Below are 288,358 nucleotides of genomic sequence, written 5' to 3'. Positions count from 1 at the left end.
ATAGTTCCTGGACAGAGCAATAGAGGCTCTCTCAAGGCAAACAAAGATGGATAATTCATGAGCGAAAGCACTTGTCACATTGGTGCCTCGAGGTTGCTCACCAAGGCTGGAGCATATGCTAATGAGAACAGCCAGGGAGGAGAAGATCCCGAAAAAGTAGGCCTGGCCAGGCCACAAAGGGCCCATGTGTCATGCCGAGAAGTTTGGGCTGAGACCTAAGTCCTGCTTTTTTGTTTGGGTTTTGTGGCCATTTGATCTCTAAATTAGCACATCTGTACAGTAATTCCGTGGAATATTAAAATATGTTAGTATTATTGCAGGTGAAAAGCTGATTGACTGAACAATAAGAAAAACCATGACCTAAAATGTGGTACTTCATATTCTAAAAGGGTGCTCCAAAGGATGGCAAAAGAGACAGATATGCAAATAAGATGTTTTCAGTGCCTTGTACCCCTAAGCTGAGGGTAACTTGCCACAACGCGTGGGCCTATCAGACTGTGACTTTACCTAAAGGATCTCAAAATAGCTCTGCTCTCTGCGGCAGGCAAGCTTCTGCTCTCTGCGGCAGTAGCTCATTCTTTACTATTGTTGCTATGTGACAAACTATTGGCTCTCAGTATTAATCCAAGCCTGCTAGAGAAGGAGGGCGGGCAGAGGACTCTGGGAGAAGCATCTTTCCTCGAATCTAATGGAACAAACATGTCCTGAGCATTTCCCAGGTACCCGTATGGTACCTGGGCCTGAAGATATAGACACCCAGTTCAGTTTAGTGGCCATTTATTCAATAGCTCCTACCCTGGAGGTCTGGGCTGGGCTCCAGGGATACAAAGATAAATAAAATTCATATGGTTTCTGCCCCCAGTTTCTCACTATCTAATGGGAGAGATAGTTTTGTTAACAGAAAACTACAACCTACATGCAAAATGCAATGAGGACTTCCCTGGTGGTACAGTGGATAAGAATCTGTCCGCCAATGCAGGGGACACGGGTTCGATCCTTGGTCTGGGGAGATTCCACATGCCATGGAGGAACTAAGCCCATGCACCACAACTATTAAGCCTGAGCTGTAGAGCTAGGGAGCCACAACTACCGAAGCCCGTGCACCATAAAGCCAGCAAGTTGCAACTACTGAGCCTTTGTGCTGCAACTATTGAAGCCCGAGCACCTAGAGCCTATACTCTGCAACAAGAGACATCACTGCATGAGAAACCTGGGCACCACCATGAAGAGTAGCCTCCACTTGCTGCAACTAGAGAAAACCCTTGAGCAGCAACGAAGACCCAGCACATCCAAAAATGAATAAATAAAAATTTTGAAAAAAGATGCAACGAAAGAGGCTTGGGTGCTATCTAGACACTTAGTGGGCAGGGTGCATCAAGTGAATTCAGCTTTGGACAGGGTGATCTGCTTGCGGGATACCTGTATGGAGATCTCCAGTGGACAGCTGGACATACAGATGAAAAGCAAATTCCATCCTTGCCTTGAAGGGTCTTGCTATGGAGTGAAAGAATTAGACATGTGAATATATTAATAATAGATCTATTACAATTCTCTGCAGTGAAGGCTAACTGGTTGATGGTATGACCACCTTGGCCTGGAAGTTGTGAGGTCCCTCTAGGAGACAGCCTAGGAGCTGAATCTGGAATGATTCAGAGTGTTATCCTTGCTTTTGTGGTTTAAAAAGGAAGAGGCCTATGTGAAAGAGTTGAACAACTCCTTTTTGGCTCTGTAGTCCAGGCACAGGTAAGGGAAGAGTGCCCAGAACTGGCACAGCACACACTGTCTTTGCACTATTTCTTTTTCTTTTTTAAAATGTATTTATTTATGGCTGTGCTGGGTCTTAGTTGTGACATAAGGGATCTTTAGCTGCAGCATGGGGGATCTTATTCCCTGACCAGGGATTGAACCCAGGCCCCCTGCTTTTGGAGCACAGAGTCTTAGCCACTGGACCACCAGGGAGGTTCCTCTTGGCACGATTTCTTTGGTTCATCTTGACATAAATCAAAGTCAGAGAAACTTCAAGTCAGGCCCAAATCAATCTTCTCACCTGTCCTTGAATTTTAATCAAATTCTGTGCCTTGACCCAGTTCAGCTTTCCAGGTAAGGGAAACAGACTCTACAAAGGCCCAGTGAAGTCGCTCTTGCCGTAGCTAACAGTGTGTGAAAGTGAAAGTTGCTCAGTCCTCTCCGTTTCTTTGGGACCACATGGAATTCTGCAGGCCAGAATACTGGAGTGGATAGCCTTTCCCTTTTCCAGGGGATCGTTCCAACCCAGGAATGGAATCCAGGTCTCCCATGTTGCAGGCATATTCTTTACCAGCTAAATAGAAGATTCATGAAGTCATTTATTAATTTATCAGAAATGACTTGAATTGGCACTTCATGTGGCAAACAAAGGGTTAACTTATCCACAGGTCTCTTGCAAATAGATAAAGGAAAAAAATAAAATAGAAAAATATTGGGGGAAAAAATCTTCCCAAATAATAAACAGTTGTGGCTGACAAGCGCTAAGGTGACTCCCAGTAATTCCTACCTCCTGGTTGGTGTCCATGCCTTGGTGTAACTCCCTCCCCTTAAGTGTGGGCAGAATGTATGACTCACTTGTAACCAGTAGAATACAGCAAAGATAATGGGAGGACACTCCCAAAACATGCTGTGTTACCTATGACTGCATTTAGAGCAGCCCTGCTGGGAAGCCCACCTGGCAAAGTGGTCTCAAGGAATTGGGACAAAAACCTGGGGCCCTCAGTCATATAGCTACTGAGAAATGAATTCTGCCAACCATCTGAATGAGCTTGGAAATAGATTCTTCCCCATGTGAGCCTCCCAGTGAAAATACTGCCCAGTCCTTGTGCAGCCCTGGGAGACCCTGAGTCAAGGACTCAGCTAAGCTATGCCTGCACTCCTGACCCACCTAAATTCAGTTCAGTTCAGTCGCTCAGTCATGTCCGACTCTTTGTGACCCCACAGACTGCAGCACGCCAGGCCTCCCTGTCCATCACCAACGCCCAGAGTCTACTCAAACTCATGTCCATTGAGTCAGTGATGCCATCCAACTATCTCATCCTCTGTTGTCCCCTTCTCCTCCTGTCTTCAATCTTTCCCAGCATCAGGGTCTTTTCAAATGAGTCAGCTCTTCACATCAGGTGGCCAAAGTATTGGAGTTTCAGCTTCAACATCAGTCCTTCCAATGAACACTCAGGACTGATCTCCTTTAGGATGGACCCACCTAAACTGTGAGATAATAAAGGTATGTATTGTTTAAAGCCACTAAATTTGCTACTTGTTATGTAGTAATAGATCAAGAAAGAAAATACCAACAGAACTTGTTTTCTTTAATGCAAGTGTATTTTTAAGTGAGTAGTATGTTAACATGATTTAACACTGTGAAAGGTATCTTTTCTTCTTTTTTTTCAAAAAATATTTATTTATTTGGCTGTACTGAGTCTTAGTTCAGGCATGTGGGTTCTAGTTCCCTGATCAGGGATCAAACCTGGGCCCCCTGCATTGGGACCATGGGGTCTTAGCCACTGGACCACCAGGGAAGTCCCCAGAAGTATCTTTTTCTTCCTGCTTCTGCCTCTCAGTGACCCATTGCCTCATTCCAGTGATGATCTTTGTTACCAGTTTCTTCCATAAGCTCCCAGAGCTGATCAGTGCATAGATGAGGAAATAAATGTCTATTTCTTTATATTTTAAAAACTTTTTTCTTTTTAATTAAGTGGTATTATACACATGTCATTCTGAACTTCTTTTATTTTTTTATCATACCCACAGAGGAGTGTATGAAACATATACGTACATTTTAAAGACGTAGCCAACACTTGCAGAACTATCACCCACACAGTAAAGTAAAATAAAGCCAGCATCTCGGCAGGGCTTTTCTCGATTTGCGGTGAGTGGGGGCTACTCTCTAGTTACGGTGCTTGGGCTTCTCACTGCAGTGGCATCTCTTATTGCAAAGCACAGTCTCTGGAGCCTGAGGACTCAGTAGTTGTGGCACTTGGTCTCTGGAGCACAGGCTCAGTAGATGTGGCGCACGGGCTTCGTTGCTTTGTGTCGTATGGGATCTTCCCAGATCAGGGATTGAACCCATGTCTCCTGTATTGGCAGGTGGATTCTTTACCACCGAGCAACCATGGAAGCCCTTCTTTATCTTTTTAATGTAGTTTTTCCTTCTGTGTTTGCATCCTCAGACGCTGTACAGAAGTGTAGCTCCACCTGTTTTTGACCTTTATATAAGGTGAGTCATGTTCTTCTTTTGTGACTTATTTAGCTTGCATTTTTATGCAACCCAGCTATGTGGATGCATGAAGCCGTGATTCCTTCATTCTGTTACTGTATGGTTTTCCATTGTTGTGGAGATTTATTTTTTCCAAAATATTATATATTTTTATTTTTAATTATTAAACATTAAAATATTTTTATAAAAAATCATAAAAATGAGTAAACAATTTATTTTCCACTTTACTAGAATGGATAGTTAAGGTTTTACATTTTTTTTTCCTAGTAGAAACAGTTTTGCCCCGAAATTCCTTTATATAACTTCTCTGGTACACATGGGCGAGAATTTCTCAAGGAACATAGATGCCAAGAGTAGAATTTCTGGGATATAAAGCATTCATATCTTCAGCTTTTCTGAGCAGTTTATCAATTTACACTCCTGCCAGAAGTCTGTGAGAGTTCCTATTCTCCACATCATCGGGGACATTTGGTATTGTCAGACTTCTTAATTTGAGCTACTCGGGTGAATATACAGTGCAGTCTTGCTGTGATTTTAATTCATATTTCCCTTAATGCCCATTTGGATATCTTCTTTTATGAAGTGCCAGTTCAAGTTTTGTTTATTTTTACACTGTTTTTTTTCTTTTTGCTGTTCTGCACAGAATATGGGATCTAGTTCCCCAAGCAGGGAACGAACCCATGCCCTAGAGTGGAAGTGTGGGCGTCCTGACCACTGGAGCATCAGAGAAGTCCCCAGTTCAAGTTTTCGTTCAGTTTTCTGTCGGTTCGTTTGTCTTTGTCTGATTGATGGTTTGTAATTTCCCACTATGTCATTTGTCTTTTAACTTTGCACATGGGATGCTCACCCTCAGTTATAAAAAGAGATGACAAAACTATGACGGCATTGTTTTTGCTATTACCAGCTTAGCCAGAGATCAAGGAGTCTGGTAATATTGTGCTGACAAGCATGTGAAGGATATATAGCAGTCCGTTACACACAGGTGTGTAAACTAGTGAACTTGAAGACTAGTGTGGCACATCTAGCACACTGTGAAATGCAGGTGTGGTTTGACTCCAGCCGTTTCACTTCTAGGAATTTACCCCATGACACACAGACAGTCCCCAGCTTCTGGTGGTTCAACCTTGGGACGGTGTGAAAGCAAAGTTCATTTAGCAGAAAGCATACTTCAGACTTTGAATTTGGGTCTTTCCCAGGCTAGCGGTGTTTGGGAGAAAACTCTCTCAGGATATTGGTCAGGGCAGCAGCCACAGCTCCCAGGGTAAACGTGGTCACCAGGGTTAACTACCGATATGGCTACAATCATTCTGAACCCAGACGGTCATTCTGTTTTTCACTTTCAGTACAGTATTCCAAAAATGACATGAGGTAGTCAACACTTTATTATTAAATAGGCTTTGTGTTGCATAGTTTTGCCCAGCTGAAGGCTAATGTAAGTGTTCTGAGCATGTTTAAGGTTGGCTTGGCTAAGCTTGATGTGCTTTTAAGGAGTATTAAGTGCATTTTTTATAAAGATGTATTCATTGTATTTATCTTATTTATGGCTGTGCTGGGTCTTTGTTGCTGCATTTGGGCCTTCTGCAGTTGCAGCCCTGGGGGGGTCACACTGTAGTTGCAGTGTGCAGGCTTCTCGTTGCAGTGGCTTCTCTTGCTGCAGAGCACGGGCTCTAGGCACACAGGCTTCCATCGTTGCTGCACGTGGGTTCAGCAGTTGTGGCCCATGGGCTTAGTTACTTCTCCGCATGTGGGGTCTTCCAAGATCAGGGATCAAACCCATGTCTCCTGCATTGGCAGGCAGATTCTTTACCACTGAGCCACCAGGGAAGCCCTAAAGGCACTTTTGACTTACAATATTTTCAACTTATGATGGGTTTCTAGTGACGTCACCACATTTTAAGGTTGAGAAAGGTATGGATTCAGTTATCTGTGAAATGATACATTCAAAGATCTTCAGGGTAACTTTGTTTGTAATAGCACAGATGGAAAACAAATACCTATCGGCTGGGGACTGCTTCAGTAATTTAAGATACATCTTTACAAAGGAACATGCAGATTATTTTTTAAGTTATACAGGCTGAAAATGAATATCTTTTAAGATACATTGTTAAGAAAAAAATACAGGGAATTCCCTGATGGTCCAGTGGTTAGGAACTAAGATCTGGTCTGGGAACTAAGATCTTGAAAGTGGCGCAGTGTAGCCGAAAGACAAGAAAGAACAAAAGAAAAGGAAAAATAGCCAGGTGTAGAATACTGTATATAATATGCTACTGCACCTGCAGTATGTACATATATGCTTGGATTTGCACAGAATATCTTGGAAGGACCCTTAAGAAAATAGATATAGTGATGATTGGGTAATCAGGGCGAAAAGAGATTTATTTTTTTACTGTACCTCCCTTTGCACATTTTGGGTTTTCTACTAGGTGTACATTTCACCTATTAAATGTAAGTTAAACAGTTTTATTTTATTTATTATTTTTTGGCTGTGCTGGGTCTCTGTTGCTGTGCATGGGCTTTCTCTAGTTGTGGCAAGCAGGGCTACTCTCTAGTCACGGTGCCTGGGCTTCTAATTGCAGTGGCCTCTCTTGGCAGAGCACAGGCTCTAGGCGCACGGGCTTCAGTAGTTTCAGCACGTGGACTCAGTAGTTGCAGCTCATAGGCCCTAGGGCGCAGGCTCAGTAGCTGTGGCCCATGGGATTTGTAGTTCTTCCGTGCCATGTGGAATCTTCCCGGTCCAGGGATCAGACTCGTGTCCCGTGTATTGGCAGGCAAATTCTTATCCACTGTACCACCAGGAAAGTCCAAATAATTTTAAAATGTACTGAGATCCAATTATGGGCCAGGCCTGTGCTAAATCCTAGCAATACCGTGGTGAACAAAACAGAGATTTTACCTTTGGAGCTCCTGGTCTAGTGAGGGGTGACAGTCACTAAAGCCATCCTTATGGTGACGTGATGAGTGCTATAATATAGGACATTGAGGCACTTTGGAGGAAACTGACACAGAGCAGGGTCATCTAAGAGAGCCTTGTAGGTGGGCAGCCTGATGTTTACATGAGGAGCAGAAGGACAAGGGAGCCAGCCTGTGGAGCTGGAGACCACAGGCCCGGAAGAGGAAACAGCATTTGTGGAGGGAGAACAGAGAGCTCTGGCCATTTGAGGAACTGAAAGAAGTTTGGCCCAGCCGGAAGTTGACATGAACTGAGTTGGTTTTCAGAAAAAGCCACAGTCGAAGTGTGAGGAAAGGATTGAAAGGGGACAAAAGTGGGGTCCAGAAGACTGGTTAGGAAGCTTCTGCCATCATCAGATGACAGAAGACAGGTGGTTAGACCGAGAGGGTGGCAGTGAGGCTAGTGAGGATGGGTCAAATTCCAGAGATTGAGAAAATAGAATCACCAGACTTAGTGGCTGGATGACAGGGAGAAGGAGAGAGAAGATCAGTATAATAATAAAAGCTACTATTTGGTAAGGACTTTCCACGTGGTATTACCTGCCCAGCATGACTCTGTCGTTCAGTGGTCTTAGTGATTGGGAAGGTATGTCTACCACGATGAGAATGTACAGATTTAAAGAAGGTTAAGGAACTTGCTTGAAGCCACCTAGGTACTAAGCAGCAGAACCAGCATCTGAAGTCATTTATCTGGCTGCCAAGTTCATGCCCTTAACCCATTTCTTAAGGGCGACTCCCAGATGTCAGGTTTGGGCAATTCAGTGGTCGATGATGCTACTTATTGAGAGAAAACACAAGAGAGGAAGAAGTTTCGAGAAAGAAAATGTTCATCTGATTCTTCCAATTTGAGGTTCCTGTGAGACCCTACCTGAGTAGGTTAAGTACAATAGGCAGTTTTATATATATAACTGGAGAAAGTTCTGGGCTGGAAATTTGGGCATCATGAGGATACAGCCTGAGGTCAAAATAGTGGATGAAATTAGACTGGGACAAGTTAAGTAAGAGCAAAGACAAGCCCGAATAGTTTTTTTAGCAAGGAAGTCACATGAACAAATCTTGTTTATTGGAAGACAGCTCTGGCAGCAATGTAGAAGATTGACTGATTTGGAGAAATAGGTCGTAGAAAATCCGACACGTATATTCATGTGTTTTTATTGAGTCATCTTCCAAGTATCACCACACACTTTGTGCCAGGGATCACCAAGCCCAGGGAACACAGAGGTAAACCAGACGCTGTCCTTGACCTTGTGGGACTTTGGGGCCAGGAAGGAGTGAGATTAGGGAACCTCGCGCTGTAAGAGGAGTAGTTGGGCACACTGTGCTATGGGAGCACAGAGGAAGGAGAAGAGACCTAATTCCACTGTGGGCTGGGGCTTCCATAATAGAAAGTATGGCTGGGGGTTTCCTGGTGGTCTGGCGGTTAGGCTTTGGTGCTTTCACTGCCGTGGCCCAGGTTTAATCCCTGGTCGGGGAACTGAGATCCAGCAAGCCATGAGTCATGGCCCCTCCCCCCAAAAAAAGGCAAAGAAGATATGGGTAGAGGTAGACCTTGATGAACAACTAAGCAACACCTAGGTGAACGAGGAGCAGAACGTGGTAGGCAGAGCCAGCAGAGTGGCTGCATGCAGTAACCTCACTGGGATTCAGTGAGACTGGGGGAATGGGTGCCTGTATGGGGAAGGCGTAAGCTTGAAGATCTGGATAAGCTCTTGAAAAACTGGGGTGTGCTTAAAGGAGATTGAATTTTAAAATTAAATTAAAATTTTTTACCGCGCTGCTCAGCCAGCGGGATTTTAGGTCCCTGACCAGGGACTGAATCTGTGCCCCAGGCAGTGGAATCTTGGAATCCTCACCACTGGACTGCCAAGGAATTCCCAGGAGATTGAATTTTATCTGAAAAATGAGGCTTTGGAGGTAAGCAGGGAGGTCGTGTGATCAGATATGCCCTTTAGAAAGATCTCTGTGTCTGCAATGTGGAGAATGGGCAGGAGGAGGCCAGATGACCAGCAAGGAGGATGGTGGGGAGGATGCTGCGGTGGGAGTGGGGAATGCTGGCGTGATCCTGGTAGAAATGATAAGGACTCAAACTCAGGTGTATGTAATACTCAGCTTTCTCTAAGTTACGCTACGTAACAAATACTTTAAAATCTCATGGCATGTGGCCACATACACTTTATTTTTTGCTCAAGAAACACGAAGGTTGTAGTTTAGCTATCTTTCCTCTAGATGTGTGCATACTAAGTGGCTTCAGTCTTGTCTGACTCTTTGCAACCCTATGGACTGCAGCCTTCCAGGTTCCTCTGTCCATGGGATTCTCCAGGCAAGAATACTGGAGTGGGCTGCCATTGTCTCCTCCAGGGGATCTTCCTGACCCAGGGATCGAACCCACATCTCTTACGCCTCTTGCATTGGCAGACTAGTTCTTTACCACTAGCGCCACCTAGGAAGCCCCTTCTAAATGCAGCCGCACAAATCTTTTCTTCCTGGAACCCAGGATGAAGGAACAGCCACCTTCTGAGACGTGTTCTCATAGTGGAGTGTTGGCGCAAAAGCCCCCCAGACAAGCCACACGATTGGGTTTAAAGCTCTACTCAGTTGTGATAAAGGTTGCCTACACTCACATCCCAGTGGCCAAAGCAGATCAAGTGGCAAGATCCAAAGCAGTAGGCCAGGGAGATATGTGAAGGGTGGAAAAAAAAAAAAGTATTAGTCTCTCAGTTGCGTCCAACTCTTTGCGACCCCATGGGCTGTAGCCCACCAGGTTCCTTTGTCCATGGAATTCTCCATGCAGGAATGCTAGTGTGAGTAGCCATTCCCTTTTCCAGGGGATCTTTCTAGACCTAGGGATTGAACCTGGGTCTCCCGCATTGCAGGCAGGTTCTTTACCGTCTGAGCCACCTGGGAAGCTCCATGTTATGGGTTGGAAGGAATGAGTGACTATGAACATATAAGACAGTTTATTGCAACCTGTCATTGGGGAAAGAAAGGAAAAGTTGATTAGAATCTTGGCATTTGGTGGGATTTGACTGGATGTGGGGAATGTGCCAAGGATTCCCTCAGATGGTTAAGGATGGTACTGCTCACTAAGAAAAGGGATATAGGAAGAGGTAACTTGCAGTAGATGATGATCTGCATCCAGTCTGCCTTCTTGAGATAATGGTACCCTGGTTTTGCCTTAAGGGAACCATTCTTCCCCTACTTTCAACCATGATGCTCTCGATGAAACTTCTTCCAGCCCCTTACCAAGGATGAAGCATGTGAGCTAGTCTTAAGTCAATAAAAACATTCTATACTCTTGAACACAATCATTGGTTCAAGACGGGGTTCATGATGCAAATCTGGCCAATCAGAGCCAGTGAGGCTCAATTTTAGGTCTTACTTCCTGACTTGAATGAGAAAGACCAGAGTATCTGTGGCACAGGGGGAATGGAACCTAGGAAGAGTCATCGTGGAGGAAGCAGAGCATGGAGGAGATATGAGACTGGTTCCTGATGACGTCACCTGAACTTTGACCAAGCCACATGAGGAGCAATCCCAGGGAAATGCTAATTTTAAGCAACAGAAACCCAGAGGGAAAAGCTAGAGAAAGTGGTTCATGGAGGTAAGATAGTTCAAGCAAGAGATAATGCGGAATGGAAATAAACCTGTGACTTTGGAAATGGCTAGAAACACTGAATGACAAATGTATTTAAGGACCATGGAATTTGTTGGCTCACAGCATATATGGATTAAGGAGAGAAAGACGATGATGATGTTCTAGTAGATAATGAGGAATATTTGGAGAGATGGTGAAAGCATTGAGATCAAGAGCACAGAAAATGGGGCATGATTGAGGGTCAAAGAATAGGTTCTGTTTTGGGCATGTTCAATGAGGCACCTACAGAAAGACTGATTGCAACATGATAAACAAGAATGGAGAGGCAGACTTGGAAAATGTCACCTATAGTTAAGAGTTGAAGCTAAGGGGTAACTGAGCTTTCCCAGAGAGAGCTAATAAAATTGGAGTGGAAGAGGGTCATGGGCCTTAAAGAATCATATCCTTTAAGGAGCTGGCAGTGACTGTGGAGCAATGGCAAGACTGAGAGTCACGTCTTGGGGTGAAGAGTGAAGTGCTGCAGAAGACAAGGACTTGCTGCTGCTGCTAAGTCGCTTCAGTCGTGTCCAACTCTGTGCGACCCCATAGACGGCAGCGCACCAGGCTCCCCTGTCCCTGGGATTCTCCAGACAAGAACACTGGAGTGGGTTGCCATTTCCTTCTCCAATGCATGAAAGTGAAAAGTGAAAGTGAAGTCATTCATTCATGTCCGACTCTTCATGACCCCATGGACTGTAGCCTACCAGGCTCCTCTGTCCATGGGATTTTCTAGGCAAGAGTACTGGAGTGGGTTGCCATTTCCTTCTCCAGACAAGGACTTTGGAATCTCCAAAAGTAAAGGGTCTTTCTTAACAGCCCCCTCTCCCAGAGAATCTGTACCCAATTTATTGGCATGCTTGGACCAAAGTGCGTGCTTAGTTGCTCAGTCGTGTCTGACTCTCTGGGACCCTGTGGACCATAGCCCACCGGCTCCACTATCCATAGAATTCTCCAGTCAAGAATACTGGAGTGGGTTGTCATTTCCTTCTCTAGGGGTTCTTCCTGACCCAGGGATTGAACCAGAGTCTCCTGCATTGGCAGGCAGATTCTTTACCACTGAGCCACCATGTTTATTTTATAGTTTATTTTATTCATTTATTTTTTGGTGGCATTGTGAAGCTTATGGGATCCTAGTTCCCCAACCAGGGACTGAACCTGGGCTCATGGCAGTGAAAGCGTGGAGTCCTAACCACTGGACCACCGGGCTGAAATCTCTCCCTGTATCTCTATCCCCACCACCAGCAATGTGGCCTCAGCCAGCACTTCACCTGCATCAGAAGATGTCCTCACTGGCCTTTCCTGCAGCTGCTCTTCCCGCCACCGCCCCCCCACCCCCGCCCCATCAAAGCCATTCTCCACGTAAAAGCCAGAGTGACGTTTCCAACATGTGAATTGAATCATGTCACGCTCAAAGCCCTCCGGTGGTTTGCACTGCTCTGAGAACGAAGCCCACGGATGATAGGGTTGTGACAGGGAACCCATGGTGGGCTTTAAATAAAAGAATGACATCACCAAATTTCTGAGAATTTGGAAGGCATCTGAAAAGTTACTGTAATAGCTGGCTGGAGTAATGGAAAGGAGAGAAGTAGGAGTCCAATGAAGAATTTGAAGTCCAATGAAAGAACATTGCAGAGGGGATGGGTGTGAGGAATATGTAAGCAATTGAATCTATAAGCTTGGTGGTTGAGTGGCTGACTCCTTGTGGGGCTGAAGTTTCCAGGTAGGGGACAGTAGCATTATTAACCAGGAAGAGGAGACAGGGAGAGGAGGCAGCGATGTACCCAGGCAGCCGTACGCGGTATGGGCAGGCTGGTCTGGCTTAAAATTCAGGGTCACCCGTCTCCCTGGGCCTTCTAACATTGCTGAGAACATTACCCAGCATCTCTGGTCAGCTCTCTCTCCTGGTCTTCACAAGACTCTTGCTAATCTTTTTTTTTTTTTTTTTTTCCGCTGAACTATGTACTTCTTTGCCTTCCTCTTTCACTCTCAGTAAATGGCCTTGCGTTGTACCTTGCAGGGCAAAGAGAAAGCATCAGAACACAACTCCTACCCTTTCTCTGGTTTCAACAGTGTGGCAGAAGGAACCAAACCTTTCCTAGATTAGAGGAGGAATTTGGGAATCAGAGAAGACTTATGCCAGAAAGTGCTATCCTTCCCTGGTACCTCAGGTGGAGGCATTACCATATAACATTTTTATGGAAAAAATCCCCAGGAGGAAAGCAAATGCATTTGGGAGACAAAAAGCCCAAGGAATTTTTATCATTTCTTAGGGAACAGAGCAAAATCTTATCTATCAGAAGAAATTGTGCTTGTTTGTTTGTTTAAAATATTTATTTATTTGGCTGCTCCGGGTCTTAGTTGTGGCATGCAGGAATCTTTAGTTGTGGCACATGGGATCTAGTTCCCTGATCAGGGTTCGAACCTGGGCCCGCTGCATTGGGCGCTCAAAGTCTTAGCCACTGGACCACAAGGGAAGTCCCGGAAATTGTGTTTTTCATTGGACTGGACAGTGTGGAGTTAGAAGAAATGAATTCTGTGGTGGGAAGATCAGTTTGCCTTTTGGGAACTGAGGGGCGAAACAGCTACAGCTTCTGCTGATGCGAGTTTAAACTGAACACCTAAGATGTTATATCCCTGTTAAGAGTACAGGGCAACCCCCATTTCTACCCCCATCTGGGCATCATCCTCTTGGAAAGTGGTAAACACCCAAGCGCAAGAGGGCTGCACTGACATCCAACTGAAATATGACACCAGAAGGGCTTCTCTCATGCCTGGAGGGATGGGGAGTTCCAAGGGGAAGAGGTGCGTGTGCATTCAATGGTGTCTGACTCTTTGTGACCCCATGGACTGCAGCCCACCAGACTCGTTTGTCCATGGGATTCTCCAGGCAAGAATACTGGAGTGGGTTGCCATGCCCTTCTCCAGGGGATCTTCCTGATCCAGGGATCCAACCTGTGTCTCTTTATGTCTCCTTCATTAACAGGCGGTTTCTTTACCATTAGCGCCACTTGGGAAGCCCCCCAAGAGGCAGGAGCAGGGCTCAAAGTGAGGAAGGGCCAAAGAGCCAGAGGAGAGAATGAGAAGATCCACATGCCAGAAAGGGCAGCCTTCACTCCTCCTTAGTTTCCTTTTCTGGGCCCTCCTCTGTCTTTAAAATGCTGAGTGGAATTCCATGGTGGTTCAGTGGTTAGGACTCCATCCTTTCACTGCCAGGGGCACAGGATCCCTAGTCAGGGAACTAAGATCTTGCAAGCTACGTGGTGCAGCCAAAAATTAAAAAAAAAAAAAAAATGCTGCACTCCCCAAGGCTTAGTTCTTGGCCCTCTAATACCATTCTCTACCCCTGGGCAGGCTTTTAGTGCCATCTCTATATATGTCCAGTATAAGTTTGTTGAATGAATCGTGTGTGAATGAAAGGGAAGATTTCTGGAGCAAGATGATGTTAAAGGTCAGTTATGTCCCACCCACAAATTCATGAAGTCCCAATGCCCAGTACCTCAGAATGTAGCTTATTTAAAGATAAGATGTTTAAAGAGGCGTTTAAGCTACAATGAGGCCCTTAATCCACTATGTGTATGTAAATGAAAGTGAGCTCAGTCATATCTGACTCTTTACAACCCCATGGACTGTGTAGCCCACCAGGATTCTTGTTCCATGGAATTTTCCAGGCAAGACTGGTGTTTAATAAGAAGAGGAACAGATAGCAGTGATTGGACCACACAGAAAACAGACCATGTGAGGACATAGGGAGAAGGTGGTTGTGATGTTATGATATAAGAATATACATTTGGTCTTTCGTCCCCATTTTATGGGCTTCCTATGTGGCATTACTGGTAAAGTACCCGCCTGCCAATGCAGGAGACATAGGAGATGTGTGTTCGATCCCTGGGTCGGGAAGATCCCCGGGAAGAGGAAATGGCAACCCACTCTAGTATTCTTGCCTGGAGAATCCCACGGACAGAGGAGCCTGGAGGGCTACAGTCTATGGGGTCACAAAGACTGGGACGTGACTGAAGTGACTTAGCACACATGCCCTACTTCATGGCAAAGACTTCCTAAAATCCTAGTAATTTTCTGAGCGATGGGGGTGAGAGGAGCGTCTTGTTATTCATAATAAGCCCCTTTCAATCATACTGGAGTTTATGCTAATGAGGTGACTCTTGGTGGGTCCCCTGGATAGCTTCAAGATGGAAGCTCCTTACCAAAGGAGGAAGCCTTGGGATTAGAGAGATGGAACTTTCAACTCCATCTTTACCCACTCACTTCTGGGAAGAAGGGAGGAGCCTGATTGGATTGATCATTCCTCCATGACGGAATCTTCGTAAACCCTAATGGCAACCCACTCCAGTGTTCTTGCCTGGATAATCTCAGGGACGGGGAAGCCTGGTGGGCTGCCATCTATGGGGTCACACAGAGTCGGACACGACTGAAGCGACTTAGCAGCAGCAGCAGCATGGAGCTTCCAGGTTGGGGAATGCATCGACGTGCTGGGAGGCTTCACCCCCTCCCCCATATCCTGCCTGCCCGGTGTGTCTCTTCATCCCCTGTTCCTCAGGTGTGTCCTTTATAATGGAGAATAGTCAGGAAACGGCCTTCCTGAGTGAGCCATCTTAAGAAATAGTTGCACTGGAAGAGAGGGTCATGGAAACCCCTAATTTAGAGCCTCTGTCAGAAGTGTGGGAAGCCTGGGACTTCCCTGGCTGTCCAGTGTTGAGACTCAGCACTGTCAATGCAGGTTCGATCCCTGGTCAGGGAACTAAGATCCCACATGCTGTGTGGTGCAGTCAAAAGATTAAGGGGGGGAAAAGAAATATATATATATATATACACACACACACACATATGAGAAGTCTGAGAATGGTGATTGGCATCTGAAATAGGGGACAGTCTTGTGAGACTGAGCCCTAACCTGTACGGTCTGGTGCCTATTCTGGGCAGTTTGTGTCAGAATTGATTGAATTGTTGGGCACCCAGCTGGTATCTCAGAGAAGGCAATGGCACCCCACTCCAGTACTCTTGCTTAGAAAATCCCATGGATGGAGGAGCCTGGTGGGCTGCAGTCTATGGGGTCTCTAAGAGTCGGACACGACTGAGCGACTTCACTTTCACTTTTCACTTTCCTGCATTGGAGACGGAAATGGCAACCCACTCCAGTGTTCTTGCCTGGAGAACCCCAGGAATGGGGGAGCCTGGTGGGCTGCCATCTATGGGGTCCCACAGAGTTGGACACTACTGAAGCAACTTAGCAGTAGTAGCAGCAGCAGCTGGTATCTCAAGAGCTGGAGAATTTGTTGTTGGTGTGGGAAAAGAAGGAAATGGCACCCCTCTCCAGTATTCTTGCCTAGAACATCCCATGGACAGAGGAGCCTGGTGAGCTAAAGTCCATGGGGTCTCAAGGAGTCAGACATGACCGAATGACTGAGCACACAGAAGAAGAACCATACATGTGGTCACGTGGTATTGTAAAAAGAGTTCAGGGTAGCCATCTGCCAGTCAAGGAGCGAGGTCTCAGCAGAAACCAAACCTGCTGACATCTTGATCTTGGACTTCTAGACTCCAGAAGTGAGAAAATACATTTTGTTTTTTCTTTCTCTTTTCAGGCCGGATCTTAGTTCCCCGACCTGGGATTGAACCTGAACCCCCTGCAGTGGAAGCATGGAGGAGTCTTAACCATTGGACTGCCAGGGAAGTCCCCCCAAAATGCATTTCCGTTGTTTAAGCCACCCAACCTGTGCTATGTCATCATGGCAGCCCTAGTGAGTTAACACTGATGGTGAAGAGGGACCTTCACCATCAGTGAAGAGGGACCTTGCAATAGAGGGACCTGTGGAGGGACTGTGCCCCGTTGGCAGTGGACGGTTGGATGTGTGCGTCTCAGCCTCATGGGGTGATCTGGGCTGGGCTGGACAAAGTGGTTCTGGAATTGTTGGACGAAATGTGTAGCAGAGTCTTTTGTCTGTGTCTCCACAGGAGACTATGGAAAGTGAGAAGGAAGAAAACCAATCTTCACCCTCTTATACAGTATTCAGTCTGCAAGAACACTGTTGGTCGACTTCCCAGCATTCACATACCCTTCCTTCTTCCTACCAGAGCCTCAGTTTTGTTCAGGTGTTTGCCCCCTCACCACTCAGCCCCTGAGAACCTTGGGAATCTGACCCCATTCCCAGATTGTTTCGTTTGAGCCAATATGGCCAACTCATTCCTCTCTCCAGTGATCCGTTCCACAACTTTCATTGAAGGTAATCACCTCAAGCCATATCTCTGGTCACTGTCATTGTTCTAGGGATGGGCAGTAGTTCTCAATATCCCTTCTTCACTTAGAAGTCTCAATTTTTAGCTGGACATTTGCCACTCTCCTCATAAAGACTATGTTTTCCAGCACCACTTGCAACTGGATGTGGTCGTGGAGCAAGTTTTGACCAATCATCTATAGACATGCTTGGTGAAGGCACTTCTGGGAAGTATTCTCAAAGGGGAATGTTTTATCTATTGCTACATTAAAAATTATCCCAAAGCTACAAACCTGGAAACAAGAAACATTTGTTTCTTAAAGTTTCTGCAGGTTAGGGATCCAGAAGCAACTTAGCTGGGTGGTTCTTTCTCATGTGATCAAGGTATCAGCTGGGGCGACAATCACCTCAAGACCCTGCTGTGGGTGTGTGTAGTGGGGGATTTGCATTTGAGCTCACTCCTGTGGCTATCGGCAGTCCTTGAAAGATGCATTTCCAAATTCCCTCCAATGAGGCTCTGCACAGGACAGCCTTGCAACATGGCAGCTGGATTTTCCCAGAGTGAGCCATCCAAGGGAAAGAGAAAGCTAGCACGTAACACAGAACCACCATCTTTTCATGGACTAATCTTGAAAGGAACATTTTACCACGTCTCCTGTATTGTCTTCTCTGTGTGCATGTGCTCAGCCACTCAGTCATGTCCAACTCTTTCGCAATGCCATGAACAGTAGCCCACCAGGCTCCTCTGTCCGTGAGATTTCCCAGGCAAGAATACTGGAGTGGGTTGCCATTTCCTTCTCCAGCTGATCTTCCTGACCCAGGGATTGAACCCATGTCTCCTATGTCTTTCCCAGAAGTGAATAAATAAGTCCAGGGAGGCAGGGATACCTGGAAGTCATTACAGAAGCCGCTCATACTGGAGTGGGGCTTCCCAGGTGGCGCTAGTGGTAAAGAACTGCTTCCCAGCGTAGGAGATATGAGAGACGCGGGTTCGATACCTGGGTGGGGAAGATCCCTGGAGTAGGGCATGGCAACCCACTCCGGTATTCTTGCCTGGAGAATCCCACGGACAGAGGATCCTGGTGGGCTGTAGTCCATGGGGTCGCAAAGAGTCGGATACAACTGAAGTGACTTAGCACACGTACACACACACACCATGGAGTGTGGGGGGAAGGTGTGCTCAGTGATTGTTTACCTTTCCTTCTGCCTGTTGGCTAGAAGACAGAGATGACTGCTGGAACTCAAGCAGCCACCTTGTATTATGAGGTGATCTTGGAAGTGGAAGATGTAAATGGCACAGTAAAAGGGCTGAGCGGGCCAGAGTCCTGTCATTGTGGAGGAACCGTTCCCTCCATGGGCTGTGTGTCTCTCAGTTTTTATTTAGAGAAAGAGTAACTCTTATCTTGTTTAAGTCATCATTTTTTTTGGATTTTCCAATTTCTGCCAGTCAAAGCTAATCCTCAATGATCTAGGTTCTCTTTGGTGTGGCCCTGGAAACTACTTCAGTTAGTTAAAAGGCTAGTTTCTTATTATTCTAATGCTTTAGATATAATCATTACGAGGACTTGCTCCTGATGTATGTTCATTGAAATCACTTTCAATCTCTTGCTCTCTCCTTCAAATTCAGCCCCAGACTGTTCTGTGTTCCCTCACCCTTGACTCATCCTCTCTCCCCTTTCAGCTATTTTCCCATTGAGAGGCAGATACTTGAACATATTCATAGAATATGGAGAAGAAATTGACACAGGGAAAGAAATTAAAAATCCAGAAGAGAATCAGGGATTCCTGGCAGAACAATGCCCTAGAGAAGGGGCTGGCAAAGAATAGCTGCCAGTTTTGTTTTGTTTTTTCCAGCTGCCAGTTTTTGTAAATAAAATTTAATTGGAGCACAGCCCCACCTATTCATTTTCCTATTGTCTACGGTTGCTTTCTTGCTACAAGGGACAGCAAAAGGACAGCAAAGCCTAAGATATTTGCAGTCTTGCCCTTTACAGAAAGTCTGCTGACTCCTGCCTTCAAGGAGGCAGGGGTGAGGGTTAGGAGCACAGGAGTCAGAAATGCTGGTGAGGCTGGAGAGACAATAAATTGTTCAAGAGAGTGACAAAAACAGCCTGCTTACGGTGAGGCCAAGAGAAAGAAATTCAGGGTGGGGAGAAATGGGGAGGCTGAATGCTTCCAAAAGGCAGGGGAAGTGGGTATGTGGGACAGCTGGAGGGGATGCTAGGGACTAAGATTTCCCCAGAAATCTCATGCCAAGCTCCTCATGACAGCAGTTCAGACCCCGAGGTCAACCATGAGCCCAGCTCTCTGACCCCTTTGCTTTCCACTGCCTGCCCCTGCCTGGGGCCCTGGTGCCGAGTTTTCGATGAGTAAACAGTGGCGGGAGGTGGCTTGAAGAGACAAACAGTGAAGGGCTGGCAGGAGGAGACTGCAGAGTTAGAGCTCCGGGAGTAGAAGGTGAGGGGGCCCGGAGGAGCCTCTTTCCCGTAGCTGCTGGGACACAGCCAGCTTCTCCGGTTGCCAGTGAGAGAAAGCTGCTGGAAGTGAGGGTCCAGGCTGAGGGGCTTTGTTTGCCACAGAAGGGGGAGCACAGGGCTGAGAAGAAAAGGAAGGAGGAGGTGTATTGGGTGAGGGAGCTTGAAATTGTCTAGCGCTGAACAAATCAAAGAAAGTCAGACTTAAGGTTGGGTTTCCACCAACTTAACCCCAAGATCATAACTATCACATTTCAAGCACTAAAACAATCAATAACTAGCTACTGAGAATACCTGGAAGAATTAGAATTAGAAAACCTCAAACCAAACAAAAATTTAATTTTGCCCCTGGTGTAAGTCCAGAGGTAGATGGTCCACAGCTGGCATTAGGGATTCCAGTGGGCATGAGAGACCCAGCCTCCTTCAACCCCATCTCACTGCCTTGTGCATCTTCCTTTCCTAATCATCTCTGTTCTGAGATCTAGCAGCCAGGATATTTCCATCCCAGTCAGGAGAAAGAGATTCCTGTAAGAACCCTCCCTGGAAACTGTAGCGGCTGTTACATATCCCACTGGCCAGAACTTAGTTTCACAGTTATGCCTTGTCACAAGGCAGCCTTGGAAATATAGATTTCATTCTGAGTAGCCACATGCACCCCTAAATTTTATAGGCCAAGCAGAGAACATATACAGGGAAACAATTTTCTCTGCCACATTTCTTCCGTATGTCTATACACACAAAAGACAACCATACATCCCAATTTGCATGGGATTGCCACAGCTTACACGATTATCTGTGTATTAATAGAATTCCTTTTCACTCAAAAGGGCAGAAAAGGGAAAAGTTTGGTGGTTCCTCAAAAAGTTAAAAATAAAATTGCCATTGTGGTTCATTCACTAAGTCATGTCCAACTCTTTGCAACCCCATGAACTGCAGCACACGGGTCTTCCCTGTCCTTCGCTATCTCTTGGAGTTTGCTCAAACTCATATCCATTGAGTAGATGATGATGCTATCCAACCATGTCACCCTCTGTCACCCTCTTCTCCTCCTACCCTCGATCTTTCCCAGCATCAGGGTCTTTTCCAATGAGTTGGCTTCTCACATTAGGTGGCCAAAGTATTGGAGCTTCAGCTTCAGCATCAGTAGTTCCAATGATGTGATCCAGCAATTCTACTTCTAGGTATATACCCCAAAGAATTAAAAAGAAAAACAAACAACTCAATCAAAAAATGGGCAGAGGAGCTAATCAGACACTTCTCCCCAGAAGTCATACAGGTGGCCAACAAACACATGAAAAGATGCTCAACATTGCTCATTATTAGAGAAATGCAAATCAAAACTACAATGAGGTAACACCTCACACTGATCTTCTGGCCCTCATCAAAAAATCTACAAACAATAAATGCTAGAGAGGATGTGGAGAAAAGGGAACCGTCTTGTACTATTGGTGGGAATGCAAATGATACAACCATTATGGAGAACAGTAAGGAGATTCCTTAAAAAACTAAGAATAAAAGTACCATGTGACCGTGCAATCCCACTGTTGGGCATATACCCTGAGAAAACCATAATTCAAAAAGACACGTGTACCCCAATGTTCACTGCAGCACTATTTACAACAGCCAGGACAAGGAAGCAACCTAGACGTCCATCGACAGATGACTGTATAAAGAAGTTGTGATACATATATACGATGGAATATTACTCAGGCATAAAAAGGAATGAATTTGAGTCCATTGAAATGAGGTGGATGAACCTAGAGACTGTCATACAGAGAAAAGTAAGTTAGAAAGAGAAAAACAAATACTGTATATTAGTGCATATATATATATATAGAATCTAGGAAAAAGGTACTGATGAACCTATTTGTAGGGCAGGGACAGAGGTACAGACATAGAAGATGGACTTGAGGACACAGTGGGGGCAGGAGAGGGTGGCACAAATGGAGAGTAGCGTTAACAAATATACACTCCCTTGTGAAAATAGATAGCCAGTGGGAAGTTGCTGCATAACGCAGAGAACTCAGCCTGCTGCTCTGGGATGACCTAGAGGGCTGGGTTGGTGGAGGTGGGGGAGAGGCTCAAGAGAAAGGGAATATACATACACTTAAGACTGAGTCACATTCTTATACAGCAGAAACCAATACGACATTGTAAAGCAATTATCCTCTAATTAAAAATAAGTTAAAAAAATAATAACGGAAAGTAGGAACTCAAACAGATAGCTATATACCAGATACCTATATATACTCATAGAAGCATTATCCACAATAGCCGAAAGGTGGAAACAACCAAGTGTCCATCAACAGACTGAAGAATAAACAAACGTGAAATATACCTACAAAGGAATACTATTCAGCTGTTAAAAAGAATGAAATACTGAGACACGCTACAACATGGAGGAACCTTGAAAACACTATGTTAAGTGCAAGAAACCGGACACAAAAGGACAGATCCTATATTACTCCATTGATACGAGTTACCCAGAATAGGCAAATTCATAAGGACAGAAAGTGGTTACTAGGGCTGAGAGGTGGGAGAAATGAGAGTTATCGTTTCACAGGTACAGGAGTTTCTACTGGGATGATGAAGAGGTTCTAGAAATGTATAGAGTGATGGTAACACAATAACGTGAATGTATTTAATGCCACAGAACACTTAAAAACTGTTAAAATGAAGCATCTTACGTTATGTGTATTTTGCCACAGTTTTTAAAAAGTGGAAAAAAAGCTTAAGGTATCTACCTAAGAGAAAAGAAAGCATATATTTCCATTATAAATAATGGCAGTTCAGAGCAGCTTTATTTGCAATAGCCCCCAAATGGAAACAACCCCAACATACATTAAGAGGTTAACGGATAAACAAACCCTGGTATATCCATACAATGGAATAGTGTTTGGTAGTAAAAAAGGAATATGTTGATGATACCTACAATAAGATAGATGAATCTCAAAATGATTATATTGAGTGAAAGAAGCCAGTAAAGTAGTATGTGCTGGGACTTCGCTGGTGGCACAGCAGTTAAGAATCTACCTGCCAGTGCAGGGGTCACGGGTTCTGTCCTTGATCTGGGAGGATTCCACGTGCCTCAGAGCAACTAAGCCAGGGAGCCACAACTACTGAAGCCCGCCAGCTCTAGAGGCTGTGTGCCACAGCAAGAGAAGCTGTCACACTGAGAAGCCTGTGCATTGCAATCAAGAGCAGCCCCTGTTTGCCACAGCTAAAGAAAGCCCGCCCAAAGCAACAAAGACCCAGCGCAGACAAAAATAAGATAAACAATGAAATAAATAAAATTATAAAAAATAGTATATGCCATATTCATACATAGCAGTTATATACACTCTAAAAAATGCACATTACTGTATAGTGGGAGTATACAGTGGTGGCCTAGAGAGGTATCCAACACTTTGACCACCTGATGGGAAGAGCCGACTCATTGGAAAAGACCCTGATGCTGGGAAGGATTGAAGGCGGAGAAAGGGATGACAGAGGATGGGATGGTTGGATGGCATCACCAACTCAATGGACATGAGTTTGAGCAAACTCTAAGAGACGGTGAAGGACAGAGAAGCCTGGAGTGCTGTAGTCCATGGGGCTGCAAAGAGTCAGACATGACTGAGAGTGACTGAACAAGAAAGTTAAGCGGGAAGGATCACCAAGGAACACTAGGAAGCTTTGGAAGAGGTGATGGCTAAGTTCATTATCCTGATTGTGATGGTGGTTTATATATGTCAAAATTTTTTAATTCATACACTTTAAATGTGTACAGTTTTTATATGTGCTATTAAATTAAACATGCACACACAATTACATTAACATCTGAATAAATAATATTAAAATAAATGGCTTTTTGGAGAGGGACTTTGCTGGCACTCTGATGATTAAGAGTCTGCGCTCCCATGGCAGTGGCACAAGCTCGATCTCTGGCTGGGGAGCTAAGATTTCTCATTCCACACAGCTCAACCTGAATCCCCCCTCAAAAACAAACAGTTTTTAAAAATTGTCCTAGTTTGGATGGTAAATTAAATCATCACCCTATATATTTTTCTCTCCACTTATAAAACATACTTACCTGCTCCCCAATAAAGAAACTTCCAAATCCCACTGTATCCAGCTCAAACTATAACCTAAGTCTGTAACTACCTATCGGGTTCAGATAAAAGTTTTTAAAGTTTAGTCGCTCAGTCGCATCTGACTCTGCGACCCCATGGACTGTAGCCTACCAGGCTCCTCTGTCCATGGGATTTTCCAGGCAAGAGTACTAGAGTGGGTTGCCATTTCCTTCTCCAGAGGATCTTCCCAATCCAGGGATCAAACCCAGGTCTCCCACACTGTGAGCAGATGCTTTACCGTTTGAGCCACCAGGGAAGTCCTGGTTCAGATAAAGGTGCAACCTAAAAACTAAAAGACAAACTATCTTTAAATATATACTAGTGGAGAAGGCAATGGCACCCCACTCCAGTCCTCTTGCCTGGAAAATCCTATGGACGGAGGAGCCTAGTAGGCTGCAGTCCATGGGGTCGCTAGGCGTCGGACACGACTGAGTAACTTCACTTTCACTTTTCACTTTCATGCATTGGAGAAGGAAATGGCAGCCCACTCCAGTGTTCTTGCCTGGAGAATCCCAGGGACGGGGGAGCCTGGTGAGCTGCCGTCTACGGGGTCGCACAGAGTCAGACACGACTGAAGCGACTTAGCAGCAGCAGCAGCAGCAGTGGAGTAAGAGGGGCTTCCCAGGTAGTTCAGTGGTAAAGTATCTGCCTGCCAATGCAGGAGACGCAGGTTCAATCCCTGGATCAGGAAGATCCCTGGAGAAGGAAATGGCAAGCCACTCCAGTATTCTTGCCTGGGAAATCATGGACAGAGGAGTTTGGCTGGCTGCAGTCGATGGGGTCACAAAAGGGTTGGACCTGACTGAGCGACTGAGCATGTGCGTACAGAGAAGATAATACAGGAGAAGTGGCAGAATGTTACTTTCAAGATTAGCTCATGAAAAGATGGTGGTTCTGTCTTGTGGGCTTAACTTTCCCTTTCCCTTGGATGGTTTATTCTGGGAAAATCCAGCTGCCATGCAGCAAGGCTGTCCTGTGCAGAGCCTCATTTGAGGGAGTTTGGAAATAGATCTTTTGAGGCAGAGGAGCCTGGTGGGTTGCAGTCCATGGGGTGGCAAAGAGTTGGATACAACCGAGCACAGACACACGTAAGTGGAGTGAGAACAAGATAATCACAATGACTGTTCTGAAAATGTCCATTACTCTCCAAGGACGCAAGGAAGGTGGGCACTGGGGAGGTGGCTTACTGAGGCCGCATAGTTTCAGTGCTTGCCTCCTGCTGAGGCGGGTTTCCTTCAGGGTTGAGTAGTCACAGATGTTCTCAAGTTCGTGGTTTCTTTGCTAATACAGTAGTCCCCTCTTATCCCCGGTTTCAGTTTCACTTACAATTTGCCCCATTTCAGTTAGCCAGGGTCAAACGCCATCAGAAAATATTAATTGGATAACTCCAGAGCAAACTATTCATAAGTTTTAAATTGCACAGTGTTCCGAGAAGTGTGATGAAATCTTGCCCCGTCCAGCTCTCTCCTGCAGGGACATGAGTCATCCGTTTGTCCAGTGTATCCACACTGCACATATTTCCCATGGAGAAGACATTTAGCACCCTTCTTGGTGATCAGATAGACTATTTCAATGTCCCAGTGCTTGTGTTCAGATTACTCATTTCACATCATAATGACCCCAAAGATCAAGAGTAGTGATGCTAGAAATAACAGTATGTATGGGGTTCCGTACTATCTGTGGTTTTAGGCACCCACTGCTGGTCTTGAAACGTGTCCCCCGAGGACGAGTGGGAACTACTGTTTATTTTTTATTTTTTTTGGAACTACTGTTTAATTCTTTCTCTGAGCAGCTCCAGATTATTTGCTTCCTGTGCAAGGAAGTGACCACAGCCAAAGAGCTCACCTACATATAACTTTTAGGCCTGGATACTTTGGTCTATGGGCTTCCCTGGTAGCTCAGGGGTAAAGAATCTGCCTGCCATTGCAGGAGACGTGGGTTTGATCCCTGGGTTGGGAAGATCCCCTGGAGTCGGAAATAGCAACCCACTCCAGTATTCTTGCCTGGAGAATCCCATGGACAGACGAGCTGGGGGCTACAGTTAATGGGGTCGCAGAGTTGGACACGATTGAGGAACTAAGCACGCGTTTTGGTCTACAAGTGAATCCCAGGGCTGAGCCTGATGGCCGCCACTTTCAAAGCCTCTAAAACAGGGTGGGGAGGCACATTCCTTAATCCCATTTTTGCCTTCAGGCTCCTGGCCTCTGGGGGAAAGTTAGCCTTATCTCTCATTGCTTTAAGCCACTCCTTGTAATTGCTTAGGTTTGAAATACCAAAGCAGATGGCTTCTTTCAGCCCCGAATCTTCTCTGTGTTATGGAACTTTTGGACAATTTGGATTGGGGGCTGCCAGCAGAGTACATTCCTTTGTACCTCTGCTGAAGACTGGAGCGCTTCTGTGTCCTGCTCTCTGAGAACTCTTGAAAGCAAACAGCACCCAACACACCCAAAGACTGAACTTTCTCTACCAGTTCTCCAGTATTCCTGCCCTGTTGGGAACATTAGTGTGTTGTGATGTCAAGTGGGCCACAGCCAACTTTTTTGTTTTTTTGTTTTTTAAATAAGTTAGAATAGAATAGAAAATATCAGATGCTTGCAGCTCAGGGCAGGAATAGAAGCTTCACTCCACAAAGTTCCCTGCTCAGCTGCTTCCAGCGCCTTGGCTCACCCTCCATGGCTAACTGGTGGCTTTCAGACTCTGGCACTGATCTCAGAGGGAGAGCAGTGAGCGGTCTTCAAGGAGATCTTGGTTCCCTGCCCAGGAATTGAACCTGGGCTGTTGATGTTGTTCAGTCACTAAGTCATGTCCAACTCTTTGTGACCCCATGAATCCACACCAGGATTTCCTGTCCTTTACTAGCTCCCGGAGTTTGCTCAAACTCATGCCCATTGAGTCAGTGATGCCATCCCACCATCTCATCTTCTATCACCCCCTTCTCCTCCTGCCCTCAATCTTTCTTAGTACCAGGGTCTTTTCCAGTGTTCCAATGTCAGTTTTTCGCATCAGGTGGCCAAACTATTGGAGCCTCAGCTTCACCATCAGTCCTTCCAATGAATATTCAGGACTGATTTCCTTTAAGATTGACTGGTTTGATCTCCTGGCAGTCCAACAGACTCTCAAGAGTCTTCTCCAGCATCACAATTCGAAAGCACCAATTCTTCTACACTTAGCCTTCTATATGGTCCAACTCTCACATCCATTCATGACTACTGGAAAAACCATAGCTTTGACTATATAGACCTTTGTTGGCAAAGTGATGTCCTTGCTTTTTAATAAGCTGTTTAGGTTTGTCATAGCTTTTCTTTCAAGGAGTAAGGGTCTTTTAATTTTGTGTCTTTGGATTTTGGAACCCAAGAAAATAAAATGTCACTGTTTTCACTTTTTCCCCATCTATTTGCCTTGAAGTGATGGGACCCAATGCCATGATCTCAGTTTTTTGGATGTTGAGTTTTAAGCCAGGTTTTCACTCTCCTCTTTCACCTTCATCAAGAGGCTCTTTAGGTCCTCTTTACTTTCTGCCATTAGAGTGTATCATCCATATATCTGAGGTTGTTATTTTTCCAGGCAATCTTGATTTCAGCCCAGCATTTTGCATGATGTACTCTGCATATAAGTTAAATAATCAGGGTGATAATATACAGCCTTGATGTACACCTTTTCCAATTTTGAACCAGTCCACTGTTCCATGTCCAGTTCTAACTGTTGCTTCTTGACCTGCACACAGGTTTCTCAGGAGGCAGGTAAGGTGGTCTAGTATTCCCATTTCTTTAAGAGTTTTCCACAATTTATTGTGATCCACATAGTCAAAGACTTTCATGTAGTCAATGAAGCAGAGGTAGATGTTTTTCTGGAATTTCCTTGCTTTTTCTATGATCCAACAGATGGCAATTTGAACCTGGGTAGCATGAATGAAAACCAGGAATTCTAGCCACTAGACCACCAGGAGCTAGAGCCCAGAAGCAAAATGGCCCTGGCTCTTTCCCCAGTTTGAAAGCAAGATTGTTTCAAGGAGACAAAAACTGTGAAAACAGGTACAAAGTTTATTATTAGAGACACAGCACAATGTATGGGAAAGCACACCGGAAAACAGTTTATTTATCCAACTCAGAAGCACAGCAGAGATACACACTCAGAAAGAAAGTGTATGGACATCCTTTCTAATGAGGGAGACTGCGGTAAGTCAGAAACTAGGCAGAGACATATGCCCAGAGTGGAGTGGGGGGCATCCTGAGTGAGGAGGAGCACAGTAAGTCAGAAACCAGGCAGAAATGCACACCCGGACGGAAGTGCAGACACCCTGAGTGAGGAGGAGTGCAGTAAAGAGGTGATGTAAATCATTTGTATGGGACACTCCTTCCGGGTCTTTGTTTATTGCTTTGGCCAATTAACTTGTTTCTTTCTTCACACCTAGATGCATGCACAACTTTTTGCTAAGATGGATCCCACTGCAGAGGCCTGTGAGTGCATGTCCACATTTATTATGGGGTGGGGCCCCCTCCCTTTTTGACCCTCAAGAAGCCTTCCTGTGCATGTGCAGACAGGGAGGTCTTCCTTGACCTCAGGAGTGGGCACCTGACCTCTTTAGCAGAGCTCAGCTTTTGCCAGAGCTTTGTCCTTGGGATGTCTGGGTGAGACCAAAGGCTAGGTTTTATTCTACTTGACAAACACCAGGTGTCAGGTCCAGAGGCCTGCTGCCTCCTACCTCAGCACCAATTCAGTATCTTCAGACGAGGCAGAAGTTTGTGGAAAGATGGAGGAGCAGGCAAAGGGAGCCCCAGCAGTGTTTTATTTTCTGTTCTTAGAAGCTGCCATATAACACTTCTACTTATAGCTCACCAGCAAGAGTTTAGATACATGGTCACATCTAGTGCAAGGAGGGTGAGACATGTTATTTATTTATTTTTTGTAATTTTATTTATTTATTATTTTTGGTTGCACTGGATCTTCGTTGTTGCTTTCAGGCTTTCTCCAGTTGCGGCAAGTGCAGACGACTCCCTGCTGCGGGGTATGAACTTCTCATTGCGGTAGCTTCCCTGTTTGTAGAGTTCTAGGTTCTAGGCATGTGGACTTCTGTGGTTGCAGCTCACAGGCTCCAGAGCGTGGGCTCAGTAGTTGTGGTGCACGAGCTTAGTTGCCCTACAGCATGTGGGGTCTTCCTGGACCAGGGATTTAACTGGTGTTCCTTGCATTGGCAGGTAGATTGCCATGCACTGTACTACCAGGGAAGTCCTGAGAGATGTTATTTTCATGCTGCTGACTGTGTGCCCTTTTAGTGATATTACAATGGGAAAAAAGGGAGAGAGCACGTTCATTATAAGGCAACTAATAGGATTCACTTGTAGATTCAAGGCATCCTGCTGCTGCTGCTGCTAAGTCACTTCAGTCATGAGTGGTAACCAAGTATTTCATTTTTTTTTTAACCATTGATTTTTTTTCAAAACTCTCAGAGCTGTTCTCACATAGCTAGAAGACACCTTCACTTTGGTCTGCCTTTGACCCATTCCCAACTCTTCAACCATCAGACATAGTGCTTAAACTTAGAAGTAGAATCAAGATTCCTAGATTCAAATCCAGACTACCCTGCCTATGAGCTGGACCACTTTTTCTGGCAAGTTATTTTAACCTCGTCTCAGTTTCCTTGGCTGTAAAATGATGGAGACCAATAGTATTGTAGCAGAGTATTTTTACAAGGATGAAATATGAATTTGCATGTAAAGAAGCAGAGTGCCAGGTGCATAATAAACTTAATAAGTGATCAACAACAATTTATTATTCAGTAGCTCTTTGCTACCTGAAGGCTTAACTTCTCAGCACATGACAATCTTCCAGAATGTGCTGTGGTGCCCCTAGAGGGTCCCACTCCCCATTGTATGGTACCTCATCTATTCATTTTTTTAAATAACATTGTTTCCAATTAAAAAGTAATACAACCCAATCGTTTTACCTTTGGAATCTATCTTAGAAACTTGCTGAATGCAGAGACGAACCTGTGTGCTGCATTGTTGTAAGAGTAACAAATTGGGAAACAACCACTCAGAAGAGAACATTTTAAAAGTCAGGAAGAGAAAGACAAATACTGTATGATATCACTTCTGTGTGGAATCTAAAATACAACGCAAAGGAGCATATCTATGACACAGAAGCAGACTTACAGATACAGAGAACAGGCTTGTGGCTGCCAAGGGGGTGAGGGGAGGGAAGGACTGGAAGCTTGGGATTAGCAGATGCAAACTGTTATATATAGGATGGATAAACAAGGTCCTAGATACAGGGACCTATATTCAATATCTTGTGGTAAACCATAATGCAAATGAATATGAAAAGAATATATACATATATAAATGAGTCATTTTACTGTACAGCAGAAATTAAGCCTGACATTATAAACCAACTATAACTTCAACAAAAAATTCAAAAATACTACGGAACAGCCAGACTCTGGAATCCCATGAAGTCATTTAAAGTCCCAGATTGACCTCTTCTGAAACCACTCTTCCTCTATCCGCCTCCGGCCTTCCTGAGGGGGTCTCAAACAATCCGTTCTTGTTCCTGTTGTGGGACTTCTACATGAGCCCTTTCCTCAGCTTGGCATATTCTGTCCCTGACAAATTTCATTTGGACCCTAACCCACTTTTCCCAATCTAAAAGAGTTCCTCAGCTTATCTCTAGCACACTAATTAATTAGTTGACTAAAAATTATTATTAACTAATTAATTAATTTACTGTCTGTCTCTCCCAGCTGGAACATAAGCGTCAGGAGAGTGGGACCTTAGTCTCGTTTATCATTCTCATGACAACCAAACCTGCTACATAGAGGTGATTCAATGCATATTTGTTAAATAAATAATATTAGCTATACTTATCAAGTGCTTTCTATTTTCTGGGCATTGTTTTATGTCCTTTAAGTATATTAATATATATAGAATCCTTACAATAATTCTATGAGGCAGTTGCTATCATATTATATCATTCTACAGATGAGGCTATTGCCTAAGGCCAAGCGGTTAATAAGTTGCAGAGCTGAATTTCAACTTAGGGAGTGGGTCCTGATCTTATGACCTTAACCCCTACACAACATGTAGCTGAAGCAGGGCTCAGGGCACAACTTATAACTGTAAATGCCTAGTTTTAATACAAAGAAAGATCTTAAATCAAGTACTTAAACTTCTGCCCTAAGGAACTAGAAAAAAAAAGAGCAAATAAAACCCAAAAGAAGGAGAAGGAAGGAAATAATAAACACTAGAGCAGAAAACAAATGAACTAAAGAGCAGAAAAACAAGAGTGAACATCAATAAAACCCAAAGGTTTCTGAAAAGGTCAACAAAAGTGATACACTTTTAGCTAGACTGATCAGAGAAAAAGAAAATTAAAATTTCTAAAATCACAACTAAAAGAAGGGACATTAAACTAAACTTAAGAAATAGGAAAGATTATAAGAGGATACCATATGGGAAGATGCTGCTCAAAGGGTACTAATCTGCAGTTATAAGATGAATAAGTCCTGGGGATCTAATGCACAGAATGAAACTCTGCCCAATATTATGCTGTGTACTTGAAATTTGCTAAGAGAATAGACTTTGGACTTCCCTCATGGCTCAGATGGTAAAGAATCTGCCTGTAATTCAGGAGACCTGGGTTCGACCCCTGGGTCGGGAAGATCCCCTGAAGAAGGGACTGGCTGTCCATTCCAGTATTCCTGCCTGGAGAATTCCAGGGGCAGAGGAGCGTGAGGTTGCAAAGAGTTATACATGACTGAGTAACCACAAGTTTTAATTTTTTTTTTCATCCTCACCACACACATGCAAAAAAAGTAACTATCTGAGATAATGGATGTGTTAATTAACTTGACTGTGGTAGTCATTTCACAAAGTATACATAGGTTAAATCATCGTGTTGTACGCCTTTAATGTATACAATTTCATTTGTAAATTATACATCCATAAAGCTGGAGAATACTATGAGCAACTGCACTGCAACAAATTAGATAATTTAGATCAAATGGGCAAATTCTAGAAAAGCACAAAGATTGAAACTCCCTGAAGAAGCAGCTAAGGACTTCCCTAGCAGCTCAGTGGTAAAGAAGCTGCCTGCCAGTGCAGAAGACTCGAGTTTGATCCCTCGTCCGGGAGGATCCCATGTGCCTCGGGGCAATTAAGCCCATGTGCCACAACCATGGAGTCTGTGCCCTAGAGCCCGTGCTCTGCAACAGGAGAAGCCGCCACGGTAAGAAGCTCACGTGCTGGAACAAAGAGTAGCCCCTGCTTGCCACAACAAGAGAAAGCCCGTGAAGCAACAAAGCCCAGCACAGCCAACCAAAAATAAATACAGTTATTCCAAAAAAGAAGAACCTGGGCTTCCTTTGTGGCTCAGTTGGTAAAGAATCCTCCTGAAATGCAGGATACCTGGGTTCCATCCCTGGGTTGGGAAGATGCTCTGGAGAAGTGAAAGGCTACCCACTCCAGTATTCTGTCCTAGAGAATTCCATGAACTGTACAGTCCATGGGGTCCCAAAGAGTCAGATGTGACTTAAAAAAAAAAATAAAAAGAAGGAGAAGCTGAAAATGTGAGTACGCCTATTGTAAATAAAGACATCCAATTAATAATTTTAAATGTCCCACAAAGACAAGTTCAGTCTCAGATAGCTTCACTGGCAAATTTGACTAAACATTCAAAGAAGAATTATGGTAGGTGGAATAAAGGCTCCCCAAAGATTCCCTTGTCTGTCGCAATTCAAAGAACCTGTGAATGTTAATTTATATGACAAAAGGAATTTTACAGATGTGATTCAGCCAAGAATCTGGAGATAGGGAGATGATCCCGGATTTTCTGAGTAGGCCTGATGTAATTAGAAAGGTCCTTATAAGAGGGATGATGGAAGAGTCAGGGTTAGGATGCCACGTCAAGAAGGAAGCAGAGGGAAGAAGAGTCTGGAAAAGAAGCTACTACTCAACTGGCTGTGATGATGGAGAAAAGAGCCATGAGCAGCTTCTAGAAGCTGGAAAAGGGAAGAAGCAGAAAGATTCTGTCCTGGAGGGCTTCCCTGGTGATGCAGTGGATAAGAATCCACCTGCAATGCGGGGGACATGGGTTCGATCCCTGATCCAGGAAGCTCCCACGTGCTGCAGAGGAACTAAGCTCGTGTGCCAAACTACTGAAACCCGTGCACGTAGAGCCCGTGCTCTGCAACGAGAGAAGCCACTGCAATGAGAAGTCCGTGCACCTCAGCGAAGAGTAGCCCCCGCTTGCGACAGCTAAAGCAAGCTCCAGTGCAGCAACAAAGCCTCAGCAAAGCCAAAACTAAATAAATAAAAAGAAAGTAATGTGTGAACATTTGTGCAAGAAAAAAAAAAAAGATTCTTTCCTGGAGCCTCCAGAAGGAAGCAGTCCCATTACACCTCAATTTTTGGACCTTTTTTAAAAACTTCATTCTCTTTTGGCCGTGCCTTGCAGCGTGTGGGATCTTAGTTCCCTGACCAGGGGTCAAACCCATGACATTGGAAGTAGGAAGTCTTAACCACTGGACTGCCAGGGAAGTCCCTCACTTTTTGATTTTTGGATGTTCAATCTCCAGAATTGTAGAAGAATACATTTGTCAATTTAAGCCACTAAGCTTGTGATAACATGTTACAGCAGCAAAAGGAAATGAATACATCAATCTTCCAAAGACTAGAAGGGCCAACTCTTCCAAAAACAGGAGAGAAAACTTCCCAATCGTTGCATGAGGCCAGTATTACTCTGATATCAAAACTAGGCAAAGACATCACAAGAAAAGAAACCTACAGATCAATAACCCTCACAAATTTAGACACAAAAATCCTGAACAAAATACTAGCAAAATGAACCCAAAAGTATATGAAAAGGAAAGAATGAATATATGTGTATAACTGAATCACTTTCTGTACAGCAGAAATTAGCATAATATTGTAAATCAACTATATTTCAATAAATAAGTAAATAAAAATAAAAAATATGTAACAGGATTATACACCATGATCAAGTGGGATTTATTCCAGAAATACAAGGTTGGTTTAATATCTTGTGCAGAAAGGAGTAAACACATGGAATTTAAGACTGCTATCCTTAGAAATGCTGGTTTGCAAGGTGGGCCCTTGGCTGGCATCTGGAAACGGGAATTTCAGGACTGGTAAGTGCAGTTCACTGTGCCTATACTGTGTATACAAATAATGTGGTTTATGCTAACTAAATACCTCCTTTCCTTCTAAGAGTCTGGAATTTTGGTCCATGCTAGGCAAAGGATGCCTGAATGACTGGTCTTTATTTAAAACCTTGGATGCTGAATTTCAAATGAGTTTCTGTGGTAAACAACATCTCACGCATTGTCAGGACTTGTTGGAGGTGTTAGGTATGTTTCCACTTGAAGAGCACGCTGAAAGCTTGTGTTGGTTTCCTCTGGACTTTGCCCCACATGCTGTTTCTCTTTGCTGATTTTGTGCTGTATCCTTCCACTATAATAAAACTTAGCTGTGAGTATGACTACATACTGAATCCTGTGAGTCTTCTTGACCTTGAAGATGGTCTTGGGGATTTGAAAATTAATTAATGTAATATAGCACATGGATAAAATAAATGACAAAAACCATATGATCATCTCGATAGATACAGAAAAAAGCATCTGACAAAATCCAACGTTTAATAATAAAAATACTCAACAAACTAAGAATGGACGGTAACTCTCACAACCTAACAAAGATAATCTATGAAAAACCCATCATAATTAACTACAAACATAATTGTGAAAGACTGAATGGTATATGATCACTGCAGATGGTGATTACAGCCATGAAATTAAAAGATGGAAGAAAAGCTTTTCTTTCCTTGGAAGGAAAGCTATGATCAACCTAGACAGCGTATTAAAAAGCAGAGACATTACTTTGCTGACAAAGGTCCGTCTAGTCAAAGCTATGGTTTTTCCAGTATGGATGTGAGAGTTGGACCATAAAGAAAGCTGAGCACCAAAGAATTGATGCTTTTGAACTGGTGTTGGAGAATACTCTTGAGAGTCCCTTGGACTGCCAGGAGATCAAACCAGTCCATCCTAAAGGAAATCAGTCCTGAATATTGATTGGAAGGACTGATGCTGAAGCTGAAGCTCCAATACTTTGGCCACCTGATGCGAAGAGCTGACTCATTGGAAAAGACCCTGATGCTGGGAAAGATTGAAGGTGGGAGAAAGGGACGACAGAGAATGAGATGGTTGAATGGCATCACCAACTTGATGAACATGAGTTTGAGCGAGCTCTGGGAGTTGGTGATGGACAGGGAGGCCTGGTGTGCTGCAGTCCATAGGGTCGCAAAGAGCTGGACACGACTGAGCGACTGAACTGAACTGCATGATATACCCCTAAGATCAAGAACAAGACAAGAATGTCCACTATCATCACTTCTATTTAACATTGTTTTGGAGGTTCTAGATAGGGTAATCAGGCAAGGAAAAAAAGTTCATCCAGGTGCTCACTTTAGCAGCACATATACTAAAATTGGAATGATACAGAGAATATTTGCATGGCCCCAGTGCAAGGATGACACACAAATTCATGAAGCATTCCAGATTATTTATTTATTTATCTTTGGCTCTTCTGGGTCTTTGTTGCTGCTTGGGCTTTTCTCTAGATGCGGGGAGCAAGTACCACTTTCCAACTGCAGTGTGAGGGCTTCTCAATGCAGTGGGTCCTCTAGTTGCGAAGCACGGTCTCTAGGACACTCAGGCTTCAGTATCTGCAGCTAGAGGGCTCAGTAGTTTCAGCTCCTGGACTCGAGAGCACAGGTTCAATACTTGTGGCCCACAGGCTTAGTAGCTCCAAACATGTGGGATCTCCCTGGATTAGGGACGGCACTCGTGTCTCCGGCATTGGTAGGTGGATTGTTTGCCACGGAGCCATCAGGGACACCCACATATTTTTAATTATTAGGGAAATGCAAATCAAAACTACAATAAGGTGCCAGAGTGAGACTGGTCTGAATGGCCATTATTTTAAAAATCTATATATAAGCTGGAGAGGGTGTGGAGAAAAGTGAAGCCTCCTACATCGTTAGTGGGGATATAAATTGGTGCAGCCATTATGGAAAACTATCAAGAAAGTGAAAAGATACTCTCATCCAGAATATGTAAAGAGCATTTACAACTCAATAATAAAAGGACAAATAACTTCTCTAAAGATGTATATATCAACAATAAATACATGAGAACATTTTCAACATCATTAGCCATCAGGGAAATGCAAATCAAAACCACAACAAGATCCCACTTCCCATCCACTAGGTTTGTTCTTGTTGAGTCACTAAGTCGTGTCCCACTCTGTGATGCCATGAACTGCAGCACGCCTGGGTTCCCTGTCCTTCACAGGGAACATCAGTCAGTCCAGTGAATAGTCCTTCCACTAGGTTGGCTGCAGTCAAAGATAGACAATGACATGTGTTGGTGAGGGTGTGGAGGACTTGGAATCCTCATACACTGCTGGTAGAAATGTAAAATAATGCGGTTCTGTGGCAAACAGCTAAGCGGTTCTTCAAAAAGTTAAACATAGTGGAAACAACATGAATGGCCATCACTGGATGAACGGATAGAGAAAATACAATACACCTGTACAGTGAAATATTGCTTGGCTTTTAAAAAGGAGGGACTGATGTATACTACAACATGGATAAAACTTGAAAGCATAAAACATCACCATTATAGTCACAGCATGTCACATATTGCATGATCCCATTTTTTTTTTTTTTTGGCTGCCCCACTGGCTTGCAGGATTTTAGTTCCCCAACCAGGGATTGAACCCAAGTCCTTGGCAATGAAAGCGTGGCGTTCTAGCCACTGGACATCCAAGGAATTGCCTGTATGAATGATCCCATTTTATGAAATGTGCAGAAATAAGCAAATTCATAGAGACAGAAATAAGATTAGTTTCTAGGGCCTGTTGAAGTTGAGGGGAAGTGGGGAGCGACTGTTAATGGGTATGGGGTTTCTTTAGGGGGTGATAAAAATGTTCTAAAATTGACTATATGATGATGGTTGCACGACTCCATGGATATATTGAAATTCATAGAATTGTACTCTCTAAGTGAACAAATGGTATGGTGTGTGAATTATATCTCAATACAGTTCAAAAAATGCAAGGAAGCAATCAGGCATGACTCCTGAGAGGAGAGGCTGGAGCAGGAGAAATAAATTGAAAGTTACTGGGCCACAGATGGGGACGGGAGAGATCTGACTGGAGAGATGAGTAGGCGGGTAAGAAGATTTGGGATCAAGTCCTGGGACCTTTCCTCGCTGGAAAAGAGGAGAGGAGGGGAGTTCAGGAAAGAAGGCCAAATAGGAGCAGATAATGGGGTGGGAGATACCCATGTGATGTGGGCCAAGGGAGAGGAGTGTTTTGTGAAGGGGCAAGGGCCGAGTATGTCCCAGGCAGCCGAGTGGGCAGGAAAGAGCAAGCAGGATGTAGGGCTAACCCCAGACTCTGCCCTCTTTGGCAAAAAGTCCATGGTGGGCCCCTCTGAAGCCCCCCTGAAGCAGTAGAGGATGGAGTTAGGTGAAGGGGTAGGAAGAAGGGCACTAGGGCAGTTTCAGCCTGGCTGCTCATTGCCTACGTGACCTTAGAAAGACAGCAGACCTGACTCCTCAGCTCCCAGATGGGGCTAGCTGCTGTTCAGTTGCTAAATCACATTCAACTCTTTGTGATCCCATGGACTGTAGCACTCCAGGCAACTCTGTCCTCCACTATCTCCTGGAGTTCGCTCAAATTCATGTGCATTGAGTCAGTGATACTATCTAACCATCTCATCCTCAGTCTCCCTCTTCTCCTCCTCTTAATCTTTCCCAGCATCTTTTCAGTGAGTTGGCTCTTTGCATCAGGTGGCCAAAGTATTGGAGCTTCAGCCTCAGCATCAGTCTTTCCAATGTATATTCAAAGTTGATTTCCTTTAGGATTGACTGGTTTGATCTCTTTGCTGTCTGAGGGACTCTCAAGAGTCTTCTCCAGCACCACAGTTCGAAAGCATCAATTCTTTGGCGCTCAGCCTTCTTTACCTACCAACTCACAACCGTACATGACTCCTGGAAAAACCAGAGCTTAGACTAGACAGACGCGTGTCGACAAACTGCCTTTTAATACGCTGTCTAGGTTTGTCATAGCTTTCCTTCCAAGGAGCAAGCATCTTTTAATTTTATGGGGCTAGTACTGCTGGCCTTTTAGAGTTGATGAGGAGATGAAATACTGTACCCTCTGCAGACCACCTGACACACAGCACTTTAGTTGTTAAAAGCTCTGGGTCCAGAGACAGGCAGCTAGCTGTGTGATCTTGGCCCGTTTCCTTCACTTTGAACCTCAGTTTTCAGGAGGTTCAGGGACATCTGAGTCAAAACTACCTCACTGGCTTGTTGCAGGAGATAGATGAGAAAATGCAAGGAAAGCATTTGGCGAGGGGCCCAGACACGGTACGGGCTTCACGAAGAGCTGGTTGTTCCCTTCTGCTCTCAGCCCCTGCCCTGATGCACGCCCAGGCTGGGTGACAGTCAGGGTCAACCGGGAGCAACTCCCACTAACGATGTTCCTGAAGGAGTGGACTCCCTGCTCCTAGACAACCACTCAGCTCTGCTAGCCTGGCATCAGTGGGCCACGGAGAAGATTGAGACCAAGGGTAGAGGCTGGGCCTTAGCTGGAGCTGGGTGAGGGGTGGATGTGTGCCTGCCTGCGGGGTGGGGGGACTGTCGCCTCTCCTTCTCCGGTATTGGCTCCCAGACCCGCAACATGATCACCACCTTGACCCCGGGAGGGAACAACTGCACCGAAGCCATCCTGTGACGCGAGTCCCTCAGTAAGGCCCCCTTAACCTTGAGCAGCTGCCGCGTGCACGGCCAACAGCTGGGCCCCGAGGCCCATAAATCACCAATGGCACAAGCCAGCCAGAGCGATCCGCGGGGCGGCTGCCAGGGGTGGGGGTGGGGATGTGGGTGCAGGCAGAGGCTCAGAAACACTCCCCCTTACCCCCTCCCCCAAGCCATTCCATTCAAGCCCAGGGTGGCGGCTTTATAGGCTTGCTGGGCAAACTTTCCTTGAATCCACTGAGGTCTTCCGACACCACAGACCCTGCACACGGGGAAGCAGAGTGGACGTCCGGGGAGGCTACACGCGTCTTCCAGCCAGAGGCCCTGTGCATCTTGCCTGCGTCCTGGCGGGTGAACCCTGGGGCACACAGGAAGTCAGCTAATCCTGCGGATTCCACAAATGCGCCCAAATATATGCTCCCCGCCACGGCCACCGGGCAGAGGCAGGGAGACCACCACCCAGGGGACTCGGACACACGCCCCAGGCAATGTTAGTGCAGGGCACCAGAAGACAGCCTGGATTTTTCCATTATCTGATGAGAGTGCATTCCAGACCATTCATCCACGTGTTTACTTTGCTTCTGTGTGATTTGTCTAGAAATGTCTGTAATGGCATTTTCCCTTGAACATTGTAATAGGCCGCGGAGAGGAGAAGAGTGTTAACCATTATTTGCCATTAGACTCCTCACAGCAAAAACTGGCAGGTGGTGGAAACACACGTGGGTCGTTGGCAGGACCTTCTGGCAATCTGCCCTGCTTGTTCAGGTCTTGAAACGACTGAAAGGAAAAGTGCAAACATGGAAAGAGTTGTTTGGGCTGGTGGGGTGATTTGCTTTTAATTGTCCCTGGCAAAACGAATCTATGGGGTGGGGAGGACGGTAGCCCTGGCGACTGGTGGTGACTGGGCAGGGTTTCTGGGGGTGTCAGTGGTGTTCTGTGGTCCACACAGAAGTAGGTTATTACCTGGGCTGTTGCTGTTGTTCAGTTGCTCAGTCGTGTCTGACAGCGACCCCATGGACTGCAACATGCCAGGCTCCCCTGTCCATCACCAACTCCCGGAGTTTACCCAGACTCATGTCCATTGAGTTGATGATGCCATCCAACCATTTCATCCTCTGTCGCTCCCTTCTCCTCCGGCCCTCAATCCTTCCCAGCATCGGGGTCTTTTCCAATGAGTCGGCTCTTCGCATCAGGTGGCCAAAGTATTGGAGGTTTGGCTTCTGCATCAGTCCTTCCAATGAGTATTCAGGGTTGATTTCCTTTAGGATTGACTGGTTTGATCTCCTTGGTTTCCAAGGGACTCTCAAGAGTCTTCTCCAACACCATGATTACCTGTGTAAGTTCGCTCTATTCACCTAGCTGGACACTTACCATTTGTGTGCTTTCCTGTAAATTTTACTTTAATAGAATGTTTGCTTTCACAAATGATTTTGAATGATATTTTCTTATTTGTAAACAGTAAGATATTTTCAAAGGTACTCATAGAGTGAAAGGGAATTGATTGATTACTGAAGCCGATTCCCCTGCTGTGCTGATGAGAAAGGAAGAGTCAGGATGAAACTGTTCACCCAGACCCTTTGAGTCAGAGGCTGAACCAGAAAAGGGAGCTCAAAACCCCGTCATTTCTATTCTACCAAACCAGGTGATCTCTGCAAGCCTGGATTAAGAAAACTTCTCGTGGATCACGATTTTTTAAAAAAAGAATACTGACAACGTTTAAAAATTAATATGGTGTTACTTTAGTTTTTGGATTGGTTATATGTACAAAAGCTACAAAATTTAAAAAGTTACCAAAAAAAGTATATGCTGCAAAGTCAGTCCCATTCTAAGGGACTCTGTCCCACCCCAGCCCAGGTACCATTGCAGAGATTTCTGGGCATCTTTATGGAGCCAGTCTGTGTGTGATTAACATGCTTTCCTTATTCACACGAAGGGAACACACTGAACACACCATTCTACACCTTGTTCCATCACTTCATAACTCACAGTGAACCCTGTTCATTTTACCATCTGAGCCACCAGGGAAGCTCTAACCCTGTTCATTTGAATACCCTTAGCTGCTGCCCAACCACACCCCTGCCTTTTAAAGGCTATAGAGTGCTCCTTTGTACGGACTATTTAAGCAAATCCTCTATTAGTGGACATTTAGACTGGTTCTAATCAGTTGATATTAGATCGATGCTGCAATATATAGATTTTTCATGTTATTTGGCAAAAGTGTACATAGATCATAGGATAAATTCCTGGAAGCAGTGGTGGCTCAAGGGTTCATCCACTTAGAATTTTACTAAATATAGCCAAATTGCTAGCCTAAACTGTGTCATCTTACAATCTCATAAACAAGGTACCAGAGCACCTGTTTCCCTCTACTCTTGCGACACAGTGTTTTCAAATTCTTTGGACGGTGCCGATCTGATAAATTCAAAAGGGTATGTCAGGCTGATTATCATGTATGTTTCTCTTATTCTAGGCAGACTGAACACTTTTTCATTTGTTTGAATCATTTGTTTTTTCACTGTGAGAACCATCTGTCCATATCCTCTGTCCATTTCTCTATTCTTTTTTTAAAAATTTTTCAATTCCATTTTAAATTGAGTTGTTGGCTTTTTATTATCAAATTTTTATTTGGGAATGTCATTTGTAGAGTGAAAAAAAATCACACTCCTTCAGCACAAAAATCAGTTATACTTTGTGTGTTCCTTTCATGGTCTCTTCCAGGAGCATACATGCTTTGACACCGTTACAACCTATTAACAGTATCTACCATTATAGTGGATGTTTCCCAGGTGGCTCAGTAGTAAAGAATCCACCTGCCAATGCAGGAGACTCAGGTTTGATCCCTGGTTCGGGAAATATCCCCTGGAGGAGGAAATGGTAACCCATTCCAGTATCCTTGCCTGGAGAATTCCATGGACAGATAGACGCCTGACAAGCTACAGTCCATGGGGTCGCAAAAGAGTCAGACATGGCTTAGTGACTGAACAACAACAACCATTTAGTGAGTACTTCCTGGTTGCCAGGCGTTGTTCTAACAGTCCTAAGGGTACATGAAATTTCTAGTTCTGCTTTTTCACATAATGCAGCCGGAGTGGTTTTCATGTTGCAACATTGTCTTTATGACTCTCACTTGCAATGGCTACTTAGCAAGCTGTCAAGATAGTGGCTATCCTATTATGGAATCAGCTGTTTTCTAATTGTTAACTTTCAGTTGCATCTATTGCTTTATCATTTCTGATAAGTAAACTCTTCAAATATATTTAAATTAAATTAAATTCTTAAATTAAATTCAATTCTTACACTGATGTTGTAAGTTGCATCTTACTTTGCCTGCATCATCACTCGTGTGTCCAGCTCCTCTGTCCATGGGATTTTCCAAGCAAGAACACTGAAGTGGGTTGCCATGCATTTCCTTCTCCAGGGGATCTTCCCAACCCAGGGATTGAACCTGTGTCTCCTGCACTGACAGGCAGATTCTTTACCACTGAGCCACCAGGGAAGGCCTCAAAGTACATAGCAGAGTCTTGATTGATTTCACTCATGCACAGCCAACTCAGAATTTAGCCTAGGCAGGATCTTTTTGCTTTGGAATAAAACAGCAGAACTGATGTCAGATGTGGGTGGAGACAGATCTGAAAGGAGCTTCCCACCCTGGTGATTAAGGTTCATCTGCTCTGTGAACCGACATCTAAATGATAATTATGGGGATAAGGTAAGCCAGCACTACCCAAAACTTGTTGTATTAATTGGTTGTGATTATAGATGATTCCCTATTTCCATGTTACGGAGCATTTTTTTTTTTTAGTTATAAAGTAGGCAGTGAGGAGAGCTGCCGAAGAGATGAAGAGTTTCCAGGGTGGCAGACAGAGGGGAGTGGAATTCTGAGGAAGAAAATGGGAGGAGGGGTGGGGAGGGTGGGGGAAGGGGAAAACCAAAAGAGTGGATTGCCCCGGGTCCTTGTGACACAGCAAGCCCACAAGGGCATCTGACCCACTTTTAGGCAGGAATTCTGCTTTTAGGCAAGTTGGAACTCTTGCCTACACACCTGAATGGGTTCAGCCAAGACAGACAAAATTCTGTCGGTCCCCAGTACTCCAGAGTGAGGTGACCCGCCCCTTGGAGCACAGGCCGGGGCTGGCAAGTGGGGTTATTTCTTTGCTGTACTGGTGACTGGATGCTCAGCACCCCCAGCTCCTCATATCCAGGGAAATCACCCAGCTCCTTCCCAGAGGTTCCCACCCGGAACACCCAGGACACCGCTTGACTGTTCCAACCTGCACACAGGTTGTACGTTGCAGCTTCTCGGTGTTGTGGCTGAGGTTTTATCACTATCAACTTTGGTTGCCAAGGCAACCACACAGCAGTTTAGTCTCCTGATACTCACCCATCTAGGCTGGCTTTTACTGTAGTAGGTAGTCTATCTCTTCTCCAGGGGTTCTCCCTGATCTAGGAATCCAACTGGGGTCTCCTGCATTGTAGGCAAATTATTTACCAGCTGAGCTACCAGAGAAGCCTTCATTAAATCTTCTTTACTTTAAAAAAGCACATAGAAATGGCCACCCAGTGGCTGTTTGGGTTCACACTTCTAGGTCCAGTTCTTTCTCCCTTGTCTTCCTCCTTGCCTACTGGACAAATGCAGAGATCACCAGAGGGAAGGGCCGGCGTGGGAAGGAGGAGGTGTGTCCACAGAGAGGCTCAGTGGTGAGCCAAGCGGTGGTCCTTCATTCTTTTTTTTTTTAAGATTTTTTTCTTGGACTTCCCTGGTGGTACAGTGGATAAGAATCTGCCTGCCAAAGCAGGGGACACAAGTTTGATCCCCAGTCTGGGAAGATTCCACATGCCTCGTGGGGCAGCAAAACTCGTGTGCCACAACTACAGAGACTGCCCACCTAGAGCCTGGGCTCCACAGCAAGAGAAGCCACCGCAGTAAGCAGCCCAGGCACCGCAAGGAAGAGTAGCGCCTGCTTGCTACAACTGGAGAAGGCCCTTGCTCAGCAATGAAGACCCAGCACAACCAAAAATAAAATAAATAACTTTTTTTTTAAGATTTTTTTTTTCTTGATGTGGACCATTTTTAAAGTCTTTATGGAACTTGTTACAATATCGCTTCTGTTTTATGCTCTGGTTTTTTGGCTGGGAAACATGTGAGATCCTAGGTCCCCGATCAGGGATAGAACCCACACTCCCTGCACTGGAAGGCGAAGTCTTAACCACTGGATCCTTCACTCCTGCGTTGTTCTTCACAGCCTGCTGAATAGGTCCCTCCCTTGCTGGTGCCACCAGCCTGAGGTCACACAGCCAGAGTGCAGATCTAGATACAAGCTCCAGTGTTCTCATATCCAATCTGTGGCTCTTTTTCCTGCAACCAAGAGGGAGAATCTAGGGAATCATGGGAGAGGTGAGTCTCCAGGGAGAATGGGGGACAGTAGGGGGGTGGTCACTGCTCAGCTGTGCTACCCCAGGTGCCAGGCTATGCCAGCCAGCCCAGCTTCCTTCAACCCCAGCTTCCTGGACTCAGACTCAGAACCCAGTACCAACCGCCGTGTGTTGAAATGAGTCCGTGATTTGCCTGCCTCCTTGTAGTGATGCCTGCTTTTGTTTTCCAAGCATCTCTCTTTCCACTGGGAGGCTGACTCTACCCCATCCCATGGCAGGATGGTCACTCCTAGGGACTTGTTGTTGCTGTTCAGTCACTAAGTTGTATCCAACTCTTTTTGACCCCCTTGACTGCACACGCCAGGCTTCCCTGTCCTCTACTATCTTCCAGAGTTTGCTAAATTTATGTTCACTGAGTTGGTGATGCTATCTAACCATTCCATCCTCTGCAGCCTTCTCCTTTTGCCTTCAATCTTTCCCAACAACATGGTCTTTTCCAATGAGTCACCTCTTCCCATCAGGTGGCCAAAGTATTGGAGCTTCAGCTTCAGCATCAGTCCTTCCAATGAATAATCACGGTTGATTCCCTTTAGGATTGACTAGTTTGATCTCTCGGCAGCCCAAGAGTCTCTCGTCTTCTCCAGCACCACAGTTCAAAAGCATCAATTCTTCAGCACTCAACTTTCTTTATGGCCCAGGGCCTTAACTGCCACCTAACTATGGGACTGGGTCCAGCAGTCAGGGTTTGGATAATGAAGGTGCCCAATGTCAACCCAGAGTGACTGGTCAGAGGAACATGCAGCCCTGTCTCGCCCAATCAGTTCCTTCCCATCCATTTGCTTAGGGACATCAGGAGGGACAGGGTTCCACTTTCAGGTTATGACCTTCAAAGGTGGGGGCTGGGGTTTGTCAGCAGCTGCCTTTCCCACCAGATGGAGGTCTGGCCATGGCCAGAGGAATGAGACACACATTCGAGGAGAAATAGGGACAAGCAGGGTCAGGAAAAGGAGAGCCTTGCCCATCCTGTGCTTCCAGCCACGCTATGAGAACACCTCCCCTGGGCTTCACCTGGTCACCCAGTTTCTACACCAACTCAAGAGGAGGGCCAGGTATATTTTCTGACTGGGATCCAGAGTTACCAGTGATCAGAACTGCCAGAGTTACTGATTATTCTTAGCATAAATGAAATGCCCAACCTCAGTGAATCAGTAGTGAAAGAAGTAAAGGTGTTAATCGCTCAGTCATGTCGGACTCCTTGCAACCTCATTGACTGTAACCCTCCAGGCTCTGTCCATGGGATTCTCCAGGGAAGAATACTGGAGTGAGTAGCCATTCCTTTCTCCAGGGGATCTTCCCAACTCAGGGATCGAACCCAGGTCTCCTGCATTGCAGGCGGATTCTTTACTGTCTGAGCCACCAGGGAAGCCTGGTGAAGTGAAATGAAATGCCCAAATGAAGTGAATTCCCAGTGAAATGCCCAAATGAAGTGAATTTCCAGTGAAATGCCCAACATCAGTGAATCAGTAGAGCACAGTGCTTAAGAGCACGGTTCTGAAAAGCCAGATTACCTGGCTTTGTGAATTCACTAGTAGAAATTTGGCTATATTAATTGTCTTCCTCTAAACTTCATCCTTTTTATCTGTAAAATGGGGATGATAAAGATACACTCATGATAAGTACTCAGTATAGGTGGGTTGCTATCTTTCCTTTGTTGCTTGTTATACTATTAGTGGACTTCTCAGGTGGCGTTAGTGGTAAAGAACCCATTTGCAATGCAGGTAGATTCTGGAGACAAAGGTTTGATCCCTGGGTAGGGAAGATCCCCTGGTGGAGGGCATGGCAACCCACTCCAGTATTCTTGCCTGGAGAATCTGCATGGACAGAGGAGCTTGGCGGCTACAATCCATTGGACCGCAAAGAGTTGGATACAACTGAAGCGACTTCACACGCATGCATACTGTTAGTATTTTCATTTTAATATTTATTATATGTGTTTGGATTATGAAGATAAGTGTTGGCTAATGTTTTTTTCTACAATTAATATTTTTTTGAAGGCCCACGTGCCAGGCGGTGTGCTAAGTTCTCTATGTGGATGATCTCAGGACAAGAATGAGAAATGGCAACCCACTCCAGTGTTCTTGCTTGGGAAGTCCCAGGACACAGCTTAGCAACCTAACAACAACAACAAATTGTCCTCTTGCAGAGATGCACACAATGCTATTACTGCTCTCACGATACTCACAGAAGAGAGAGGGAGCCAATTGTGGACATGGAAACCAACAAATCCGAGGAAGAACAGAGTTACGGAAGACGCTGCAATGTGGGGGTTCACGAAAGTTGGCAAGAGCAGAGACACCTCCACCCATGCGTTTCCAGCACCAGACACAGCTCCTGGTACCCAGCTGGGGTTTAGTTAGTGTTGAATGAACAGAAGAGCCAGTGATGCTGGGGAAAGGCCCCCTGGGAACGTGTTCTCCAGGCTGGGGCTTACAGAAAAGAGTTGTATTGGGCCGGGGGAGACTGAGTCTGAAAATTCCTGGCTTTGAGAAATCCAGATTTACTTTTAACATGGAAAACTTAAGGAATCTCATATTAAAACCTGGGCTTGGGGGCCTCTCCTGGAAAGTTGGAAGATCTTGCAACCTGGGGCCCACAATTCTTCCTAGTGACTGTCTCTTTGCTGAGCAGCAGTGGCTCCCTCCAGGCATGAGCCTCCTTGGCCTTCAGTCATTTGCTCCTCCTTTCCTTCCTAATCCTCGAAGGCAGCTGTGTAGACTCTTGTATTGAACCCACGCTCCTGGGTTTCCTCACTACTCTTATTTAGAAAGCTTTTAATTCAGGGATTCTCAACTTGAAGGGTGCAGGAGAGATGGCCTCTTACACACTAGAAAGATTCTAGCACAACTCCTTCCCCCCGTCCTTCCTCTCCCCACGCACAACCAAGATCACTTTTTTTTTTTTCCAAGATCACTTTTGGAGGCCCAACCTCACCCCTGGCACGCTGGCAGCGCTGAAGTGTGGAAATTCCACCCACAAAGTTTCCCTGATTCTTCGGGAAGATGTGTAGACTCTCATCTCACGCACCAGCATCACCCCCTCCTCTCTAATCATCGCTAGAGCTTGTCACCTAGCAACATAGCATCCGTGGGGTAGCAACCGCTCACCAGTTCATTCATCCCTTCAACAGACACTGACTGAGTTGCTCCCACGCCCTGGATAGGCAGAGACTCAAAAAAGATGGTTGTGAGGATGAATGAAGATACAGGGATGAATGAGGCCCAAAAGGAGGTCAGACTCTGGAGAAAAAACAGATTAAAAAAAAAAAGATTTGTAATGCAAGCCATGATAGATGTATGTATGCATATGTAAATTCCAAAGAGGAAGCAACAGTCCTATACAGGGAAGTCAGAGACTGAAGATGGAATAGTTCAATTAGGTCTTAAGAGAGGCAGGAGTTTGTTGAGACAGAAAGAAAGAACAGGAGAAACCACATTCCCGGGCACAGGAATATCACAGGCGAAGGCTCCAGGCAGGTGGAACCACATGGCAGGTCTGAGGCCACAGGGAAGTATCAATATCAATAGAGCAGAGAATGTACCAAGATTCTGAAAAATCTACATCCATGAAGGGTCAAGCCAGTCTCAACATTCAGACAATAAGATTGGGGTTTCCTTTGACAAAGAGGGTAGACTCACATCCCTGCACAGCCCCCTCTGAGCACAGGGCCTGGACTGCGCCCGTCAGGAGAATGTTTGCAGAATAAAACTGAAGATGAAACAGAGACAGGAAGGGAAAACAGGAACCATCCACACACCAGGCACAGCCAAGACACTGCCTGAAAGTGAAAGCTTCTCAGTCATGTCCAGGTCTTTGCAACCCCATGGGCTCTTCTGTCCATGGAATTCTCCAGGCCAGAATACTGGAGTGTGCATAGCTGTTCCCTTCTCGAGGGGATCTTCCCAACCCAGGGATCGAACCCAGGTCTCCCACATTTCAGGTGGATTCTTTACCATCTGAGACAGTAGGGAAACCCAGATGCTTCCTGGGTGCTTCCCAAATACTTTCTTACAGAAGTCCCCTACACACGAATGAGTTCCATTCCGAGAGTGAGTTTGTAAGTCCAATTTGTTCATGACTCCAACAAAGTTAGCCTAGATACCCAACTAACACAATTGGCTTTATAGTACTGTACAAGGTTTAGAATACTTTTCACACAAATCATATGTTCATTAAAAAACAAACACAAAAAATAAAGAAAACATTTTTAATCTTACAGTACAGTACCTCAAAAAGTACAGTAGTACAGTAGACAGCTGGCATACAGGGGCTGGCACACACGTTTGCATCTTTGAAAGTCCACAGCCTGAAGATTCATGTATAGGGAACTGACTGTACCTGTTTCCTTCTGGAGAAGGGGACGATGGAGGACGAGATGGTTGGATGGCATCACTGACTCGATGGACATGAATTTGAGTGAGCTCCAAGAGGGATGTGAAGGACAGGGAAGCCTGGCGTGCTGCAGTTTATGGGGTCACAAAGAGTCAGACACGACTGGGCGACTGAACAACAACCCTAAGGCAGCTGGCACACAGGGGCTGGGCGCACACTCGCGTCGTGTGCTGCCCCCTCACTGTTCTTTACCATGCTGCTCTGTGTTCTCCATTCATTAATTCCTTTGTTCATTTCCAGGCAGGAGAACAGAGACAAAACTAGCTGTTTTAGCAGGGAGAAATTAACGAGGGAAATTGGTTAAACAGATTTTTTAAAATATGTTTTATTGACCTATGGTGGCGCTGGGTCTTCTTTGGACTTCCTTTAGTTGAGGCAAGCAAGGGCTATTCTTTGTTGCAGCGTGCAAGCCTCTCACTGCAGTGGCTTCTCTTGTAGCAGAGCACAGGCTCTAGGTACATGAGTTTTGGTACTTTTGGCGCCAGGGCTCAGTATTTGAGGCTCCCAGGCTCTAGGTCTCCAGCTCAGTAGTTGTGGCACACAGTCTAATTTGTTGCGAGGTATGTGGAACCTTCCTGGACCAAGGATTGAACCCCTGTCCCTGGCATTGGCAGGCAAATTTTTATCCACTGTACCACCAGGGAAGTCCTAAACAAATATCGTAGGACTGAAAAGGCAAGGCTGGAGTTAACACAGAGACAGTAACTGCAGGTGGCCACCACCTGCCTTGGGCCCCGGAGGACAAAGGCAAGAGCTAGAGCTGGAGAACCTGCACACCTGGAGGAGGGGCCCATGGAGCTTGGACTCCGATGAGGCCATCATGATAGTACCACACCTCCTCCTCCACCAATTCCTCAAAGCACCCATTATTCCTCTGCATCCCTAGGCTTCCCAGTGCAAGCGCCAAAGACTCTCTACCTGAAGGACTTTCTTGGGCCGCAGGAACTTACTCAGACTGAATGTGGGCAGTACCGAAAGTGCCAGGAAATTAACACTCCAGGAGCAGCCCTGAAGGATGGGAAGTAGAAGTTAGTGGATAAATAGCGTGCTTCCCTAATCCAGAGTAGCACCATCCCAAGGACTGCTCTGCACCACTTCCAAAGGGAGTCTGTGATGATCTCTAGCTGCCCACAGTGGTGCTGTTGTTAGTCGCTCAGTTGTGTCAGACTCTGCAACCCCGTGGACTGTAGCCCAACAGGCTCCTCTGTCCATGGGATTTCTCCAGGCAAGAATATTGGAGTGGATAGCCGTTTCCTTCTCCAGGGGATCATCCCAACCCAGGAATCGAACCAGGTCTCCCATATTGCAAACAGATTCTTTAACATCTGAGTCACCAGGAAAGCCCCCAGGGGTAACCTATCATTAATGTACCCTGTATATCAACCACATCCTGGGCATCAGCTTCCTTACCTTTCCTGTCTTACTTTTCCACTCCATTTACTGGGACTTCCCGGTTTCATTTTCAAAATAAGCTACCTGCTCTCAGATTCTTGCCTAAGGACCTGCATCTGATGAAATCTAAGGTAAGACGTTACCAGAAGTGGTTCTAGGAAGTAAGCTCTCAGAACGGGATTTTGGAATTGGATCACTTGCCAGCCAGATGGCAATGAGGACTCTTATTCATGGTGAGTGGGATGGAGATGACCCCAAATATGCTGGACCAGCACAAGGACTGAGACTCTCATCTTTGGTTGATGGGGATGCAGTATCAGTAGAAGATGCTGCATTGGCATCTGCAACGATGCTACTGCATGAAAAACACCAGGATCAGGGATTATAAGGATCTGGGGGCTTTTTTAAAAATATATTTATTTATTTATTTGGCTGCGCTGGGTCTTAGCTGCAGCATGTGAGATCTAGTTCCCTCACCAGGGATGGAACCTGGGCCCCCTGCATTGGGAACACGGCCTCTTGGCCACTGGATCACTAGGGAGGTCCCTAGTTGGCTGTTTTAACTGCCACAAGAACCCAAAAGGAAGAAAACAATTGGCTCAAGTCAGTCAACAATCAACTCAGAGCATGATGTGGAAGCCAGAAAGTCACCATCTAAAGAGACCCTCATCTCCTGCACCCAGAGGACAGACAGTGCTGGAAATCAGATCCAAGATTTTATTTATGAGTTACAAAGAAGGCTGAACTCGCAGCCCAGCAAGTCTCCTCTGCTAGGGACTAGAAAGAGGAGTGAGGCTCTGAGGCCCGGATGTGACATTGAGTAGATGCCTTAAGAGAAACTTAAACACCTAGATTCACCATAACCACCAGAGACAGCAGGACTGGCTCCTCCCCTTCACTGAGAGAAAATGAAGGAAGATTCCTTGGGATTCCAGACACAGTTTTGTAGCCCCCTTTTTAAGTAACGATGCTTCCCCCATGGCTCAAGCAGTAAAGAATCCGCCTGTAATGCAGGAGACATGGGTTTGATCCCTGGGTCGTGAAGATCCCCTGGAGAAGGAAATGGCAAGCCACTCCAGTGTTCTTGCTGGGAAATCCCAAGCACAGAGGGCCTGGCAGGCTACAGTCCATGGGGTGGCAAACAGTTGGACACAACTGAGCATGTGATGGATTTGTAAGTAACAATTTGCTTTGAGAATTCAGGTGAATCACTCCAGCCAGTAGAGTAACCTCTTTCTTTACCAGATGGGAAGTGCCAAACATCCAGATTCCAACTGAATGAAACCATAGCTGTGTCCCCTAATATTAGGACAAATTCCTTCTTTGGGAACTAAGGCCTCCCATCAAGCTAAAGGTGTGGGAGAAGGAGCTGAGCAGGTGTAACAGTGAGAGGTGCTGCTCCTGTCTAGACCTTCAAACAGCACCACGTATTGACCACACGTGCAAGAAAGCACGTGTAAGACAGACTCCCATCCTTTCAGGGTGTTCTTCTCAACCGGCATCAGAAAAGAACTTCCAGTAGGTCACTCCACCATCTTTCAGGCCAGCTGCCCCTAGGTGGTGGGGTACATAGTAACACTACTGAATTCTATGCACGCGTGCTCACACCTACAGTTCTTTTGCTAGGAAGCCAGTCCCTTGATTGGATGTGCAATGGAATACTATGAAATACATGTTGCATGGAATACTATGCAAGTGCAAAAGGCATTCTAAGAGACTATGGACGGTGATGCAGGGAGAAGCACTGATGACAGGATGTATGTTTTTCTAGAGAGGAAAACTGCTGCCAACACCATGGAAGGGGTCCAGCGTAACCAGCCTACAAGCAAGTGGCTAGTCCCTGGGGGATGATGGCATGCAGGGTTGGGGAGGTGAGTGCTGGTCTCTGCTTGGGAGGTTATACACTCAGGAATGGCAGAAGCCAGGGCAGCTTGTTGAGGGGAGGACCTTGTTAGCTGTGCATATTATCTTCATCCTCGCCACATGGACCCACTTGAACCAGGGTGGCCAGGGAAAGAGGCTGACTGACAGCCGCAGAATGTATCATTTTGTCCACTTGATAATACTGAGAGCCTCCTCTGCAACAGATATCCTGTGAAGAGCATTCAAATATGACACAAATAGGTCCACACTGCCTGTTCTGAGCACCCCCATCTACATAGCTCTTCCCTAGTTTTCCTGTTGGACTCCCCTGCTGGCTCAGTGGTAAAGACTCGGCCTGCAATACAGGAGACCTGGGTTTGATCCCTGGGTTGGGAAGATCTCCCGGAGTTAGGGCATGGCAACCCACTCCAGTATTCCTGCCTAGAGAATCCTGTGGACAGAGGAGCCTGGCAGGCTGCAGTCCATAGTGTTGCACAGAGTTGGACACGACTAAATTGACTTCAGCAGTGGCAGTTTTCTGGTTACTCGTCTTCCAGTCCTGTCCCTTCAAGTCTCTGTTAGTTACGGCCTGTAAGTCTAATTTCAGGTCATCCCCAAGTCTAGACCATGTAGACAATGACATACACTACTCCAGTTTTGCCCCTTGGGAGGATTTCTCTTCACCATTGCTTTTTCAAGAACACTCATGACTAGGGTTGTAGGGTGACAGGCTGATGGGGAACTTAGAAGGATCAGGCTGAAAACACCTGATCAATCACCAAGAGACAACGAGGCTTTATGGGATGCATCAGGAAGTTCCCAGCACAATTAGAAAGATGTTGCTTTTGTTGTTTAGTTGCAAAGTCATGTGCAACCTCCTGGACGCACCACCAGGTTCCTCTGTCCCTAGGATTCTCCAGGCAAGAATACTGGAGTGGGTTGCCATTTCCTTCTCCAGGGGATCTTCCCAACCCAGGATTGAACTCTCATTTCCTATGTCTCTGGCATTGGCAGGCAGATTCTTTACCACAGAGCCAATGTAGAAAAACTCAGTGTGGAAAATTCTAAAATACAAATGATCTGGTTTCTTAAAAAATTTTTAAAGGAGAGGAAATGTTGTAGGTTAAAAGAGGGTTAAGAGACAAATCAATCAAGTGCAATATATGGATTTATTTGTATCCTGACTGTAACACACAAATTATTAGAAAATCACTTATGGGATAATCAGGAAAGTGTGAACACTGGTGACTGGCTATTAGATAATTATTTAGGAATTACTGTTAATTGCTTTTAGATATGAAAATTATTTTGCAGTTATGTTAAAAAACTAAGTTCTTAACTATGAAAGATTGAATCCTTCCCTGTTAGAGATACATACTGAAGTCCATTTATGACTGAAAGAGAATGAATTCTAAGATTTGCTTTAAAGTAACTAGGCAGGTATGGATGAAACAAAATTGTATGTTGATAAAGACAGATGTTAGATGACGGGTATGGGTTCATTATATTATTCTACTCTCTAGTAAGTCTTAAATTCTCTGTACTAAAATGTCATTTCGTTTTAATGTATCTTGACCTTATGCTCCCTTTGGCCTCATTTCTCTAGTTTCTGCTCACATCACAGTTTCTCCAAAGATTAATCACTCCCTCACTCATGTTCTCTCAGGTCTCTCTGGTTTGGCTTTCAACTATGTTGCACTTTTGAAATTACTCCCACCAACTTCACCAAGGGTGTCCCAGTTATGAGATTAAATGGCCACTTTTTCTTTGTCCTCTTTTTCCTTGACCTCTCCATGATATTCCACACTGTCAATCCCTCTCTTTCTTTGGAACGCTTTCTTCCCTTGACTTCTGAGAGACCACTCTCCTGATTTCCCTCCAACTTCACTGGCCACTATCTATTCCAGTCCTGTGATTTTAAATACACTACAGGTTCTCAGGGAGAAGGCAATGGCACCCCACTCCAGAACTTTTGCCTAGAAAATCCCATGGATGGAGGAGCCTGGTAGGCTGCAGTCCATGGGGTCGCTAGAGTCGGACACGACTGAGCGACTCTACTTTCACTTTTCAGTTTCATGCATTGGAGAAGGAAATGGCAACCCACTCCAGTGTTCTTGCCTGGAGAATCCCAGGGACGGGAGGCCTGGTGGGCTGCCGTCTATGGGGTCGCACAGAGTCGGACACGACTGAAGCAACACAGCAGCAGCACAAGTTCTCAACTTCCGGATTTAAATCTCTAGCCCTTGGGACTTCCCTGGTGGTCCAGTAGTTAAAACTCCACTCTTGGAATCTCTAGCCCTGCTCTCATCCCTGGGAATTCTCTTTAAATACCTACCTCCCCATGGTATCTCCACTTGGATATCTCAATGGCAGCTCAGGTGTAACATACCAAACTCCACTTTGGTTTCCCCCAAATCTTCCCCTAGTCTTCTCAAGTCAGTTCAAAGCACTGCCATTCTTCTAGCTTCCCGTCCTCGAAGCCTCTCTCCTTCAAGACTTCTGTCTAATCCATCAGCAAATCCAGTCACTTCTACCTTCGATTGGAATCACACCTCTTCTCCCTGGCTCCTCTCTGCTCAAGCTCTCACTTTGGGAACTTAATACCCCACCCCCACCCCGCCCCCCCACCCCCGGAAAGCATGGCCTGGGCTTTCACCCATCATTTCAGTCTTTTCACTCCTTCCTCTGTTCAGTCTCCTTTATCTTCATGTTTATCTCCACTCCTTAATGTTTTAATCTATTCAGCTTTTTAAATGTTTTCTAAACAAACAAAGGGCTTTTCATCAAAAGCCAGTAAGTGTCTCAGGGGGCACAACTGAAATCTGACCCGATGCCAAGGATCTGTTTCACAATGACAGGTCGGGGCCGTGGGTGGAGAGTGAGGGTCAGGCAGAACCAGATGGTCACCTGCTTATAATTGTATCTGAGTGCTGCGCACCTGGGGGACTCATCTTACCATCGTGACTTTCGCTTATGATAAAAAATCCTCCATAATATGATTAAACAAAAAATCCAAGATTACCAACTTTCCTGTAACTTTAAGGACAGGAACTCTCGCCCGGCTCTTCGGGTCAGCCCTTGAGGCTGTGATCTCACCCATATAGTGAGGGCTGACAGTCACTAACTACTATCAGCGTGGCCCTGATCCTGTCTATAATCTCCAGGGCGCTCCAGTGGGCTCGCCCCCGCAGCTCCCAACCCCCGATTCGGTGCCAGCGGCCGGGACACCTGGGCGGCAGCGGGGCGAGAACGGGGCTCCGTGCCCCCTGAGGCCCGGCACGTGCAGCCGCCGGGACCCCGCGCGCGCGCCCACCCCCGCCCCGCCCGGGACCGAGACGGCGGGACTGCCCGCGGATCAGCGAAGGTTAAGGGTCGAGGTCCGCACTGAGCCCTGCGGCCAGGGTGGAGGGGCCCGGGGATCGCGCGCTGAAGCCAGAACAAAGGTTGGAAAGAGCGGAGCCCTAGGGCGCGGCTCTCTCCGCCCCGGGCCCAGGTGTCGGGGTGTGGCCGGACCGAGCCGGCCGCCGCCGCCCGGGTCTCCCTCCTCCGCGGAAGCCCCCGGGGCCCCGGCGGCCGCGGGGTCTCGGGGCGACCCGCCCGCGCCGAGCTGCCCGCGGGCGCCTTTGTGTCCGGATCTGGGTGAACGAAACCGCCACCGTTTTGCTCTCGCGTCCGAGTTCCCTTTTCAGATTCCCCCCAACCCCACCCCCACCCCGCTCCCCGCCCGGGAGCCGGGAGGCCACAGCCGAGGCTTCATCGCTAAAAAGTAGACGCGGGCCCCGCCACCCCTACCCCGCCTCCGGAAGTGCCGGTCCCCGCCACCCACCCCAGGCAGGTGCGCGGCCCTGGGGGCCACAGCGAGGCGGCGCGGCTGGGCGGGGGGTGGGAGGGCCTGGGCGGGCAGGCAGGCAGGGCCTTAGTGGGAGTGGAGGTGGGGTGGGGGGGGCTGCCCCGGGGTTGCGCCCGGGTCAAAAAAAGCCCGCAGAGCAGGAGGCGGGTACTGCACTGTTGGGGGCCAGGGGTCGCAGGCTTGGGGACGGGATTGACAGGACGCGGCCCGAGCGGCAGGCAGCGCGGGCACACGGGTTGCGTGTGACCTCGGCAAGCGGCCTCTCTGGGCCTCGGCTTCCTGGTCTGTCTAATGGGAATGGCGTTTGTGCGCGCCACCTGCAGGGCTGGGCCGAGCGCCCCTCCGCTTCTGCCGGGCAAACCCAGTTACACAGGTCTGGGCTCCTTCCTCCCCTTAAAACGGAATTCCCTTGTGGCTCAGCTGGGAAAGAATCCGCCTGCAATGCGGGAGACCTGGGTTCCATCCTTGGGTGGAGGAAGATTTCCTGGAGAAGGGAAAGGCTACCCACTCCTTGGCCTGGAGAATTCCATGGACTGTATAGTCCGTGGGGTCGCAAAGAGTCAGACACGATTGAGCGACTTTCACTTTCACTTCCCATTAAAACAGAGGTCGGCAGAGGACCAGAGGGTTGGATGGCATCACCGACTCAATGTGTTTGAGCAAACTTCAGGAGATGGTGAAGGACAGGGAAGCCTGGCTGCTGCGGTCCATGGGGGTTGCAAAGAATCCGACACACAACAGCCCATTAAATATTCTGAGGCTTCTGGCACCGAGCCCGTGCTGGGCGGGAGGGTGCAGTGATAAAGGCAGCGGGCTGGGCCTGGAGAAGCCAATAAAGGAGACTTTCCCTCCGGCCAGAAGGTGGGCCCTTGAAGCTGCAAGAAGTCAGCCAGCCCAGGGCCCTTCTGTGTGCCAGGCCTAGGCTCTCCAGGTAGTGCCAGCCACTTAGAGTACTTGCTTGCCCCTTGGCCTGTTTTTAGAAAGGCCATGTGACCTGAACACTGCTTCTAGATAAGATACTAGGTGTAGACTCTCAGAAGCCAGACCCCGACCCTTCAGTAGGCTGAAAGATCCTTTTCTCTTGCCACCTCTGCATTAGGAAGAGTTCTGAAGGAACCCCCTTTTCTCAGCTTTTCCCCATCCCGCAGTGCTTAGGGCCTCAGGCCATCCCTCAGTTAGTTTCAACACAGCGCCTTAGCTGGTCTTGTCCAGGGCCTGTCCCCAGACTGTTCAGTAGGTGAATACTGAGTGAACGGAAGAAGTCTTTTGTTCTCACCCCCGACCCCCACCCCCATGCTCCCTTTTTTGTTTAGTGGCTAAGACTTGTCCAACTCTTTTGTGGCCCCATGGTCTGTAGCCTGACAGGCTCCTCTGTCCATGAAATTTCCCAGATAAGAATACTGGAGTGGGTTGCCATTTCCTTCTCCAGAGGATCGTCCCAATCCAGGGATTGAACTCATGTGTCTTGCGTTGGCAGGCAGGTTCTTTACCACTGAGCCACCAGGGAAGCCCCGAGTGCTCCCTGCAGAGGCTTAATAAATAATCCCACCTACCATTTACTGAGTGTCTGTGCTGTGCCAGGTTCTATGCTAAGTGCTGAGTTCATGCTTTCCTATGAGGGGGCATGGAAGGATCACTTGGGTAGTTCAGCCACACCAAAGCTGGATGCTGGCATGGGACAGATTCTGGAGGCAATGGGCTGCTCCGCCTGTTCAGCTGAGCTGCACAGACTTGCACAACTCCATTGTCAGAGCGGCCTGGCATTCCCCATGCAGGGACTGAAGTCAGTTCGGGGGCCTGTGCTGCCATTCTGGAAGCTTGCAGGACTGTCAGCTCAGCCAGGGTCCAGGTCCTACTGATTCTACCCCTCAGTGTCCCTCCCATCTGCCTGGGTCTCCATTAGTCCCCAGACCATCATCCAAGGCACCCTTCCCTCTGATTGCCAGTTCTCCCTTTTTAACCTATCCTGACCCTCCATCTTCTGGAAAAAGCAAATTCCATTCTTGCTTCTCTGGTGGCTCGGATGGTAAAGAATCTGCTTGCCAAGCAGGAGACCTGGGTTCAATACCTAGGTCCAGAAGATCCCCTGGAGGAGGAACATGGCAACCCACTCCAATATTCTTGCCTGGGAAATCCCATGGATAGAGGAGCCTAGTGAGCTACAGACCATGGGGTCGAAAAGAGTCAGACACGACTGAGTGAGTAACACACACAACCCCAGGGAGCAGGCCTTTTGCCACATTTTGGAGGGAAGTTTATGAGGCTCTGGGCCATATTTTTAACCTATTCTCCAGCCACCCCACTGCAGGCTTTCCAATACAGCAGAACAAACCAGTTCTCACTTCCCTGCCTGGCTTCAGCTGGGCCTTCCATCTGGGCTCCCACCATCCACACCTGCATCGCCAGGCAGGGCCCAGTGGTCTGGATGCTGCCAGATTGAAGCTGCCTCTTGGCTCTTTTGATTCCTCTGTAAAGACTGTGAGCTGCTAGAGGGAGACAGGACTCCCTAGAGGGAGCTTAGACGTCACAGACTCCCTAATGTCCAGCACAGTGTGTGTGTGTGTGTGTGTGTGTGCAATTGCTCAGCCATGTCTGACCCTTTAAGACCCCATGGACTGTAGCCTGCTAGGCTCCTCTGTCCATGATATTTCCCAGGCAAGAATACTGGAGTGGGTTGCCATTTCCTACTCTAGGGGGTCTTTCCGACCCAGGGATTGAACCTCTGTGTCTTGCTTTTCCTGCATTGACTGTATCACTGGCTCCACCTGGGAAGCACAGCACAGTGTGTGCTGAGGCAAATGAATAATAGAATAAGCGAATGAGGGACTTCCATGGTGATCCAGTGGCTAAGACTCTGCTTTCCCAATGCAGGGGGTCCTGGGTTCAATCCCTGGTCAAGGAAGTAGATCCCCCATGCTGCAGTTAAAGATCTTTCCTGCTATAATTAAGGCCTGGCACAGCCAAAAAAAAAAGAATTAAGTGAACAAAGGGGCTGCAGATGGGACCAGCCTGTCCCCATGGGCTCCAGTGAGTTTCCAAGACACACTTCAAGCAAATAACCCTAACCTGGTTACATTCCACCCAACAGAGAATACCAAGGGCAGGTCTAGGGTGGGAGCTGTGAATCCGGGGAGCCCTAGGCCTTGCCACAGGGCACTGCCGAAGGCCGAGTAGGAGGGCCAGCATGCCCCTCCCCCACCTCAGGCCACCCAGTTCTGCTGTGTGAGGCGGTCTCTGGGCTTCCTGTCGGATTTTTCCATAGAGGATGGGAGGGATGGGAGGGATGGGATTTAATATTAACTAACCTTTACCACCTGCCAGGGATGTCGAAAGGCTTTCCATGTGTATTTCATTTACTCCTCACATAGCCATCGTACAGTTGGGGAAATGAACCAAGTAACTTGTGAGGACGCAGAGTGTCAGCACTGGGATTTGATTGTAGGTTGTCTCGCTCCAGGATGATTTGAATTTAGGATCAACAGGTGGGCCTTTCTCTGCTCACTGGCTTGCAGGGGCCATGGGCTACCTGGTGATAAGCTGGCTTTCTTTCCCTCTCAGTGCGGCTGAGAAGCAGCAACTGAGGGAACCTGCGGACGCATGACCTTGTTAGCATGACAAGAGCCCTGTCGCAGCAACCCAGATGTCGCCGATAGGCTATCAGCCTTACCAGCACACATATCGCCCAGGAAGTTCAGGCAGCACTCCAGTGGCCGCACCTGCTAGGGTTCCGGGGCAGCGAGTGGGGCCAGCCTCAGAGGGTGGGCCCAGGGACGAGGGGCCCTTTGATTGTGTCAGACTGAGGCAACTTACAAGACATAAAACATGCCTGATATAGAACAGTGCCTGTTGTGAAACAATCGCTTTTCTACTCAAAAGCCTTCAGTGGCTCCAGATAATTTGCCATGATTTACCCCTTTGGAATGAGTAGGGTGTGGACTGGCAATAATGTTTTCTCACCATTAAAAACAAACGTCTGTGGGACTTCCCTGGTGGTCCAGTGGTTGAGACTTCGCCTTCCAATGCAGGGAGTGCAGGTTTGAACCCTGGTGGGGGAGATGAGATCCCATGTGCCTCCCAGCCGCCAGCCCCCCCCCCACCAAAAAAACCCCAAAACCGTAAAACAGAAACAATAAAAAAAGAAAAAACCAGAAGCAATATGTAACAAATTCAGTAAAGACGTTAAAAATGATCCACATCAAAAACAACAACAGCAAACAAACAAACAAAAAAAACGAAATATCTAGATTCTAGCTCTGTAAATCCTTTCCCATCTGGGCTTGTTCCTCTCCCTCTCCTGACAACCCCTGCCCCCACCACACGGGCTTCCCACATGGTGCTAGTGGTAAGGAATCCACCTGCCACTGCAGGAGACGCAAGAGATGCAGGTTCGATCCCTGGGTCACAAAGGATCTTCTGGAGTAGAAAATGGCAACCTCTCCAGTATTCCTGCCTGGAAAATTGCAGAAAAGCCTGGCGGGCAACAGTCCCATGGCACCGCAAAGAGTCAGACAGGACTGAGCGACTGAGCACACCCACACACGCAGGTAGCACAGACCTACTTTAATTTTCACCTTGACCACTGCAGTAATTTCTCCCTTATTCTCCCACTACAAGCATCCATTTGCTCAACATGTATGTCTTAGCTGGAGGCTGTGCTGGGAATTGGGGGCTCCACAAAGTAGGCCTGCCCCTCTTCTCCTGGAGCTGGTGGTCCAGCAATGCAGGCAACACCAACAATTAGCCATTATCAAGACCAGTCATGCTGGTTTCAGGGGTCCCCTAAATGCCCAGAAGGAAAAAGGGAAGCTAGGGGAGGAACGGGGTGATGGGCAGAGAGATGGGAGGGGAAGCTTGAGGGCTGGGCAGAGTGGGAGCCCAGAGGGTGTCATACACATTACACTGCAGGCAATGGACGTGGGGCCCACTGAGGGCAACAGGGAGAGGTAACAACTTTGTCCAGGTTCTTTTTTTTTTTTTTTTTGGTCACACCTCAAGGTATTCAGAATCTTAGGGACCAGGGATCGAACCCGTGCCCCCTGCAATGGAAGCAAAGATGCCTAAGCACTGGACGGCCAGGGAAGTCCCAACTTTGTCCTAGTCCTAACCTGGCTACCCCACCATGGCTTACCAGGACAGACCAGATTCCAGATAACACCTTCCAGCCTAGGTCTTCTTTGTAAAAAGGGAGGACTGGGTGAGACCGTCATACATGGGACTCAGCCATACATATACATGTACCCATTCTCCCCCAAACCTCTTCCCATCCAGGCTGGCATATAAGATTGAATAGTTCCATGTGCTACGTAGTAGGTGCCACAGGTTGGTTACCTACCTATTTTGAATAGTGGTTTCCCAAACTCCCTAACTATCCCTTCTCCCTGGCAACCATAAGTTTGTTTTCTAAGTCTATAAGGTCTCACTTTTTTTTTAATCTGTAAAATGAGAATATAAAATAGTGTGACCTCACAAGCCAGTTGTGAGGATGAAATGAGTTTCTGCTCCTATGATGGGAACGATGCCTGTAACAAGGTAATCACTCAATAGATGTTAGGCATTCTTCCTGCTGCTGAGTCACTTCAGATATGTCCAACTCTGTGCGACCCCATAGACGGCAGCCCACCAGGCTCCCCCGTCCCTGGGATTCTCCAGGCAAGAACACTGGAGTGGGTTGCCATTTCCTTCTCCAATGCATGAAAGTGAAAAGTGAAAGTGAAGTCACTCAGTCGTGTCTGACCCTCAGCGACCCCATCGACTGCAGCCTACCAGGCTCCTCCGTCCATGGGATTTTCCAAGCAAGAGTACTGGAGTGGGGTGCCATTGCCTTTCCTAACACCTTAAAATTATGTTGAAAACCATTGGAAGTGTGTACTCCACAGTCAAAACAGTGGTTGGTGGCCCAGAACTTACCAAGGGGTCTTCCTGACCCAGGGATCCGATCCAGGGATCGAACCTGGGTCTCCTGCATTAGTAGGCAGATTCTTTACTGTCTGAGCCACCAGGGAAGCCCATAAACATGTAAACACTCAGCACAAATATGAAGTTATTAATTACAATAAATGCAAAGCAAGAAAATGGACCTGAAGGACAAGTGTGGGAGCCAGTAAAATAAAGAGAGGGTGAAAGCTTTGGGGTCTCCTACCCAGGCCACGAGTATTCAGTACTCAGGAATTAGGGAAAGGGAGGGACTTCTGGTGGTCCGGTGATTAAGACTTTCCCTTCCAGTGCAGGGGGCTCTGGGTTTGATCCCTGGTCGATTCCTGGATCGGGAAGATGCGCTAGAGAAGGGATAGGCACTTCAATACTGCCCACTCCAGTATTCTTGGGCTTCCCTTGTGGCTCAACTGGTAAAGAATCTGCCCACAATGCGGGAGACCTGGGTTGGATCCCTGGGTCAGGAAGATTCCCCTGGAGAAGGGAAAGGCTACCCACTCCAGTATTCCGGCCTGGAGAATTCCATGGACTATACAGTCCATGGGCTCACAAAGAGCAGGACATGACTGAGTGACCTTCACTTTCACTTGAGGAGCTAAGATCCCTTGGCCAGGAAACCAAAACAGAAAACAGAAGCAATATTGTAACAAATTCAATAAAGACTTTAAAAATGGTCCACGTTAAAGAAAAAAATCTTAAAAAAACAACAACAGTAGGAATTAGGGAAAAGGAGATTCATGGTGAAGGAAGAAAGGTTACTAAAAAGAAGCAAAGTAGACATTGTTGAGTGGAGTCGAGGCTTCTTCAGAAAGGAGTAGATGGAATCTTTCCCAAAATACAAGTTGGATGATGTCATTTCTAGGCTTAAAATGCCCCCGTGGCTCTCTCTCCTGGGGATAAAGACCAAATTCCATGTTTTCTAGCAAAACTGGGCCCCACATTCCACCTCAATCTCTCTGATGCCTGGCTTTTGCTGCCTAGCTTTTCTCACCCGAGAATGGTCCAGGAATATTCCTGTGGAGCAGACAGCTTGTCCTCAGGACCACCTCCTCTCCCTTCTCCCAAGTCGTTCCCGTCTCCCTGGCGACAGCAGGAGCGAGTTTGCTTGCCACTGCCCCCACCCCCAGGACCCCGAGGGGCTCCACGACCTGCCACATGGGGGACCCTGTGCCCACACATGCTGAGGTTCCCCGTGCCAGCCGTCTGCAGCACCCACCATACCCCGAGTGACCTGCTCCGTCTCACCTGTTTCCTAAAAGACTCTTCCTGACACGCTTCCATTCACCTCACTAATACCTGAACAACCCTTGGCTCCATGGCTTGGAGGCTTCCTCTTCCGAGAAGCCCTCCCTGACCACTCCTCAGGGCTTCCACACCGTGTTGATTTGTCCCCCCTCCTATTGCCTCACTGAAGTCAGTCCCCCTGCTCTTCCAGGCGCTTAGATCCAAGGGGAGGGAGACAGAAAAGGAAAGAACAAATAGGAAAAAAATATGTAGTGCAATGGGAGGAGGAGGGAGGCAGTGTGGGAAGAGAGGTGGCAGTTTGGGGTGGGTCGGGGGCGGTCAGGGGAGTTCCCGGGAGAAGACCTGCCGGAGGAGAGGGTCAAGTGACACCTGGGGGAGAGCAGGCCAGGTCAGTGCAGAGAGCCTGCCTCAGGGAGCACAGCCAGTGCAAGTGGAACCGGACGAATGAGGGACAGAGAGGAGAAAGGCGGGGAGGGACAAGGGGGCCCCAGAGTATGTAGACTCTGAGACCTTTGCAAGACCTTAGGCTTTTACTCTGAGTGAGATGGCAAACTAAAGGAACCAGCATTCACTACACCTGCCCTGGCCAGGCAGAGTCCTGAGGACAGAGAGAAAAACAGCCCTCCTCCCAGGGGCTCCCAGGGCAGTGCAGTGTCCCCCAGCCAACTCATACCTGCATTGTAGAACAGGCCCTCCGACCAGCACATACGGATGGACTGGAACACTTTACTTGACCTGTATGCTGTGTTCTGATGAAGGTTTATTACATACAGGTGATTAAGACAAGTTCCCTATCAATTTCTTCTTCTTTCTCTTTCCATGCTTGCCTTGCTTTCTTCCAGAAACATTTATTCAAAGCCTATTATACTAGCTACAGAACTGGATTATAACTCATGGAATAAAATATCCACAAATCCATACTGATGTACGTGGGTGAATGAATAAATGAATACATAAATGAGGAAACATGGGAGAGGAAAGAACAGCTCTGTTTTACAGAAGGATTCCAATTAATAAGTGAGAAGGAATGAGGGGAACAGGGGCTCACCATTAGAACACCATAATAGTACTCACGGCAGCCAGCATCCACCGATGGATGGAAAATTAGTGGGAAAAGTTTAAGGAGGAGGAGCGTGTGTGCGTTGTCTAAAAGGTATTTATTAACTACAAAAAGAAAAATAATAACTGAACAGTGGAAAAATATGGCAGACACCATCTTAACCAAGTGATTAAACTGCATATCTCAGGAAGAAGACATATGAACATCAGGTATCCCTAATGTAGTGAAAAGAAGGCCTCTTCTTCCGTTATGCTTCCCCAGAAGGCACAATCTCCCTCAAATGATGAAAAAACATGAGATAAACCCAAAGGGAAGGACGTTCTACAAAACACTTGACCAGTACCCTTCAAAAGTGTCAAGATCACGATTTATGTAAGGAAGGACTGAGGGACCCTTATGGGCGAGGGGAGACTAAGGTTACATGATGGGTAGATTTAACGTACCATCCAATGGGATCCTAGAAATGGAGTGGGGGTGGGAGAACATTGGTGGAAAAATTGCTGAAATCTGAATAAAGTCTGCAGTTAATTTTATTTAATAGTATTGTCCCCATGGTATTTTCTTGGTTTTGATCATGATACTGTGGTTATGTAAGATGTTAACTTGAGAGGAAGCTGGGCAAGAGGATATAGGGGAACTCTCGGTGCTATTTTTGCAACTTTTCTGTATGTCTAAAATTATTTCAAAATAAAAAGTAAAAAGAGAAAAAAATTTAAGAAACCAATTATACCCCTAGGACCCAGCTTATGGTCTCTAAACATGATTGCCTTCAAGAGGAACCAGAGCTCCTTAGAGAGTGGCTGATTCTAGATCTGAACCCCAGAGAATTCTGGAAGATCTGGAAACACCAGCTAGCAAAGAGGCTATCAAGACTTACAGGGTGTGGGACTTCTCTGGTGGTCCAGTGGTTTGATCCCACATGCAGCTTGGCCAAAAAGTCAAAACAAACAAAACCATACATACATGGGCTTCTCTCATGGCTCAGTGGTCAAGAATCCACCTGCCAGTGCAAGAGACACAGGTTTAATCCCTGATCTGAGAAGATCCACATGCCTCGGAGTAGTTAAGCCCGTGTGCCACATATACTGAGCCTGTGTTCTGGAGTTCCAGGAGCTGCAGCTACTAAGCCTGTGTTCTGGAGTCCAGGAACCTCAACTACTGAGCCCACGAGCTGCAACTGCTGAAGCCCGTGCAGCTGAAACCCTAGAGCCTGTGCTCGCAGTAAGAGAAGCCACTGCTTCTCGTTCTCCACAATGAGAAGGCTGTTCACTGCGACTAGAGAGTAGCCCCGGACCGCCGCAACTGGAGAAGAGCTCTCACAGCAACGAAGACTCAGCACAGACAAAAGTAAATATGCAAATAAAAATTTTAAAACATATATTAAAAAAACCCCATACATATGTATATGTTTTTGCTAAAAAAAAAAAAAAAAAAAAAGACAAAGGACTCAGGAGCTGAGTTGAGGTTTCCAAAGGCCTTTGGTGGATGCTGGTGAACAAACTCAGTATTTTGAAGACTGGTAAATAAAGGGTGAGATTGAAGCGTTTTTCAGGCCCTTCCTTTAAAATCTATACCTCAGATGAATCAGACAGGTGGTGAGAGGAATTTCACTTCACAGAGGTATTCTGGAATTGATCATTCCAGAGAATGATCAATTAGATGATTTTCGTCTTGCAACTCCTCATGAATTTAGGGACCTCAACACTGAACGACAAGGCTGCTCATGTCACACCAAAGAAGACAGCCAAACATTTTTTGCCTCCTAGTGAAATCACACAACACCTCTTCTGAATTAGTCTTGTCTAAAAAACTCTAATTTGAATCGAATCAGGCTTTAGGTGAAACTACCCCTTTACGAGAAATACAAAGAACAGAGAAATTTGTTAAATTAGACCGCAGAGATGCAATCAGCAAACTGTCAGCTATTTTAGGATAAATAATGTGTTTTGGAAGAACATAAAAAGAGATGAAGGGGGACACTGTAGATAAAAGATTCCTAAACAGTATATCAGCTAATTACATAAAGCAGTCATGATTTTCATCCTGATTTTCTTTAAAGCAGCTGTAAATTGGAAACACCTATGCGTATGTGACACTGTTGGAAATCTGAACACAGACTGGCCATTTGATAATATTAAGGAATAATTGTATATCTTCTTAGATGTAATGGGATCGTGGTTGCCATATATATGTGCATATATTTGGGGGGATCCCAGGTGGCTCAGCGATAAAGAATCCACCTTCGAAGCTGGAGATGCAGGAGATTCGAGTTCGATTCCTGGGTCAGGAAGATCCCCTGGAGGAGGGCATGGCAACCCACTCCAGTGTTCTTACCTGGAGAATCCAATGGACAGAGGAGCCTGGTAGGCTACAGTCCATAGAGTCGCAAAGACTCAGACACGACTGAGCTACTAACACACACACACATATATTTAAAGGTCTTCTTTTGAGAGATACACACTGAACTATTTGGAGAAGAGATAATATGATCTATAGGATTTACTGCCATGGAGTACATCACAGAGGGGTGGATGGAGCATGGTCAGGCATGGGTGGTTGGTTACTGGGCTGACAACAGTTCACTAAAGCTTTTGACTGTGTGGATCACAACAAACTGTGGAAAATTCTTAGAGATGGGAATACCAGACCATCATACCTGCCTCCTGAGAAACCAGTATTCAGGTCAAGAAGCAACAGTTAAAACCAGACATAGAACAAAAGGACTGGTTCCAAATTGGGAAAGGAATGCATCAAAGGCTGTATATTGTCACCCTGCTTATTTAACTTATATGCAGAGTACATCATGAGAAATGCCGAGCTGGATGAAGCACAAGCTGGAATCAAGATTGCAGGGAGAAATATCAATAACCTTAGATATGCAGATGACACCACCCTTATGGCAGAAAGTGAAGAGGAACTAAAGAGCCTCTTGATGAAAGTGAAAGAGGAGAGTGAAAAAGTTGGTTTAAAACTCAATATTCAGAAAACTAAGATCATGGCATCCAGTCCCATCACTTCATGGCAAATAGATGGGGAGACAGTGGAAACAGTGGCAGACTTTATTTTGGGGGGCTCCAAAATCACTGCAGATGGTGACTGCAGCCATGAAATTAAAAGACGCTACGCCTTGGAAGGAAAGTTATGACAAACCTGGTGGTGGTTTAGTTGCTCAGTCGTGTCTGACTCTTGCGACCCCGTGGACTGTAGCCTGCCAGGCTCCTCTGGCCATGGGATTTTCCAGGCAAGAATACTGGAGTCGGTTGCCATCTCCTTCTCCAGGGGATCTTCCTGACTCAGGGATTGAACCCGGGTCTCCTGCACTGCAAGCAGACTCTTCACCGACTGAGCTACCAGGGAATTTCCATGACAAACCTAGACAGCATATTAAAAAGCAGAGACATCACTTTGCTGACAAAGGTTGATATAGTCAAAGCTATAGTATTTCCAGTAGTCATGTACGGATGTGAGAGTTGGACCATAAATAAGGCTGAACACCAAGAACTGATGCTTTTGAGCTGTGGTGTTGGAGAAGATTCTTGAGAGTCCCTTACACAGTCCATCCTAAAGGAAATCAATCCTGAGTATTCATTGGAAGGACTGATGCTGAAGCTGAAGCCACCTGATGTGAAGAGCCTATTCATCAGGAAAGGCCCTGATGCTGGGAAGGATTGAAGGCAGGAGAAGAAGGGGATGACAGAGGACGACAAGGTTGGATGGCATCACTGACTCAGTGGACATGAGTTTGAGCAGGCTCTGGGAGATGGTGAAGGACAGGGATGCCTGGCGTGCTGCAGTCCATGGGGTCTCAAAGAGTCGAACACGACTGAGCAACTGAACAACAACAATGGTTCATTATCCTATTTTATTTTTCGCATATTTCCATACTATTCCAGCATATTTCAGCATGATAAAAAGTCTTTTAAAAACATCTGCAATCTACAACCTAGAAATAACAACTATTAACATTTTGTAGTCTACCAGTGTCAATTTAAAAAATGTAAGTGTGTATGTACCTGTGTATTTTATAAAATTTGGATCATATGACATAAAATCACACTGCTGTACCAGTAAATACCCTACCCGTGGATAATTTTTACGTCTTTTTTACCCTGGGTGCTGCAGAGTCAAGCCTGATTTCCCACCTCCAAGGCAACCTGTGATCTAGGGGAGTGTGCAAACACAGCCCTGTGACTCAGTTTGCCCCTCTCTATAATGGGAGCACGCTTTCCACCTCCCAGCTGTAGTTTCAAGGACAGAATATTCACTCTGTTGCCCAGGCCTCCCTTGCAAGGGAGACCTGGACTTGATTCCAGACAGGGAACAACTGCCCAGGTCCATCCCAGGGGCCTCCAGACTGAAGGACAGTGTCCCCTGCATTTGGGCACTTAAGTTCTATTCCTGAGCTCCACTTCAGAGCTTGTCCTTCGCCTGTTTCTCTAGGCAGTGTCCCTGCCTTCCAGGCTGCATCAGGAGCTCCTTGGGGGCCCCAGAGCCACCCTGCCCCCGCCTGTGGCTGCAATGTGGTTAGCAGTCACCTTTCTAGCTTCCCCCAGGACCCCTCAGGCCCCCCAGCGCCTGGCAGAGGGTCCCGCCCAAAAGGAAGCTCTCATAAATGTGTGTTGGCTAAACAGGAAAGAAAAGCCACGGGGCATGCAGGACCCAGTGTGTGTCTGTGTGTGTGTGTGTTTAATCAAACCCCAAACCCCAAAACCAGCTCCTCAGTGAGGCTTTACAACATGAAGTGACAGGCAATTGAGGATTAGAGGGACGAACTGTCGCGTCTTCCCCACCCTGCACACCCCTGCCCCCTGCTTTCCTTGGGAGGCTCAGGAGGAAGGAATAAGGGGGTGAACCACAGAGGGGCAGCCCGGAGGAGGCAGGCATGCGGGTTCTGGCGGGAGGAAGCAGTGCGAGCAAGAGGAAGGGCCCCTTCAGGCCACACTGTGCTCAGTGAGTCTCCGGGCTTGAGAAAGCAAGTGGGGAGGAAGCCCTGGGAGGGAGTCTGGGGCTGGCATCTCCCTCTGTGGCAATCATGATTGCTCCAGAGCCAGCACTCCCCCTCGCCCACACTTCCTCCCTGTCTTCCCACCCCTCGGCCCATCGGCCTGGGCCTGCACCCACACCCACGGCCCTCCTCTTGGCTTGTTTACCTGGTGAGGTGCAGTGGAGTGTGCTCCTTCAGGCCTCACTCAGCCTGATTGCCAGGGCTATGGTGTGGGAAGCTGCTTTGTTCCTGCTGTAAAGGGGGGACAATCAGTTCACATGGTCTCCCCTTTAGTAGAGCTCATGAGTGGCTAGGGAGACAGAGCCCCCTTGATCAGTTTACAAAACCCAGGAGACGGGTTGCCCAGAACTTAGGACCTGAGCTCCTCCCCCAGGATCCAGATCCATCTCTGTGAGTGTCCCCAGTCTGCAGTAAAGGGCCTGGCATTTCAGGAGAGGAGGAATGCAAGAGGCTTGGGAAATACTTGCTGAATGAATGAGTAAGTGAACCATGTTAAATACACTGCAGTGACCACAGGACAAAGTAGAAAAGAGTAAGAATTCCAGAGTCAAGCAGTCAGATCTGGGTTCCAATCTGTTCTCTGTCAAGTGCTAAATAGTCGCTTGGGGTAGGTTGCCTAAAAAGTTCTGAGCCCCAGGTTCCTGTAAAATGAAAGCAAAAGAATTCTACTTTGTTTATGAATTTTCTTTTTAAGACAACACCTTCTTCTTTTTTAAAATTCTTGTCTGTGCTGGGTCTTTGTTGCTGTGGAGGTTTTTCTCTAGTTGCCAAGAGTGAGGGCTACTCTCTGGTTGCGGTGCTCCAGAGCAAAGGCTCTAGGGCGTGTGGGCTTCTGAAGTTGCAGGTCCTGCGTCAAGAGCACAGGCTCAATAGTTGTGGCGTACAGACTTCGTTGCTCTGTGGCATGTGGGATATTCCTAGATCAGGGATCGAACCCAAGTCTCCTGCATTGGCAGGAGGACTCTTCACCAATGAGCCACCAGGCAAGCCCCTGTTTATGAAATTTGTGTGGCATCTTTGTAGAGGATGTGGCATTAATAGGCTTAATAAATGTTCACTATTGTTGTTAGTATTGTTTACTAATTCAGCAAATATGCATCAAGCACCCACTATGCTGCAGAGGGCGTAGGTTCAATCCCTGGTCAGGGAAGTTCCCCTCGGTATGGCCAAAAAAAAAAAGAAAAGAAAAGTTTATCATGAAAAATAATAAATGGAAACCCATTAAAAGAAAAAGAAAAAAGAAGGTGACATTTGAGCCAAGACTGGAGGTGAGGGAGACAGACGTGCTAGTATCTTGAGGAAGAATGTTTGCACAGAAGGAACATGCCTGTGCAAAGCTCCCCAGGTGAAACGTGCCTGGCGGGGCTGGGGGTGGGGGCGGTCGGGGAAGCTGAGCTGAGAGATGATGTCACAGGTCAGGCCGCCAGATCCCATGGGGCAGTGCTGGTCATGGTGAACTTGGCCTTTACTCCAGGTGGAGCGGAATCACTGCAAGGTTTTGAGCAAAAGAACGACATGATCTGACTTACATTTTAAAAGGAGGTTCGGAATGAGGCTGGGAGAACCGGTGCAGAGGTCCTGGTAGGGCAGTGGTGGCAATGAGAAATCATCGGATTCTGGGTATATTTTGAAGCTGGGACCAGCTTGGTTTCCTGAGGGCTCTGATCTGGAGTGTGTGTGTGAGACAGAGAGAGGAGATGATGGCGATGCTGAGCCTGAACTAACAGAAGGAATCAGTTGCCACCAACTGAGATGGTTGAGGCTGCAAGTGAACCAGGTTTTGGGGAGGAGATCCACTTCAATGTGGACGTATTAAGATCTAGATGTCAGACATGTGCATGAAGATATCTAATAGGATGTTGATGTAAAACAGAGTTGTTAGCACTGGTGGTGGTGGTTTAGTCACTAAGTTGTGTCCGACTATTTTGATCCCATGGACTGTAGCCTACCAGGCTCCTCTGTCCCTGGGATTCTCCAGGCAAGAATACTGGAGTGGGTTGCCATTTCCTTCTCCAAGGGAATCTTCCTGGCCCAGGAATCGAACCCGGGTCTCCTGCATTGCAGGCAGATTCTTTACTGACTGAGCTACGAGGAAGCACTACAATGAATATTTTCCTTCACTTTTACACCCAATCCTCACACTAGCCAGTGAGGAAGGCAGGCCAGGGATTATTACCCCAGTTTGGCAGAATGGAATCTCTACAGAGTATATACCTGAAATAATTGTAAAGAAGTATTCAAGCAATTGCTGGTACATGAATCATAGCAACACTATTCACAATAGTCCAATGGTGTCCATCAGTGGCTGAACAGATGTGTAAAATGTGGGAGGCCCGTACAATGGGATGTTATTCAGCCATAAAAAGGGATGATGGACCAATGTACGCTACAAGGTGGAAAAACCTCAAAAACATTATATTCAGTGAAAGAAGTCAGTCACAAAAGACTACGTATTATCATTCTATTGATATGAAATATCCAGAATGGTTAAATCTGTAGAGACAGAAGGCAGATTAGCGGTTGCCAGAGGCTGGGGAAAGGGAGAAATAGGGAGGGATTACTTAATGGGCACAGGGTCTCCTTTGGAAGTGATGAAGGTGTTTTGGAACTGGTAGGGGTGGTAGAAAATGGGACTAAATGTCATTGGGTTTTACACTTTAAAATGGTTCAAATCATGTTTTGTGAATTTTAATCTCAATTAGAAAACAATCCTTCTATGAAGAACCTAATGCCAGGCTTGTGGTACTCAGCGCCCTGCGGTGACTCCCGGGCTAGCTTCCTTGAAGCCTGTGAAGGACTCTCACCGGTTCTTCATCCCCCTCCTGAGCAGAGTAGCCCAGCGAGACAAAGGGATGTCTCCCCTGCGAGGTCAGTTCCGGGCTATTGGCTCTCCCAAACTCCAGACCAGGGAATCTGGTCTGACAAGCACGGAACTCGCACCTGAGACCAGCCCTGCCCTGGAAAGCCTGTGGCTGGGGGGTGTTGCTGGCGTCCCAGGGAACCTGTACTTCCGGGTCTGTTCCTGGGAAGGAAGGAGGGGCAGCAGCCAATCAGGCTCCGCTGAGCGGCTGTATTTAACCCTTCAGGGTCCAGGCTCCCGAGACCGAAGGGTCTTTTACGGATCATCTCTGAAGAAATGGAAGCTCCAGAAAGATAAATACCTTCTCCCAAGTCACGCCGCCTGTAAATGGCTGAGTCGGGACGAGGAGGAAGGGAACCAACATGGGTACCGCACCTACTCCGCGTCCAAGAGCCTCACAGAAGTCGTCTTCGCTCCATCTGCAGAGGAGATTCAGGGAGGTTTAGGCACCACGCCGACATCACGCAGCGATGAAGAGGCAGGGCTGGCAGTTGGATGTACGTCTAGCTGATTCTTATAATCTGTAATTCTTTTCTTTTAAAAATATTTACTTATTAGGCTGCAAAGGGTCTTAGTTGCGGTCCACCGAATCAGTGGGGGCATGTGAATTTTTTTTTTTTTTTTTCTGGTTGCGGCATGTGAGAACTAGTTCCTTGACCAGGGATTGAAGTCGGCCCCCCTGCACTGGGAGTGCCCACTCTTAGCCACTGGACCACCAGGGAATTCCCATAATCTGTAATTCTTGCTAGACCTTTATCTGTCTGGTTCACACGTGTCTCCCCAACATCGAGGGAATGAATGAAGGAATCAAGCTCTTTCCAGTCTCCCACACCTCCATCCAGATTCACCCTGATCAAAGTTAACAGACCCTAGGGGCGATTACACGGTTGCCATGGTAACCGAACTTTAGAAGTAAGTGCTTCAGGCAACCCAGGACAAAACCAGTGAACCCTTCTCTCTCTGGAATAATTACAGCTTTTCTGTCCAAGCCGACAAAGGTTAACACAAAGCAGCAAAGAGGAGAGAGTCCCTGATGACAATAAAGTCATACTTTATTGCTCTTGACCATCCTTGTTGACCAAGGACCCTGTTTGTCCCACCACCGCCACCTTCACAACAGACCCATAGTTTAAAAAATGGTATCTACCGAGGACACTTGCCCATAAGTGGTAAATAAATTGTAGCCTCATTCTTTATCCATCAACAATTACAGAACTACCATCAGAGCTTCAGGAGATAACCATCCCCTCACGAGCTTTGATAGTATTTTAGCCCCAAATCAGAAACTCCACAGTTTTGTTAAGTAGTTCATGCCTGTAGGGTTTGGACTTTCTGAAATATAGGAAATAGCTTCCTGAGGCCTTTCTAAACAAAATCAGAAGTGAGACTGAGGCAATAATCACAGCTACAAAGAACCTTAAAAGAATTGTGATGATTATGCAAGTAAATGAGAAAGCCTGAACTAAATGGGTGGTTTTCTAGGAAATCATAAATTACAAAAATCAGTCCTTAAAGACCATTAAATTGTAAACAGACCAAATATTACATAAGAAAATGAAAATGTTTATTAAAGAGCTATTCTCCCACACGTAAACGGGAAAGAAAGTACTGAGTCCAAACAAGACTTCAGGTGAATTCAAGCAGAACTTTATAAAGTGATGAGTAAAAATGCCATTCAAATGGTTCACGGCCCTAGAAGTGATAAGAAAGCAGCTACATTTGTAGAGTCCCAGTGGCACACACAGTTCTGAGTGCTGTGTTCATTTAATTCTCACAATAAAGGATTATTCCTGTTTAAAGATAAATTATTGTTCTCACTCTGGAGATGAAAAAACACAGGCCAAAGGAGTCAATAAGTAGTTCAGGGTGACACAGTTAGTAAGTGGCAGATCCTAATTTGGACCCAGTTGAGTTTAGCTCCAGAATTCACCCTGAACCACTATGTCCGGTCAACTCTTCCAAATCACCTTTCTGAATATTACATATCAATAACCAAGTCTGTCACTGATGGCGCAAGACAGCAACAACACAAATTACCTCACTTATGAATACAACAGCAAAAGGTTAAACCCAGTACTAGCAAAGATAATCCAGCAGCACATACAAAGTTATATGCTACAACCGGGTAGGTCGCACCAGGAATAAAAGACAGCTCAACATTAGAGACACCATCGATATTATTCACCATATTGACAAATCATTGGAGAAAAATTGTCTGAGTATTTCAGAGATGTTGAAAGGGTATTTGAAAAAGTTCAAAAATCCATGTTTGATTTTTAAGACAATTCCCTAACAAGAGGATGGGAAAAATGCATCCTTAAAGTACGATTACACCCCACAGCCACCTCCCTCAACACACACACCCATGCAAATACATATGTATATACCTCAAGCCAAAAAGTCTAAAAGACTTCTCATTAAAGTCAGGACAAAACTAGTATACCCACTACCATCACTTTTATTTATAATTGTTCCAGAGGCACTTACCAATGTAATTAAACAGTTATAAAGATGGAAAAAGTGATATAATTATTATTTACAGGTGAAACGATACAATTATATTCTAGAAAGCCTACAAAATTCAACTAGAAAATTGTAGCACACAATTCAGTGATGCATCTCCGTACACATTTCATATACAAAAATCAATAGCCTTACTAGATATAAAAAGATTGGTTTGAAAATATAATGGAAGACTTTTTTTTTAGCCAGTTCCTAGTTCCCTGACAAGGGATCAGACCCCTCCCCCTTGCAGTGAAAACATGGAGTCTGCACCATTGGACCAGCAGGGACGTCCCAGAGGACTTATATTTTGACCCAGCAATTTCAGCTCTGGGAGTTTATCTTACCAACATACTTGTGCATACATTCACTCATTTATTCTGCAGTTACTACTGAATGCTTACTTATTCCATATCAGATAGCTTTCTGAGTGCCAAGATTGCAAATAAACAAGCAAATTGACAAAAACAAAACAAATAATAACAAAACCCTTTTTAATCTAGTGGTAGGAAACAGATAATAAGCATAATTTTAAAAGTAAATGATACAATGTGTTAGAAGATTACTGTCAGGATAGGGAGATTGGGCGTACTAGGTGGTCAGGATAGGCCTCGTGGAGAAGGAGGTGAGGGGCTGAGCCATGTGAATATGGGCACTGGGGGCAGGGGGCATGCACAAAGTCCCTAGGGTGGGATTATGCCTGATGAGTGCACAAGAGTCATGTGTGTAATAGCAAAAGATTCAAAGAATAAGTATTCATCGATAGGGTACCAGTTTAAACAAAGTACATCTACCAATGGAATACTATGCAGCTATACAAAGAACGAAGGAAACTCTCTGCGATGTGAAATGGGAAGATCTCCAGTTTAGAGGAAAAAAGCAAGGAGCAGAATAGATTCTAAATCATGCTGGCTTTGCGTATCCAAAGGAGGTAAATCAGTGTTAGAAAGATGTCACTTTTTTCTCAACTAATTTATAAATTTAATATGGGCTGTCCCCAAAGAAAAAGAAAACTAGTTTTTAAGAGCTAAGAAAATTCTTAAAAAGAGAGTAAGTAGAGGAACTAGCCCAGCTGGATATTAAAACATATTATAAAGCTATGGTAATTAAATTTTTTTTGTATGGAAACATGAGTAGAGATCAATCGAGTAAAATATCCTGAAACAGACCTAAATACACATAGGAAATCATAGATTATGTAAGAAGTTTTCCTGGGAGTATGAGTAGCCATTTGGAAACAAATACATTTGTATCCTTCCTGTAGTACTTACACTAAAATAAGCTGCAAATGGCTCAAAGATATAAATCTAAACTACGAAACCATAAAAGTAGCAAATTAAAAAAAATTTATAATCTTGCAGTGGGATGGGCTTACTTAAGCATGACGCAAAATTCAGAAGTCATCAACTCTGACCACAATAAAAGTTTCAAAATTTTCCATGGAAAAAAATAAGAAAATCAAAAGACAAACTAAGCAATAGTTTATGCAACATATGTAACAGACAAATTTCTGTAACATAAAGACAACTCATATATCAAAATACAAAAAGCTAAGATCCTATAGAAAAATAGTCCCAGGATATGAACAAAGAGTTCACAGAAATGGAAATTAACATGGCTCTTAAATACATTAAAAAGATACTTGTGTGCTCAGTCGCTTCAGACATGTCTGACTCTTCGCAACTCCATGGACTTTGTCCATATTCTTTGTCCACAGGATTTTTCCTGGCAAGAATACTGAAGTGGGTTGCCATCCCCTCCTCTAGGGGATCTTCCTGATCTGGGGATCGAACCCACATCTCCCTCATCTCCTGCGTATTAGGCAGATTTTTTTTTTTTTTTTTTTACCACTGAGCCACTGGGTAAGCCCAAAATCGCTCAGTTGTGTCCGACTCTTTGCGACCCCATGGACTGTAGCGTACCAGGCTCCTCAGTCCATGGAATTTTCCAGGCAAGAGTACTGGAATGGGTTGCCATTTAGACTCAAGGATTGGCAAAGATAAGTGGTTAAGAATCTGCTTTGCAATGCAGAGGACGCTGGTTTGATCGCTGGTCCGGTAAGATCCCACATGCCGAGGGACAGCTGAGCCCCTGCGCCACGGCTGCTGAACCCTCACTGCGGAGCCCACAAGCCACGACCACTGAAGCCTGTGCACGCTAGTCTGTGCTCAGCAACAAGAGAAGGCACCACAATGAGGAGCCTGTGCGCTGCAACTGGAGAGTAACCCCCGCTTGCCACTAGACAAAGCCTGTGCACAGCAACGAAGACCCAGAGCAGCCTAAAAGAAAAATAAATTCTTCTTTAAAAAAAAATACAGTGGTTTGATAACATATGGCTCATAATCTATTGTCATTGAATAGTGCTGATCTAGATTGAAACCAGTTCCCCCGTCAGCTGTTAAATCACTGAGCTACAGCACCTGGAGGACTCGTCCTTCCAAATCTACCAGGACCATTGCAGGAGCTGCCGGCCTCAACCCTCTGAGGCCCAGGCAGGGATGCTCATCCCGCCATGCCTGTTAATCCTCAGTCACTGCCCCAGATATCAGCTGTTTTGGCCATCTCTTTTCTCCATACCATTCTGTAATTCCCCTCTTGTTTTAATAGCCCTCTGCTCTCCACCTTCTGAAACTTTTTTCCTTTTCTCTTTGGAAAGCTGATTCTTGGTCAAAAAAATCACCTAGGGACTTTCCTGGTGGTCCAATGGTTAAGGCTCCGTGCTTCCAATGCAGGGGGCACAGGTTCAGTCCCCTGTCGGGGAGCCAAGATCCCATATGCCTCAGTTCAGTTCAGTTCAGTCGCTCATCGTGTCCGACTCTTTGCGACCCCATGAATCGCAGCACGCCAGGCCTCCCTGTCCATCACAACTCCCAGAGTTCACTCAAACTCACGTCCATCGAGTCGGTGATGCCATCCAGCCATCTCATCCTCTGTCGTCCCCTTCTCCTGCCCCCAATCCCTCCCAGCATCAGAGTCTTTTCCAATGAGTCAACTCTTCGCATGAGGTGGCCAAAGTACTGGAGTTTCAGCTTTAGCATCAGTCCTTCCAATGAACACCCAGGACTGATCTCCTTTAGAATGGACTGGTTGGATCTCCTTGCAGTCCAAGGGACTCTCAAGAGTCTTCTCCAACACCACAGTTCAAAAGCATCAATTCTTCAGCGCTCAGCTTTCTTTATAGTCCAACTCTCACATCCATACATGACCAATGGAAAAACCATAGCCTTGACTAGATGGACCTTTGTTGGCGAAGTAATGTCTGCTTTTCGTGGCCAAAAAGTTAAAAAAAAAAAAAAAGTCGAAATAACCTGAAAGCCCATCAAGGCATGAATGTATGAAGAACATGTGGTCTATTCATTTAACAGAATATTACTCCACTACAAGAACTAAGTACCAACACATGCTACAACGTAAATCCGGAGGACATGCTAAGTGAAAGAAGCCAGACACAAAAGGCCACTAACTGTATGATTCCATTCATATGAAATGTTCAGATTAGGTAAGTCCATAGAGACTGAAAATAGAGAAGTGGTTACTGGGAGAGAAGGGAAGATGGGGAGTGATTGCTAGTGGGTACGGGCTTTCTTTTGGAGATGATGAAAATATTCCAGAATTAGGTAACAATGATGACTATACACCTTTACAAATGTACTAAAATCCACTGGATTATGCATATTAAAATGTGAATTTTATGGTATGGGAATTATATCTCAGAAACAAACAAAGAGAAAGAGGCCAACAATCTGGATCATTGTGAGAAACCTGATGTTTTTCATATTGACTTAAATTCCTTTTTTTTTTTGGCTGCACCACGTTATCTTGTGGGAACTTAGTTCCCCAACCACGGATTGAATCGTGGCTCTAGCAGTGAAAGCACCGAATCCTAACCGCTGGATCACCAGGGAATTCCCTGGCTTAATTTTTGAGCAAGCAAAGCAAAGTAGTATTTGGCCTGTAGGCCACCAGTTTGGAACCTTGGAACAGAAATCACACTCTTTTCTGAGGTCACCCATTCCCAGGACCCTCCCTCACTCAAGTATTCCCCCTCCCTTTCTTGCACCCGCCCCAGTCTTCTTCCAGACCCTCGTCCTTCCGCCTCCTCTGAAGTCCCCATCTCGGCTGTGCTCATTCACTGACAGCTCAGTTTCTATCTTCGTCTCCCCTCCAGCCCCTCCTTTGCTCTGCTACCTTCGTGCCCACGTATGAGCCCCTCCTTTCCAGCTGTTAGTGGCTTGAACTCTTGTTTTGTGACCTCAGGCCTGTCTTTGACTCCACGCCTGTCCTCACTCCCTTCCCCTCCCTTGCGGATTCCACAATTCCCCACCATGGCTGCTCTCTTGACAACATCCTCTTCTCCCTGTTGCACCTCCCTGTTGAACCTGCCTGGAACCCCCACCTCGGGGTCAGTCTGATTGCCCTTCCTCTCCTGGGGAGCGCCTGGGCCCTGAGCTTTGCTGGAGGAAATCGTGTCACCACAGGGCCTGTTGCCATCGCTTCATGGGTGATGACTGTCACTGGGTCCGCGTCAGCTCACCCTGCCACCCACTGCAGAGGCTACCTCTGACCTCACCTTCTATTCCACACAGAGACCGAAGGCCCTCAGACAGGATCTCCCCCAGTGTCCTGCCACCGAGGAGCCCACCTGATTGCCTCCTGAAGGGAATATGTGTCCTTTTTCCATCTTCTGCATCTGAATGTTTGTCCCCCCAAATTCATGTGCTAAATCCTAATACCTGGGACTTCCCTGGTGGTCCAGTGGCTAAGACTCTGAGCTCCCAGTGCAGGGGTCCCAGGTTCGATCCTTGGCAGGGGAACTAGATCCCACATGCTGCAACTGACATGGCATGGCCAAATTAAAAAAAAAAAAAAAATCCTAACACCTAATGTAATGGTATTAGGAGGTCTTTGGGGGTGATGAGGTCACTCCATGAATGGGATTCATGCCATATAAACAAGGCTCCAGAGGGAGCCACCCTTAGCCAGTCTATCACGGGAGGCAGCGCCAGACACCAGATCCGCTGTTAAACTCCCAGCCTCCAGAACTGTGAGAAATACATGTTTATTGTTCGTAAACAACCAGGTCTGTGGTATTTTACTATAGAAGCCTGGATAGACTAAGACGTCATATAAGGCCAGGCCTCCCCACTGTGCGGACTCTCACACCCCAAACCCCACTTTCCACGCCTGGATGCCCCCTCAGGCTTCTGTGGGCTCTCTGACTCTTTGCCAAGAGCAAACCGAGCTCCTCATGTCTCTTCCTCCCTCCCTGCCTCTCTCCTACCCTCTGTGTCCTTTCCTATCAACTAGCCTCTTCCCTTCCTAAGCCGATTCTTTTTGAGTGAGTTGTCTACACTGGCTGCTTCAGTTTCCCCATACATCCCTTGATCCCCACAACAACCTGGCTTCTGCTCGCAGTTCCACCGAACCCTTTCCTGCAGGCCCCACCTGTCTCCACCTTGCTCAATCAAGGGCACTTCTAAGTTCTTAGCTTCCTGGGCTTCTCAGAGCAGCTAACAGCCCAGGGGTCTGCCCTGCAGCAGGTGATGTGGTGGAGGGGTCTGGGGGAACGCACTCAAGTGACATTTAATCCAGCCTGGAGGGGGCCAGACAGGGCACCCTGGAGGAGGTGACCTCAGAGCACAGCGGGAGAAGATGAGTAACTCAGCCAAGCGGAGAAGGGACACAGTGAAAGTGAAAGTCGCTCAGTCGTGTCCGACTCGTTGCGACTCCATGGATTGTCAAGGGAATTCTCCAGGGCAGAAGAGTGGAGTGGGTAGCCTTTCCCTTTTCCAGGGGATCTTCCCAACCCAGGGATCGAACCCAGGTCTCCCGCATTGCAGGTGGATTCTTTACCAGCTGAGCCACAAGGGAAGCCCGAGGGTGCACAAGGGCTTTTTGAAAAATGAAAGAATTCCCTGGTGTCCCGGTGGTTAAGACTCCTATACTTCCATTGTAGGGGGCGTGAGTTCAATTCCTGATCAGGGGACTAATATTCCATATGCCTTGTGGGTTGAACCAAAAAAATAGAGAAAAATATGGACACAAATTTGAATTTCATATAATTTACATGTGTCATGAAAAACTATTCTTGGGAATTCCCTGGTGGTCCAGTGGTTAGAACTCCAAGATCTCACTGCCAAGGGCCAGAGTTCAACCCCTGGTCAGGGAGCTAAGATCTCAAGGTATGCAAAGTGATCAAAAAATAAGATAAATAAAAAAGAAAACTTCTTTTTTTGAGTTTTTTCCAACCATTCTTAACTCCCAGGCTATGCAAATACAGACAGTGGGCTGCATTTGGCCTTCATGCTGAAATTTGCCAACCCTGCCTGCGTGCTACTTCACTTCAATTGTGTCTCACTCTTTGAGACCCCATGGACTGTAGCCTTCCAGGCTCCTCCGTCCATGGGACTTTCCAGGCAAGAATACTGGAATGGGTTGCCATTTTCTTCTCCAGGGGATCTTCCCGATCCAGGGATCAAATCCATGTCTCTTACATCTCCTGCATTGGCAGGTAGGTTCTTTACCAGTTGAGCTACCTGGGAAGTCCCTGGAACAACATGATGAGAACTGAGTTTTATTTTTTGTTTATCTTTTGGCCATGCTGCATGGCATGTAGAATCCCCAACCAGGGATTGAACCTGTACTCCCTGCATTGGCAACACCTGGTCTTAACCACTGAGTCACCAGGGAAGTCCCAGGAACTGGGCTTTATTTTTATTTAAAAAAAATTTATTTCTTTATATTTTGCTGCAGTGGGTCTCAGTTGCAGCACACGGGATCTTCGATCTTCATTGCAGCATGCAGACTCTATTTGCAGCACGTGAGATCTAGTTCCCTGACCTGGGATTGAACCCGGGCCCCCTGCCCAGGGAGCTCGGAGTTTTAGCCACTGAACCACCAGGGAAGTCCCAGAACTGGATTTTAGAATAATGAGGCAGAGTGGGAGTGAGTAAGCCAAAGAGACTTATCAGAAAGTGATCTCTGAGAGAGGATAAATAACCAGGTACGTGGCAATGAGGATGGAGCTAAGTGAGTGGACTAGGGAGCCTCTGGGCACAGACAGGACTTAGAAAGCTTCCCAGCCACAGCCACTCCAGGAGAGATTCAGTAGACCAGGCGCCTTTCCTCCTCTCCTCGCCACCCCAGAACAAAGCACGATCCCTGAAAGCTAAGGTAATGGGAGTGGGTATCACCACTGATCCACCCAAGCTAGTTCTGGATAGATCCTCCCCAGAACAAATGCCAGGGGCTTTCCACTACCACCAGCCCCCCAACTGTCCAGAGAGTGCTGACCTGTGTTGTGACTGTTGACAAGGTCTTCTTCATTCTCATGGATGCTTTGGATGGACTGAGCGAGGCTTCAAGGCAGAAGGACTTCGCCAGCTAGACCACCAGTGGGGTCAGTGCAGGCAGCTGGTCATGGGAGGCTCTACTTGGAGGGCGAGACACACAGCCCCGCCATCCTGGAAGTAGGTGATAGGTGGGCTGCTGGACCCGCTCAAGCGGTGGGTGTTTCCAACGGTCCCAGGAGTTGTTGGACTTTACAGGAGTAAACTCCTGCTCTTCTCCTGAGTCAGCAAGGCCCCACCAAACTCCTCCTGACTCTCTTTTCCTGCCTCTAACCTCAGATATAATCTCCTCCTCCTACCCCAGGTGATGCCTAACATTTTATCTCTTTGCTTTCCAAACTACTGTTGTTAGATAAATACCATGTCCCTCCCCATCAAAGGGGCTGCCCCTCTAGTCTCAAAACCACTATACCAACATCCCTGATGGTATAGTGGAAATGAATCCGCCTGCCAGTGCGGAGGACATGGGTTCCATCCTGGTCCAGGAAGATTCCACTTGCAGCAGGGCAACTGAGCCCATGAGCCTCAACTACTAAGTCCAAGTGCTGCAACAGCTGAAGCCTGTGTGCCTGGAGCTTGCGCTCCACAAAAAAGAGGAGCCAGCACAATGAGAAGCCCGCACACCACACCTCCAGCAAACCTGTGGGCGGCAAGGAAGACCCAAGATCCAGTTCAGTCAAAAAAAACCTAGCTGGTGCAAATCAAAGCTCTGGCTCTCGGCCACAACACTCGGCATGCTCTCAGCAGGATGGGTGGGCAGACCTCAGATCTCCTTGCCCTCGACATTCTACCCCATCATCCAGACAAAATGCCTACAGTACCGGTGCTGAGAAGGAGGCTCTACTTAGTACTGATAACTTTATCTCTGAGAGAGATGGGAGGAAAAATAAAAGGACCCACATTTTGGGTGAGGGTGGTTGTTGAGCAGCATGGAGGCCCTTCGTTGTTCAGTTGCTCAGTCGTGTCTGACTCTTTGCGACCCCGTGGACTGCAGCACACCAGACTTCCCTGTCCTTCACCATCTCCCGGAGCTTGCTCAAACTCACGTCCATTGAGTCTGTGAAGCCATCCAACCATCTCATCCTCTGTCACTCCCTTCTCCTCCTGCCTTCAATCTTTCCCAGCAAATGTTGTTACTTTGACTTTCATGTAATAAAGTCAAAGTAAGAACATTCAGCACGTGTACCACAGCTACTGAAGCCTTCGCACCTAGAGCCTGTGCTCCACCTCAGATGGGTGTTATTCCCCCAAGGACACTCAGCAGTTCAGCAAGGAATGAATTAAAACAATGATGGAGCCAATCTGGGTGACAATGGACATGAGGATGGGAAAGGCAGGGATGAGCAGTTAAAAGATGGACAGCCAGTAGCTTAGGGGTCCCAAACATGTGTGTGGGCTAATGGCTTAGTCGTGTCTGACTCCTGGCGACCCCATGACTGTAGCCCACCAGGCTCCTCTGTCCATGGGATTCCCCAGACAAGAATACTGGAGTGGGTTGCCATTTCCTTCTCTGGGGGATCTTCCAGACCCAGGGATTGAACCTGGGTCTCCTGTATTGCAGGCAGATTCTTTACCATCTGAGCTATAAGGAAGTCCCAGGAGACTAAAAGGGAGGAAATATAGTTGGAGGTAGAAGTACCAGACTAGGGTGTTTGGAAGGTCTGGTTGCTGTGCTGTTTATTCGCTAAGTCATGTCTGACTCTTTGTGACTCCACAGACTGTAGCCCACCAGGCTCCTCTGTCCATGGGATTCTCCAGGAAAGAATACTGGGGTGGGTTGCCATTTTTCCTCCTCCAGGGGAGCGTTCCAACCCAGGGACTGAACCCACATCTCCTGAATTGGCGGGTGGATTCTTTACCACTAAGCCACCTGGGAAGCGCTAGAAGGTCTGGAAATGGAGCTGCAAGTGACAAGGTTTGGGGCATGACAAGATCAATGGTGGCCAAAGAGCAGATTCTTGGCAGCACAGAGGTCAAGAGCCTGGGGGTTAGATGGGTGGTCTAACCCGTGGATGCAGGATTCACGAAGAAGGCGGGAAGGAATAGAGGTAGAGAGAGGCAGTGAGCCCTGGGGAGGATGAGGAGCACCTGGAAGGAAGGCAGGGGAGTGACTTGAGAGTAGGGACCTCCTCTAAGGGCCTGTGCACCAAAGAGGCGTCCGAGGAAAGGAGAGTGACCGCATCGGGGGAGAGGCGGAGAGGGACAGAGGGGGAGAGGAAACAGGAGCATGGAGGAGACTCACCCCGCCTCTGGCCCTTTGGTCCAGGGAGTCCTGAGGAGAAAACAGTCCCCATTTAAGGACTGAGAGGAAGTGGTGTCCCGGGGAGAGTCAGGCTAGCGGAGAAGACGTGGAGACGGACAGGGTTTTGCAGGCTGTGAGTTCTAGAGTGTGGTGGGAGCATTTGGTTGATCAGGAAGTGCAGGGACTGGACCATATTAGGGGCTACTTGGAGTCACACGAGGTTGAGGGTCCAAGTGGTGAGGGGTGAGCTGGCTTTGGACAGTGTGAAACGTGATGGGCCCATGTCCTCTGCCTGTTCCTTGGACCCCTTCTCTTCTCTCCTGAACTCATTCCCAGTTGCCCTAACCCAGTCCCACACCTGGAACACCATCTGCCAGTGAAGCCCCAGTTACAGCTTCACCCTCAGCCTTTCCGTAGGGTTCCCAGCATGACGGTCTGCTGGACATCTCCACTTATGTAAAAGACCCTCCCAAATGGAAGCTGTGGGACTCTTCCCTGGTGGTCTTCCCAGTGGTTAAGAATCTGCCTTGCAATGCAGGGGGCCTGAGTTGCATCCCTGGTCAGGGAACTAAGATCCCACATGCCTCGGGGCACCTAAGCCTGAGCACCACCCTGGAGAGCCTGCATGACTCAATGAAGATCCCACATGCTACAACTAAGACCTGATGCAGCCAAATATATATATATATATATATATATATATATATATATATATATATATATTTTTTTTTTTTTTGAAATGGAAGAGGTGAACCGACAAGTCCTCTCTTCCCCTAGTAAATGGCACTAGCATTCACCTTGTCACTTAGAACAGAAGCCTACAAGTCACCCTGGAAACCTCTGTTTGCGTTGTCCTGCTCTGTCCAGCATATCACCAACTGCTAAAAGCACCTGCTTCTAAATCCACCTTGTACCCAGCATCACTCGTGGCCTTCATGCTCAGTCCTGGTCCTGTGATGGTTACTCCCTCCTGGTCCCACACAGCGCCCCCATCGCCACATCTGCCCCACTATGGTCTATTCTCATGGAGCACTGAGAGCGAATGTTCTAAAACAAATATCAGAGCAAGTGACTCCCCTCCTTTGGCTTCCCAAGGCCCTGGGATAGAATTCCAAATCCACAACTTCGGAATCTGGCTGCTCTCCGCCTTCACTCCCACCCGCCACACCCCCTCAACTCCCACACCCCAACACACCCCCAACCCCCCCTGGGCTCACCTTGCTGGTTTCACCCTAGCTGTGCCAGCCTCCAGGTTTCACTCAGACACTGTGTCCGGCCCCAGCCTGGGCCTTTGCCTGGAAGACTTGTCCTCACCTTCAGGGCTCTGCTCCAAGGACACCTTCTCCTAGAGGCCCTCCTGATCGTCCTGCCCCAAATTGCCTCTCCCTCCACCCTCCCCCTTATTCTGCCTTGTTTTTCTTCATATGCATTGGAAGATTTCGTGTAAATCAATACTATGCTTATTTGTTCACTTGATGACATTCTCTCTGGGGGAATGATTCAGCTACACCTTTTTCCACCGCTGTATTGCCAGCTTCATTCAAGCTGCTCTCAGCTCATAGTAGAGGCTCAGTAAGTATTTGTTGAATAAATATCTGCTAAAGAAGGCTATTTTATCTGACATGGGATTCAAAAGTTCATTTTGAAAACCAGAGACTGGATATTGCAGTAGCATTGCATGCATTCCTGCCATAGTAATTCACATTCTCCCCCAAGGAGAACTGGGTGGAGGAGAAAGCCCATGTTTCTCAGCATAGTAACGAACGTGTCCTTTTCTTATAAGGCAGGGGCTATGCTCTGCCTTCCATGGCGTTAGCCTCCTTTGTCTCTGAAAAGAAGACACCGACCTCCACTCCTGCCGGTGGATTGCATTTCAGAGTCCAGGGGGGCTGCACATCAGTGTTCAGCTGGCTGAACCCTGGTGAGGGTGAGGGAGACTCTACTTGAACTTGAGGGAGGAAGAAAGGTCATTCCTGTTTGAGAAAATTAATACGGAGTGGGGATGGTAGTTTTCAAGAGAGAAAGAATGTGAATGTGAAAAGGCCTCCAGGAAACAAGGAGCAAGGAAGACTTGTTCTGAAGGTTGATGTCACTGGGGAGCTGGGGAGAGTCTCTCGAGGGAGAAAGTGGCTCCAGGCAGTGATAAGATCAGTCTGGGTCAAAAAAGATCCTGAGAGGATGGATTGGAGGAGGCAGAGCAGATGCAGAGAAACCAGAGAAGCTGTTGGTGAGTGTCTAAGAGGTGATGGTGCTATAGACCGGGTCGGGGAGATGGAGAGAGATGCATGGATTTGACAGGACTGCAAGGAGATCCAACCAGTCCACCCTAAAGGAAATCAGTCCTGAATATTCATTGGAAGGACTGATGTTGAAGCTGAAACTCCAATACTTTGGCCACGTGACGTGAAGAACTGACTCACTGGAAAAGACCCTGATGCTGGGAAAGATTGAAGGCAGGAGGAGAAGGGGGTGGCAGAGGATGAGATGGTTGGATGACATTATCTACTCAATGGACACGAATTTGAGTAAACTCTGGGAGTTGGTGATGGACAGGGAGGCCTGGCATGCTGCAGTCCATGGGGTTACAAAGAGTCGGACACAACTGAGTGACTGAACTGAACTGAACTAAGAGGTTAAGCTGATGGAGCTTGGCGATAAGTCAAATATAGATGAGGGAAAAGGAAGATGGAAGGAGATGCCCACAGGGAGTTCCCTTGTGGTCTAGTCCTTAGGATTCCAGGCTTTCACTGCCGTGACCCAAGTTCAGTCTCTGTTCAGGGAACTGAGATCCTGCAACTGAGCTGGCCAAAAAAAAAAGAAAAAAATTAGAGACAGATATCCATATTTCTTGGTGGTGGTTTAGTCTCTAAGTTGTATTCGACTCTTTTTGCTACCCCATGGACTGTAGCCCATCAGGCTCCTCTGTCCATGTACTTCTCCAGGCAAAAATACTGGAGTGGGTTGCCATTTCCTTCTCCAGGGGATCTTCCCAACCCAGGGATCGAACCCATGTCTGCTGCTTCTCCTGCATTGGCAGGCGGATTCTTGACCGACTGAGCCAACAGGGAAGCCCTCTCTTTGTTACCGGAGCCTAGATAGTCATGGTGCCATTTATGTGATGAGGAAGACTTCACAGGAAGAGGCAGAGGGAGAAGGACAGACGCTGAACCAGAGAGCAGGAGGGAAATCTGGGGAGTTTGGCATTACAGGAGTCAGTGCAGGTACCAGAACTGAAGTTACAGTGTGTGATGGGCCGAGAGCAAACTTTGCCATACATATATATTCGTCATTGAAAATGTAGAAGATCTTGGAAGAAACAGGAATGACCAACAACTCAACAGAAAACCAGGCAGTTGGGACTTCCCTGGTGGTCCAGTGGTTAAGAATCTGCCTTGCAATGCAGGGAACTCAGGTTCGATCCCTGGTCGAGGAACTGAGATCCCACATGCTGGGAGCAACTATTGAAGCCCATGTGCCCCAAGGAAAGGCCCCTCTTGCTGCAACTAAGACCTGACACAGCCGTAAGCAAATAAATTTTTTAAAAAGAGATAAAATGATTGAGACTTCGTGCAAGTGCACACTTGCCTTTGACTGTGTGCCCTTGGGCAAGACTCTTAAACACTCTGAGCCCCAATATCCTCATTTCCAAAGGGGGATCCTGATGAACAATCATGATTGCTCAGCGTCAGAGAGGGATACGGATGAACAATCTGGGAGACCTGGGACTGAAAAAGGAGTCAGAAATGGTTCGTGTGAACCAGTTGTTATGTTTTATTCTTTGGACCTCAGAAATAGGGGCTGGGAGAAGGTCAGGGCCTGTGGTCAGGGCAGCCAGCTTTGGAGGCCCAGGTCTGATGAGCTGGGGTGTGTGGAGAGCCCCGCCCAGTCAAGGCGGTGACACCAGGGACCATCCAAGCTTCTCTGGAGGACTGGTTAAGTGCAAGACTTCCACAGAGACTTGGGCAGCAGAGTGACACAGAAACCCGGAGATGCACAGAGATTAAAGGCAAGAGTAGAAGTCTGCTGCAGAGGAAGCTCTGAGCAGGCAAGACTGACGAAGCAGTAAGGGCTGAGAGGCAGCTAGCTGATGATGGTAGTTGAAGAGGCTGCTGGTACCCTGCCCCATCACCCCTTGGTCCTTTTTATTTTACCTGCAGATACAGGAGATGCTTCTCTGCATGCAGTTTTGTTTTGTTTTATTTATTTATTTGGCCATGCTGTGTGACATGTGGGATCGTGGTTCCCTGAGCAGGGATCAAACCCATACCCCCTGCAGTGAAAGCGGCCAGGGATGTCCCTGCATGCAGTCTTTACCTCCAGCACTCAGTACTCAGCCCTTTGTTCCGGGCAGCCCAGAAGGGCCGGAGACGTGAACCGTCTAGGGCGGTGGGAGTGGGCGGACACACCCCCGCGAGCACGGCGCTGAGAGCTCGGCGAGGCTCCTCCCAGTGAGGCGGAGCCCCGCTGCCCACAGGCGCGTCCTCATTTTCTCCTTTCACTTTCCGTTTCACTTTCCCTTTCCCTTGCTGCGCTTCCGGGAATCGCCTCCGAAATAAGCTCTGGAGTTCTTGTCTCAGGGTCTTCTTTGGGGGCATGTGAATTCAGACAGTAGCGCTGCAGAAACAGATGTGGCTTCCCAGTGTCTCAGTGGTAAAGAATCTGCCTCCCAATGCAGGCGACACAGGTTCGATCCCTGGATCCCCGTGGAGCAACTAAGCCCAGTGCACCACTATTACTGAAGCCCAGGTGCTAGAGCCTGTGGTCTGCAACAAGAGAAGCCCGCGCACTGCACCTCGATAGCATTTCCCACCCTCTCGCCACGGCAGTGACTAGAGAAAAACCTGAACAACATGGAAGACACAGCACAGCCAAAAATGAAGAAATAATTTTTTTAAATGGGTAAAGGATTTGAATGGGCATTTTGCCAAAGGCATACACATAGCCAATAAGCCAAACTGAATGACTGATGATGTTCAGCACATTTTCAGCTCTGGGAGCTGGTGATGGACAGGGAGGCCTGGTGTGCTGCAGTCCATGGGGTCGCACAGTCAGACATAACTGAGCCACTGAACTGAACTAAACTGAAATCAAAACTACAATGAGATATTGTATATACAATTTTTTTTTTTTTTTTAAAAAGGGACTCAAGTGACCTGCCCAAGGTCTCATGGCTCCTTGGTGGTGGGCCAGGAGGGGACCCAGGTTTATCTCTTTCTAAGACCGCCTCCTCTCTACTCGCCCACGTAGCCTCTTCTACAGAAAGGCTAGTGTAAGGGAAACACAAGATAACGGAGTGAAAGCCCTTTGTAAATGCTTAAGGGCTGCACAAACATCAGGCCTTATCAATCAGGGAACATGGGGAACTCCTTGGTCAGGGAACGAGATACCACAGGCTGGCAACTAAGTCCTGGAGGAGCCAAATAAATAAATAAATAATAGATAAATAAAGTACTAAAAGAGAAAAAATAAATTACTTCTTTAAAAAAAAAATCAGAGAATATGGCTGTTTTCCCAAGCACCAATCTAATGAACAGCATTATTATTATTACTGATTTGTACATTCTACTCTGACCTTCAATATATTAAGAACTGAGCTTCTAAAAAAACAAAGCAGGGACTTCCCTGGTGGTTCAGTGGTTAAGACTTTGCCTTCCAAAAAAAAAAGACTTTGCCTTCCTTTAATGCAAGGGATGTGAGTTGAATGCCTGGTCGGGGAGGTAAGATTCTACATTTCACCCAAAAAAACAAAACATAAAACCGAAACAATATAGTAACAAGTTCAATAAAGACTTTAAAAGATAAATTAAGAAACAAAGCGAACACACAAAAAACTAACAGGTCTCATCTTCACTCTGTTTCTAAAGGTTGTATCTGGCCACAGTTTAAAAGAAAAAGACTGACAACTCTGGGTATGGATGGCAGCACACTGAGGGGCCAGGCTTCTGGAAGGGGTAGGGTGAGGTGGAGTCATCATCATCAGAGACCAAGAGAGAGGGTGAGTCGAATCCCCTGGGTGAGGCGGGGCAGGTAGAGCTCAGCGCCAACTGTGGGCCTTGGGATGAGCACACCAGCTTTTGCATCAGACCAACCTGCAGTGCTGGAGATCTGGGTTCAATCCTTGGGTTGGGAAGATCCCCTGGAGATGGCAATGGCCACCCACTCTAGTATTCTTGCCTGAAGAATCCCAAGGAAAAGGATTCTGAAGAGCTACAGTCCACGGGGTCACAAAGATTTGAACACAACTGAGTGATTAACACTTTCACTTTCAACCTCAGTTTAAAATCTGCCTCTGCCATTACCTACGGTGAGAATTTATACAGTCACTTAAGCTCCCTGAGCCTCAGTTTCTTAATCTGTAACATGGACTAGCAACAGCACTAATCTTGTAGATTCTACTTTTGTGAAGACTCAGTGGATGATAAAGTTCTCATTGATGCCTGGCAAGTCATCAACAGTAATGAATAATAATAATGGTAAATGTAGACATCAACAATAATTACCAAACCCTTAGACTTTAAAAAGATAACATTAATTTCAAAGTGAACCATAGCTATTACAAGGATCAGAAAACTACATCTCCACCGTCAGTTTAATACTCTTTCCCAATAGACCACCAAACCTGGATCACAGTTGATTTGGTCAGCTTAAGTTAAATAAATGAGAGAGTCGATTGATCTCGCAGTCCTGTGTTTATTTCCTCATGCAGCAAAGGTACCTTGGTAGGTGCTGGAGATTCAGGGGTGAATAAGACAGGTGAGGTTTCTGTTCTGAAATTTCAGAACCAGGTAAAACAAGTGATCACATAAGGGACCAAGAGGATTTTAATAGCACCAAGTACTGTGTAGACAATAAAATGGGTTGATGTGATAGAATGAATGGGTGGCAGGGAAGTCCTGCTTAGGCAGTGGCAATTAAGGGGAGCTCTGAGACTTGAAGCCAGTCGTGCTGAGAAGTGGGGGAGCCCCAGGCCAAGGTCCTGGCTCCCTTGGGGCAGAGAAGTGGGGGTCAGGAAGGTGGTTGGAGCTCTGTGAATACCAGAGGGAATGACATTCTTAGATGTGGGAAGGCAGGAGGGGTCAGCTCACCTGAGAAGGAGTTGCTGTGGGTGAGAAGTTTCAATTTAAGTTCAATGGGAAAGCCAAGGAAGAACGTCTTAAAGTTAATCAGATGATGCAGATATTTAAAGCAGGACTTCCCTGGTGGTCCAGTGGTGGAGGGTCTGGCTGCCAGTGTGAGGGACATGGGTTTGATCCCTGGTCTGGGAGGATGTCACATGCCACAGGGCAACTGAGCTGGTGTACCACAACTAGAGCTGGTGTTCTGGAATCCTAACTCTAGAGCCTGAGTTCTGAAATGAGAAGCCAGAGCACTGCAGCTTGAGAGTAATCCTTGCTCGCCACAACTAGAGAAAGCATGCCATAAATACATATATAAATAATAAAATCCAACAAAACAAACATATAAAGCACACAAAGATTTCCAAAGGGAGGTTGGCTTTGTCAATGTCTGTTACTAGTCAAAGTCTATTAGCCACGGCTGCTTATTCTGCAGGGAGTAGGGATGGGCCCTGCTTACTTTTGACTCAGTGAGGCTCAGGTTTTAGGCTGCTGAGATTAAGCCCCTTTAGAAGTCAACATATTATTTATTTGGATGTATTAATGCCATTAATCCCTTCCCAGTCCTTTCTTGCTTGCCTGGGATCCACTTTTCCTCTGTCTGCCCATCTGTAATCCCAGCTCTGCTCTCTTCGATGTTAATCTCAGCAGGTGGTCTAATTTTCTTTATTTCTCACTTTTCATGGTATCCCTTATACCTATTTTTAAAGATAAGGCTCCTAAGCTCAGAACCTTGTTCAGAGTCACCTCGTGTTGGTAGCAGAGCCAGGCTTTTAGCTTAAACTCATTTGACCCCTCGCTATGGGAAGGCAGTGGAGATCAAGAAGGCCTTAGGGAGAAATTTGAGTAGTACTGTGAAAATACAGATAATGCTGTATACTCAGGAGGATGGGATATAACAAAGGAAGATATAATGACAGCAGAGAGGAGCTTGGCAACTCAGATAAAGCAAGGAGAGAGACAGGCTCCTGAGCTTTATAGCATCTGCCATCTTTATAGGAACACCCAGCGGGTAAGCAATGAAGAGTAGGGTTGTCAGTTCAGGGAGCTGAACATAGTCTCAGGTGTCTCCAAGATGTGCTGGGTTGGGAGTGGAGACAAGGAACCCAGCCACTGACTTTGTTCAGAAGCAAAGATCTGAGAGAGGCAGTGGTTAGGAAGATCAGATGAGGTTGTATATATGAGAACATGATGGAAATCGTGAATTTTGAGGATCATGCTTCCGCAGTTTGAGTCACTGATCTTGGTAAGTGGAGCCTTCTGGAGTCTGAAGACAACTTAGCATCTTGGTGGGGTTAGGGGGGCGGAATTCTTCTTTTTCTTATTTTATTTTTTAAAAAATTATTTTAAATTTCTTTTACTTTTGGTTGGCTGGGTCTTTGTTGCTGCTCAGGCTTTCTCTCTACTTGTGGTGAGCGGGGGCTACTGTCCAGCTGTGGTGCTCGGGCTTCTCCTTGTGTGGCTTCTCTTGTTTCAGAGTTCTAGGCACGTGGGCTTCATGGCTCTAGGCACCCGGGTTTCAGGGTTCTAGGCACGTGGGCTTCAGGGTTCTAGGCACGTGGGCTTCAGAGTTCTAGGCACGTGGGCTTCAGAGTTCTAGGCACGTGGGCTTCAGAGCTCTAGGCACGTGGGCTTCAGGGCCCTAGGCACGTGGGCTTCAGAGTTCTAGGCACGTGGGCTTCAGTAGTTGTAGCTGCCAGATGCTACAGCATACTTGTGGCTCTTGGACTTAGTTGCTCTGCGGCACGTGGGATATTCCTGGACTGGGGATCAAACCTGAGCCTCTTGAATTGTCAGGCCAATTTTTTTTTTTCAGCACTGAGCCACAAGGGAAGCCCCCCTTTTCCTTATTATTTCCCCTTTAAATGCAAGAGGAAACATAGCAAAAAACAAACAAAACATGGTGATAAATGATCCACAATTTAATATACCTAACAGCAATCTCATTTTGCATATTATCTATGTTTTTTACTGGAGTATATTGTCAAATATGCTACATGGGCAGTCACAATGCCCATAATAATTCTATTTCCTTTTGGCATCACATAATAAATGCTTTTACGCATTTCTTATCAGTTTTCACAATTAAAGAAAATATTCTACCCTATTAAAGTTCCATCTTACAATTAGTATTCCATTTGATTAGTGTTAGAGCATGTCTACATGTTTATTTCTAGGCAGTTGTATTTTTGTGAAGTTTTGAAATTCGGTGAGATTTAAACATTAGTGGTGTAAAGAAAGAAATTGTTGGCAAATGTATGCTCCTTCATCTTTGCCTTGTTCCCCAACAATTTTGAATGAATGAAGATGCCTTCTGCAGACTCTTGAGAATACAGCTCAGAAGAGTCAGAGAACGTGAGTTTGTTGAAGGGGCAAAATCTTTAGATGACATAAAACTGGACCTTCTGGATTATTCTTTTCTTTTTTTTTTAATGTGGGTTATTTTATTTTATTTATTTATTTTTTTAAATTTTATTTTATTTTTAAACTTTATAATATTGTATTGGTTTTGCCAGATATTGAAATGAATCTGCCACAGGTATACATGTGTTCCCCATCCTGAACCCTCCTCCCTCCTCCCTCCCCATACCATCCCTCTGGGTCGTCCCAGTGCACCAGCCCCAAGCATCCAGTATCGTGCATCGAACCTGGACTGGCGACTCGTTTCATACATGATATTATACATGTTTCAATGTCATTCTCCCAAATCTTCCCACCCTCTCCCTCTCCCACAGAGTCCATAAGACTGTTCTATACATCAGTGTCTCTTTTGCTGTCTCGTATACAGGGTTATTGTTACCATCTTTCTAAATTCCATATATATGCGTTAGTATACTGTATTGGTGTTTTTCTTTCTGGCTTACTTCACTCAGTATAATAGGCTCCAGTTTCATCCACCTCATTAGAACTGATTCAAATGTATTCTTTTTAATGGCTGAGTAATACTCCATATGTATGTATATGTACCATAGCTTTCTTATCCATTCATCTGCTGATGGACATCTAGGTTGTTTCCATGTCCTGGCTATTATAAACAGTGCTGCGATGAACATTGGGGTACACGTGTCTCTTCCCCTTCTGGTTTCCTCAGTGTGTATGCCCAGCAGTGGGATTGCTGGATCATAAGACAGTTCTATTTCCAGTTTTTTAAGGAATCTCCACACTGTTCTCCAGAGTGGCTGTACTAGTTTGAATTCCCACCAACAGTGTAAGAAGGTTCCCTTTTCCCCACACCCTCTCCAGCATTTATTGCTTGTAGACTTTTGGATCGCAGCCATTCTGACTGGCAATGTGGGTTATTTTAAAAGTCTAATTGAATTTGTTGCATTACTCTTTTTGTTTTATGTTTTGATTTTTTGACCTCGAGGGGTCAAACCTGTACCTCCCACACTGTAAGGTGAAGACTTAACCACTGGACTAATAAACCAAGGGAAGTCCTTGGGTTATTCTTTCATGATACTTTTTATCATGTGCATGAAGTGAAGTGAAGTGGAAGTCGCTCAGTCGTGTCCAACTCTGCGACCCCATGGACTGCATAGTCAATGGAATTCTCCAGGCCAGAATACTGGAGTGGGTAGCCTTTCCCTTTTCCAGGGGATCTTCTCAACCCAGGATCAAACCCGGGTCTCCTGCATTGCAGGCGGATTCTTTACCAGCTGAGCCACAAGGGAAACCCAAGGAATACTGGAGTGGGTAGCCTATCCCTTCTCCAGGGGATCTTCCTGACCCAGGAATTGAAGCAGGGTCTCCTGCATCGCAGGTGGATTCTTTACCAACTGAGCTATGAGGGAAGCCCCATGCATTCGTGCTAAGTTGCTTCAGTCCTGTCTGACTCTTTGTGACCCCATGGACTGTGGCCCGCCAGGCTCCTCTGTCCACGGGATTCTCCAGGCAAGAATACTGGGATGGGTTGCTATTTCCTTCTGCAGGGGGTCTTCCCGACCCAGGGACCGAACCTGCATCTTTTAAGTCTCCTGCATTGACAGGAGGGTTATTTATCTCTAACATCACCTGGGAAGCCACTTTCTATTATAAGGGCTCCTAAATCTTGTAGGTGAAGGGAATAAGGGACACACTTCAACAATCCAGATGATGATCAAGGCCTGAATAGTGGAGACAGAGTGGACAAAAGTGGATTTGAGAGATGCAAAATTGAAGTATAATAGATAGGACACAGTATACACATGGATATTTGGGATGAGGGTTGAGGTGACATTAAAGATGAGTTTAATGTTTCTAGACTGTTTGTTTGGATATCAGTGTCTCTGAGCAAGATAGAGGCTATCACTTCCAGAAGGAGTTTGTTTGGCAGAACATAGAATAATTATCAAGGCATCTGAAAATAGTTCCATTCTCTGCTAAGTATAGGATGATAGGCTCTACTTTTGTGTAATGGTTAGTTTCATGTCTCAGAACGCAAAATGTAGAAACAATTAGTTTGAAAAATTGCTACTCTGAGGTTGCTCTGAAGAAAGTAGAAGAAAGGGGACACTTTGGTGAAAGACACCACGCTGTTTCAGACTTCATCATAGCCTGGGTTTAGCTAGAAATATGGTCTCACTTTGGGGGAGATTTCAAAAAGTTCGGAGAAAAGAGGACACTATGATGCTGGAGGCCCTAAAGGGAGGCAGGGGCCCTGACCCTGTTTAGAGGAGTCTGGGGGAGGGCTAGCCTCTCAGGTAACCCGGCACTGAGACAAGGGAGTAGGGAGGGGGACTGGATTGGGCAGGAGGTATTCTTGGAAGGACGGAGGTTCAAGCAAATCCAGCTGAAGCTTCCACATGGCACTGGGATGAGGTCAGAGGAGCTCATGCCAGGCTGGAAAGAGAGGAACAGAGATGGGGATGTGCTTTGCGGTTACAGGTCGTGTGAGGCTCTGTATGCCATGGGGTGAAGACCCAAGTAAGAGGGCAGGGCAGTGGGCTCAGTGGGGACAAGAGGCCCTCAAAAGGTGTTTCAACAGTAGGCTGAAAAATTGGTCCAAGCAGGAAGAAAATAAAAGGCATTGAAGGAAAAAATATCACAAGAGGGACTTCCCTGGTGGTCTAATGGTTAATGACTCCTTGCTTCAGGGGAAGGGGTTCAATCCCTGGTCAGGGAACTAAGATCCCACATGCCAAGCAGTGCAGCGAAAAAACAAACTGATCAAATAGGGGACAAAAACCGAGAAGAGAAAAGACAGGCAAAGGACTCTCAGAAGTATTCTGTTGGCTGAAGAAGTGAATAAAAAATGTCAGATGACATTTTCATAAAATGATGGGCTTTTTAGGACTGTTTTGAGAATGAATAAGGAAACAGTGTAGACGTACCTGGCAGGGGCAGGAGGGGATTAATGATGACAGTTGAGAACCAAAGGCCTGGGTGATCGTTGCAGCAGACTGGATACGGTAAGAAATGTTGGAGAGCTCACCGCAGCACAGGGCATGTTGGAGAATCAGGCTCGGAAAATGGGCAGCAACTGGGACCACAGCCAAAATGATGCCACAAAACTGGTCTGGGAAGGTGCTGGCTATTGAGGCTATTAAACACCGGCTGTCACAACCCATTTGGCTGTCTGCACTGGGCCTTGGGTGCTGCCAGTGCTGCTGCCCACAGCCACAAAGGATGGCAGCCCGAGTGTCTCTGATGGAGGTGGGGTACCCTACCTCTCCAGCTGCTTGGAAGCCGGAGGATCCGGGATGAGGCACGCTCGTCTACAATGGGAAGTGAACTCTGTCCATCAAGGTAGAGATTTCCCAGCTAGTGGAAGGGGCATCAGTCAAGTTAAAGATTTGTTTCAGGTTGTAGCAAGGAGACTAACGATAACAGTTGGAGAACTGCAATTGTTTTAGAGGAAAATGAAGACAGCCTGTGCTGTCAGTGGCGATGGGAATGGAGAAGAGGGTGCAGGTTGCAATGAGTGCTGCAGGTGAATGGAGTTTAATGACTACTTAGATGCAGAGGCGAAGGGAGAGCTCAGATGCCTCTGAATGCCTGTGGCTTCAGGAATTGAAGAGTTGCACCTCCATTAATCAGGCGAAGGTTTGATCCCTGGTCAGGGACTCCAGATCCCACAAGCTATAAGCATAGCCAAAAAAAGCAGCTGGTCTTTGTGAAAGAGCGATAGAGAGAATCCCAGCAGGGATGCCCTGGTTCTAGTTATTCATTCTTATGTCCAGCCCCTCTGTGTCCCTTTCTCCTTTCAGAGGACACAGCGCCCTGGCCCTCGCAAACATTCCATGACCTAAGCAGAAGCTGGAGTTGGCTGCTCTGCAACCAAGGGTCCTTATGGATACCCAGGCAGAACTCTGCAAATATGTGACGCCAGCTATGTGAAAACCGTTCTTCTGCATCGCTGAAGTGTTCCTGCAGTGTGAATGACCACCGGAAAGGGGTTTAAAGGAGGTGATTTCTGCCGAGGGTGGAAGGAACATCGACGGCACCAGCCGCCTGGCCCTGAGCACCTGCACAGTTGGCGGCCAAGTGGGGAAGCTGGGTTCTACCCAGGCTGGACCTCAAAGTTCTTACTTACTAAGCTAGAGGTTCTCAAACTTTTGAGTCTCAGGATCCCCTTATGACCTTAAACACTGACGAAACCAAAGAGTTTTTATGGGACTTGCATCTACAGATATTTACCACTGTGGAAATCAAACTGAGACATTTAAAAGACTTTAAAAGAACAAAAATCCATCACGTTAACATAAATATTTTTATTCAAAGTTAGTTTTTCAAAACAGAAGTTAGAAGAGTGGCACCGTTTTACATTTTTGCAAATCTTTTTTATATCTGACTTAGCAGAAGACAGCTGGATTCGCTGCTCTGCGTCTTCATTCAATACGTTGCTTTGGTTGAAGGAAAAAAAGAAAAACTGGCCTTTTACAGACATGCAGCCAGAAAAGGAACTTCGTGAACCTCCTGAAAGTGTTTCTATTACTCCCACAAGTCCTCAGCACACACTTTGAGAATCACTGCAGTAAATTAACCCTCCTCTTAAAGGCTAAGAGACTGAAGTAGTGTTAAAACTGGCAGTTCCGTTCACGGCCAAGGCATTTTAAACAAATTACAAAGGGTGGTGGTGGAGAAGGGAAACCTGAATTCTCCCGTTAACTCTAAATGACACTGATTTCCAATTTGAGTTCACACATTACTCCACTGCCAGCCAAGATAACATATTTTTTTTCAAGTTAACTTTTCTAAACTAGAATGAGAAAGCGACACGTCATACACAAAGTTAACACCTGAACAGCGTTCTCACAGTTTATAAGGCCTCTTTCTGTGCCCAGATGATCCTGTTTAGTCCTTGGCAGCCACTTCACGGAGGAGGAAGAGCTCGGAGCAGAGAGACCACTCGCCCAAGATCACCATCAGCAGCCAGGCTGTGGACCAGGCTTCCTCGAGACCAAGCGACGTGCTCGCAGGACGATCCTGCTTTGGCTCTGATGAACAAATGTCTCACTTTCAAAACCTGGCCTTCCACCCTAGAAAGGGGCGGGAGGGCTCTTTACTTGCATTCACTTTTTGCACATACACAAGAGACAGCGTCTGTTCTAGAATCCAACTGGATTTTATTTGACACAGAATACAGTATGGCTGCCGGAATAGCAAACTGAAAAGACAAAGCAGAAGAGACACGGTTCTATCTAACTTATAATTAAGTAACAGGAGGGCAAGTCATTCAGTGGATAACAAAAAAACAGTTGAGCTTGATCGAAGAATTCTCTTTTTCTAGTGCCCATACCTGGAAGACAAAGTAAATTATTAATTCATTCCTTATTGTGATTCCCTGTTTGAGACTGTAACACCTGCTAAAAATATATCCGCCAATCTGGTTAAAACTTTGAAGACTGGGTTACAACCCTGGTCTCTGCCCGTTTCAGCCTACCAGCCTCCTGTAACATTGTCCCTACCACCCTGTTCATAGTGATGGTCCCCCACTCAACTGTACCCGCCTGACTCTTTCCAGGTGCCAGGCAGATGCAGGGCAGTAACAGGGAGGAGTCACAGCTGATGCTTGTGAAAGGGAGCTGCACCTGATGGCCAGTAAGTGGCTAAGACAGCTTGAATCCTCTGCCCCCCTCCCTGTGGGCCGCCTCTTCCCCTCAACTCCCGTACTCGGGCTAGTTTAGGGTAAGGCTCGTACACAGAACAGTAACCGAACAGCCTTCAGTGTCAAAATCTATCACCAGTTCCAATGACAGCCCTGAGTCCACTGAGCACCACAGAAAGAGAACTGTCAAGAAACTAGGTGTGGATCTCAGGGCCTTTCTGATTTCCCCAGAGGCCAAAATTTGGCTCCAGAAAGATTATAACCAATGACAGGACATTTTTTCCACATATAAGATTTCTTGAACACAGAATCCATTATTATCTTAATCTTTTGTCCTGGTTCTTAGCGGGTAGTTCACCTCTGATGAAAATACTTCGTTACACAGATGGAGACCAGGGCACCAGAACTCTGCATCACTGCTGCCATCATCCTGAAAGGCTGCTAGATTCTTTAAGCACTCCTTATAAGAAATTCGCTTAAATATTCTCTAAAAAAGTCCTCACAGGGTAGAGCTCCAGCTTGTTAGTGAGAATAACCTGGAAGTTATCCATCAGATTAAAGCATGCTGAAATGAAATTTGCTTCTTATGAATTTGTTTTCCCAGGGCACTCATAACCACAGCCAGGCAAAGTCACCAGCTGGATAAAGCGACAGGGCCAAGCCCAGCAGGGGGACTCTTCACACCCCCACTTCTTAGGCTCAGCCCTGGGCACGCGTACGGGCTACGTGAGACAGTTTTGGTCCGAAACGGCACCCTGAGCCTGCTCCACGGCACAGTCAATTACAAAGTCCTCTCGAGAACTTCGAAAATCCCCCTTTCCGTTAAAAATTTGATAAATTAACTGAAAATTCAACAGATAAAAAAGTGTTTCACAGAAAAACACAACAGGCATAAAAACATGAAAAGCGGCCCAACTTTACTCAAAGTTTTAAAATATACAATTGAAAACTGATTTTCACCTGTCAGTAGCTAAGATGAAAACGTCTGATAACAGAGCACTGGCAAGAAATGGAGAATGCAGTCTTCTGCTTCACTGTTTGTAGGGGCTGTGAATTAGTACATATTCTTGGGAAAGGAAAAAATCTGACACTATCAAAAAATAGAAACATACATACTCTTAAACCAGAAATTCCTCTTTTAGGAATTACTAGTCCAGACCGACCATTTGAATTTTTGAAAATTTGCATGCCATGTATTAATTACACGCTACTACAATTAACAGCAGCAACAATAATGATTTAGTTGAGATAGCCATAAACCCTGTATCAGAATTAATCCCTGTGAGATAAACCAATGAAACAGGATATAATTCTAGCCCAAAGCAAAGACAGGTGACATTAGTTAGCCCCTGGAGCCTTATTATTGATGTGATTGTGGAAATATTTAATAGCTTGCAAAATGAGAATTTGCAAGCTTCTACTACTACGTCCAAAGACCCTACCTAGATGGCTGGCAAACTCTAGGCTGCAAGTTTCTAATGTTGGTTCACCTTATGCGTTTTAAACAGACACGAGTCCTTGTCTAACCGAAAGCTAGTTTACGAACCGAGCATGTTTTATGTCTTCATCTTCTAAAACTGTGCACCCTCCAGCTTGACGTGAGTCCAAGAATGGCACTGACCACACAGCCCAACCTTACGTACAAAGTGGAAACAGCCAGGGACACCTACTTTTGGAACTCCCACTCTCTGTTGTCCAACGGACACACCTGCCGTGTTTTGAGCCAGCGAGAGATGCAGTGGAAGTGAAAAGCATGCTGGAAGAAAAGATACATTTTATTAAAAATAATTCTGTGCAGGCTCAGCCGTCTACGGACAATACGTCTCAAGGGGAGCAGGGTGGTGATATACAGCGGCTGGAGAACCAAGGAAGGCAACACACAATGGGAGACAAGAAGTCTACGAGGGGTTACACCCGGTTAGGTACCAGGCCATGGCCCACGAAACGTTTGCGAGGCTTCGTTCCTACCAAATGAAGCACACGTTTAGGACGCATGGTGGGTGTTCACGCAATGAGGTCTCTTCCCCTTTCCTAAGGTAAGATGGAGTGGGGCTCCCTGGGTCTTGTCGGCCTGGAGGGGAGGCTTGCTTTCCTCACACACAGGCAAAAGGAGGCCCTCAATCATCCGCACATTTCAAATTGCCCACTCTTGGTCTCCAGCTCCCTCCCCATCCTGGAGAAGGGAACCCCAGGAGGAGAGGGTTCTCCTTAGCACATGGCAGTGCATCACTCCCGCCAACCACCCAGAACTGCGATGGGCACGTCCCCGACCTTCCACACCCAGCTCAACACTGCCCAAAGGACTGTATTTGTAGATTTGCTCATAGAGGCATTGATATTACAAAAGCTTGGTACTTAACAAGCCTCTAGTAGTGGGTGAGACTTTGTCTTAAAAAAGGAATCAGATAAAAAAAATCAGGGTAAGAGGAAGCAGTGTGATGGGCATTCTGCATGCAAGCAGCTGGAAGAGCATCAAAGGGCTGGTTCCATGATCCAGATGGGAAGTAAAAGGGCGAAAGCACCAAGAACGCTGGGCGCTGACAGGGAATGAGGGGTTGGCCTTTGGGTTTGGGGAAAAGCAAAGTCTGTGCGTGTTAGGGACATGCAGATGCTGATCACAGCACTTCTGCAATGATGCTTATCCTCCAGCCCTGCTCGTGTGAGCAGCATCAGGATGGAGCAACAAGGGTCCCTGCATCTGAGCCACGACGGGTCGGCTGAGGTGGGGACTGGGGAGAAGTGCTGACACCCCAACACACAATGAAAGTTTGGGCAGGCCTGGCTTACAGCCCTGAAACCTGGTCAGTGTGTCTACCCAAACATGCATGGAACTTAAAGAATCATAATGTGGATTATCATCTGTGAAAACTGACTTTCCACACAGACAGAAACAGAATGCAGTGATGAAGACTAGAGTCCATACTAGTGCACTGGGGCTACTCAGAGGGACAAAGACTCCCAAAGTGATGGCCCTTTGCAAGATCCTTTTCGTCCTGATGCTCACCTGACTTACGGTGAAAAAGAGGAAAAACAACATTTCCAAAGGGCAGAAAATGGAGGCATTTTTTCAATCCCCAGGCAATGGGGACAGGCTCACCTAAGGGCATTCAGGACCCCCTTCTCCCTCCCAGCTGCCCCCCTAGGCTCTTTGCCAGTGTTCAGGGTCCTTGTACTTGCGCCCCACCCTGAAGACGGAGGGAAAGAGGGGCTGCAAATGAGGCTGCTGGGCCAGGACAGCACCCCTGAACATCCTCGATCCCAGCTTTCCTCCTGCCAACAATCTAAGACCTATCAATGGACGTACCCAGCAGCCTCAAAACGCACTGCCTCGTGCTTTACACTTAACAGGAGGGCTATGAACACCTATCACCTCACTGGAGCCTGCAGCAACCCTGCCAAGCGTGACGGGTATCACCATCTTCATTTTACAGACGTGAAACTGAAGCCCAGATGAGTTAAGTGACGTGCCTAATTCACAGAGCCAGTCAGTGTCATAGAAGACCCAACCCGGGAACCCAGGACTAGTCCAAGGCTTCAGGCACACCTGCTGCTCTTCCTGGTGGCAGGTTCTCTGAGTGTGACTCTCCTGAGTCAAATTTAAGGAGCAGCGCACTGCTTTTCCTTCCACCACAAAGTGACATGGTTCTCACTCTACACCTGGATGCCACAGAGAGCCAAGAGCCCAATATGCTTTATTCTTTATCCTCGAAGGTGGCACATGCAGTCCCTTGACCAACAGGAGCTACTGTGAGACTGCCAAAGGGACCTGCAGGAGGTATTCTAGGCACTTTTTTTTTGAGCAGAGAAAAAGGTTTATTGCAGGGCCATGCAAGGAGATGGGTGGCTCATGCCCCACCCAAACCCTGAACTCCTCTAAGCATCTTTTTTTAAACATAAAATCATTTCATCCTGATTATGATGCTAAGCAGTATACTAACAGCTCCACTTCATATGAGGCTTAGAGGGGCCAATACCTTGCCCGCAGCTGCCTAGCAAGTCAGTCACAGAGACAGGGAGTGGTGGTCTGACTCGAGTGTGGCTTCTTAGGCCTGTGTCATGCTGGGAGCTCTCTGTCCCGTGGGCACAGGACACCCGGACAGGACATTTTTAGCTCATATGACTGGGACTACATGGCTATAAGGATGAATTTTTAACGTGCTGGAAATAACATATTTCATGTCTATTATCCTTCACAGCTGTCACTCCCTGGAAGGCTGTACATTCAGTCCAACGAGGCTGCACAAAACATTTCTGTCACGAAGCACATTTAAAAAAAAAACCCAAATGCTAACTTGGTACATCTGCCCCCTCCACCCCGACCCCCCAGCAACATACACAGGAATGCTCAATTTATTCACCTAACTTAGTTCCACAAGACACTCAGCCTTTAAGAAAATCTGATAATTGTGCCGTAGGCTTTGAAGTCAATTCTCAAAGATAAAGCCCAACAATGTTGCTGCGGATGCTGGTATACTTCATAGCTGAGACAAACTGCTGCCTCTATAACTAATACTTTTTACAGGTGAATAGTACAATGGTTTTATATGCCTTTTTTTTTTTTGCTATCTGTGTACCTTTGTGGAGAAAGGTGGGCTAGTCTTTTTTTCCCTAGTTACAAGATGGGCAGGCAGGAGAAGCGGTACAAGCCACGCTGGGAGGAAAAGATATTGCCTTACGTTACAGACGCCCCACGCCACGGTGCACTCTTCAGAAGTAGCGGACGCCTGGTTGGCTTGACATTCTATGCCTGTGGGAACAAGAGCGACACGATCACTGGCCCCACGAGCAACCACCTTTGACCTCCAGTGGCTCTACCCACACGTGAGGACATGACAGGGCAGGGGGTGATGATGATGGCCTCAACTGGAACAGAATCTCAAGTGGTTAATTAGTCATAATTGTTTTTTAATGAATGTGGAAAGGGGTGATGAACAGAGAAGGCAGAGCTGACTTAACAGCACGCTTTGCAAAGAATTCCTCCCCTGATTCAAAAACAGAGCAACGCAGCAAAGGGCGCTTTCTAAGTCTCAACGTGACCTGACTTGTCCAAATGACAGTGATTCCTCATAATGTGGTAAATTTAGTAAATTTTTAAAGCCACCTCCTAACTCTTGGTGTTCTGAGAACTGGCATCTTCTCTACGCGGGGTGAATGTTTGCTGTTGGGCCCTTACACCACCCAGGTTTGCCACATGAAAGCCTCAGTGACAAGCTCCAGTCCCTGAAGGAGTCAGGCAGACACATGGAGCTGGGACAGAGCAAATAAAAGGGGTGTAGAGGGCTGCGGATGCTCTGTGCAAGGACATCACAACTCAGGTCCTCAAAGCGCTGTCAGCACAGCAAGTTTGTGAGGCCGACAGGTTGGAGAATTGGGGTCACCAGCTGTGATGCTTACTCTCCCGAGACATTTCTGACCAGTGAGTGGAACAAATTACTGCAAACTACCCGAATATCCATTTTAGAGGGGGAAGGGAGAGAACTTAAATGGAATGAAAATTTGACTGAGATCAAGAAAGGATGAGTAAAGCTCTATTGGGGATAAATATTCCAAGAACAAAAATTACTAACGTGTAATTTGCTTTCTCTGAAGGTGGTAACTAAATGGAGTCTTCTTTCTGATGAATAAAAAGCTTCGGGAAAGACTATTTAATAGGAGGCAATTATTTCAAACTTTCATAGGTGGAAGATAGTAAAACTGTAAGAAAATAATGCTGAGATGTTAACTTGGTCTTGGGAAGTGATATATAACATAATAATGCTTTTCCTGAATGGCAAAGGATCTGAAATCACAGAACTTCTTTGCTACCCAGATTCAGTTTAAAGAGAGTAACTGGTTTTCCTTCTGAAAAAAGTGGAGAACCTAGGGTCTATGTCATATATTCAAAATACATAGTGGGAACTTCCTTGGTGGGCCAGTGGCTGAGACTTTGTGTTCCCAATGCAGGGGGCCTGGTTTGATTCCTGGTCAGGGGACTAGATCCCACATGTTGCAACTAAGACCTGGTATAGCCCAATAAATAAATGAAGATTTTAAAATATTAAAAAAAAAAAAAAAGAATGCATGGGGTCTGTGAATGTACCCTGTTCAAAGAGATGGCAGAGAAAAGAAAATCTGATGTTCTTCAAGTGGAATCCTCTCACTTAGATGTGGACCATGTATTAAGAAATTAGCTAAGTAAGAGGCACAATTATTACTATTTAATAATGAAACTCTTTCAAAGTATATTACCATGTTTAAATTTTTCTAGGCCTACATATGTTTAGGGGGCTGTCTTTCTATGCCAAGTGCAAACTAGGCTCTCAGTACTTGAATAAGGAAACAAAAATGGCTTCTATAAATAGAGAGAATGGGGGCCAAATATGTATCTATTCTTTATCAGAAAATTCTTAACAAAGAACAACAATAAACTGTACAGCACAGGGAATATAGCAAACATTTTATAATAACGTCAAAGGGAGTACACACTATACTTTCAATCACTAGGCTGTACACCTGAAACTAATAAAATATTCTAAGTCAGCTACACTTTAACAATAATTTTAAAAAGCAGAAATAGGACTGCAATCTAGAATGCCAGATAAAAGGGGATAAGGCATGAAAAATTACTAAAGTGTTCTCAAAGATAAAATGTTTTCAAGCTTTCGGTTCAGAGAGTGAGCATAGGGGTTTAGTCGTTTGCTTAAACAGGGGAAGAAATTGCTCACTGTCAGCCTAAAGCAGACAAAAAAGCAGCATGCAACAGGTTCTTATCAGACCCCTGCAAAGGCAGAAGTGTATTTCATGTGACTTACAAAGCTTGAGGACTTTAATACAAGGGCCATCACCACCAGAGGACTGCTAAAGAAGCAACAGCTTCTTCCCGGAAGTGAAGAGATTTCACCCTTTGAAAACACTGATGGATCTTTTTTGCGGTTTTAGGTTTTTGTGGTTTTAGGAAAAGACTAACTTATGGGCAAAGGCTGGGTCTAAGCACTTCTGGACAACCTTTTATCTGGGACAAGATTACCAGAGGTAATGGAGAAAATGACACCTAGCAGATTGCATTTTTCAGCAACTCTTAAAAGCACCAAGAAGCAGGGTAATGCAAAGTGAAGTCCGAGGCCATAGTAGGACATACAGTATCAATCTGGAGGCCAAAAGGGAAGTCTTCAGACCAAGAATGCTTTGCAGGTGGGTTCAACTGGAGCTCAGCCATAATTACTCATTTATTTACAACTATGTATATAATTATTCATTTAACGCCAGGCCGGAATTTGTTAGAAAATGGCCACTGCTAAATCAAGATTCTTATTTTCATCTTTAACGAAAAGTTTTTTTTACAAGAACCATAATTCATTTTTGAAAGGAAGACAAGTCTAGTTGTGGCGACCAGATTTCTCTTTAGTGTCTGTAATAAGCAGAAGGCTATGTTTCATAAGGGTAGAGACCCGAGCCCAGATGCTGTTTTATCCTGGAGCCTTGCAAAATGCCCAGGGTGTGAATATTCATCAAATAATAAAACACACGACGTGAAATCACTTTGTTATAGGAGTTCAATGCTCTCCCTCTGCACCCAACATTTAAAATATATGATAAAGCAGGTGTCTACCTAAGAGCCCACATCAACCCCTCAAGCGTTCAACACTAAGAGAAGACGGTATCAATGGCCTTTGTCTGTCACTGTCTTCTCAAGAAGTACATTCTCTTGCAACCAGAGACACACAATGACTTAATCACAAGAAGTTAAAAAAAAAAAAAAGTCAGGATTATATAAAATCATTAAGTATTTATAGAAGAGAGCCTCAAGAAACTAAAATTTTCTCTGGGAACAACTCCTTGTGAAAATGCACAGGCCCCCCCCCCCAAAAAAAGGGCAAGCATGTAATCAAAAACCCCACCCAAGCACATGTAGAACCGTACATGTGTTTTTCTGTGATGGGTCTTTTCTATCTCCATTAAACATCATGGTAGCTGCTGATCTGCTTTGACTGTTGTGTGAAAAAGTGTTAAAACAGGGTCAAAACTCAAAGACACCAAGGGCAGTAAACAACCAACACAGACCAAGACTACTTTCCAACGCAAAATATTTGCTTTGTGCTTTCCAAGTTGCAGTGATCACAGACTGGTCCCGTTTGTTTCTGTTCTTCACAGAGCAAGCACCTAGGGAGAAACTACTATGTACTAGAACACTACGCCCGATGCAGGAACACAGCTGTAAACAACATGGAATTATAAAGAGCCAACTAAGTTAAATGACTGCCACAGAATCTCAAAGGAAACTACAGGACATCTTGGAAACACTGAACAGAACTGTTCTAGCTTGTGTTTGTGTGTATGTAAGTACGGTCAGGGAAAACATCTATGAGCAAGTTTAAGGTGAGATCTGAAGACCAACTAGGGGCTAGTTCTGCATGACCTAATAAGTAGCCCTGGCCACGTATGGCTATTGAGCACCTGAAATGTGGCTAGTCTGAAATGAGACGCACTGGAAGTGTAAAATGCACTTGAAAACTTAGTACAAAAAAGACAAAAAGTAAAATATTTCGCTTTAAAATATTGATTACATGTTGAAATTTAAAGTATCCTGGATATAGGATAAAATACAAATCATCTGTTTATTAACATGAGTATCAGAAAACATTAAATTATGTATGTGCCTGCATTTTTGACTTACACTTAGACAGTGCTGAGTCAGATAAAGATAGGTGGAGAGTGGTAGAGAAGAGATGGAGAAGATTCAAACAGGATATATAAGGGTTCTAAACAAGAGCATGGGCACTTCAAGAATGGAGAGAAAGTCAGAGGAACTACCAGAGTAAAGCAGGACAGCGGCTCAAGAGAAAGCCGGAGAGACAGGTAAGTCATTTAAAACTAAGTTACAACTTCAGTTCTAGAAAGCTGCACATTCTTTGCGCTATTTCTGATTTCAATCAAACCATTTTAGTATCTGGATGAAAAAAGGACTGTTCCTGGTGTGACCAACGTTCTGGCCCGTTACTCTAAGGATACTAACTTCCATCAACAATTAAACCAAACCTGCTACGTGTTGCCCACTATGTGTAATGAAATATGTGGAAATTGAAATGAAATTTCTTTAGAGCAATGAACTGACTACCGAGGTGTCGGCAGTGATGTCCTCTCACTACATTTGGGGCTAACACTGAAAATCCACTCTTGGGCCTCTTTTCGTCATAAATTTCCCCCAGCAAAAACTAGTGCTGGACAGAACGTTTTAGCTCAAAGTTAATTTTCTTTCCTTCACTGTTTTTGCCTTTGAGTGTGGTTACATGATGGGAAATAGGATATAGTCAACAGGACCTGGGTGTCCACAATTCATTCTAAATGTGGCCCTGCCATCTTTAGGTTGAGCAGATTTATTCTGAGAGATGGGTATGCCTGCAGGATATCATAAAAAGCTACTTTATTTGAAACTAGATGTAGAAGGCCCCAAATGCTCTGACTATATTTCTTTGTGGAGAAGAAAATTGGTCACATCAGGATAGCCGCAATCTCTGTAACCTTTTCAACTCCCCCCCATCCTCCTTCAATTACTTACAAAGATCCATAATGTGGTTCCTGCAGATGGCACAGTTATCAACCACAATATCCCAGGCCCAGAGGGCTACTGCATTCCACTGCAAAGAGAAAAGGGAGAACAATGCACTCCACTCCTCGTAACATAGACACACACACGACACAAACCACACACACGCTCTAGGATTTCATGCTGCACTTATCATCTTTTTGGCTACAAGGGCCACTAAACAAAAGAGCTGCTGGATATCACCTTACTCTCATTTATTATTTCAGAGAGCAAGGGCTACACTATGCACACCCATTCTCCCAACAGTTGAGTATATGAACACAGAAATGAATGTCATCTTTTAATTTTTACCTACAGTTTAGGTGGCCATGTCAATGCAAACAGATCAGGAATGATGTTTAAGTGCCTGTTTTAGGTCTAATAATCACAAACCTTAATTATTGCGCAGGCTCTCCTGGCAGTTGCAGGAGAGCTCAATTTCTGTATAAATGAATATCTGCTCTTCAAGGCAACTCTGGAACCAGGAATAGGGGAAAGCAAGGAACAGAATGAACTAAAATGATGACTGGATCATAAAACGGGTAATCATGGGATAAGCGGATAACCAATCACCCAGTGTCAGTACACACCAAGGTCATCACTTAAATCTTACAAGATAATTGCACAACAAACTTTACAATTTTGTTTCCTATCTGCTTAGACTATTATATTAATTTCCGCAAGAGTTTATCTAAAAGTAGCATTTAAGTAACTCAACCTTCTGACTTCCGCAATTATAAATATTCCCAAACTCCTTTTCATCCACGAATCTGGTGCCACTTCCTAAACCTGCATCTCTTTCCAGCCTAATTCTCAGTGTCTGGTAACTTCTTCAGTACTTTTCACACGACAGCTTCAACTTGGAGGGGAAAAAAAAAAAATCCTACTTCTATTCTTCAATATGGCTGCTGGCTGTACCTGAACATGCAGTGCCCACAATGAAACGACAAAAAGCACCAGGAGGGGGAAAACTGTCAGGGTCTAGCCAGATGTTGCAGGAACAACATCTTCCCTATTTCAGAGTCTTCATTTTGTACATATTTGTTTTACCTTAGTTGGGAATCGGCACTTTACTCCCAAACTGTACAGTTGCAAACAACCGTAAGGCATTTCATGCAAAAAGACACGTTCCACACATTTCTGCTTTTCCATTTCTACCAGGTCGTTCGCAACTAGTACTCAACTCTCGCTAAATGACACAAGGTTTGAGCTCACATTTTCTTTTTAACGAATTCCACCATGCTTTTTTTTTTTTTTGGACAGGGGGTTTCTGGATATGACCGCAGGACCGGGGCAGCTTTGTGACAAACCTACAGACCTCTTAGAAGAGCCAAGAGTTACACTCGAGACACTTTCAACTTGGCAGGGGCGAGGGCCGGAGAGGGCTAATGGAGGCCTCGGTTAGGCGAACACCAGGTCGTGGTCCGTCAGAGGAACTCCAAGTTTCGCACAGGGGCAGGGCACGGAGATGTCCAGCCCGGGTCCTCAGAGGCCTCCAATGCGGTAGGACCTCAGGTTCCTGGCTTTCGCCGCACTGCCCCCATCCTCCACCCGCCGCAAGCCTCCGACTCCCCCCTTCCACCCACCCCACCCGCTCTTTCCCCACCCCTCCGCCACTCCAGTGACAGCTCAAGCGCTTGGCTCCTGCAGCCAAGTCGCAACCGCGCTATCTCAATAAGCACTTCCGTGATTGGCCCCTCAGCCTCTGAAGGAAACCTACACCGCCACGGACAGTGGGCCGCAGCCACGCCGATCAATCCTAAGGCCCGCCCCCTGGCTTCCTTTCCTGGTACCCTGTCCCAGGAACGCCCTGAAATGAAGCCCTTTCCTCCGCGCTTCGGTCATCCTCGGGCCTGCCAGCCAGATCCGCGCCTCTCTAGCTTCCCCGAGGAAGGCGCTGGCGAGACCCAACCTTTTTCACTTCAAAGCGCTTCTTGCCCGCGCCGCTGTTGGTGCCGCTCGGGGTATCCACATCCATCGCTGCCGCCATTTTGGAAACACAAGGCTGTCGGCCGGCTACTGCGCCTGCGCGCTAGCGCACGCCTCGCTTCCCCTCCCACCCTGGCACCTCCTCCCTCACCCCACCCCTCACTGGCGCGCTAGGGGCAGGTAGGGGCGGAGCGTGTAGCCACGCCCCTTAAAGGCGCTGGCGCTGGTTTCCCCCCCCAACCCTACCCCCTCACACACCTACCCCGCGTTAGCCGGGAGGAGGCGGAGGCCGGAGTGGCTGGGGCGGGGCGGGGCGGGGCCAGGCCGACGCAAGCGAGCCGGGTGGAGACGTTCGAAAGGACTCGCTCTTGTTGCCCTCCCCCGGGAAGCCCCCAGCCACACTCTGAGCTGGGGCGGCGGCTCCTTCCTCCGCCTGCACAGCGACCTGCTGCACCGGCTCCGCCTCTCGTTTCCCGGCGCCGCGCAGCACCCCCTGCCCGCCGGTCCTCGTCGCGTTCTTCCGGGGAAGGAGCAAGGGTGGGCGTCCCGCCTCCTGCTGCCGCTGAACCCGAGACCTCACACTGGGCTTTCCAGATACTGGTCGGCTTCTGAACCCTTCGGAGGTGCTTACCCTCCCTGAAAGGCCGTTCGATTTCCTGATTCCAATCCGGGAAATCCTCAGGATTCATTGGGAAGATGGTCTCCCCTCCTGCCCAGTGCCCTCCCCAGGACTGAACTGAACAGGCATTCTCCAGCCCTGCCTTCACCTGCCCATGAAGGAGGTGGACGGAAGAGGTTTAGGAGCTTGGGAGGTGCCGGCTCCAGCCTACCCCAAATATACCAGTCCGCCCTGGATGGGTCTGTGGTTAAAGTGCACGATTTCATCTTCACTCGCTTGAGCACACTCTTCTCATTCCTCAACGAGTGCTCATCTTTCTCCTTAATTTCGGCCCTCTTTCCTCTAGTTGCGCTATCATCGCATTTGAAGTCGCTGCACTTTTTGAAGTATTTGTGTGAGGTGTTTGCCACTTATTGTTACTGATCATTCCTTAACCGCAAAAGCACCTGTACTTTGTCACCCTCCCATCTCTAGATCAGGCTCCACTTTTTCATCTCTAATCCTGCAGAGGTATGTCTCTGCTCGATCACTCTTAAATCTTGTTTGAAACCTCATATTTTCTCTTAAAATTGAAGGGTGATGGATTGTGTTGACTCTACTGTTAAACCAGAAGAAATAGGATTTGCTTCCTTGTCTTAATCGTAAAGAACAACAAATCTGTGGAAACACCACCACAGCTTTAACCAGACAAGAATATACAAAATTTGTGTGAGAGGAAACCGTACAAAGCAAGTTTTATTAATGATTCCATTTTAGGAATTCAGTTATTTGTTTTCCTGCCGGAGTATTGGAAAACCAGAGTAAATTGAGGGCATATGTATCTTCATTCAACAAATTCATTGAGTATGTACTGAGTCCTGTTGTAAATGGGAGAGATACAGTGATGAGGAGTCAAACACCTGGTAGGGAAATAATATACAAGTCAACAAACATATCAGAAAATCGCAGGTATCAATAAGTCAAAAAAAGTCATGAGACTGAGGGGAGATGGAGGCAATATTAAAATAGGTGATTAGATAAGGCCCCTATGAGGAGTAACATTTCAGCTGAATTCCTTGCAAGGGCCTAGAAGACCCTGTATGATATGCTTCCCATTCATTTTACTGAACTTTTTCCTTTAATGGTACATGTACCTTCTAACTTTTTGTTTGTTTACTCATTTATTAGATTTATTGTTTCTGTGTGTCTGGCCAAGAGAAGGAATATTTTATTATTCTCTTTATTTTTGACTGCCCTGTGCAAGTTGTGGGATCTTTGTTTCCCGACCAGGGTTTGAACCTGGGCCCTCAGCAGTGAAAGCTTGGTATCCTAGCCTGGGAATTCCCTATTGTTTTATTGATAACAAACACTCCTAGAACAGTGCTCAGTCCGTTGTATGTGCCCACTATGTGTTGAATGAATAAATTTGAAGCTTACAGAGTGAGGGTGGTTGAGAGGAGACAGGCAGGTAGGGGTCAGATGAGGTGGGGATATTATTGTAGATGTTATTGGAAGGCATTGGAGGGGTGCAGTGTAAGGGAGGGACTAACGGTGACGTGTGTGTGCACACATGTGCTCAGTCATGTCTGAGTCTTTGCAACCCCCTGGACTGTAGCCCACCAGGCTCCTCTGTCCATGGGGTTTTCTAGGCAAGATGCTGCAGTAGGTTGCCGTTTTCAGGGGATCCTCTCGACCTGGGGATTTAATACGAGTCTCTTGTGCCTCCTGCATCGACAGATGGATTCTTTACCACTGCGCCACCTGGGAAGCCCAAAAGTGACTTAATCGTATTTTAATTTTGAAAAGTTTTAAACTTTGTTGGAAGAAGGTATTGTAGAGATACAGGAGAGGAAGCAGCAGGAGTTTGCAAGTTGTTTGCTCTGTGAAGAGCTACAGTGGGGCTGTTCCATTTAGCTGTGAAAGCCTCATGTACTGGTCTCTCCTTTGAATGTTTTCCTGGCTGTGATGATTGGCCATGCCTTTCTGTATACTAGCTCCTGCTGCGTAAACTTTTTGTAGACCCCATATAGATTCTTACCCTTCATAATTTTAGTTTACAATGCAATAGGCTGTTCAGTTTAGCTCTGTTCAGTTGATCCATCCATTCATTCATTCCTTCAACAAATATTCCTAAAATATTCACAGAACCTGCTGTGTGTCAACTACACCATATTGCTTTAGATATTCTAAGAACTTGGAAAAGTCCCTTTTCATCATTGAATTTACCATATGTAGCAAAAGAGGCAATAGTCAGTTAATGATAATTCCAATGAATTTTAGGAAAGGAGAAGTAAAGGGTGCCTTGAAGCAGAAAGACTGCCTGGAAGGTAGAGGAAGTCCTCTTAGAGGAAACGGTATGAGACTGAAGGAGAGCCAGACAAAGAAGCCTGGATGCAGTGGTATGCTGGTAAAGAAAACAAAACAGCTGTTGGGACTCCCTTGGTGGCCCAGTGACTAAGACGGTAAGCACCCAATGCTGGGGGTCCAGGTTCAATCACTGCTCAGGGCATTGGATCCCATGTGCCACAACTAACAGTCTGCATGCCGCAACGAAAGATCCTGTGTACAACAACTGGCACAGCCAAATGGATAAATACTAAAAACAAACAAACAAAACCAGTTCTTAAAAAAGAAGTCAAGTTCTGATTTGTAGCTTTAGCAGTCAGACTGCAAAATTCCCAAAAGGTTAACAGTTGCTCCTGCAAACTGATGCAATTTGGCTCCAGCACTCACACACACTGAGGGATGTGGAAGAAGGTGCCATTCCAGGTACAGCCAACAGCATACACGAGGGGCTGCAAGCATAGAATGCACAGCACACTCGTAAAGAAGCCTGGAATGGCTCAAACATGAAGAGAACCGGTGAGATAAGAGTCTGCAAAGATGTGCAATAATCAATTGTTAGCCTCTTCTCCCAGTTCTGTAAGTTGGTATCTTGAAATTGGCCATAATCGTCCTATTTATGCCATGGAAATTGGCAAATGCTACAACCAGGGATTCCCTTATCCTCCTAGAGTCAGTTGATAAACATTTACCACTAGTATGAACCAGGTCATGCAAGAATGTTTGGTAGAGCCATGCAAAGAGTTTTGGTCTTTATCCGCAGTGAGGAAAAACCACTGAAGGATTTTAACCAGTCACATGGTCAGATGGGGCTTCCCAGGTGGCACTAGTGGTAAAGAACCCAGCTGCTAACGCAGGAGATATGGGATGCGGGTTTGATCCCTGGTTCAGGAAGATCCCCTAGAGGATGGCACGGCAACCCACTCCAGTATTCCTGTCTGGAGACTCCTGTGTCCATAGGGTCACAAAGAGTCGAACACGCCTGAAGTGACTCAGCACAGGCTCAATAGTTGTGGTGCAGGGGCTTTGTTTCTCCAAGGCACGTGAGGTCTTCCTGGATTGGGGATTGAATGTCTCCTGATTGGCAGGCAGATTCTTAACCACTGAGCCATCTGGGAAGGCCCCCCTGACCCCTGCCCGCCCGCCCAGTTTCCTTAAGCTGTAATTGACAATACTGTAAGATGTTTAAAGTGTACATCCTGATGATTTGATACATGTATATATTGATGAAAAGATGTCTCCCATTAAGTTAATTAACACATCCATCACCTCACAAATTTCTTTCTTTTTTTGTGTGTGAGAACATTTAAGTTCTACTTTCTCAGCAGATTTCAATTTGACAATACAATGTTATCAAGTATAGTCACCATGTTATATGTTACATCCTTGAGTAAATCTAATCCATTGGTTCCCCCCTTCTATGACTGATAAGATTATTCCAAGTTTGCCAACATGATTTTGTGACAGCTGTCAATGAATGCTTTGTAAAACAAAATACTTTGTAGAACAAAAGTCGCATTTAAAGCTATGAACTTTAGATTTGAAAATAACACACAAACACCAACCACACATTCTTATATTGTTTTATAGTTTATTTTTAAAATGACAGTAACAAATGCTGTTCCCTTGTTTGGGAACCATGTATTTATTTTCAGTCAATAGCGCCTTAAAAAGTAACAGCATTTTGTCCAAATTGAACTTATATAATTGCACAAAAGTCAAACAAAGCATTAAGAAATGCTGGCAAAGACTGCAGTTCTCTCAGCTCCTCATGAAGCAAACCCCCAAAGGCCTGGGTTTCAGTGGAGACCCCTGACCTGAATAATACTGATGCTCACCCTGAGTTCCTCAGGGACACACAGGTGGAGGTGAGAGCAGCCAGGGAGACTCGCATGCTTTGTGATAGTGGAATTCTGCTCTACCCCTAGGGCTTAGAGATACAGTCATTAGAATTATTAAGCACTTCAGCTTGAAGTATATTTGTTCAGGCTTAAAACACACCCTTATCAGCTTACATTCTGGGATACAGATCCCACTTCAGGAAACTAAAAAAAAAAAAAAAAATAGAACCACACCATAAAAACCTCTTCTAAGCGAGGTCCTGTATGCTGCCACCCCGGCCCTCACGTACTTTCTAACATACATACAAAAATAAGTTACACGATCGTTGATCATATGGCAGCTGAGGGATGGTAGACAGAGTCTAACTCAAAGCCCAGCTCCTGTTTTATTGACAGCAGTTACTGGAAGGACTCTGAAGTCACAGCTGGGCTGGCGGAAAGCTGCTGTGCTGTGCTTGTGATCTGACATGGACACAGGACAGGGAGAGGCAGCATCACGCATCATGTCTGCAGTCTTTCTATTATTAAGAAAGTTAAGGAGGATGTTGGTTATGTATGTTTTAAAATATGTAACAAAGCCCATTTTTAAAATTTTAATGAGATATAGTGTCTTTATCTGGGGATTTAACTTATTTTATGGCTTTTAAACCCAATTAACATATAATGTCTATAGTAGTTTTCCTTTTCTGACCATATGAAAGTTAATGAAAAGATAATATTTTGAAAGAAGATACACGAAGACATCTTTAAGTCACCATGAGAGGTACCTTCCTAACTTGGGTACAATTATGGGAAGAGGAGAGTTATTATTCTACTTCTTAACTGCTGTGTTTCAAGTTAAAAAAAACATAGTTATAGTTTCTTTATCACAGAGAAAAATAGCAACTCCTGAATACTTTCACAGCCATAAAAGTATGTGGCAGAGGCAACAATGCTCCTCTCCTAGCCTGTTCTTCCCTAAAGCAATTATTTTCTTAAATTTATGTTCTAACAGCATGTTTTATACATTTTGGGCTCACATTCAGGTTTAAAGGAGGTGAATACACTATTTCCTAAAGCAGCCCCCTATGACTGAAGCTCCCAAATAAACCATCTGCAGGGGTCTAGCCCCGTTCACTCTGCAAACTGAGTTTAACATAACTGCATTCAATGCTGTATGGAGGGAAACGCTGGCCTTTCCCATTGCCCATCCAGGCTGACGTCCAAGAAAGGAAAGGATCAGAGGGTGTTTACAGCTACTGGCTGGGTTCCATGTTTTGCTTTTATCAGCACTAGAGGAAATCACAGAATGATAACTGGGTGCTGTTCCCCTGACTCTTAACTTGGTGAGCAGAGGATCTGCCCTTGGCCAGAGAAGCAGCTTCAAGGCTGTGCTCTGAGGATTGGTGTGGTAAGAGTCTATAAAGACAGCAAGGATATCTGGGAAAGGAGTGCTCTTTAGATTGAAAACAGACAGATGGTGGTCTGGATCTAGAGCAGATACATACATACTTTTCTTTCTCTTCCATTTCCTTCCTTATCAAGAATCTAAACACCTTCCAGGTCCCAGGCAACCAAATAGTAAAAAAAGCTCAAAAATGTTCTGTTCGATAGCTAGTGTTGCTGGAATCTGGACTGTGGCTCAGTGATGGGGCTGGAGAACACCAGTGCCCTGAGGGCTCACGTGGGCTCCTGAACAGGTAAGGCAGGTATCATGGAAGGTACACACTGGCCACCCACAATCAGACAGGCGGCTTTCAATGTGGGCAGACTCTGGTGATTAGCTCGAAGTGTAAGCATTACACGAAAATTTGATGATATTAGGTAGATCTCAGGAAAAGTGCAGAAGGGGAAGGACCTGGAGAGAATTTTCCACAAGTGCCAACTGGAATGCATGGACATATGTAACCAACATCTTTCCTTATATCTTAACATTAACCTTGTCTCGGTCATTAATTCTACAGAATTAATGTTAATAAAGTTGCAGTAACATATAGTCCAAAAATGCAATTTTTCCAAGTTTCTAGCCACATAAAACAAAAAGACAACACACAGACTCACACAGACTCGCACAGCTGCAGCACTCCCCAAGGGAATGCATGAACAAGTATCCACACAGAGATCCCCGGAAAGCACACACGCACAGGTGCCTGAGTCCACACCCCCTGCACCCGAGACCCACGCGGGCTGCCGTGAGGGTCAAGAGGCCCTACTGCATATCTGTTCGATGTCCTTCATCTCTTTGGGACAATCTGCAGAAAGGACGAGCGGGGAGGCCTCAGTCACCACCACATCATCCTCAATTCGTACACCGAGACCACGGAACCTCTCAGGGGCATCTTGGTCGTCCTCCGGAATATAAATTCCTGAGAAGTAGAAAAAAGAAGTCGAATGTTTGATTCAAAAATGGCAGTGACTGGATGATTTGGGGCAAGTAAGTTAACCTCTTTGTGTTACAATTCATCTGTAAAGCCAGGATCCTAACAGTACCTACCAATAAAAATGTGGAGTGAAAGTGAGATAATAGATATAAAAATGTCTGGTATATAAACCGTCAAGACTTAAATTGAAGAAAGTAGGGAAAACCACTAGACCATTCAGGTATGACCTAAATCAAATCCCTTATGATTATACAGTGGAAGTGAGAAATAGATTTAAGGGCCTAGATCTGATAGATAGAGAGCCTGATGAACTATGGACGGAGGTTCGTGACATTGTATAGGAGACAGGGATCAAGACCATCCCCATGGAAAAGAAATGCAAAAAAGCAAAATGGCTGTCTGGGGAGGCCTTACAAATAGCTGTGAAAAGAAGAGAAGCAAAAAGCAAAGGAGAAAAGGAAAGATATAAGCATCTGAATGCAGAGTTCCAAAGAATAGCAAGAAGAGATAAGAAAGACTTCCTCAGTGATCAATGCAAAGAAATAGAGGAAAACAACAGAATGGGAAAGACTAGAGATCTCTTCAAGAAAATTAGAGATACCAAGGGGACATTTCATGCAAAGATAGGCTCGATAAAGGACAGAAATGGTATGAACCTAACAGAAGCAGAAGATATTAAGAAGAGGTGGCAAGAATACACAGAAGAAATGTACAAAAAAGATCTTCATGACCCAGATAATCACGATGGTGTGATCACTCACCTAGAGCCAGACATCCTGGAATGTGAAGTCAAGTGGACCTTAGAAAGCATCACTACGAACAAAGCCAGTGGAGGTGATGGAATTCCAGTGGAGCTATTTCAAATCCTAAAAGATGATGCTGTGAAAGTGCTGCACTCAATATGCCAGCAAATTTGGAAAACTCAGCAGTGGCCATAGGACTGGAAAAGGTCAGTTTTCATTCCAATCCCTAAGAAAGGCAATGCCAAAGAATGCTCAAACTACCGCACAATTGCACTTATCTCACACGCTAGTAAAGTAATGCTCAAAATTCTCCAAGCCAGGCTTCAGCAATATGTGAACCGTGAACTTCCTGATGTTCAAGCTGGTTTTAGAAAAGGGAGAGGAACCAGAGATCAAATTGCCAATATCCGCTGGATCATGGAAAAAGCAAGAGAGTTCCAGAAAAACATCTATTTCTGCTTTATTGACTATGCCAAAGCCTTTGACTGTGTGGATCACAATAAACTGTGGAAAATTCTGAAAGAGATGGGAATACCTGCCTCTTGAGAAATCTGTATGCAGGTCAGGAACCAACAGTTAGAACTGGATATGGAACAACAGACTGGTTTCAAATAGGAAAAGGAGTACATCAAGGCTGTATATTATCACCCTGCTTATTTAACTTATATGCAGAGTACATCATGAGAAACGCTGGACTGGAAGAAACACAAGCTGGAATCAAGATTGCCGGGAGAAATATCAATAATCTCAGATATGCAGATGACACCACCCTTATGGCAGAAAGTGAAGAGGAACTAAAAAGCCTCTTGATGAAAGTGAAAGTGGAGAGTGAAAAAGTTGGCTTAAAGCTCAACATTCAGAAAACGAAGATCATGGCATCCGGTCCCATCACTTCATGGGAAATAGATGGGGAAACAGTGGAAACAGTGTCAGACTTTATTTTTTTGGGCTCCAAAATCACTGCAGATGGTGATTCCAGCCATGAAATTAAGATGCTTACTCCTTGGAAGGAAAGTTATGACCAACCTAGATAGCATATTAAAAAGCAGAGACATTACTTTGCCAACAATGGTCCGTCTAGTCAAGGCTATGGTTTTTCCAGTGGTCATGTATGGATGTGAGAGTTGGACTGTGAAGAAGGCTGAGCGCCGAAGAATTGATGCTTTTGAACTGTGGTGTTGGAGAAGACTCTTGAGAGTCCCTTGGACTGCAAGGAGATCCAACCAGTCCATTCTGAAGGAGATCAGCCCTGGGATTTCTTTGGAAGGAATGATGCTGAAGCTAAAACTCCAGTATTTTGGCCACCTCATGCGAAGAGTTGACTCACTGGAAAAGACTGATGCTGGAAGGGATTGGGGGCAGGAGGAGAAGGGGACGACAGAGAATGAGATGGCTGGATGGCATCACTGACTCGATGGACGTGAGTCTGAGTGAACTTCGGGAGTTGGTGATGGACAGGGAGGCCTGGCGTGCTGCGATTCATGGGGTCACAAAGAGTCGGACACGACTGAGCGACTGAACTGAACTGAACATTACTAGAACTATTATTGTAGTTATTTTTTGTTATTAGTCTACAAGATCTCTTCAACTACAATAATGTTGATCATGATTCTGTCATGTGCTAATGGCTCAAACAAGCCACTAAAGGTACTTTATGACTATGTCAATATATGCTGGGAACTAGTGGATTACATAAATGCATTCTTTCTTTGCTTAACAGTCCCTTGGAAGAAGGGCACTTTGCAAAAATAAGGACATACAGAATTTTATCATGTATTTAAAAAACACTTATTAGAGATTATTAGTCTCAACAACCAGAAGCTGCAGAAATACTGAACTAAGTCATAAATGTAACTGATACACATGATATAAAGAAGAAAAAAGGAAGAGTTTAATGAACATCTGAAAAATTCTAAGGCCAAGTTTCCCTTTCTAATCATAAAATCAGACAGATACCAGGTCTTTTCATTTTAAGAAACTGTAAATTTCCTGTTCTATACTCACAGATGCTGTTCTGTGATAAGAAAAGGATCAGCAAAGGAAAGTGTAGTCAAAGTCTAAGGAAGTGCCAACTTGATTGGACTAAATGGTAAACAAGGCCACAGATAGCAACATACGCCTGGGCTCAAAGTGGAGCTTAAAAGACGTGTCCCAGCTATAACTTACATAATTTAGATGTGAAAACACTTGAAATTTAAGACTGAGATCTGCTTTCATGACAGAAACAGCATCTGTGTTTAAAAGTAACTTGTAGTCTCCATCTTCACACTCCACCATGGCCACTACTTCTCTCCTGCCCCACGCCTACCATCATTCAAGCTGGGGAACCATCAGACTGCCCACTCTCTCTGAAGCCCAGGAGAAAGGGTCTGGATACTGAAGAGTGGAACAATGCAGGCAGTTCCATGCATTTGCAGAGGAGCTGCAACTATGAACGTGAGGAATCTGAGAATCTCTGGAGGAAAGTGCCAGGGGTCCACAAGCATCAGCAGCCCACCACAAAAGGAAGACTAGTACAAACTGGTCCTGGCAAAGGCAGGGTTAAAATAAAGATTTATTTCTTAATATCTACTGATAGGAAGTATTCGCCATCTGTTGTTTACTGGAGAAGTCAAATTAAACAAATTGTGTGATGTTAAATAAAAAAGCTCAAGGAGGATCTAAAATAAAGTTCCCTTCTATACTGGAGAGATTCATTTTCCTGTTTCTTCTAATTTAATTACATTGGTTCACATAAGAAGAAAGTGTTTACCCTTCTATCTAACACTAGGATTATGTGTCCCAGGGGATGGGAGGCTGTTGGCACCTCCCCTTACCTGGCTCCACGGTGATTACCATCCCGGGCTGGAGAGGGAGGGAGCGGGGCATGTCTGGAGTGTCGTGGACGTCCATCCCCAGGTAATGGCCAACATGATGCGGGCAGTATTTTCGAGCAGCCTGGAAATGATATGACCACAGTGTTATCAGAGCAATGACCCTTAAGGGAGAAGTTGGGCCTGTGTAAATCCACGAGATACGTGTCAATACTGCCCCCTGCCCTTAGCTCTGCCGCCTGTGTCATCTATCCCTGGGCTAATGCTTAAGAGACTGAAAACTGCTACCTCTTGTGTGTAATTCTGCCAATGGCATTCTATTAATAACTAATCCACATTTCTGTTCCTACCATTTCATACTACACACATGCTAACTGGGGTCGCCCCAGCAATGACAACGGCAGGTGAAAATTTCTCTTCTGGGGGGGAGGGAGATAATTATGTTAGAACAGTTCTTTTTCCAGCATGCACACATCCCTCTCAGGGAGCCTTCTCTGGAGACCCTAAGTATCTCACAGCAGCTTGTGGGGTAGGTAGGAAATGTCATACAACATAGTAATTATGAGGCATTTACCAACCTGGGTACTTCTGTCCGTTAATTAAAGATTTGTTGGCATGAACAGGAAGAATTACAGCTTCTTCCTTACTGATAAAAGAAGCCCTGGCAGTCTAACTTGGAGATAAGAGATACCTTACTGGTCTGTCTGGCTTGACCACCTGGCATCTTAATTTAAAACTGAGTCTTTAAAGTTTTCTTCAACACCATCATACTTTGGATGCAGATGAAGTTCACTAAAGACATGGCAAGTGAGAATACTGTTAAAAGTCTCAACAATGTTACTGAAGCCACACACACCTTCACCCTTTGACCCCCACTTTTTCAAAATCATTAAAAAAGAATTAAAGAGTTAACCTCTCCTCCCTTTTATGTCCTTTCCCACCTTGTCTACACCAGACTTCATTTTATGTTTTCTGAAGATTGAGCTAGTCACACAGTATGCAATGAACTGCATGTGCTGCCATCTTCTGGGAGAAAGAAGTACTGTGCCTTTTGTTTTAATCTATGTTCAAAAAAGTCCCTCTTACAGCAGAATCACAAACTCCCATTTCTAAATCGAATTAGCTTTACATAGGATAAAGCCCAAGCAGCAAGTCAGGTGTTCTTAAGAACTGGGATTGAAGGAAGTGAAATACCTTGAAGGGATTCTTCTCCTTAATGTTCTTCGTGATCCCCAGCTCCTTTAGCTTCTGGCTTATCAACGTCAGCATCATGCTGTAGACGTTCTCCAAGCTGGTTCCAGGGCAACAGAGGGTCAGACAATCTCTCTGGACTTCGAGAACAGCTTCATACAGCTCTGCCTGAGGTGCCGTGAACCTGGCGACAGGGAAATCCAAGAACGAGAATTTGGAACTGCCTGATATTGCAGGAAGTTTTCTTCTAAGTTTGATTAGAAAAACTCTCTCAACGGTCAGCAGATAGACATGGTGAAGTAAGAAGATGCACCCAGCCATGAATGCAGTTAGAGGGCCAGATCAGGCTTAACCTTGATCCTTCCCATTTTTTTTAACCATTAAAAAAACACAAATACAAACAATACCAACCAGTCAGCCAACCAATCAACCAAATAAAAAAACAGTCTAAAGATCTACTTCTTACAGGCAAAGTAGATGTCATGGGATAAACTAGTCAATACTTTGGCTACTAGTAACTTACTAGTTTCTGCGTGTCTTTAGAAAAATCATTTTTTTAGCAGTAATGGAGGAAAACTCTAACCACTTACATCTTACCCATTATAGCTCTTCTTTCAAGGACAGACTTACAGCTGCAGTTTCTGCCAGCTTTTAGAAAGCTCTCTGGTGTCTTCAAATACTTGTTTTTATTTTTCTTTTTTGTTTTTGGTTGCACCGGGTCTTTGTTGCTGCAGGCTGGCTTTCTCTAGTTGTAGAGTGGCGGCTACCTTGTTGTGGTGTGCAGGCTTCTCATTGCGGTGGCTTCTCTTCTTGTGGAGTGCAGGCGCCAGGCGCACGGGCTTCAGTAATTGCAGCACGCAGGCTCACTAGCTGTGGTGCACAGCTTTAGCTGCTCCATAGCATGTGGAATCTTCCCGGACCAGAGCTCAAACCTGTGTGCCCTGCACTGGCAGGTGGATTCTTATCCACTGTACCACCAGAGAAGTTCTAAATGCTATGTTTAATATTTTGTCCAGATTCTATAATTATTATCTGTGGAGGGTTAACCTAGCCAAACTATTCTACCAAAACCTAAATATTATTTTTGCAATCAGAAAGTAAAAACTTTAAATTTATTTTTTTTAAAGGGTGTGCACATGTTAACTAGGTGTCTTTACGTGCCTTGTCCTATGATATGATGAATAAAGCAGTCTCAGAAAAGAATCAGGGGCTTTGTAAAGGCAGTTAACCTGAGCTGGAGGGACCCTGTATATTTCTTTAGTCCTTTATTCCAAACATACCCATTTTCTAACTCATATTCCTAAGAAGCGGTGGGATCTGTAGCAGCCCTACCTGCCATTGACGGGCCAGGTACGAGTGATGTCACTCACGTAGCAGGAAGACTCACAGCCTCCATCCAGCAGCACCATCTCCCCATCCTGGAGCAAGAATAAGACAGGTAAACAAAGGTGACTTTATGACTGTCAGTTGTATCTTCTAACTTAAACTCTTTATGCCTTTCATTAAGAAAAAAAAAAAAGTTCCAATTTAAAGGAGACTAATCTCTGGTTCCTTCTCACAAGAAACACCATCTAAGTGTTTCATATGAATTCACGTTGGCTCAAGAAAGACGGCACTACTGAGTGGTTAAGTGTGTTGGCTCTGGAATCATAGTGCTTGGGTTTGAATTACTAGATGCGAATATTAGCAAATCATAAATGTTACCTCTGTCACTATTAGTTAAAAAAAAAAAAAACCTATGTAAGTTGGTATCCAAGGCCTTTATTCACATATAACTTACCCATTTAACTTTAGAATGTTACTCCCTCTTTTGCTCTCCATCAAAACATATGGTGGGAGCAAAAAAAAGAAAAAAAAAACATTTTGCGTAAATCTCTGTTTTACCACTTGTCACGTTATACTGCAATTTTCTCTTTATACCTTTGAAGACAGGCCATATCTCATTCATATCTAAATAAGCACAGAACTTGGCACACAGTAGAATAATGGTCAGATAAATACATATATAATAATGATAAGAAGAATGAATGTGGTTTTTATTTCTGGCAAAATACAGAATAAATTTTAGAAAACAACTCAGTTCTGGATAAAAATATATTCTATGAAATGCTGACATTACATCATGTAAGATGTCTTAAAGACTTTTTTCCTTGAATAAAGATAGCCCAGAACTGAAACTAGCGCTGGGAGTGAGTATTACAGTATATAAGGTAAGTATTACAGTATATAGGAAAGAAAGTGTCTGCAGAGTGGGCAAGATGAGCAGGAGATTCCTTCAGTAACCCAGGACATTCACAGGGGTAACAGGCCCTGGGGCATCAGGACCCACTTCACTTCTGACAAAGGCATATGCAAATAATATTTAGAGGAAATGGCCCCCAAATTTGGGACCGCACAATTTCCCCAAAATAACAATAAGCAAACATGAGCTCACAACCAGATGCTGTCACGGTCAAGCACGTGAGGCAGTAGGTCACGGTCAGTGAGACTCAGCAGGACCAACAAATACCAAATTCAGATCTTCCAGAATTCCAGGTAATGGAATTATCTGGAATTCATGACAGGATTGCTGTCATGAAATGTTTAAAGAGATACAGAATGGAATCACAAAGGTTAACAAGCAACAAGCGACAACTAAAAAATAACCATGTGGATTTGAAAGGAATGGAGATAAAAATTACTTTTGAAATAAAATACTATGTGGATGGCTGAAGGCGTAGGTTAGACAAATGAAAAAAATGTAGTTTCCTAGAAGACAGACCTACCAAAAACCCCTAGAATATGACAGAGACAAAGCCAACGTAAACATGAAAGAAAAGTTAGCTTACTGAAAACAGAAAAGAGGTTTAACCTATTAACATATCTAACTGAAGTCCTTGAAGGAGTGAGCAGAGAGACATAGAAGAGATGATATCTAAAGAAATGTCTGAGCATTTCCTAGAACTGATAAAGACACAAATCTACAGATTCAGGAACCAGAAGGTATCATAATGAGACATGTAAAAATAAATTTGTACTTAGAAATACAATAAAACTGAGAAATACCAAAGAAAAAGAAATCTTAATGTAGCAAAAAGAAATTTCCCAAAGTAAAATAATAATTATTTTCTTTTCTAAGATCAGCAACACTGAAAGTCAGAAAAGAGAGTAAAAATATATTAAAACTGATGACTAAAAATAACTGTCAATCTAGGATGGTTTTCTCAGCATAGCCATTTTTCAAGAATGAGAATGAAATAAAGCTGCTCTGGCTAAACGAAAGTGGAACAAGTTTATCGGCTATATACCTTCATCTAAAGGATGCTGAGGTGGAAGGAAGGTGACCCCAGAAAGGCCGGCTAAGAGGTAAGAAGGGAAGATGAACACGCAGGTAGGTTTGTTTCAAGCCTCTGCCGTGACCTATTCCTGACAGCTGCATGCCGCTGTGGTAAGCCCTGAGGCAGAACTACGCGCAGCCTGCGGTCTCTCTGACCACAACTGTGCCAGGCTCCTACTAGCCAGTCAACAGCAGAGCCCTTCCAATACCGGGCGTTTCTCATGGCTTGTTGATAACCTTGCCCGCTAACTTGAATTGAAAACTTTTAGATAACCAAAGCTAGACTATGACCTATAGGTTTTCGACCATTTCCCCTTATTTCTTACTTGCTCTAATAACAGCAATATGTCTTCTCGCCTTATAAAGCTAGATTTGTGCTTATTCTCTAGTTTTTCAAGAATGAATACTATATTGTTTAGGGACAGGTACCCTGGTGGTAAAACTATGAAGAAAAACCAAAAAATGGTTAAAATAAGAGTTAGGATGATAGGAGACAGAAAGGGAGATGTGCATGTGATTGCCTAGAAACTTCTAAGGTTCAAGCAGTGTTCTTCTTATCCTTGATGGTGGATACATGGTTGTTCATTTTATTATTATTTTAAACAGTACATTACATTTATTGTTTATAACATGATAAATATGACAACTTTAAGAAAATACATGGAATGTAATGAAAGTGAAATATTAATTCTTAAATAATCATAATTAGAAAAGAAAAAAGGATGAAAATTAACGAATTTAGGGAATTCCCTGGTGGTCCCGCGGTTAGGACCGGGTGCTTTCAATGCCCAGGTTTGATGCCTGGGGGACTAAGATCCTATAAGTCACATGTCACAGTTAAAAAAAAAGAGTTTAGCACCTAATTTAAGAAGCTAGAAAAAGAACAAGAGAATGAACATAAAGAGCAGAAGAGTAAAATTAACGAAGGCCAGGACACAGTGTGGTAAGATAATAAGCAAAGACAAAATAGCATTAATGATATGTGAAGTTGACTTTAACAGACTAATAAAAACCCACAAGCCTCTGCTGAGATTTCTTTGCACAGATCTTAAGTGTACAGACCTAAGTTTTGTCAAATCTATATACCCAGGTAACTATATGCTCATGCTCTGACCCAGGCAACGCCCCATCAGAAGCAACCACTGATCTGATTTCTAGCACCACAGATGAGTTTTGCTTATTCCAGAACTCCATATGAACATATGAATAGAATCATATAGTTTGCAATGTTTTTCTTTGGAGGTCATTTGTGCTCTTGGTAGTGCTGTGGTTTGCTCCTTTTTCTTAAGGATATACCACATGGCAACGTCCTCATCTAACATCCTAGTTACAAACTGGCTATCAACATTCTTGTACAGGGCATTTTGGGGGTATATGTTTTAATTTTTCTTGGAAAAGTACCTACAAAAGAAATTGCTGGTTCATAGGGATATGTACATTTACTTTTAAATAAACTGTCTATTAAGATTTATTAGAAAAAAAAGAGAAGGCAAAAATAGTTCAAGACTGTAAAAAGGTACATAAAGGAAAACAAAAAACAAAAGGAAAGAAAAAACATAAACGTGTAAATAATTCCAAACACAAAAGATTAAAACATAAGATAATTCTATGAATAATTTTAAAAACTTGGTCAAAATGCTAGAAAAATATAATCTACAACACTGTTTCAGGAAGAATGGAAATATAAATTGATAAAATCACTTTGGGAATGTCTGGCAGTTTCTTTTTTTTTTTTTGGTCTCACTGCGTGGCATGCAGAACTTTCTCAATCAGGGATCAAACGTGAGCCCCTTGCAATGGAAACGCAGAGTTTAAACCACTGGACCACCAGGGATGCCCTAGGCATTATCTACCAAAGTTGCAAATATGCATACCCTGCTGCTGCTGCTGCTAAGTCCCTTCAGTCGTGTCTGACTCTGTGCAACCCCATAGACGGCAGCCCACCAGGCTCCCCTGTCCCTGGGATGCACACCCTATGACTCAGCACCTCCACTATCAGGTGAAGTTCCTTAGCAACCTTGATAACTTGTGCCACAAGAGAAGATGCTTAACTTCATTGGTAATAGAGGCAATGGAAATTAAGACCACAATGAGACCACACTGTCTTATTCCAACGAAAATGATAGAAATTAAGAAGTTTGATAATAGCAAGAGATAGAGAGAATACGGTCAACAGAATTACTTATACATATATGCTGGTAGGAGTGTGAACAGATACAAATACATGGGGAAAAAAATTATTTTATCCTGCTTGAGTAAAAAGAAAAGTTAAGCTCCCAAAACTACATATAGCAGTATGTAATTTTCATATAGTTCATAAAGAGGCAGAACTAATTGTTTGGTGAATCATGTCTATATGATACAACTATTTTTTTAAAAAACCCAAGAGAATGACAAACAGGAATTTAGGATACTGCTTAGTGACCTTTGGGAAGGAGGCTGTGGGATGGCACAGCTTGAGAGTATGTAAGCAGATTGAACATACTGGCAATGTTCTTGAGTTGAGTCATTGGTTCACAGGTATTCATTAGAAAAAAAATGTATAATTTACATGTTTGCTATATTCATTTTTTTGAATTTACTGTAAATTTAAGTAGATAATTAAAAGCAGACTTAATAAAGGAATACAAGACTCTTTACTTATAAATCACTTGGGAAGAAAAACCATAAAATATAAGTTCCCTCATAGCTAATAGGCTATTGGTAAAATCTGCCTGCTCCCAAAATAAGCTTGGCCTGTTGTTGGCACAAGACTTCAGTGAAGAAGTTTAACCACATGAAATGAGCAAAGGATTTAGACTAGAACAGTTGGCTCGGCATTAATGAGTTACCGAAAGTGTCTTTTCCTCTTCTGTTAAACAGGCATGTTAATAACTGCTCCTATCTCACAGTGCTAATGTGAGGATCAAAGGATAGCATGTCTGTAAAAGCATTTTATAAACAAAGGGTTTTATAAACGGCAGTTAGCTTGTGAAAGCTGAAGGCTAGGGGGCTGTGAGGCTACAGCTGTTTCCTACTAAGGCACCTGAACCCAGGGGTGGTAGCCTGAAGGGCATCTACGTACCTTGATGAGCTGATTGTTCTTTACATAGTGCAAAGTGTTTGACCGGTTACCTCCAGCAACCACAGGTGGGTAAGCTAAGATGTCTGCACCACGGGCCCGGCATTCAAACTCAAACTGAAAAACAGCAGCAAAGTATGACAATACAGGATGGAAGAAAGGATTTCCTTAAGGCTGCCCTAGCCTAGTCTCTCTGAACAGCCCACACCTCCATCCAAGTACGTAAGTCAATACTGGAAAACGATTCATCACATTTTTTAACCAAAGTTTTATGATATAATTTCAGTCCATTTCTTTTATTCTCACCCCAATACTGTCATTCAACTCTATTACTACATCTGTTCTTTTCTTCCAAGTGCTCTAACTTTCCTATGATTTTCAAAGAGTTAAGTCCTGAAGAGAGCACAGAAAACTTATGATCAGGCTGAGTACAGAGATATAGTCTAGATACTTTACATGTTACTTTTTCTTTCTTATTTAGGTAAACACTGGAATATAGCTTGCATTTTTAACAACAGCTCTAAATTACCAATTTCAACCTTCCAAATAGCTACCAACCTACATGCTCTGGAAATTTGAAAAAGGATGCTGCTGCTGCTGCTAAGTCGCTTTTCAGTCGTGTCCGACTCTGTGCGACCCCATAGACGGCAGCCCACCAGGCTCCTCTGTCCCTGGGATTCTCCAGGCAAGAACACTGGAGTGGGTTGCCATTTCCTTCTCCAATGCATGAAAGTGAAAAGTGAAAGTGAAGTCGCTCAGTTGTGTCCGACTCTTAGCGACCCCATGGACTGCAGCCTACCAGGCTCCTCCGTCCATGGGATTTTCCAGGCAAGAGTACTGGAGTGGGGTGCCATTGCCTTCTCCGGAAAAAGGATACTAGGTAAATGGTAAATTCTAATTTTGCTATGTCCTAGGATGAAGCTGGAGGCTGGTTCGTATCTGCTACTATCCACAGAACCACCTCAAATTCTCTGCTTTTACATTTACCTAAACACTATGATTCTTATTAACTCCCTCTTGTGAAAGTCCTTCCTTCTTTATCTCTTCTTTTCAATTTTCTCCATTTAATTGTGAAAGAAAGTAAAAGTAGCTCAGTTGTGTTCGACTCTTTGTGACCTCATGGAATAGTTCATGGAATTCTCCAGGCCAGAATACTGGAGTGGGTAGCCGTTCCCTTCTCCAGGGGACCTTCCCAACCCAGGGATCAAACCCAGGTCTCCCACATTGCAGGCAGATTCTTTACCAGCTGAGCCACCAGGGAAGCCCAAGAATACTGGAGTGGGTAGCCTACCTCTTCTCCAGCAGATCTTCCTGACCCAGGAATTGAACCGGGGTCTCCTACATTGCAGGCGGATTCTTTACCGTCTGAGCTACCAGGGTAGCACTACATATTTTAGATTCATCTAATAAATTACCAGTGACATTTAAGAACCAAATCTGTTGGGGGCCAGCGTGAGGTACTCCGCCCATGGCAAAGGTCATGAGGAAGGAGGCTCGACATACGTAAAGGCGGGATCAAGCCTCAGGAGTCCCCCTGGAAATCCTTGAGCATCTACCCCCATAACCAGAGCCTGCCTACTTTACTACTTTGTGCTCTCCCCTACACCTCTGACTTTACGGGGGGCTGTCTCCCACCACCTCTTTCGGAGAAGGAGTTAACTTAGAGCTCCAGTTAATAATAATTCCTGGGCATGATAGGAGTGTTTCAACCTACAAACTCCTCTGAAGGTTCTCTAGCCTGCCTGACGGGCTTGTCCGGCCACATGTGATTGCTCACAGCTTCCCAACCGTGAGAGGCATGAGATGCTTTAAACCTTCTAAAAACAGGTTCCTTAGAAAAGTTAGAAAACTATTAGTATAAGTATAATGGGCTGATTAGAAATTGTATTGGTGAAGGGTTTTTCATTTGTTGAGCCAATGTTTGTTGCTAAGTCTCCACATCCCCTGCCCTTACACACATTAATGAATATATAGAAGAAATAAGTATTAACCTTTGATATTAATCACGTTAGACCTTAGGCTAAGTAAATTCTTTCCTTAACTAAAACCCACTACACCCTCACCCTATAGGAATGTAACTTTATTTGGGTGGCGTCTGTTTTAAGAATAATCACCCTTGGAGAAAAAAGTGTTCTGGTTGACTGACCACTGTCACAAGGAGAGGGTCGTAAATTGTCAGCAGGCCCCCCTGGCCAGAAGATGATGTAACACCCCTAAGACCTCTGTATACATTTGTGTGAAGCACCTGACTTTAATAAAAGTCAGGACTGCTGTCCCCACGTGACTTTTGTATAACATCTCAGTGTATAAAAGTAGACCATGGAAAATAAAGAATTGGGATCAGTTCCTCGAAAGACTGGTCTCCCCATGTCTCTCTCTCTCTCACTCTGGCTGAGTCTCCATCTGGAGCGCGGAACCCGCCATGCTTACTAACTATGCCTGGGCTTCTAAGATCCGACCAGGGAGGCCTTAGTGTCTCCTCTCCTTCGGGAGAATGGAAGGACGCCTGCGGCCTACGTAAGTGGTGCAAGCTTCTTGTCTTGAAGTTTTATTGGTCTCCCGCATAAACCAAGCTACTCAGCCTCTTTTCTCCACTGAATTTTCCTACTGAGCTATCCTCATTCTATTACTTTTTATATCTTTGATGAATATTTAAATAGTCGCCTAAGCCGTCTCCCCTTCGAATACCCTGGATCAGCTGGGGCTGGACCCCGGCACAAATCCTCTTCATGGATACCCTAGTCATGTCCATGAAAGCCAACTGGATGCCATATGCAAATCAAGAAAGTACATTTGCCTCTGACAAAACTTCGCCAGGCATTTGAAGCTCACCTTAGCATACAGAAAGCCTTCTTCCACAGGGGCTTTACTGGCAAACATGGTCTCTATAAAAGCCTGCAAAGAGAATGAAGGAAGAAAAGAACATAGTCCCATTTTAACCACGTTGCTTATCCAAACATTCAACATACTGGAGCTCAAATGAAAAACACAGTTCTCCCCAACTTTGTTGACCTGAAGTTACGGCTTTGTGAGCACGATAATATTTTCCAAAGGGAAAAATATTGCTTTCTGGAATAGTTGGCTGATGACAGACTTAGTGGAAGGGCATTCAACCTTCCCAGTTAGACTATACACTGTATGCTAGAATAAGCGGCAGGGAAACACATTTGTCATTTATCTTTCAAATGCTTCCACAGCCTTAGAATATATGCAATTATGGATGGACTCATCTCCAACCTTGGCACTATCAACATTTTGGGCCAGGTTATTCTTTATTTGGGGGCTATCCTGTTCCATGTAGGATGACAGTAGCATTCCCTAACTGTGATAATTAGATGTTGCCAAATGTCCCCTAGGGAACACAAAACTGCCCCCGGTTGAGAACCACCAGCCTACAATATAAGTAATTTAATTACTGGATTGGCTAATAAGTTCATTCAGATTTTTCTGTAACATCTTACACAATGTGCCTTTGTTTTCATTTTGTTTTAGCTCCATTCCCCTCAAATCTTGCTTTTATTCAACTCTACCATGATTGTATGCTCTCTTGTATTTTATGTATCCATGTAAGCTAATCAAAATCCTTTTTGAAACGAGGTCCAGTGAGGAATTACAGACATGGATGTTTACAAAGACAGAAAACATACACATGTATAGTGTGGCTATCACAGAGAATTCCTGGGTTGGCCAAATAGTTTGTTCAGGTTTTTCTGTAAGATTCTTTTTTTTTTTTTAACCCTTTTCTTACTGTAACTATTCTTAAGGAAAACTATTTTGCCCAAATATCAAAAGTCTTACAGAAACAGTCTAGATTAGAATGTTGGGAATCCTGAAGGAATATAATCACTGGTAGCTAGAAGTTGTTTATTAAGAAAAATAAGGGCAAATTCTCTGTTGTCATTACTAAATTGGTAGATTATAAAGGAATTACCAGACTGAATACTTCTAAGACGGCTTCCCTGTGGCTCAGACAGTAAAGAACCCACCTGCGATGTGGGAGACCCACATTTGATCCCTGGGTTGGGAAGATCCCCTGGAGAAGGGAATGGCAACCTACTCCAGTATTCTTGCCTGGAGAATCCCATGGACGGAGGAGCCTGACAGACTACAGTCCATGGGGTCGCAGAGCTGGACATAACTGAGTGACTGACACTTCCACTTTCTTTTAATACTTCTAAATTTTAGGACAACATTGCCTAGCACTGACCCTGGTCAAGGTCTGAAACATGTTGGTTAATAGTGCTGAGAGGAGTTCCCAAGCAGTCTGTTATCAGCTTATCAGTATTGATAACAGTGAAATTAACGGTTTGTTCTTGGATTCCCTGGGACCTCTGAAGGGCTTTGCTGCTTCATAGCAGGAATATACCAACACAATCAAAACCCTAGGATTCCTAGGTGAGATTCCTGGGGCTGCCTGGTTCTGAGGTGTTCTGTGTGTGTATCTGTGGTTCCAGAGCCTCCGAGAAAATGCATCTTCCCCAGTCCTGACTGAGGAGGACAACAGGAGCCTGTACTCTGGACCTGGCTGATGGGTTATTGTTGTTGTTCAGTGGTTAAGTCGTATCTGACTCTTTGTGACGCCATGGACTGCTGTGTGCCAGGCTCTCTTGTCCTTCACTAATCCCCCCGAGTTTGCTCAAATTCATGTCTGTTGAGTTGGTGATGCTATCTAACCATCTCATCCTCTGCTGCCCCCTTCTTCTGCCTTCAATCTTTCCCAGCATCAGCGGCTTTTCCAATGAATTGGCTCTTTACATCAGGTCACCAAAGTACTGGAACTTCAGCTTCAGCATCAATCCTTCCAATGAATATTCAGGGTTGATTTCCTGAATCAACTGAAAATTTTGACTGGTTTGATCTCCCTGCAGTCTAAGGGACTCAAAAGTCTTCTCAGCACCACAATGTCAAAGCATCAATTCTTCGGTGCTCAGCCTTCTTCATGGTCCAATTCTCATATCCATATGTGTTGGCAAAGTAATGTCTCTGCTTTTTAATACTCTGTCTAGGTTTGTCATAGCACTCCTTCCAAGGAGCAAACGTCTTTTATATTTCGTGGCTGCAGTCGCCATCTGCAGTGATTTTGGAGCCCAGGAAAATAAAATCTGTCACTGCTTCCACTTCCCCCCGCTTCTGTTTGCCATGAAGTAATGGGACCAGATACTATGGTCTTAGTTTTTGAATGTTGGGTTTCAAGCCAGCTTTTTCACTCTTCTTTCACCCTCATCAAGAGGCTCTTTAGTTCCTCTTCACTTCCTGCCATTAGGGTGGTATCATTTGCATATTTGAGGTTATTTCCCCTCGCAATCGTGATTTTAGCTCAAGCTTCATCCAGTCCAGTATTTTGCATGATGTACCCTGCATGTAAGTTAAATAAGCCGGGTGACAACATATAGCCTTGACGTACTCCTTTCCCAACTCTGAACAGTCCACTGTTGCAAGTCTAGTTCTGCTGCTTCTTGACCCACTGTACCCTTATAGTGTACCCTTCTCCTTTAGTAACTCAAGACTTGGAAGCACCACCACTGTCTTTAACAACTGATCTGTTTACCTGCCATTTGTTAGTACATCTGGCATCTAAATTCATTCATTTTTTTTTTAAACCCAATATGAAATCCACATTACATAAAATTAACCAATGAACAATTCGGGGAATTCTCTGTGCTTCCACCACAGGGGGCATAGGTTTGGTTCCTGGTTGGTGGACTAACAGCCCACAAGCTGTGCCTCGTGGCCAAAAAAAAAAAAAAAAGTGAACACTTCAGTGGCATTTAGTCTATTGACAATGCTAGGCAGCCTCCACCTCTGTCTAGTTTAAAAACATTTTCACCACCACCAAAGAAACGCCCTACCCAGTAAGCAGTTACTTTCCCCATATCCCTGTCACCCTAGCCCCTGGCAAGCATCAATCTGCTTTCGGTTTCTATGGATTTACATATTCTGGCTATTTCACATAAACGGAACTACATAACGTGTGGCCTTTTGTGTCTGGTCTGCTTCACTTAGGATAATGGCTTCAAGGTTCATCAACGTTGTGGAATGTATCAGTATGTTATTCCTTTTTACGGCTGACCAGTATTCCACTGTATGTATAGATATATATACTACATTTTGCTTATCCATTCATCAATGGATGGTCATAAGAGTTGTTTGCACCTTTTGGCTATTGTCAATAGTGACTCAACTTCGCTGATAGCTCAGTTGGTAAAGATTCTTTCTGAAATGCAAGAGATCTGGGTTCAATCCCTGGGTCAGTAACACCCTCTGGAGAAGGAGATGACAACCCACTCCAGTATTCTTGCCTGGAGAATCCCACAGACAGAGGAGTCTGGCAGGCTACAGTCCACAGGGTCACAAGAACTGGACACTACTTAGTGACTAAACCAGCACCACCATTGTTTGAGCACCTGTTTTTAATTCTTTTGGGTATATACCTAAGAGAAGAACTGTCAGGTCATATAATAATTGCTTTTTTTCAGGAACCCCCAAGATTTTCCACAGTGACTGAACACTTCTCCTGGTAATGTACAAGTAAGTAAGTACATGTCGCTCAGTCGTGCCCAACTCTTTGCGACCCCATGGACTGTAGCCTACCAGGTTCCTCCGTCCATGGGATTTTCCTGGCAAGAATACCGGAGTGGGTTGCCATTTCCTTCTCCAGGAGATTTTCCCAACCCATGGATTGGACCCAGGTCTCCCGCATTGTAGGCAGACACTTTACCATCTGAGCCACCAGGGTAATGTACAAAGGTCCCAATTTTTCCACATCCTTGCCAACAATTGTTATTTTTTTAATTTTTATTTAGTTATGGCTTCATTATTGCACGCGGGCTTCCTCTAGTCGCGGTGAGTGGGGGCTGCTCTCTCGTTGTGGTGCACGGGCTTCTCATGGTGCTGGTTTCTCTTACTGCCCAAGCTCTAGAGCACAGGCCCAGCAGTGTGGTGCTCAGGCTTAGCTGCCCTGAGGCTTGTAGGATCTTCCCTGGCCAGGGACTGAACCCATGTCCCCTGCACTGGCTGGTAGATTCTTTACCACTGAGCCACCAGGGAAGCCCGACATTTGTTATTTATTTTTAAATAAGGTATATTATTAGGTGTGAAGTGGTATCTGATTTTGATTTGCATTTCCCAAGTGGCTAATGATATTTAAAGCATTTTTTCATGAGCTTAGGTCATTTGTATATCTTTGGAGAGATGTCTATTCAAGCTTCACTCACTTTATAATTGGGCTGTCCTTTTTTTTCTGGTGGCCGTGCCAAGAGGCTTGCAGGATCTTAGTTCCCCGACCAGGGATTGCACCATCACCCTCAGCAGTGACAGTGTGGAGTCCTAACCTCTGGACTATCATGGAATTTCTTTTGTTTTTGAGTTGCAAGAATTCTTTACATATTCTGAATACTCGATCTTTATCAGATATATGACTTGCAAACATTTTCTCCCATTCTGGAGGTCACCTTTTTACTTTTAAAAAATGCCCTTTGAAACACAACTATTTTCAACTTTGATCAAATCCAATTTATTTATTTTTCTTTTGTTGCTTATTTTGGTGTCATATCTAATAAATTCAAATTCATAAAGATTCAGCCCTGTATTTTCTTCTAGGAGTTTTATATACTTGTAGCTCTTGAGGTTAGGTGTTTGATCTATTTTGAGTTAATTTTTGTATATGGTGTGAGGTATGGGTCCCACATCTTTATTGCGCATGTGGACACCCAACTGTTCCAGCATACCTGGATTATTCTTAAAATACACAGTTAAGGAATTATTTTGAAAGAAAAAGGATGATTCTGATGAGAGGGGTGAAAATAAAACTCTTGAGCTTGGGTGACTGCCAAACCGCTGCTGGTTTGAAGTAGTACTGGCTTTTAAATCAGTGGAATCTGAAAAAGATAGAATCTGAACCTTAGCAGCTAGCATAATGGATTGGAAAGGAATCGCAAACTGACGGCAGGTATGGCTTTGGTTTGAGAAAGCTCACTCTTCTTCAGACGAGTCTCACTCACTTTGGGCAGCAGGTGGAGCTCTAACCAAAGCAACGTGAGCCACTGTTAATGAACCAGTGAGGCTTCTGAGACATGCTACAACTAAGATAATTCAAGTATAGCAAACTGTCTGATGGAGGACAAAAAAAAAAAATCAGAGACCCTTATCTAGTAAGGTTTAGTACGCAGAATACTATGTAAAGAACTCTGCAACTAAAAAACAAAAAGATAAATAGTTCTATTAGAAAATAGGCAAAAGAGCTGAATGGACGTCTCCAAAGATGATATATAAAGGTCCAATAAGCACATAGAAAGATGCTCAATGAGTGATTAGGAAAATGCTAATCAAAACCAAAATGAGATACCATTTCTTTTGTGTGTGTGTGTGTGTGAAAGTTATTTATTTTCGGCTGCTCTAGTCTTTGCTGCGTGTGGACTTCCTCTAGTTACAGCGAGTGGGGCTACTATCTCGTTGTGGTGCGAGGGCTACTCATCGCAGTGGCTTCTCTTGTCGCGGAGCACTGGCTCTAGGGTGCCCAGGTTTCTGCAGTTGCGGTGCATGGGCTCAGTAGTTATGGTTCATTGGCTTAGTTGCCCCGGGGCATGTGGGATCTTCCTGGACCAGGGACTGATTGAACCGACGTCCCCTGCATTGCAAGGCAGATTCTTTTTTTTCCGCAAGGACGATTCTTAACCACTGGACCAACAAGGAAGCCCAAGACACCGTTTCACATCCATTAGGGTGGCTATCATCAAAGCAAACGAACAGAACAAAACCCCCAAACCAAAACACAAGTGTTGGTGAGGATGCAGAGAAACTGGAACCCTTGTATACTGCTAGCAGAAATGTCAAATGGTGAAGCCACTATGGAAAACAGTTTCAAGGGAGCAATCAATGGGTGACATAAAAGGGAAAATTTAACGTAATTTTGTGCCTCAAGAGATGCTTAAAGCAAGACAATACTATTTCTCTTAGCCTTGACTCAGAAGCTCCTTGGGGTGGAGGGCTCTGATGAAATCTTTCTCTTTTGAAGAGCCTAAAACAGAGCTACACAATAGCCAACGTAACAAACACACTTCCCAGAGCGACATACGTTCTCAAAATGGACAAGAGATGAGAACTCTGTGTTTGACTATATGAAGCTAGTTTTTTGGGTTTGTTTCTGATTCTCACGTCATAGGATGGATCTATTATAGAGGAGCTATGTTGGGAAGCAACCTGTGGGAATATTTAACACGTTGAACTTGAAAAACACTGATTAATAATAATCTAAATGAACATTATACAGTCATCAATTGTGATGATGGTTTAAAAGAGGTACCACAATATGATGGTAGAATGTCATCTACTCTATGTTGATGAGATCAAAGGTTTATACTTGGTCTCTGTGAGAGCTGTTACAGAGCAGGAATATGCCAATGAAACCAAAATCCAAAAATCCCTAGCTGAGATTCCTGGGGCTTCCTGGTTCCGAGGTGTTCTACACATGCATTTGTGGTTCCTGAGCCCCACAGAAAATGCACCCTGCCCGGTCCTTACTGGGGAAGGACAGCAGGAGCCTGCACTCAGCTTCTCTGGACACGGGTGTGAGACAGCCATTGGCTGTGTTAGCTATTCTCACATTAATGCTGTTGGTAAACTGTGCCTTTCTCCTGTAATAAACTGATAATTCGTAAGCATGGTCATTTTAGGTCTCATGAATCTACTTTAATAAGCTCTGTGGCCACTATTACTGTAATTATGATAAGGAAAGGAAATAAAATGAATTAACTTATGTTGTTCCAAAGAGAAACAACTAAGATTGTGGATAAAAAGATACAAGAAGGATATCTGATTTGCCTTCCTAAGTACTGCACAAGTCTCTAGACACACTCGGTAAACATCAGAGCAGAAGCTATATGTCCATGTGCCGTTAGACTACTGCCCTGGGTACACAACCTCAGGTGCCCACTGAACCCTAAAAGCTGGACTTTTTAATTTGGGAAGAACTTCTTCTGTAGGAACCATACCTGTGATGTCAGCTTCCCAGCAACCTGCATCCGTTCAATTTCTGCAGGAGATTTGATCAGCCTGAGGCGCTGTACCAGCTGCTGCACAGCCCGAACCTTGTTCTTGCTCCTGGCTTTGACCTCCGCCAGCTGCTGCATGTAGTCACAGTGGAGTTGTTTGTGAGCAGGCCTCATCCAGTCATACCACAGTGTATGTGTCTCAGCTTAAAAGAGATTTAAAATAAGACAGCGACAAGAAATACCACCTGTCATTGACTTGAAGAATCAAAACTATTTTTAAATGTGTAGTATAAACTCTAAAGGGTTGAACACACTCTCTCAGGACCTAAAGGAATGGGTCATAAGTCATTGGGAAGGCCCTTCCTGAAAATGGCAAGATATTCTGAGACTGGATATACAGCTTTTTCTGCCCTCAAACCTCAGTGTTTTTTTGTAAAGACAATAGATGAAACTAGAGCTTTACTCAAGCTTTGATTATTTTTAACTGTTTAAGAACAATTGTGACAATTGTTCTCCAAACCACAAGTCAGCTAGAGGTACTGTTAAATAACTGGACACAGAAGGACAGAAAAAGTACTCAGCTTACAACCTCATGGTTAAAAGTGCTCCATCCCTGAGTTTCAAACAGTCTCAGTACGGGTGGGAGGGGGTCTCACAGCTGATAATCCACATTCATCCAGAATACCTGTCCTCTTTCATCTGCCATGTGTTCTCATTACAGACAACCACAGTTCACCTTTCCACTTTGTAGACCCAAGGAAATGGTTGAGTTTTGCTCGAGACTTAAGGCACACCAGGAAAATTTTTTCCACTTACACCATGTCTCTATTTGTTTCCCCCCCTTTTTATTTTCTGACAGAAACCTATGAGTAGTATTCCCAACAATTTAAATCTGAAGATTTCTACGTTTCATACAGTGGACTGGGGACAGAAGAGGGGGGAAAAGCCCTAAAAATTTTGATTGGGTATGCATTAGTGATACAATCTCCAAAATATTTTTACTTTTTAAAATAAAAATGATTTTAAATATAGACTACATGTCAAACTCTAATCTTACTTTTAACACAAATTTAGTTGTTGTAGTTTTTAAAAAATAAAACAACCATGACTATTTGCTGTCATTTTATAAAATCATAGGCCAACCTTTTTAAAACTTTCAATCCAGGATTGTTGGAAGCAATTTTGAAATCCTCTTTTAATAAGAGAATGACTTCAGAAATGTTTATATATCTTACAAGAATGTCAGACTGAAATTTTACAATCAAATACCTTATTTTGTCTAAAATCAGTATTTTATAACTTGACCGTCTATCTTATTTACCAAATGTGGCTCTAAGTGACTTTTGGACACTAAAAAGTAAAATACTTCCTAGAGCTGTAGATGTATAAGAATCACTAAGGATAGTTTATAACGTAGTATACACTCTGAAAAGTTCTAGAAAAGGAGTCTCAAAACATTGAGTGATCACAATTCTACCAGAATAAACATAGAGAAAGTCATGTTTTTCAAGGGGCATGAACTCAACTGTGTACATGAACCACTGGAGAATCTTGTTAAAACGCAGATTCTGATAGGAGGTATGAAGTGGGAGCCACAGATTTTACACTTCCAGTATCTAGTCTGCATTTGTAATTCTATAACGCATCACCAGGTGTTTCTGCTGCTGGTGAAGGATAAACCATTCTTTGAGAATATTGTCCATTTTTGAAGAGTTGGCAAAAGTGGTAAGATAAGTAGTAGGCAAGGGTCAACGGACTGGTCAGTTATCTTGAAGACTGGCCCATGTCTATCCTCCACATTAAAATCCTCTTTCTGGGATTTCACACTAGAACAGACAGTCTCTGAATGAATAATCTAATGAAGATTTAGCAAACGAATAAAGGAAATCCTTAAAGTCTTATGGAAAAGCTTTATATTCTTTCACAGTGCCAAGGGAAATGTTGCCATGCTAATAGTTTTAGCAAAGGAAGAACAAATGGTCAAGAAGGTCTTAGTCCCAACCTGGCCTGTGATCTGAGTTCTGCTCCTATCTGTTACCTTTCAGCTTTGGTACAAGATGTTGAAATTCCTCCAGTGTATAGGCTTCATCCACTCCAGTTAGAGCTATTGCTCCATCGGTGCCAGATCGAGGGCCATCCCAAAGTTCTCGACTGGGGTCTCTCCGAGGCACAAAAAGCATGGCCTTGTGTGCTGGTAACTGCTTGCCAGGGAGGCTCTGAAGGACCAGAATGCTATCGGGCTCCTGGAATCCACACAGGTACAGGAAATTGTTGTCTTGGTGGAAAATATAGGGGATATCATTGCTCATGTAGTATGTAGGGTTGGACAGCAGTACCACTGTGTGGTCTGTACCACTCTGCTCTTGTGCTTCCTTGTGGATCAGAGACATTAGTTTGTGTCTGCGAAGGGCATATTCCACCTGGGATAGTCCTGGCGTCACCTCCCCTAGAAATGACAGATAACAGTGAAGCTTTGCATTTCTATAGTGGCAGAGTATTGATACTTAAGATAGTTTAATATTAGATGGATACACTCAAGTTCATTTCTTCAATTTATGCCCAATCTCCTCATAGCACATGGCAAAATTAAGGAGATAACCCAGGTTTCAAATTTCCATTCCATTGCAAAAATTTGGAAGAAATGATAGTTAAATGTGGTCCTGCCTGAAAACTGGGATCACGACCCCTTAAGATCTTTTCCAGCTCTCTGGTTCATTCTTTTACTCATTCGCTCAAATATTTATTAATTATTATGCGGAAGGCACTCTCAGGGACACAATCCAAGTTGCCCTTAAGTTTCAATATACAAGGTGAGGAGAAGGATCACATTTTCTGTGTAAGACTTCCCCAAAAGAATATAAGTTCTTTGAAGACATCGAATTTTGTCTGTTTGCCCAATGCTATATTCTCAGGGCCCAGAATAACAACTGGAATATAGCAGGGCTTTGAACTCTAGTAATATTATCTACCTCTTGGGGATGTCATGAGAATCAAATCCGATAAAGTAAGTGGTTCTTAAAGACTTAAAGATGTCCTAGAGAATCTTTTGAAAGCTACGGATTTATTCTGTTTACTAAACTCCGTGTAGGCACATACAAACTTTTGACATATAATTTCAAGAGTCTCAGATTCCCTTAAGCTCACTCAAACAACCCATTTTAAGAACCTTTGAAGGGTTATGTCTTAGTTCTTAATACTAGTACCTAGAAGACTGCCTGGCTGCTAGCCCAGTGATGCCTGTGTGAATGCTTCACTTCTGAATGGAAATTATGCCTGCTTTCACTTCAGGTTCTCAAACAAAAGAACTACTAAAACAGTTGTTTCCTAAGCCTGAACTTAACAATATTAAGAGTAAAACAACATCTAATGCTTACTGAATGCTTACTATGTGTCTGTACTATTCTAATTATTTACATGTATCAACTTTTTTGGGCTTCCCTGATGGCTCAGTGGTAAAGAATCCACCTGATAATGCAGGAGATGCGGGTTCAATCCCTGGGTTGGGAAGATCCCTCGGAAAAGGAAATGGCAACCCGTTTCAGTATTCTTGCCTGGAAAATCCCATGGACAGAGGAACCTGGTGGGCTACAGTTCAACGGGGTCACAAAGAGTTGGACATGACTTAGTAACTGAACAACAACAATCAACTTATTAATCTTCACAATGACTTTGTGATGTGGGAAAATTATTATTATTCCCTGTGGTAGCCAGTCTCCATATGCAAGTATGAGAAAATGGCCATGAAACACTGCTGTATATAAGAAGTGAAATATCAAGATGGACAATATGTTCGCATTATTAAAAAAAAAATTAAAGGAGAGAGGAAAAAAAAGAATCTAGAAAAATTTGGAAAAGAATCACAATTTTTACAGTGGTAACCTATGGAGAATGAGATAAACTGAAATTCTCTAACATGATTTTTTTATTATTTGAATTTTGCTTCAGGGGGTATATACTCTTACAATTAAAATCTCAAATAAAGAGATAAAGAGGCTAAAAAAGGGACACCATGGACGGTCCACTCCATACTCATAACCTATAAGGGTTTTCTATTGTCCATTAGATCAAATTCAAACAATTAAGCTATTTCGACACTTACATTTAATATTAACATATTAATGTTCTCCACCAGGTAACTTCAACTTATCTGGCCAACACTTTTGGTAACAGCTTTACTGAGATATTTTCATACTATACAATTCACCCACGTACAAGTATAGAGTTCAACGCTTTTTGGTATATTCACAGATTTGTGCAACCATTACCCAAAACAATTTGAGAAAATTTCATCACTCCAAAAAGAAGCTCCACACCAATTAGCAGTCATTCTGTTTCCTCTGAATCCACCCCAGCCTTTGAAAACCGCTATTTTCCATCTCTATGGATTTGTCTATTATAGAGATTTCATATAAATGAAATTATACAATATGTGGTCTTTGGAGACTTAAACTTTTTTCTTAGTATTCCTCCAATTATTGTGAAATTAATTACTTCTAAGTCTCAAGTCCAACTTGTTCTTTCCCTATTACCTTGCTTACAATATGCCCCTTTTCTAAAATTTCTTCTCCTTCCAAAGCATTCCACTCCAAGACTTGAAGCTCAAGATGTTTGCTTTTAGACCCTTCTCATTCAAAACACTTTCTTAATTAACCCTGTTCATGCTCATTTGTTCCTTTGATCTACTTTTTAAAAAATTAACTATTTCTTTTCCATATATACATCTTATAGTTGTATATAAATGTAATCACACCATACTCCCCCCCACCATTTCTTCATTATTTGAGCCCTCATTCCCCTTCCCTCCTTCTACCCACATTAGAGCCACCCCCATGGTTTGTATTCTAGTAAGTAAACTTCCCCTTTATGGATCACAGCCTTGTCATGGGGGAAGGAGCTTGCATAACTCAATGAAGCTATGAGCCATGTTGTGCAGGGCTAGCCAAGATAGACGGTCATAATGAAGAGCTCTGACAAAACGTGGTTTATTGGAGAAGGGAATGGCAAGTCGCTCCAGTATTCTTGCTGTGAGAGCCCCATGAACAGTATGAAAAGGCTTTTTAAAAAGATACGACACTGGAAGATGAGCCCCCCCACCCCCACCCCGCCCAGGTTGGAAGGTGTCAAAGATGCTATTGGAGAAGAGTGGAGGCAATTATGTACATGAATCTGAGCAAACTCCAAGAGATAGTGGAGGACAGAGGAGCCTGGCCTGCTACAGTCCAGGGGATCACAAAGAGTCAGACATGACTTAGTAACTAAACAACAACAACAGGACTTAGTGACTGAACAACAACATCATATCCTTTCCTATGTTTCTCAATATTCATATAAACGCATACATATTACCTGCATTCAGGGTTTTATGAGTCCCTAGCGTTTTACAAAAATGGGACACCACACAGTCTTTTCTTCATATTGCTTTTCTAACACAACAATACCTCATAGAAATCCCTCCCACCAACTCATCTGGCATAACTTCAACTCATTCTGCTTGATGTCTCCATATTATTTCTTGGGGGCACTGTATCATAATTTCCTGATTAATTTCCCTACTGCTGGGCATTCATATAACTTTCTGCTATCATAATAAATATCTTTATACTTATCCATAGGGTGCCTTCATGCGCTATGCACACTGGTGCTTTGATTTCTGTGGGACAGCCCCAGGAGAGAAACTGGTGGATCAAAGTTCTTCGAGTTTTCCCAGTACTCATGTCCAGTACGTGCAGCTCAGTTGTTTCTGATTACTTGGGAAGTGTCTAGTTGTTCTACCTGTAGCTGTACCTCATTAATAATTTTTAACTTTTATTTACCTACAATAGAAACACTGACATTTTTATTAACGAAATTGGGGAGAAACAAGATAGATAAATGAGGGGTCTTGTGACAATTTGAATCGGGAAAGCAAGAGAGCTGGTCCTAGAAGAGCTCAGAGCACATTTCTTTCTCTCAGGATTAAGCTGGCTAAAAGTACCCTAGGGCTCCACCGCAGAATACTGAACTTTGTACCAGAGCCTAAGAATAGCTTAACTATTTATCTCCCTGATAATTATTCATGTTAATTCTGTTGCTGTTACTCAATATTGGAAATTTCCCAGTTTACCACAAACAGCACATACTCTTTTCTAAAAGCAGAGGCTGCTTATAACAAGTGAATTATCCAACTTTTCCTTTTTTTGTTTTACTTTTGTCCCTTTCCCTTTGTGCTTCACTTTTGGTTATTTCACAGCCTTAGTCCATGTAACAAAACTAAACTTAAAAAATCAATTCATTTTGTGTTTTTAAAAAAATTTTTGAAAGAAAACTCACAGTATTAATGATCTTAATTAATGAACGTGTTATCTCATTTTCATTAATAACAGTATACACATAGCGTATTAGGAAGTAACTTCTGAAAAAAGATAAAAATTATTTAAAAATCAAAGCAGGATTGCAAAACCATCTTTCACATTCTTTAAGCATTCACCATTGCTGAATGTAATTTCATACAAATGATTATATGAGAAATATTTAAAACACTGGCTACATTTCCCCAAGCTTACTAATTATAAACACTATAGAGTGACTATTAACTAAATGCTTCTAAACTTCTGAAATTTCAAGGAACTCTTGGTCACAACAGAAAAAGTATCCAAGGAAAAACATACCTTTTCTTATCAAGTGAAGGAGGGGTAAAAGTGTGATAAAGCAATGAACTTTAACTCTACAGGTAAACCTGACAGTTATTATGACCTTTGGTCATAGAACTAACCATTATAGTCAATGTAGCCTGAATTTCTTCAGATAAAATTGTATCTGAATAGACTTTATGGGTAATTTCATCAAACTGTAAAGTATTAAAAGGCACAGTCAGTATTTTGTCACTTGAAGTCAATTAAGGATAGAGGGGCTACTCGAACAAGCTTATTTAGTCAATCAAGTGCCTAGATGTCACAATCTGGACTCTAAATAGCAAAGTCTCATAATCAATCTCGAGAGTCGGCTGCCAAGAAGAAAAGCTCTTCCAGGATATCGAGAACTGGGCCTCTGAAGACAACAAGAAAAATGTTCTTCATATTTTATCAGCCAGGCAGAAAACCCAGAGAGGAGTTTTATGAAGACTGAATATGGATGGAAAGATGCAAGTCTTTGCTACAATCTAGGTATGTATTTTAATTACTTCCTGAAACTAGCTTAGGATTTTTTTCTTTTCTGGTTGTGCCTTGTGGCATGTGAGTTCTTAGTTCCCCTACCTGTGGCCCCTGCAGTGGAAGAGAGGAGTCTTAACCCCTGAACTGCCAGGGAAGTCCCTAGGTTAAGATTTTAACATGGTCTGATTTGAAGAAGTGTCCCTGAATTTTGTTTAATATTAAGTAGCTTTTATTGTGTAATAAGAAAGAAGTGCATAAAATGATCTATTACTATATAGTTGGAAAACGAGGATAAAGAAAAAGTTAACAAACATTTCCTTTACAACGTAAAACATAGATATCTCTGAAAAAATGAAATGACCAAATAATTGAAAAAAATCTCTAAATGGATTTTATTTGCATATACTGAGCAAAACAAGCTAGAGAAAAAGGGTTCATACTGTATGACTTCACTTCCACAAAACTCAAGAACAGACAAAACAAGCATGCTGATAGAAACGAGGCCAGTGGTTAAGGATGGAGGTGGGATTGACTAGAAGGGTATGCGAGGACCTTCTAGGTTGATGGCAATGTTCTATATCTTGAATGGGGTATGAGTTATATTGTTGTATGTAGGTATATGGACAATCATTATCTTTATAAAAGTAATTGTTTTTACATGAAAGCCCCAAATTATCTGGCTTTCTTGCACAATGACAAGAATGAGTTTCGAGTCATTCAGGAGACTTTTATTATTCAGTTCTTAGGAGATTTCCAATCCTTTCCTGGGGTAGATTCGTGCTAATCTTTACCCCAGAGAATTTCTTGATATGGACAAGAAATATGCACAAGGTGTTTCTGTAGTATCTATAACAGTATAAAAATCTCACCCCACTGAAATAAATCTTGATCTTTTAGATACTATTAAAGTCAATCATGTTTAACAAAACTTAAAAAAAAAAAATACACCCCTTGCTTAAGGCAGAACTACAACTAAACTATCACTAAAGATGATAACTAACTGGTTTTGAAACTTTCAAGTGAAGAAGATTGGGGAATGATTATGTATAATCCACTCTAGAACCTTTCTTTTCATCATTTTAAATATTACACTTAACAATAACGTACAGTCTTAGCCATTATTTGATGATAAGGGACAAAAAAGTTCATGGTAAAGGCATTCCCTCAAATTCTGGGCCACACAGTTGTGTTCTGATTATGTTCCAGTGAATCTAGTCATTGCTGTAGTTGAAAGAAAACCAAGAAGTGGTTCTGCATAGGTCAGACAAGTCATTCTGATAAGCCCAACTCTTTGAATAACCCCTTTTTAAGCTCCAAACTATATCACATATTCCAAAATTAGTTTTGCTTAGGAACATAAAAATGTTAGAAATATAGATTTTTGGAAATAATACTTAATTAGGCACTAATTTTTCCTATCCTCTGGAAGGGAACTGTTGATGAAGCTGCACACCTTGCAATGTCAAGGAACTAAGTGTCTTTCCCGTACAGATACTGTAAAAGTAGACTCATGGTTCATAATGGTATTTAGCTCAGAATGCCACTTGCCTTCCTTCATGGAATCCCTTTTCTTCTTGGTGATAGATACTAAGTAGAAGGCATGTTAATGATCAAGGAGGATGAACTGACATTTCTGTCTCTACATACATGGTTCTTAACACAGAGATGGCAATGTCATAAAAAGAAGAAACAGCCTATAATGCTCAGACTTCTTTAAGCAAAGGACAAGTTTTAAAAATCACTGAGAGGACTTAGGGGAGTGAATCTGACTCTTTATTTCCATCTAAAGCAGTAGTAAGCACAGCCAACACAGAACTCCTTTATCTCCTACGTCTTTCTGCTGATATCTTCCAAGTTACTGTTGCTTCGGGAAACGCATAGGTATGGCCAAAAGAAATCCAGGGAAATTCAAAATTCAGGTGTTGATCCAGTAATTTCACTTCTAAGAATTTGGGGTTTTTCTTTTTTTGCCACATGGCTTGTGGGATCTTAATTCCCTGACCAGGGACTGAACCTGGGCCACCGAGTGAAGTACTGAGTCCTAATCACTGGACTGCCTGGGAAGTCCCACTAAGAATTTATTTTAAGGAAATAATTGATCAGTATAGAGAGTGTGTATACATGCACACACAATTCGATGTAAGAAATAAGTCTAGAAAAAGAAAGCACTAAAATCTCAATAGTTGTTTTCTCTAAATGGTGGAATTATGAGTAATTTTTTAAAAAAATTATGCTTATCTGTATTCTTTAATTTGCCTATAATATATGTAGAACTTGTATAATAATTAGGAAAATGACTGAGATGTTTTCCAAAAGTTTAAAGTACTGGCAAGTATTGGGAAAACATGCCAAACACGAAACCTTTGGGAGCAAAACATACCATAGAAACATAATTTTATATTTCAAACTAACAAACTGACTTTAGGTCTGTAAGAGATTTAAAAAAAAGGATTGCATGTCTTTTAATTTTTCTTAATAACTGACTTTTCCTACACCCCACAATTATTTGAACACTTTGATAAGTTCTGCATCTCTACATGGTGCAAGATAAGTGATGAATACTTGGAAATCGTATGTGATGGCTTCTTTCACAATGACAGTTCTTTCAAATTCCATCCACGTCTATCCCTTCTCACTTACACCAATCCTTACTGTCCAGGAGGATAACGATTAGGACGTGCATTCCTCTCTCCCCATAGTATATGTGAACATATGAACTTGTATGTGTATGCTTACTCATACCCACTTTTTACATGGTTACCGTGCACGTAACAGAATTAACAGTCTAGACACAGAGGCCATCACCCTGAGGATGATTACTAGTTTCAAGACCTGGAAAATGCAGCTCACCATGTAAAAGTATCTCACCACGAGAAATCAGTAATTTTCAAAGCTGGTAAAACTTAATATCAAACTGAAGCTACAGGCAGGTTGACTGGATAGAGAAATATTTAAATCAGCACCAACTGTACTGCTACAAAGCTTACCTTACAGCTTTGAAAAACTCTGATTTCTTGTGTGTTTCAGTGGTGAGCTGCATTTCCTGAGTCTCAGCCGACTTCGCAGCAGGTACTCTAGTCTGATGAAGATCAGCAACAGGAAGCCCTCACTGACAGACACACTGGTATCATTCACTGAGTGGAGATAGTGAAAGAGCAACATATTTCCAAAGGCAATTCAGACCGTGTTAATAATCTAGGCTTACACAGTAAATACAGATTTAACTTCCCATGGCAGAAGCCTGGGAAAACCTGACTGCATTTTCTACAAAGCATTTGGTTTCATCCTACCTACTTCTTTGGGATGATATTCATTCATCATAGTTCATCACTTAACTGTCTCTTTGAAAAAACAAAACAAAGAAACCTTAGGTATGAATTTGAACAATAGAATGACATATCTTCTAGCAGCAATATTGGAATCTTAAAGTAGAAAAAAAATCAGTGAGGTAAACCTTTACCAATTTATAAAAATTAGTGAAGTAAACTTTTATCAACTTTTTGCATCATCTTTATCATCGTTATCACCTCTCAAAGCTGGGACAATCACATCTGTAAATCTTGTGTAGTCTCTATAGAAATATTTTTGTTAATACTGAAATGAGCATTTCATGTTTTCAAGAAAAATGTTTCCTAACATGTCTTTAATACAGTTCACAATGAATCGATAGTCAGAACACAGTTCTAGAAATCATGTTTTAGGAAACATTTCTTTAAAAACATCTTGAAATACATATTTTTTTCACTGATACTTTTGAATTTTAGCCTAATCCTATTTATTCCCCTAGATGGTGCTGTCTAAACAGTACTATTAGCCCTACAGCTATTTAAATTTACATTAATTAAAAAATTCTACTGGATGGCACGGTTCTAGACAAAGCATCTGAAGAGAGAGACGGTCATTACAGGTCAAAGGCCTTACCTGGTCTGAGGAGGTGTGGGTGTGTAAAGGGGCTGGGCTGGCCTAAGTATCGGTTTGGAATCCTCCTCTCTGGGATGGGCTGCAGGGAGTATCTTCGCCGAGAACATGACAAGCATCCTGAAGGAAAAATAAGGACGATGAAATGGAACAGTGCATCTAGCTAGTCCTCACAGTACATACACATTTATCTGGCTCCAGCAGTAGGTTGCTTTAGAAAAATGCAAATCGGTATCTCCTTCAATATTTGCATGGCTCTTCCTCTGAGCCAGCCAGAGCCTGTGTTGGGCCTCAGGGATATAGAAATAAGACTCTTTTTACCTTGAGTGACTTTGGTCTACTATTACATAATAGAGGCATACATACCCACAGTATGATTAGCATATGAATAAGGAGCTAAGGGAACAGAAGAAAGAAAACAGACAAAAGCAGGGGAAGGGGTAGGAAGCATTTCATTGAAGTAGTGTTACGCTGTGCCCTAAAATTTAGAAAAAGTGAATGTTTTTACTGAGAATATGTGAAGTCTGGGGAAATATGCACATACTATCTCATTTAATCTTGGAATGTTAGAGCTAGAAGAAATAATGTATGAAAAATGCTTAATCACAGTTAGTACACAAGAAGCTAGTAAGCTTCAATACCAGTACTGAATACTAGAGTTCAATACTCTAGTATTCAATGAGATCTATTAAGTGTGTGACTGGCACATGCTGGAAAAAATACAATAACATAAGACTATCTGCCCTGGTCTTAAAAGAATATATAGTCTAGCGGATGTGAGACAGAGCAATGCCACATGGTGAGCACAGTGGTGGATTCATACACAAGGTTTCTGAGAGCACAAGACTAAAACAATGCTGTCTCGGTGACAAAGACAGGACACAGAGCTCTGGGGAACAGAGCAGCACACAATCGGTGCTCCTGTGGGGCTGCAGAAGTAGGTGCCGCCTACTCTGAACAGGAACTGGTCAAGTGAAAGCGACAAGGGGAGTGGAAGGTATCATGAATGAGACACAAAAGGGAAGGCATAGAAGACACCGTGCTTACACGTGCGTGTGTGCTTACTAAGGGAAGAGGGACGGAAAAAAGAGTTTCAGGTCAGTGCTGCTGCTGGAGGGAAAGTAAAATATCGGCAAGATAAGGATCAGACACCTAAAGACTTTGTACACCAAACTAAGGAATTAGATTTTTAACTGTCACGAGGTTGGCATTATCGCTTTAAAAAAAACAAATAAGGAATTAGATTCTGAAGTAATTTGGGCAATGTTGGCTCATATGCTAAATAGTCTACCTGCAATGCAGGAGACCTGGGTTTGATCCCCAGGTTAGGAAGATCCCCTGGAGAAGGGAATGGTAACCCATTCCAGTATTCTTGCCTGGAGAATTCCATGGACAGAGGAGCCTTGCAGGCTAGAGTCCACAGAGTCACAAAGAGTCAGACATGACTGAGCAACTAACACTTCCACTTTCTCATGCAGTACTTAGAAAGCTAGGATTTAAATTCAGTTTTAACTTCAAAATCTTTGCTCTTTCCCCTCCACCCTGCCACTCAGTAAGTCCTCTCTGCCAAATTCCCAATGACATAGTTAGTGCCATACAATCTCCCTGCATACACACAATCACTCCAACAGCAAAATGTGAAAGTCTACACAAAGTTAAAGGTTCTAGTAGGGATTATCAAGTAGGAATGACAGTGTATGTATTTAAATTTCACTGAATACTATTCTTCCTATGATTGTTATTTTTAATCCCTGTTTCATTAAAAAAGTTTGTCTCAGTGCCCTAAAATGGTTTTATCACTGCAATATTTTGCATGGTAGCCCCCAAAAGATATGTCTATGCTGTAATTCCCCAGACCTTGTGACTGTTAATTTGGAAGAAAGGTTTCTGCAGATGTAAAACTAGATTAAGGAACTTGAGATAAAAAGATCATCCTAAAAAAAAAAAAAAAAAAGATCATCCTGCATTATCTGGGTCAGTCCTAAATCCAGTGACCTGTGTCCTTACAAGAGAAATGCAGAGGGAGGAGAGAGAGAGAAGAGAAGGAAGCAATGTAACCACGGAGGCAGAAATAGGAGTGATGTGGCCACAAGCCAAGGAATACCTAGAGCCACCAGAAGCTGAGACGTAAAGGACGGAGTCCCTCCTAGAGCCTTTGGAAGGAATGGAGCCCTGCTGACACATGATGTCAAGCTTCTGGTCTCCAGAACTGTGAGACAATGCATTTCTATGTTTTTTTTTTAATGTATTTATTTTTAAAAAATTTTTGTTGTGCTGGGTCTTCGTTGCTGTGTGTGGGTTTTCTCCAGCTGTGGAGAGCAGGGGCTACTCTGTTGTGGTGCATGAGCTTCTCACCGGGTGGCTTCTCTCGTTGCGGAGCACGGCTCGAGGTGCAGCTTCAGTAGTTGCAGCGCTTGGGCTCAGCAGTTGTGGCACACGGGCTTAGTTGCTCCGTTGCATGTGGAATCTTCCTGGACCAGGGATCGAACCTATGTTCCCTGCACTGGGGATTCTTATCCACTGGACCAGCAGGGAAGTCCTCTACTGTTTTAAGCAGACATGTTTGTGTTAATTTGTTATGGTAGTCTCAGGAAACCAATATAATGACTTTCTAAGGTTGAAATAAGTATGTCAACTGCTTAAGTACTTTTTCAGAGTTCACAAATTCTTCATTTTTCCAAACCAAAACATGGAAGAACTAAGAAGTAGGTTATTAAAGCTCAGTAACCCAGAGGTCATATTATGCAAGGGGCATGCTGCGGCCGTACTATAACAGGTTCCGCTGGTTTATGGGGCACTGTCTGAGGCTTCTAGGAAAACATAGGAAAAACAGTCCAGAGGGTTAAGGATGGTCTGGTTTGACTCTGGACTAGCTCCATTTAGAAGGTCTGGTCCTTACACCAAGCCCAGAGTGACACCACAATGCAGCCCTCTGACATAAGCTTGTCAGTCTGCTTGCCACATAATCAGTATCCTAACGTCTCCTAGCAGTGGTCCAAGGTAATAACATTGTCCTCAATGTAAAAATGCCTATTTACAGTCACTGCCTCTACCACCAGCACCAGCAGAGCCTGAGCTGAGAGGAAACTACGGTTCTCACTCCCTAGAGCAGCCCTTTCCAACCATCTGTTAAAAACATGGTGGATTACTACCAAGTTCTAGGATTGGAGAGACATGCTTCACCTGAGGACATTAAAAAGGCTTATCGAAAAGTGGCACTTAAATGGCACCCAGATAAAAATCCAGAAAACAAAGAAGAAGCCGAGAGAAAATTCAAAGAAGTAGCTGAGGCATATGAGGTATTATCACATGATGAAAAACGGGACATTTACGATAAATATGGCAAAGAAGGACTAAATGGTGGAGGTGGAAGTGATTTCGACGATTCTTCTGAATATGGCTTCACATTCCGTAAGCCAGATGATGTCTTCAAAGAAATTTTTGGTGAAAGGGACCCATTTTCATTTCATTTCTTTGAAGACTCACTTGAAGACCTTTTAAATAATTCAAGGAGCTCCTATGGAAGCAGAAACAGAGGTGCAAGATCCTTTTTCTCTACATCCAGTGAATACCCAGTTTTTGAGAGATTTTCTTCATATGATATAGGATATACACCATTTGGTTCACTGGGCCATGAGGGACTTTATTCATTTTCTTCCCTGGCATTTGATGATAGTGGGATGGACAACTACATTACTGTTACTTCAGGTAAGATTGTTAATGGCAGAAATACCAATACAAAAAGAATTACTGAGGATGACCTAGAGAGAGATGAAGATGACGGTGAGTTGAAGTCCTTTCTTTTAAATGGTGTGGCAGATGAAGAGGGCTTTGCTGAAGAATATTGTTGGAGAAGACAGTCATTTAACAATTATTCACCAAAGTCCTGCAGCCCCAAACATGCAAACAATGATGAGCAGGGTATAACTTGGGTCACCAGCAACTGGAATCCCTCTATTTTCTCAGCAGGATTCAAAGAAGGTGGTATGAGGAAAAAAAAGAAGCATAAAGAAGTACAGAAGAAGAAGTCAACTAAAAGGAATCGTTAAATTGATTCTTCAGACACATTATGTTCATATAACATTTGAACACAGCTCTGTGTGTGTTTCTGTTAGTCTTGTAGATAATATTTAATACTACACTAAGATTATGTTTTTAACATGCTTAGCAGGATTGTAGACATCTGATGAGTGGTCGTTTGGATTAGATTTGTTAGGAAAAGATGAATCGTGGTAACAGTGATATTAAGAGTTTAGAAAACAGCAACGATTATTTTACTTTTTGTTTTTGAGATAAATGCTTATATGGACTTCCCTCATAGCTGAGTTGGTAAAGAATCCACCTGCAATGCAGGAGACCCCGGTTCGATTCCTGGGTTGGGAAGATATGCTGCAGAAGGGATAGGCTGAGTGAGTGAGTGAGTGAGTGAAGTTGCTCAGTAGTGTCCGACTCTTTGCAACCCTGTGGACTGTGGCCCAACAGGCTCCTCTGTCCATGGGATATTCCAGGCAAGAATACTGGAGTGGGTTGCTATTTCCTTCTCCAGGGGATCTTCCTGACCCAGGGATCGAACCCAGGTCTCCTGCATTGCAGGCAGACGCTTTAACCTCTGAGCCACCAGGGAAGCCCAAGGGATAGGCTACCCACTCCAGTATTCTTGGGTTTTCCTTATGGCTCACATGGTAAAGAATCTGCCTGCAATGCTTATATATTATATATATCACATACATACTTATATATTATGAAGCTTTTCTTTAGTCAAGTCTATAATCTATAATCATTCCTTTGATCTAATTAAAGCTACTTTACAGACTTCTGACATACATAAAGCATTAGCAGCTAAAAATGTATTAAAACACATGGGTTCAGTCTACAGTTATTAATGAGATGACTTTTTTCAGTGATCACAGAGCACTTCAGACACAACTTAAGACACTATAAATTAAAAATGAACGTATAAAGGCATTTTAAGTTAAAAATAGCTACACTTATATCTGGACGCCTATGTTCATAGCACACTTATTCACAAAAGCCAAGAGGTGGAGCCAGTCCAAATGTCAATTGACAGGTGGATGGATAAATATTTATACATATAGGCATACACAGATTCTGAATTCAGCCTCAAAAAGTAAGGAAACCTTGTCACATGTGACAACATGGATGAACTCTGAGACATCATGATTCTACTTATATGAGGTATCTAAAGTCAAATTCATAGCAATAGAAAGTGGAAATACGGTTACCAGGGGCTGCAGGGAGGAGGACAAAGCGCTGTTAGTGGATACAGATTTAGATTTGCAAGATGAAAAAGTTCTGGAGATCTTTTCACAACTGTTTATTTAAAAGTTATTAACATGGAAAATTTGATGTTACATGTATTTTACATGCAGAAGGCAATGGCAACCCATTCCAGTACTCCTGCCTGGAAAATCCCATGGATGGAGGAGCCTGGTAGCCCAGTCCATGGGCTCGCAAAGAGTTGGACACAACTGAAGTGCCTTAGCAGCAGCAGCAGCAGCAGCAGCAGACAGACTTTTAACTGGCTACTGGGCTTCCCAGGTGGTGCTAGTGGTAAAGAACTCAGCTGCCAATGCAGGAGACCTCAGAGATGCAGGTTTGATCCCTGGGTGGGGAAGACCCCCTGGAAAAGAGAACGGCAACCCAATCCGGTATTCTTGCCTGGAGAATCCTAGGGACAGAGGGGCCTGGTGGTCTACAGTCCGTGGGGTCGCAGAGTCAGACACGACTGAAGGGATAGCATGCATGCACGTATTTTACCACATTTTTTTTTTTTTTAAAAGCCAGACTTATCCTGGGTTCTTCAGAGCAATGTGGCTGTATCATGCATGGGTGGCCATCAGTGACTTATTTCTAATTTTTTGAGTATGTACACAGGATATAAAAATACATTACTCTAAAATACCAGCTTTAGCCATCGCAACCTAGGCTTATGATGGAAGAAAAACAGATGAGTTTCAGAGTTACAGATATATCAGATATTGAGCAACTGGTTTGAGCTCAATGTTTTACTATATTGGCTTCCTTTAAATGAATTTAATATCAACACAATTACTTCTTAGCTTCCTGTAATTATTTCATTTTCAAAATACACTGCTTTCATCCTAGTATTTTTATTCTTTCACTCATTCAATGGTATTTTTTGAGTACCCACTATTTGTGAGGTAGTATCCTAGGTACCTGGGATACAATAATGAACAAACAAAAAACTCTTAGCTGTTACAGAGCTTAGACTGGAGAGAGACAATAAACAAATACTAAGTAAAATATGTTAGTCATAGGTGTAAGTAAAAAAAATCAGGGGAAGGACATAGAAGTTTTGGAGCAAGAGCATTGACATTTCAGCCAAGGTAGCCAGGGTGAAATGATGGTTACATGTGAGAAAAGATCTCAGTGAAATGAAGGAGTAAGCCATGTGGATATCCGGTCACAGAGGATTCCAGGTAGCAGGACTAGCAAGTCCAATGTCCCTAAAGCATGTCGTATAAGGTGCATGAGGAACGTGGAGGAGATCCGCATGGCCCTTTCTGAGAGCAAGTAGGTGAAGTATGAAAGGTGACAGCTAAGTCCACAGTATGCAATGACTTCCAGAAAACAGTATAAACTACGGTATAACATTTGGGACAGGAAGCCACTGGAGGCTCTGAGGAGAAGAGTGACATAACTCTGACACACTTAAACAGGCCTACTATGGCAGCTGTTAAGTAGGACGTGCCTGGCTGTCCAGTGGTTAAGACTTCACACTTCCACTGCAGGGAGCAGTTAGGGAACTAAGATCCGGTTGCCAAGAGTCAGATACAACTTGGCCACTTGACAATATTGCCTTTCTTGAGCTTCCATGTTACTTGAGTCAAGACTCTAATCACCATCCTTTGCTATATTCTCATTTGTTGCTTCTCTATCATCTGACTAGACTGTAACTCTAGGCAAGTGGAGATTCGTCCAGAATGACTCCTTAACTCAAAAGTTATTGACTCAAGTTATTCTGGCTCAATAAAAAGTTCCCAAAGAACTCTACTAAGCTAGAGTAAGACCTAGCACAAGTATAACAGGAAAAGGACTATATGGCAAATCACAAAACATTCCTGATTTGCTACTTGTGATACTGTGTTAGTTTCAGTTCCCTATCAGTAAACTATTTGCTCTAACTTACTGGACTTGTGAAGATCCGATGAGATCATTCATTCAGAAAGCCTATATATGTATGGTGGTGGTTTAGTCACTAAGTCAACTGAGACCCCATGGTCTTAAGACCCCATGGACTGCAGCCCACCAGGCTCCTCTGGCCATCGGATTTTCCAGGCCAAGAATCCTGGAGTGGGTTGCCATTTCCTTCTCCAGGGGATCTTCCCGACCTGGGGATTGAACCCAGGTCTCCTGAACTGCAGGCAGATTCTACACTGAGGGAATTCCCCTATATATGTATATTATGATATTAATAGAAGAGGTAGTTAAATTTATTTATTCTACTGAGGCAAAATGAAGAATGATAAACACATTTTTCAAAGATCTTAGTGTGCATAATCCAGTAAACTAAAAACTTAAACTACACTCAGTAGTGCTCAACTCTTTGCGACCCCATGTACTATACATTCCATGGAATTCTCCAGGCCAGAATACTGGAGTGGGTGGCCGGCCTTTCCCTTTTCCAGGGGATCTTCCCAACCTAGGTTTTGAACCCAGGTCTCCTGCATTGCAGGTGGATTCTTTACCAGCTGAGCCACCTTGGAAGCCCTGGTGTAATTCAGTACCTTGTCCTAAACCTTGATTAATCAGGTTTCACACAAAGCCTCAACAAATACAAAAAAAGAGAAGTCACAAGTAAATCAGTGGTTCCAGCTCTAAATCATAAGCTATGGCCTTTGTGTTCAAGACTGACTAACAGCCTATCTATTCACCTACTCTCGATGATCTTGGGACAGATTTCTGCAGCCTAGCTATTAGAAGCAAAGAGCAAGTTCTGTGCACTGGACAATTATTACTTTTTATTTTCATATTTTAGAGTTAGGAGTAAGTCTTGCTATAATTACCATCCCACTATCAATAAATTCAAGTATGAAAGTGAAGTCGCTCAGTCGTGTCCGACTCTTTGTGGCCCCATGCACTGTAGCCTACCAGGCTCCTCTGTCCATGGGATTTTCCAGGCAATAGTACCGGAGTAGATTGCCATTTCCTTCGCCAGGGGATCTTCCCGACCCAAGGATCGAACCCCGGTCTCCCGCATTGTAGACAGACGCTTTACCGTCTGAGCCACCAGGGAAGTCCAAATTCAAGTTTAGCAACACAATAAATAAATGCCAAGACACGGTTTTGGTGTCACAGACCACATGCTCTGATGCACACATTATTCATCTATCGCCTCAAAAAACTAAAATATGATTCAATGGCAGATCTGCCTGAAAGGCAGATGATTCAACCTTCACTGATCAAGTTTTCATGTTTATTGCATTAATTCCTCACGATACAATACACCGTAAAAATATCCTCCCCCCCCCCCCCATATTCCCAGAATACTCTACCTTGCCTTTACAAGCAAAACTTTCAGACATAAAAAGCCTCAGGAGTATTTCCAAATATTACCTCTTCCAAGAGGAACTACTCAAAGGATTTGTATTATTAAACTTAACGTTTCACGTCCATTTCGTGAGAGCCAGCTCTCACGTCAACTCTTTGAAAACACGAAAATACGATTTTAAGTTATCCTAAACTTACTAGGTTATCCTAACAAGAGCTACCTGATGCGAGACACCTTGTCACCAGAACAAGTGTGATAACTGACACAAGTTTCTTGAGTCCGCAAGACTTAGCCCCTCGGGGAAGACAGCACACACTTTTCTCTCTGCATGCATTTCAACTCCCAGAATACCTCAACGGTACAGAGAACACCGGGCCCACCCTTTGTCAGGGGCAGTAGGAGGAAGAGAAGAAATTTGAGGAGTGCACAGAGGGTTTGGGCGTGGAAGTCCCGGTAGAAGGGTCCGCCGGAGCAGGGGTCGCCTGAGACCAACTTGGATCCCGCTTGGCGCGCCTCAGGCTTCGCAGAGCAAGCTCCGGAGGGGACACTGCGGGAGGTTAAGTCTAACCTGAGAGGCTGCGGGCGCTTGCTACCGCGGGAACAAGCCTAGTTGCAGAGAATAGCCAACGCATAACTGCCACGCTCAGGCGTCAGGAAGGAAACGAGGAAACCTGCCGGAGAACCGGTCGCCAGCAGGGCTGCGTCGCCAGGAAACCTGGCCAGGCGCCCCTCCCCTTCCGGCCGGCGCCGCTCGCCGGGCTTTCCTCCCACAGCGGCGCAGTATGTTTACGTCACGCCCGGATTTGGGAGGGACGCTCCGACCGGAGGGCCATCTTGGTGGCGTCATGGCATCATGTTCTATTTAATGGTCACACTCAAGAGACTATTCTATTCTAAATGACTCCCCACAGAGGCTAACAGCTTCCGCCTCCTTGAAAGCACCGGATGGGAGGATGATCCCTCTAGAGCACCGGTTCTAGAGTTAATATAAGAAAGAGTGTATGGAGAGGCAGGCAACAGCAGGAACAGCCACGCTTCTAGAAGATTCTGAGCAGTGCGCAGGGCAGCGGCAGAGGGAGTAGGAATGAACAGGCGAAGGACCCGGGGTCACGAGACCGTTGGGTGGGCGGAGCCAGCGGCCGGGGAGGTTCTAGTCTGTTCTGCCTCGCGGCAGCCGCCCCCTTTACGCGGTCACGCTGAAGTAGCGCCCGGGCCTGGAATCGGGCCGCCGCCCTCGCCGCGCCCGCCGCCTCCCGCCACTGCTTAACTATGGACCCCCGCAAAGTGAGCGAGCTTCGAGCCTTCGTGAAAATGTGTAAGCAGGACCCGAGCGTTCTGCACACCGAGGAAATGCGCTTCCTGAGGGAGTGGGTGGAGAGGTGAGACCCGGGCCTGAGGACCGTTGCGGGGAGGGAAGAGGGACGGTCGGAGCGGGTGCTGGGCCCCGAGCTGGCGCGGGGCGGAGGAGCGGGGAGCTCGGCGGCGGGGCTCGTTCCCTGGAGGCCACCTCGAGGGGCTAATGGAGGATCGGGACGCTTAGATGGTTCAGAGGCGCGGAAAGAAATGGCAGAGCTGGGTTCCCTGCACCCTGAGGTGGCCAGGGGTGTGTCTTCGTCGAAATACGGAGATGCAGAGTGTTGCGGGGACCTGGACACTGTAGACGTGAGGCGGGGAAGGGGGAGGGCCGCAAGACGGCTCTTTAGCGTGGAGTTGTTTTTCTTGCCGTCTCTGGTGTCCTGTTGAGGTCGCAGTAACACAAAGCAAGTCTTACACGCACTATGCTCTTAAAAATTGGTGTGGTTAATAAGTTACGTACAAGTGATAACTATGCGATTACGATTCTAAGTGCGTAGAGTTATTTTGTGAATCACTTCTTGTCCTTTGGTAGTGGCAGTTCCATCACTTCAAACACTGAAAGAAAAATGATTTTTTAAGAACCCGCTTGTTAACAGCGTCTGTTCTTGTTATCTGTAACTCCAGAGTACGTCGCTACGAGCGTGAAATTAATTGAACAGGCATTGTGCCAGATGCTAGCTATGAAACAGTATGAGAACAATCTATTGAGTAATACAAATGAATAAACACAGAAACTCTTTTTGATATTTAGAGGTTAGTATTCTGCGTTTTGGAGGGGAACTTAAGGAAGAAAGGGAACCCTTCCCCGAGATGATTTTTTAAAATCAATACCTCTGGTGAGGAATTTGAAAGAGATGACATACAAAATCGCATCTCACGGTGATACGTAGCGACAGTACAAAGAAACGAGACCCTTAAAAGGTACTACCCTAAACATTGATCTGTTTTCTTCAGTAAGATTTTTATAGGGAAAGATGCACCAATGATGAGCCAACATTTGAAAGACTAATTCTTCCAATGAGCTTGTTGTAAAGAAGAGATTTCAGTTCAAATCCATCAACGTTGTTTGTGGTGGGATAGTCTTTTTTTTTTTCTCTTTCAGTTTCTCAGTCCTTGTTTACGCATACCAGTTTTCTCGCTACTGTAAGATTTCTGCTCCTGATATTTATGTAAAATTCTGAGCACACTTACAGTTAGTTACTGTAGTAGTTTAGTAACAATTGTTAACAGTTAAGAATACTATTCTGCAAATTCTCCTTTTTGACAGAAAAAAGCCCATAAGAGTTGCAGTTAGATTTTCAGGACTAGAAACTGAGATCTAGATTTTAGTTGTTTATTGCATAACTTGATCCAAAAATGTCACTTAAGGTATTTGTGTGCTTTCCTCTTATTATCCATTCTTGAGAGGAATGAGCCTACAATTAGTCCAAGTTCTTAAAATTGCAGGAAAAGGGGACCTATACTGCAGAAAGAAATCACTGGCATCAAGAGTGAACGGTATACCCAGTGGATACATGGTTTGTGCCACCACTAGAGGGGTAGAGAGGACCCTGAAGAAAAGTTAAAGCGTATCTGAGAACATTGTTGTAACTTATCCCGGAGAGCTGGTCGCTGTGTAAGAGAATTATGATTTAAGGTCTGAAAAATACTCTCAGGTGTCGTTTAAAAAAAAAATAATAACCTTGTGTCTTACTTTAATGTTTCCCATAGGTAATTCCAGTTTTTCTTTCTGGTTCTTTTTATATTTTTCTTTTGGTAGACTAAATTGTTGGCTTAAGTGTGGAACGAAGGGTCTTTTTTCTGATTCTGAACACATCTGATTCTGAACGTTTAAGTTGAGGTACTAACCTACAAGCTTTTGTTATTTGTTTCCATCTAAATTTAAACTTAAATGGTTGTGGTCTCTGAAGTGTTTTAATTCCTCTCTTTTCTGCCTTCATATCAGCCTTCTTAAAGCAGTCCAAGGTTAATAGTAGATTGGGCTGAATGTGGAGACTTGGAAGGTCTAAGAATATTCCTAAACCTAATGCCACTTTAGGTTTCCATTTCAGGTTTTCCTCCACTCCAGTACTAAATTAGTCATGGATACCGGGGCTTAGACAGTCTCTTTGCTTATTTGCCATAATTTCTACCATTATTTATACCTTTAAACTTCATTTAGTTTTAAGAATTTATAAGTTTAATATACTGGACAAAGAAATATGAAGAAAAAATTTTGGCTTGGTAGCTAGTGGAAATTGGGGAGGCTACATTCTTTCCCAGAAATATGTTTTGGAATATTTTTGTTTCTCTAGAGGCAGAAGTGTTTTCTGATGCTGTTTTCTCCTATTTGACAACTCGGTCTACATTCTATCTTGTAGGTGCTTTTTATCCTTTAATTTTATGGAAATTTAAGATAAAAGGGAGTATCTTTGTATTCTGTTCTCCAGCACAATACATGGACCGTTGCTCTTCAGCAAATACTTTTTTTTTTTTTTAATATATATATTTTATTGAAATACAGTTTCAGGTGCGCAGCAAGGTGATTCAGTTATACATATATTTTAAAATTATTTTCCATTATGTGTTAGTTGCTTGGTCGTGTCTGACTCTTCATGACCTCATGGACTGTAGCCCTTCAGGCTCCTCTGTCCATGGGATTCTCCAGGCACGAATACTGGAGTGGGTTGCCATTTCCTTTTCCAATAGTTCTCTGTGCTATATAGTAAACCTTTGTTTCAGCAAATATTTTAAATGAAGTGAACCGAATGCATTTGTACTGTCAGTGAATTTAGAATATAGCACCCAGTTTTTTGTACATGTCTGTCAGTAACTATAGCAAAGTAGACTGAATGTTACTAAAGTAAGAGAATTATGACTGAAGTCTGTGATTCCACATGAGAAGGTCTCTGCACTAGTCCTACGTAAACGCCTGTATTGACAAAGTCCAGTTTGCAATTTTGACAGGGAATTAGCTTGTTTTCAATCTTGGAAGCATAAAATAAAACTTGTGTACCTATAAATTGGTGTTACCTTCCAGTAGTTAACTAGAATTTGGAGTGTGAGAAATTCTAAATCTAGTTTATGAATAAACCCTCTTGGGTTTTCCTCCCAAGTTTTAAATTTTTTGGAAACTGTTTCTAGCTTGCAAACAGAATGCAAGTGTAGTATGAAGAACGTTTTTCCTGAACTATTTCCAACACTGTCCCCAGTGCCATTTAGTGTGTGTTTTCTACAAACAAGGTCTGTCCTTTGCAGTGCAGTCATCAGCTCAGGAAACTGATGCATTAATATTATCTAGTCTGCAGAATTACATGTTGCGCTTTGTCGTCATGTCTCTTTGTTCTGAGATAGTACTTCAGTCCTACTGATTTTCATGACCTTGGCAATTTTTAATATTATGAGCCAGTTGTTTTATAGAACTTACCTCAATTTGGGTTTGTCTGATCTTTCCTTAGGGTTAGATTTTGTTTACTGCATTCCTTGGCAGGACTGTTACCTTCCAAGGTTGTTGTTTTTTTTTTTTTTTTTAATTTTAATTGGAGGCCAGTTACTTTACAATATTGCAGTGCTTTTTGCCATACTCTCCCAAGATTTTAACATGAATTAAACTGTTAGGACTGTGTTTGGATGTCATCCTAAATACATTCTGGAATGCTGCATTTTGAAACTGACTTAGTTTAAGAATTCTAGTGTCTTCATTAAAATTTAACTGAAAAGAACTCATATTTGATTATTATGTTCTTTTGAAAAGTTATTTTTAAAGAATTTTGTCCTGTTTGTATGCTTGTTCCTTATCATTAAATCCCTTCACTCTGCTGAAATGCATGCTTAGTGTTTTGGATTGTGTAATGATTCAGTAATTGGTACACAGGAGCCATTTTTCATTATCACTATCAAAGATACTGAGTAATTGAAGATTCTTTTTGATAACTATCACATTAAATAGAATGGGAAAGGTGCACATTTAATTTTAGTTTTCTAAATATATTTTTTTTTCATCTTCCTCAAGCATGGGGGGTAAAATACCACCTGCTGCTCATAAAACTAAATTGGAAGAAAATACCAAGGTAAGTTATGAATTTCATTTGTATGTTTAGTGATAAAGTACTATAAGGTTTCTTAGGAATGTTTTTCACCTGCTGCCCTCAAATTACCACCCCTGATTTCTCCAAGAAATCACTTGGAAATATCTTGGTAAAATTTCTATTTTGCAGTCAAATCTCTGTAATCTGATTTGATACTTAGAATGTGGGGTTGAATATTCACTGTGTTGTAAAATAAGTGAGAATAAATGCTGGATGCATGTTACATGCATGAGCTGTAGGTGGTAAGCTCTGTAATTGTATGCATTTGTAGTCTTCATCATTTGGGGTGGGGGAGGGCAATGCCGCATGTCTTGCTGGATCTTACTTCCCCACTGAGGATGAAACCTGGCACTGCAGTGAATCCTAACCTTTGGGCCTCTGGGGAATTCTCATTCATAATTATCATCATTTTTTAGCACGTAGTATAGTATTTTTGTAGGTACTTTATTAATATTTGGAAAGTAAATGGAAAAACAGCCCAAATTTGTTGCACTCTATTTTTTCTGCCTACTACCTGAGGGATATTTCTGAGTGTGATTCAGGGTGTTGCTTTAGCATATTTGCCAAAAAGGTGTGTACAGTAGGGAGGTTGCTTGGAGAGGTTACTAGTAGCTAAAGTTTAGAGATGAGGGTGGGGGAAGAGTGCTCTCTCCAGAATTCTTTTTCTCTTATTTTGTGCCTCTGTGTCTAGAAGGTTTTCTCCCCTCAGAATTTTCTCGTTAGCTGTCTTAAATTGATAAGAAAATTTGCTGTTTTATTATTTAACGTTATCTTTGAAGGGTGAAATGAGAGAAGTAAAAGCTCCAGAAATAGTTAATTCTTTTTTTAGGTGAGTCATTTGTCAGGTTTGGTAGATTCTGAGCCCTAGGTAGGCTGTTTTGCCATATGATAAATATGTATGAAGATAAAATTGTTTTTAATATGTATCTCTGCTAAAAACTTTATTTTGCAAAAGTAATAATGTGTTTGATTATGGGGAGTTGTGGACTGTAGTGCCTGGTAAGGCATAATATGTGGTATATCCACTTTATTAGCTTCCTAAAATCTTAACATTTTTAAAATTCTAAAACTCATTGTCTAAATGGTTTGGATAAGGGAGTGGACCTATACTTAACTTAAAAAGAGCAATAAAAATAGAAAACTAAAAGTAGTGTACCAAACACAACAAGAAAGAACATTAACAACTGAAATGTAATGCATGTGAATAGTATATATATAAATGTATAAATTAATAGAATATGTATTGGGTGTGTTATTAAATGCTGATAGCATTGTTTACCTTCCCTTTGCTAGGAAGAAAAAACAGATAGTAAGAAGGCGGAGGAAAACGTAAAGACAGACGAACCGTCAAGTGAGGAAAGTGATCTAGGTGAGGAGACGGTAGTTAGTGTGTATTTGATAATATAATATGATCACTATAATATGATCCCGTGTTGATTTTTTGTACTAGATACTAGTCAGTGCTAATAGTAGTATAGCATGAACTACATATGAAACTTGAAGTTTTCTTCTAGTAGCCACATTTTAAAAATTAAAAACAGTTGAAATTAATTCAAATAATGGATTTAGACTAATATGTAAAATGTTATTAGCATTTCGACATGTGATCAGTGTGGAAAAATTATTAATGAGCTGTTTTTCCATTTTTCATACTAGGTCTTCAAATTCAGAGTATTTAAGTATTTAAAGTATATCTCAATGCAGATGTTATATTTTTGTTGGAAATACTTGATCAGTATTCAGACTTCATGAAATTTGTAAAAAAAAAAAAAAAATTTTTTTGTAGAAAAAGTTGGGTCACATACCCAGGTTTTTCTAGATGTGTGTAAAAGTTTTCAAATAACTGAATCAGGTACCAAAAAATTGTTTTCCTTTAGTATCTGCATCTATGTTAGTAATATTAGTTCAGTTTAGAAGAATTGATGTGTCATGGGCCTGGGGTTTTATTTGGTTGTTTTTTCAGACTGCAGACTGATAAATTTCTTCATAAATTAGGAGGTCCTTTGAGACTATAAATATATACCCTAGTTATTAATTGGATAGTCTCTTAATTCATAGAACCTATCTAAAAGCTAAAAAAAAATACTTAAAATTTTTAAAATTTCGAATTGGTTCTTGATCTTTGGTATGTTGGAAAGAGCTTGTTGTTTGTGGGCTTAATCAGATCTTTTACTTACTGTAAAATATTTTTTAGTCTTACAGTTTTATGAAAATTACCATGACTATAATAATTCCTACAAAATTAAGCATTTTGTGCTTGAACTAAGCTGGGGGCTCAGCAGGTAAAGAATCTGCCTGCAGTGAAGAAGATGAGAGTTCAGTTCAGTCCCTGGGTCGGGAAGATCCCCTGGAAGAGGAAATGGCAACCCACTCCAGTATTCTTGACTGGAGAATTCCATGGACAGAGAAGCCTGGTGGGCAGAGAATCAGACACAACTGAGTGCACACACACACAAGCTCAGTTCCTGTTAAAAATTAATTAAAATTTTTTTTGTTGGATGTGAATTCTGATTTCAGGTAGCTAACTTTAATTTCATTCTTTTTTGACTGTTTAGAGGAAACTGCTTTTATCAAATTCACTTTGCTAAATATGTTTCCTAATACTGTATCAGTAGTATGTGCTGTGCTAAGTCACTTCAGTTGTATCTGACCCTTTATGACTGTAGCCCTCCAGGGTCCTCTGTCCATGGGATTCTCCAGGCAAGGATACTGGAGTGGGTTGCCATGCCCTTCTCTAGGGGGTCTTTCTTACCCAGAGATTGAATCCAAATCTCTTTTGTCTCCTGCATTGGCAGGCGGGCTCTTTACCACAAGTGCCACCTGGGAAACCCTGTCAGTAGTATACTTTTAGTTTAAAATTTATCCGTTCTGTTTTCAGACAGAAAATGGTAAAAAAAAAAAATATTTTACCACGATTTACAGTAACTTGCGCTATCTGCGTAAAATTAAAAAAAAAAAAAGTAAATGTCTTGGTATGTAGAACAGAGTATTTGCATTGATTCGGTTTGTTGCAATTGACTAAAGCAGTGGTGTGTCTGTGTGTAATACGTACAAGGACTAGTGACTCTGCTCTTGGCAGGGTACCTACTACAATGTTATAACATAACCTTACATTATGTGCCTGTTAAAATGAAATGTAATCTTACCAAAACAATAGGATTGTGTTTTACAAGAAAATATTTTAGTATATCACTTTAAATAAAACTAACAAAGTAAAATATTTAAGTTAACCTAGAGTAAAATGTTTCAGTTCATCAGTTACACAAGCCAAGGTTAATTAGTTTTTAATAGCCTCCTGTGGCCAGTGGCTACTATATTGGATAGCACAGCTCTTATTGGCATTTTCTTAACTTTGACAGAAATTGACAATGAAGGTGTGATTGAACCAGACACTGATGCACCTCAAGAAATGGGAGATGAAAATGTAGAGGTAAAGTCAATGGCTTGTTTTCTATTTGCTGTCAGGACTGTGAAAGCTTACCGGTTGCAGTTATCTTATGATGTGTTTCTCCTAGGAAAAGGGCATGTTAAATCTTACTCTGACTTAAGGCATCTAGGAAAGCATTTGTTACTTAAAATATTTGGGAAAACTCCCTGTATTTTTTATCATACTCTAACAAAATGCTTGTTTTCTGTTAACCTGTTTCAGTTTCACATCTGGTTGAACTGCTCTTGAAACCATAGAGTTCACCTCACATTTCTACAAGTGAAATTGCCTGTTAATGGGATATCTAGTACCAGTTGTTTTCTAAAATGATTTTGTCACAGCACACTATATTAATCTCAAGGTGGTGAAAATTGATTCTTAGGAGATGGATCTTGAAAAAAACCTTTAGGTGTTACAGTGGTTAGTAGTATTCCAAAGATCATAACACATTAACATGTATGGAGTATGTCTGCACAATTAAAATGGAGGAGGTAAGAAGTAAGGGGAAAATGCCTAGTAAGCTTTTTTGGGGGTTGATAATGAAATGGAGCTTGAGAAACGCTGTAATATACTAATCATAGCTTAATAGATTGGTTCAGGCCCTCATCACTACTTAATATTGTCATATTTCAACATTGCCATACTTACTTTGTAAAATGGTGGTGTTCATCTCAGTGTGTCTAGGTTTATAATACTTTGTATTTATCCTACTTGGGATTTACTAGGCATCTTAAATCCTAGGGTGGTTAACTTTTTTTTTAAGCTCTGAAGTATTTACAGCTAGTATCTCTTTCAAAAATGGCTTCTTTCCCATTCTGCTATCACTCAGGAGCCGTAGTTAGACACATTAGACCTTTTCATCATTAAGTTCCATCTCTTTAACACTGATGAATTATCTATACTTTCTTTGTCTAATCAGCTGTTCTATCAAGTTGGAATTTGAATGCTTGTTTTTCATTTTGATATTTTTGCTTTGATTTTTATTTTAAAGACGACTTGGTTATTTATAAGTGTCTTGCTCCTTACTCATTTTCAGATCTTGCCTAAATAGTCTCAAAACACATTAAATTTTTTATCACATTGTTTTGCTGGTCTTATTCTCCTGTTATTTTTCCTGATTCTTGCTCATTGAGGTACTTTGTTTATTGTAGTTCACGTGCTAGAGAGAGACTGTGTGTGTGGATGTTTTATGGAAAGTTTTTGAGGCCTAAATAGAAGGTGTGTTTCTCCGGAGAGGGATATGTTTGCTTCCATCAACACTCTGATTTGGTGCTACTGACTCAAGGGCCATTTTAAATTTTCATGGTTTTTTCCTTGCATGTTCAACTACACAAGTAATGTGACTGTGGTTATGAATTTTCAGTGGAGATTTCTTTTTCGCCTCACTGCACAGCCCTCCCTCTTTGCACAGGTTTATGTTTGGAATAGGCGTTTGGGGTTCCCGATTGGTTCTGGAGGCTGTCTGAGCAGGCAGCATTCATTCTGTCACCTGAATCTAGACTTTGGTTCATGTGTCCTGCACTATCTTCAAAAACAGAATTGCAAGGTCACCAGGTTTGGTACCTTCCACAGTGTTAAAAGCAAATGGAGTGCCTGGCACCTGGCTGAATTTCATGTCTTCGTTTAATCTTGTTCTTTGAGGATTTCTACATTCTTAGGTCATAGATGGCTTTTGAAAGGTGTGCTTTAGACTTGTTCAGAGTATCATGTGTACTATATTGCCATAAACTGAAGTCATCTTGCAAATTATCCTGGCTGGGCAGGATACCTTACTATCTGACAAGCGTGTTTTCCTTTGTTCTTTTTAAAAGGGTTTTTTAGTTTGTCCAAAACTTGTATGAATTTTTGTTGGAATTGCTTTTAATTTATTGAGTAACTTGGGGTTAGATTGATGTAGTCAATAGATTTTTCATGAGCATAGTGTTTATCTGTGTCCTTTAACAGAATTTTATCTCTCACCCCTTCCCCTCCCTTGAAAGTCTGGTGTGCTCTTAGAATGGTATCCTCTTCTATTGTATTTTAGAGTTGACTTTTACAGATGTGGAAGCACTCTGGGTTTATATTTTATGTAGCTTTTGTTTCTGAGAACTTCATTGAATTGTCATAGCAATAGGTATAAAGACAGCTTGGTATTTTCCTTCCAGTTTTTAAATCTGTCAAATCATTTTCTTAATGAATTAGCCAGCATATTTTATAGTGATGGTGATAGAGTGGATTTTTGTTTGTTAAATTGCTTCTTGTAGGACATTTGCTAATCTTTGTAGTGTCAACATCTTGTACAGTGTCTTGTTCTGTCTAGTATAGGTGCTCATGGATGGTTATTGGACCAAAAGAATGAGACGTTTTTCTTGTGAAGATTCAAGCCTCTTAGGAACTAACTTTTTCACTTGTTAGGAGACTGGGTTTTATAGTACAGGCATGCCTCCAAGATATTGTGAGTTAGGTTTCAGACCCTTAGGATAAAGTGAGTCACACAAATTTTTTTGTGCATATAAGAAGTTTTCTTGACACTATACTGTAGTCTGTTAAGTGTGCCATAGCATTATGTCTCTAAAAATGTGCATACCTTAATTTAAAGTACTTCATTGCTAAAAAAAATTGGCCATCTGAGGCTTCAGCAAGTCATAGTAATAACATCACAGATCACCATAGCAAATACAGCACAAAGTGAGCAAGTGCTGTTGGAAAAATACCCCCTGTAGACTCCTAGGGTTGCCAAAAACCCTCAGTTTGTAAAAGGTGTAATGTTTTTTTGCAAAGTACAATTTAAAAAAAGCTATGCCTATACTTGTGAATAACTAGAAAAGATTTGAAAAAAACTAGGGTGGGAAAAACCTGCTCTAATCGGGATGGAGGGAAGCAAAAATCATGTCTAGGGCAGAGTATAGGGAGTGAAATTTATTGTTTAGTATGAAAGATTAAAATGTATCCTGTATAATTTCTTACTAATTATTTCATAATTATCCTCTTTATTCCCTGAAGACCAGAGTCGAATGAATGAAAATGGGAGTTGTGATTACTACACCCTTAAGAAAATCCAAATTGTTTCCTCTTTCTCTTTGCTTTTCTACTGAGTTGATCTTCAATTTCCCCCTAGATAACTGAGGAGATGATGGATCAGGCAAATGATAAAAAAGTGGCTGCCATTGATGCCCTAAATGATGGTGAGTGTTTTTTTTTTTTTTTCTCTTTGCTATATTTCTGTAGTAGTCTGAATATTCTCTTCTCTAATTTTCTGCTACAGTAACTGTTAATAATGGGAAAGTGAAAGGGAATTTAAATTTTTTGAGTATTTTGTGCTGGAGAAGAAGGTGTCCTGTTCTCCACTCAGCTCTTGCCCATTGATAGAGAAGCTGAAATGAGCACTCAAGTATCATTATCTTGCCTCAGAGTGTAGACAGATCCTGATTGTCACTCCAAGACTGTGCTTTCCTGACTATAGTGTTTTTTCCCCTGACAAGAGGCCTTTAAAAGGTGGACGACTTCACCCCAAAGGGTATTAGATCAGTGAGCCTCAACTTTTTACATAGTAAAACCCTTGACAAATACTGTCCATTGACATAACAGTCTTGTTCTAGTCTCTGCATGTTAGAACCTCTTCAGAAAATCCTATCAGAATGGGAGAGTGCTGATAGTATTAAGTATATTGTTTAATTACTTAAAATGTATAACAACAAATTATTAATTGGGTACTGAGCAGACCCCTTCAGAACTGTGGTGTAGTGTCACAATGCCATTGCTGAATAGATGCTCTTGTATAATGCTGTTGTGCATTTGGACTTCATCCATCGTCTTAGATGACTAAAGTTTTATTTTAAAATGGTTTCCACGCCATCAGGGAAGGCCCTAGAATGAGTTCAGTACTGACTGTTATTCAGGTTCCTTTATACTATTGCGGTTACCTTAATCGGTTGTCTACCTGAAATGTCTCTGTTGCTTTTTGTTCACTGTTCCTAGGTTATTTGTACTTATAACTTGTTTTTATTGTTACACACTCCTTTGCTTGTAACCTGCAATTAACTTTTGCATACATTTTGAAGATAATTATAGCATTAGAGCTGCTAGAGTCAGATCCCATATTTGCCGTCCCAGCCTTGTTCTCTTTTTGAATATTAATCTTCCATTCTCACTTTCCTTCACTGTTCCTTTACTTGTGCTTTACTGCTTCTGTATAAAGGTCTTCTTCACCTATTTCAGCTTTTAATTTGTACCCAGCAATTTGTCCCAGCCACTTCTCTTCCTGACCATTCCTTTTCCACAATAATCTTTTCTTAATTGCCCTGCCCCCTAGGATTTCTGTTTACCTAGCAGAATGAGGAGTGGTTAGATTCTAGATACATTTTAAAAGTAGAGACACAAGGAGTTTTGGTTTCAGATTGTGCAGTCAAGAATAACTGCAAGAATTGGGGCTTGAGGGTAGATCAGCAGTTTCCACACTGCAACCTCATGTTTTTATAGAGTTGGTGGAACAGAGCCACACCCATTTATGTTTTGTTGGAGGCTGCTTTCCCACTAAAACTGCAGAGTTGAATAGTTAGATTGTTAGTCTGCAAAGCCTGAAAATTATTAAATGGCCCTTTCTAGAAAATGTTGCTGACCTCTAAACTAGACTGAACGAAGGAGCCATTTAGTTTATAAAGTCAAAATCTTTGTCTCTAATACATTTACTTTTGTTATTCTATTATATATATAAAAAGTGTTTAGTTGAGAATGTAGGGTAGGGGAATAGATTTGGAGATGGGGTAGGAATTAAGAGTTTCATTTTGAATGTGGTAGATGTGAATTGCTTGTTAGACATCCAGACCTAATTTCTAATAGACATCTGTAGGAGTAACTGATAAGACAGAACATTTTTCTGCATTGTTTCATGAGTTCTGTTAAGGTCCTTAACACTTGAGTTAACTGGGTAAAGATTTTTCATAGTGAATTGTGGCCTTTACTTTAAAACTGTTTGTTTTGTCTCACTGGTTTCCTGTGTATTATGTTTATTTATTAACTGACTTTACTGAAGGTACTAATAAACAAAAGAAGCAATTATGAGAATGGGATATTGAAAATGAATTTAAAATACGGGTATGGTCTCTCGTCAGTTCTAGTCCACCCCCCCCTTTTTTTTTTTTTGGCTTGTGAACCATCTCTGCTATGTATAGTTTATTGGTCTCTGATATGTTTAGTTTTTTTTTTTAATTTCTATATCAGCCTCATGAATGTAGTATGGGTACTTTTTTATAAGTTTAATTTTATCCTTTTAATGGATAGAAGAAAATTAATTAATGGAATAAAATTGCCTTAGCCTTTGATTTTATCTTAATTTAAAAAGTCAGTAAGTCTTACCAAGAGTGTGGTATTCTGATATTTTTAAGGGGGGTTGTGTTCCCCAAAATTATCTCTTGTCTTGGGTGACTTACAGTATAGGTCTAGTAAAGATTTGCTTTGAAGAGCTACTTTTGTGTATTAATTTAGAAACTAGTCTTCTACTGGACTAAAAGGGGAATGTGAAAGGCTAATAAAAGAGATAAACAGTTAATATTTTTTATCCACTATTTCTCAATAAACTTGTTTCACTTTAGGTGAACTACAGAAAGCCATTGACTTGTTCACAGATGCCATTAAGCTAAATCCTCGTTTGGCTATTCTGTATGCCAAGAGAGCCAGGTGAGAAATCTAAATAAAAGAGCTAATTTCTGCTTATTTGTTTAGATAGAATTGCTTCTATGGCAATCCTAAAGATGTTATTGTTTGAAATGAATACTTTTTAATACCAAACTTGTTTTTTAGTGTCTTCATCAAATTACAGAAGCCAAATGCTGCCATCCGAGACTGTGACAGAGCTATTGAAATAAATCCTGATTCAGCTCAGCCATACAAGTGGCGAGGGAAAGCGCACAGGTAAATAGTGGAACCTAGTTATTTTCAGAGCTCTTTAAATTTAAAATCTGGTATTTTAATATACCTTCTTTTTATTAAAAAAAAAAGAAACCTAACGTGGTAGGTACATGCTTAATATGTAAAACTGAGAGACTATGTCATACGGAACAAGTAAGAAAATAAGAATTCTTTTCACTTCTTCCATTCAGTGAATATCAGTGTTAACATCTTTGGCCACATGTAGCCAAGGATTTTTCTCAAAGTTATCTCTAAGAAAAGAGAGTAACTTTATATCAGTGTCTTACAAACTTTCTCTTATTTTAAGACTTTGTCACTGTAACTTAACATTAAACAACCAATATATTATGGAAGAAGGAATACAGCAACTTGAAACTACTTCAATCACTGCTCGGTAACATGAACTATCAGATAAAGGGGAAAATAAATGAATTTCACCCAGATTAGTAATCAGACCTGAAAGCAAAGTTTAATATGTGGATAAGTCTTTGTGGTTTGGGGTGAAATGCCCTGTGCTGTTTACGTCTTACTGGCTTGGAAAAGGTCTGTGCTTCAAGGGGGATGCAGCTGGAGGTGAGCATGCTTGGGACCTGTTGTATTAGGTGACTCAGTAAAGTAGCTCTAATGATTATGAAGACAATGTTAAAGATACAGGTAAAAGATTGGAAAATTGTTATTAATGCTCTGTGGGTATACGAAAGGTCATGCATTGCTGTGGATTGTCTTGAAGACCCCATTTGTCTTTGAGCATTTCTTTGTCTTCTGGTACAAGAACTCATTCTGTACTTTGACTTGGAATAGACCATTTCTTCAGGAAATCATGGTTTGTTTTAGTGGGACTATTTTGTGGAAAACTGAAGTTTGGCCACTAGGTATGTTTATTGTTTCCAGGATATCATCACTGTCATTTCAGTTAACCTATATAATGTTCTTGGGGTGAAAAGTTTAAAAATTTTGAGTATATACTGACATTTTCAATTAAAATTCAGCATTAAATGTTTTCCCTTTTGTATTTTTTGACAGTATTCTCCTAGAATCGTGCCTTAAGAAATAATACACCCTCTAAGTGGGGGGTTGTTTTTTTGTTTTGGTAGTTTTTTCTTATCCTTAGAATACTTCTGTCTCACTTAAGATATAGTCAAAATACTATTTTAAAAATTACTTGCATAAATTTTTCCTGCATGGTTAATGTTGTCAATGTGATAAACAAGTAGCCTCTTTTTATTTCTGTTTGTGTTCAGGGTTAGGGCTTGCTTTATTTCTGTCCTTTCTTATTTGAGTATGTGAAACACTTGCATGTTTAAGAGTCAAAACTGAGTTAATAGGTATACCCAGAGAAGTCTCATTTCCATTGCTATCCTCTACTCCATTTGGAGAATCCCATGGACGGAGGAGCCTGGTGGGCTACTGTCCATGGGGTTGCAAAGAGTCGGACACAACTGAGCGACATCATTCACTCACTCACCAAACTTTAGTTTCTTATTAATCTTCTATTTTAAATAAAATGTGTACACATGTATTGTTTCTTACTGCATATAGAAGGTAGCATGTTAAATACACATGTTAACTGTTTTTTGTTTCTTTGTTTTTGAGAAGCAAGGGCTCATGTTCACCACAGATGGGAGGCCAGTTGGGGAGAAGGTGGCAGGTGGCATAGCCACCTTATACAGCATGCCATACTGGTCCACTGTCAGACCAGTGATGGCCTCGGCTCCATTGCCCCCCAGGCTGACTCTGGCTCCTGCCTGGCTCTGCCCGGCCACCACAATCCTTGGGGACCATTCAGAGGCATCACTGGAGGGTGTGTGGTTAGTTGAGCAGCTGGTGGTTCTCCCCATATCCTTGTTGGTCACGGGGAGGTCTCTTTTTTTGGTGGAAGGCATTCCTGACTCCTCTCATGAACAGATTTCATACTGCTTTGTGGTGTTCTGGATCCTGGAAAGGGTCGGCTTACTCCTTGGGGCGTCAGAAGGGGCGGCTTTGTGACTGCCTTGCACCCCTCTGTGCTGTTGGCTGGAGCGCCCACATCTGAGCTTCCAGTGGCGCTTCTGAGCAGCTGTAATAAGAAGCAGTGTCCTCCCCACTGGCTTGGGAGCCAGCCCATCTTAACGGCGCTCCCTGGGCGGCTCCTGCTGGTTCCGGAGCCGCTACAACGGCTACCACCGCCATCCCTAGCCCCAGAGCCACCCCACACCCCTTAATTCTGTTTTTGATGAGTTGAAAGTTGTGGCTCTACATAATTTTTTAAAATATATTCTGAATTAAAAAGAAATGTTTTTAAGTTTTTAAACGGTTTTTAGTAAAACAGCTTCCCAGTTACCATAGAGGAAATAAACTCATACTAAATTTTTATAGAGTGGAAATGTAATAATTAAATTAGTTCATTATCTAACTTAAACCTCTTCTGTTACAGTCCTATTTTTATAAGAAAGACACTGTGCTACATAAATGAATATGGATAAAGGCCTCCAAAAATGACTTTAAATCTGTTTCAGACTTCTGGGCCATTGGGAAGAAGCTGCCCATGATCTTGCCCTTGCCTGTAAGCTGGATTATGATGAAGATGCTAGTGCAATGCTGAAGGAAGTTCAACCAAGGGTATGTTAAAGTAAAGGAAGGGAAAGTCATTACGGTGATACTCCTTGGCTCTGTTACTTAACCCTGGGCAGTAAATTTACTGCAGATGCAAAGAAACGACCATTAGAAGTTACAATCTGTAATCACTTAAATTTGTGTTGAATTCAGGAACTATCATTGAGTTTTCATGCTTTAATTTCTCATGCAGTTATTTACAGCAAGCTCTGCAGGCCTGCAAAGATATAACCAGAAAGTTAGAAATGGTAAAGGGGGCATCAACTTTATAGCAAAGGAGAAAACAGAAAATCTAGAAAATGTGACCCAAGATTGAGTCTGGTCTGTCTGTATTTCTGTCTAAAATTGTTAGTTAAAATAACTTAGTGTATCTATATGGCAAATCTTTCCTTTTGTGTGAAATTCCATTCTGAAGAATTTACTCTCAAAGACTGTGGAAGTTTTATTAAATTTAATCTGTCAGATGATTTGATTTTCTTTGTTTTTGTAACAGGGCTAAATTAACAAGGTTACTGAGTGAAATATTCTAGAACACAAAGTTTTTAAATAATCATGAAGAAGCTAAAGTAACAGTTGAATATGAATCTTACATTTCTATTCTATGAATAAATGCTAGATTCCAAGTATTTGACATGTACTGTGTACTAGTGCCTGGCTGATCCTTATAGTTAAAACTAACATACTTCTCTTCCTTGCCCCTTCATTTGATTGATGAGGAAAACTTAAGTATAATTAAACTGTGGGAAATAACTGCTATATGTGTTCCCAGTCTCTGCCTTCCCATGGCATGTATCGGGCAAGAATTGTCATGCAATCTGACATCTGTTTATCATCTTTGCACTAGTTAATTGTTTGAAATTTTTAACACTCCTCTAACTTCAAATCCCAGCCTCTTTTCTCTGGGTCACAGTTGATAAGCCTCTGCTGTGCTTAGTCACTCAGTCGTGTCCTACTCAAAATTTTTAGACCCTGTGGACTGTAGCCCGCCAGGCTCCTCCCTCCATGGGAATTCTCAAGGCAAGCATACTGGAGTGGGTTGCCATGTCCTCCTCCAGGGAATCTTCCCAGCCCAGGATTCGAACCCAGGTCCCCTGCATTGGATTCTTGACCATCTGAGCTGCCAGGGAAGCCCAAGAATACTGGAGTTGGTATCCTGTCCCTTCTCCAGGGGATCTTCCTGATCCAGGAATCGAGCTGGGGTCTCCTACGTTGCGGGCAGATTCTTTACCAGCTGAGCTGCCAGGGAAGCCCACTCACCTCATCACTGAGGTTCTAAGTCTCCCTGCTTGGTCATGGTAGCTCTAAGAAGATCTGCTGCCTGCACGTGAACTGTAGCTGCCCAAACATGGTTGCCTCTTCACACCCTTTAATGGTGGCCTCATTAATCCAAAATTTATCCACCATCTCCTTGTGCCTGAGTTAGGTCTTTTTCTGTAAGATAAACCTAATTTTTCAGAACTGTGTGTTAAGTTTACTCTTTCCCCAAAGAAAAATAATACTTTAACAAAACCATTGATTTGTGTTGACCTTATTCCATTTTCAGAGAAGACATTTTTCTGTGACTGTTTCTTTCCTAGGCCCAGAAAATTGCTGAACATCGGAGAAAGTATGAGCGAAAACGTGAAGAGCGTGAGATCAAAGAAAGAATAGAAAGGGTTAAGAAGGCTCGGGAAGAACATGAGAGAGCCCAGAGGGTAAAATTTCTGTACCTAAACCATTAAAGAGAGAGATGGTAGATAGACTTTTTTGGATATCATTCTAATTCCTGGCCTTTTTAAAATAAAAAGAGCTGGCTGCAGTTCTATAGGATAGTGATACTACTTAAAAGGAGGTTTTCCTTCCCTTCATTGCTTAGTCTTCAAGTTCTTAAGTGAGTTTTTATAGCACCAATTTATATCCTGGCTTGTGTTCTCCTAAAATCAATACTTCTTCCTGGCCAGGTAATTAATTTAAAAGTTGGCAGTGTTATTTGCTTTGTTTTTTGATACTTTGAGTTTTATGATACCTTCTGTTTTAGTAGTGAATTCATAGCTATTTAAAATTGACTCACTATTTCTTAGTTTTAGTTCCAAGTCAAAAATACTACTTAAAATCATTACCAAAAGTTATGCTAGGTTGCTTCAGTCATGTCCGACTCTCTGAGACCCTGTGGACTACTGTAGCCTGCCAGGCTCCTCTGTCCATGGGATTCTTCAGGCAAGAATACTGGAGTGGGTTGCCGTGCCCTCCTCCAGGGGATCTTCCGACCCAGAGTTTGAACCTGCTCTTATGTCTACTGCATTGGCAGGCGGGTTCTTTACCCCTAGCTTCCACCTGGGAAGCCCACCAAAAGTAATAACTTCCTCATTGAGAATCCAATTGAAAATTGGTTTTTTGAGGAATGGGATGTTGTCTTTAGCCCAGTACTGCCTTTTGAAACTTGTCATTCTTGTACCTCCTCTAGCTAGTTTATTTTACAGTTTTTTCATGGTTTGTATGGATAAGGTAGGCATGGACAGCAGACTTCTTACTATGTAATTTATTTCCTTTTCATATTAAAGGAGGAAGAAGCCAGAAGACAATCAGGATCTCAGTATGGCTCTTTTCCAGGTATTTTGAAAGAAAAATTAAAATTCCTAATATTGTAGATAATTGGGGATTATTCATTTTGGGGCTCAGATGTGTGTATTGTATTTAGTACCATTAGTCCCTGGGAAGGTTTCATTCTTGGTAAAATTTTGTTATTGGAAGTACAGTGTATTATTTTCCTGCAAGCCTTGAATAGTAGCAGTGAAAGTGTTAGTCACTCAGTGGTGTCCAACTCTTTGCGACCCCATGGACTGAAGCCCGCCAGGCTCCTTCTGTTCATAGGATTCTCCAGGCAAGAGTATTGGAGTGGGTTGCCATTCCCTTCTCAAGGGGATCTTCCCGACCCAGGGATCAAACCTGGGTCTCCTACATTGCAGGCAGGTTCTTTAGCTTCTTTACTGTCTGAGCCACCAGCAGAGGCCTCTGCAATACAGGTAGAAGAGCTGTTAAAAGGTACTCAGTATATTTTTGGATACTTTCTGAATTGAGGCAGTGTGACGTTTATGTAAAGATGAAGAGTTTTTTTTTTTTTTGAGTTTGTCATTGTAATGGGGAATCGGCAGCTTCCAAGTAACTAGCTTTCTTGTGAAGGGTTATAGAGGCAGCTACGCACCACCTCTCTACTTGGAATTTACGTGATCAGAGGCTAGAAAAGGTTGCTGCTGTTGTGAAAGGTCATGTGCCGGCAACTGAAAAGGGGTGGGGATGACTTGGAGCAAAAGCAAAAAAATAAATTTTAGCTCATGGCTTACTTTTTGTTTATAGGTTAATACCTCATATCAGGTTCCTTATTTTAGAAAATGACCACTAATGTGGGCTAGCACTTGAGATAATTTTTTGTATGATGGGCTTTATTACATAGATTTGACAAGCAGACTGGCTCACCGTTGTTGCCTTGGGTCAATAATTTTTGTGGAGACTAGTTAAGTCACAGCAGCATAGGAAGCTAGAAGTTGTTTTCAGGTCTCCTTATCTGATTAGGTCTCCTTATCTGTGATTGTTAGTTATTTATGGGCGTGTTTGAATTGTTGAGACAGATGGAAATCACTTTGTTGTATATATTTCTTCTTTAGAGTAGCTTTACTTAAAATGACTTGATCCATAGAATATGTTAATGTTACCTGTATTTCTCTCTAGGATGTCCCTATATTATTATAGTGTGTTAATTGTGATTTTAGAATATCTCCAGTGAATGTAAAGATTTATGGTAGTGAAAAATGGAGTAGAAAAATTTGAGTTTATAATCTAAAAATATACTAGAATTAGATTGGTTTTTGTTAGAACTTTTTTTTCACTTTCAGAAATTTTGATGCAATTTGGGTGAAGATTTAAAAATCCATAGGCTTTTTTTTTTCCCCTTAAATTTTGGCCATGTTGTGTGGCTTAAAGGATCTCAGTTCCCTGACCAGGGATTGAACCCAGGCCACGGCAATGAAAACATCAAATTCTAACCACTAGATCACCAGGGAACTTCTAAAAATCCACAACTTTTTATAACATGTATTTAGGGTAGTTCTTGAAGGAATAACTGCTTAGAAGAATATTGCTTTTAAGAAGAAAAAAACACGAATTAACTTTAAATTGAAACAGATGAATAATATTAAAGACTGAGAAGATGACTTATTACACTTTTTAATTTTATTCTTTTTAAAAAAATACTTATTTTTAATTGGCGGATGATTGCTTTACAATATTGTATCAGTTTCTGCCATATGTCAACATTGGTGTGTGTTCTGTCACTTTGCGACTTCATGGACTACAGCCCACCAGGCTCCTCTGTCCATCAGATTTCCCATGCGAATACCGGAGTGGGTTGCCAATTTCCTTCTCCAATATCAACATTAGACTTTTTAATTTTATAATTCCAAGGGACTATTAGCTTTCTCTATATTTTGTTACTAGGGAAAAAGTATTTACAGCCTTATTTTTAAAGAGGAAATGTGATGATAAAAATTACGTCTTGTATCATCCGGTTTGAATGTTCAGACTATTTAGTATTCAGCAGCACCCTTGTTCTTTGTGCATGCACATGTGTTTTATCAGAAGGAAATAATATGCTCTCAGACTACTTGGGAATATGGTTGGTGTCTATACAGATCTCTCATTTATTCTTGCAGGCGGCTTTCCTGGGGGAATGCCTGGTAATTTTCCTGGAGGAATGCCTGGAATGGCAGGGGGAATGCCTGGAATGCCGGGAATGCCTGGCCTCAATGAAATTCTTAGTGATCCAGAGGTCCTTGCAGCCATGCAGGTAAGACTTGGACGAACAAAGTTGAACTTTATATCATTAAAGCATTTCTTTCTTAATTCTGTGTGGGAACATATTAAAGTTACTCTGATAGCCATATTTTACTGAGCTGAATTATGTAGTCGTGACATTCATTTTCTGTTTTTCAGAATGAGTAGTTTAAGTTTTTAAAAAGCTGTCTATAGGGAATACTCTGCAATAGTTGGTAATTATATCCAGTTGTCCTTTTCTATCAAAATTGTATACCTTTTTTTTCAATTGTCTTGAGTGACATAGTTGAGTTTGACTTTGAAGTGCTCATTAATAATATTTATGCTTCAGGGGCTTGTGCAAATCTGAGTTGATTTAGCCATGAGGAAGACTGGAGGATGACTGCTTTCAGTGCTGTGTCGGTTTCCGCTGTATATCAGAACTATAGGTCTAAGAGATAGGATTTAGGATAAAAAATTGATGACCCATAGAATATTTTTTTAATACTACATATACCTTTCTTTGCAGGATCCAGAAGTTATGGTGGCCTTCCAGGATGTGGCCCAGAACCCGGCAAATATGTCAAAATATCAGAGCAACCCAAAGGTTATGAATCTCATCAGTAAATTGTCGGCCAAATTTGGGGGTCAAGCATAATGCCCTTCTGACGTAAAGCCCTGCTGGAGGAAAAGCAACTTAGATCATCTAATGGATGTTGCAATAATACAAACCAGTGTACCTCTGACCTTCTCATGAAGAAAGCTGGGGTGCTTTGAAGATAATCCCTACCCCTTTGCCCCAAATGCAGCTGAAAACATTTTACAGCGGTTTGCCATTAGGGTATTCATTCAGATAATGTTTTCCTACTAGAAATTTAAAACTTTAAGCAATTTTTAAACCTTAAAAATATTTAAAATTAAAAAGGTGTATTAACCCCTACATTTTTCTTTACTAATGATTTTTATTTTTTCCTTTGAATTAATTAGGCAAGTCAGATACATCAGTGTGGAAGATTTATTGTTACAAGTTTGAGTGAAATAAAGATTTGTTAGTGGGAGGCAAATAGAGCATTTAAATAGATAAAGTTTGAATTGGACATATGGTTACTGAGGCATTTTGATTTGTCTTTTTAATTGCTTTGTTGTTACTATCTTAAATGATTTGCTTCTGGAACTCTTGGGACCACCAGTATTGCAGTAGGACCTGGGGAGGGACTGGAAGTACTTGGCAGGGCAGCAGCTGTCTTACTACATTTTATATCACATGTCCCCTTGTGCACATGCAGTTAAATCTTACACTGTGGTGAAGGGATGGTTTTTATAATGCTGCAGTAAAATTGGATTACTTAGCTCTGTTCTTGTCTCATACCTAAAATAAATTGTTTCGTATTTCCACATAGGGGAAATAAGGGAATGTTTTCCTTTCTGTATTTCTGTGTTTAAAAATGTCCTTTTCACATCAGAAAATGCCCAGTTCTTTGTCCGCTTTTTCTGCTCGTTTTCACAGTTTTTTCCTCCTACTCTTCTTGGGCTAAAAAGATGGTCCTTTTTCACGAATATCACTGCTATCATCATTCATAGCATAATTATACAGGCATATTTAACGCTGGGTTTAATATTTAATACAGTGACAATGTAGGGTAATACCCATAATAGCTTCAGTTTCTTACTTGGCAAAGAGATTTCATATTTAAGTGTTAGATTTTCTCTTTGGTGAAATCGTAACATATCAAAGGACCTTGGAAGAAGGGATTCCCTTTGATGTTTGGCCTCCTACTTAGGTAATACCTAGTGCAGTTTGAGTTTATCTTGTAGTATTAATCTTTGGAGAAGTTTGAATTAATTGATACACAGAGAGGGAAACTTCACTTCCTAATCACTGAAGAATTAATGAGATTCATGATGATTCTTCATTGTGAAGTTGTCAGCATTGTGAAAGATTCATTGTTCTATTCAGTTTTTAAATACTGCAACTCTCTTTACTGTCCTTCCCTCTCTTCCAAGGATAAAGAAAATGATTTTCTGTCGTACATCCAATTCTTACATTAAATGAGACTTAAGTCCAAGCACTGTAACAGGAATTGCTGGGTTTCTGCTTACTATCTTTCAATGTAAAGTGCCAGTGTTTAACAGAAATTTCAAGGGATGAGACCCCCTATACTTTGCTTATTTGAGGAATCGGTGGGAGCAGTGAAGTAAACTCCATGGAACACATTTCTGAAATCATAAGTTAATTCAGGTTCTCACCCTTTGCTGTATACAAGCAAATAGAAATGCATCAATGAAGTGAGAAAAAACTGCTGATTGAGCATGCGTTTTAAACCCTTTAGAAATACTCAGTGTATAAACCTGAATTTGAGCTTGCTGATGCTCTTTTTGTTAACGTGTGTTCTCCATTCTCAAAATCTCCAATGTGTGCTGTGAGTACCTCAGGACCAGCTACTGCTGGATTTTTTATTTGATTTATACATTACCTAAGTATGTTCTAACATAAGTGGGTAAAAGTAAAATTATTTTCCTGAAAATGTATCCTGTGCTTTTAGATTTCTAAGTTAATATAAAGTACGTACTCCTTTCATTAGGAACTCAACATCATAACATCATTTCTACACCAGAAATGTCCTTTTCTTGTGCCAATGATGCTATAAAAAGGAAAAGTAAAGGAATTTTTTTCTGCTTAAAAATACATAGTTACTGGATATTTCTAGCTACATTAAAAATAAAGTATGGCTTCAAACTGAATATTGACTGTTCCCACCACCGTCACTCCCCTTTTTTTTCAGCACATGTCCTATATTTTTTATGTGTCTATCACTCATCCTAAGGTATTTTCTAAGCACAGTATACTTTAGATTATACAGTGTTGTTAAGAAGGAGCCCTACAAATACATTCTTTTGAGTAAAACGGAGCTTTACATATCCTCAGGTAGCAGTTCAGAGGTAAGCAGTTCTGCCATATTTAGGAACAGGAGAGGGCATCAAGGAAGCCTATGCTGAAATACTTTAAAAAATGGGAAACAAAATGTTCATTTGAAGGGCACTGGTTAAGTGAGGAATGTCACATCATTGGTTGTGATGAAGTGTATTAGTCCACTTGTAACGGGCCCTATAGTTGAGTTGCTCAGTTGTATCTGACTCTGTGAGCCCATGGACTGCAGCATGCCAGGCTTCCCTGTCCATCACCACCTCCCGGAGCCTGCTCAGACTCATGTCCATCGAGTTGGCGATGTCATCCAACCAATAAGGGACTGAAAAAATTCGTTTTAAAACTGGTGCAGTGATTAAAATTAAATGTATAGCAATATTTATAACCAATAAAGTACACTTTTAAGTGAAGTGCATGCGTTAAGTAGGCAAACAGTTAATGATAGCCAATAAAATTAAATCGAAACTGAAGAAGGCATGTTGATTTGGCGAAAGCTTTAAAACTATGGCTTGTAAGTAGTAAATAGGTGGAACCAGGGTAGTGAAGAGGTAAATAGCATAAATATGTATAAATACTATGAAAATCTAGATATCCTGTTATATAATAAGGATGTTCTTTAGTACACTCATCTCATTGGGACATTTTCAGGTTGTGTAACCTGACTACATGCAAGTGTAGAAATGAACAGGAAGGTGATCAGTTCTAAGTTCCTATTTTATTTTGTACTGATAATACAGGTGTGAACAGAAGGAGGCTAAAGATTTAATATACTGTTTCTATAGTGTGGGACTTAATGCTTGTATAGTTCAGGGAGCTCTCTTTTAAGAAAAGTAGTACATAATTAGGAATACTGAGATGTGAAATTATTTTTTGACAGCTGCTATGCAAAAGATTTCACAGAGATGGACATGCTGTCTGCATATCATACCGTACAAAGGGGAAATAAGAAAAATTGTGTTCAATTACTGCTATAAAAGGATTCATAAAGTGTGTTTATAAGTCCATATGCTACATAATGCAGTGTGTTCTTGAGAGAGCTTCCAAATTAAGTAGAAGTCCACAAGGGCTGAGTCCTCCGATTAACGGCGGACAAGGTTCTGTGTTCCAGTGCAGAATCCTACCTTCGTTTGACTTTCGGACCTGGACCTTCATGTCATGACTCTAGGGAGTGGTGGGAGTATTCCTGGGAGAGATTCCTAAAACAGATCTAGCAATAACATGTTAATACGTATGAATAGGTATTCCTAAATCCAGCTATCTCCCCAACTTGCTTGTAACTTAGCTGTGGTCACTGTAGCAACACTTAAATGTGCATGCTTAGTCGCTCAGTCATGTCTGACTCTGCGACCCTGTGGGCTGTAGCCTGCCTGTCTCTCTGTCCGTGGGGATTCTCCAGGCGAGAGAACAGGAGTGGGTTGCCATGCCTTTCTCCAGGGGATCTTCCCAACCCAGGGATGGAACCCAGGTCTCACATTGCAGGATTCTTTACTATCTGTGCCACCAGTGAAGCCCCAGAGTTACAAAGGGATCTTAACCAGTAGCAATTGAAATACTTTCAAATTTTGTGAAAACAGGACCAGGTAAACACTGTTAGGGCCCTCTCCTGGGAGTAAATGTGATAAAAGGCGTAAAACATTGGGCCTCTGGCTGTAATAAGCAGTCAGTTCAGTTCAGACGCTCTTGTCGCTCTGTCGCGTCTCTCTGCGACCCCATGGACTGCAGCACGCCAGGCTTCTCTGTCCATCGCCAACTCCCAGAGCCTACTCAAACTCCTGTCCATCGCGTCAGTGATGCCATCCAACCATCTCATCCTCATTCGTTCCCTTCTCCCGCGTTCAATCTTTCCCAGCATCAGGGTCTTTTCAAAGGAGTCAGCTCTTCGCATCAGGTGGCCTAAGTACTGGAGTTTCAGCTTCAACATGAGTCCTTCCAATGAATATTCAGGACTGATTTCCTTTAGGATTGACTGGCTGGGTCTCCTTGCAGTCCAAGGGACTCTCAAGAGTCTTCTTCAACACCACAGTTCAAAAGCACCAATTCTAAGGCACTCAGCTTTTTTTATAGTTCAACTCTCACATCCATACATGACTACTGGAAAAACCGTAGCTTTGACTACACAGACCTTTGTTGGTAAAGTAATGTCTCTGCTTTTTAATATGCTATCTAGGTTGGTCATCGCTTTTCTTCCAAGGAGCAAGCATCTTTTATTTTTTTATTTTTATTTTTTTTGCATCTTTTAATTTCATTGCTGCAGTCACCATCAGCACTGATTTTGGAGCCCAAACAATAAAATCTGTTTCCATTGTTTTTCCATCTACTTGGCATGAAGTGATGGGACCAGATGCCATAATCTTAGTTTTCTGAATGTTGAGCTTTAAGCCAACTTTTCATTTTCATCAAGAGGCTCTTTAGCTCTTCACTTTCTGCCATAAGGGTGGTGTCATCTGCATATCTGAAGTTATTGATATTTTTCCCGGCAATCTTTATTCTAGCTTGTGCTTCTTCCAGCCCAGCATTTTTCATGATGTACTACTCTGCATATAAGTTAAATAAGCAGGGTGACAATATACAGCCTGGACATACTCCTTTCCCAATTTGGAACCAGTCTGTTGTTCATGTCCAGTTCTAACTGTTGCTTCTTGGCCTGCATACAGATTTCTCAGGAGGCAGAAAAGGTGGTCTGGTATTTCCATCTCTTTAAGGATTTTCCACAGTTTGCTGTGATCCACATAGTCAAAGGCTTTGGCACAGTCAATAAAGCAGAAATAGATGTTTTTTGGAACTCTGTTGCTTTTTTGATGATCCAGCGGATGTTGGCAATTTGATCTCTGGTTCCTCTGCCTTTTCTAAATTCAGCTTGAACATCTGGAAGCTCATGGTTCATGTACTATAGAAGCCTGGCTTGGATAATTTTGAGCATTACTTTGCTACTGTATGAGATGAGTGCAATTGTGTGGTAGTTTGAACATTCTTTGGCATTGCCTTTCTTTGGGATTGGAATGAAAACTGACCTTTTCCAGTCCTGTGGGCACTGCTGAGTTTTCCAAATTGGCTGATACATTGAGTGTAGCACTTTCACAGCATCATCTTTTAGGATTTGAAATAGCTCAACTGGAATTCCATCACCTCCACTGGCTTTGTTCGTAGTGATTCCAGGATGTTTGGCTCTAGGTGAGTGATCACACCATCGTGGTTATCTGGGTCATGAAGATCTTTTTTGTACAGTTCTGTGTATTCTTGCCACCTCTTCTTAATATCTTCTGCTTCTGTTAGGTCCATACCATTTCTGTCCTTTATTGTGCCCATCTTTGCATGAAATGTTCCCTTGGTATCTCTAATATTCTTGTAGCGATGTCTAGTCTTTCCCATTTTATTGTTTTCCTCTATTTCTTTGCATTGATCACTGAGGAAGGCTTTCTTCTTTCTCCTTGCTATTCTTTGGAACTCTGCATTCAAATAGGAGTATCTTTGCTTTTCTTCTCTGCCTTTAGCTTCTCTTCTTTTCTTAGCTATTTGTAAGGCTTCGTGAGACAACCATTTTGCCTTTTTGCATTTCTTTTTCTTGGGGATGGTCTTGATCACTGCCTCCTGTACAGTGTTATGAACCTCCATCCATAGTTTTTCAGGCACTCTATCAGATCTAATCCCTTGAATCTATTTGTCACTTCCACTGTATAATTGTAAGGGATTTTATTTAGGTCATACCTGAATGGTCTAGTGGTTTTCTCTGCTTTCTTCAATTTCAGTCTGAATTTGGCAATAAGGAGTTAATGATCTGAGCCACAGTCAGCTCCTGGTCTTGTTTTTGCTGACTGCGTAGAGCTGCTCCATCTTTGGCTGCAAAGAATATAATCAATCTGATTTCCGTATTGACAATCTGGTGATGTCCATATGTAGAGTCTTCTCTTTTTTTGTTGGAAGAGGGTGTTTGCTATCACTTGTGCATTCTCTTGGCAAAACTGTTAGCCTTTGACCTGCTTCATTTTGTACTCCTAGGCCAAATTTGCCCGTTACTCCAAGTAGCTCTTGACTTCCTACTTTTGCATTCCAGTCAAGGACTATCAATCAGCAAGGGTATTATGAAAGTAAACTTGATGGTTCTGAAACTGGCAGAGACCCATGACGATGGTACCTAAGTGACTGAAGTTGAAGTCCTGAAACCTGGTGTCACAGTATGTTGTGGGTGAGGGGTAGAATGTGGTTTTTCTAATTTTGTGTAGTTTGTTTTCACTTAGCAATATGGAATTTTCTTCGGTATTTTTTTTTCTTCAGTATTTTCTAAAGTACGTTTAAATTTACATAAATTAACTTTTGTAATCCTAGCAGTATTAACACTGTCATTTCACAAAGGAGGAAACCAATAGGTTAAAATTTTTTTACGAGGTGCCAACTAGTTTGTTCCCACCTCCATCTGATCATTTTGATTTCCTGAAGCTCAAGTTCTCTTCCCACCAGGGTTTTTCAGAGGGGAGAACATTGCCCAATCAACATGTATGTCTTCTTGACGAAAATGTGACTAAAAATACTAGCTAGAGAAAATATGAGTAAAGTCTTAGAGAAACAGGAAGATGAGACCCCATCTTGCTTGTCTCCAGCTAGTCTTACGAAGAGATGTGGAGGAAAAAAAAGGTTTTCTTAAGTCCCCAGTGTTGGAGTAGGTGTAAAGCACCACCGGGCAGATCGCGACAACGCGAGGAAACAACAGTTGACCTCCTGGGTGCCGAGTTTCCGCGAGACCCAACGCTCCACGTGAACGCCGCAGCACCACTCTGCCCCGCCCCGCGCCAGCGCCGGGCCAGGAGACGCGGGCGCCCTGCGACCCGGAAATGGTTGTTCTGGAGGAGGCGGGCCTAAGGGGGTGGAGCTTGTGACTCTCCTGCCCGGTACTCTGGCGCAAGTTTCGCCAGTCGATTTGGCTTCAGCTTCTGCTGGGAAACTGCAGCCGGGTGTGCAGGAACCGCACTTATGTCTTCCGTGCTGTCCTACGAAAGCCTGGTCCACGCCGTGGCGGGAGCCGTGGTGAGGCGGGGTCTTCATGCCCGGGCCACTGCGGGGTGTGGGGCTTCTCTGAGGCCAGACCAGGCTTTGGCTGGGGGAAGGGGATGACAAGGCGATCGTGTCGTGACTGGGGCGTAGAGGAATGGGGCATAAGCTATATGTTGCTGGGAGAATTTGGTGTAAAGGCCGACACCCTCTCCTCTCCTGGCTACAGTATCTGGGGTGTGTGTGTGTGTGGCGGGGGCGGGGGGAAGTGTTTGTCCCACACACCCACAAGGAGGAAGATATTGTTGTTCTCTTTGCCATCTGAAATTTAAAGGGCAGTCGTCCTCCTGTCCCACCCCACTGGGCGCACAAACTTTGACTGGACCAGAGGAAAACCTAGGTGTGAAGCTGTGTTGCTTAATCACATTCTTAACCAAACAGTCTCTTTTCACACACTAAACTGCAGGTAAGAGGCAGAACCCAGGAGGGATACATACCTCTGGCCAATATTGTTGGCAGGAGAAGATACCATTTTTTTTTTTAAGTCAAGAGCAAAGTTGCTTTTACTGTAGGTGTGGTTTACTATGAGGAATGCTCTTGGTTCTTGAGCTTCTGGATGTCTCACTTCCATTTGACACCACTCTTTTGGTTCGGTACCTTCCTCTCTGGTTCTCATCCTGGTTCTCATTCTGGCTCTCTGCTTTCCTACATCCTTCTCTAGCTGTCAGTATGCACCTGATATCACTGGGACTTCAGAGGCATATAACTGGCTGAATCCTCTCCTCTTCAGTTCAGTTCAGTCGCTCAGTCGTGTCCGACCCTTTGCGACCCCATGAATCGCAGCACGCCAGGCCTCCCTGTCCATCACCAACTCCCAGAATTTACTCAAACTCACGTCCATCGAGTCGGTGATGCCATCCAGCCATCTCATCCTCTGTCGTCCCCTTCTCCTCCTGCCCTCAACCCCTCCCAGCATCAGGGTCCTTTCCAATGAGTCAACTCTTCCCATGAGGTGGCCAAAGTACTGGAGTTTCAGCTTTAGCATCCGTCCTTCCAATGAACACCCAGGACTGATCTCCTTTAGAATGGACTGGTTGGATCTCCTTGCAGTCCAAGGGACTCTCAAGCGTCTTCTCCAACACCACAGTTCAAAAGTATCGGAGCTCATGTTCTGTGCAGACTAATGGAGGCTGAGCCCCAACTCCATCTTTGTTAGATAAGTGGCCTAAAAACTTTACTTTCCTAATCTTTAAATGGAGGCATTGACACCTACCTCACAGAGTTGTTATGTGAATTAGATGACACAGTAGTTGATGGAAGTGCCTGATTTAGGAGTCCTAGTTCGCTCAGACCAGAAGAGCCTTTCAGCCAGGGTAAAGGCGCTGAAATGGAAGCTTGCTTGATATACCCTAGGATAGGCCTGGAGACCTTTGGAGTGGAGAAGCAAAGGGGGGCAAACAGGTTTCAGGAGACCAAACTGTGTGCGAATTTTAACCCTGAGTGTGAAAGGCAGCTGGCTAGCTGTTAGAGCAAGTTATTTTGAGCATGCAGCAACTTGCTTACATTTTAAACATGATCACCATGGCTGCTCTGTTGGCAGTAGACTGTAAGGGAACAAGGGTGAAGGCACGGAAACCATCAGCCCGCCAGGATGGTAGCAGTGGAGGTCGTGAGAAGAGCTCATTCACCTGGAGTGTATTTCTAAGATAGAGCTACCAGGGTTTTGATGGTAGATTGGATGTGGGATGTAATAGAATAAGAGCTGGTTGACTCCCAAGTGTTTTGGCCTTGAGCAACTGGAAGGATTATATTTCCATTTACTGAGATGGTGAAGACTATAAAGGAGCAGCTTCTGGGGGAAAGATGAGAATGGTTTTGGGTTTTATTTTTATTTATTTTTACTTCTTGGCCATGCCACTCAGCATGCAGGACCTTAGTTCCGGGGCTCGGGATTGAGCCTGTACACCCTGCATTGGAAACTCAAGTCTTAACCGCTGGACCACCAGGGAAATCCCTGGGTTTGGTTTTTGATAGTTAAGTTCGAAATGCCAAAGAGTAGTCATGAGACTAGATGAGCTCACCAAAGAAATGAGTTTTGTGAATGGAGGAGAAAAGTCTCAAAGGATTAGCCTGGAAGCAATGAGAGGACTAACAAAGGAGACTTGGAGAAGGCAATGGCACCCCACTCCAGTACTCTTGCCTGGAAAATCCTATGGATGGAGGAGCCTGGTAGGCTGCAGTCCATGGGGTCGCAAAGAGTCAGACACGACTTAGCGACTTCACTTTCACTTTTCACTTTCATGCATTGGAGAAAGAAATGGCAACCCACTTCAGTGTTCTATGCCTGGAGAATCCCAGGGGCGGTGGAGCCTGGTGGGCTGCCGTCTATGGGGTTGCACAGAGTCAGGCACGACTGAAGCGACTTAGCAGCAGCAGCAGCAAAGGAGACTAAGGAAAGGCTGCATTGGGTAGGAGGTGAACTATTAATAAGAGAATGTGGTGTTCTGAGAGTTGCACACAGGAGGGTATAGACCAACTGGGTCAGATGCTGCCTATGAGTCAAATAAGATGAGGACTGAGGATTGACCGTTGGATTTATCAATGTGTTTATCAACATGATAAATCCAGTGGTGAACTGAGAAGACTTGTTTTGGTGGATTTGTAGGGTGAATAGTGGCAGTGCATCAAAGAGAGAATGAGATTGGGAAGATGGGAAATGTTTCTTCTCCTTTCTTTTTCTTAATAAATAGCCATTCATTCAGCATCTTTATTGAGAGCTTTGTATGTGCCATGCACTGATTTAGGTGCTAGAAATAGAGTGGAGAACAAAAGTTTTTTTCTTTACAAAGTTTGCTTTCTAGTGGGGAAGTCAAGACAATAATTGACTAAGTCAAAAAACAGATTTTATGTAGTGTTAAGTTTTATGAGAGAAATAAAATAAGGGTTAACAAACTTTTTCTTTAAGGAGGCAGCTGGTAAATAATTTAGGCGTATGGTCTCTGGCAAAGCTACTCAACCCTGCCAAGATGGTTTGAAAGCAGTCATTGACAGTAATGGACGGAGCGGTGTTCTGATGAAGTCTTAGTTTACAAAGCCAGTCATTGCATAGACTTGACTCTTGCAGCTAGTCTTCTGAGTTCTGCTGTAGGCAGTAATTAGGGGTAGAGATGATATAGCTTATTTTAACCTGCAAAGGCATTTCTTTTTTTTTCTGTCTCGTTTCCTATTTTCCTCGTGTTAACAATTCTGCTTGAAATTAAGCACCTGAAATTTTCAATGGTTTTTCTTTCTCCCATAAGCTATGTTAGATTATCTACTAGATATACTTTTGTAAGAATAATTTCTTTTCCTCTTGCTTCCTGGAACCTGTTAGAATGAGAAATTGCATTGTGTTTTGTTGCTTTATTGAATATCAGGCTGAGAGTGGTTCTCTTAACTCTTTGCAAATTTTTGTTTTAAGGATAAACTTCACAACATGGACCTACTTTCTTCTAATTGCTACCAAAGGAAAACAGTTTCACCACAAAATGTCACTACATTTGATGAGAAAAATGGCATTACTTTTAATGTATAGTACTGTGGTTTGATTGACTCATGTTTAGTTAAATGCCTTGGCCATACAAAGTTTTGAGATGATCCAGGAGAGCATAGGGGTTAGGAGCACTTGAGTGCCTGAGTGCCTGACTTGAGCAAGGCAGCCTGTATCAGAAATGCTGGCAGTTTCCCTCACCAGCTTTTTGTCTTTGATATAAACTGGTGTAATTACTTGTTGCTTCTCCCCGAAAGATTGTTAGGTCATTGTTTAAGATGTTGATTTACAGCCTTTTTGAGTGGACATGTTTCATGTTTGCTTAGTCACTTTTTTCCAGGTTCTATGCTTTCTCACCTCAAGTGTGGTGTATGCGCATACACATAACACTGTGAAAGTTAAACAGATTAGTGATTTGGAGTGCTTTATGGTACATTTTGGTATAATTGCAGATAATCTCAAGTATTTGAGAACCAGAATTGTGCTGTTTCAGGAGAATGCTTTATGGCTAGTCGATGACTGTTGCCTGATACAATTAATGGCCTCATATGTAAATAATTCTCAAAATTTTGAGTATAACTGGATTTATAATTGTATATTTTTGGTTCTCATATTAGCTTCCGAAGGTAGACTTTATTTGAAGAAATGTACATTTGTAATTAAAAAGAGATTTTATTAGTCTAGAATTTGAAAAGTGAGATTGGTTGGAATTGTCTAGGGGGTTTAGATGCTGAAACAGACATTGGGATTGTAATGATGATAATTAATTGGTAGCTTTCAAGAGACTTCTTTTTCCCTATTGTTTATTTAAAATAAAAAAATTAATTGCATAATTTGTTTTAAAAGAATTACATTTCATTGAATAAATGCTGATGGTTAAAGAATTCAAGTCTTATAGAAATATGAAAGTTTTCCTTTGTTCTTGCCTTTTACCTTTTATTGTTCTGTGACTCAAAGCTCAGACAGAGCCATCCTTAGAACTGTGTAAGAAAGCTTATTCAGAGCACTTTTCACCAGTTGGTATCAAAAGAGAAAATTAAGCACAACTATCTGACTCCTGGGCTTGTGAGGTAGCACTAGTGGTAAAGAACCTGCCTGCCCATGCAGGAGGTGTAAGAGAAGCAGGTTCAATCCCTGGGTCGGGAAGATCTCCTGGAGGAGGGATGGCAACCCACTCCAGTATTATTGCCTGGAGAATCCAGTGGACAGAGGAGCCTGATGGGCTACAGTCCATACGGTTGCAAAGAGTCGGACATGACTGAAGCAACAGGCACATCTGACTCTTACATACTTAACATTAAGTGGACTTTTTACCTTGTAGGCTCACTACCTGCCTTTTAGAAATAGAAACCAAGCAGAACTTGTTGATTTTCTGTCCAAGGCCTCTGGATATGAAGGTCATGGGAAAGTCCCTGTCCTCGGGAAGCTCTTCTTAGGTGTGTAGTGGTGGTGTATAGTCAACGCTATGGTTTTTCCAGTGGTCACGTATGGATGTGAGAGTTGAACCTTAAAGAAGGCTGAGGGCCGAAGAATTGATGCTTTTGAACTGTGGTGCTGGAGAAGACTCTTGAGAGTCCCTTGGACTGCAAGGAGATCCAACCAGTCCATCCTAAAGGAAATCAGTCCTGAATATTCGTTGAAAGGACTGATACTGAAGCTGAAGTGCCAATACTTTGGCCAACTGATGCGAAGAAATGACTCATTAGAGACAACCCTGATGCTGGGAAAGATTGAAGGCAGGAGGAGAAGGGGGCGACAGAGGATGAGATGGCTGGATGGCATCACCGACTCTATGGACATGAGTTTGAGCAAGCTCTGTGAGTTGGTGATAGACAGGGAAACCTGGCGTGCTGCAGTTTGTGGGGTCGCAAAGAGTCAGACACAACTGAACGACTCAACTGAACTAAATTGTAGGTTTGGGGAAGGTTGTACAGTTCAGTCGCTCAAGGTATCTTATCTACCACCTCAAGGTATCTTATCTACCACCAAGATAAGACCTTGGTGGTACCTAGGAAGAGGTGGTGGGTTGCCCCTGTGAAGGTGATGGGAAGCCCCCAAGGCTGACGTATTACCAAGATTGTGCACAGTGGAAAGAGGTAAAAAAAATCAGCCCACCCACAGAAAAAGAGAATGTTGCTGTGTGGCCCAAAACATGAGATATCCACTATATCATGTTAAAAAGACTTCAGAAATCGTTGGCTTTTTAATAAAAAATATTCTTGTCATATGAGTATTCCATGCTGCTGCTGCTAAGTCACTTCAGTCGTGTCCGACTCTTGTGCAACCCCATAGACGGCAGCCCACCAGGCTCCCCCATCTCTGGGATTTTGCAGTCAAGAACACTGGAGTGGGTTGCCATTTCCTTCTCCAATGCGTGAAAGTGAAGTTGCTCAGTCGTGTCCGACTCTGTGCGACCCCATAGACGGCAGCCCACCAGGCTTCTCCGTCCATGGGATTTTCCAGGCAAGAGTACTGGAGTGGGTGAGTATTTCATAATTTATGAATATTTTGCATTGTTTCGGACTTTTCACTGTGGTAAATATTTAGTACAAATGTTAATGTGACCTCACGTCACCGCATTATGAAGGAACTATGGGATTATTTGGTTACGATTTGGAGTAAGACACGACTATCTGTGTCATCTTGGGTCGTTCATGTTTTCTTTTTGAACTTGAGTTTTCTGAGCTATAAAATGGAAACTTTGCTTACTGGGGCCTCCCGAGAAGTCAGTGTGGTAACACTTGTGGAGTACCTATCTCAATACCTGTGATAGTGTGGTAAACCCATACTCATTCGTTTCTTTATCAGATGTATTCTTGAAAATGCAGCATTTGGCCAATTTTAGAAATTCAGTGGAATTGAAATTTTCTCTCATCTTACGTGGTCAGCTCTGTCCATTCACTTGTGACAGATGACCTTGCCTTTTGCTGTAGATAAAATAGTGGCTACTTGGGATGAGCTTTCTAACGTTTCCATTTTTTCTAATTACAGAATCAGCTACAGTTGTCCTCAGTATTTCCTCCATTGTGCTAATCTCAGGAAAGACGGATGTGGCTGGATTCTGCTACCTTTGATCTTGATCCTCCCCTCTTACATTACCCACAGTTATCTTTTGGGACTTTGCTCCATTCATTTTTCCTTCTTTCCTGTAACTTTAACCTTTTCCCAGTGTTTTTCCCTTCAGCTCTGTCCTGTAATGTAACCACACTGATCTGGTTGAGAAACTGCCCTCTTAGGTGCTGCTCATTCTCCTTCCTTTGATGCTAAGTTTATTTAATGACTAGTCTGTACTCATTGCCTTCCCTCCTCATCCTATTCTGATCACTGGACCTGCTGTCCCACAGACCAACACTGACTTCCAAATGGCTTAGTCTCTTGACTGTTTTTCATTTTTATTTAACTCAGCTTTGTAGTATTTCACACTATTGACCCTCCTACCTTCTTAAAGCTCCTTCTGAAAGAGCCGTATTTTTTTAATGAATTTACTGAATAACAATTGCTCTTTTGGAAGGAATGTAAGTCAGATCAGATCAGTCACTCAGTCGTGTCCGACTCTTTGCGACCCCGTGAATCGCAGCACGCCAGGCCTCCCTGTCCATCACCAACTCCTGGAGTTCACTCAGACTCACATCCATCGAGTCAGCGATGCCATCCAGCCATCTCATCCTCTGTCATCCCCTTCTCCTCCTGCCCCCAATCCCTCCCAGCATCAGAGTCTTTTCCAATGAGTCAACTCTTCCCATGAAGTGGCCAAAGTACTGGAGTTTCAGCTTTAGCATCATTCCTTCCAAAGAAATCCCATTGCTAATTTTAGGGCCCTGATTAATATTGAGCCCTACTGCTAAAAAATGCTATAAAAAGTACATACAGAGAGCAGCATTTCTTGAGTGCCACCTGTGTGCCTAGTATGATATTGGGTCTTTCCATAAGTTAATTCTTACCTCTTACAGCAGCCCCCACAGTTTTTATTGGTCCCCAGATTACAAATGAGGAAATCGAGGCATGGAGATTTGAAGTAATTTATGTGTGTACTCTAGCTGGCACTTGAACCTCAGTTTATTTTGTTCCAAAGCCCATGCTCCTTCTGACACTCAGGTATGTTTAAGCCTTCTGTTTACCTTGTATATTTGTGTTATCAGTGTGAGGGTTAGCTTGATTGTGGTGAAGAACATTTTTTAATATGAAAGCCACAAGTGGCTTTCATCTTTGGAATTTCCTTAGCTCGAGATCTACCACTGACAGTGTATTTTAGTTGTTTTTCTTTTTAAAATAATCCTTCTGTCCAGTAATGCCGTGTACTGTATTAGAAGATGCTGTACACTGGTTTCAGGGGTGCTCCTCTGACTCAACCACTATTTCTGGAGTCCTGGAAATTTGCTTTGGAACTAGCATTGCATTGAGGGGGTCGGGGGATTGTTTTTCATCCTTCAGGAGAGAATTAGCATTTTGGAAATGGTTGAATTTGGTTGGTCGGCCAACCCAAACATCATTGTTTGTGCTGAAAGGGCACGATACTCTGCTTCTGTGTTTATATGTGCCCCTGTCTTGGTATTTCCAGAAGATTGTACATGCTTAGGAAGCCAAGCCTTGACCAGGCTCACCCCACTGTTTCCTTCTGACTTTGTGGTGTTAAGTACCTCACTTCAACTCCATGTGTGTTTGTGTCATTCAAATTAAAAGGTAGACTGGATATTTATTGACCTTTTACAGGAGAGACATAGCCCAGAAAATGAATAAACTATCTGTTTTGGACATATAACCTGAAACGTAGATATTGAAACATTATTAAGGAATCCAGGTGCTGACGATGGGATCGTTCACAATAGAGAGAACCAGAAAAGCCCAAGAACTTAGGCAAAAAGTGATCTGTATGACTCTGCTTGCCATTTTTATCTCTGGCTGTGATTTGTCTCCTATCTGCAGTATGGTGTTGCCAACTGCCTAAAGGTTTTGTTTTCTGTTTAGTCATTAATTAATTAGTTAAAAGTTCCTGTCCATAGTCTTAATAAGGAAGATAAACTCATTAACAACTAGATACCATACAGTGCTGCAGCTGCTGCTGCCGCTGCCAAGTCGCTTCAGTCGTGTCCGCCTCTGTGCGACTCCATAGACGGCAGCCCACCAGGCTCCCCCGTCAGTGACTGGGATATATAATAAGTCCCCTTCATATGAATCTTCAACTTGAGAGCTTTCAGAGATGCAGATCCGCATTCCATCACAGTCAGGTGTGAGTGAAATGGCAGCTTGCCCTCCATCTCCTGTTGCTGACGATCCTTCAGCTCTGCGTCTCCCACCCCTCCCTCCCCTAGCCAGTAACTCCTTGCTTGTTCACTCAGTGCCAGACCCTGCATGCCAGCCGTCCTACTGTCCTGCTGTCCTTTTCAAGGTCCTGTACCGTAAGGTTAAAAGTGTTTTCTTTATTTTTTGTGTTTTTATGTATATTTGCGTGACCAGTATTATAAACCTATTACAGAACAGTACTATAGAGCCGATGGTGTTAGTTGGGTGCCTAGGCTAACTTTGTTGAACTAATGAACAAATTGGACTTAAGAACTCACCCTTGGAACAGAGCTTGTTCGTATGTAGTGGATTTACTGTGGTAGAATTTTGTACCTGGGATATATAATACTGCTCGAACTCAAGTGAGAGCGTATTTAATTTTTCATCATCTGAAATTCACTGTGCCCAAGACTGAACTAGTAATTTCTTAAAACTATATCATTTTCATTTTCTATTTCCTGTCAATTTTCTGTCTATTTTCTATTTCTGTTTTCCTCTTTTCATTTACCTATTTCTGTCAGTGGTATCTTCATTTCTCTGCCTCTCCCATCTCTCTTGCGATCCATATCCAATAAATAAGCAGATACTATTGATTCTTCTATAGTTCTCCTGGCAGACATTCCTTCTCTATTTTCCTAGCCACCACTCAAAGTGATTCAAGGCCTTATTATTTTAAATCAGATGTATTGATACTTTGCTAAAGCAGTATTAGTATTTGTGCTCTGGTCTTTCTGGTTGAAACTCTTGAGGCTGTGTGGATGGCCCCTTATAATGCCTCTGGTATGTCTTTTAATCAGATACTTGTGTACCAAGAGCCTAACTTCAGATTCTGGGTTTTTTCCTCCCTGATTTTGTCATTGTCCTCATTTTCATATTTGGGATACAGTGGTAGTTATTTTATGTTTGCTCTGATTTACTTTTGCTTGGTATTTTTTACTGTATAAAATTTTGTAAATTTTTTGGAGCAGGGGAATTAAGTTAAGAATGAATTTCTAGTTCACTTGTTAAATATCCAAGGAACATAGAAGAGAGGTGGTGGATGCTTAGGGGTAATAGATTCAAAATGTGAACATATATGTTTGGGAATTAAACACATTATTGAATGATCTGTGGGTTAAAGAAGAAATCAAATGGAAATAAAAAAGCATTTAAAACTGAGTGATAGGGAATTTCTGGTGGTCCAGTGGTTAGGACTCTGTGCTTTCACTGCGGAGGGAATAGGCTCAATCCCTGGTTGAGGAACTGAGATCCCACAAGCTGTGAGGTGCAACCATACACGCACAAAAAAGACTGCCTAAAATTACTCAGTGCAGATCAGATCAGGTCAGATCAGTCGCTCAGTCATGTCGGACTCTGCGACCCCATGAATTGCAGCACGCCAGGCCTCCCTGTCCATCACCAATTCCCAGAGTTCACTGAGACTCATGTCCATCGAGTTGGTGATGCCATCCAGCCATCTCATCCTCTGTCGTCCCCTTCTCCTCCTGCCCCCAATTCCTCCCAGCATCAGAATCTTTTCCACTGAGTCAACTCTTCGCATGAGGGGGCCAGAGTACTGGAGTTTCGGCTTTAGCATCATTCCTTCCAAAGAAATCCCAGGGCTGATCTCCTTCAGAATGGACTGGTTGGATCTTCTTGCAGTCCAAGGGACTCTCAAGGGTCTTCTCCAACACCACAGTTCAAAAGCATCAATTCTTCGGCGCTCAGCCTTCTTCACAGTCCAACTCTCACATCCATACCTGACCACAAACAACTGATAGCTCTGGTGGCGCATGCTAAAACTTGTAGCTACGCTAAAAACAAGTCATTGAAAAAAATCCCTAAGTGGGAAGACATCCTCTGAATAAGTGGGTTGGAAAACATTATTCTTAAGGTGGCAGTGCTTCCTAAGAGGATCTGCCAGATTTGGCATACTCCATATCAAAATTCCAATTTGCTTTTTTGCAGAAATTGACAAGATGATCCTAAAGTTTATATGAAAACTCAAGGGATCCAGAGTAGCCAAAATAATCTTGGGGAAGAAAAATTTGGAGGACTCTTAGAATCCTAATTTCAAACTTAGTACAGAGCTACAGTAATCAAGAGACTGGTATTGGCATAAGGATAGACAGGCAGATCAACAGAGCAGCACTGAGAATCCAAAAAAATAAACCTCCAAATTTGTGTTTAGTTGACTTTTGGCAAGGACACCAAGGAACATCAATGGGGAAAGAACAGTCTCTCTAATAAGTTATGCAGGGACAGTGGCACATCCACATGCAACAGAATGAAGCTGGACCCCTGCTTCACGCCACACGAAAATTAACACAAAATGATCCTCAGACATAAATGTAAGAACTCAAACTACAAAACTGTTAGATGAAGACATTGACATAAATCTTCATGACCTTGGATTAGGCAGTGGTTTCTTAGATATAACACCAAAAGCACAAGTAGTAAACATAATTTGGACTTGATCTAAATTAAGACTGTGCTTCAAATACTATTAAGAAAGAAAAAACAACAGAATGGAGAACATATTTGCAAGTCTGATTTGCTATATCTGATAAAGTGCCTAGCCTCCAGAATATGTAAAGAATGTTTGCAGCTCATTAATAGAAAGGCAAATAGCCTAATTTAAAAATGCACAAGTGGGACTTCCCTGGTGGTCCAGTGGTTAAGAATACGCCTTGTAAAAAAAAAAAAAAAAAAAAGAATACGCCTTGTAATGAAGGGGACACGGGTTCGATCCCTGGCCCGGGAAGATCCCACAAACTGAGGAGCAACTAAGCCTGTGTGCTTAGAGTCCTTGCTCTGCAGCAAGAGAAGCCACCCCAATGAGAAGCCCAGACTCATCACTAGAGAAAGCCCTTATGCAGCAACAAAGACCTACCATAGTCGATAAGTAAAAATTAATAACTTCAAAAAAATGCACAAAGGATTTGAATAGACATTTCTTTTGTGAAGATATACTAGTAGCCAATAAATACATGAAATGCAAGTTATCAGAGAGATGCAAATCAAAACCACAATGAGATACTATTTCACATCCACTAGGATGGCTATACAACCCACTCTAGTACTCTTGCCTGGAAAATCCCATGGACGGACAAGCCTGGTGGGCTGCAGTCCATGGGGTCGCTAAGAGTCGGACACGACTGAGCGACTTCACTTTCACTTTTCACTTTCATGCATCGGAGAAGGAAATGACAACCCACTCCAGTGTCCTTGCCTGGAGAATCCCAGGGACGGGGAAGCCTGGTGGGCTGCTGTCTATGGGGTCGCACAGAGTCGGACATGGCTAAGTGACTTAGCAGCAGCAGCAGGATGGCTATAATTAAAAGCACAGATAATGACAAGTGTTGTAAGGGTATGGAGAAACTGGAAACCTCATGTTTTGTTGTTGGGAATATAAAATTGTATTGTCACTGTGGAAAACTGTTAGTTCCTCAAAATGTCAAACATAATTACCATATGACCCAGCAATTCCACTGCTAGAGAATTGAAGACATATCCATGTAAAACTTTGTATACAAATGTTCATAGCAGCATTATTCATAAAGCCAAAAAGTGGAAATAACCCAAATTACCAACTGATGAAAAGATAAGCAGAAGGTGATTTATCCATATAATAGAATATTTTTCAACCACAATAGAGAATGAAGTTCTGATTCTATAACATGGAGGAACCTCAAAAGAAGCCAGTCAGAAAATCATTTGTTATTTGGTTCCATTTACATGAAATGTATAGAATAGGCAAAAGAGAGACAGAAAATAGGTTAGTGGTAGCCAGCGTGCGAGAGGAAGAGAAAATGAAGAGTGACTGCTTAAAAAAAAAAAAAAAGAGTGACTGCTACTGGGAATGGGTTTTCTTTTAAGGTGATTAAAAATGTTCTGGAGTTAGCTAGTGGTGAATGTTGTACAACTTTGTGAATATCTGAAAAAACCAGAGTTGAAAAGGAAAGCTGTCAGGTACAGCGAAAATACCTAGATGGAAAGGAGTAACTTTTAAAATCAAGTTTGGAAAAGAAGAAAGACCTAAAACCAATGAGCTGAGCATCCATCTCAAGATGTTAGATAAGGATATAAGTTCACAAAGGAAAAGGGAGGTAATAAAGAGAAGAATCAGTAAAATAGAAAATAGAAACACAAAATGTTCTTCCATGTGGTATGTTTTCAGTTATTTGTTGAGAATGGAAATTTGATTACGAAAATAAAACAGTATATGATTGCATATTGGTAAAATAATGATTTCACCCACCCCTAACAAAAATCTGTCAAGCCATGGTACAATCATTATTGTCTTAAAGGTGAAGAAAGATGCTTTATTCCAGTAAGTTCCAAATCTACATTTCTGTCCCAGAGTCTCAGGAACTCCAGATGGATCTGGCTGCCTGCTGGATATCTTCATATAGAAGTCTTTGAGGCACTTAAAAGTCAGGCTTCCATGGTAGCTCAGCTGGTAAAGGCGCCTGCAATGAGGAGACCCTGGTTCGATTCCTGGGTCTGAAAGATTGGGCTTCCTTGGTGGCTGAGATGGTAAAGAGTCTACCTGTAGGGCATGAAACTTGTCATCGATTCCTGTGTTGGGAAGATCCCTTGGAGAAGGAAATGGCAACCCACTGCAGTATTCTTGCCAGGAAAATTCCATGGACAGAGAAGCCTGGCAGGCTACAGTCCATGGGGTCACAAAGAGGCAGATACGACTGAGTGACTTCATTCACTTTTAATGCAAAAGCCAAGCTCAATATGCTGTTCCCGAAGTTGCTCCTCCTGCAGTATTTACCATCTTAGTTCATGACTACACTCTCACTGTTTTGTTTTTTTTTTTAAGCCAGAAACCCGGGGGTTGTCCTTGAAATTCCACTTCCTCTCCCCACATCTGTCCAGTCGGTCACTAGAATAGTCCTTAATATACTCAGCAGAAGCCTTTGACTTGACGTCTACTTAACCCCAGACTTTTGTTCCCTTCTTAGTCATGCTCTCTGTATTCTGAGGATAATAGCCTTTGAATTTCCAGGATGTTCAGGTCACTTCCAGACTTGACTTGGTTTTCCTTTCAGAATTCTATTAGATGTTTTTCTCATCTAGTGTCTCTGTTACTTAAAAAAAAAACAAAACAACCACCAAACCCAAGCCTCTGATAAATGATTCCCCTAAGGTATTAATTATAGGCTATAATTATTTTTTCTAGAATTATTTGCCTTTTGTAGAGTTTTGTGGAAAAGTTGTGTCCAACCCAAAAGTTTGTGATGTTTTCAATTTCTTACATAACACGGGTATATCATCAGCTGAAAAGGATATTAGAAGTGATATGTTCAATAATTAAGTTTATTAATAATGTACTATTTTTCATATTTAATGGCATGTTTATAACAGAAGTTCTCAAGACTATCTGGTCTCATAATTTCTTTATACTCTTAAGAATTATTGCAGACTCTGAAGAGGTTTTACTTATTTGGTAATAATTTTCAATATTTATTGTTCTAGAAATTAAAGCTGGGAAATCATAAAGATACTTATCTGCTAAAAATATTAAGCCTGTTACATGTTAACATACATAGCATTTTTAAAAACTGTATTTTTCCCCCATTAGTAAGAGTGGCATTGTTTTGTATTTTTGCAAATCTCTCTAATACTTAATAGAAGATAACTGGATCCTTTTATCTGCTTCTGCATTCAGTCTGTTACAATATTATACATCACAGAGCCTCTGGAAAGCTTCACTACACACTGTGAGAAGATGAGAATTAAAAAAAGGCAAAAAAATGGAATTATGCAGTTGTAGTTTATGAAAACAGCTTTGATCCTGCAGACCCCTGGAAAGGGTTAGGGGACTTTCAAGGATCCCCAGCCCATTGCTTTGAGAATCTCTACACTGTCTTATTCTCTTGTATTCTGGTGTCTTTTTTTTTTTTTTTTAATTTCCTTCTCATTTCAAAACTAAAGCCAACACATGCTTATTGTTTAAAAATAATAATTATACAGAGATACATCCCAAGGGAGTTGTTAATCCTTCTCCCTATATAATCCCTGTTAAGAATTTCCCAATTGTGTGTGTGTGTTAGTATTGTGTATACGTGTACACTTTTACAAGTAGAAGAGAAAAATGCAAAGTTGCTTATGTCTTGATTGAAAAAAAGATTGAGAACTGAGGTAGAACCGTGAACAGTAGAACCTGGAGTTCAAGAGACCTGGGTTCTGGCTGCCTCTGCCCCACTGGCTTTCAGCAGACTTCTCAGTGATGCTCTGATCCCCGTTGTGGCTCAGTGGTAAAGCATCTGCCCACAGTGCAGGAGACGGGTTCAATCCCTGTGTCAGGAAGATCCCCTGGAGAAGGAAATGGCAACCTGCTCCAGTATTTTTGCCTGGAGAATCCCATGGACGGAGGAGCCTGGCTGTCTACAGTCCATAGAGTCGCAAAAGAGTCAGACATGACTTAGCAACTAAACAACAACTTCTCAACCCTGGCCAGGCTCCTTGGTGTGCAGGGAAAGGGTCTGCAGTGCCAGGTGACCTGTAAGGACTTTTCCACCTCCAGGTGCCAGTGTGGTGTAGAAATTGTTTTCCCAGCACCAAATGGTTAAATGCCAGAAGGGGATGGTAGATTGTGACTCAGAATGTTTGGTTTTGGTGAGTTAGAAGAAGGTTGTTTCTGGGAAAGAGAGTCTTTTAAATTGTAATTGTTGTCAACAATAGAACTCCCACTCGGAAGGTTGGAATTCTGTGGGACTCAGATAATAGATTGATGTATATGCCTCTCTGGCACCTGGTGTAGTCATTGTCTCAGTATTTTGTGGTGTCTCATTTTATGTGAGTGAGAAGACAGTCCTAGAGAAAAAAACAACACTGAGTATTTATGAAGAGCGGAATTTAATTCAAATTTCTGAAAAAGTCATAAGACTGTAGCTTAACATAAGACTTTCATGTATAGAATTATGAAAACAGTCATCTGTGTGTTTGCTTGGTGAGAAGACAAATACAGCAAGTCCCCAAAGTACTGAATAGCTATGTTCTCAATTTACCTTTATCATTTGCAATATACTTTCTCATAGATGTTAAGTTTATTTGTAGCTGGATACAGCTGTACTTTTGTTATTAATCACAGGCTACCAGGTCGAATGGTGTAAAACAAGCAGGTCAGAAATCAGATACACAGCCCACGAGCTAAAATTAAAATGTCAATGTGTTCCTTTCTGGAGGCCAGAGGAGAAAATCCATTTCTTTGCTTTTTTGGCTTCTAGACGCTGCCCACATTTCTTGGCTAGTGGCCCCTTTGTCCATCTTAAAAAAAAAAAAATATGGAATGCTTCACAAATTTGTGTGCCATCCCTGCGCAGGGGCCATGCTAATCTCTGTATAATTCCAATTTTAGTATATGTGCTGCCAAAGCAAGCATCCTTTGTGCATCTTAAAGCCAGCAATAATGGGCTGAGTCCTCTTGCCTCACTCCCACCTACTCTTCTACTTTTAAAGACTTTTGTTGGGCCCACTCAGATAATCCAGAATAATCTCTCTGTTTTAAGATCAGCTGATTGGCAAAGTGACTTGCCATGTAATGTAACATGTTCACAGGTAACTGGGGGTTAGAATCTTTCAGGGGGCTATGATTCTGCCTACTCTGTCTACCTTCTGTGCATTTTGGTTTGTGGTTTCTTCTTTCAAAACAGCCTTACTCCGTTATCCTTTTAATTTCAAATCCACCAATTAGATTCCTTTTTGTTTTTCTACAAAGCACTTTTATATTAATGTTCTAAATCTTCTGTCTCAGTATTAGTGATTGGAATGCAGAGGAGGCAGTGATGGGTTTTCAGTTTACCATCTGGATCCAGTCTTTCCAGTACTATTATATTTTTTAAGTGTTTTTTAATTTTATAGATCTGAGTTTTTTATGCTAGTCCTTGAGGAGGTAGTAGACCTTTGAGCTCTTTGGACTGACTGTTCTCTTTATCTTGGTACAAGATGTACTTTAAGATTTCAAGATTGGAGGAGGCCATGGCAACCCACTTCAGTATTCTTGCCTGGAGAAGCCCATGGACAGAGGAGCCTGGTGGGGTACAGTCCATAGGGTTGCAAAGAGTTGGACATGACTGAAGCAACTTAGCACACACACAGGGCAGGGTCTTCTAAGTTAGAAAACCTCAGGTGTCTACTTAAAGCTGACAGGGAAGAAGGATGGAGGTGATCCAATTGTTTGAGGAAGTAGTTTCCAGGCAGGACATTTCTGTCTGGAGCTGCCCTGTCTACGCAATAGCCTGCATAGATGAACTATTGCAGCATGATAGGAAGTAAACTAACCCTGATACGTGTTCACCAGCTTTCCAGCCCCCATTTTTCTTGGAAATTGCCTGTAAGGTGAGCAGAGATGCCAGGAGAATAGATTTGTAGACTGTACACCTTTACAGATCCAGAGTTACTTAAACCATTAAATATTATCTAGTTCTTATTAGGAAAGATCATTTGATGTGGGAGCCATCAACATAGCATAAATAGCTGAGTTCAGTTCAGTCGCTCAGTCGTGTCCGACTCTTTGCAACCCCATGAACTGCAGCACGCCAGGCCTCCCTGTCCATCACCAACTCCCGGAGTTCACCCACACTCATGTCCATCGAGTTGGTGATGCCATCCAGCCATCTCATCCTGTGTCGTCCCCTTCTCCTTCTGCCCCCAATCCCTCCCAGCATCAGAGATAGCTGAAAGTAGATTGAATTTAATAAACGTTTAAGAATCAATGATATTCAGAGATAAATAGATGTTCTCACAATCGAGTGGAAGAGTGAGATTTCACTGCAGCCTGAATGCTCATAAACAAGTGCTGTGGGAACACAGAGGACCTGATGGCTGGGGGTAATAACATTTAATCTGAGTTTCTAAGAGTAACTAACAGGACAACACAGTGTTCTCCCTTGTCAGACAGGCTCATCTATAAATAGATAAGAGACTTAGCACATTTTTGTTCTTATCTTTAAAGTTGACTTAGTTTCGCATTGTTGTCATGATAAAAATATTCTGTGTTACCGTTATTAGATCAATAGCCTACAACTTGATCTTATGCCCAAGAATGTACACCAGAGGGGTCTGCATCTAGGTTGATAACCATAAACCCACCTGGGGATTTCATGCATATGATTTTATCCCTAACTGTATGCTTCTAGTTTTTGTCTGTCTTGGGGCTTTATGAATGAAAAGACTGGTTGTTGGCTTCTTATTTTTCCCCACTGATAATTTTTGTCATTGGATTCTCTTGGATGAATTATTTATAGAAGTTTTAGCAAAGATATTTCCCCTCTTTTATTTACAACCAAGCTGCTGGTGCTGCTAAGTCGCTTCAGTCATGTCCGACTCTGTGCAACCCCATAGACGGCAGCCCACCAGGCTCCCCCGTCCCTGGGATTCTCCAGGCAAGAACACTGGAGTGGGTTGCCATTTCCTTCTCCAATGCATGAAAGTGAAAAGTGAAAGTGAAGCCGCTCAGTCGTGTCTGACTCTTATCGACCCCATGGACTGCAGCCCACCAGATTTCTCCATCCATGGGATTTTCCAGGCAAGAGTACTGGAGTGGGGTGCCATTGCCTTCTCCGTTAAAACCAAGCAGACAGAGCTGTTTTAAAGAACAATATGATCCTTAACCCTCTTTTACTTTGTGGTGAATGTATTATTAAGGAGAGAGTATAGAAATACGTATCTGATTACGAGATTTTTTGGTTTCTTGGGTTATCAGAGGAGAGCATAGGAGCAGTAACTGACCAATAAAAGGTTAAAAATCCATTTACCTGCTGTCTTTGACATGTGTCCAAGGTTGTAAATCCCTAAATTTGTCATCTCGAGGGACCCACTACATTTTCTTTTTCAATATCAGAAAGAGATTTCTTCTATCTGTTCAAGTATGTAACTAACAGAAGTTTGAACAATAATGATCCCAGTAGATTAAAATAATCTGTATATTCATTCTCTGAAAATTTGATTTGACCCATTGATAGCAACGAACTTATGTTCATTTAAAAGTTGTGGCTCATTATTTTTGTGATACCATAATGGCTAAAGGCTTTTCAAACTTTTCAGGGAAGCATGACAGCAATGACAGTATTTTTTCCCTTGGATACAGCTCGACTTCGACTTCAAGGTGAGTATCTTATTGTCATCACATTCCTGTTCATTTGATATCAGGAAGCAAACTTATTTCTCTACTAAATTCTAAATTAACATAAGGATATTCTGTTTCATTAGTATCTGCTGTTGTCCATTTTCACTGACTTTAAAGACTGGTCATCACTGCTATTTCCTAATTAACAGAGAGGTGTTTGTGAATGAGTCATAGCCTCAGCCATTTTCTAATCTGAGAGACCTGAGTGGGTTTGCATTAGTCATTTTGAATCATTACAGTTTGTTCTGATAAACAGTATGACTTTTGAAAGGCAGAATGTAGAGGTTTTTTGTTTTTTTTTTTCTTCACTAGGAGTAGATTTTCTGGAAAGAGAACAGAGAATAGGAAACATGGACCCACACATCATTATCATTGCTCTTCTAGGCATGGAGTTCTAGGCGCCCCCCACTCATTTCACTTTATATTTATAAATTCTACTTGTTTTTTCCTCAGTATTTTTCAACTTGAAATTATAAGCCTATGCCCAAACTTACATTAAGAGATAAGAGTAAGATTAGCTTTGAATAAACTAATTGCTGTGTTAAAACCCTTCATGACTACTGTTTAATTAATTTTAGAGATTTTGGGCAGGTAGTACTTTTACATGACTTGAAACCTAAAATACATAAAAAGATAGATAGTACAGTGGAAAAAATCTCACTCTAGTCTGCCTCCTTTTCGCTTCACTATAGATAATATCTTTTCTTAGTCTCTCAAGTAGCCCTGAGAGTCTTTATGGACTAAGAAGCAAATGATATATATTCTCAATTTCCTCTTTCTTACTCAAAAAGCATACTTTTCACACTATTCCATATCTTGCATTTTTGGGATGCCTTCCAAATCAGGTTCCTGGGGGCTTCTTGATTCTTGCGGTTGTAGAGTGGTCCATGGCACGGCTGCAGCGTAACCTGTGTACCCCTGCACTGTTAGAGATCCTTTGATTATTTCTCTTCTTTTGTGCAATAGACTTGTTCACATGTCATTCTGTTTCTGTAAATTCTGGGGGCTAAATCCCCGGAAGTGGGGTTGTCGGATCAAAGTGTGAGTATTTGTAATCTTGATGGTTATCGTCAGGTGCCTTGTACAGTGTTCCCTAGTTTGTCATCTCATGAGCTATGCAGGTACCAATTTTCTTACATAATTCATTCATTTTCCCATTTTTAGATTCTCAAAATGTTCAGATATGGGTAGGAAATTTGAAATTAAAGTAGGTTTTGTTTTCATTGAGAATGCCAAGAAAAGTAGAGTTCTCCTTTTAAGACCCTTTTTTTTTTTTTAGATTAGGAAACAGAGCCCAAGGCTAACATTTTGAAAGCTTGAATTTTAATCCTGGCTCTGCTGCCAACCACATGTGTCCTTCACAGTGTTGTGTCTGTAACCTCTTCTCTAAAAGGGAAATGGTAATTTATTTTCTCTCTAGTTTATAAGATATTAAGATAAAAATGAGAATATATAACTTTGAAAAAAAAAAAAACAGAAGAGCCCTATGAAATATAAAAAAATAAATTTCTCCTTTTACATCTTTTACTTTACAAATCAGGTATTGAATTAAAATGTTTTATGGTTCATGGATAACAGTTAAAACCCAGGGAATCAGCAGTTGAGAATTTAGCCCACGGGAACAGAGGAGAATCATTGAATTCTGAGGCAAACCAGGGAGCCCAGAGATTGAAAGATTGCTCAGGCGAGGTCAATGGCCTCTCAGTGAAATTTGTTGGTGCTGAAGATAACAATTCTCAAAGGATTTATCTTTAAACTCTTTTATCTTGTAGTTGATGAGAAAAGAAAGTCCAAAACAACACACATGGTGCTCCTGGAGATCATTAAAGAAGAAGGCCTGTGAGTACTACCGTCTTGTTCATCTTTGTCAGATGGAGCAGCTCACTGGGAGATTCCTGGGCGTCTGTCGTGTCTCTGCTCACTCTCTATCCATTTCTCATAGCCTCGTTGTGTTGTGAATTTGTAATTGCCTGACTTTTAACTACATAGTTATTTTCACTTCCTTGAAGGTCTGTGGTTGGCCATTATAATTCTTGGTCACAGAGACTTCACATGAAACCTATGCTTTGTTTTATGTACAGTAAGTTGAAGGAGGTGATAGCTGTTTGATTCATCCTATCAGATACATTCAGACCTGTGTACCTTTTAAAAAGCTTTTAATTTGGAAATAATTTCAAATTTACAAAAAGCTGCAAAGCTAAAATAGTGTTAATACAAAGAATACCAGTATGTAGTTTACCCAGATTGACCCGTTGTTGACATTTTCTTTCCTATTTGTTTTTTCCATTTCTGCTCATGCTTTCTCCTTCCCTCTCCGCCCGCCCCATCCTCCTCCCTTTTCTACACAGACACACAACGCACTCAAGTTTTTTTCAGAATTATTCGTTAGTAAGTTATATACCGTACATCAAGCCCCTTACCCCTATGACTGACATTTTCAGAGTGTGGACCTTCTCCCGTTATTTTTCCTTAAATAAAATGTTTCTCATTTTAAGTTTGCCTCAAGTTTCTTCATGATTAGCATGAATCTATGCATTCTTGGGCAGAATAACATGTAGGTGAAATTGTGTCCTTCTTGGGATGTCCCATCTAGAGTCACATATTGTCCACTTGCCCTTTACTGGTTAATTACAATTTCTTAGATTTGAGTTAACCACTGAATAATTTTATTTTTCCTCTCTTGCACCTGTAAGCAGTCTATGAGGAAATACTTAATTTAGTATTATAGAGACTCAGAAATGCCATGGTTTCCAGTCGATTCCTTAGTTATTTTGGTGGTCACATTGTCCCAGCTGTGGCCAGTGTGAGCCCCTGCAGTCTGGTTCCCGTGCCCTTATGTCCCGGTCACTTTTTTTGGATGCCCCCATCACTTCTGTTCTGTATTTACTTAATTTTAAATGTTCTTGCCTTGTAATAAAGTGAGTGATGCTATATTAACTAACAGTCATGAGGAAATTGTCTCTAATTTTATATAGTAATTTCTAAAGGAAATCAAGGGGAGGAATCAGTAAATCAGTCATTGAATGTATGTTGTTTCCTGTTATCTTTAATGCTAGAAAAGATTTCTTGGGCATCCTCAGAAGGTAGGATATGTGTACAGTTTGGAGTTTATTTTGATATAGGAATGAACTTTGAGAATATGTGAATGATGATCAGCCTTTTCTAGGACTTTCTTTTCTAGAGGCTTCTGTCCCACATCTTTACTTTGCTTATTGTGTTCTTCTCCTAGCCTGGCACCATATCGAGGGTGGTTTCCAGTTATCTCCAGTCTCTGCTGCTCCAATTTTGTATATTTCTACACTTTTAATAGCCTCAAAGCAGTCTGGGTCAAAGGTCAACATTCTACTACTGGAAAAGATCTGGTAGTTGGATTTGTTGCAGGTAACTTTAAGTTTTCTGAATATAAGGTGTTTTTATATTTTATTGTTTATATTGTATTCATATACCCTATATGAGGTTATTTTAACACACAGTAATACTACAAAGAATGTAATTAGTTTTCTAACTTGAGTCTGTGTGTGTGTATAGTAAAAATGCATAACATAAAATTTACCATCTTAATATTTTTTAAGTGTATATTTCAGTAGTAGGTTTATTCACATTATTGTGAGACAGATCTCTATAACATTTTCATCTTACAAATAAGAAGCTGCTGCTGCTTAAGTCACTTCAGTCGTGTCTGACTCTGTGCGACCCCATAGACGGCAGCCCACCAGGCTCCCCCGTCCCTGGGATTCTCCAGGCAAGAACACTGGAGTGGGTTGCCATTTCCTTCTCCAATGCATGAAAGTGAAAAGTGAAAGTGAAGTCACTCAGTCGTGTCCAACCCTCAGCGACCCCATGGACTGCCGCCTTCCAGGCTCCTCCATCCATGGGGTTTTCCAGGCAAGAGTACTGGAGTGGGGTGCCATTGCCTTCTCCGAAATAAGAAGCTCTATACCCATTAAACAGCAATTCCCCTTTCCACCCTCCCCCCAGCCCCTGGCAACTCCAGTTCTGCTTTCTGTTTGTATGAATTTGACTACTTTCAATGCCTCATGTAAGTGGAATCATACAGTATTTGTCTCTTTTTTTGACTGATTTATTTCACTCGGAATAATGTGTACTCAAGGTTCATTGATGCTGTAGGATGTGACAGGATTTCCTTGTTTTATAAGGGTGAATGGTATTCTGTTGTATGTATATACTGCATTCTGTTTATCCATTCACCCACTGATGGACACTGAGGTTGTTCCCACCTCCTGATTACTGTGAATAGTTGCTGCTGTGAGCGTGGGTTGTATGAATCTGAGTCCCTGCTTTCAGTTCTTCTGGATATGTTCCAAGAAGTGAGATTCCCGGATTATATGGCAATTCTTTTTTTAATTTTGAAAGGAACTACTGTGCTATTTCCCACAGTGGTTGCACCGTTTCATAATCCCGCCAGCAGTTGGTTCCAGTTTCTCCACATCCTCATCAACACTTGTTATTTTCGTTTTTTTTTTTTTTCCCCATCATAATGAGAGCGAAATAATAGTTCACTGTGGTTTTGATATGCAGTTTTCTGATGATAGTGATGTTGAGCATCTTTTCATCTGAAGCTGAGCATCTTTGGAGAAATGTCTGTTCAAATCTTTTGCTCCTTTTTTTGAGTTATTTGATTTTTTGCTGTTGAGCTATAAGTATTCTTTATATATTCTGAATACTAGCCCCTTATCAGATATATGATTTACACATATTTTCTCCCATTCTGTGGGTTGCCTTTCACTCTGTTGGTTATGTCATTTGATGCTCAAAAGTTTTTGAGTTTGATGTTATGCCATTCGCTTGTTTTCCCTTTTTTGCCTGTGCTTTAGGTGTCATGTCCCAGAAATCATTGCTAAGTTTAATGCCATGAAAGCTTTTTTCCTAATTTTCGTCTAGGAGTTATATAGTTTTAAGTCTTTAATCCGTTTAGAGTTACTTTCTGTGTGTGGCGTCAGTAAGGATTCAACTTGATTCTTACGTGTGTGAATGTCCAGTTTCCTTAACACCATTTGCTGATGTGACTACACTGTCCATTACCCCATTGGCACCGTTGTAAAGCTCAGCTGACCACATACAGGAAAGTTTATTTCTGAGCTAACTTGGCTTGTTTTCATCTTCTTAATAGGAGAAGAGGGTCAGTTATCCCTGTTTAGTAGCCTGTACCCGGAATTTATGGACATTAAGATCTCTTTTTTTAAAAATGAAAATTACAGTACCTTTCCTGCTTATTTTCTGGGGGTTTTGTTTGTTTGTTTTGTTTTTTGGACTGAGATGTTTAACATGAACAGGACTGGCTACATAATTTCCAGGGTCCAGTGTAAACTGAAAATGCAGGACTCCTGTTCACAATTGATTAAGCACTCCAAGATGGTTGACAGTGAAGCCTTACACCAAGCACGAGACAGGGTTGCATACCCATGAAGCCCACTCTTAGTGTGAAAGCGTTTAGTCAGGTGTGACAAAGAGATCTTAGTGCACAGCTCAGTGTAGTCAGTATCATCATAGTCGTTAATACTTTTGGGGTTCATAGGAGAAAGAGGGTCCCTTTTGGCTGGGAGATATCTGCATATAGAAAGCAGTGGCTCTTGAACTGAACCTTGGCAGAATTAGTAGCACTTGGAGATAAGTGGTGGTGGTTTCCCAATGGAGGGAATTGAGAGAATATAGGACCTTGTTTAGAACAGTGAGCTCTGCAATTTAGTGAGTGGGTAAAGTGAGTATAGGAACATGAGCAGTAAGTTGGAGAGTTAAGGAGCCCGATTTTAGAAGTCTTTGGATCCTTGTCACCTGAGGTTTCAGAAGAGCTGGGAAGCCATTAACCTGATACTGTGAATATTTAGTTACTGTCTGTTTCTTCTTAGTGGAATAGAACACTGTAAGATACAGAGCAGTATCTTATGTATACCTCATACGTATGAGGTATATATTACATATGTAAGATAATATATGTTGCAGTTATATAGCTGTGTTTAGTTATTATATGGGCTTCCCTTGTGGCTCAGCTGGTAAAGAATCCACCCACAACCCGGGAGACCTGGGTTCAATCCCTGGGTTGGGAAGATCCCCTGGAGAAGGGAAAGGCTACCCACTCCAGTGTTCCGGCTTAGAGAATTCCATGAACTATATAGTCCATGGAGTCGCAAAGGGTTGGATACGACTGAGCTACTTTCAGTTTCACTTTAGTTATTATATATACATATATATTCATATACATATATATTGTTATATATATATATTCCCCCTCCCTTGCTAAATTTTCAGTAAGAACAATTCCTAACGTAGTAGGAGCTCAATAAATATTTGCTGAATAAATAAAGTATTTGTTGAGTTAATCAGAGTTTTATTAAAGAGATGGGAAAAGAGTAGATCTATTTCCTTTTGTGTGTGTGCTTATCTATTTAGTTTGTATCTCAATTAATTTATTTAAATGTTGTCCATTTAGTGTTGGTATTTTGTGGACTTACTTTTTTATATATTCTTTGAAAAATTACAGATTTGGAAGCTGCACAGCTGAATAATGTAAATGTCCAATTGAAATGCAAATGATCTGACTGAAAACCGTAGCCAGGCCAAGAGCATTCATGGCCCAGCTCTTCCTCTTCACCTTATGAGACCACTGCTACTTTTCATTTGGTCTCTGAGCCTTTCTTATGCTTAGTAGTCTTATTTTAGTCTTAAGTTGATTTTTATTTTTATTTATTTTTTTTGCCCATAATCAAAACTTTATTGAAAAACTGACACCAAAATAGGAGAGTGTTGCTGTATACCTTACAAAATTAAATGTAATTACATTATCTTGGTAGATTAACTGGAATTACTGAACTGATAAGGCTTTCTGCGATAGAACACAAATTCAAGAAGTTGTGTGGATCATTAGTGTTGCTTCCTTCTAAATGAACAGCCTTCTGTGAGTCTGGCCTTTCCTCCTGTTGGCTGGCACAGCACTGTTGAACAGCCTACGCAAAGCACTACTGTCTGAGCATGGCTGAAGACCGTGGTAATCTTGTAGCAACCTGGACATTTTACATCCATGAAGTAAGAATTTGGACTTTGAACCAGCCGTTTCTTTTTATGTTTTTTCTTTTCCTCGTCCAAGGAAGGATGCAGTAAATCTAGGCATGTTGATCCTTTCGCAAGCCCAGCCCGTGCAGATCTCTAAGGCGACAACCCCAGCGAGCAGCACGCGACCTAGTCTTTAGTTGATTTTTAGATAATAAACTTTCCCTTGTACCAACTTTATTTTTTTTTAATTGAGATATAATTGACATATAATATTATATTAATTTCAGGTTTACAACATAATGATTCAATATTTGTGTATATTGTGAAATTAACACTGCAACAAATCTGGTTAACATTCATCATCACACATATTTACAAATTTATTTCTTTTCTTGTGGTAAGAACTTTTAAGGTTTGTTCTCAGTAACTTTTAAATATACAATACAACTTTATTAAGTAAAGTCACCTTGTACATTATATCCCCATGACTTATTTATTTTATAACTGGAAGTTTTCTACCTTTTGACTACCCTCACCCCCAACTCTGGGCTTCCCAGGTGGCTCAGTGGCTAAAGAATGCACCTGCCTATGCTGGAGGCTTGACTTGGATCCCTGGGTGAGGAAGATCTCCTGGAGGAGGGCATGGCAACCCTCTCCATGGCAACTCTCTTGCCTTGAGAATCCCACGGACAGGGGAGCCTGAAGAGCTACAGTCTATAGGGTTGCAAAGAGCTGGACATGACTGAAGGCGACTGAGCATGCATACACAGACTCCCAACCTCAGCCAGACCAGCTTTCAAATAAAGAGTGTAACGCACTTTCTCTGAGGAAATGAATGAATAAGTAGGTAGCTCAGGACAGAAATCTGGAGGTCTTCATAGAGAGTGCTCTCTTTCCCTCTGTGTCTGCTCAGGCTTCATGAACCACCAGTCTGTCTCTTAAAGATCTCTTGAACGCATGCCCTCTTCTCCATGTCCATAACTGTTTCCCCAAATCAAGTATTACTATCCCTCACCTGGACCATTGCTCTGCTATGATCTCCTTGCTTCTCAAGTCTTTCTCACTAACACACTTTGCACAGTTCTGCTCAGGTAGCCTTTCTAGAAGAATAGTTTTCAGACACTTATAATTTGAAGAACTCAGGTTTGAAATTTGTTCACTGAAAAAGAAAATCAGAATAGATCCAGCCTATAGAGAGGGAATCTTCTTTTTTATATAACTGCAACAAATGGAAGTCTGGTATGATCTTTTATTACTGAGACTAAATGTTTGTAATACCTTGATTATATTAGTTTCCGTATATATTTACATTGAAAAGGTTATGTCTCACTGTCAGGGACTAACTTAGGTAACTTTCCATGAAACTACTATTTTATGGAATATAGGATGAAGTCTTCTCCTTTGTGCTTGTCCAGAGCTGTTTGTTTGCTGTGTCTGGCTTCCCGTTATACATGAGGTATACACCACCCCTTGTTACATTCTCTCGCCGTGAAGTGAGAGTTGCTCAGTTGTGTCTGACTCTTTGTAACCCCAGGGACCATACAGTCCATGGAATTCTCCAGGCCAGAATACTGGAGTGGGTAGCTGTTCCCTTCTCCAGGGGATCCCAGTCCAGGGATCGAACCCAGGTCTCTCACATTGCAGGTGGATTCTTTACCATCTGAGCCAACCAGGGAAGCCCTACATGCTCTCACTGTACTCTGCTGATTTCCTTTCTGACTCTTACACAATTTACAGTTACAGTAGATTCTCCCACACCTAAAACAGCTAGCCCAGTATGGTAGGGTGGTTAGCTTTTAAAAAGTCAGTAGAAGTGTGGAATGTCATAAATGGCCCATGTGCCTTAAATATTTTATTTTAACCTAAGATATATGAATATATACTTCTCTAATTTTCTGTATGGCCAAGGCATATCCACTCATTGATGGGAGTTTTGTGCTTTTTTTCTGGTATGAAAGTGAAAGTCGCTCAGTCGTGTCTGACTCTTTGTGACCCCATGGACTGTACAGTCCATGGAATTCTCCAGGCCAGAATACTGGAGTGGGTAGCCTTTTCCTTCTCCAGGGGATCTTCCCAACCCAGGGATTGAACCCAGGTCTCCTGCATTGCAGGCAGATTGTTTACCAGCTGAGCCACAATAACCTGTGCCTATAAATGCTTTGTCTACTGTAACAGATATGACCGACATAAACAGGTTTGAGAAAAGGCATAATTCACTCTTGGTAAGCCTCGGCCCCCGTGGGATGGAAGTAAAAGAGCATGGGGACACTAGAGCGTAGCCTCCAGGCCGCAGGAGCCAATGTGCCGTGGCCTCGTCAGAATGTCCGTAAAGGGAAAGAGGAACACAGGTTTATCTGGTGAGTCCAGTATGTGGAACTGGTTAAAAGAGAGCCCACTGTGTTGGTATCATTCTCATTCATTTATTAGTACATTCTGAACTGTTTTCTTGAGAGTGTGAGAAAAGAATGGAATTGACGTACAGTTAGAACCCACGGGTCTGCGTGGATTGTGAACATCATCTATTACACGTCTTGTCAGAGAAGCAGTTGAGAACTGCTGTTCTGAGGTCTGAATCAGATTGTTAGGCCCAGCCTCAAACCCTTCAGTCCCTGCCGCCTGCTGATAGGATGATGTCACAGCGCCTTCAGCAGAGAAGACACTCCCTGCCTCGTACACATGCAGGATAAGGGTCCCCCGTACCACATCTGCTGTGGTACTGCTTCCCTCCCTAGCTTTGCCTTCCTGTGCCTGTCCTCCCAGGCCGTGATTCCTTCCTCGCCAGCTGCTGTTGTCAGCCTGAAGCAGTCTGACTGCTCTTTTTTGTCTCGTTAACTCCTATTCATCCTTTTATTCTCCGCTCACGCCACCTCCTCTTCAGGAAGCCTTCCCTGTTTCTCATACCCACCACCCCCAGGTTTATTCTGGGTTAGGTGCCCACCCTCTGTGCTTCAACTCAGTGTATACCTCTAAGTGCTTACGCTACTGGATAACAGTAGTCTGCATATTTGTCTTTTATCTTTTACTGCTGCTGCTGCTAAGTCGCTTAGACCCTCCTTAAAGGCAGAAATTACTTAAAAAAAAAAATCTCTGCATATCTAGTACCTTAATGCAGTGGCTGATACACAGAAAGTGCTGATTAAATGTTGAATGAATTAAATTTTTAATGTTGTTTAAGTCAATTCAAAGGACTGCAGTCTTCCCCATTTTCTTAAGTGGCAACTCTCATCTTCTAGTTGCCCTACCAAGAGTCTTGAATTCATCCTCTTTCTCTCTGACCCCACCCCCAGTCCATGAACGAATCCTATTTCCTGTTTCTTCATATGGTATCTAGCAGTTAGCCCCTTTCCCCTACTTGTACTACCCTGAGCCCAAACCACCATTGAATCTTGCCAGGATTGTCCTCAGAGTCTCCTAACTGATGGCCTGCTTCCTTCTTTGTCCCCTTCAATACGTGTTCAACACAGCTGCCAGTGTGATCACACTAAAGCATAGAGGGATTGTATTATTCCTCTGTTCAGAGGCCTCCAGTAGCTTCCCTTCTCACTCAGAATAAAAGCCAGAGTCCCCAGAGCCCAGTGTGTCCTGCCCACCTATCCATGCCCCTCACACCACTACAGCCATGCCAGCCTGAACTGTCCCAGAATACTTCTCCCTTGGGGCCCGTGAACTTGAAGCTTTTTCCTCTTCCTGGTTCCTGCATGGTTAGCTCCCTCACCTCCTGTAAAGTTTTTCTCTGAATGGCTACACTGTCTAAAATGGAGTCCCTTTCTACCACCAAAACTCTATCTCCCTCCTCTGCTTAAATTTTCTCCTTAACTTTATCCTCTGACATACTACGTATTTTCCTTATTTATCCTGTCTTACACTATTAGAACATAAGCTTCACAAGGACAGAGATTTTCATTTTTTGTGTACCTGTTGTATCATCAGCACCTACTTAGCATGTAACAATTGTATGGGAAAACCCGATCGAATTTTTTTGCCAACTAAATACTAGACACACAGTACATATTTGATGAGCAAACCATAGGTGACTTACTTGCAGGTCATAAACATTTACTTCTTCTAAAATACACATAAAGTCACTTAAGAATTGCTAATTGGGCTTCCCTGGTGGGGATCAGTGCCAATGTAAGAGACTCAGGTTCTATCCCTGGGTCAGGAAGGTCCCCTAGAGAAGAAAATGGCAACCTACTCCAGTATTCTTGCCTGGAGAATCCTATGGACAGAGTAGCCTGGCGGGCTACAGTCTGTGGGGTTGCAAAGAGTCAGACACAACTTAGTGACAGGCTAACTTTTTACTCTTCAGTTCATATCTCAGGTAAAAAAAACACCTACTGGCTGGTTTTATATGTTTCCACTTGCTTTAAGAAGGTAGATTTAATACCAATAAGAATAAAACTTCTAACTGCTCTGGGAAAGAATAGACTTTTTGGGGTGATAGTGAATTCCTGTCTTTTGAGGTTTTCAAAAATAAAGTGAAAGTGAAGTTGCTCAGTCGTGTCCGACCCTTTGCGACCCCATGGACTGCAGCCTGCCCATGGGATTTTCCAGGCAACAATACTGGAGTGGGCTGCTATTTCCTTCTCCAGGGGATCTTCCCAACCCAGGGATCAAACCCAGGTCTCCCGCATTGTAGGCAGATGCTTTTACCATCTGAGCCACCAGGGAAGTCCCAAAAATAAAGTGAATAATCACCAATCCACTTGGTGATTGCATTAGGTCCATGGGGAACGTGTGACTGTGTCGAGAGATATTTTTGGTTGTCACAGCCAGAGGATGCTCCTGGCATCCAGTGGCTGGAGGGCCAGAGACACTGCTCCACACCCTACACATCTGCACCCCTGCCGCCCAGACGTGAACAGTGGCACAGTTGGGAGACCCTTGGTTAAATGATTTGTATAGTCCTTGATGATTCTGAGATTCTTTGATGATAGGTCCTCTCTTTTTCTGAAGGTAGGGAATTCCTTGGAAATTACTGTTAGGAGTTTTAACTTCTCCTCGTAACATGTTTTTATATCTTAATGCCTACGAATTTTTGTTTGTTTGTTTGGCTGCACTGCGGGGCTTGTGGTATCTTAGTTCCCTGACCAGGATGAACCCCTGCCCCCTCAGTGGAAGCGCCGAGTCCTAACCGCTGGACCCAGGGAATTCCCCAGTGCCTGCACATTTTTACAATGAGAACAGCTTTTTTCTCTTCCTTCTGTGAGCCCAGTCATTGTATTACCATCACTGTAGGAATGAGTTACATCATCTCCCAGGAGAACTACGCACAAGTGCTATTGTTATTCCGGCTGTGCTAGAAACTTAGATTTGTTACTATTTATTGTATTTTCACAGGAAAAAACCCATGTAGCTTAATACCCTGGAGAAGAATTTGAGCCCAGAACCTGACAGATAACATAAATGAAGATACTTGCCATTTTTATGAAATTGGAATTTTTGTCAATAACTCTTTTTGAGTGCCAATGGTATTATCATTGTTGCAACAGTTGAAATTAATTTACTGCCTTTATGCCTTAAATCTGGTAAGGCAGGCTTGTTCCTGCAGTGTATCAAGTCGCCTTCTTTTGTAGGGAGCCAAAGTCTTAGATTGGTGACCTTGATCTGCCATTTTCTTGTCTCAGCGGTCATTGCACATGTTCCCCAGAAGAGCACCCGATTAATGTTCTCTGTTTTTGTTTTCTATCCTTAACTCAGGAGACTCACTGCTAATAAAACTTCGTTTTCAAGATTTCAGAAGTAAATAGCTGTGTTCCAGTTATTCCCTGAATCAGTGAATGATTTTAGTATGTTCAGTAGCTGTTCTTCATCTCTTATTTTTGATTGTGTTTTCCGGTAAATTATTTTTTATGAACAAAGAAAGAAAATAGAATCACTCGAATTGGAAAGAGAACAGTCTCCTATTCTTAAGTAGGTAAAGTATTGGTATTCTCATCTTAGAGCTGAAATAACGGCCATGACTTGGAACTGGTGAAATTTCCTACACGTAAATAAGCAGACAGCTTTCTTTATTCTGCAGCCATACCCATTGTACCTTAGTAAGAGTTGAAATCGCTCATCATATTCTTTTGCAGCTGGTTTTTCCTCCACAGAGAAATGTCCTTTGCTTGCTTATATAGGGTACAAGTTTTTGTCTTGGATCCTCAAGTGTTTTCTCAGAATTCATAAAATGAAAGTGGTTAAAAAGTAACCTTTCCATCTATTTGGCTTAGAGTATGAACAAAGATCTTCTCAGATAAAAAGCTTTGAAGTACAGAATGTTCTTACGAGGACTTTATATTCTCTTCTGTAAATGATATGATGCATTTTTGTACTTGACATTGTCCTTAGAATCCTCTCAGTCTTTCAGCTCATGTGGGTAACAGGATAATGTAAGCAGAATCCTGAATAATGGCTAAATCTTCATTTAGCTGCATTTCCTCTGACCTGTTCTGTGTGTGCCTACCTCTCGAGTAGAACATGAAGGGAATTTTTATTTCCAAAGAATTTCTTTAATGGGCGACCTATTTCGTTTGTTTAGAAAGGTGTTTGCACTACAGTGCCCGCGGAAGCTTGTGATCTCTGGTTCTGAGCTTGCCTATCTTCGTCTAAAACAAAAGCAGCAGACTGCTCAGTAGTACTTTCTACTCTGATTTTTCGGACTGTTGGTTTTTTTGTTAAGTGATGTGTACATTATATTGAATAGGAATACATTATAAAGTCTGGGCAGATGAGTGTGTATTGATACTCTTTTATCTTGGCCTCTTGGGCACTGGTGCTTTTTTAAAATGAGACTTGCAAGAATCTTAGTTACGACTTTTTCAGATTATGACCAGTATCTTGACAATGTATGAAGATTTTGAGTCATAACTAAAGATGACTCCTTGGTGTTATATGGAAAATTCTAACAAATACAACTCATAAAACGATAATGCCTTTTGAGAAATATGTTCTCATAATGTTCCCGAGAGAGAGGTGCCAAAATGTCTTGCATTCCACTAATGAAAATTCAGCATTCGGATTTCCTGGCATTTTCACCAAGTTTATTAACTTTGGTGTTATCTGTATAGTATGTTTGAAATTCCTTAAATCAAAACATCCTTAATCTTGCTCTGTTGCTGTGGTGGTTGTTTGTTTTTTGATTGCACCACGGGGCTTGCGTGATCTTAGTTCCCAGACTAGGGACTGAACCCGTGCCGCCTGCAGTGGAAGCACCAAGTCCTAACCCTGGACCTCAGGGAATTCCCAATCCTGTTTGTAAAAGATTTCTCTTCTTTACGATTGTGCCTCTCACTTCTGAGCGTGGCCCGATAGCTTGGTATATGGTTGTTGGCTGAGTTTGTTCATTAGTTTACTTGTTAAACGTTTATTTAACACACATTTATAAAGTATATACTGTGCGTCAGGCATTTTTATTACAAGTCTGTCTGGTATTTTTCTCTAATCATTTCAGGACTGATGAGGAATGTCTTAATATCTCAAGATGGTGCTAAAATTGGGATCGTGTGTTTTCAAAACAGAAGCACCTGGCTCGTTGTATTGTTCCACTCTGAGGCCACCTTGGGTGGCCAAGATCCCCATCCTTAAGCTTGTAAGAATCACGATGCTTGTGAAGCTGTTGCAGGTGTTTTTGTGATGGTTCATAACGACTGCTTGCTGCCTGCCTGTCCTAATTCCCCGAGTGATGAGGAACTCTTCTGTGAGCCTCTAGTCCCTGTCGAAGTCCTTTCAAATGTCACACTTTCTCCCACCTGTCTTTTATGGTACTGGATCCGTACTCACTTAAAACCATGTGAGCTACTTACGTGAGAGTTGGAAGGTGTGTGTTTTATGTGATATTGTCATGGACTTATTTAGCATGTGATCAAGAAATCAGTTCCCCCATCTGAAAGCTGTTTTTAAAAACTGTGTTTAAAACTATATCAAAATTGCTACTTTGGATGCTGCATAAGTTGACAGATTGCCTCTTAGTGTACAAAGGAGGAAACTCTGCACTCTCCTCCCGTGGCGAGGCGCTGCTGCCGGCCAGCCTGCTCTCGGCAAGGCTTCTGAATTGCTTCTAACAGTGGTGGCTTGTGTTGTACCTTGGCACAAAGGGACACCTCACCTCAGGTCTCCTAGTAGGTCAGCAGAAAAATAACTGGAACAGGGACATGTTTAGCTTTAACATAAAGGTTACATTTTACTTTCCCTTTGTCTCGCCCCCTTTCTCTTTACAGGGGTGGTGAATGTGCTGCTCACAACTCCACTCTGGGTGGTAAACACCAGACTGAAGCTGCAAGGGGCAAAATTTAGGAATGAAGACATTGTACCGACCAACTACAGTGGTATCATTGGTGAGTGTCTTTTGGATGTGTTCCTTTTTAAAGGTTCTCTTTTCTCTTTGTATCTGGAATTTATCAGCATGATAAGGACAGCCTCAAATCTCAATGTCCAACAGTAAGCATTTGTTTAGCTCCTGTGTCTGTGGATTGGCAAGGATTTGATTCATCTAATATGACTCCAGCCTAGGATTCTCAGCTCCATGTGTCTCTCTTCCATTTCCTGGGACCAGCCTCAGGATATTCTTCTCTTGGTGATAGCAAAAGCACAGGAAGACATGCCTGATCATACAAGCATATTTCAAGCCCCCGTTTGCATCTTGTCTATTACCATCGTCTTGGCCAACACACTCCCAATGGCCAAGCCTCAAGACAAGGGATAGAGAAATATACCGGTGGAGTATAGCCCATAGAGCGAAGGTGGGAAGGGATGAATATTTCTGAAGAATAATTTGCTACTTTTTCTCCCCCAGTGTTGTCTTTGAATAAAGATACAAAATTAGTGTCTGATATCTTTGAGATTCTACTTTTTAATAGTATCACACTGCCAGTTTCTTCTTTCCCATCTTTCCCTCTTTATAATGAGGACAGTGATTTTCTTAAAAGGCAGTCCTATAAAATGAACTCTGGAGAACTGTCTTATCTTTTTCTGTACTGGCCTTCACTGTGAAACCCACAGGCTGTCGTTCCCCATTCTGTCTGTGTAATACAGAGAGCTCAGAGGTGGAGATGATCAGTACTGAGGAAAACTTGACCTGCTAACCCCAGATTTGTCAGGAAGGGTTGCCAACAATTGAAGTTAGTCTCTCAATAACTCAGTGACTGTCAGTATCTGATGATTCTCCAGAAGCAGTTAACGGATTAACTTGTCATTGCCAGAAGGAAATCTTGATAGAATCAGTCTGGCCTGTGTTCTGGGCACGTTGTCTTTCTAGTTAGGGGATTGTCCTCAAAGGTCCTTGATTTCTCGCTTAGATGCTTTTCACCAGATCATCCGGGATGAAGGGATCCTGGCTTTATGGAACGGCACCTTTCCCTCCCTGCTGCTGGTCTTTAATCCTGCCATCCAGTTCATGTTCTATGAAGGCTTAAAACGGCAGCTTTTAAAGAAACGAACGAAGGTAAGCCCTGATCTTGAAAGCTGCAAACAGCCCCTGACCCCTTCTCACTGTATGGACTGATGCAGTTCGTTCTTTGTTTGCCTTGCAGCTTTCTTCCCTGGATGTGTTCCTCATTGGTGCAATTGCCAAAGCAGTCGCCACCACGGTCACCTATCCTATGCAGACAGTACAATCAATTCTGAGGGTGAGTGCTGGGCTTCTCCTGCATTTAGACAGACAACATTCTAAAATAATGTGGTTTCTTTGTTTGAAGCAGTGTTAATAAAGCCGTGAAGTGCTCCAGAGCATTTCTCAGCCAATTTCCCGTTGTTTGATATTTTGCTAACTAGTCAGGCTGTCAGTTGGTTTTCTCTTTGGTTTGGAACAAAGTTTACACTTTGAATTTCTTTGGTCACCTGCTGTCTTAGAAAATCCAAGTATGGAGGAAGTTCTTTAAAGACCTCAGGAACATAATAAGCTTGCTTCCTTCACATTCAGGTTGATTGGCCTGGTGCATAGGGTAGATTTCCCTTTACAGAATCAGAGATTCATTCAGAAGGAATGAATGATGTAGCTTTCCTGAAGTATTTTCAAATTTCTAGTTTCTCATTCATTCAATTATTTATTCTTTGAAATATTTTTTTAAGTACCCATTCTACGAGCAACTGGGGTGCATGTGGTGAATAAAAGCCATAGTCCCTGCCCTTGGGAGTTAACCGAGGAGAGAGCGAACAAGTAAATCAGCATAAATAAGTAACTGCAGGTTGAGGAAGGAGCTATCAAGGAAGTAAGCCACATTCTGTGATTTAGTGGAGAGGGCCACAGTGGGGGTCTTCTAAGATGGCACGATTGGGGTGGGTCCTCTGAGGAGCCCTGTGTAAATCAAGACTTAAAGGAAGGTAAGGACCCAGCCATGCAAAGAGCAGAAGAAAGAGCTTTCCAGGTAGAGGGAACATGGTGTACTAAGAGCTTGATGAATCCTAGCAACTGAAAGGGAGGCCACTGTGGCTGGAGGTGGCTCCAAAGGAGATCAGAAAAGAAGCAGGATGGCTATGAGTGATGACTGGATTTTATTCTCACTGCAATAGGAAACCGTTGCAAGGCTTTAGACAAGAATAATGTGATCTCATTTATAATTTGAGAAGACTACTATGACTATTCAGGATAAGAGAAAAGGGAGTTTCAGGTTAGGAGGCTATTTTGGTCACATGTGTATGAGATGCGATGGTGGAAAGGGAGGGATTCAAGTTGCGTTTGGGAGAAAAAATTCAAAGGACTTAAACCGATGAGTAAAATGGAGGCGTTAATGAAAGTATTTTAGTTTGAAAAGATTATTCCCTTCTGTTAAAAGTATTTTTACCAATGGACTATTTTTCAATTGGTACTTAATATAAAGAATTTCAGTTGCAGTCAAATAAATGTATTTTGACATTTTTATAATAGAAACATAACATGCAGAGCTTGGACTACAGAGATTCTAACTGATTAATGTTTGTCATAACTTCTTAAAAGACTGGAAGCCATTCCATCAGTATCTAAATCTTCATCCTGGGCGTGATTTTTTCTTTTGAGGTAGAATTTTCCCCATGATTCTCTGTAAAAATGAAAACTCTCATGCTTGCTTCACTGGAAAAAAATTCTTATTTTCACTTATTTCATTGAAATATTTCATTTGTTTCATTGAAAAAATAGGATTAATGAAATCTAAATCTAAAAAAGCCACCAGGGGCTTCCTTAGTGGTTCAGATGGTAAAGAATCTGCCTGCAGTATAGGAGATCCAGGTTCGATCCCTGGGTCGGGAAGATTCCCCTGGAGAAGGGAATGGCAACCCGCTCCAGTATTCTTGCCTGGAGAATTCCATGGACAGAGGAGCCTGGCGGGCTACAGTCCACCAGGTTGCAAAAGAGTCGGAGGACATGACTGAGCGACTAACACTTTCACTTTCACATATTAAAAGGGTATTTTTATTACCATGTGCTGTAAGATGTTTCTCCAACATAAGTGGAAATTAAGATTAAAAAAAAGTGATAACAGGGCTTCCCTGGTAGCACAGTGGTAAAGAGTCCACCTGCCAAACGCAGGAGACTTGGGTTTGATTCCCCTGGGAAGGTCCTGCATGCCGTGGAGCAGTTAAGCCTGTGCGCCACAACTGTTGAGCCTGTGCTCGGCAACAAGAGGAGCCGCCGCAGTGAGAAGCCCAGCGACTGTAACCAGAGGGTAGCCCCGCTCAGTGCAACTAGAGAGCAGCCCGCGCCCAGTGACAGAGACGCAGCACAGCAAAAAAAGAAACAAGTAAATAAGTAAAAATTTTTAAAAAAGAAAGCGGTAACAGATGGTAATTATTTGTCTTGTTCCTTCTTCCTTAGTTTGGACGTCACAGACTCAACCCAGAAAACAGAACACTGGGGAGTCTTCGGAACATTCTCTATCTCCTTCACCAGCGAGTAAGGTGAGCTTTGTAGATGTTTCACATTCTGTCCTCTCTTTTAACAGCTGTCTCTGCCAAGAAGTGGTTGGATTTTCTTATCTTGTATTTTTGCCTTGGCAGCGGCATCCTGAAAACTTCTCCCTTGCCTGCTGTGCTCAGACATTTCTCATTTAGGAGCTTAGTGACACATGAGAGCATTTAGGGAAATTGTGGAAAAGTTCATGTCCCTGGTTCTTCGTTAGTCAGAAATATTCAGGACTTTTTTAGAAAGGGAATCTTCCAGTGAAATCCTGCCATTTGCAACAACATGGATGAACCTTGAGTGTTTTGTTAAGTGAAATAAGTCAGGCCGAGAAAGACAGATGCTTTGTGCTTTCACTCAATGTGGAATCTGCAGACAGACAAACTCATCAGTGCTGAGAACAGATGGGTAGCTTCCAAAGAGGAAGAGGGTTTGAGGGTTTGAGGGCAAAGTGGGTGAAAGGAGTCAGCTGTATGGTAGCAGCTGATTATGGGACCTGTGGTGGTGATCACTGTGCGGTGTATAGAGAGGTCAAGTATAATGCCGTACACCTGAACCGTGGCATTTCCCTATAGCCCAGTTGGTAAAGAATCCGCCTGCAATGCAGGAGACCCCGGTTCAATTCCTGGGTCGGGAAGATCTGCTGGAGAAGGGATAGACTACCTACTCTAGTATTCTTGGGCTTTCCTTATGGCTCAGCTGGTAAAGAATTCACCTGCAATGCAGGAGACCTGGGTTCGACCCCTGGGTTGGGAAGATCCACTGGAGAAGGGAAGGGCTACCCACTCCACTGTTCTGGCCTGGAGAATTCCATGAACTGTTTAGTGCATGGGGTCGCACAGAGTCGTGCATGACTGAGTGACTTTCACACCTGAAACAAAGGAGAGCCCTCCTGTAATCTAATCTAGAGACTGCTCTGCTGAGTAGTGCTCCATTGATCACGTATCCCAAAACCCCTTGTTAGAAATAAGCAGGTGTCAGAGAGCCGCAGTCATCATGGGAAAGGGAAGGAGGGTAGGCAGAGGAACAACAGCTGTAATCTCAGTTACGACAACAGTGATGATGATGGCGAGGGGAGTTAGCGTTTTTGAGCTATTATGTGGCAGACACTAAGCCAGATGCTCTACTTGGGTAATCTCACTTAATCCTCACAACAGCCCTTTGAGGCAGGTACTGTCGTCATCTTCCCATTTCTTTTAAAGGGGAAATCAAATAGGTCAGCACCTTTGAGGCAGAAGCTATTATAACTTTATTAGTGTTCCTAGAGGTAAGATATTTTAAACTAAGTTTATTATAAAAATAGAATATGCTTGGGATAAAAAATCAAAGATAAAGAATTGGTGTAAAGCTGAAAAAACAAAAATGCTGATCATACCAAGTGTTGGCAAGAATGAGGCAACTAGAACTTTCCTATGCTGGTGGGAATTAAGAATGGCACAAGCATTTTGGAGTGCAGTGTGGCATCTTCTTATAAAGTTAAACATACGCCTCCTATAGACCCAGCCATTCCCTTTCAAGGTGTTTACCCAAGACAAATGAAACATGTCTACACAAAGACCTGTGCATAAATGTTAGTAACAGCTTTATTTGTTAGAGCCCAAAACTGGAAACATCCCAAATGTCCATCATTGAATGAGTAGGTACAAGTTGTGATATACCTGTACAGTGGGATACTGTTCAGAAAGGAAAAAGAAATAATTATTGATACACGCAAAAATGTAGGTGGATCTCAGAATAGTTCCGCTGAGTAAAAGAAATCAGACAGAAAAGAATTCATATTGTATGATTCCACTTTCATGAATCCACCTGCCAGTGCAGGAGACGGAAGAGATGTGGGTCCAATCCCTGGGTTAGGAAGATCCCTTGGGGAAGGAAATGGCAACCCACTCCAGTATTCTTGCCTGGGAGCTTCATGGACAGAGGAGCCTGGTGAGCTACAGTCCATAGGGTCGCAAAAGAATTGGACACGACTGTGCACACACACACGCTCATCACTCAGGCTTAGAAAATGATCTACAGTGATGGCAAAGGAACGTGAGGACAGCGTCCTCCTGGGGATGACGGATGGTGGGTACGTTCATGACCTTGAACGTGGTGATGGTTCACGGATGTACCCACCAGTCAAAACTCGTCAAACTGAAATCATTTAAACTTCAATAAAGCTATAAATACATGCATATCTACACTGTTTTCTGTCTCTTTTCCAGGAGATAGTCACTATTAAAAAGTATATGTATTTCCAAAATACTGTATAAAAAACATATATTTTCCACTCCATTTCCAGCCCCCTCTCCTCTCTGGAGAATAGTAGGTGATGCTGGAAATTCCCAGCTTCTGATCTTTGCTTGGTCTGTCTGGTGACCAGCCCCACCCAGGAGTCCAGCACGGATCACCTCATTAGAACAGAAGACACTGCTGCCACCCAGGACTTAAGGGATTTAGGAGCTCTGTGTCAGGAACTAGGATCAAAGACCAATTGTTAGAATAAAGAAATGTTCCTAGTGTTCTTTTCACTTAGGAAATTATAAGCAAGAGCTCCTAAAACTCTGTGCCAGGAACTGAGGACAGGGACTAATAGATTTTTTTTTTTTTCTGTTATCTCCTAGCAGACCTCACCTTGAGAAATACCAAGGTGGAGTTTCTTGGGTTTCTTGGGGGAACATAAGTTAGCCAGTGAACGAGACATTCATGAGTCAAAGCTTTTCATTTCTATTTATCACATGATTCACTCCAAATAATAGGTTTTCACACATAGCAAGTATGTAAAATGTAGAATAGCTCCTGAATGGAGCACTTGACTTTTAATATCTCAGTCTGCATGCGTGCTACATAGAGCCCTGGAGTTGCTGATGAACTAGCAGATGAGATTAATTCACTCTCAATAATTAGCTCTGGAGACATCATTTACTCAGCTTCTGTTTCTAGCTGAAGCATTCTTCTCTGTTGTTGGAGCAGTCGTTCTAAAGGGCTGGTGTCCAGGCGGGCCTTGTCATCCTCATCACCTGGGAGCTTATTAGCAATGCAGATTCTTGAGTCCCATCCCAGGCTTAATGCTTCGGAATCTCCGTGGATAGGACCCAGCAATCTGTGGTTCACCGAGCCTTCCCAGTGATTGTGACATACACTAAATTTGAGAACCACGGAGTTAAAGGGTCAAATGTACAGAAAGACTCGGTATTGGAGAGATTTTCATTCCTGTCACTTTCTCTAGTTCTGTTCAGGCTGCTATGATCTAAACCAATTGGCAGCTCTCCTACCATTTAGGGACTGTTGCTGCTGCTGCTGCTGCGTCACTTCAGTCGTGTCCGACTCTGTGAGACCCCGTAAGCCCAGAGACGGAAGCCCACCAGGCTCCCCCGTCTCTGGGGTTCTCCAGGCAAGAACACTGGAGTGGGTTGCCATTTCCTTTTCCAGCGCATGAAAGTGAAAAGTGAAAGTGAAGTTGCTCAGTTGTGTCCGACTCTAGCGACCCCATGGACTGCAGCCTACCAGGCTCCTGCGTCCATGGGATTTTCCAGGCAAGAGTACTGGAGTGGGACTGTTAGGTTGAAATAACTTTGTTGAGAGAGCCTTAAAAAGTCAAGATCTAAAAGTTCTTTGTTAATATTAGATGTTGGCATTAAAATGGTTTTAGGATTTTAGGATCTGTACCCTGTCTGTGAGAACCTATCATCATTCCGCTGATTAATCATGGCTTTGAAGAAATAATCAACTTTTGTCAATTCCCAAGCACCTTCAAAGATAAAGTACTTAAGTAACAGAAGTCTGTTAATATCTAAAACTTTGATTGCTTCTTTTGATCCTAAGAAGAAGCCTTTGCAAAGTAGTATGTTTCTTTGAAAACCTTTTGTTTTTTCCTCATCCCTTCCTTTCAGGCGTTTTGGAATTGCGGGACTCTACAAAGGCCTTGAAGCCAAGCTGCTGCAGACAGTCCTGACTGCTGCTCTCATGTTCCTCGTTTACGAGAAACTGATGGCTGCCACCTTCATGGTCATGGGGCTGAAGAGCACGCGCAAGCACTGAGGCACCTCTCAGCCCCCGGCGCTCAGAAGTGCTCCAGACGGGGGGCGTGCGTGATTCCACTGTACTTGCCCCTTCCTCTGAGAAGTCTACCCTCATTGGCTTGAGATACATCCAGGGTTGTAGCCAGCTTGACTCATTACCAACTTAACTCTTTTGATGGTTGGTTGAGTTTTGTGGAGGAGGTTGGACCAATGGCCATATGAAAAGAACACATGATCGAAAACCTAAAAATGAAACTTGATGGGGATTTATTGATTTTCCTGAAGGGAATGGACTATTGCTCTCATGTATAATCTTCTCCAGTTAAAGTCTTTTTGAAATTTACCAGCTATTCTCTTTCCCTGAACCACCCCCCGGCTCCAGGTTCTACAGCCGATTTGCTACCATGTAATTCTCTTGGTATTCTCCTCCTATATACTTTTGCACGTCTCCATCTTGGTATTTTCCTCACTAAAAATGTTATGACTATGCCACAGGCATGCCTATTATTCTTGAGCTTTTTTTCTCCTGATTCAGGAAAGATATCTTCTTTAGTGTGTGAGCTATTTATTTTGTGGGGGAAATGAAAATGATTAATTCCAAATGATTCTCTTATAAACTGTAAGCATCACTTATTCTTTCGTATCTGACATAATTAAAAAATATTTATTTTGAATCAACCTTTTCACTACAGAATTTGAGGTTTTGTGTTCATCCATATGGGCCCCAGTAAATTGTAAGCACAAAAGCGATTCTTCAAATTTGCCCTTTAGAGTATTACATTGGGTTTACAACCAGCTGGTAAAAATCACAGAAAAGGGAAAGGGAGCAGATACCTTGTTTAGGCTCTGGAATACTGTCTTCTTTTGTAAACTCATGGTAGAGGCTGTATATTTTGAGAATAAACTTCTGGTTAAGGTTATTTCTGTTTGAAAATGTTGCTTAGAGTCCTGCTACTCAAAGTGTGGATCCCAAACAGTAGCATCAACATCACCTTGGGAGCTTGTTGGACATGCCATCCCAGACTTTCTGAATCATCTTCTGTGTTTTAACAAGATACTCACGTGATCTGTACTCATCAAAGTTCAAGAGAACTTAGAGCTCCTGACTCCACCGAAGATGCAGTTGGTTTCAATTATGGAAACCAAACATCGATATCGAAGGAAAGGTAGACTAATGTATTATATTAGAGCATCCTGTGAAAAGACCAGAAGTTCTGTCATCATTTACGTTCACCTCACAGCACATGTTCAGGTTGGTAGGACTTTCATTATGTGGTCAACAATGAATTTTGACGTCTCAAGGCACTCAAGAAGCAAACCCTCTTGACATGAGTAGAACAGCAGCTTTTTTAGACCTTATTTTAGCCCCTATATCAAAATGACAGGTTTTTCATTTATAAGTCTTATTCAGTCAATTAAAGTAATAATGAAGTGTCTGTGTCTATTCTATACTAGTATTTAAGTTCAATTTTGAGAGTGGAAATTTATTTTCTCTCATCCTGGTGGTAATTTCAAAATACATGATTATTAGACTAGTAATAATCAAAAGATCATTGTGTTGTTCTAGAAAACAAAACCTAAGAGGAACTCGTAATCAGAGAACTAGACTGAACACTTCTCTAAAAGCTAGAGAATTGGCCCCACTAACTGCTTTTTATTTTATTTATATATTTTATTTTTTAAAGTGTGTGTGTGTGTGAATGTGTCAAGGCTTGAGTGGGGACTTGGGAGAAGAATGACCATAAAGATGCCATGTGTACTTCTGTTATTCTTTTAATTTTTAATTTTGATGTTCACTTTGGAACTTGAATTTTGAGCTCAGGGTATTATGAATTGTTGGTATGTTAAAATAATTCCCAAGTCAGGATATATAGTTATATTGGATGTTTATGATGTGGGAATGTATCTGATGCTTCTTTTTTATCTGATTTTATGAGGAAACAATTTCACTTTGAGGTTTATGTTCCCTGTGGAAGCTAAGCTCACTATGAGTTAATAACTCACCCAGTTTTATAACCTTTGATTGTTAATAAGTTGCTTGAGAAAACTAAGGAGCTGAATTCTATACTAGGGGAAGGGAAGACTTTCTTTCTGATTCTTTATGCAGTTTCTCTAGAAAATGAGGATTAAGAACCTTAGAGATTATGTTAGAAAATTTCATCTGTAAGCATTTAATCTGTGCTTTAAAGTGGACATTAAATGTCCTTTCTTGTCTATTTTACTGTTAAGTTTGAAACACAAAAATAGGATTTACCATCAGAACATAAGCAGTTGGAGTTAGAATCTTGGGTTTTATTCTCAGCTCTGCCACTAACAAGTTATGTCATCTTGTGTTTCGGCTTTTTTATAAGTGGAGGCAATAATACGATCGATCCATCTCAGAGGGTATTTGAGAGCTCATAATGTCAGCTAAATCCCTTTATGATCGTGGGAGAAGGAAGATCTGAGTGAAACTTGTAACAAGCCCAGATTTATATGGCAATTTCCCTTCTTAAAGCTTATACACTTTCTCATTTTATAATCCCAATACCTCTGTGAAATAGGGGGCAAGTAACCATATTCCCATTTAATTAATAAGGAAATTGAGACAGCTATCAAATGACTTGGCTGGTTGGAGCCAGGACTAGAGTTGGGTTTCCTGCAGTCTAGTGTAATGATTACAAGAATGGGTTCTGGAGGTAGACCCAAGTTCAACTCTGGTCTTGCTCTCTGCCAGCTGTGGGAACAAGGCAATTGCCAAACGGGTATAAAACTCCGTTTTCTCAACTATGAAATGGAGATGATGATAAACCTACCTCATAGGGTGATTGTGAAGATTGAATGAGATCATATATATAAATTTCCTAGCACAAGGCTTGCCATATAGGAAGAGCTAGATAAAAGTGACGACTATTACTACAGTATTATTATTGATGAAGGATATGACTAATAGATGCAATTGTAGTTCAGTGGAAAGCACTCTGGGTTTTGAGTCAGATCTAGGTTCAGACTTTCATTCTATCACTTAAAAGCATTGTGGTGTGGAGTCACAGATGTAGAGGATGGACTTGCCATGGGGAACAAGGGTAGGGATGGATTGGGAGATTGGGGCTGATATGTACATACACTATATATAAAATAGATGGCTAATTGGGACCTACTGTATAGCACAGGAAACTACTCAATACTCTGTAACTACCTATATAGGGATAGAAACTAAAAAAGTGTGGATATGTGTATGTGTGTAGCTGATTTACTTTGCTATGTAGCAGAAACTGGCATGGAACTGTGAATCAGCTATACTCCAATGAAGATTAATTTTTTAAAAAAAGCATTATAGCCACAGACAAGTCATTTCCTCTCCTTTCTTAGTCTTTATGTGTTTATCTGTCCAATAGAAATGATTACCAGGCAAGGCTATTTTATATGTGTGTGTGTGTGTGTGTGTGTGTGTGTATAATTTTTTCATTTTTAGAACCAGCCTTGCAAGGTAATCACTTCTGTTGGCTGGGTGAGGATGTATGTGTATATGTGTGTGTGTGTGCTTAGTCGCCCAGTCATGTCCAACTCTTTGTGACCCCATGGGCTGTAGCCCTCCAGACTCTTCTGTCCATGGGCATTCTCCAGGCAAGAATACTGGAATAGGTTGCCATGCCCTCCTTCAGGGCATGCCCTCCTTCCCAACCCAGGTCTCCCTCACTCCAGGCAGATTCTTTACCAACTGAGCCACCAGGGAATCCCATATATATGTATATATGCATCTGGCAGAGTATATGACCTATAAATATGCTTAATAAATGCCAAGGTTTTCCACTCAGATGTAATTGACATATAACATTTTATTAGTTTCAGATGTACAATGGAGTGATTGCATATAGGTATATATCGCAAAATGATCACCACAGTAAGTCATAAACATCTACCACCAAAACATGCACCAGATAAATGCTGTTTAAACCAAGAAAGCCAACTATATTTTACTTTGAGACAGTATTTCGTCTTCCCATTTGTTTTATTAGTGAACATGTCTTTTCTGGAAGGCTTTTGTGTACCTCATCAAAAGTGAAGCCAAACCCAGTAATTTTATGTTTTAACCACTACAAGAGTCCCTTGGACAGCAAGGAGATCAACCAGTCAACTCTAAAGGAAATCAACCCTGAATATTCATTGGCTCCAGTACTTCGGCCATATGATGTGAAGAGTCAACTCATTGAAAAGAGCCAACTCATCTTTCCCTAATACTGGGAAAGATGGAGGGCAGGAGGAGAAGGGGGTGACAGAAGATGAGATGGTTAGATGGTATCACCAAGTCAATGGACATGATGCTGCAGTCCATGGGGTTGCAAAGTGTCAGACACGACTGAGTGGATAAACTGATTGACTGACTAGACGGTAAAGAATATGCCTTCAGTGCAGGGGATCCAGGTTCAATCCCTGGGTCGCAAAGATCCCCTGGAGAAGGAAATGGCAACCCACTCCAGTATTCTTGCCTGGAGAATTCCATGGACAGAGGAGACTGGTGGGCTACAGTCCAGGAGGTTGCAAAGAGTTGGACACAACTGAGTGACTAACACTTTTCTTTAAGTGACTGAACAATAATCCAACATTCAGATGAAGGCACCCAAATGTTTATCAGTTCATCAGTAAAATATGAACTGGTTCAGTAGCACTGAGTCACTGGCTGAGCTACTGTCTCATCTTCGCTCTCTAGAAAAGCTAAAGAATTCTGACTTCATGGCACCAAATGCCACATGTCTCTGGAGAGCCCTGCTTCTGGGCTGATGAATTACTTACCTAGCAGTGTTGACTGTCACCAGAATACCAAAGATATACAAAGGCTCACTTGTAGAATATTTTTATATGCAGGAAATGCAACTGATGTGACCGCACAGGATTTTTACTATAGAAATGATTGGACCTTGGGTTAGGCTTTCTTTATGGGGCATACTGGTAGCCCCTGAAAATTATGTTCCTTGAGACACAACACGGTAAGAAAATAACTTACCATGGACTGCATGAGAAAAGAGAAGATAGAAAATAACTATAAAGACAGAGTGGAGAGGAAATTAGGAGACGGATATGAGGGTCAGGGGGAGGTGGGGACAAGGCACCAGTGCCTAGCATAGCACTCAAGAAAACATGCTCAAAAAATGCTCATAGACTAGGCAGTGAACTGTGGAACCCACCAAATGAGATCCAGTCTGGGGAAGGGGAAGGAAAACTTGGTTTGGAACTAACCGTGAGAATGGGTAATGGAATTTCTGTGTGTAGAGTGCCTGGTAAATGCCAGGCACAATGAAGTTACATATATCTTGATACCTTTGTAATAACTCTAAATACATGAGATTGATTCCCATTAACAGATAAGATAGTTAAGGTTTCAAGGGTAATTTATCAGTGGTCACTCAATGACTGAGGGTCAGGATTTAAAATTTAGGCTGACTTCAGAACTTTCTACATTGCCACACTACATTCTTCAGATGTCCCTAAAAGTAAGCCTTCTGAGCCAGTGTGTGCATTCCCTTTTCAAACTTAGAGGAACATATGATTGAAGATGTGTAACTCTTTCTGTAATGAACTGTGTGAACCTCTATATGGTGCTACAAGGCTCAAGGGAAGCCTCTGGCTTCTGAATCCAAGGGTGGCTCCATAAATCCAAGTCTTTCTCCTATTCTTGGTGGAGATAAGGAATCAGCTCTTCCTGGAAGCCTTTCTGGAATTTTGTGTTCTCCTACTCACCCACCTCCAAAGACTTTTGTGCACCTGTACTATTTTGTATGGGCTTCCCTGGTGGCTCAGCGGTAAAGAATCTGCTTGTCAATGCAGGGGTCACAGGTTCAAACCCTGGTTCGGGAAGACCCCACATGCCGTGGAGCCACTAAGCCGTGCACCACAACTATAGAGCCTGTGCTCTATAGAGCCTGGGAGCCACAACTAGTGAATGCCACGTGCCTAGAGCCCGTGCTCCACAAGAGAAACCACTGCAATGAGAAGCCCACGCATCACAGCTAGGAAGTAGCTCCCACTAGCTGCAGCTGGAGAAGACCCGTGCACAGCAGCGAAGACCCAGCACAGCCATAAATAAATCTTTTAAAAAAAAATCGAGAAAGTCCTTTCTATTTCTCTTTTAATTTACAGCTAGTTTATAGGTATGACATTTACAGATTTTTTTCTAATGCATTCTTTCTCACTTTATTCTCTCTATTGAAAGGATTAATTACTTTTGTACTGTACAGGTGGAGAAGTGAGACACAAATCTGGGTCATGTCGCATAGCAAAGGATTGGGAGTCAAAAACAGGAGTTCCTGCCCCTTGGTAGTCTATCCAGTAAGCTTTCACTGGCTTGTAATACTTGGAGGTTTAAAGTTTTTCTTTTAGTTTTGGAGATTTTTTTGGTTATAAAAAATAACACACAGTCATTAAATTTTTTCAGAAGATACAGAAAAGAAGAATGAAGTGAGTAAAGATATATTCCTGTATGCCTGTGTTTATATATATCTTCGTATATTCTTACTGCCCAGAAATCACTGCTAATATTTCACTATATCTATTTTCAGACTTGTTTAAATACACAAATTCACAGATATATTTAGGTAGGATTTTTAAAATGAGATCAAACTATGCCTAACTTTGTAACTTTTTGATCTCAAATATAACTTGCTGTCAATAAATATGTCGTAGTTTGTTATGTAGAATTGCATTGTATGAATGTACCCTTATCTAGTTAGACTCCTATTGATGATCGGGCTTCTGGGTTGTTTCCAATTTTTTGCTATTATGAATAATATGATAAAATCCTTTAAATATGATTCCATTTATATTTTTTGATTACTTCTTTAAGAAAAAATTTCCAGGAATCCAGTTCCTGGGTTAAAAAGGTATGCCTCTTGCAAATTATATTATTAAATTAAAACTTCATCCTGTCTATTCTTCTTATGTTCATTGTCAAGCATTTTCTGGGACTTCCCTGGTGGTCCAGTGGCTAGGATTCCATGCTCCCAGCACAGGGGTCCCGGGTTCGAGCCCTGATCAGGGAACTAGATCCCACATACCAAAACATGCCACAGCTAAAGCTCTCACATGCCACAGCTAAAAATCGCACACGCTGCAACCAAGACCCAGCACAGCCAAATAAATAAATATTTTTTAAAAATAAAATTCTCCCTTCCTTAAAAAGAAAAAGAAACTTCTTTTCTTCACCTCTGCTTTGACAAACAGCAGGAGAAATTCCATTCTGGGTGTGACAGGGAAGAAAAGTTGTATGCCAGGGGCTAAGCTTTATATGCTTTTTCATTTAATTCTTGTAACAATCCTATGAAATTCAGAGTTAGGTGTATCAGAAGTAATTGTTACAGGAGTTTCAATTTGCTGAAAATTAGATTTCTTCCGGCAGATGACTGGGATCATTGAACAGCACATGCTGATGCGTAATAATTTATTGAGCACCTACTATGCTCCAGTTGCCGTACTAGGTGCTTTACATAAACTGTCTTATTTAAGCCTGCTACCGAGGTGCCAAAGCTGGCATACTTTCCACAGTTTTTCGCCTTCGAGCTTTGGTTCCAAATCTGCATCCCAGCTCCCGAGTCTTTGTTAGGTGGCAAATTCTAGAGGGCAGGGACTTACTCTGAATCATTCCCTGGATCACCCGTGAACATGGGGTCACTCTGGGCATGTGCCACTGTAGAAATGCTTTAAGATGATGATCTTACTTTTACTATTTATCTTTTATTGACTTTTTACTTTATTAGTAAGCTGTTTGATGGAAGATGGCTGTTTTGGTTTTGTTTTAAACAACTGCAGCTATGGAAAACCTTTGTGCCACCAGAGGGCATTGCAGTCAGCCTCCTTTATCATCATCATAAATCCCTGCAGTCACTGTGGCTGATCCATATTGATGTATACCAGAAACCAATGCAATATTGTAATTATCTTTCAATTAAAAATAAATAAAAATAAACAAATAAAGCACTGCTGTCAGAGATGCTGAGAGAATTTTGTTCCCAATTAAACTGAAAAAGGCAGAATTCTTAGGCATGATGAGCAATCAGCATAGGGCCCGTGGCTTGCACTTGGTGGAGCGCTACCTTGAAGAGCCTTTTTAATCTACAAAAGTGAAGAATGGAGTAGGTAGTATTTGCTGAAATTATATTCTTTTACTTTTTCCTTTCCCCAGGCCTATGCCTAAACTTTTAATTCATCATCCACAATTTATAATCTTCTCTTGGCCAGATATTAAAGCCGGCTGCTCTGTCTCAATAGGAATTGAAGGCAGAGAACCAATGGACACAGTTTTTCTCCAGGAGCGTCCACCGCTTTACTGGTCTCTATTAACACTAATAAAAACTTGCAAAATGGACTGAGCCACAGCTGAGTAATTCGCTTGTTTCTGTTCACCATCTGATAGAATTGCTGATAGGCAGGGAAATGATTAAAAGGCAGAGCCGGAGGGAAAAGAGATCAAAGGCATTCTGATAATCCATGAATTTAAAAATTAGTTTAAATCTTTACTATTGTTTTTTTTTTCTATAAACAGGTACATCTTACCATATAATTTGAAATACATTTTCAAAATATTGAGGCTTCTAAGATATAGCCAACTAAAGCTCTGTCCCCTAGGAACATTTGAGATATTTATTTCACAAATACTTTTCAGTATATTTGATAAAGACTGGGGCATACAGATATGAATAATAATTAATCTTTATATATTGCTTTGCAGTGTATAGAACAATCTGGCATCTTGGAGAAGGAAATGGTAACCCACTCCAGTATTCTTGCCTGGAGAATCCCATGGACAGAGGAGTCTGGTGGGCTACAGTCCATGGGGTCACAGAGTCAGACACAACTGAATGGCTAACACTTTCACTAAGGCTTTCAAGTCTTATGAATCCTAGCATCTTTCCCTAAGGTATGATTTATGCAGTAATACCTGTGTTAAAAAAGAACAGGCTCATCATTTGAGTGTCAAGCTTTGTCTCTAACACAAAGGTCTCTGTGCTCTTTTTTTTTCCTTTGGTTATTTGTGGACCATAGAACCCAGGCTAGAGCTCTATCAAGTAACTTCTGCATTAAGTTCTATTTCTCTGTTTACTTACCTACCTCCATGGATAGATTAAGGGCTCAAAATCCTCACCACCATCACTGTGTCCCAAGTGTGATTTGTCCACTGAGTATATGTATTGAGGGGGAGGTGGGGTATAGTGTAGAATTTAGAGTGCCTAAAGTTGCAATCCCTGGGATAATGCGTATTTTGACAGAAGTAACACATGGCTGCCCCAAAGTTCAGTTTCTTGGTAGTTTCCCCACACTAAATGCAACGGTATATGTACTCCTTAGTCTGAACTGAATGAAGTGCGAGATGTGTCCAGAGAGAAGGGAGCTGCGGAATAAATGCATAAGCTCGGGAGTGTGTAAGCAGAGAAAATACTGTGGAATTAAAACAAGAATGCTGGCGTCAACCTTACCACGTGTTATTGTTCATCTGTTGCTCCGAGTCCTGGAGCACAGTTTTCATCTTTGTGTCTCGAGTACCTAAGCGAAGACTTAATAATAAAGGTGCTTAATAAGTCTTGTTGTCTTGTGCCAAAGGTATGCTGTTAATCAAGAAGTCAACAAAGAATGTTTGAGCGCATGCCACCTGCCAGCTCTCTGCTTAGTAACGGGGATACACTGTGAGGAGAATAGACAAGGCCCCTGTCCTTGTGGGACTTGTGTTGGGATGGAGGGAGGCATGAGTGTACAGGCCAGTAGGGGATTTTAGACAGATAAGTGCTGGAAACAACATAACATAGAAACATATCCATCTGACATACTCTAATGGATTTTTTTGGACTGATGGGTCTTCGTTGCCTCCCGTGGGCTACGCGCACACGAGTAGGGACTACTCTCTAGTTCTGGCGCCTGGGCTTCTCCTTGGAATGGCTTCTCGTTGCAGAGCACGGGCTCTAAGGCTCATGGGCTTCAGTAATTGTGGCACATGGGATTTGTTGCCCTGAGGCATGTGGGATCTTCCTGGATCAGGGATTGAACCCATTTTCTCTACACTGGCAGGGAGATTCTTTTTTTTTAATTAATTAATTAATTTAAATTGGAGGCTAATTACTTTACAGTATTGCAGTGGGTTTTTTTGCCATACACTGACATGAATCAGCCACGGGTGTACATGTGACCCCCCATCCCAAACTCCCCTCCCACCTCCCTTCCCATCCCAACCCTCTGGGTTGTCCCAGTACACTGGCTTTAAGTGCCCTGTTTCACACATCGAACTTGGATTGGTCATCTGTTTCACATATGGTGATATACATGTTTCAGTGCTATTCTCTCAAATCATCCCACCCTCGCCTTCTCCCACAGAGTCCAAAAGTCTGTTCTATACATCTGTGTCTCTTTTGCTGTCTCGCGTATAGGGCCATCATTGCCATCTTTCTAAATTCCATATATAGGTATTAATATACTGTATTGTTCAAGCTGGTTTTAGAAAAGGCAGAGGAACCCGAGATCAAATTGCCAACATCCCCTGGATCATGGAAAAAGCAAGAGAGTTCCAGAAAAACATCTATTTCTGCTTTATTGACTATGCCAAAGCCTTTGACTGTGTGGATCACGATAAACTGTGGAAAATTCTGAAAGAGATGGGAATACCAGACCACCTGACCTGCCTCTTGAGAATCCTATATTCAGGTCAGGAAGTAACAGTTAGAACTGGACATGGAACAACAGACTGGTTCCAAATAGAAAAAGGAGTATGTCAAGGCTGTATATTGTCACCCTGCTTATTTAACTTCTATGCAGAGTACATCATGAGAAATGCTGGGCTGGAAGAAGCACAAGCTGGAATCAAGATTGCCGGGAGAAATATCAATAACCTCAGATATGCAGATGACACCACCCTTATGGCAGAAAGTGAAGAGGAACTAAAAAGCCTCTTGATAAAAGTGAAAGAGGAGAGTGAAAAAGTTGGATTAAAGCTCAACATTCAGAAAATGAAGATCATGGCATTTGGTCCCATCACTTCATGGGAAATAGAGGGGGAAACAGTGGAAACAGTGTCAGACTTTATTTTCTGGGGCTCCAAAATCACTGCAGATGGTGACTGCAGCCATGAAATTAAAAGACACTTACTCCTTGGAAGGAAAGTTATGACCAACCTAGATAGCATATTGAAAAGCAGAGACATTACTTTGCCAACAAAGGTCCATCTAGTCAAGGCTATGGTTTTTCCAGTAGTCATGTATGGATGTGAAAGTTGGACTGTGAAGAAAGCTGAGCGCCAAAGAATTGATGATTTTGAACTGTGGTGTTGGAGAAGACTCCTGAGAGTCCCTTGGACTTCAAGGAGATCCAACCAGTCCATTCTAAAGGAGATCAGTCCTGGGTGTTCTTTGGAAGGATTGTTGCTAAAGCTGAAACTCCAATACTTTGGCCATCTCGTGCGAAGAGTTGACTCATTGGAAAAGACTCTGATGCTGGGAGGGGCTGGGGGCAGGAGGAGAAGGGGACGACAGAGGATGAGATGGCCGGATGACATCACTGACTAAATGGACATGAGTTTGAGTGAACTCTGGGAGTTGGTGATGGACAAGGAGGCCTGGTGTGCTGCAATTCATGGGGTCACAAAGAGTTGGACACGACTGGGCGACTAAACTGAACTGAACTGATACTGTATTGGTGTTTTTCTGACTTACTTCACTCTGTATAATAGGCTCCAGTTTCATCTATCTCATTAGAACTGATTCAAATGCTCTTTTTTCAATAGCTGAGTAATATTCCATGATGTATATGTACCACAACTTTCTTATCTATTCGTCTGGCAGGCAGATTCTTAACCACTGGACCACCAAGGAAGTCCTCTAATGATATGTTAGTTACCAGCATCTTTGTGAGAGAGATTATTCAAACAATGTGTGCGAATGCTGATATGAGCAAGGTAGGAGAGTATCAGAGCAGGAGAACCTGAAGCCATGCAGAGATAGAAAAGGGCTAGAATACAATACCATGTCACCAGCTAAGGGACTTTATATATTAAATGTGTATGTATGTATTGTTATCATAATTGAGACTTTTCCCTCAGCTTTGTGTCTTTGTATTTGTCTATGTGGCAGATTCTAGGTCCAGCAGGTAGTGTCTACAGATTGCCATGATTCCACTCCTGCTCACGAACTTCATGCCCTTTCCCCACCTATATCAGTTCAGTTCAGTTCAGTCGCCCAGTCGTGTCCAACTCTTTGCGACCCCATGAATCGCAGCACGCCAGGCCTCCCTGTCCATCACCAACTCCCGGAGTTCACTCAAACTCATGTCCATCGAGTCAGTGATGCCATCCAGTCATCTCATCCTCTGTCGTCCCCTTCTCCTCCTGCCCCCAATCCCTCCCAGCATCAGAGTCTTTTCCAATGAGTCAACTCTTCGCATGAGGTGGCCAAAGTACTGGAGTTTCAGTTTTAGCATCATTCCTTCCAAAGAAATCCCAAATTCTGCCAAATGAGAACTTGGTTCATAACTGAATTTAGGCATGACCAACTAAAACCAGTCAATCCTAAAGAAAGTCAACCCTGAATATTCATTGGATGGACTGGTACTAAAGCTCCAATACTTTGGCCACCTGATATAAAGAGCCAACTCACTGGAAAAGACCCTGATGCTGGGAAAGACTGAAGGCAGAAGGAGAAGGAGGCAGCAGAGGATGAGATGGTTAGATGGCATCACCGATTCAATGGACCTGAATCTGAGCAAACTCTGGGAGACGGTGAAGGACCGGAGATCCTGGTGTGTTGCAGTCCAAGGGGGTTGCAAAGAGTCAGACATGACTTAGCAAATAAGCAACAACAACAGACTAAAATCTGAAGTAAATTAAGCAGTCACTTTTCTATTATTTTTTTTCTGTATAGAAATCTTACAAAATACTAATACATCTTTGCTGCCTTAATGATAATAGAATATATATAATCGACTATTACTGTAAAACTTGGACATCATTGTGATGTTATCATGCTAGTTAATAATGTGGTAACACCTTTGGGAGATTATCAAATAATTTTTCCTTTTAAGAAAATCACTCCAAATTGCTATGTATTTTGCATTTCTGTATCTGCTTTTTACAAATACAGATTTTCCTGTACCTAGTTCTTAATTGGCACTTTTTCTGACCTTAATATGACTGCCTCTGAAAGTATTCTCTAATTAGGATTCTTTTATTAGGCAACTTCTAATATGCTGAAGACCAGTCTGTCGGAAAACCAAAGTATCTAGAAATTTTTGTAAAATAATAGTAAATCACCCAGTAAATCAGATTTACCTGCAGAGCTTAAAAAAAAAAAGCAAATCCCAAACCCTACCAGAGGCCTGTAGGTTCAAAGGTGGTGCTAATGGTACTGAACCTACCTGCCAACGCAGGAGAATAAGAGACCCAAGTTCGATCCTTGAGTTGGAAGGACCCGCTGGAGGAGGGCATAGCAACCCACTCCAGTATTCTTCCCTGGAGACTTTCCTGGACAGAGGAGCCTGGCAGGCTCCAGTCCATAGGGTCGCACAGAGTTGGACACGACTAAGTGACTTAGCAGGCACACAGGCTTAGGTCTAAAGTGGCTGGTCAACAGGTACAAGGGACTTAGTATACTGGGTGAGAAACCCAAAGCCCTTTAACATCTAGTCTTAGATGTTAAGACTAGACTTAGCATCTCCCTGCTTTTCTAAATACTATTTCTTGGGACCTCCTGGCAGTCCAGTGTGTTTAAGACTCCACCTTCCACTGCAGAGGGCAGTGTCGATCCCTGGTCCAGGAACTAAAAGTACAGCTAAACCTCACCTGTGTCATCTAGCCTTCCAGCTACACCATGCTGGTTATGACTCGTTTTCTTTGCATGTGTTTTTTTCTTCCCTGAAGCAGACTGCTCAGGTGCTTATTAGTACCACCTTCTCTTTCTTCACTAGCGACAAAAACCCGTTTTATTGAATCGTGACTATGTTCATAGTTAAATAACACATTTCCTAACCTTTTGTACAGATGACAATGCCCTCCTCCCCTCCTCTCCTTTTCCTTCTTAATTGGCAAAAGTTATACATGAATACATTCTGGTCATACAGGCTTCAGACAATACAAATGTACACCTTTGACCTGCTTGCCACCGAGAAGTAATTGCCTCTAACAGTTTGATATACAACCTAACAATACCCTTCTATGAATTTAAATCATTTTGCTTTCTACATAGTCATCCAACATTTTTGACTCCTATTTCCTCAGTCATGTTCATCCAGCCTTTTTTAATTGTGGAATTTCAAGGCATATTTTTAAAAATATGTTTTTTTCTAAGGAAAAGAAATTCTGAAAATTTAGATTAGAAGAGCCTTTGGGGATGCACTGCCCTTTCACCTTCAATCATGTCTCTCCTGATTTTGAGTTCTTGTTTTTCAAAGAATGGTGAAAATCTATTTTTCTCCCTTGGTCTTCTAGCAGCCAGATGAAAGTGAGGTCATCATGACTGTATTATCAGTCATGATAATACAGAGAGAAAGCACTTAGGATAGAGGCACCTGGCTAAGGAGACAACGGGCCTAAAGATCTCAGGTTGACCTATAATTTCTAGTCCCAAACATCTACCAAATATAGAGCATTATTGCAGTAAAGGCACTGGAGAGGGAATGCTCTGGTTGTCCAGAGGTTAGAGTTCTGTGCTTTCATTGACAAGAGCCCCAAGTTCAATCCCTGGTCAGAGAACTAAGATCCCACATGCCCTGCAGTGTGGCCAAAAAAAGCAGGAATTGCAGAAACACTATGGGGTGTATGAAGAAATATGAGGCAATCCTAGCCCCCAAGAAGCTTGCAATTTATTTTGGAAGATCACCAAAAATACAAAATTGTTTGGTCTTCTATAAAAATTAGTATCTACAGGGACTTCCCTGGTGGTCCAGGGGCTAAGACTCCGTGCTCACAATGCAGGGGCCCCGGGTTCAGTCCCTGGTCAGGGAACTAGATCCCACATGCCGCAACTCAGTTCAGTCACTCAGTCGTGTCCGACTCTTTGCGACCCCATGGACTGCAGCATGCCAGGCTTCCCTGTCCATCACCAACTCCCAGAGCTTGCTCAGACTCATGTCCATCGAGTTAGTGATGCCATCCAACCATCTCATCCTCTGTCATCCCCTTCTCCTGCCTTCAATCTTTCCCAGCATCAGAGTCTTTTCCAAGGAGTCAGTTCTTCGCATCAGGTGGCCAAACTATTGGAGTTTCAGCTTCAGCATCAGTCCTTCCAATGAATATTTAGGACTGATTTCCTTTAGTATGGACTGGTTTGATCTCCTTGCAGTCCAAGGGACTCTCCAGAGTCTTCTCTAACACCTTTCTTCAAAAGCATCAATTCTTTGGCGCTCAGCTTTCTTTATAGTCCACGTATAGTCCGTATACATGACTACTGGCAAAACCATAGCTTTGACTAGATGGACTTTTGTTGGCAAAGTAATATCTCTGCTTTTTAATGTGCTGTCTAGGTTTATCATAGCTTTTCTTCCAAGGAGTAAGCGTCTTTTAATTCCATGGCTGCAGTCACCATCTGCAGTGATTTTGGAGCCCTCCAAAATTGAGTCTGTCACTGTTTCCATTGTTTCCCCATCTATTTGCCATGAAGTGATGGGACCAGATGTCGTGATCTTCGTTTTTTTGAATGTTAAGTTTTAAGCCAACTTTTCCCTCTCCTCTTTCACTTTCATCAAGAGGCTCTTTAGTTTTTCTTCACTTTCTGCCATAAGGGTGGTGTCATCTGCATATCTGAGGTTATTGATATTTCTCCTGGCAATCTTAATTCCAGCTTGTGCTTCATCCAGCCTGGCATTTTGAATGATGTACTCTGCGTATAAGTGAAATAAGCAGTGTGACAATATACAGCCTTGACGTACTCCTTTCTCAATTTGGAACCAGCCTGTTGTTCTATGTCCGGTTCTAACTGTTGCTTCGTGACCTGCATACAGATTTCACAGGAGGCAGGTCAGGTGGTCTGGTATTCCCATCTCTTTCAGAATTTTCCACAGTTTGTTGTGATCCACACAGCCAAAGGCTTTGGCATAGTCAATAAAGCAGAAGTAGATATTTTTCTGGAACTCTCTTGCTTTTTTTATAATCCAACAGATGTTGGCAATTTCATCTCTGGTTCCTCTGCCTTTTCTAAATCCAGCTTGAATATCTGGAAGTTCACAGTTCATGTACTATTGAAGCCTGGCATGGAGAATTTTGAGCATTACTTTGCTAGTGTGTGAGATGAGTGCAATTGTGCAGCAGTCTGAACATTCTTTGACTTTGCCTTTCTTTGGGATTGGAATGAAAACTGACCTTTTGCAATCCTGTGGCCACTGTTGAGTTTTCCAAATTTGCTGACATGTTGAGTGCAGCACTTTAAAAGCATTATCTGTTAGGATTTGAAATAGCTCAATTGGAATTCCATCACCTCCACCAGCTTTGTTCATAGTGATGCTTCCTAAGTCCCACTTGACTTTGTATTCCAGGATGTCTGGCTCTAGGTGAGTGATCACACCATCATGGTTATCTGAGTCATGAAGATTTTTTTTTTTGGTACAGTTCTTCTGTGTATTCTTGCCACCTCTTCTTAATATCTTCTGCTTCTGTTGGATCCATACCATACATACCATATGAAGACCCAGTGCAGCCAAATAAATAAATAACCTTTTTTTTTTTTTTAAGTATTATCTGTAGGCAGTTCTCTAATGGTCAAGTGGTTAGGACTTGAGGCTCTCACTGCTGAGGGCCTGGGTTCAATCTCTGGTCAGGAACTAAGATCCTACAAGCTGCATGGCACTGTCCAAAGAAAAGGGTAGTATCTATGATCTTCCTATATTGTAATTTCTTCATATGTAAATATCTCATTGGTGCAGCTAGATTGTGAACTCCATGAAAACAGATTGTATCCTGTGTTCCACTGCATATTCCAACATGGAAGCTCCTGGTGTGGGTTAAAGGAGATACTGAGTTATACAGATGATAATGTTCTCGAGTTTAAGCCTGTCTCTTCCATCAACAATGGGCTTATCTGGAAAGGAGATAGTATCAGTCGCCAGAGGTTTACTGTAGGGCGTCTGTGCGCCATCAGGAGGCATGAAGTCCAGGCATGGATCGGCTGTAGAGCACACACGGTGTCTTATGTTCCTCCTCTTCTTTCCCTCTGGCTCCAGCCAAGTGGGCAGAAAGGTGAAAAGGAAAACATGGATTCAGCTGTGAGAGTCACAGGTGTGCTCTGTCAGTGACTTGTGTGAACCACTCTCTCCTGGCACGTTTAATTCTGAGCAGAAAGGAAGACTGGGGTTCCCCAGCTCACGTGGGATTGTGACGTGACACCAGGCAACACCACCCACTGCGTGACAGTCAGAGTTGTGTGCAACCATCATATCCCGTGATTATGCTTTCTTCCCAAGCTAACCCACCCCTTTAATGCCTAGTTCTACACCCAATCCTGTTGCAGCAACGTGAACTTTGACATGTTTTCTAGTCCATACTCCTTACACCTCGGCAAGTTTTACCAATTTAAATTACTCCCAATTGTGACGTAATGTAAAATTCCCTACCTTATTTATACAGATTTCCTCACTGAAGAAAACTTGGGCCAATTAGATACATGGATGAAGAAAAAAAGTCACCTAGAGTTCTACCACTCCAGAACAACCATTGTTAATATTCAGTGTTGTTGTTGTTGTTGTTCGGTCACTCATTCATGTCTGACTGTTCGCGAACCTATAGACTATAGCCTGCCAGGCTCTTCTGTCCCTGGGATTCTCCAGGCAAGAATACTGGAGCAGGTTGCCATGTCCTTCTCCAGGGGATCTTTCTAACCTAGGCATCAAATCCGCATCTCCTGCTGGGTGGCAAATTCTTTACGACTGAGCCACCTGGAATGCCCAACATTTAGTGTATTTCTCATTTATGTTCCCATGTGTATAGTCATAAAACTAGGATTAGATGACATAATTACAGTTTTTTTAGTTTTTAAAAAAATGTTATTGACATATAGTTGGAAAAGACCCTGATACTGGGAAAGATTGAAGGCAAAAGAAGAGGGTGGCAGAGGATGAGATGGTTAGATACCACTACCAGCTCAATGCACATGAATCTGAGTGAGCTCTGGGAGATAGTGAGGACAGGGAAGCCTGACGTGCTGCAGTCCATGGGGTCGCAAAGAGTCGGACGCGACTTAGTGCCTGAACCACAAAGTTGATTTACAAGGTTGTCTTCATTTCTGCTGTACAGCAAAGTAGCTCAGTTATATACATACTCTTTTCTATTCTGGTTCATCACAGGATACTGAATACAGTTCCCCATAGCTACAGTTTTAAATCATAGTGTAAAAGGCAAGTTATACTTACTATTTTTGTCACTCTACATCAGATTATACCTATAGTTCCGTTGTTATGACATGGTTTGATAAACATAATTTTTAACAGTCCACCCCATTTTTCATGCAAACCAATGGATGCTAAGGATATTCACATCTCACAAATTAGGAACCAGTGAGGGAGTGGGGAGAAAACTCAGTAGTCTTCTGTCCAAACTGCTCCCCTCAGGAAGAAGAGTCAGAGACATCTCAGACTCCATCTCGTGGTTGAGACTCAGACTGGCCCCAAGCCTGCTCAATCTCCAATCTCAGCTCAGTGGAGACCTGGCTGGGTGACCCCAAGCAAGCTGCTTTGCCTTAGTTTTCCCATCTGCAAAATCAAGATGCTGCTGCTCCTTCCTCCTAGGGTTTTCAGGAGGATTAAATGAGCTAATATATGCAAACTGCATAGAACAGTGCCTGGCAAATCCTAAGTGTTATGTAAGTGTTGGCTGTTTTTCTTCGTCGTGGCTGGAGGTCCGAGAGTGAGATTGGGGGCCTGGCAATATTTTTATTTTCTATGCCTCTGTGATTTAATGGAGCTTCCCTGATGGCTCAGACAGTAAAGAATCTGCCCGCAATTCAGAGACCCCACCAATTTGATCCCTGGGTCAGGAACATCCCCTGGAGAAAGGAATGGCAACCCACTCCAGTATTTTTGCCTAGAGAATTCCATGGACAGAGTAGCCTGGTGAGCTACAGGGCATGGGGTTGCAAAGAGTGGGACACGACTGAGTGACTAACACACCCTGTGATTTAATAGCTTTTATGCCCTTAGATGAGGTCTTCTATTTCACTTAGGGACAAATGTGTTGTTGCTTCAGTATGAATATTAGAATGTAATTTAATTAAGAAGAAAAAGAAACAGATTCCAGGGGAAAAAAATCTTTCATAAACTTAGCATATCATTAATGATTTTTTTCTCTCAAAAATGCCAAAAGCCTGATTCCTCTCTGTAAGTATGCCACAGAGTTCTCCTAGAACTCTGCTATACCAGCTGGTAAAAACCTCTCACATGGCCTTCTACGTGAGCTCTGTGATCACTCTCACAACATTTGCTTCTAGAAGGTCATCTCATCTAAGTTGCTTTTCCAAGAACTCAGGCAGGAAATTGAGTTGTTTTCTAAATCATCCCTGAGTATGATAGCAAGCTCACTGGACGAAGTAGGGTCAGGAGACTTGGATTCAAATCCTAGCTGCTTTCTTTCTTTTTAATTTTTATTTGTTCCTTTTCGGCTGCGCTGAGTCTTCGTTGATGTGCTCAGGCTTTCTCTAGTTGCGGTGATCGGGGGCTACTCCTCATTGCCCTGTGTGGGCTCCTCGTTGTTGTGGCTTCTCTTGTTGCAGAACAAAGGCTTTAGGCCGCTTGGATTCAGTAGTTGTGGTACACAAGCTGTTGACCTGAGGCATCTGGGATCTTCCCGGACCAGGGATTGAACCCCTGTCCCCTGCATTGGCAGACAGACTCTTAACCACTGTACCACCAAGGAAGTCTCCTAGTAGCTTTCTTAGTTCTTTCGCTGATTGTCTGAGTGGCTTTTGGCAAATCACAAGACATCACTGAAGCTTGGTTTTCTTTTCTATAAATGAGAATGGGTATTGTCCATAACAGCCTTGGAAGGATGCTAGAAGACTAAATACAATAATATGCAAGAGAGTGTGGTAGAAATTAAAAAGCATCATGTGGCTGTGTCATTCTTATTATTAGGTGGAATAACATAAACTTCCTAATCTGATCCCCATCTGAAAGGGGTTTTGTTTTTTTCATTCTCCACCGTGTCTCCTGTGTGTGCCTTCTGGAAACATGCCATGTCCAATAGCTGAAGATGCATCACAATGAACAGATAATTGCAGTGTCCAGCTTTGTGTTTTTTCCTGGCTCCCATAATGAACCAGCCTGTTAATTTGCATCCAAGGGAAGCAGGCTGATTATTTTTTATCAGATCTTCTTCTGTCACATTCATTAATTGTAAGTTCCAAAGGAAAACTTTTCTATTTAAGCCAAGATCTACATCTCATGTGATTAGCGTGAGCCTCTTCAGGCACCTACTGTGTGGTGTGCTCCCCAAGAGGTAGGCTTGTAGCTATGGTAACTGAAGCCTCGTCCAGACCCATGGATAGTCTGTGGATAAGGCAGGGGCAGTGCTGACTGTTGATTTCTCTCTTCTTCACTGTAGTTCTGAATCCCCTGGGGATGTTGGTGGGATTACTGAGAGCTGACTCCCTTGACTCTCAGCTATGTCTTTTGTCCTTTTGATAGCCTGCATGCGTGCTAGGTTGCTTCAGTCATGTCTGACTCTTTGTGACCCTATGGACTGTAGCCCCCCAGGCTCCTCTGTCCTTGGGATTCTCCAGGCAAGAATACTGGAGTGGGTTGCCATTTCCTCCTCCAGGGGATCTTCCGGACCCAGAGTTTGAACCTGGGTCTCCTGGGTCTCCTGTGTCTCCTACACTGACAGGTGGGTTCTTTGCCACTAATGCTACTTGGGAAGCCCCCTTTTAATAGCACTAGATGTCAAATGAGAGAAGAGAGAACACCGAGAATTGCATGTTTTAATATCCTTGTGCCCAAATGATCTACAGCACTGAGCACAATACCCACACCCAGCAAGAATCAGGATTCGGTTATTCATCGGTCAAAAAACATTGATTGAGGGGGCTTCCCTGGTGGGCCAGTGGCTAAGACTCTGCACTCCCAATGCAGGGGGCCCAGGTTCAATCCCTGCTCAGAGAACTAGATCCCACATGCTGCAACATTCACCTCTACCAAACCTGTTCTTTACTGGTACTGCTTCTGCACCAGGAGTAGAAATACAGTTCAGTTTCTCAGTAAGAGTGGTCATGGTGATCTGTTTCCCTCTCTCTTGCCCAGTCCTTCTCGAGAACTGTGAGGATTTGCCAAAAGGCTGGCAGGGGTCAGGGCTGAACCCACACTGTGGCCAGATTTGAACTTGAACTCGGTGTTATTTGATCAGCCTTTTTTAGGTATTCTAACCACATGCCAAGCGTATGCTAAGTGCCGGAAAAACAGAAATAAATGGGACCTGGCCTCTGTCTGTGGTTCATGATTCAATGGGGAACACAGATGTGGAGTGACGACTATGAGGAGCTCAGTCAGGGGGACAGAGCGCTGTGGGAATGTGCCTGCAGGGCCTGTCTCCACACCCCTTCCTTTGCACTTGCTGGTACCATGCAGAAGATGCTATTCCTCACCTTTTTCACTTGGATGATTCCCCAGCTGACCTTCCAATCCAATTCCAAGATCATCTTCTCTTGAAAGCTTTCCTGATAGTCTACCCTCAAACCTGTTTTCCCAGAGCCCTACGTTAAATTGTTGGTTTGCTTGTCCAGTTCACCATTTTTGACTCTAGGCTATGTTTAGCACCATGCTTAGCACAAAATTAATTGGGCCCTTGAGGACTGACTCATCTGATTCACACAAAGCAAACTCACAGGGATCTAACCTATTAAACAGGGAGTCATTTTCCTCATCTCCTGGGGGTGGGGAGGACAGGAAACAGGGAGCAGAGGAGAAGGCCAAAACTTGGCAAGCCCCCTCGTGGGGCTCCTTTACTGTCTGAAGCACACCTCTGTGGCACACCTCCCATGGCAGAAGCATGGGAGCCTTCTTCCAGCTGGACTCTGAGAACCCTGAGGGCAAGGGCAGGGGCTTGATGAGGATGGAAAGAGGGAACAGGGATCCTCCCGGGCGGCTTATTGGTATGGGAGTTAATTTTATGTCAACATGGCTAGGCTACAGTACCAGTTGTAGGGTCAAACAACAGTCTATATGTTGCTGTGAAGACATTTTTCAGATAGGATGAACATTTATGTCTGTAGACTTTGAGTAAAGCAGATTACCCTCCATAATGTGGGTGGGCCTCATTCAGCCAGTAGAAACCCTTAAGAAAATAGACTGGGGACTTCCCTGGTTGTCCAGTGGCTAAGACTCCCAAGGCAGGGGGCCTGGGTTCATCCCTGGTCAGGGAACTAGATCCCACATACCGCAACTAAACTATGGTGTTGGAGAAGACTCTTGAGAGTCCCTTGGACTGCAAGGAGATCCAACCAGTCCATCCTAAAGGAAATCAATCCTGAATATTCACTGGAAGGACTGATGCCGAAGCTGAAACTCCAATACTTTGGCCACCTGATGTGAAGAACTGACTCCTTGGAAAAGACCCTGGGAAATTCTGGGAAAGATTGAAGGCAGGAGGAGAAGGGGATGACAGAGGATGAGATGGTTGGATGGCATCACTGACTCAAAGAACATGAATTTGATTAAACTCCGGGAATTGGTGATGGACAGGGAGGCCTGGTGTGCTGCAGTCCATGGGGTTGCAAAGAGTTGGACACGACTGAGCAACTGAACTGAACTGATCCGCAACTAAGAGTTCACACACTAAAACTAAAGATCCCGCATGCCACAGTGAAGATTGATGATCCTGTGTGCCGAAACTAAGACCTGGAGCAGCCAAATAAATATATTTTTAAAAAATTTATTTATTTATTTGGCTGCTCCAGGTCTTAGTTGCAGCATGTGGGATCTAGCTCCCTGACCAGGGATCGAACCTGGGCCCCCTGCACTGAGAGCTCAGAGTCTTAGCCACTGGACCACCAGGGAAGTTCCCAAATAAATATTTTTTTAAAAAGAGAGAGAGAAAAGACTGAGCTACCAGAGAAGGAAGGAATTCTGCCTCCAGCTGTCTTAGGACTCAAGACTGCAACACCAATTCCTGCCAGAATTCCCAGCCTGCCGACCTTCACTGCAGACTTCCAACTTGTCAGCCCCCATCACTACAGAAGCCAATTTTTAAAAATAAATCTCTCTCTATAAATAGATTTTTCAGTTCTGTTTCTCTGGAAACCTCGACTAAAACCTTCAGTCTCACATGGGAACTTATGATAGATCCACAAGAATTAGTACTCTGAAAGCTGTGGACTTTTAGTTAAAGTCATCAAATCTTAAAGCTTTTAGACTTGAAAGCACTCTAAAAAGTTATCAAAATTACAGTTTTATTTTGTTATTGAGAAAACCAAGGCTCAGAGAGGCCAAGTTTCCTAACCAAAGTCACCCAGCAGAGAAGTAATTATAATAGATGGAGCTGGCACCTGGTCCTCTGACATCTCACTTTTTCTCAAAAGAACATCAGTGAAAAATGAAATATATAATGTCATCATACTGTGCCTTGATTTTATGATGGCACAAGCGATAAGTATCCTTTCAGGATCTGATTTACATGTAAAAGAGTCATTCTGTTTCCACTATAGAGAATAAAAATGGGAAGGGGCACTGTAGAGTAACTGCTAAGGGGTGTCTTCCTGCTGTCTTTCAAAATTCATAGGCTGTCACTAACCACATCTGAGGGTAGAGCTTGGGACTTCCCTGGTGGTCCAGGGGCTAAGGGTCCTTTCTCCCAATACAGGGGGTCTGGGTTTGATCCCTGGTCGGGGAACTAGATCCCACATGCTGCAATCCCACATCCCACATGGGGAACTAGAGTTTGCATGCCACAACTAATACCCGGTGAAGCCAAATAAACAAATAAATTAAATAAAAATAAAATTTAAAAGTGTGCTGCCTGCCCTGTGGGAAAGTGTTGAATAACAGAGGGGTAGCTGAAATCAGGGGGCTCCAAGATCTTTCCTAGTTTTAGTAGTAGGAGTAGGAATAAGTGCTTCTCTTAGAATTAGTTGGGGCAAAAAAACCTCATCATCCATGAGAGTTTGAGGATTTCCTTAAGCAGGTGTCACTAAATGGAGTTTACAATCTAGTTTACTTTATAAACTTACTTGTTAATCCATCGCCTTGCTTCTGTAATTTCCCCATCCCACATTTTGAAATACATCAGGAAGACTCTTTTTTAAAATTCATTTTTATTGGAGTATGTTGTTGTGCTTAGTCACTCAGTCATGTCCAACGCTTTGTGACCCCATGGACTGTAGCCCTCCAGGCTCCTCTGTTCATGGGGTTCTCCAGGCAAGAATAGTGGAATGGGTTGCCATTCCCTCCTCCAGGGGATCTTCCTGACCCAGGGATCGAACCCAGGTCTCCCAAATTGCAGGCAGAGTCTTTACTGTCTGAGCCACCGGGGTATAGTCGATTTAAAATGTTGTGATAGTTTCTGCTGTCCAGCAAAGTGAATTGTTTATACATATATCCACTCTTTTGTATTTATTTATTTTGGGTCTTCACTGCGGTGTGTAGGCTTCTCATCGCGTCAGCTTCTCGTGTTCAGAGCAGAAGCTCTAGGCGTGCCGGCTTCAGTAGGTTCTGCTCACAGGCTGTAGATCGTGGGCTCAGTAGTTGTAGCACACAGAGCCCCGGCATGTGAAATCTTCCCAGGCTAGAGACTGAACCCACATCCCCTGCACTGGCGGGCAAATTCTGATCCACTGCGCCACCAGGGAAGTCCCCACTCTTTTTCAGATTGTTTTCCCATACATGTCATCACACAGTGTTGAGTAGAATTCCTTGGACTGTAAGTAGGTCCTCATTAGTTATCTGTTTTATGTATAGTTGTGTGTATATATCACAGTTATTCTTTTTAATGTTTGGAATTCACTCATCAGAAGCTGAATCATCTTTGTTAAGTATTGTCCTGGACACGTGATGAAATTTGCCAGTTTTGGGGAAGAGGCTGGCAAAATTGTTGTAACATCCTGGTTTATAAAATTCTTGTGGGGGGATTTTGTTGAGATAGTGGAGTAGGAAGCACTAGGAATCTCTCCCTACCTGGACAACAACTTCACGGGCACCTCTGTCTCATGTAACTGATATTTTAAAACTCTTGAGCTTGCTGAAGCCTTGCAACTTTCAGGCTTTGGCCCAGAAAGAGTTATTTAAAAAAAAAAAAAAAAGTTTTTCCCATTTAAAAACTTGTAAAATACAACAAAATTTACCGTTTTGACCATTTTAAGTGCACAGTTTAGTGATATTAAATATTAAATACACTCGTAATGTTGTGCAGCCATCAGCACCATTTATCAGCATAGCCCTCGTCATTATGTAAAACTGAAAATCTGTACCCATTAAACACCAGCTCCCTATCCCTCCCTCTCCCCAGCCCCTGGCAACTACCATTCTACTTTCTGTCTCTGGATTTGACTCCTCTAGAGTCCTCCTACGAGAGGGATCACACAATATTATCTTTCTGTGACTGGCTAATTTCACTAGGGCTAATGTCCTCAGGGCTCATCCATGTTGTAGCAAATGTGAGAACTTCCTTGCCTGATGCAAAGGAAAACAGACTTTCTGCATTCTGCTTTATATAGAAATTCCTTATGAATTTAGGTGTGAGTTTGATCAGTGTGAAGCAGATGACTCAGTCCCTAAAAACCTGATCCATTTTGTATGCACTAGGAAAGGTCTGTTTCTTCACTCATTCATTTTTTGATAGACATTGATTGAGCACCTGCGTTAGGACCAGACGCTAAGAGGTGCTCAGAGTACAAAGAGGAATAATATAGCCTGTGTCCTGAGGTAACAGTGTGTGTGCATGCCCAGGCTCCTCTGCCCTTGGGATTTTTTCAGGCAAGAATACTAGAGTGTGGTATTGCCATGTTCTCCTCCAGATTTTCCTGACCCAGTGATGGAACCCACGTCTCCTGCATTGCAGGGGAATTCTTTACCCCCTGAGCATCAAGGAAGCCCAAAAGCCCTGAAGTAAGGGGGTCCCTATAGTAAGTAAGGAGATAAACTGAAAAACCTTTAAAGCTCCTTTTATAAAAATAGGCATTTTTAGAAATAATTTATTTGGTTGCTCTGTGTCTTAGTTGCAGCATGCAGGATCTTTAGTTGCGGTAAGCAAACTCTGAATTGCAGCATGTGGGGTTCCGTTCCCTGAGCAGGAATCCAACCCGGGCCCCTGGTGGCCGCTGGACCACCAGGGAAGTCCCAAATCACAGCTTCTGGATGCTGGCAGGCTCCACCCTCCCCATCACTGAATCCTCTGTCTCCCAGCAGTACCAAAAATTTTCACTTGCTTTTGTCAGGGCAAATGACAAGGGAGCCAGGGTCCAGAGGGCCTAAAGAGAATTAATTTTTCACTGATTTTTACAGCGGGGAAAGCAGAAATCGATATAATGAATATTACTTTTCAACCAAGTTTGCCAGCACTTTGGGAGACTCTTAGTATAGGAATGAAAGTATCAGTGGCCATTAAAGTGATATAAAGTGAGGTAGCATTTCGTTTTTGTGGTGTGATTATCTTTATCTCCAACTCTTTCATTAGTTCTCTGGAGAAATCGGGTTGTAATTTACTCAAACATCTTTTATTTCATTTTCAGTGGATGTGCACTTATCTGTGATGGCGTAACTCCTAGCAGAGTATTGCAGCTCACTTATAGGACAGAAAGTAGACAGGGTCCTGGGCCTGGTCACGAGCCCAAGAACGGCTGTGGAATCCACAGCCCTGGCTCTGCTCTGCTCTGTTAGGAGTGAGGAATTTTGGCCAAGTTAGTCCATATTTCTGACCCTCCATTTCAACACCTGTAAGATGAAAGAAGCCATGCCCCCTGGGAAGTTTAAAGAAAGGACTAAAAGCAAGAGCACCGAAGAATTGATGCTTTCAAATTACGGTCCTGGAGAAGACGCCTGAGAGTTCCTTGGACTGCAAGGAGATCAAACCAGTCAACCTTAAAGGAAATCAACCCTGAATGTTCACTGGACGGACTGATGCCAAAGTTGAATCTCCAATACTTTGGCCACCTGATGCAAGGAGCTGACTCATTGGAAAAGACACTGATGCTGGGAAAGATTGAAGGCAAAAGGACAGGAGGGCAGCAGAGGATAAGATGTTTGGATAGCGTCAATGGACATGGATTTGAGCAAACTCCAGGAAACAGAGGAGGACACAGGAGGCTGGTGTGCTGCAGTCCATGAGGCCTCAAAGAGTCAGACACAACTTAGTAACTGAACAAGAGCCCATGGTGGGTCTCCCAACAATATCTTGATTTTGCTTTCTTTGCGTGTGTGTGTTAGTCGCTAAGCCGTGTCCGACTCTGCAATTCCATGGACAGTAGCCCATCAGGCTCCTCTGTCCATGGGATTTCCCAGGCAAGAATACTGGAGTGGGTTGCCTCTAGCCTGCAACTATTTATGTTTATAAGATGTTTGATCAAGGTTGAGGTTGTACTTTTTGATTTTTTAAAATTTTTAATTCTTTACACAATTTCTAAAAGTTATATTCCATTGACAGTTATTATAAAATACTAGTTATATTCCCTATGTTGTACAGTACATCGTGGCAGTACCTTGATTTTCTCTTAGCCATGTATTCTAAAGGAGGAAACACCCTGTTGACCTCCCTTATTTGAAAAAATAAAAAAGGTCTTTGCAGATGTAATTGAGTTAAAGATCTTGAACCAAGCATCCTGGATTGAACTGTAGGAGAATAAATGTCTGTTTTTGTTTTATTATTTAAAATTTTTTTTAAGATTTTTTTTTTTGAGATGGGCCATTTTTAAAGTCTGGGGCTTCCCAGGTGGCGCTAGTGGTAAAGAACCTGCCTGCCAATGCAGGAGGTATAAGAGACTCGAGTTTGATCCCTGGGTTGGGAAGATCCTCTGAAGGAGGAAATGGCAACCCACTCCAGTATTCTTGCCTGGAGAATCCCATGGACAGAGGAACCTGGAGGGCTACAGTCCATGGGGTTGCAAAAGAGTTGGACACGACTTAGCACACATGCACACATTTTAAAAATCTATTGAATTTGTTACAGTATTGCTTCAATTCTATGTTTTGGTTTTTTTTGCAGCAGGTCATATGAGATCTTAGCTCCCTCACCAGGGATTAAACCCACACTCTCTGCATTGGAAGGACCTGGGAAGTCCCGTGTCTGTTGTTCTAAACCACCAAGTACGGCTTCCCTGGTGGCTCAGATGGTAAAGAACCTGCCTGGATCCTGGAGACCTGGGTTCAGTCCCTGGGTTGGGAAGATCCCATGGAGAAGGGAATGGCAACCCACTCCAGTATTCTTGCCTGGAGAATCCCATGGACAGAGAAGCCTGGTGGGCTACAGTCCATGGGGTCGCAGAAGATTTGGACAATTGATGCTTTTGAACTGTGGTGTTGGAGAAGACTCTTGAGAGTCCCTTGGACTGCAAGGAGATCCAACCAGTCCATTCTGAAGGAGATCAGCCCTGGGATTTCTTTGGAAGGAATGATGCTAAAGCTGAAACTCCAGTACTTTGGCCACCTCACGTGAAGAGTTGACTCATTGGAAAAGACTCTGATGCTGGGAGGGATTGGGGGCAGAAGGAGAAGGGGACAACAGAGGATGAGATGGCTGGATGGCATCACTGACTCGATGGACATGAGTCTGAGTGAACTCCGGGAGTTGGTGATGGACAGGGAGGCCTGGCGTGCTGCGATTCATGGGGTCGCAAAGAGTCGGACATGACTGAGCGACTGATCTGATCTGATCTGAGGGACTTAAACTTCACTCACCCCAAGAAACAAATATACTAATCAGTGTGCATTCAGAAATATTATTGTCCTTTTCTTTATGTACATTTAACTTCTTTTTATGCCTTTCCCATTCCCCTTCCTTAAAAGGGCTGAAATAGTCACGCTGAGCCAGGCTGCGTTGGTCACTTCCTAGCTGTGTGACTTTCAGCAAACTACTTCACCTCTCTGTGCCTCAGTTTCCTCTTCTGTAAAATGTCTCTACTAGAACTAAAGGGGTAGGTGCCTGGCATGCAGTGACCAATACATGAAAGTGGTGGTCATTATGTATTCTCCCCTGTCCTAAGACTTATTTCCTCCCCTCATCAGAATGCTGCTTCTTCATGGTAATGAGTCCAGTTTTGTTTGTGCTTAGATTTTTAAAATTATTATTACTTGTGATTCATTCACCTCATTATGCTTTTAGGCCAGCAACATGGGGGAATTGTCGCTCAGAAAACTGTGAACAAACCAAGCCCAGGGGGAATCTTACTAAGCAGCCATACTTAATGATTGGAAAGGTCAACGATCCACACCATTAGCAAAACAGAGACAAAGAACCTGATTTAACTAAAAAGCTGTTCAATACAGCGGCTCCAATTGGCTCTCTCTCTTTCTCTGCACTTGCCTTTGAAATACGCATTTCAAAGGACATAAATAATTTAATTGATTTTCAGAATAACTGACTTGTTTTTGGCAGGTGTTGCTATGTTTGTTTGGTTTGTGGAGGGGGTAGATGCTGGGAGAAGGAAGGTTTAAGGAAACTTCTGACTATCCTATTTTCCAAATTTAAAGTCAGCATTTGTTTCTAAAGCAATTGTTGCCTCCCTTGCTTCAAAGGAATGTAAAAGTAGGCCTTATCTTAAAAATCACTTAGCTTAGAATAGCACAGCAGCTTTTATGACGGTTCCTCATCCAGACCCTGGCAATGTCAGAAAGTGTTTAATTTACTAGTTCAGCTGGACGTTCAGAGCTCTCCTCCCACGTTGCATTAGCAGCTGTTGCTGTTAAGTCGCTTCAGTCGTGTCCTACTCTGTGCGATTCCACAGACAGCAGCCCACCAGGCTCCCCCGTCCCTGGGATTCTCCAGGCAAGAACACTGGAGTGGGTTGCCATTTCCTTCTCCAATGCATGAAAGTGACAAGTGAAAGGGAAGTCGCTCAGTCGTGTCCGATTCTTAGCGACCCCATGGACTGCAGCCCACCAGGCTCCTCCGCCCATGGGATTTTCCAGGCAAGAGTACTGGAGTGGGGTGCCATTGCCTTCTCCTGCATTAGCAGCTGACTGTTCCCAATTCTCTGCCCATCTACAGGGCCTGCTCATCTTAAGACTGGGCTGTGTTCTTTTCCGTTCACTCTCTCCTTCAGAGAAATGGAAAAGGAGAGAACGACAGATATGTCTGTTTCTCAAAGCAATTTCTTTACCATATTTGCAAACCGAAGAGGCTTTCAGCATACACATTGGCATGGCTGAAAGCCCTGGTTTAGGTAACAACTGATTTCCTAAAACTGGGAGATTTTAAAAAAAGAAAACAACTACTTCACTTAGTTTTGGCCACTCTGGGTCTTTGTTGCTGCACTCAAGCTTTCTCTAGTTGCGGTGAGCAGGGGTGACTCTTCGGCGAGCTGCGCAGGCTTCTCATCACGGGGCCTTTTCTTGTGGAGCACCAGCTCTAGGACACTCGGGCTTTGGTAGGTGGAGCACATGGGCTCTGTAGTTGCAGCTCCCGGGCTCTAGAGCACGACTCAGTAGGTGTGGCGCAGAGGCTCAGTTGCTTCATGGCACGTGGGATCTTCCCAGACCAGGGATCCAACCCGTGTCACCTGCATTGGCAGGTGGATTTTTAACCACTGGACCACCAGGGGAGTCCTCAATTTGCATCTTTCATGATCACTGCAAACTTTGAGACTTAGATCAGGGAAAGAACAGATTATTCTGGAAGCAGCTGACAGTTTCAGATTCATATGGGACTACTCTGAATAAAGAAGACAGATCTGTCAGCAAAAGGACCTGTCAGGATGAACAGAACTGCCCTTTGTTGGGGCCCCGCAGGAAGGCTGTGGAGCAGCAGGAGGCTGAGGAGACAGGAGACAGCTCAGTTCTGGCAGCAGGAAATTGCCTGGGGAAGATGGATTTGCTTAGCACCATTATTAGACCAGAAAGGGCTTTGTGCGGAGGCTTTTGTGTGTGTTTGACTCACCCAGGTCATCCCACCTAATGTATTCTTAGCTCCCCTCTTGTTCATCAAACAGTCACAGGCAGGGACACTTAAACAATGGCCCACGAAGCCCGACTTCCTGAGACTCCGATAATCTTTTATTGATACAAAATACACCTCCAGGGCAGATCTAAGCTCTCCTAGGCAGGGGCTGCTAGGGGGTGGGGATAGGGCTAGGACAGGGCTGTAACAACAGCCCATGGGTACCCAAGAGAGACATACATGACCCCCAGGGTCCCTATCTCCAGCCTCAGCTCCCTGGTGTTCCCATTCCGACAGCGGAAGAAGCCAGATCAGAGAAGTTACCTGACTTGTGGCACCCCACAGCTAATGGATGGCAGAGATGGTATTATGGGTTGGAGTGTGATCCCGCCTGGCCCCCAGAAAAAGATGTGTTGAAGTTCTACCCACAGTAGCTCAGAATGTGATCTTATTTGGAAACTGGCTTGTGGCAGAGGTCATTAGTTAAGACGAGGTCATACTGGATTAAGGTGAACCCTTAATCAAACGTAACTGTGTGCTTATGAGGAGAGATGCACAGGAGAAGACGGCTGTGTGACAAGAAGGCAGGCTGGACCGGTGCATCTACTGGCCAAGGAACGCTGGCAAACACCAGGGGCCGGATGAGCAAGGAAGGATGCTTTCCTGCTGCTCTCAGAGGGAGCATGCCACTGTCCACCCCTCGACTTTGGACTTCTAGCCTCCGGAACTTATGAAGCGATACATTTCTGTTGTTTTAAGTGACTCAGTTTGTGGTCCTTTGTTACGCCAGCCCTGGAAACCAAGGCAGATGGCAGCGTGGTTTTCCCATTGACGCCACCAAGACACAGAGGGAACCATGTGGGATGCGGAGACCAGTAACATCCACACCTGCATGCCCACTCCAGACCCGTCTCGTGAGATTGTGGTAGAAGGTCAACACGGTCGGCTTAAAAAAACGCACACACACACAAAAAAACGCACAAAGTAAGAGTTGTGAGTTGTTTTATTTGGGGCAAAATGAGGACTGCAGTCTAGCAGACAACACCTCAGATAGCTCTGAGAAACTGCTCCAAAGAGACGGGGCCGGGAGGGGAGGATGTATGGATTTTAATGAAGGGACAGTACATACAATCGAGTACATATTTCCCCAGGTTCCTTCTAGTCATGAGAAACAGATCACCATGAACGACTTTAGTGCTCTTCTAGATATGAGGAGATACAAGAGTTGGGCTCATCTTCAGCTCCTGAGGGTGTCTAACTGTCTGAAGACCTATCCTACCAGCTTTTCCCCCAAGCATGGGTGCCTCACTTCTCTTCTCTATCCTGAACTTTCAGGGGTGTTGAAAATCAGCAGCTACAGCAGCGCAAGATTGAATCCTTATAGAGGTAGATGGCAAGCGCTCGTGGCAAGTGCCAATTTATAGTTGACCCTCTTCAGTTGAAAAGCGGGAAGGCCAAACTCCTGCCCAGAGGGACCCTTTTGAAACTGTAGAAATGCTCCTCGGGGGTGCTCTGAGCCACTCTGGTTCTTTATGTTTTACTGCAGAAAGAATTCAGCGAGACGCACAGTGATAGATAAGAAATGATTTATTAAAATAGGATGTTTGTGAGGCTCACAAGCCCGTGGGCAAAAGGATGCCACCCTGAGAACTTAGTGGGCTATAGTTTTGTTTTTTTTTTTCTTTTCTTTTCTGCAAGGGCAGGTAAGTGGGTGGGTTACAGTTTTATAATCAAAAGACAAGTGGGGAGGAAGAGGAGACCACCTTTTTCCCCATCGGCTCATCCTCCACGTCAGGTGGGTGAGTTTTCTTGTCCCTACATGGTCAAAGTGGGGTTGTCATGGCATAAAGGAAATAAGCAAAAAGGTGGTAACATACACGAAAATACAGCAAATATGTATAATGTCACTCTTTTTTTTTTAAATTTTATTTTATTTTTAAACTTTACAATATTGTATTAGTTTTGCCAAATATCGAAATGAATCCGCCACGGTATACCTGTGTTCCCCATCCTGAACCCTCCTCCCTCCTCCCTCCCCATACCCTCCCTCTGGGTCATCCCAGTGCACCAGCCCCAAGCATCCAGTATCGTGCATCGAACCTGGACTGGCGACTCGTTTCATACATGATATTATACATGTTTCAATGCCATTCTCCCAAATCTCCCCACCCTCTCCCTCTCCCACAGAGTCCATAAGATAATGTTACCCTTTCCTTATAGTTTTGTTTTTGGTGCTCACAGAAGAGCATGTCCTAGGAATCATTAACTTTCCGACCTCCCTGGGCTGGATGTGGGTTTCATGCCAGCACTGTTTTCTTGTTTGGGGGCATGTCTCTTGCTTCTGTTGCACGGTTTTGTCACTAAGCCAGCCTGTTTGGTTTTGTGGTTAAGCAAACCTGTTTTTTTAAGTGATCATTAACTATAGAGTCTTCCGTACTTTCTTCTTTACTTACGATCCCTTCGTAGGATTAACTATTTAATCACCTACTTTGCCCCTATCATTGTAAACACCATGCTTTTATAAAGACAGCAAAGGAGACCAAAGTGTCATAGTTAAGCCCCAGAGAAGCAAGACCTGAGGCTGTGGTGCTCATACAAGGGATTTATCAAGGAAGGGGTCTCAAGAGAAACGCTTAAGGGCCAGGGGCTGGGGAAAGATGCGGTTTACAGCAGTCCAGCCTCGGACTTCCCTAGTGGTCTGGTGGTAGAATGTCTGCCGTTCCAAATCAAACAGCGTTTGATTCCTGTTCCGGGAAGATTGCACGTGCTGCAGGGCAACTCAGCCCACGTGCCACAAATACCGAAGCCTGTGCACCTACAGCCCGTGCTCCACAAGAGAAGCCACTGCAGTGAGAGGCCCTCGCACTGCAGCTAGAGAGGAGCCTCCACTCACTGCAACTAGAGAAAAGCCCATGTAGCAAGGAAGACCCAGCACAGTCAAAAATAAATGAATGAATAAATAAAAATTAAAAAAAAAGAAGTCCAGCCTCAGCCTGACCCCATGGGGAGCTCTGGAGCATAAACTGTCACACAGAGGTGGTTGCCTGAAAAGGCAAGGGGTTTCAATGTGGCTATAACCCCCCAGCATCGCCTCGGCCAAAAGCGAGCTTTTAGAGGAGCGCGAAGGTGTGAGCCGTGAGCGGCCAACACCTGCAGCGCTGGGGATGGGGGCACCCAGGACAACAGCAGCATCGGCTTGGCCCTGGGATGTGGGCATCAGGCGAGTCCCAGCTCTGCCGGCCAGTGGCGGTGCTCAGGCTGTCCCTGTCTGCGCACTGCTCACTTAGACATAGGAGGAGATGGGACAATGAGGGGGTGGGATATGGGCGGAGAAGGAATAGCAAGAGGTTAATCAAAGTCTTTTCTTTCTGGTGTGACTCTGGAGGAGTACGGAGTGTAGGAGTAAAAAAAATTTAAAAAGTGGGTTCTGGTCAACTTCGTCACGATTTAATGGTCAGTGTTCCAAAAACAACAACACAACCTTTGACTTCTTCTTCCTCTGAAACTCATTACTTAAACTGAAGTTTGACTAAAAGTCAAAACACCTTAAGGAAAAAAGATTTAGATCAGTTAATGAGTGCAAGGTTGCTTATAAGTCGGGAGGATCCCGGGATGCTTAGAACACACTTGATGTGTGTGTGACGCAATGCCCTCCTCCTTCCCCATCCGTACACCTAGCAAAACAGGACAAAACAAAATGAAACAAGGCCTTCCTTGGTTCTACATTCCAGGATAAAGTCAAGGGATGAAGCCCTTGCTTGATTGGTGGGGTTGGGAGGCAGGAGGGTGGTGCGTGGGGAAACAGCAGAGGAGACTCGCTTCTGATCACAGGCAGGACGTTCCCTTGGTGAGCTTGATTCTGGGGACTGTGCAACTTCGGAGCTTCTTCGGGGCTGGCCTGGGGCCCTTGGTCCCTGCTTATTCACCTTCTCTCACCCAGTTTATCTGCTGCCTCCATGATCTGGGAGGCCAGCCAGTTTCTGTCCTCATGTCGCTGGCAATGGAAGTAAGGACAAGGCTGGACATGCTGGCACAGTCTGCCCCCTGCCCCCTCATGGTGCCACCTGCTCACATACACCTCCCGAGGAGGCCCTTCTTGTCTCTCCCTCTCTGCTCACCCCACAGGGCTTCCTGCATTCTTCCCCACTTCCCTACCCCCTGCCTTTGCCTCAGATGACCCGAAGACCTGGTTGGGGACCAGCCCACACTAGAAGTCACACCTCTCCGTGCTCCCCAGCCTCCCTCACACTTTCATTCATGTTAGGGTGCATGTGGCCAATGGTAGTCTGCTTGGTGGGGGCAGGGAGGTTGTCGTGTTTTTTTTTTTTTTAACATCCTTCAAAGTGCTAAGCTGAAAATCTTACTCCTAGTTCCATTGTTTTCCCTCCCTTTCTTTTCTTTTCTTCTTCTTTTTTTTCATATTTATTTATCTGGCTGCACTGGGTCTTCATTGTGGAGTGTGAATTTGTAGTTGCAGCATATGGAATCTAGTTCCCTGACCAAGGATCAAACCTGGGCCCCCTGCACTGGGAGCGCAGAGTCTTAGCCACTCAACCACCAGGGAAGTCCATCTTTCCTTTTATTTTTTTACTTTCCCTTCAGTTTCCAAAGCTATCTTTTTTATTCCTTGACATCGCACATGTTTTTCTAAGCCATCTCAAGTTCTTTGGGTAATGAAGAAGTACCAGTAAACATACGCATACATAAACACATAAACATACATAAACATAAACACAAGTAAAATACAAATTTGAGTTGAGCACCCAGAATCAGGGGCTTGCAGAAGCTCAGTGGTAAAGATTCCACCTGGAATGCAGAAGACACAGGAGATCTTGGTTCGATCTCTGGGTCGGGAAGATCCCCTGAAGGAGGGCATGGTAATCCACTCCAGTATTCTTGCTTGGAGAATCCCATGGACAAAGGAGTCTTCCAGGCTATATTGTCCATAGGGTTGCAAAGAGTCAGACACAACTGAAGTGACTTAGCACGCACACACCGAGAGTCAGACTTCACCTCTCTTAAACCCACTCGACTCAGGGTGGGTCAACACAGGCTCCCTGTCCCTGAGCCTCTTGTGAGATCCCCTCCCAGAAGCTGACCCTCTGTGGCCTAGGAGCCAGCTTTGCATTTGCTCCAGGAGATATTCTGGTCCATCAAAATGCTTCCAGGTGTTCCTGCCCCAGACAAAGGCTGAGGAAATTTCTGACTCGACTCCCACACTCTGCAAAGTCCTCACAGGGAGCAGGGGTAGAGGGGAAGGTGAGGTGGGGAGTCAGGGAGGAGGAAGAGGAGAGGCTCTTGGTGGCTGCCCTCTGCCCTACATGAGGCCCCAGGGTCCTCTTAGGGCAGCTGCCCACCCTCGTGCCATCTTTCAGCTGCGAGCCCCAGTCGCTGCATCCCACCCACCTGCATTCTTTTGCATCAGTGTGAGAAAGCAATTTGCATCCAACCAGCAGGATTAAGTAAGATAGATGGAGGCGGCCTGCCTTCTCATCTCAGAAACCCTTTTCATCTTGCAGAGGCTGCTGTGCAGAAGGCGGATAGAGTTGTCTTGTTTTAATGTGGTCCCTGCAGGCTGAGTTTCGTTTTGTGATCCATCTGCCTTAGAGATGCCGAGTAAGTGAACAGCTGGGAATGCTGCAGGCTGAGCACCCACCTGCCTTGAACCTTTACCCCGTGGCCTCTAGTTCCTGCACAGGGTAGCTGTTTTAGGTCAGAGGGAGGACCAGGTCTGCTTTCGATACCTGGGATGGCATGGGGCCCCTGAGGTGCTACAGAAAATGGGATTCTGGTGGCATCAGCTGCATCTGGATGGCTGCTCTCTCCCAGGGTCCCTCCTCTGGATGGAGAGCTATCCGAAAAGCAGAGAAGCCATGAGCTGTCCCTGTCCCAGAGCCGAGTGCCATCTTTGCCAACTTCAGTGTCTTTACCTGCAAAATGGGTATTTAATATTCCTGGGCTCATAGAGTTGTTGGGAGGATCAAATAATAATAGCTGGTGCTTTAATAGTCTCATTACATGCTGGTCATTCTAAATGAGACTATTAAAGCACCAGCTATCATTATTTAATCTTCCCAACTCTGTGAGCCCAGGAATATTAAATACCCACTTTGCAGGTAAAGACACTATGAGCCCAAGAACTCATTTAATCTTTACAACACTCTTAGCTATTATTATCTCCATTTTTCAGAGGAGGAAACTGAGGACTGGGGAGCTTAAGCAATGTGTCCAAGTTTACAAAGCTAGAGAGTGACAGAGCTAAGATTTTTAACCCAAGTAATCCGGCCCCAGGGGCTTCTGAGGTGGTAAAGAATCCGCCTGCCAACCCAGGAGATGTAACAGACTCAGTTTCGATCCCTGGGCACGGAAGATCCCCTGGAGAAGGAAATGGCAACCCACTTCAGTATTCCTGCCTGGAAAATTCCATGGACAGAGGAGCTTGGTGGGGTACAGTCCGTGGGGTCGTAAGAGTTGGACACGACTGAGCAGGGACATGCACACAATGTTTACTTAAATGTTGCTTCTTCTTTGTTTTGCACTGGAGCCAAGAGTTTCATCAGGGAGGAGGTGAGCTGATGGCTGGGTGGCCTTGCCCTCCTCCTGGTGGCCTAGCCAGAGACTGCCCTTTCTAATCTGTTCTTCTGCTTTGTCGGTAACCGTCTCAAGCGGGTGGTTTTGAGAGCCTTTTGACTGTTATTAAGAGCCTTGATTGAGAGCCTTGATAACTGTTATTATTTTCCAGCACAACGCAAAGCATGCTTTTAAAAAAGGAATTTGAACATTACAGCAACTTTGAAAATGAAAGTCCTTCATAAACTGCTCTTCCAAGTGTGGTTTGGCATCTCCTGGGAACTGGCCAGAAATGCAGAGTCTCAGGCCCCTTCCAGCATGACCTGCCGAATGAGAACCTGCATTTGACTGAATCCCACTGACTCACAGGCTCCTGAGAGCGAGAAGAGCCAGCTGCAACCCTCCTGTCCACAAGCCCGGCGAAGATAATAATGTCATCGGTTGTGTGTGCACTTAAGAGCCATTTAAAATGTGCACTCTTCTAACCTCTTCCAGTCATTACCTGCAATTTTCAGGCCTTGTCTAAAACCAAAATCCTCATCAATGTCATTCAGCAGGAAGCTAATAAAGACATCATTATCTTGTCTGTCAGCTGCCCTCTTGCCCCGTCTCCAACCCCAGCAGTCACGGTGATGGTTCTAAAACATAAACCGATCGCATCACTCTCCCGCTTAGACTCCTGCCCTGCCTTTCCCTGGGAGCGCAGTCCTCGCCCTCTGCTGCCTGTTTCTGACATGCTGACCTTCTCTTTTGGGCCATCTGGATCTTTGCACTCTCGCTTCTGTGCATGGATGCCCTTTCCTCCTTCCTCTCGGCTGGTTCCTTTTCATCCTTCATGTCTCAGCTTAAATGTCACCTCCTCAGAGGTGTGAGATGAAATGACCATATGGGGAAAGCACGCCCTTGCTCCTTATCACAGCTCATGTCAGTCACCAGCCATGGTCAGGACTCTCTCTCTGAAGGAGTGTAAATCCCACAAGGGCAGAGACCATCCTGTCTGCCTGCTCTCCCTTGGACCCTTGTACTTGGCACAGCATCTTAATAAACATCTATTGAATGAATGCCTTCTTTCTAGAGACCAGGTATCTGAATATCATCACCTTGTTTGTACTGACTTGTTGAAATTATAAAAATAATAGATCCTAATTTTATATATATTTAAACTCTGCAGAAAGGAATAAATGAAAAGTAACATCTTTTTCCCCCTCAATTCCTTCCAACTGCAAAAGTAACCAATGAGGGACTTCCCTGGCAGTCCAGTGGTTGAGAATCAGCCTTCCATTGCACAGGATGCGGGTTCGATCCCTAGTCCAGGAACTAAGATCCCACAGGCTGCAGGGCAACCAAGCCCACGTGTGGCAACTACTAAGCCCTTGAGCTCTAGAGCCCGTGCACCATGACAAAGACCCGGTGCAGCCAAAAGAAAGTAACCACTGATAGCTTATTTTGTCGCCTTCCATAACTTCAGAACCCTTTAGAAAGGCACACTAACAAGATCACGCTGTAACTATTAATTGTATTCTGCAACTTGCATTTCTTTAAAATTGTGGTAAAACCCACGTACCATAAGATTTACCACCTTAACCATTTTTAAGTGGACAGTTCAGTCGGGTTAAGTACATTCAGGCTGATGTGCAGCCGGTCTCCAGAACTGAAACTCTATCTCCCCATTTACCCCTCCCCCAGTCCCTGAAATCACCATTCTACTCTCTGTGTTTATGAGTTTGAACAACTGGCCTTTTGAACTTAACTATGAGAAGGAATCAGAGAAGGCAATGGCAACCCACTCCAGTACTCTTGCCTGGAAAAATCCCATGGACGGATGAGTCTGGTAGGCTGCAGTCCACGGGTTCTCGAAGAGTCAGACACGACTGAGCGACTTCCCTTTCACTTTTCACTTTCATGCATTGGAGAAGGAAATGGCAACCCACTCCGGTGTTCTTGCCTGGAGAATCCCAGGGACGGGGGAGCCTGGTGGGCTGCCGTCTGTGGAGTCGCACAGAGTCGGACACTACTAAAGTGACTTAGCATGAGAAGGAAATGGCAACTCCAGTATTCTTGCCTGGGAAATCCCCTGGACAGAGGAGCCTGGTGGGCTACAGTTCATGGGGTTGCAGAGAGTTGGACGTGACTTAGAAACTAAACGACTACAGTGCATCTTGCCATGGGGGCCCATGGAATCTGTCTTGCTGTTCCTAAACCCACATAGCACTCTCAAGCCACAGCTGATATTTAACCAGTGAAACAAAGGTGGCTCCCTGTTTGGAGTGACTACAGACAATGCTGCAATGCCAGGGTTAAACCCCCCAAGCTATAAAGTCAAAGGGTATGTACTTCCTGTCTGCCAAAGTGCTGCCCAAGGAAGTTGACCAGTTGGCCACAGAGGAAGAGGGGGCTCTTCCCAATGTGTTAGGGGAACACTGACTGAAACCGTCCACTCTGGCTAGACACCACAGTAAGCATTTGCATGAGTTATTTTATAACAGGAGGTCCTGGTAAGAAACAGAATTAATAAGCCACCACCAACCGGAAGAATTTGGGAAAGGTCAAAAGGAGACACCACATGTCCTACCAACTTCCCAGAATTCTCATCAATGGACTCCATCTTGACTGAGTGGTGTGTGCGCCGCCAGGAAGGACATCGAGTCAGAATGATTGACCAGATACAACCTGGAAACTAATCCCATTACCATAAAACCCCAAGACTGTGAGCCACACGTGGCAGAGCAGACCTCCTGGGTTCCCTTACCCTCCTGCTCTCCGCCCCGGTGCCCCTTCCCAGTAAAGTCTCTTGGTTGGGCAGCATGTGTCTCCTCAGACCATTCATTTCTAAGTGTTAGACAAGAGCCCGCTCTTGGGCCCTGGAAGGTGACCCCCTTCCTGCAGCAGAGGAAAACTAAGTAAATACCATCCCATCCCAGAGCCAGGTCTTGAAGGGAGGGGAAAAGCCTAAGGGGGTGAGTTGGTGGCAAGACAGGGAATGGAGCTGCTAGATGTATACACAGGAGGAAGTCAAATTCAAAAACCATATAATGAGTGGACTTGGGAAGCAGCTCGTTGCTGTGGCAACCCCATTCCCCTGCTGCCAGGAGCGGTGGGGGGCGGGGGGTGTTTCTTTCCTCTGAACCTGGCAGGAGCTCCTCTCCCTCAATATCACTTAAGAAAGACAGAGTTGGGTGTCCTTTTATTGAGATCAGTGTGCAGTTTCTGACAGTGACTCCCCATCACTGACCCGCTGTGATTCTCAGCCGTCCTCTACAGGCAAGGCACTCGGGCCCCCGTTCCCACAGTAGACAGATGCCCTGGGTATGTTGCCCAAGACCCTGACGTAAAGGGGCCTGCAGAGATGCCAGGGGGGCTGAGCCCCCAAGGAGACTGTTCTTTTCCCTTCACAAGAAAAGGTTTTCTAAATTTTTGTTTCTTTAAGATTGCCAAAGGTCAAGGTCAGGGGAAGCTTGCTTGAGCTAGCCCCTTAAACCAATTTCCGGTTCTGAGTCACTTTGCTCTGCTTCCTGCAGGGTATTTAACCCTGAACGTGCTGATTGGGTTAGAGCTGGGAGAGGGGACGGCAGAAGGATGGATGGCAGAATCAAGTTAAACTACTTTTACCTGTTCCTGCATCAGTGCTAGACACACGGTGTACACACCCTCCTCTGAACCTTTTAACTGCTCAGTAAGGTGGGAATTATTGCACCCATAAGCCTCCAAAGTTTAAATGCTTTGCCCAAGATCTCCATGCAGGAGTATGAACGGGCTTCTGTCTGGGTCTCAGGCTCACATTCTCACCCCCAATCCCAGGAGACAATTTGGGGACACAAACCAGGCAACAGAAGGCTGGCTCCTCTAGGACGAGATGGCAGCCAACTTTAAATCTCCCCCTAAGCAAAGGGATCAGGGCTTGCCTGGTGGCTCAGATGGTAAAGAATTCACCTGCCAATGCAGGAGATGCAGGTTCGACCCCTGGGTCAGGAGGATCCCCTGGAGAAGGATATGGCAACCCACTCCAGTATTCTTGCCTGGGAAAATCTCATGGACAGAGGAGGCTGGCAGGCTACAATCCATGGAGTCGCAAAAGAGTCAGATACAACGTAGCAACTAAACAACAGCAAAGCAAAGGGGCCTATGGGGACGTGACCTACCAGCATCACCGGTCCCTTCTTCCTTTAATCAGGCAGCGGGTTAAGTGGGGACATGCGGGATATGGAGTTTCTGATCCAAACCAGCTGTGGCTCCTGACCTGGTGTGAACCCCAGCCTCAGAACACAAACATGGGGAAATGGTGCCTCTGGATTTTGTTTGTGTTTTGTATGAACACCCAGCGCTTCGGGGAGGTTTAAGTGAACCGAGGGGCAGGCTCTCGGACTGTCACTTTTAAAATCCAACAGCCCAGGTCTCTCTCTCACCTGGTGCTTCTCCTTAGCCTCCGGGGTATGTGACAGTAATGATTTGTACTTTTGAATTTGATTTTCCTACATCCTCCCCCCGAGGCAGCTATCCCCGGAGAGTCCCTGGGGAATTGTGCTCCACTCACACTAACGTTTCATCTCCAAATTCCAGACCCCCAAGAACCCTCTGCCGCAAGCCCTGCCCCCACCCCCTCCAGCAGCCGTAGAATCGTAGAGTCGTTGCTTCCAGCCTCTGGAGCCCTGTCAGGGTGACCGTGGCCTGGGAAGCAGGGGCACAGATTAACACTCAAGAAAAAAAGGCCCCGACAAACGTAGCTTCTCAGTTGCCTGTGACTGAGTTGATGAGCCCCTGCTCGCCTGCGGGGAAGTAGGAAGGAGCCCTAATTTGCCGATTCATGGTGCCACAGCGTCTTCCAGCTTAATTTGTCTCCAGTGGATGACTCAGTTCTCTTAGGGTACATGCTCAGTCCTTTTAAGTTTCTCCTCTTTTTCTGCTGTCACTGTCCGTGATGGTGGTGGCTGGGTCCACAGAGTATGACCTGAGGGCCTTCTGGAGTGCCCTGACACCCACTGCTGGAACCTTGCCCCGTGCATGAGGGCCCCCACAAGAATAATAGCTCTCTTTTTCATACACGTATAAATTTAAAAAATTGGCCGCATCATCTGGTATGTGGGGTCCCAGTTCCCCAACCAGAGATCGAACCCCAACCCCCTGCATTGGAAGCACAGAGTCTTCACCACTGGACCAGCAGGGAGATCCCAGGAGGGATCCAGCCCTGAGACCTTAAGGGCCCCTAGGCCCTTCAGCCCCTCCAATCTTCTTGCCAGACCCGAGTTATCTCAGGACGCCTGCAGCCGTGGGGAGTGGGTCATTCATCTGGCCATTTTTCCTCCTCCATGTAGCTCTTCTCCCCTCTGACCTGCTGCACTCAGCTCTCACCCAATATGGATCTCCTCCCAGGGATTCAAATAGAAAAAGAGTCAAGAAACAAGCACTTTCATCTGTCCCCTCAACCCCTGGCTTTGGCTAGAAGGAGGACCTAGACCATGTGTTAGACCTCCTACGTCCCTGGCCCCTGCCTTTCTGCACGATTTTCCTGGGGCCACGCCCCCTGCATCATACCCTGACTTGCTTCTCTTCAGACTCAGGACACAACTCTGGGTGACCTAGGCCACCCACCAGGCCTGTCTGAGTATCTTAATGCCTGCTTCCATTATTTAGAACACCCTTTTCTTTCTTGGCAAAGATTGGCTTTCAAGGTTATTCCCTTGTTTTATACTCAGGAATGTATTTTTGGATGTTCAAAGCTTAGCACTTCCTCTTCCTCTTTGCATTCCTAAGCCTCTTCAGGCAGAAGAGGAGGGACATTACCCGAGAAAGCACCTGGATGTCTTTCAACTGGCATCTCCCCAGTCCACCTGCTTATACAATGAGGCCTATATGAGTTTCTCCCGCCTGAAGTTCTGAGTTCTGTCCTTTCAACCGTTGATTTTGGAGCAACTTTTTCATTAGCAGTTTTGTTTTTTTCAAAGACCTTTTTTTAAATGACATTGCTTTTGCTCTGCCATAGCTGTCCTCCCTGCCATGGTCAAAATATCCTGGGAGAGTTGTTCCTAATGCTTCAGAACCCACCAAGGTCAACCAACAACCTCTATACTTCTAAATCCAAGCCCTGAATTCATTTCCTAGGCCTGCTGGGACAAGGTACCAAACTGGATAGCTGAAAACAACAAAAAAGAGAGAGAAATGTATTCTTTTACAGTTCTGAAGGCCCCAAAACTCAAAATCAAGTTGTTGGGCAGGATACGTTCCTTCCAGGACCTTCCAAGGGAGAAGACATCCCACGCCTCTCTCCCACTCTTTCTGTCTCTTGGCTCATGACACATCACTCTAGTCTCTGCCTCAGGCTTCACGTGCTTGCCCTCCGTGTATCTCTGTGTCTAAAATCTCCTTCTCTTTTAATAAAAACCCAAGGTCATGGAGAAGGAAATGGCAACCTGCTCCAGTATTCTCACCTGGGAAATCCCATGGACAGAGGAGCCTGGCGGGCTATATAGTCCAGGGAATCACAAAAGAGTCAGGCACGACTGAGTGACTAAAACAACAATTTAATAGGGATTGCACTGAATCTGTAGAACAAACGAGATTTTTATAAAACATAATTTAGGACTTCCCTGGGTTCAGTCTCTGGTGTGGGAAGATTCCACACGCCTCGGGGCCACCAAGTCCATGTGCCATAATTACTGAGCCCTCATTCTCGAGCCCAAGAGCCCGACTACTAAAGCCTGCCCACTCCTGTGCTAAAGCCTTTGCTCCAGAACAAGAGAAGCCACCCCAGTGAGCAGGCCATGCACTGCAACTAGAGAGTATCCCTCACTCACGGCAACAAGCAGTAGTGAAGACCCAGTACAGCATAAAGATCAAAACAAAACCCAAGGACATCGCTCACAGGGTTTAGGACCCACCCTGAGTTCAGGATCATCTCATCCTGAGATCCTTAGGTTAATTATATCTGCATATCTGCAAAGACCCAGAACAGGTTAAAGTCTCAGGTGCTGAGGCTTAAGACTTGGACATACCTTTCTGGAAGACAACATTCAACCCATGACACATCCTTTTCAGCCCTCAACTTGACCTCTCTGCAGCATCTGGCGCTCTGACTCACTTTGTCTTGGAAACTGTCCTTTCCATTGACTTCCAGGCTGTCAAGCTCTCCAGGTTGTCCTCTTATTGCTCCAGCTGATCCCCAGGTTCCTCTCCTGGTTTCTCTTCTTCTGCCCAGCCCTGCAAGGTGAAGGTCCCTAAGATTCTGTCCTGTCCTTAGCAGGCCCTGCCTGTTTTCACTCTGACAGTGGGCACTGTGCCTCCTCACAGCCGTCTGGGGTCTTCTGTCTGACTTGGCTGTCAGATACCCAGATTCCTGCACTACCAGGGTTCCTCTTCGGGCACTGGGGAGGAGATTATAAACCTTCCAGACTTATGTGCTGTGTTTTATGTGCATGTGCCACTGGGCACTCAGGGGGAAGGATCCAGAGTTTTCATCAGGTTCAAGGTTAAAGATTCTTTCCTGTGCAGAATTCTCCACAGTAATCACCTGGCTTCCTGGCTGGCCTCTCAATCTCTTTGATTCTCCTACCTGTCCTTTGTCCATTCTCTTTTCCACACCACCCTCTCTAATTATTGAGACCCTTCCCGGTGGGATGTCTATTGTCTTTTTGCCCATCACACTTCTTTCTACTTAAGGTGATATAGATTCTCTTTTTCTTTTCAGAACTACAAAACACACATATACACAGAATGGGCCTGCGGTGACGTAACCCCACTCAGGTGAACGTGTGACCTACTCCAGCCAATAAGAGTGTTTCATGTTCCTAGATCTTATGCGTGGTTGGGTGGAAGGGGAAGGTGGGTAACTCACAGGGGATCATTCAGAAGCTTTTTTGGGTTTTGAAACAGATGTTGGAGGGAAAGATGGCAAGAACATGTCAGGTGGCAGGACTGAAGTCCCGGCTAATATCCTGTAGTTGCTGCCTGTGAGGACAATACAAGTTCACACAACTGCTGGAGGTCATCTTTGCTACTACACTGGGGACCCCATCACTTGAGAAAGAGGCAACAGAGAGGAAAACTGAGCAAAGCAATGGAGAGAGAGAGGGCATGGGGAAGACAGAAAGGGAGAGTCTGTCCTGAGGACAGAGCTTGAGCTGTTAGATCCACTCATGACTGAAAGCTTAGCAAGCTCTGAACTTTTCCACTAACTAGGCCAGAATTTTTTGCTCAAATCAATTGAGTTGGATATTTGTCATTTAGAACTAAAAAGGCTCTTACCAATTGTCTTAGCTTGGGCTGCTGAAATAAAACACCATAGACGCGGTGGCTTAAACAACAGACAATTTATTTGTCACAGCTCTGGAGGCTGGAAGTCGAAGATCAAAGTGCTGGCTGATTTATTTCCTGGTGAGAGCTCTTCTCCTGGTTTGTAAATGGCTGCCTTCCCACTGCGTCCTCACGTGGCCGCTCCTTGGTGTGTGTGAGTGGAGAGAGAGAGTCTTATCAGGGCACTAATCCTCTCGTGAAAACCCCACCCTCATGACCTCATCTACACATAATCACGAGGACTTCTCTGGTGGTCCAGTGGTTAAGAATCCACCTTGCAATGTAGGGGACTCAGGTTCCATCCCTGGTCAGGGACTAAGATCCCACACGCCTTGGAGCAACTAGGCCAGTGTGCCACAACTACTGAGTCCGAGAGCCACAGCCGGAGAGTCAGTGCACTGCAGTGAAAGATCCTGCACGGCATAAGACCCAGCACAGCCAAAAATAATAATAATAATTACCTCCTGAGGGCCCATGTACAAATACCATCACATGGGTTAGGCTCTCCACATATGAATTTTGGGCAAAGACAAGTCAGTCCACAATACCAACCTAATCTTTAAAATGTTCATATCTTTCTTTTATTAAAAAAATTTGTATTTGGCTGTGCTGGATCTTAGTTGCAGCAGGAGGGATCAGATCCCACATGCTGAAACTAAGAGTTCGAATGCTGCAACTAAAATGTTCATATCTTTCTCATCAGGACTTCCTAATTGCAAATAATAGAAAGCCCAACTGAAATAGCTGTTAAAATATAGGGAACTTATTGACTCCTATAATGAAACAGTTCAAGAGCATCCTAGCTTCAGGTAAGGCTGATCAAGGCCCAAACAATGTCAACTGATTCTCACCCTCTCTCTTTCAGCTCTGATACTTCTGAATGGCTTCATTCTCAGGAAGGTTTTACCCTAGCTTTACTCCAAGGTGGCTGCTGGCAGCTCGTGGAGCCGTGTGCTTCCTGGGTCAGGTCTAGAGTGGGGGGTTGGGAGGTACCCTGTTCAGTAGCTCTAAACAGAGAAGAATCAACACATTCCTTCCCAGAAGTCCTGGCTGACTTCTTACTTCCCATTGGTTGTTCTCACCTCCCCTGAATGAACCACTGTGAACAGGGAGATGGGACAGCAACTGGTTAAAGCCAGTTGGGCCCCATCTGTGGAGCTAGGGTGGGGTCTGTACTTCCTAAACCAGGAAGATTTAGGTTGGAAGCTTAGGACATTATCACGAGGGTTAATAGAACAGTTGCTTAAACAAATAGGGATTTATTTTCTTGCACACCTAGAAGCCTGGAGGTTGATGTTGGTTCAGCAAGTCATTGATGCCCTTGGGGACCCATGTTCTCTTGGGCTTCCTGACCCATCAGCCCTGGAGCATTAGTTTGCATTCTCGTACTTGTCACTTCATGATCTCAAAAGAGTGGCTGCAGCTCCGGTTGATGCATCTGCATTCAAGGCAGGGAGAAAGGAGGAAGAGCCCAGATGCTACCAACCTGATCTGTTTCCTTTAGTCAGGGAAGCGAAATGTTTTCTAGAATTCTCCACAGCAGACTTCTGCTTAGGTCCTGTTTTTGTTTTGATTTTTTAAAAACCTGTTTCTTAAGGAAACATAGAGATAGAAGGGAAACACAATTTTGCATTTTCCATATTCAAAGTGGACCTTATTGGTCTTCTCATTAAGCTCCTTTCCATTGATTGATTAGGATTTGCTGTTAATTGATTAGGATTGATTGATTAGGATCAGTTTTAGGATTCACACGAGAAGAGAGAATTCACACAGCTAGCATCCTTGCCTTCTGTCCTCATAGAGGTATATTCAGCTCTTTTGTGAGACATTCTGGAAGATGGAGGAATTTTATCTTAAAACTGACCAAGCCTTCATTGTGTAAGACACTTGCATCATTGAGGATTCAAGCTGTGATTTGAATTCTGTGACATTTTTATAAAGGTAAAATGTTACCACTACTTTAATTACTGTTATAAATAGCTTTATAATGTGGAAGACTCATTGCTTAACTCTAAGACTTTGGAATTCTCATTTTTTAAAAGGATATATAAGGCTACCCTTTTATAATAAATTTTAATTCAATATGTCAGTTACAAATTGGCACTTGTCATGGGCGCTTGCCATCCACCTCTACAAGGATTAAATCGTGTGCTGCTGCAGCTGCTGATTTTCAACAACCCCTGAAAGGAGTTCAAAGTGGAGAGCAGAAATGAGGCACTCTCTGTTGGGCTGATGGGGGGTCTTCAGGGAGTTGGATATGTTCAGAAGCCGATTTTATGAGCCTAAATCTTGTACCTCCTCATATCTAGAAAAGCGTTAAAATCCTTCATGATGATGACTGCTCCTCATGACCAGCAGAAATCTTCTGCAAAATATACGTGCTTTGATTGCATTGTGCATGTAGTCCCCCTTTACCAAAATCACATATACACTAACGCTCCCCCTGCCTCTCTGGAGCAGTTCCTCAGAGCTAACGCAAGTGCTGTCTTCAGGCTGCAGTCCTCATTTTGCCCCCCAATAAAATGTGACTCGCAACTGTCACATTGCACAATATTTCAAGTCGACATAGAGCAAGATTAATCACCTAATAAGTGGCATAACTTGGAAGTTTTATAGGAGCCCAGAGAATGACTGACTCATTGCAGGCTGGAGAGGGCTGGGAAGGCTTTGTGCGCAAGTAGGGAACTGAGCTGGAGTAGAAGGTGGGTAGGATTCAGGCAGGCACCGGGGTGTGTGCATGCTCAGTTGCTTAGTTGTGTCTGACTCTTTGCAACCTTTTCAACTGTAGCCTGAGTGGTTCCTCTGTCCATGGGATTTCCTGGGCAAGAATACTGGAGTGGGTAGCTATTGTCCTTCACCAGGGGATCTTCCTGACCCAGGGACTGAACTCTCATCTTCTGCATTGGCAGGTGGATTCTTAACTGCTGAGCCATCAGGGAAACCCAGGCATGGGGCAGAGAGGTCAAATCACAGGACAGAGGCAGGACTTGTAAGTCAGTTGCAATCAATCAGAGAAGGGAAAGAACCTGGAGCAACCCATGGAGCTTCATGGAGGACAGGATAGGAAAAGTAATATAATTAACAACGAACATGGTTACATTGTATGCTTTCTGTCTCTAGTAGAAATTTAAAAATCACCTTTTTAGAATTATGTTGCAGGGAATTCCCTGGCAGTCCAGTGGTTTGGACCTGGTGCTTTCTCTGCCAATGTCACACATTCCATCACTGGTGGGGGAACTGAGATCCTTCAAGCTGTGCGGTGCCGCCAACAAAATAAAAGTAAATAAATAAATAAGTATGCTGCAATATAGTACTTATTGCTCCCGAACAAGTGTTGCAAGTATAAATACTTTCAGGAACCAGGGGAAACAAAAGTGACTCAGACCGAGCTTTAGACAGTAGGGAGTGGTGGCGGGGATTGCAGCAAACTTGGGAGGATTTGTTTTCTCTAAAAAAGGGGGTCACTGCTCAGCCCCAGCCAGCTGTGGTCCCCAGTGACCACCATGATCTTACATCCAATGGGCCCTTCCATGTCTCATCCATCTGACCTCCTGGACAGCTTTGGTCCAGCCAACCACTGCTCCTTAAATGACTCTTCTTTTGTTTCTATGATGCCACAATTTCTGATTTCCTTCTACTTCTCTGGCTATTTCTTACTTACATATTACAGATGTCTCTACTGGCTTGACTGTTCCTTCTCTGTTCAACCTCTGCATGGAAATGTCAAGCCTTTTTCTCTCTGCCTCTGCACTCACTCTTTCCTTAGATCATCCCATCTCCCTAGAGGCCAGTGACTTCCAAGTTTCTATTTCTCCTTCATCCTCCACAGCCAGCTCATCCCAGGCCCTGTGGCTTCTGCTTTACAAATGTATCTCACATATGTGCTTCTTTCTCCATCTCCACTGCCGCCGCTCTAATCCAGGATGTTTCCATTGCCTGGACCACTGCTGTATACGCCAGTCTGTTCAGGTGACTGCTGGATTGGGCTGGGGAAAGACATATTGGAAGAGTTGCCCCCACCCCCATGATAACCTCTCTGTCCTCTTTTCCCTCTCCAGCCATGAGTTCACCTGTCCCCATTCCTCTCCCCTCGGTTCTGTCTACATCACCACCCACTCACGTTCCCGTCTCAAGCCACTTTGCTTCAGCTTCAGTTTTCAATATGGCATTGAGAGTCTCTGGGGCCTTCAGCAGGTCATTCACCCGCCCACTCACCCACCTGTAGCCTTGGTCACCTGCATTTCCTAGGAGAGGCCATCTCACCTATTTCCTCTCCTAGATTCCTCCTTGAAGGGGGAGGGGGTGGGGAAGACAGACCCAGGGAAGCCTTCCACAGGCAAACCAGATACAGGAAAAGCTCCTTTTGCAGAACCAGTGGGTAGGGGTTGCCTTAAGGCTCCCATAAGAGTTGCTTTTCTTTTGTACATCTCAAGTAGATTTGGAGCTTACCTGTGACAGCTAAAGACCCCACTGTTAGAGAGTAAGGAAAACTAACTATCCCCACCCCTTACCACCCCAATTCCCCATGCCCTGGGTGGAATGGAATGCAAGAGGGAAATACTAATACTAATGATTAGAAAAAGCTCCCCAGGACCCAAAGAAGCTGCCCAGAAGTTTGCTAAACAGGCTACCTGCTGCAACTCCGCAGTGAAAAATGAGGACCAAGAAGAGGCTCTGCTGATGCACCTGCTTTGAGGATGTGTCTGGATGAAGCAGGACTCACAGTTTGCTCCCACTGTCTCATCCACGTCTTCATGCAGGACGCCTGGCTCCGGGCTTCTCTTGAAGAAGCTGAGACGCAGCATCCTTGGCTGCCGCCCAGCGGCCCCATCTGTAATCTTCTTGCTCAACGTGGCTCACGATCTTCGCAGCCGCAGCAAGAGGCAGGCTCAGGTTCAGGCTGCCCCAAGAAGCCAGCCCTGCAACTTGTGACTCAGCGGAGGAGGTGGTGGGTGGGACTCGTTACAGCCGGCAATGGTAACAACCAAGTGCTTTTGAGCAGAAGATGGGAAGCTGAGACCGAGAACAAGCCTGGCAGCGAATTTTTCGTTTAATGAATTCACAGTAATTCCATTTGTGTCATCTTCCCTGTGGGTTTAGACATGCAGATCCCCTGCTTCTTGCTTCCTACAATGCAGCCTGAACCAAGGTCTGGATTCCACAGCCAAGAGACCCCTCCTTCCCTATTTGGCCACCCACCCTCATCGCTTCCCCCCAACCCCCAGGCCCAAGCAATTATACAGGAGCATCCAGAGAGATGTGGGTGGAGATTTTCCTTTATTCTTTTTTTTTTTTTAACTTCAGAGAGAAAGGGCTGGAGCAAAAAGCTGATGTCCAAAGCTCCAGGCCTTAGAATGAACCCTGAACGTGCAGGACCCTGATGCGTGTCACTCTGGATCTGGTGACTGACAAATGCACCCCATGGAGACAATGTCCTCACAGCTGCAAAGCCCCCTCACCCCTCCCCATTTTTCTTAATTTCAAAGCCCCCACCCGCACCCACCCGATAGCCTTGTCATTCCCGGGTAGTGGATCTCCCAGCAAATTGGGCTTTTACCTCTGTGGGCTCAGAGCCCCATCCCCACCCCCCAAAGAAACATGCATCGCTTAGAGAGAAAGGGAAATTGACACAGGATGCTTGAACCTGGAGAGCCCGCATGCTTTATTCTTCATCATCCTCCAGCTTGGGAGAAAGGCTGCCTTCCATCCTACCCATGAGAGACAGGAAAGGGCGCTGAGGCTCTGGCACCTTTCCCATCTCCCCAGGGCCCTGTGCCGTACCACTGCGCACACCCGAGCCCTGCCTGATTTTAAACAAATTTGGCCAGAAGCCTTCTACTTCTCCTCTTGGGAAAAAGACATGTGAGAGCTAGCAGGTGTAGGGCTCAGTGAACATTTAAACCAGTCTTCCTGCTCAGTGTCTGTTCAACCCGAACGTCCATCCAGTTCTCAGAAGGAGATTTCTAATGCTTGGAGCCCCCAGACCCGGCGCCAAGCCTCCCCAGTGGTCTGTGACCACCGCTCACCACCCCATCTCCCCACAACCTCCCAGAGCGGTCTTGGGTTGCTCTCAGTGCCTCTCCCCATGGTCTGCTGTGGAGTCCTGACGTGGAGGTGCCCAGGGTGGCAGGGGGAAGCGTCAGGCGCCTTTGCTTTCTGTCCTCTCCTCATCAGCTGTCTGGGCGTTGCTGACGGCGCGGAGCTGCCCCCGGGCCGCTGGCTTCACCGACAGGACAAGGCGTTTCCGGAACGTCTCACAGAGCACGATGTACACAAAGGGATTGAGGCAGCTGTTGGCATAGCCCAAGCTGATAGCCGCGTTGTACAGGTAGACAAAGGTGAGCGTCGGGCGGCTGAGAGACAGCTGGGTCAACTGAAGCACGTAGTAGGGCGCCCAGCACACGAAGAAGACCAGGCAGATGGCGATGGCCGTGCGGGTCACCCTCTTTGTCCGCAGCCGGATGCTGCGTTGAGAGGCGGGGGCCACGGAGGACGTCATGCGCTGCAGGATCCTCACGTAGGCGGCCGTGATGACCACGAAGGGCAGGGCAAAGGCCAGGAAAAACTGGTACAGGGTGAACCAGTAGAGGTCAGTGTCTGGGTTGGGCAGGCGGATGCCGCAGCCCACGGTGCCCCCGGGGAAGGGGATCAGCCTGGCATAGAGCCACACGGGGGTGATACTGATGAAGGACAGGGCCCACAGGAGGCAGATCACCAGGGTGGCCACAGAGGGCTTCCGGAACTTGGTGGAGGAGATGGGGTGGACGGTGGCCAGGTAGCGGTCAATGGCCATGGCGGTCAGGATGTAGGTGCTGGTGAACTGACTGTTGGCGTCCATGGCCGTGATGAGGGTGCACATGGTCTCGCCAAAGTGCCAGACTCCATTGCCCATGAGCTGGTGGATCATGAAGGGCATGCCCAGGAGGAAGAGGAGGTCCACCACCGAGAGGTTGATGATGAAGATGTCGGGGACATTGCTGAACCAGTGCAGCTTGGACTTCTTCACCACTGCGAAGATGACCGTGGAGTTCCCGACAATGCCCAGGAGGCAGATGGTACCAAACACCGAAGGCATGATGATGTTGATGTAGGAGATGCTCCCTGTGCGAGGAGGCAGCCCTGGGGACAGAAGGAGCAAGGGTCGACCATTCGACATGGACTCTGCTCTCTGAGGGCTGAACTCCTACTGGCATGCTCAGCCTCCAGCCATGCGCCTGCCCACCTCTCTATCCACCTGCCATTTCAGTTCAGGGCCCATCTTTCATCTGGAATCTTCCCTGCCATCCTCTCTGCCCACACTGCTGCTAAACCTAACCCCATGCCCTCCTGCACCAGCTCCCTGCTCAATCCCACCAGAGTCTCCTGCACCACCTGTTCATTAAAGGACCAGTCCCTTTGCCTCCTGCGTTTTCTCAGAAGGCACAGCGTCACGAACCACAGCTGTCTGCAGAGAACAGTTCTGTGGGCCTCGGGGCTTCACCAGGAAACATTATCGAAATAGCCAGCAGGACACGAACGTGTGTGCATGTGTGGGCATGAGCATGTGTTTCCTCGTTTCCTATTTGCAGCCCTGCTCATTTCATTTTAGGAGTCGCTGGTTGGAAGCCGTGCGCTGATTCCTGGGGATCTCTGTGGGTAACTGTCTCATGGAGGCTTTTGGCCATTAGGCCCACAGCCCCCCCTCTCCTGGGTCCCTATCTTCTGAGCCTGGGCTTTCCGAGTGACTAGACTGAACCTGTGTGCCGCAGCCCAGCAACCCAAGAATTTTCTCCATGCAAACCTTTCCTCTGTTTTCTTCTCTTCCCCTTCAAAGCTAGAATTCCAGGGCATCTCAGCGCTGGAAATGTCAGGAAGAGTCTTTCACCAGCAAAGTTAATCCCCTCACATCTCTGGGAGTTATTCCTTCCCACACCTCTTTCGGGAAGGAGACAGTAAGGATGTTTCAGACCCCACCAGATCACGTAGTTCAAGTGAAAAAACCAAGGGGGTGGGTGACTGAGTGAGCTTCCAGCCGTCTCCCTACATACAGCCCTCCAGGTTCTCTTGTTTTGTAGCCTGGAATTTTTCCGGCAAAGCATCTTTGGAACTCCTCAGCAGCCCTCCCCTGCCTCCCTCGCGGCTGGCCAACATCCGAGGCTAGCATGCCTCTGCCCCTGCCCCTTCCTCCCCGTAGTCCCCTTCTCCCCTGGCCCTCCGGGAGGGCAGACTGCCCATCTCATTCCCAAGAACTGGCATAAAGTTTCGCAAGCAGTTTAGCTCAGAGGTGAAACCTTCCTGTTTCCCACCCTCGGCGGCGCAGAGGAGGGAGGCCCGCCCTCCAGCGCATCTCACCGGCCGAGGTGAGGTTATCCGGGCTTTCCGAGGTGTTGCTGGCATTGGGGCCGGTGGGCAGCAGCGAGGCTTCCAGGTCCATCCCGCCGGCGCCGGGGGTGCCCGCTCGCCCGTCCACCCACGCAGGCTGCCGCAGCCTCCCGCGCCGGTCCCGAGCCCGGGCCCCAGGAGCCCCACAGTCCGGAAGGGGGGTCTTCCTCGGGCTGCCCGGCAGTCTCCGCCGCCTGCGATCCCCACCGCTCTCCCCTCCCTCCTTCCCCGGCTCCCACTGACATCACCTAGACACATTAACATTCGGAGGCAGATGCGCGTTAACCTCTTCGGTCCTGCGCCGCAGCTCTGGCTTCCGACTGCCTGCAGAGCCCAGCCGGCCGGTCAACCCCATCGGGGACCGGGCTTCCTTCCCTCCTGCACTTGGGGCCGTGTCTCCTGTGCCACCGGGGGTGCTGCTGGCTGCCCGCGAGGCTCCAGTCTCTCCAGAGGCAACGGGCTGCCTCCTTGTGGAGGAGGAAGGGAGCCTGGCCCGGGCCCTCACCTCCCCACCCCCACCCCCCTCCCGGGCCGCTGGGCAGGGGCTGGGGTCGCTGTGCTGGGAACTTGGGAAGGGAAGGCTTGGACCACTGGCATGCCCGCCTCCAGGCCACCCAAGGCCCCTTCCCAGCGCCCCATGGATTCCAAGCTGTGGAGTTGCTGGTTGTTGAGCCGTTTGGCTGGTGCTCAGAGGTGACTCGGAGAAGGCGATGGCACCCCACTCCAGTACTCTTGCCTGGAAAATCCCATGGACGGAGGAGCCTGGTAGGCTGCAGTCCATGAGGTGGCGAAGAGTCGGACACAACTGAGCGACTTCACTTTCACTTTTCACTTTCATGCATTGGAGAGGGAAATGGCAACCCACTCCAGTGTTCTTGCCTGGAGAATCCCAGGGACGGGGGAGCCTGGTGGGCTGCCGTCTATGGGGTCACACAGAGTCGGACACGACTGAAGTGACTTAGCAGCAGCAGCAGCAGAGGTGATTCAGGTCACCCCGAGCTGGTGATGCCCAGGGACTTGGGACCAGAAGAGGACAAACTCCTTTCTTCCCTGGGATCAGCAGGGACCAGGCTTATAGAGGTTTTAGTTTTCTAAATGCTCTGAGGTCCTTGAGGGTTTACCTGGAACTCCTTGAGACAAATTTCAGAGCAAAGACCCCCAAAGAGATCCTTGCTCAGTCACTTCAGTCGTGTCCAACTCTTTGCGACCCCATGGACTTAGCCCACCAGGCTCTTCTATCCATGGCATGCTCCAGGCAAGAATACTGGAGTGGGTTGCCATGCCCTCCTCCAGGGGATCTGCCCCACCCAGGGATCGAACCCGAGTCTCCTGCAGCTCCTGCATTGCAGGCAGATTCTTTACTGCTGAGCCACCCGGGAATCCCAAAAGAGATCCTGAGGAACAGCCTAAGAGGGCAAAGCATTGAGTGAATTCTCTGCAGAGGCTGCTGCCAGGTTCTGATTCAGCAGGTCAGGCGGAGAGGGGCCTGAGACTCTGCATTTCAGACAAGTTCCCAGGAGATGCCAAACCAGGTACAACACTTGGAAGAGCAGTTTATGAAGGGCTTTCATTTCCAAAGTTGCTGTAATGTTCAAATTCCTTTTTTTAAAAGCATGGTTTGCTTTGTACTGGAAAATAATACCAGTTATTAAGCTATTTTTAAAAGGCTCTCAAAACCACCTGCTGGAGATGGTTACTGACAAAGTAGAAGTACAGAGTAGAAAGGGCAGTCTCTGGCTAGGCCACCAGGAGGAGGGCAAGGCCACCCAGCCATCAGCTCACCTCCTCCTGATGAAACTCTTGGCTCCAGTGCTAAACAAAGAAGAAACAATGTTTAAGTAAACGCTGTGTGCATGTCGGCGCTCAATCAGGTCCGACTCTTTTGCGACCCCATGGACTATAGCCCACCAGGCTCCTCCGTCCCTGGGATTCTCCAGGCAAGAATGCTGGAGTGAGTTGCCATTTCCTTTTCCAGGGGATCTTCCTGACCCAGGGATGGAACCATGTCTCCTGCATTGGCAGGTGGATTCTTTGCTACTGAGCCACCGGGGAAGCCCAAAAGGGAGGGTAGCAGGTGGAAAGTGCAGAAGGGGAAATCCTATCGGGCCTCAGTCATCGTCCTGGGACAAGGACTCATGTGTACATAGCTTTTCCAAGTGATGACACAAGGAGCAGGCGTGAGGAAGCAAGGACGATGGGAAAGGAAAAGGGACAAAGCTCAGAGAAGGTGCTTTATCACCATCGCTGCTGTGGACAAGGGGAGCTTGCATTTAGCAGGATCCTTGAAAAGGGCATGGACTGTTTCCCAGAATTGTCTGCCTTTTCCCAGTTGCCTCGACCCCCAGTGGTTGAGTGTTGCCGCTGGGGTGTTAACACTGTACTCCTGGGAGCATGGGAGGAGCAGACTCCTGCTGCATCAGATGCGGCAGAAAGCGAAAAGATGTGCAGCTCACGCTTGAGGCGAGAGGCTGTCAGTGCAAGGTGAATCTCGTGCGGGAGCCAAGAGGCTTCTGGGCGAAAAGCAGACAGACACAAGGAGCGTGCTGGAGGTGAGACATGTCGGCTCCAGACCAGTTAAGCCCGCACACACCTGTGTGCTGCAGCTGGAGCTGGAGTCAGAGGTGACCGAGGGAGATGTGACACGGGGGGACAGAAGCACCCGATATAGAAGACTATTGCAGGGCTTCTCTGGGGCTTCTCCCTGGGGTAAAGCATCCACCTGCAAATGCAAGAGACATGAGTTTGACTCCTGACCCAGGAAGATCCCAGATAGCCTGTGATCCCCAACAAGAGAAGCCTCTACAATGAGAAGCCTGCACAGCGCAACGAAGAGTGGTCCCCACTCGCTGCAACCAGAGAAAAGCCTGAGCAGCAACGAAGACCCAGCACAGCTAAAAATAAATAAACAAATGAAATTATTATTATTTTTTAAAGAAGGCTACTGCAATAATCCAATTGAAATAGGATGGTATCTTAGACTGGGGAGATGGGAGTCAGGAGAAATGGTGGGTGTTTGTACATTATGTAGAGCCCTGAGGGTTGGCTGTAGTTTGAACCAGAAACATACAGGAGAAAGAAGTATCAGGGATGACCCCAAATGCCTGGCAGAGGGGAGATCGGGAAGGCTGTAGGAGGAGATGATTTGGAGGAGAAACGCAGTATTCTGTTTGGATATGTTACATTTGAGATGTCTGTTAACATCTGCGTGAAAAGGTTGGGTAGTTTTGGATATGAGTCAGAAGTTCCAGGGAGAGGTCACGCCTGGAGCTACGAAGTTAAACTGATGACACCAAAGGAGCTTACCTAAAGTGAGGGTGACTGGAAAAGAGATTCGAGGACTCAGCCCTGGAGCATTTCAGAGTTTACAGGTTGCGGAAATGAGCCTTATAGCCTCTTTTTTTTCCTCCTCTTTTGTTTCCTCCTCTTTTACCTGCCGTAGTCTACCCACCTCCATCTATCCATCCATCCACCCTTTCATCCAGCAGATCTGGATGAAATCTGGTTGAGCCTCTGTTATACCAAGTACTGTGTTAGGCTCTGTGGATGCAGTAGAGAGAAAAAAAAAAAACAAAAAAAAACGAGTGACTTTTATCCAGGAGCTTCAGTGACAGAGTTGGGAGAGACAGATAATAATAAGTCAGACAACAAGAGGAGGCCATGGCAACCCACTCCAATATTCTTGCCTGGAAATCCCATGGACAGAAGAACCTGGCGGGCTACAGTTCATAGGATCACACAGAGTCAGACATGACTGAAGCGACTTAGCATGCACGCACAAGCCAATAAGTAAACAAGATATCCTGCTCAAGGCTTCAATCCAGATGAGTCCTGGTAACTTAATCATGAAGGGATTTAAGTGTTTATGAAAGAACAGCTATGGAATCATGCCAGGGAAAATGTCTCTGCCTGACTGGAGAAATTTAAACCATGACGGAGCAGCCAGGGGACCTGGAACAGAAGGCTTTAGCTTCCTGGCCTGTCATGCTGGGGGTGGGGTGGAGTGGAGGGGGTGAACGCTGAGTCAGTCAGTCCACAATGGCAGATGACTCGTGTGGTAGGGAATGAATGGGATGATGGGAGTGACTGGGGTCCTTTAGAGAGGAGAGTCAAGGATGTCCTCTTTAAGGAAGCATTCAGGTAGAAACTTCAGCATCCATTCCATTACAAATGATCAATTTAAACCATATCTCCTTTCTGCTAGTGACTGAGAGCTGAGCATCCCTCCTGGATACCGACGTGTACCTCTTCAAATCCTCT

At 43.8% G+C, this 288,358-nt stretch overlaps 7 protein-coding genes, 1 long non-coding RNA gene, 1 other non-coding gene and 1 pseudogene across 13 annotated transcripts; 4 read left to right on the top strand and 6 right to left on the bottom strand.

Annotated features, from left to right (window-relative positions):
• The first annotated feature begins 35,110 nt into the window (after positions 1-35,110).
• On the top strand, positions 35,111-35,217 carry LOC133249050 (U6 spliceosomal RNA). Its single transcript, XR_009736857.1, has one exon. It is a non-coding gene; the product is annotated as a U6 spliceosomal RNA (small nuclear RNA).
• A 62,169-nt stretch (positions 35,218-97,386) lies between these two features.
• Positions 97,387-110,383, bottom strand: RBX1 (ring-box 1). Of its 3 annotated transcripts, none has more exons than XM_061418628.1 (5): positions 110,218-110,383; positions 108,279-108,357; positions 103,420-103,490; positions 100,414-100,499; positions 97,387-98,434 (listed from the first exon to the last, which is right to left on the bottom strand). In XM_061418628.1, the coding sequence occupies exons 1-5, from the start codon at positions 110,293-110,295 to the stop codon at positions 98,422-98,424; spliced, it is 327 nt and encodes a 108-aa protein (XP_061274612.1). In that variant the 5' UTR covers positions 110,296-110,383; the 3' UTR covers positions 97,387-98,421. The 3 variants fall into 3 exon arrangements, with proteins under 3 accessions (XP_061274612.1, XP_061274611.1, XP_061274613.1); XM_061418627.1 differs by having other exon boundaries at positions 103,318-103,490; positions 110,218-110,338; XM_061418629.1 differs by lacking the exon at positions 100,414-100,499 and having other exon boundaries at positions 110,218-110,333.
• A 4,363-nt stretch (positions 110,384-114,746) lies between these two features.
• On the bottom strand, positions 114,747-158,801 carry XPNPEP3 (X-prolyl aminopeptidase 3). Of its 3 annotated transcripts, none has more exons than XM_061418620.1 (10): positions 158,639-158,801; positions 149,541-149,657; positions 140,528-140,935; positions 138,490-138,692; positions 131,333-131,395; positions 128,504-128,617; positions 123,456-123,541; positions 122,127-122,307; positions 120,936-121,056; positions 114,747-117,361 (listed from the first exon to the last, which is right to left on the bottom strand). In XM_061418620.1, the coding sequence occupies exons 1-10, from the start codon at positions 158,700-158,702 to the stop codon at positions 117,195-117,197; spliced, it is 1,524 nt and encodes a 507-aa protein (XP_061274604.1). In that variant the 5' UTR covers positions 158,703-158,801; the 3' UTR covers positions 114,747-117,194. The 3 variants fall into 3 exon arrangements, with proteins under 3 accessions (XP_061274604.1, XP_061274606.1, XP_061274605.1); XM_061418622.1 differs by lacking the exon at positions 158,639-158,801 and adding an exon at positions 148,607-148,753 and having other exon boundaries at positions 149,541-149,631; XM_061418621.1 differs by lacking the exon at positions 131,333-131,395.
• On the top strand, positions 152,498-153,630 carry DNAJB7 (DnaJ heat shock protein family (Hsp40) member B7). The gene is made up of 2 exons (XM_061418626.1): positions 152,498-153,245; positions 153,504-153,630. Exons 1-2 carry the CDS (start codon positions 152,675-152,677, stop codon positions 153,584-153,586), a joined length of 654 nt encoding a protein of 217 aa, XP_061274610.1. The 5' UTR covers positions 152,498-152,674; the 3' UTR covers positions 153,587-153,630.
• Positions 158,802-158,865: 64 nt separating the features above from the next.
• On the top strand, positions 158,866-182,925 carry ST13 (ST13 Hsp70 interacting protein). The gene is made up of 12 exons (XM_061418623.1): positions 158,866-159,449; positions 163,418-163,475; positions 164,787-164,862; positions 166,853-166,923; positions 170,018-170,084; positions 172,491-172,575; positions 172,699-172,809; positions 175,302-175,404; positions 176,976-177,092; positions 177,939-177,987; positions 180,084-180,217; positions 180,713-182,925. Exons 1-12 carry the CDS (start codon positions 159,340-159,342, stop codon positions 180,839-180,841), a joined length of 1,110 nt encoding a protein of 369 aa, XP_061274607.1. The 5' UTR covers positions 158,866-159,339; the 3' UTR covers positions 180,842-182,925.
• Positions 182,926-187,914: 4,989 nt separating this feature from the next.
• SLC25A17 (solute carrier family 25 member 17) lies at positions 187,915-230,810 on the top strand. The gene is made up of 9 exons (XM_061418625.1): positions 187,915-188,128; positions 206,943-207,003; positions 208,797-208,863; positions 210,254-210,405; positions 222,234-222,350; positions 223,311-223,456; positions 223,545-223,640; positions 225,803-225,885; positions 229,762-230,810. The coding sequence occupies exons 1-9, from the start codon at positions 188,075-188,077 to the stop codon at positions 229,907-229,909; spliced, it is 924 nt and encodes a 307-aa protein (XP_061274609.1). The 5' UTR covers positions 187,915-188,074; the 3' UTR covers positions 229,910-230,810.
• Positions 204,176-204,275, bottom strand: LOC133249053 (U6 spliceosomal RNA; annotated as a pseudogene).
• LOC133248633 (small ribosomal subunit protein eS27-like) lies at positions 213,903-215,056 on the bottom strand. The gene is made up of 2 exons (XM_061419016.1): positions 215,048-215,056; positions 213,903-214,185 (listed from the first exon to the last, which is right to left on the bottom strand). Exons 1-2 carry the CDS (start codon positions 215,054-215,056, stop codon positions 213,904-213,906), a joined length of 291 nt encoding a protein of 96 aa, XP_061275000.1. The 3' UTR covers position 213,903.
• Positions 230,811-275,660: 44,850 nt separating the features above from the next.
• On the bottom strand, positions 275,661-280,351 carry LOC133248429 (uncharacterized). Its single transcript, XR_009736704.1, has 3 exons — positions 279,618-280,351; positions 278,879-278,992; positions 275,661-275,884 (listed from the first exon to the last, which is right to left on the bottom strand). It is a non-coding gene; the product is annotated as an uncharacterized LOC133248429 (long non-coding RNA).
• Positions 280,352-281,378: 1,027 nt separating this feature from the next.
• MCHR1 (melanin concentrating hormone receptor 1) lies at positions 281,379-285,083 on the bottom strand. The gene is made up of 2 exons (XM_061418619.1): positions 284,072-285,083; positions 281,379-282,859 (listed from the first exon to the last, which is right to left on the bottom strand). The coding sequence occupies exons 1-2, from the start codon at positions 284,151-284,153 to the stop codon at positions 281,880-281,882; spliced, it is 1,062 nt and encodes a 353-aa protein (XP_061274603.1). The 5' UTR covers positions 284,154-285,083; the 3' UTR covers positions 281,379-281,879.
• Between the last annotated feature and the right edge of the window lie 3,275 nt (positions 285,084-288,358).

This window comes from Bos javanicus, chromosome 5 (assembly GCF_032452875.1).
Source record: "Bos javanicus breed banteng chromosome 5, ARS-OSU_banteng_1.0, whole genome shotgun sequence".
Classification (NCBI taxonomy): domain Eukaryota; kingdom Metazoa; phylum Chordata; class Mammalia; order Artiodactyla; family Bovidae; genus Bos; species Bos javanicus.
Note: the sequence above shows the minus strand (reverse complement) of the source record. Positions and strands in the feature narration are given on the sequence as shown.

Excerpts from the sequence above, each read along its gene's own strand:
- MCHR1 (XM_061418619.1), bottom strand. The coding sequence starts at position 284,153 with ATGGACCTGGAAGCCTCGCTGCTGCCCACCGGCCCCAATGCCAGCAAC. Across the intron at positions 282,860-284,071 it reads GGATAACCTCACCTCGGCCG|GGCTGCCTCCTCGCACAGGG; the intron begins GTGAGATGCGCT and ends TTCTGTCCCCAG.
- DNAJB7 (XM_061418626.1), top strand. The coding sequence starts at position 152,675 with ATGGTGGATTACTACCAAGTTCTAGGATTGGAGAGACATGCTTCACCT. Across the intron at positions 153,246-153,503 it reads CTACATTACTGTTACTTCAG|CAGGATTCAAAGAAGGTGGT; the intron begins GTAAGATTGTTA and ends CTATTTTCTCAG.
- RBX1 (XM_061418627.1), bottom strand. The coding sequence starts at position 110,295 with ATGGCGGCAGCGATGGATGTGGATACCCCGAGCGGCACCAACAGCGGC. Across the intron at positions 108,358-110,217 it reads AGCGCTTTGAAGTGAAAAAG|TGGAATGCAGTAGCCCTCTG; the intron begins GTTGGGTCTCGC and ends TTCTCTTTGCAG. Across the intron at positions 100,500-103,317 it reads GCCCACCTTTCTCCACAAAG|CATGCTTTTCACTTCCACTG; the intron begins GTACACAGATAG and ends CTTTTCTTCCAG.
- ST13 (XM_061418623.1), top strand. The coding sequence starts at position 159,340 with ATGGACCCCCGCAAAGTGAGCGAGCTTCGAGCCTTCGTGAAAATGTGT. Across the intron at positions 164,863-166,852 it reads AAGTGAGGAAAGTGATCTAG|AAATTGACAATGAAGGTGTG; the intron begins GTGAGGAGACGG and ends TAACTTTGACAG. Across the intron at positions 180,218-180,712 it reads AGGTCCTTGCAGCCATGCAG|GATCCAGAAGTTATGGTGGC; the intron begins GTAAGACTTGGA and ends CTTTCTTTGCAG.
- XPNPEP3 (XM_061418620.1), bottom strand. The coding sequence starts at position 158,702 with ATGCGTTGGCTATTCTCTGCAACTAGGCTTGTTCCCGCGGTAGCAAGC. Across the intron at positions 131,396-138,489 it reads CTGGGAAGCTGACATCACAG|GCTTTTATAGAGACCATGTT; the intron begins GTATGGTTCCTA and ends TTCTCTTTGCAG. Across the intron at positions 121,057-122,126 it reads AGGAGAAGAATCCCTTCAAG|GCTGCTCGAAAATACTGCCC; the intron begins GTATTTCACTTC and ends TATCATTTCCAG.
- SLC25A17 (XM_061418625.1), top strand. The coding sequence starts at position 188,075 with ATGTCTTCCGTGCTGTCCTACGAAAGCCTGGTCCACGCCGTGGCGGGA. Across the intron at positions 207,004-208,796 it reads AGCTCGACTTCGACTTCAAG|TTGATGAGAAAAGAAAGTCC; the intron begins GTGAGTATCTTA and ends TTTATCTTGTAG. Across the intron at positions 210,406-222,233 it reads GGTAGTTGGATTTGTTGCAG|GGGTGGTGAATGTGCTGCTC; the intron begins GTAACTTTAAGT and ends TTCTCTTTACAG.